Source organism: Zalophus californianus, chromosome 15 (genome assembly GCF_009762305.2).
Source record: "Zalophus californianus isolate mZalCal1 chromosome 15, mZalCal1.pri.v2, whole genome shotgun sequence".
Classification (NCBI taxonomy): Eukaryota; Metazoa; Chordata; class Mammalia; order Carnivora; family Otariidae; genus Zalophus; species Zalophus californianus.
Window position 1 is genome coordinate 54,355,787 of NC_045609.1, and position 288,358 is coordinate 54,644,144.

Genomic DNA, 288,358 nt, shown 5'->3' on the forward strand with positions numbered 1-288,358 from the left:
ACCTTTCTAGAACAAGATTAAGGTTTGTTCCTTTAAAACACTCCCGAGGTCAAGCTTTTAAATGAGGGGAATTGAGAGGCGAAGGTTTTAGAAAAAGAAGGCCAGGCAACTTGGATGATCATAGGACTTTTAAGAGAAGGAAAGATTAATATGCCATTTTATGTTGCATTGATGCTAAACCCTTCTGTCTCCCCCAAATGCTAATTAAAGTTGCTATATAAATAACCAGACACGTCCAAGGTCTAATAGTTTCACTTTATGTAGCTATCATGAAAAAAAATGGGTCAAAGTGTGATTTTAATGTCCTATCATTAATGGATACATCGATGATTCTCCTTGCTGTGGACGGCAGCCCATGTCCAATGATTTTTCTGGAATAGTCACCTCGACTTGCCACTTGCCTGGCTGATCTAAGATGTTCTGAGGATTCTCTGAGGACTTATGGGCTAAGAATGCTTAGGGATTGCATGTCCTGAAGAACTCTTTAATCCTGTGCTCCCTGAATCCTACTCTAAGCCAGACCTTCTGTCACAGCCCAAGAGTGACCGGCAGTTTGGTTTGTTTTTTTTTTGAAAGCTCTGCTAAGCAACCATTCTGCTCCATCTTTGGGGGATCCTCTGAGGTGCCACGTAGGGTTTTCTCAGTGACTTTGACCAGGATGTAGTTCCTTCTGGGGCCTCCATCCCAGGTGGTGCTCTGAGGGTCTCGTTTTCTGAACCAGAACAGCAAAGCAAGCCACACCATGGGTGAGATCAACCAAGAGGCGGTAGAGAAGTACCTGGAGGACCACCCTCAGTTTGCCAAGGAGTACTTCGCCAAGAGGCTGGGGGAAGCCCCAGGGCCCAGCGGGCCACTGTCACTGGCCGCAGAGTGGGCCGTATGCGAAGAGCTGCTGCTGGCCGTGCGGGAGGAGGAGGCCAGCGCCGAGCCCACGGTGCACCGGGCCCTGCAGAAGGTGGCCCAGCTGCTGCAGGCTGACCGCTGCAGCCTTTTTGCCTGCCGGGCCCGCAACGGCACGCCCGAGGTGGCCTCCAGGCTGCTCGACATCACCCCCACCTCCAGGTTTGAGGACAGCCTGGTGGTCCCCGACAGAGAAGTTGTGTTTCCGTTGGACATTGGGATAGTGGGTTGGGTTGCTCGCACGAAGAAAGCCGTTAATGTCCCAGATGTGCAGAAGGTAGGTGGCTTGATGACAGTGGGGCCGACCAATGTCTTGGCAGGGTCGTGGAAGAGCCGGTGGGCAGAGCTGGGAGCCAGGGGCCAGCCTGCGGCATCGGCGTGGCTATAACCTGAGGGGTAGGAACAGCAGGGAGGGGATCCCCGAGGCCGAGGGTTGCTCGATTTAGCAAATAAAAATATAAGATGCTCAGTTCAAGTTGGATTTGAGATAAACAATGAGTAGGTTTTTAGTGGGTGTCCCTTATAATGTTTGGCATCTTATCGGGCAAACTTAGCTGGGCCTGGTGCATCCGACACCTGCTCCTTACATATCCTCCCTGCTCTGGGAACTTTCCTTCTGAACAGCGTGGCAAAGCAGCCCACACTGGTGAGATCAGCAAGGTGCCTGGTGCCGAGACTCATGAGCGGCTCCCCACACCTCTCACTCACAACCCTTATTTTTGTTTGTTTGTTTTGGGGTTTTTTGGTTTTTTTTTTTCACTCACAACCCTTTGAGGTCACTCAGTTCTCTGGGACGGCAGGGCTCATAAATGGATTCTTTCACTTACAGACCAAATGTGCAGAAAGAACAGATAATACCATGTGAAAATTCAGATGTTCACATTTGGATTGTGAAAAATGTAAATTTGGCTGATAAGTGCAATCGACCATCCCAACCCCCCATAAGTCAGCTCTAGCAAGAATCAACTCCAATCATGCAGTATGCTCCTGAGATCAACAGCATACTGAGCAAACACAAGGTGTTGTTATGCGCTTTTAAAAACAACAACAACAAAATCACCCTTCTTACCACAATGCTTGTTCATTAAAAAAAAAAAAATTACAAAATACAAATAAACAAGAAGGAGGAAATGTAAATCACTCATAATTGCTCTGCTCATCAGTAACCACAGGTACCAGCCTGGGGTTTCTCCCGCTAACTTTTTTTCTACATGCATGTTCTGTGACTATGATTTTGCTGTTAACCGAAGGGGAGCGGTGGCTTATGATGGAATGGGGTTGATGGGGAGTGTCCCTGAAATGCTTCCCGCTTCTGTGCCAAGGTTTACTGGCCGCTCGTGGACGGGGACAGCTGGTGGCAGGAAGCTAATCCCCTACATGCCTCCTGAAGCTGATTACAGGATGAGGGCCGCACGGATCCAGAAGGCACAGAAGTCGTCAAACATTAGCAACCCTCAGCAAACGAGCCCAGCACAACCCTCTGGTGCAAGGGTTGCTATGTGCCACCACAGAGTCCTCAAGTCCATTTCTGATCCCTGCCTTCAGGGAGCTCAAGCTAGTTTCAGGGAGCTTCTGACGCTGACTGTCACAGCTCCCGTGACTAGACAGATTTGTCCCCTTTAGGCAAAATTCTCCAGACTTCGATTAGGAGGCTAGGCCCGCACACTCTGAGGTTTTCTCACAGGAGTATGCTTCTTGCCAGTCCCCAACTGAGGACATCTCCAAAATTACTAGGACTTCAAACTTAAGAAAGGGACATGCAAGTTTTTTTCTGAAAAAAAAAATTGTTTAAAGAGATGGGTAAAATGATTTCTGTTGTAACGTGTTATCAGTGAGCCCAGTTGGCATGTTGAGAAGAGAATGATAGCAGAGGGCGGCTGGAAAGAGCAGGTGGCCTTAGTGTGTTGCTGTCCATGGTGAGCGTCACTGCGTGGACAGGGGAGTAAATGGAGGTGGCGGGGGGGGGCCGTGTTTCCCCTTGTCTTTTTTCCTAAGGACTCCTGGCTCTTCCGGGCAGGACAGAGAAGTGTAAGTTGAAGACAGACACCCTCCTCAGCTCAGAGGAGAGACAGGGCCTCATTTGCTTTCCATTTCTACTTCTTCTAAGCATGTTTCTCTTAGGAAGAGAAGAGTGGTGCTTTTCAACTCCAAATGTACATTAAAATTGAATCTGGAGCTTCAAAAAAATTACCGTCCAAGACTCAATAGACCAATACACCAGACTTTCAGGGGTTGGGATGCAGGCAATAGTATTTTTAAAAAGCTCCCCAGGTGATTCTAAAATGCAGTCAATACTGAAAAACACTGGTGTGTTGGGTGAGCAGATGCAGGAGGAAAAATTGGATTTCAGAGCAACCAGGGGATTCTCAGTGGCGGGGGCTCTGGGACTCTTGAGCTGACTCTTCCCTTGGGCAGACAGGAAGCTGAGGTCACAGGGGCTGCGTCTCTCCTAGAGTCCATGGTAGGGTCAGTGAGTGAGAAGGGCTGGACTAGACGGGGTGTCTTCACTCTGTGTCCAGCACTCTTTCCACCCTCCACCTACCCCCACTTCCCTGCAATTTGCCAGACTTGAATAGCTATGGTAAAATCTGCAAAAAGCAAGAAAATGGAAACCAATGTTTGAATGAAATTTCTAATTCTCACCTTCTCATTGTATTTGACAATTTCTAAGGCATTTTCACATTCTTAATCTCATTTGATTCTGGCAAAGACCCTGTGAGGAAGGAGGGAGCATATTTTTATTTTCAACCTGTATGTGGAAGAATCTTGTCAAGGTCAATCAGGCAGGATGTGGCGGGTCTGGGACCATAACTTGGGTCTTCTGAGGCCTCCCTCTTTTACCACGCCACTGACCACACGTGGCTTCTCCCTGGTTGGTAATGTGTGCACAGGTGAGGGAAGGAGTTCTCATACCTAGACAAAGAGGTACAGCCAGATGTCCCCAATCTTGGGGGTCCATGAAGGTGATAGCCAGGAAGCTAAGGTGTAGGGTGAGACCTCTGGCATCAGAGAGACCTCGGCACAGATGCGGGTTTGAGACTAGCTAGGTAACTGTGTGATAGATTGCATTTCTGCACCTAAGATGTGGAGGCAAACCAATATACAGATTAAATGAATATAAAGTGCCTGACTCCTAGTAGGTGCTCAATAAATGACAACTATTATAATATTATATTTATGCCAAGGGGCATTTGGGGGCTGGGCGTAGGTGGCCAAAAAAAGGGTTGCTGATTATCGCCTGTTTTTAAAACAGGTTAAAGACAGGGAAACTTTTAATAACAGGAAACAGAGTGATAGCCTCCTCAGGTTATTTCTTTTTCTATTGGGAAAACTGCTGATTAACTCTATGGGTGGTTCTCCTTCTGACTGTGGTTTAAAAGGAAACCATGGGAGAAATCCTAAGTTTTCAATAATTAACAGAGTGCCTCTAACTCCTGTTCCTCTCTCCTCTCTCTTCCTTCCCACCTCTCTTTCTGACTCCTGGTCTCAAGGGATAATGGCACTTAATCAGAGTTTAACAAGGCTGAGACTGGATGAGGGGCCCGGTCCATCTGCCGCTGTACACAGTGTTCCCCAGATGCCTTCACTGGCATCTTTGAAGGTCTACCCAGGGGAGTTCATGAATCCGAGAACCATAGGAATTACTCAAGCAAACTTCACTAGGGATTGTTCGGCTAGTGAACCTGAAAGCCTCACCTTGCCTACCCTGTCATCTGACGGATGGTTTTATGTAGGGCTTTCAGATACAATAATAGGCAAGCATTACTTTTTGAAACGTATGTCATTTTCTCAAAACAGCCAAATGAACTTAGGAATACTTCCTTGTGTTTAGAATCTAGAATAAAAGAGCATAAAGCTTTGAAGCTGCCGAGTGAAGTGTGCTTGCAGAGAAACACACCTGCCTGACCATGCCATGGTGTGTGCATCTGATCTGGTATTTTGATTATTCATTTAGTGGCCAAGATTGCTGTGTAAATGAAGGTGATCGCAACCCATAATGGGTAATAGATTAGGAGGAAAATGGAATGCGAGCTGCCGTGGGCAAGCAGTGGATGAGGAGAAAGAAACTAACAAAGTCTGAAGACGTCCTGACCTGACAGGGAAGATGTTACCAGAGGCAGAGAGAATGGCAGATCAGGTGGTTAGGAAAGAAATGTGGTTCTTGAAGGTGGAGCCTGGATTTGGGAGACGGGGGGCCAGCCAGAGATTGGCCCTCAGGCAAACGAGTGCTTCCGGGCATAGGAGGCCTACATGGGCTAAGAGCATCTAGTTTCTTCAGTGGTTAGGATTGGTTATAAAAGCTAGAACTAGAAGCAGAATGGTCACTGCAAAAGAGAACTACTTCTCATCCAGGGAAGCCCAATAAAATCCCAGGCGTCTCTTCCCAGTAATCCTTGAGGACCTACCATGTGTCAGACACTTTTCTAAGTGCTCTTCCCATACTGTATTATTCTATGTGCCGGGACTCTAAACATTCCATAATATCAGCGTTTATTTCCACAAAGGCTAAGTAGCATGCCCAGGATCACAAAGCTAGTGAACTGGGGTCTGGTTTTAGCCGGGCAACTCTGATGCCAGAGCCTTCTTCAACATTAGGTGATGCAGCCTCGTAAGTAAATAGTTGGTTTGTGTGGGTCCACGCTGGGAAAGATAGAAAAGAGATCTGGGATAAGGGGCTGCATCTGACTCCCTTAGCATCTCACCATTCCTAAGGGATCCTCCACAGGAGTGATTCACTCACTAAGAGTACAGATTCCTGGGGAAGACAGATGCTACTCTAGAAGGTCAGGATTCGGTGGGCCTGCTGGGAGGTCTGCAAATCTGAGTTTGTCTGCAGGTGTTTGTAAGGCACAGCCCAGGTCTGCTGCTCCGAGCTGAGCTGCGAGTTCTATTGGCCAAGGAGCCCTGCTCCCTGGGTGAGATTCTGGCCCAGAAGTAGCACTGCAGACTCCCACATTTTTAATTTTAGAAACTGAACAGAGTCCAGCTTCCAGGGGTTCGTGCTTATCTCAGAAGCGCCGTCAACACAAGGAAATGAAAATAATACAACCTATGAAAGGAAAACCCCATTAACTTTGGCCAGTGAGTCTCAGAATCAGGCTGAAAGTTTAGTTCCAGTTGAAGGAGACTCAAGTTCAAAGATGAGATAGTATGAACCATGGAAGGCTGTGTCTACACCCATCTAGAGCGGGCGATCCTCTAGTTCACAGCTAATAAGAACCGCTGTCCTTGACCTTCTGAAGCTCTTCCATTTAGGGACCTTGCCACACTCATCACTCCGACCTTTCCATGGTTAGGATATTAGAATCATCTCTCACATCTACTGCATGAGGCTTGTATCTGGGAAGATCCACTTCCTCTCTCCCACAGAGAGAGAGAGGGAGAGAGAGAGGGAGAGAGAGAGAGAAACATGTATGAAAGATGTTAGCTTGGTAGAACATTAAAAACTGATAAGCATTTTGTGCTGGCAAGAGAGGGTCCTCTCACACATGACCAGTGGAAGTAAGATTTCCAACCTTTTATAAAAGTAATCTGTGTAAATAAAAACCGCATACACCTGTGGATCCAGCAAAAGAGATTTCCAATTCGGGGAATCCATCACATAAAAATGAAAGCAAGAATGATTAGTACAGCATTGTTTTCAGTGGGGAAAACTATAAGCAGACTAAGTCAGTGGAGAATGGTTGAGCAGACCATGGGCCTCCCACACTGTGCAGTATTGTGCAAGAATCTAGAGGCTGAATTCACACCCATATACACGAGTCTGGATGGAAGTCCATAAAATATTGTTATATGATGCAAGCATTGTGTGAATTAGAAAAGAAAATTTTATAAAAAAGAAAAACTTTTGTCCAAGAGTTAGAGAAAGGCATACAAGGAGACATACCGGGGCACCCGGGTAGCTCAGTCCATGAAGCATCTGACTCTTGGTTTCGGCTCAGGTCGTGATCTCAGGGTCCTGGGATGGAGCCCAGTGTTGGGCTCCCCGCTCAGCAAGGAGTCTGCTTGCCTCCCTCTCTCTCTGCCCCTCTCCCCTCTCTCCCTCTCTCCAATCAATCAATCTCTAAAAAATAAGAAGGGAAAAAAGGAGACATACCAAGCTGTTAACACTGGTTCCCTCAAGTAAGCGAGATTAGAAGGAGTTTGAGGAGTCATTAATTTTTTCTTTATGTTATGATGTACCGGTTGTTTGGTTTCACGTACATTTTACTCTCATAATTAGAAAGAAGAGCTCCATGCGCCTACACCTGTAATCCCAGCTGTGTGCTATTCCCCTGCACACGTTCTGTCCATTGTAACCCCATTTCCTCTTAGCATCTCACCTTCCTCTTGGCCGTGACATCACCTCTTTTTTCCCAGCTCTACCGCAGCCTCACCTAGATAGGCCATAGCTCAGGTGGGAGCTGCTCGTCCTAAAACCAGTGAGTTCACTCTGTGCAATCATAGGATGGGGTTGTGGGTGGGACCGCTGTGCTGGGGCCCTGGTTATCTGTCCAGAGGGTTTGGACTAGAGAGAACGGTCTGTTGCCATTCCTAGACCTACACTCCATGGTTCTGTGCTGCTTTGGCAAACGTGTGAATGTGTCTTTCAGAACAGCCATTTCTCTGACTTCATGGACAAACAAACTGGGTATGTCACCAAGAACCTGCTGGCAACTCCAATTGTGATGGGCAAAGAGGTTCTTGCCGTGGTTATGGCAGTTAACAAAGTAAACGCATCTGAATTTTCCAAACAGGATGAAGAGGTAATGCTAACCTTGGGCATCCAGCTGGAAGCTTAGGAAATTTATTTGTTGTTTAATGGAGAGAAAGACATCATACCTAATTTGTTTTTCTCTGCTTCCTGTAGGTCTTTTGCAGATACCTCAACTTTGTGTCTGTCATCCTAAAGCTTCATCACACCAACTACCTGTACAGTGTTGAATCCCGAAGAAGCCAGGTACTAGGAAGGTGACCTTCATCACTCCATGCTTTCTTGTGCTGACAAAGGGACCCAGAGGCAACAAGCCCAGACCCCTTCTATCGCTCTTGGGGGTTTAAGGCACATGGAGCTGATTCTCAGACTTTAGTCCTGGCTGTCTTCTCATGGTCATAATCATGGTCTTCACCATGGTCATGGTCTGCCCCTGCCTCCCACCCCCACTTCTCTGCTCCTCCATCTGTGTGTACAACTGGCTTGCCTCGTCTTTATCCTGGCTAGCCATGGTTTCTTCTGTGAGATAATTATAGTACCTACCCTACGTGGTTGTTGTGACTATCACATGATCATGATATGAATTCGTCCACACAAAGCTCTTAACAGTTCCTGGTACATATCGAAGCTATTAATTTGAGGAACCAATCACTCTTCTGAAGTCTGTTGCCTCCTTGAGCCAGAGGGATAAGGAACAACATTGGTAACCAGAGTACTTCAGTCTGGGCCACTCTCTAGACATCAGTTTCTTCATCTGTACAATGGTGGGAGAGGGGTGGGGATGAAGGGCTTCCAACATCCCCTCCTATCCAACTGTCCAGATAAGGTTACCTCTGAGTAGCTCAGGATGTGTGGAAGGAGGCATATGGCTTTCTCCCCAATGGGGGAACGGCAGGAGCCAGGGCACCACCAATATTGGACCCTCTGCCCAGGGACGGTCTCTGCTTCCAAGGTGAGGTCACTTGCCCTTTGACATGGGGACCAATCATGGCATACCTCTTTCAGAGACCCTCACCCTTGCACAGGTCTAATCATCCCACTCAGAGAATCTGAGTAGTGTGTCAGACATGCACAAGTTCAAAAATGAAAGTGCATTGTTCAGTGATACATGTTCTTTTTATTGGAGACCTCTCCTACTTTCTTTTGGCTAATGCTCTACCTCTTCACTGTGTGTTTTGTTCTGAGTGTTTTCTTTTTAATTCCTCCTTCCAGATCCTCATGTGGTCGGCCAACAAAGTGTTTGAAGAGCTCACAGATGTGGAGCGCCAGTTTCACAAAGCACTCTACACAGTTAGAGCATACCTGAATTGTGAGCGGTACTCCATCGGACTGCTGGACATGACCAAGGAGAAGGTCCTCGTCACTTCACACATTTTGTCTCCCCTCAAATTGTCTATACAACACCTACCACATGAAATGTGATCCATTAAAAAATGGATACTATTCACACAATATATATATAATGTTCATTTCTCATCTTGTTTCATTAATTCGGTTGGAGGTCTCCTAGCTCAACATAAGTAATGAATACTATATCATTTATACTGCTTATTCTGCATGTGAATGGAAGTTATTTTTTCAGAGTAACTGTTCTAAGTGGATAAACACGGGACCAGGTGTCAGGAGAGCTGGGCTTCGATCCTGGCTCTGGGACTTGGTGGTTGAGTGTATTGGTTAGGGTGCTTTTGACTGCAAGGAACATAAGACCCAGTAAGTAACAGCAAGACCATTATTATCTCATTTAACAAGAAGTCCCAAGATCGGGCAGTTCTACGACTGGTTCATTCAGAGCTCAGTATAGTCATCAAGGTCCCAGCGGCTTGCTGTTTTCCCCTAGCAAGGTCTCTGCCACCTGCAGCAAGTTGGAGAGGTCTCCTCTTAGGGGTGGCAAGAAAGCTGTTGCAGCTCAAGGTGTGACACACAGACAGGACAAAACTGGGAGGCGCCTCCTGCAAATGTCATTTCCATTGCCTTTCATCCGAGGGATGCTCTTCCCCAGAAGCGCCTCTACAGACTTCTCCCCCTTCTCCGCTGTCCAGGACTGGCCGTGTGCCTGCCCTCCAACTAATCCCAGGCACCATATATACGCCACTCAGGGGCTGTGCAGGCCCATCTTCCCTGAGAAAATGACTACCTGATGCCTAAATAAATTGGGATCTGTTAAAGAGGAAGAGGGGGAGAATAGACGTTGGGTAAGGCAGCCCACACTGTTGGCCACTCTGCGTGACCTTGGCCACATCTCTTAACCTGCTTAGATTTAGTTTAATTATCTATAAAAAGCTGCTAGCTACCGAGTCCCTTTACCTATGTGTCAAGGTAGGTGCTCTGTCTGTATTGTTCATTTAATCCTCACAACCACCCTATAGTATAAATTCTATTACTATCCCTGTTTTACAGATGAAAACAGCTAAGTGACTTGTTCACAGTCTCAAGTTTGTAAGCAGTATTGCTGGGAATTATAGGTCTTTTTCAGCTCTAAAATTCCAGAATTCTAAATTAACATAAAATACGCAAAGCCATGAAACTCACAGAAGATACAGTAGGTCATGAAACAGTTTGTTTAATAATATTTAAATATAATTGCTTTCAGGAATTCTACGATGAATGGCCAATCAAGCTTGGAGAAGTTGAACCTTATAAAGGTCCGAAGACCCCCGATGGCAGAGTAAGTGCCAACATCTTCCTCAGTGATACGTGTGCATGGTACAGAGTGCCAAAACCAGCAGAGAGGAAAGAGCACCGGCCCGAGAAGCCCTGGGTTCTAGTCCTGTGAGTTTCTGGGAAACCTCAGAGTAGTAGAAAGAGCACTGGACAAGGAGTTTGAGGTTCAAGTCTCAGCTCTGCCCAAGCCGGCTGGGTGGCCCTTGCCTAAACTCATTGTTCCACTTCTCAGTTTCCTTTTCTATATAGCCGGGCTTGGTGAATCAGTAATTCTCAAGAGGGAGGGACACATCAGAGTCCCCTGCTTAGCTTTCTGAGCACCCTGTGCCCAGGCCCTCCTTCAAACCTGCTAGATTGGAAACTCCAGGCAAGGGTTAGATTGGATTTACTTTCCCCTTGCCAGCAAGCTTCAGAGGGCAGGAATGATGTCTCACCACCGTATTCCCAGCGCACAGGAAAGCGAGGGTATTGGGATGGAATGTGTCCAGGCCTCAGGTTCGTCATCTGCCCAAAGAAGTAGAGAGACTAGTTCTCAAGTCCCTCCCAGCTTTGACGAAGCAACTGCTGAATCCTGTTCCTGAGACACCTGTTCCAATCAGCCAGTGCTGGAAGGTGGGAAGTGTTCAATGCACAGTGGGGAAGGGAACACATTGACCGAGGTTGAGAAATTACATGCTTTGTTCCACTACAGTTATCAGCCAGATATTTCTGGACAATAGAAAGGGATCAGTTAAAAGTAAAACAAGATTCCTTTGAAAGCTGTCTGGATAAATTCAACTTTTAAAAAATTTAGCTCCACAGGCTTGTTCATGTAGATAAACAGCCACTAGTATTTCTAGATGTACTGCAAGCTTGTAATCAGGACGTGAGTAATTAGGTGGTACTTATGCAGAGCAATGTGGTTAGAAAATAAGGTACAATTAAATGAGCTTTAAAGTACAAGTTCGCTGATGAAAAGTGTTTTCTTTGGGAAATAAGATTGTTCTCATAATCTCTTTCCTCCTAGGAAGTCATCTTTTACAAAATCATCGATTACATTTTACACGGAAAAGAAGAGATCAAAGTGATTCCGTGAGTACTGTCCTGAGGTGGCAGGAGTTGTCATTTTGTTTTTGCCCATGTTGCATTTCTCTGTGTGGCAATGATTCTCTTTCTTCTAATCTTCCTCAAGGACACCCCCTGCAGACCACTGGACTCTTGTTAGTGGGTTGCCAACATACGTTGCCGAAAATGGATTTGTAAGTTCCTATTCAAATCTTGAATAGTATTGGATGAAACTCTTATTTGTTATGGGATGGGAACAGTTGTGAAAGTAAAATGCAGGAGGGAAGAGTGACATGCCTGCACAGGACGTGGGAGAGAGGAATCTTGGCAGTTGAAAGGAGGTTAACTAGAGACTTCCAAACTCTACACGAAAATATTTAGTCAACATGAGAAAGATTCATCCAACCCCCCAACTTCTTATTCAGCAGTCATGCAAATTTCAGATGTCCTTTGAAAGTCTGTGGCTATGATTCGTATTGGGTTTAATTAGATCTCAAGTATAGTTATCTCGGCCAAAACTTTCGAAGCATGAGAAATTACTGACAAAAGACAAAAATGTGTAAATGGAGAACTTTGCCACTGATGGCCATGCAAAATGAGTGAGTTGATAAAGGAAGTAAAGAGTTTTGCCCTGGTCTGTCAGGTCGGGGTGGGGTGGGGTGGAAAGATAGCAGGTCAGGTCTGGCGAATAGAGGTCAGGTGTGGATAGACAACAAACAAGAGGTCTCTGGTAGGTCCCATAGGTCTCCAGGCCAGAGAACTAGAGTCAGCATAACTTCCCCACTCTTCTAGCATACTCTCCTTCCTTCTCTTGGTGGATTTCTCTCCCCTGTTGGGCTTCTCCACCATCTGTGTCATCTTTTGGCATCAAGATTCCTCCCTGCAAGAGAGCTCAGTGCTTCCCACACTTCTTTATGTTGGCATTTTCCTGTCTTCCGCTTTACAAGTCCAAGTTTCTGTAATGTATTTATAGCACTTATTTGCATATTTGGTTTTTCTTTAGTGTTGTCCTTGTGTTGTCGACCATGTTCATTCATCCTCATTATTTAGTAAATGGGCATGTAAATTATAGTGACCAATAGAGTCACTCAAGGGTCGGGGAGAAGGGGAAACAAAACCTAGGTTAGCTCCCGTTTTCCTTTACTGGCACAAATTGGTCTCTGCTTAGTGTGAAAATTGCTGGGTTTGGAATGGTAGCAGAGTGAGGAAAATTCTGGATGTGGCTGAAGGATCTTCCTATGTCAAGGGGCTTTACTTGGGGGTTCCCAGGAGGCCTAAACCCTGGGCTCACTGGTTACAGGACCAGGTGGCCTCGAACAGGTGACATGATCCCTTTTTCTAGTGTAGAGACTTGCCAAAGGAGAAGAAAAGAGAAAGAAGGGAAAAAACAAGCTTATTTCTTTTAGGAATAAACAGGACTATGTACAAATAAATACCATATTTTCATGTTTGCTCCAAAATAGTCAAAATGTTTTTTAAATGTCCTTCTTGACTTAGTAGTAATGACTAAAACATTCCAATTCATTCCTGAGTCCACAGATACCACAACTTTTCAGCTTCAGTACATCACCAAATTCCTTGACCATCGGCACCCGTCCTTGGCTTCCTGGAGAGGGTCACCTACTAGACCCCTGTTTGGAGCTTTTATCAAATTCGATATGGCCAAAGCTGCCATGCCAGTGTGGAGGGATTTATGCCCCGACTTTTAAGTACCTATTCTCTCCTAGGCTCTTTCCTAGGGAAACAGGTTTTCCCCCCAAAATCAATTTGGACAAAGCAAAGGTGTCAAAAGCCAATTCACTGAATGGCTAATCTGCCAAGTCATCAACTTGCCATATAACCAGCTTGCCAAGGGATGGATTCCCAAAGCAGGGGAGGATTTTCCCCCAGGTTTCGGTTCTATCACAGATCGCCCGCATATGCTGCACCCCTGCCTTTCATATCTCAGCTCCCGCCCCAGGCCCCAACCCTGCTCTGCTGGTAGCCCAGGACTGGGGGCAAACTCTTGTAAATCTAGTTTAAGGTATTTCTCACCAAAGTGCTCATTAGGCAATTTGTCATTCCCAAAGTGGGAATTGATTTTCAGAGAGTTGAGCTTGAGCCATTTCCTGGGATTCCATAATTAGGGTGAACATACATCCCAGTTTGCCTGGCCAGCTTCCATGTACACCTGTTGTGCTGGAGTTAATAGTCCTCCTCTCCCCTCCTAAAGGTGTCAGACTATACGATGTACTTACAAGAGGCAGGGATTACTAAGAACATATTTTGTGTTTAGCACAGGATTTTCTCAAACTTAATTATTGATATTTGGGGCCAGACGATTCTTTATGGGGGGCAGGGGGAGCTAGCTGCACATTGTAAGGTGCTCAGCAGCATCCCTGCCTTCTACCCACCAGACGCTATACACACCACCCTGGCTGGGAACCCCTAATCTAAAGAATGGTCTCAAACATTTCAGCAGCCTCAGCCAGAGCAATGCATCCCCGGGGGCCTGCATTCTGTAATATGGTCATGCATTCTGGCCAAGAGAGCAAAAGGCTATGGCTGAAGAACCCTGGGTGCCTTGACTCAGTCCTGCCTTGGCCAAATCCCTTGGCAAATCCTTGACCTCGGGCAAATGCCCTGACCTCTCTGGGTTTTAACACTCACATTTGTAAAATAAGGTTACTGACCTAATCATTTAAGAGATGGGGACTTCGAGAGTTTCTAAATGCTATTTTCTAGATAAAAATGATCTGCAATTTTAATCAAAATTATTTGTGTTCCTATAGTGTTGAAACTTTTCCTTTTAGCTTTTTAAAGCTAAAAGGGTTAGAGAGAGAGAAAGAGTAAAGGCATACTTTAGGGTGAGCTGTCGCAGAAGTCCCGAGGCTGGACCTCTCTGGACTTAGGGGACACATGCACAGAGTTCTCATTAGACAAGTACATCCCAGCTCTGAATGGGACGTGACAGGCACTGGTTTAATGATTTCTCAGATATTAAAAATGAGAATTAGGCACATTTGTAGAATTGAAGGCACTAAATACAGGATCGAGCCAAGCTAGAATCAAGAAGACATGTGAACTGAGAAAGAGAAAGAGACAGAGAGAGAAGCGAGGATTTCTGAATGAGATAAAAACCTGGCCTCTAGGACCTTGACCCATCTGTAGATGTTCTCTAGAGTCCTTAAAAGGATGGGTGAAAACCGACACTGTTGGTAGAAAGGTCGGAAAAGAGGACTAAGCTACATTTTGCCTCTTTAAAACACACCTGAAGGATGCTCAGCCACGAATTCATGTAATTCATTCAGATTAGATCATAAAATTAATGGACGGCACACATAATTCCTTCGATTCTTCGGCTGTATATGCTAACAAAAACTTCGAAAGACTTGCACAGTTGCTTCCTGAGAGTAACGCAAACACAGCTGATGTGGCTCAGCCACCGTGGGCTGCGAGCGCTGACGCTGGGCCGGAGGCACTGTGAGCCGGGCTGGCGAGTGTACAGGGCCACTGCTCCCTGCTCACCAGCGTTAGAGTTTCAGGGATTTTATGAGCAAGTTGTTAAACTGTCAGCTGCTGGCAATCCCCCATGGTGGGAGAATTGGAGCCATGGAAATTGGCAGATCTGACGAATGAGGGCCTTCCCCACCCCTCACCAGGAGAGCTGGTAACACCAGCCCCCACACTCAGACTCCACTTCGAGCTTCCGCCCATGGTTTTGAACAAAGTCTCTTAACATCTTTGGGCTTCTATTTCCTCATCTTTAGACAAAAAAGCTAAGCTTAATGATTAAAGTTCCTTCCAACTTTAAAATGTTATGATTTTAAATATCTACTAGAATTTTGGTAGAAACAAAGCTATAGCATTTTATTAAGACTCATTTGTGGATATGATGTGACATACAGATAATTAAAAATTACCAAGAATGGAATGATTTCTTGTCCTTATGGGTGAAAGCAATAGTTTCTGAATTCAGTACTTCAAATATATCTCAGAGTGACTTCTTACCTTATACCTAAATCTGCCTGGCTGCTTCCTTCTGCCCCGTAGGCACCTGCTTGCAATTCAGATCCCACAGCAGAAAAAAAGAAAGGAAGGAAGGAAGGAAGGCAGGGAGGGAGGGAGGGAGGGAAACAGAGCCTTCCTCGCATCACTGCCCCACCTGCTCTAGCAGAACCATCTTCTGCTCAGCTTCCTCCTCTCCTTGGTTTGAACAGTTAGTTGTTTTGAATCTGGAAGAAGAATCCTTAGAGGCTGGGAGTAGGAAAGAGCAAAGATTGTGCTAAATGTCATGCAATGACTTAATTAGCAGAAGAGAACCTCAATGTGTTTTTAGCAAATTTGGCCCAGCCAGGGTTCAGTGTGAATAATTTGCCTGCAAGCCATGGAGAGGCGCGGAGGAAACCCTCACTTCTGATGCATTCTTTCTTACGTCTGCTTTGTGGGTTCGTGGTTCTGCCACATGATGTTTTAGGACTTTCATGTTCTCTTGCTTTACAGATATGTAACATGCTGAATGCCCCTACAGATGAGTACTTCACATTTCAGGTAACTTTCCCTCAGGCAGGCCTCGCCCATCAGCACTGCCCCTGCCCCCCGCCCCATCCCCAGAGTCCGCCTCGTGCTCAGGTGGCCCGGAGAAACACACTCGAGTTTCTGTCCCATTCACCAAGTAGCAGATTCTTCGGGGAAGGGAGAAGAGGTGAGCGAAGGAGGGGGACGAGAGGAGACAGGGTGTTTGTCACCCTAGCATTTGGGGGGGTGGTCCCTGCCACTCCTCTAGTCTACCCACTCCTGGTCATCCAGGGCTTAAAACAGTGCCTGGCACATCACAGGTGCTCACTAAGTGTTCTTTGCCTAAGGGTTTAGCTGTATATGTACTTCCACCAGGATGCAGTCCTTTGGTTTTCCCAGGTCCTTCCCTGCAGCTTATTGGAAAAGAAAAAACTATTTTTGGGTGTTTGAGGGCCTCTCCTGCTGTCAGACTCTTGGTTTTATCTTTCCTCCTGCAACATCCAGGGATGCCCCTCCCCACCTGTCTCCTCCACACACCCCCCACCTGACTGCTGGGGAGAAACTGGCATGTGAGCCAGTTTTCTGCCTTCTGGCCTGTGTTTTGTGTCCTGTTTTAACAAACATCCAGTTATCCAGTTAGAGCCCGGGTGACAGTCAGTCAGGAATAGAGACAGTCCTCCCCATGGGGGGCCATCGGTGCCTGGCTTACACACACACACACACACACACACACACACTCTCATCTCCACCTGCAGGAGAAGCCAGCCCCCTGGGGCCTGAGGGCTGGATGAGCAGCACCCGTTGCAAGCGGGCCCTGGCAAAGCTAGGCGCACCTGGCTAGTTTCCTGGAAGGTTTCCCTCCGATCTCCCTGCTCATCCCTCCTCTGCTCACCCACGTGGAAATCACACAAACACCATATGGCACATTTGCTCCAGCTGCCCCCTCCTTGCAGCCAGAGCCTCATCGTGACCATGCTGTGCCAGCCCTGACCCTGACCTTTACAGCAGCTGGGTGCCAGGAAGGAGTGCGCAGGAAGGAACAAACGGGACACGCACTTTCTAAAGCATCTGAGCCTCGGCAGCTGTTGTCTGGCCGCAGAGGGAGGGGAGCTGAGCCAGGAGACCCGGGGCTGGGCTCTGAGGTTTGAGGGCAGCCCCGACGGCCCTGGCTGCCAGGAGGCTGCCGACCCGGGGAAACCTCGGGCCCATCACAATTTCCCAGCTCTCCAAGAAGCCCCAGTGCGGTGCCCGTGAACGTGCGCTTCTCGGGTCTCTGACGGCGGGAGGGATGACCGTGCAATGGCTGCTGGGCTGGGAAATCCACGGTCACCAGAGCCCTGGGCCGCTCCCCGTGGGCCGCTCCAGCCACTGGCCGAGCGTGGCCGGGATACTGAGGCAGGCGCATTGCTGGGAGACACCAGCTCCTTCCTCCCGCCGCAACATTGGCCCCAGGAATCCCAACAGCCCCACGAACTCTGACAACAGCACTGTGGTCTCCCCAAACCCTCCATGCCCCACTCTGTCCTTACCCCTGTCGGGACTGAATCTGATGGTGGTCTCGGCGTCCTCAGACCCCCTTCCCGCTTCCTCGGGGACACCGCCCCTGGGGGTCATTCCACAGAGCAGACTCAGAATAGGGTGGCCGCCCTCCTTCCTCCATCTCTCTCCCCCTCCCGCTGTCTCTCCACCAGCTCATGCCCCACCTCTATTCTCACTAGTCCCTCTTGTCCCTGGGAAGTTTAGTGGAAAAACCACTGATCCAAAGTGAACTATGGTCAGAGCAAACCTGCAAAGGCAATGGTTCTCAAACTATATTCCTCAGGGGGCCTGGGGTGTTAGCTTCCTTTTGCTGTTGTAACAAATCGCCACTCAGGCAGAACTGTATTATCTTACAGTTCTGGAGTCAGAAGTCCAAAATGGGTCACACTGGGCTAAAATCAAGGTGTTGGCCAGACTGTGTTCCTTTCTAGAGGCCGTAGGGGAGAACCCATCTCCTCATCTTTTCTAGCTTCTTGAAGCTACCTGCATTTCTTGACTCATGTCCCCCTGCCATCTCCAAAGTCAGCAATGACACCACCCTAGCCTTGCTTCCGTTACCTTCACTGAGTCTCTGACTCTCTTTTATACTTTTAAGGATCCTTATAATTACATTGGATCCACCTGGAAAATCCAGGATAATTTCCCTATCTTAGGGGTAGCTGGTGAGCAACATTAATTTCAGCTGCAGCTTTAATGCTCCTTTGCCACGTAAAGTAACATATCCACAGGCTCTACGATTTGGATGCAGACAACTTCAGGGTAGTTCCTTGAAGTGGATGAAGGCGTTTTTCCTTTATATCAATTAAAGTGATCTTAAATTCACAGGAAAAAGAAAACACATAGAATTTCTTCAATTTTAAGTTTTTGTCCTATTAATTTTTTTTAATTCTTAAGTTCCTTCTACCACTTTTCTGTCAATAAGCTCTAACTAACTTAGTAATAGCAAAACACATGAACATGAACAGGCAACAAATGAATATTTACCAAAAACTGAGAAATAGTCACTAAAGCTTGTTCTAGAAGCTTTAAAAAATATACAGGGTGCTTATGGTTGTGAAACTATTTTGCACACAGGTAATATATTTTCTGCAATTGATTTTGTCCCTAGTCCACATGGCAATATACATATAGAAACATTTCACCGTATTTTCCAAGGATAAACACTTTGAAAACCACTGTGCACTGATTTTTTCCCAAAGCTTTGACCATTAGGACACATAAGTTGAAGTTTGGTTTCTCCGCTTTTCATTCCAAGTATAAAGATGAACCCTTTGACTAATAAGCAGCTGTTTACTGAGCACCTGTCACATGACCCACACTGTCCCATCACTTGTGCAGAGCTTGACAGTGTGTGAGACGCTCTTCGGCAAGATTAGACTATAGCCTCACAGACAAAAATCAGCAACTCCGAAGCATTTGGAAATTATCTAGCTTCTAACTGTGCTCCAGGCTCTAAGCGCTGATAGAATTCCGAAAAAGAGAAGTTCCATATGGGTGAGAGAAGGCGTCACGGGAGAGGCAAGACAGCCTGGGCCTCTAAGGCTTGGCTAACAATGCTGCAGGAGGTGGAAGAAGGAATAGCGTGGCATGCTGAGTGCTTGGCTACCTTTGCCTTGCTCAGACCATGAGGGTGCCACACCACAGATCTCAGACGTCAGAGAACATCAGAATTACCTGGGGAGCTTATTTAAGATGCACATCCCAAAATTATGAAACAAGCTTAAAAAAAAAAAGTCTGTTGCACATTGTCCTTGGGCCACACTTTAAGAAACTGTCCTAAGCTTCTGTGTCTGCATCCCACACTAGAATGTTACCATCTGGAGGTTAGGGCCTGTGATTTTTTTCCTCTTTGTAGCCCCAGCAACTAGCCCAGGCACATCACAGGGACTCGACAGACATTCATTAAGTGGGGCAGCACCCCAGAACAGAAGTCTGTTTTGAGGGATCAGTCAGGAAAAGAGAAACCACACTGGGTATTTCAACAGAGAGAATTTAATATGAGGAATTTGCTAAACAGGTGTTGAGGGACAGAAAAAGTGACTAGGGAACACTGAGGTAATATAGAGGTAAGTGCTAGGGGGGACAAAGAGAAGAGCTTTGGGTTGTCACAATGCAGACACTTGGTTCTAGTACATGTAATCACATGTGCTCGAATACTTCTATGGCTATTAGTTCTAGCCACGTTCTGACACAGGGTGGAATTATGCATCGGACAGAGAGATTAGATTATTCTTTCTTTAAAGGTAGCCTAGGTTGGTGGGAAGGTGGTGAGAGGGTAGCTCAGAGAAGACTTGGGGTGCTGCGTTAGTTCTGTATCTCAATTCTGAGGGGTGCACATAGCTACACGTGTGATGAATTTGCACACACACACACATGCGCATGCATGCACAAATAAGTACACGTGCATCTAGTGAAGTCTGAGTGAGCTCCATGGATTGTTATCAATCTCTATTTCTTGGATTTGGTAGTGCGCTACAGTTATATAAGCTGTTCCCACTTGGGGAGCCGGGTGAAGGGCGCATACCACTTTTTTGTAGGTCTCTTTTGCAACATCCTGTGAATCTATAGTTATTTCAAAATTAAAAGTCAAAACATAATCTGAATGTCCTTATTGTTTGTAGAAAGGACCTGTAGATGAAACTGGTTGGGTCATTAAAAATGTCTTATCCCTGCCTATTGTCAACAAGAAAGAAGATATTGTGGGAGTAGCTACATTTTATAACAGGAAAGATGGAAAACCTTTTGATGAGTACGATGAACACATTACTGAGGTAAGTGCAATTATAAAATAATGGAGGTAAATGAAATTCATGAAACAATGGAGGCGGCGTAATTATTTGTTACTCTGGAGGGATGTTGTTGAAGGGCAATTAAGGCATGAGTCACACACGGTTGTGGTCAATATGTGCCCATTGTGTCATTTCCGTTTCCTGACGTCTGTAGACTGCAACATTTTCTTCCCAAGATTGAACTTTGGCTTAATCAAAATTCTTTACAATATGAGGAAATCAGAAAGAAGGTTTCTATCTCCTTTCCCCACCCCTTCTATTCTTTGTCATTCTTGCTGTCACCCCCAATCCTCTGAGTCTCGGGCTGTGCTTTATTCTACTGGATATTTGTAATTCCTTTCCTCTAATAAAGTATTCACAGTGTGTGGTGCATTTTGAAAAGCAAGGGCTTAGCCAGTTTTATTGTCTGGGGCTGATTATTAGTATGTTTTTTCTTAGATGGAAATAAGAAGCTGAGTTGTTGATGGTGGGAAGGAGACTGATTGATGGAAAAGAATGTGGATCGTTGCCTCCAAATCAATTTTTCAATTGTAGAGAATTGAGTCACATTTTATCCATTTCAGACTCTCACACAATTTCTTGGATGGTCTCTTTTAAATACTGACACCTATGATAAAATGAATAAGCTGGAAAACAGAAAAGATATAGCTCAGGAAATGCTCATGAGCCAGACAAAAGCCACTCCTGATGAAATCAAGTCTATTTTGGTAAGTGGGAGAATTCAGTTCTGTGGACATTTGGTGGCATCTAAGCACAGCTTCTGGAATTTGCCTAATTACCTAGAGGTCTGACAAATGAGAATAGGTTTAGTCCTGGGCTAAGGAAGAGGAGACAAAGAAGGAAGTTTTGGGGATAACCTGGGTCGCCCAGCGGACACAGAACCTTATTAGACTTCTCGGCTGCTTGGTTGGAATAGCACTCTGCTTAAAAAATTTTAAAAAAATAATATTTAAAAAACAGCTCCTGGGTCAGTAGGAGCTGGAGGAATGACTTCTAGATTCAAGTATGTTAGCAAGGAAAAAATATTTCCAGGAAGGGAAATGTACCAGTCAGCTATTGCCACATAATGCTGCATAACAACTATAACATCTCAGTGGTATCCAACAATAAACATCGATTTCTTACTCAGGCATTGGTAGGATGACAGGCTTCAACTGATTCTTAGTTGGGCTTGGCTCTAAGCTGTGAGTTTGGTTTGCTCTATGCATATATCATCCTTCTTGACCAGCAGCTATCTGAGAAGTGTTCTTCTTATGGTGATGTCAGAAGTGCAGGAGATTAAGCCCAAGTGTGCAAGCTCATTTCAAGTCTTCATTCATGTCACATTCTCTAAAAGTCTCATTGGCCAAATGTGGCCAAGACCAATATCATGGTTGATGGAGAAGCAAGTAGATATTTACTAACAATGTGCTAATCACCACCACATGAAGGGAAAATGTCACCCACCCACTATCTTTATTCCTTTTATTTCCCTAGTTTTCTGAATGTGTGTGTAGGTGCAGTTTTCTTGGGGTGTTTTTTCTTCTTTTTTCTGGTTTTGGTTTTGCTGAGTGGCTTGAAGTTTAAGAGAAATTTTATTTGACAGTTTGAGATGTTAAAAATGAGAAAAGCTGGGGAGGGTGAAGGGAAATTGCTATAAATGCATAGAAAAACAAATGAAAAAATAGAAAAACTCATAGAAAAACAAATTTTTCTCTCTTTCTTGCCTGCATACAAACAGCTCACATTTCTCTCTCTGCCTCTCTCTAAGACAGTCACTGTTAAATTTTACATTTGGGGGAATAAAGAAATCAATTATATTTTTGTGTTGTGTTTTTTTGGAGAAAATTCTTCATAATAACGCTATAGGTCTTCTTTATATCCAGAATACATCTTTGCATGGAACCCATTACAGCATAATTTAAAATCATTTAAACCAATTTTAAGAGTAGAGGAATCAGATAGGAATTTTCTTTATAGGAATTTCACACCCCGATTGCTTTTACATTTTAGAAAATTAAAGAGAAGTTAAATATAGATGTAATTGAAGACTGTGAAGAAAAACAGCTTGTCACAATTTTGGTAAGTGTTTTACTTCTATCCTTAACACCTTTTAAATAAAATATATTAGGATACATGTTCTCATTTCTCAAGTAAGTGTTGACTTTCCTTTCTCTGGCACCTTTAAAGGCTAAAAAGAAAAGAGATTTCTTATAAAGAGTGATCTTCTGGTTCTCTGTGTTTCTTCCTCCTTGTCTCCTACAGTCTAATCCACAAAGATAATTTAGAATCAGAAACCAGACTTCCACATAAGGAAACACAGACACAAACTCTAAGGATATCATGGCCTTATTTATTTTAATAGCTTTGGATTGCACCATGGTCACCCCAGAAGACATGACAAATATACAGTAGAACATAGACCCTCCAAGGCACAACTGTCCTCTGCCATCTCTGGCTTCTTCCTTCTGGAACTTGGAGGAATGTAGTTCTTTCCTATTGTTGCCATTAGGCCACCCCTATCATTTCGAGTTGAAAGAACTTCTCTTCGGGTTATTAATATAGTTAACATTATATATAATTAATATATAATTAATAATAACCTATACTAATATAGGTTATTCATCCTATGTTTGGTTCTAGGTAGTTTTGCCCTAAACTTCTTTGCCATAGACATCTTTGCTGCAAGCATTTCAGGGCAAACATTTTCGCTGCATAACTGGTCGGTTTGTAAGGCAATTTTGCCGTAAAAGATAAAATAACTGGTTGACAGTCTCCTTTCTTCATGAATCAACATGAACCAACTGCCTTCAGCAGAGTTGTCAGTTTGGTTTCATGTCTCCATTTTTACTTTCATTTTGATAGCATGTAGACCTCAGCTAGCCCTCCTAGTGGTCTATGCAGTGACAAGTAGATGAGGTAGGGTCTTAAAGTAATGGATGATGACAACTCCATATATGGACCTGCTAGAAAGTTCGGTGACTAGAACGCAGAGCCAGGCTGCACACCAGACGACCCAGGAAATGGGAGCACACCAGTTACAGTGACCGAAGCTCAGTTAAAAACGCGTTAACGTTATAACATTAGCGTTTCTTCCATGTTTTCCATAGAACTTGGAACGTCTATCAGCAGACGTGGGACAATCTGCCAAGAACAAACAACGGTGGGGAAGGCTTTCACAACACAATACAAAGCTCTGTTATAAATAGGCATTAGGCCTAGCATTTGGAAACTGATGCCCCTCTTAATGAAGGAAGAAATTTTAGTGAAAAAAGAAAGTGTGATGCCAAAGAGGAGATAAATGAACAAGTTAAAAAATATATATATGTATATATACATATATATATATATATACACACACTACTCTGAACGAATGTCTTTAAAGACAATTGATTAGGTTCAATCCACAGAATAAAATCAGTTATTTGCACCACGTTGCCATGAATCTACCCTATACATTTTAAATATATTCAAATATTTTTTTATTTTATAATAAAGTCTTTTTCATTTTGTTATTCATTTTTTGTGTTTTATTACATCCTTTTTTATGTTATTTTTTATTTTTTATTTTTTTTAAGTAGGCTCCATGCCCAGCATGGAGCCCAATATGGGGCTTGAACTCATGACCCTGAGATCAAGACCTGAGCTGAGATCAGTAGTAGAATGCTTAACTGACTAATCCACCCAGATGCCCCCCATTACATCCTTTTTAGTGAATGTCCCTCTCTTATTTTTTGTGATTTTATTTTTTATGGCAAAAATTGCCTTGTAACCAATTAGTTATGTGGCAAAAATGTTTGCAATGAAAATGCTTGCAGTGAAAATGCAATCATGGTAAGTGGAGATCATAATTTTTGGAGAACCTCTCTGAAATACGTGATTGTTTGCTTTTTGAGTTCCTAAGTTTTATGCAGTAATGATTTGGGACGAGCCTGGAGCAGATTTTATACTCAAACAGATGTTTCTTTGTAAAGCTACTGGTTCTCTGCCCATTTTATTGCTTCTCCGACCTAAGGTCCCTCAGGTGCCCAGGGGACCCTTCTGGGAGCAGATGGAGCAAGCCAGCCTCAGCAGGTGCCAGCAGAGCTGCTTCAGAGCCAAGCGGACGGCAGGTGCTCCCAACTGCCCTCATCCCGGCTTAGCTGTGTGGTTCCTGCGGAAAGGAGAAAGCTGGCCGTGGGTGCCGAGTTCCTACTTAGCAGATCAACCACAAGCCTTTATTTTTTATCGACCCTCTGTACCACAGATTTTAAAATGGCTGTTCTTCAAAACCTGTAATTTTTGTACTAAACTACTCTTTTATTGGCTTGGCTGTTACTGCAAATGGGGCCTCGGAGTCATACTTCTGAGAACGTCTTCCTTGGTTTCCTGCTAAAATGCACATTTACAATTTAGTGTGACTGAGTCTTTAATGCGTTAAAATCATTTTCACATCTTATCTTCACTCTGCAAACTGTAGGGCTGAGACAAACCTCCAGCAGGGAGTCTGTGTGGCATGGGGTACTCCCTACCACACCCCGTTAACCTTCTCCCACTCCGATTTTTAAAAGATGTGCTTATTGTCTGTCTCTCCCCATGAGAATGCATGTTTCAGGGTCGGTGACATTGTCTGCTTTATTCATCCATAATGCCTACAACACAGATAGGCACCGATAAATGTCTGTTGAATGAATAAATGATAAATGAATGAGAGAAACAGAAGAACCTACATGGGCATAGAACCTGGGAGGGTTTGGAGAGAGAAAGAAGGTGACAAAAAGGAGTAGCAAAGGACATAGGGGGGTCCTATGAGAAAGGGGTTTTGTGAACTGAATCTCCATTAATTCTCTGTGATGCAGGCAGATGAAATTAGCATTGCTTTTCAATTAAGACAGCAAAGACAAAAATGTTACTATTGTTATTCCCATTTCACGGATGAGAACACTGAGGCTTGTTCAGTCTGGGAGATGCAGCTAATCGGAACCCAGAACTGAAGGCTGGTCTCTTGGCTCCAAACCATTGCTTTACAGGGCGAAAAAAATCATCTCTGCCTAAAGTGACCAGTCCGAGACTAGCATGGGTGAGAAAGAATCACAGGGTTCTGAGAGCCCCGGGGAAGGGAGAGAAGGACAAGGGTGAGAGACCAACCCAGACTCAGGGCTTAAGGGATGAGAAACCATAATTTTACCTAAAACAGCCATCTACCATTTGCTATTGAAATTTGTATAAAATAGAGCATGAACTATTTCCCCTGGGACACCTTAAACTTGCTGAGGGACGTGGCCTTAGCACTGTATAAAGGACTTAGGACAGGCTCAATAAATACCCATTGGACCGAATTGCTCCTGCATGTGCATCTAGTGGACCCGGAAAGCTCTTGCTAGCTTCTCCCTCTTGGAGCTTTCTCTCCTCCCCTGCGATGGTCTCCTCCCTGCCTTCCACCAAATCAGCTGAGTCCACATCCTTCCAGAATCTCTCTTCCTGTAATTCCCCCTCCAGCCTGCCTTCAATTTCTCCCCCCAGCTCTGGGCCCTGGATGTTATGCTCTGTGAGTATTCTAAGCTCTCACCTTTCAATGATCCATATTTTAGAACCATTTCAATAAGCTAAGTTCCCCAAGGGCGAGATCCACATTTTTATTTCCCTGGCCATGTCAATCGTCATATGCCGAGTTCACTGTTTTATCCATAGTCCTCGATCCTAATAAGGTGGGGGGTGAATGAGGCGTCATTCATTCCACAGACATTTCCCAAGCACCTCCCTGGCACAGACCCCCTGGACGCTGGGAGCCATGGCAAATAAGACACCTCTATCCCATGTGGCGGAGCCCACAGTCCACCGAGCAGGTAAAGAACAGGATATGAATGAATTAAGCGATCATTTACTGTTTACCGAGTATTTCTGGAAGAGGAGAAAAGAGAAGTTGGGTACTGAAAATGGGCCGGGCTGCTGCAACGAAACATTTTCTTTAGCATCAGAGACAGAAAACAGCCACTGGGGATGGATTCGGAATTGAATTCCATCGCCCAGAAAGTTTCTTAATATAGCCGAGTCTCAGTGTCACCCTCTGGAAACTGGGGATGGTGGTGCAGGCTTGTTGTGAGGATCACACACGTCCCTCGCATGGCCCCGGGGCCCAGCACACAGAGGCTCGGGGGATTGCACATGGTCCCTTTCATGCTCATTCTGCTTTACGCCCCATGTGGAATAGGGGAGAGCAGAGGGGGAAAAGAGGCATGTAATCCGAAGCAGCCCGTCCTTGTCTCCACAGAAAGAGGACCTGCCGGACCCGCAGGTGGTGGACCTGTACGAATTCCGCTTCAGCGACTTCCCCATCACAGAGCACGAATTGATTAAGTGTGGGCTGCGGCTGTTTTTTGAAATCAATGTGGTGGAGAAATTCAAAGTACCCGTCGAGGTCAGATAGTGTTTAATTGAAAGTATTGTGAGATACCGTTGCTGCCCCCGCCCGTGTTTCCCGTGGTTCAAAAGATTAACTTCCGTTTGGGTTTTCAATGATTATTAACTTTGTAAATATATCAGCTTAAACCCTGTAAACAGGACCAACCTATCTTCTTAGATAAGATGGTCACAGACCTTCTAACCTTTAGAATTCGATTCCAAAGTCTGAACGGAGCTGTCTTGTTTGGGCGGCAGGTTCTGACCAGGTGGATGTACACGGTGAGGAAAGGGTACCGCTCCATCACCTACCACAACTGGAGGCACGGCTTCAATGTGGGGCAGACCATGTTCACTCTGCTCATGGTAGGTACAGACAGCTGCAGACCATGGGAAACCTGCACGCTTCCCTCACGAGTGTGATGACAAGTGGACATGGTCCATCGTTTTAGATCAGTAATTTTGGATCCTATCAACCCCAAACTCCCCTGTAGATGATGCCAGGGAACATGGGTATCCCTGGGCACGTGGCTGGATTAGCACCTTAGAATTCACACACTTACCTCCTTAAAGGAAACATCAGGTACCTGCCGGGTTTTGTAATTGCCAGGAATGAGCTGCAATACCCAAGATGTAAAGCCAATTTGCTCTAAAAACACAGCAGGTCATCTTCTCCTTTGCAGGCAGGCCTCAGTGCACCTGCTCAGAGGTGTATTCGTCTAAGTAAATATATATATATATATTTTTTTTTTAGACAGGAAGACTAAAGAAATACTATACGGATCTTGAAGCCTTCGCCATGCTCGCTGCTGCCTTCTGCCATGACATTGACCACAGAGGCACCAATAATTTGTATCAGATGAAGTAAGTGAAATGTACTGGTGACGCTTGAAGGCGCCTTGGGGGAGAAGAGAACTTGTCTATGTCTCTTAGCCCTGTCAGCTCTTCTTTATCACATTTAGGAACCTCAGGGCCACTTTCTGTTCCCTCAGAGCCTCAGCCCTCATGATAATGTCTGCTCTTTCTCCCTGGATGCTTGCCGCCCGCAGCCCCCTTCCCCCGTGGTTTTCATTTCCAGATGTGCCCTGCCTTATTCGTAAATACCTTCACTCCTCCTTTTGTCACCGTGGTTAGTCAGAGTATGGAGTTCCTATATGAAAGTGCACCAGCCTTGGGCTTACATGCATACCCCACCGTGGAACCCCAGCCCCCAGCTCACGCCAGAGGGCGTTCCTTCCTGGGCTCACTCCCCTTCCCTTCCCTGGTTCCTCTGTGGCTCCCGAGCTCTCTGGCAGCTGGCTTGGAGTCTTATCTTCACTGCCGCCTTCCCCTCCTGCCCCAACCAAGGGCAACAATGAGGGCGTGCGTTCTCAGCTCAGACAGATGTGGGCTCCCTGGGTTCACAAGTTGTAAGCCTCGACTTCCTCATCTGGAAAGTAAGAATTGTAACAATGGTACCTAACAAGTAAGACAGTTGTAAAGATTAAATGAGATCAGGCATATAAAGCATTAGGCTCATGGTAGCCTCTGGGCAGTAAATAAATACTAAGTATTATTATGATGTCACTGACACTCTTCAAAATTCATCAGCAATGCGGTGGCCAGCTGAGCTCCTTGATCATGGCTTTTAAGCTGCTCTGACTTAGACACACTGTATCCTCATCTCTGACACACCACCTACCCCTCTGCAGAGGCACCAGGCATTTTAGAGAGCACAAGCTTGGAAGTCTGGGTTTGTGGGGTCCAACCACTTCCTGGTTGGGGGAGCTTGGGCAAGTCACTTGGTCATTTTGAGATTCCGTTTGTGAACCACAGAAGGGGCAGGATATCCCACCCCTCAAAGACTGTTGTGGGAATCAAATGAAATTTGATCTGAAACCACATAGTAGGTGCTCAAGAGCGATCTCTTCAGTGAATGAAAAGCGCCTTGCGAGCGGTGACTGCTCACCTTCAGCAACTCTAGCTATGGGGCTTTGTCTTGAAGAGAGGATTGGCACCGTGACCTCGGGCAACGGATGGCTTCCCCTCCAGAGATTCGGGCGCCCCCCCCCCCGCCCCGCACTCCTGCACACCAGGCTCCTGACAGTGCGGGGTTCCCTCCCTCTCCTCTGCTCACCAGTGCAGGACCCACCTCGGCTCCAAAGCAGCTCCCAGTCCTGTGCTGCCCCACGCTAACAACTTGGCACTCATCGCCTCCTTGAGGCCTCTCAGCACTCCCGCCTGGGAACGACTGTCGCCTCCCTCTTTTACTGAGGAAGAAACAAGCTCAGAAAGGCCAAGTCCAACTTGCCAGATTGGATGTGGCATCTGGCCTCCAGGAAGGACGCAGCCACCTCTGAGGTCTCTGCTTTGGCCGGGCACCTGGGGTCCAGGCGGGTCCCCCCCGTCCATCAGCTGAATGTCTCCCGCCATTTCTCTCTGTAGACCGGACAGCGGGAATACGTGGCCATGGAAGGACTGGGACCCGTGTGCGGGTTTCCCGGCTGCGGGCTCCTCAGCACGGGTGTCCTTGGTTCTGGCGGCTTGGCTACACCACCGTGATCACACAGCCTTGCTGCACGCTGTCCTGAGGCTCTTCACATCCCTGTTGTTCTGGAAGAATTGCTCAGGAGTCCACAGAGATATGGAGACATGACATTGGCAAAAGCAGTTCATGAAAAGGTTGAACGAAACACAATTATTATTCCCGTATCGATGGTGACAAATCAGGTGGCCGTGGAGGGTGACATGAAGCACTAGAGGACACAGAGGACTCTGCTGCCTGACTGGACCTTGTGCCCGTGGTCCGATTTCTTGTCTCCAAAATGTCTAGCCCCCTTGGTTCTGGTTTCCACCCTCGTCAGCCAGCCTTAGCCCACCCTCTGACAATGCCTTAAAAACCTTGCGGTTTTCAGCTGTCTCTTTTTCCCTCCAGCTTTCCGGTTCCTTTGGTCCCTTGACTTTGCCAGCCAGTTTGTTTTCTGCTTCACTCGTGTCTCAGCTTATACTGACTCCATCGTTCCTTTCACCCCCTCTCTCAGTTTAGGTTTTCGGTCCTCTTGTCTTTCTGCTTCTTTACTCTCCTCCATCTTGTCCCCAAAGAAACGCTGTTGCAGGGACAAAAATATGAGGAATGTTAGAATTTATCCCATCCCCCACCCAGCGCAGACCTCTCCTCAACTGCCTTCCTCCCGACGTCCTCGAGTCCACATCCGGTTTTTCCCAAAACGGTCCACAGGCCACACAGCTCTTCTCTTAGGTGATTCTGATGGTTGGATGTTCTTCATGATGCTGGACTGAAATTGGTCTCCCAATCACATCTGTTTGTCCCATTCAGGTATCTCTCTGGAGCTGCTAGAATATGTATAATTTCTCAACCACAGGCCATTCCTTCATATTAAAGAGAATTATCACTTCTCCTTCCTCCTTTCCCGGTTGCACACATCCAGTTGTTTAAACCATTTTATATATAACAGTTGCCACACATGTCATTTTATCTGCTATTCTTCTGTGAATCCAGTCTAGTGTTTTTATGTCATTCTTTAAATGTGGGTCTTAGGGTTTAACACAATAATCCAGACAGGATCTGAAGTGGTTTATGTTTCATCTTAATTAAATTTCATCTTCTTGATTCTTCATTTCACTCTTAATTGAAATCGCCATTTGTCACACTCTATCAGCCAATGGATTTGTTATTTTTTCCAGTTTTTTATCATTGGAAAATTAGTCATGATTTCCATTAATATTCATTCAAGTCACTGATAAAAATTATGCATCAGAACAAGAGCAAGGGCAAAGTTTTGGGGCCCAGGGCTGGAAACCTACTCCCAGGGTTGAAGACAGTCAATGAAGCACACTCATTGGGCTCTGCTGCCCAGCTGTGTGTGTGTGGATACACTCACTATTCCAGCACCTACTGCAGATATCCTGAGGTGTCCTGTCAACTGCTTTGCTGAAATCCAGACACAGGGGGTCCATGGCCTTCCGCTCCCACCAACCCTGTCACAGAAGTGTCCATAACATCAACCTGGCCTCATGTTCTCCTTCTAAACCTTCTCTGGGATTTCCTAATGATTATTCTGTAAGTGCTCACAAACTCCGAAATAGTTTAAACTGTTTCAGAGATAAAGGTCAATCTTTCTGTTCTGTCATCTACAGATTGTGTCATTTTCTGCTTCTTAAATTTTAGGATAAAATTTACTTGTATCTGGTCTTCAGTCATCTCCTCCACCACCCCAAAATTCTCCAGGGAATACTGACAGTGCCCCTCCCCCCGCACTATAATCCTCAGATTTCTTCAGGAAGTTGGGATGTTACTCATCTACCTTAAAAGAACCCCTTAGCACTTTCTTACCAACACTTCCCCTTGTTGTAGTCTTAATTTCCAAAAATCATTCTTGAAAAGACCAGGAAAACTGATAGGTTGGCTAGTCAAGTCACACCATGATCTCTGTTGCTTGAGTTTCTCTCCTTTGGTTATTTTTCTCCCCAGACAGTTGCAGAGTCTAAACTAGCTATTTTCCATACTTCAAGCTTTCTGTTTCCAGACTTTATTGATGGGTGGTGTGATTTAAAAAAATATTTTTTCTCAGTATCCCATGGAAACTTTTAATAACATCTCTGAAATTTACTTTAAAAATATCTTGCCAAATTCATTTTCTCTCCAAATATATCTATACATATGTGTGTGTGTCTGTGTATGTATATAAATTAATTCTTTTTCTTTTTACTGAACCATCTGTGAGTCATGCAGACATCATGACATTTTACCCCGAAATATTTCAGCATGTATCTCCTAAGAATAAGGGAGACATTTGCCCATAGAAACACAACATGATGATCACCCTGAGGAAATTTAACATTGGTACAATACTATTATCCAATATAGAATGTTTACTCAAATGATTCCAATTTTCCTAATAACGTCCTTTATAGCTTTTTTCCCCTCTCTGATTCAGGATCTAATCAAGGATCACCCCTTGTGTTTGGTTGTCCAGTATTTTTAATCTCTTTAATCTGGAATAGCTCCTCAACCTTCTTGTGTCTTTCTGAATATGGCCATTTTTGAGTCTAGGCCAGTTCTGGTGCAGGAAAGCCCTCAATTTGGGTTTTCCCAGTGGTTTCCTGATTACCAGACTCAGGGTAAACATTTTTGGTGGGAATTCAACATGGATGATGCCCTTCTCAGTGCATCAGGAGGCCCATGATAGCAATTTGTCCCATTATTTATGAGGTTTAGTTAAATTATTTATGGGCAATATCCGGGAGATCTCTTTATGTAAAGGTACATTTTCTCCTTTGTATTAATAAGTAATTGGGGAGGTGTTATTCTGAGACTGGGTGTATCGTTAACTCCCCAGAAATCTTTCTTGATTTTAAACCCAAAGGAATTAAAGACACCATTCTTTTCTGACTGAAATCGAGCTTTAATTAATTTTTTAAATCTCTAGCACTGACACAGAGGAGGTATTTAAATATGGGCTAAAATTATGATCAGTTATATTGCTCAGACACAGTCTGATTGTTCCCTAACTAGAGCATGTGGGTTACCAGACTTGTTAGTGACCTGTTACTATCTCCTCTACTCCCTAAAGTTCTGTTCTTTCTGAAATAAGATGAAACTTCTCTACTAAGGCTGCCACCCCATCTCTGATTTCTTCCTTTCTTAAAATTATTTATTCGTTCCATATTTCTATAACAAAGTCTTCACATTACCTGTGTAAGCCTTTGGCCTCAGCCTCTCTCTGTCACTTCCTCTCTCTCCCTGCTTTTTTCGAGGGTTTGCCCTTCCTCAAACAGAAAGACTTGAAGGAAGACAGGGCACCCAAGACTGCAGTCCCCACTTATAGAAAGCTGTGACCTAACCATTAACAAATGGGAATTTTAACTTTAAAATTGATATCCCTGTCCTGAAGGAGAAAAGAAATGATTACTTTATAATCATTTTTATTTTGGTTCCTGGAAATTCTTTTTTTTTAAAGATTTTATTTATTCATTTCAGAGAGAGAGTGAGAGAGAGCTTGAGAGGGGGCAGAGGGGGAGAGGGAGAAGCAGGCTCCCCGCCAAGCAGGGAGCCCCATGCGGGGCTCGATCCCAGGACCCTGGGACCATGACCTGAGCTGAAGGCAGACGCTTAGCCGACTGAGCCACCCAGGCACCCCAGTTCCTGGAAATTCTTAATAAACGTTTTCCATGCAAATGATCTGTGGGCCTTCAACAGGTTTGTTCCATGTTCTGGGAGTCACAGGCCAGTGCTATAAGCTCCAGGGAACCTAAAGATTTTAAAGAGGCAGAGGATGAACCAAACTTCCTGATTTAAATAATTCAGTCATTTTATGCATTCAACAAATTAGTTTTTTTAGAGTTTTTTTAAAGAGCGTATTCTCATGTTCTAAATCTAAAACATCACTTCCGACGTGTTACTCTCGATCATTTCACAGTTATTAGAAGAGAGGGAGAAGGAAGAAATGGAAAACGTCCTTAGAGAGTAAGGACTCTATTGTGATCTCTAAGCAGCTAAACTTCTGGCATATCCTCTTCCTCCTAGATCCACGTCCGCATTAGCAAAGCTTCATGGATCTTCCATTCTGGAGAGGCACCACCTGGAGTACAGCAAGACTCTCCTGCAGGATGAGGTACATGAGCCTTTCTCCAGGGCAGCTCAGAAGCTCTGGGTCAAAGCCCTAACCCAAGAAAATGCTTAGAAAGAGGATGGCCTTGAGTTATGGCAGTTGGCAGCCTATACCCTTATTGAAGTCGGTTGCTAGAAATGGCTCTCTTGCAAGTGTTTTGAACAACCAGTTTAGAAGGAGTGGAGATAGAAAAGAGCCAGGGAAAGACAAAATCTCTGTGGGTCTGTGAAGAAAGAAGAAAAAGCTTATGGTGGATGTGAGAGGGCCCTGTGCATCCTAAGGTATATATATATATATGGAAAGGGGAAAGGAGGCTAGATAGCCAATGATTTTCTTGTTCATGGGGCATGCCCTGTGAGGCTTTGTATCTTTGAGGAAGTCAAGCTTTGGTAGCAGGGGTAAGCATGAAATCAGGATATAAGACAGAAACAGACAACTGCCATCAGAGAGGCACTGGTAATGCTCTGAGATTCTAGAAGGAGATGCCACATTTAGGAGTAGGCAGGGCATAGGGGAGCAGAGGGGTGGAATCAGGGACAGCTTTGTGCAGGAAGCTTGGTCTTGAATTCACTTTGATTTGCACATGTCATGTACTACTAACATTCCATAGGAGGCCGTCATTCTTCCTTTTATTAATTTTATTGAAGGGGTATATAGGCTTGTGGATATGTAATCTAGTTATACTTTAAAAAAATCTCTTGAGAAGGTTCCACACCAAAACTGATTAAAATGAGTCTTTATTAGATGGAGGGAAACACCTGTCATTGCAGAGAACTTGTTGAGAATCACATGTGCTCAGTTGGGAGAAATAAGCCCTCTGGGGGGTGGAGCTTTTCTCAGTTTCTGTAACGATCTTTTATTAAAGGCTCAGGGAAGGAACATACAGAAATATGCTCAAGTCTAGAGGTAACACTAAATTCTCCCAAATAATGTAAAGAAAGCCAAGCGGGGAAACCTGTAAGGCAGAGTGACCAGGCAGAAAGGTGGAAAAAGAAAAAAAAAAAAAACTTGAGTGTTTTTAATAGCCTGTGATTGATGCCGCGCCCAGACAGGGGGACCCAGACCAAGGAGTGCATCAGAATTCACGGGGTGGGTGTGCACAGAATGTTAAAAACAGTTCCTGGGCTTCATTTTGCACTTACTGATGGGGCTTTCTGGGATTCTGGCCGAGGAATTTGCATTTTTAGGGTTTTTTTTAAGATTTTATTTATTTATTTATTTGAGAGAGAGAGAGACATACAGCCAGCAAGAGCATGAGTGGGGGGTGGTGGGGAGGCAGAAGGAGAGGGAGAAGCAGAATCCCCGCTGAGCAGGGAGCCTGATGCAGGGCTCGATCCCAGGACCCTGAGATCATGACCTGAGCCAAAGGCAGACGCTTAACCCACTGAGCCACCCAGGCGACTCATGCATTTTTAATGAGAATGATAATTCTGGTGTACAGCCAGAACCTCTCCCTGCAGTAGCGTTTATAACATAAAAATGATGCTATTATTTGTTCTATGAAAATTAAAAGGAATAGAATTGAAAGAATTCAGGAAGACAAGAATAAATTGCTGTTACTAATTTGTTATGAGTCTTTGTTGGGACAATCTTATATTTTTGAGTAAGAATTTTCTCTACTTTTTATAATCAGTGGTGTCACTGATTATGTGACACAACAAGGAGGTAGTGTCGAATATTATTATTTAATTTTACATGTTCCTACTAAAGCAAAATATATTTTAAGAACTTCAGCCAAGGGGACCCTGGGTGGCTCAGTCAGTTAAGCGTCTGCCTTTGGCTCGGGTCATGATCTCAGGGTCCTGGGCTCGAGCCCACATTGGGCTCCCTGCCCAGTGGGGAGCCTGCTTTTCCCTCTGACTACCGCTCCCCCTGCTTCTGAGCTCTCTCTCTCTGTCAAATAAATAAATAAAATCTAAAAAAAAAAAAAAAAAAAGAACTGCAACCAAGTGTTTAAATGCTTAACATTGGGGGGGCTAGGAGGGTGGGGGTGGGGTGGGGGTCCTCGTATCTCATATTGTTTTCTGGAATTTAAAGGTTTATAATAGACTTGTTTTCCATCTTTTTTAATGTTATTTATTCTGGAGTCTGAAACTGGTTTTGATGGCTATATAAAGGCTTACTATTCTTTCTAAAAAGTCATACTACATCTCAGTAATCCTACCACCTTGGCAAGGACCTGTCTACAATGCTATCCAACCTGCTAATTGCAAACTTACAAGGCCTGTAAATAGAGTTGCTAGGCAATGCAATCACAGAGCTTTTTATGAGCGGGCAAATGGAACGCTAAGAAAAATGAAATTTTTAGCCATCAGATGTTCTTTTTACACTTTTGGGAGACAGTGTTGTTCTTTCATTTACTTTTTTGTATACAGAAAATATTTGCATTAAAAGCATTAAAATAAGGGCATCCTCATGATTTATATAACAATTTTGACATTTAGTGGTCATTACTCAGCCATTTTGTTTTGCATATTATGAGGCTTTGAATTAAAATGCCCTTATGTGCTAGTAGAGTGGGATTCACAGTTCTGAGGATTAAGAACCACCTGTATTCTAAACCAGACAGAAGTCCACTCTTTCACCTGAGTGAACAGGTGGAAAACTTGTTTGTAAGAGTATAAACTTTAATGCCATCATGTATTGTAGAAACAACAAAATGAATTGCTCAGCTTAACTAACAGAACCGTGTTATTATTCAAAACACTTCCTTACAGAGTTTATGATAATTCTATTTATGCTTTTCCATACCAACTCCACCCTATACAAAGGAGTGAAGAAGCAATGAAATATCCTGTGTATGGTCCCATCGAGCCATGAACACGTTAGCAATCTCTCCTGATGGGTATTGCAGGTACCATACTGAAGGCTGGAACAGCCTGTACTTTCTCCAGGCTCACCTCACCTGAAAGCCCTACTCAGGATGTATTGGAGTCATTCCTACCTATTTTGGTGTACTGTTCAGAATTGATATGTTTACTGCCATTTTAATAGTAAAGGAGAACAAACATAGACACTTTCTGTGGGCTAGCGAGAGCAGCTAAGCACGCCTGGGCCCCGCTGGAGTCAGCTGGGAAACAGGCCTCCTCTCATGCTCTGGGGCACCTGTCTGCACCTTAGGTTTTCAGCACAGTCCTCGGGAAAACAAATGGAATATTACATACATACATGTTTTTAAAATCAATGACTTCATAGTGGTTGTAAAAATTACACTTGCAAATATAAAAACTCAATGACAGGGAAAAATTAAAAAACAAATATAATGATTTCAAATACTATCACTCAAAAAATTGCTCTTTCAGTACCACCTGATGAACTCATTGTGGCCACCTGTGAGTATACAGGCAGGATGGAAACCATTTTAGAAAAATGGGATCATACTATCCAAGCTTTTTTTTTAAAGTCAGAGTTATGTTTTTAAAATCACCTTATTAAAGTATAATATGTGTACAATACTGCACCCCTTCAGTGTGTATAATTTTATGAGTTTACATAATTTTATACACCTAAGAAACCACCACCACAATCAAGATACAGAACATTTCTATCACCCCAAACCATTCCTCATGCCCCTTTGCAGTGCGTACCTCTCTGCTCCCAGCGCTAGACAACCGTTGAAATGCTTTCAGTCACTATAAATTAGTTTAGATTTTTGTAGATTTTATGTAAATGCAATTATACAAGTACTTTTTATGCTGGCTTCTTTCATACAAAGCAATCATTTTGAGATGTGTCTGCATTGTATATATCAGTGATTCATTCCTTTTCATTGCTGACTAGTTTTCCATTTATCTTTATGTAATTCTATTTGAATTTAATAGAAAAAACATTTTGGAAATGGAAGGAATTGCAGAGCTTTAGACACTGTGTCTTTAAACAAGAGATACTAGCTCTTAAAGAGCCCTCTACAATGAACAAATGACTGAGAAATTGTGAAAAACTATAGCTCAGCATTTAGAATTTTGATATTTTTAGACTATATGTATTAACTTTATACTATCTATTAACTCACTATAAAACATGAAGCAATGAAAATACCTCTGCTTCTTCCCACATCTTCATCTCTGTTTTGTAAGGTGTTTATTATCATTAGCATTTTTTTACCATTATCAGTATTTATAAAATTCACATGTTGCTCGATAATTTCCACAATTGTTTATCCTTTTTTTAAAGTTTTTATTTAAATTCCAGTTCGCATACAGTGAAATATTTGTTTCAGGTGTACAACTTAGTGATCCCACACTTACATACAACATGCGTGCTCATCAGGACAAGGGCACTGCTTAATCCCCATCCCCTATTTCCCCCGTGCCCCGACCCTTTCCCCTCCAGTAACCATCAGTTTGCTCTCTGTAGTTAAGTCTGTTTCTTGGTTTGCCTCTCCCTCTCTCTTCTTTTCCCCCATGATCATTTGTTTTGTTTTGTAAATTCCACATATGAGTGAAATCATATGGTATTTGTCTTTCTCTGACTTATTTCACTTAGCATAATGCTCTCTAGCTCCAACACAATTGTTTATTCTTAATTCTACTTTTAAATGGGCCCAATACTTACAATCAATCCTTTTACTCTGGCTTCTCCATTCCTCTGTATTTTATTTTGATTCACGTGTTGATTGGCTAGGTTTTTGTTAAATGGTAGTTTTTCCAAGAGAGGCTAAGCTAAGTACATGCTTAAGAATACCTGTTTCTTACATTTGTTTTTGAAGATCAGTTTGGCGGGACATAAAGGTCTTGCGTCATGCTTTTTCTCAGAAATTGGAGGACATTGCTTCACTGTCTTTTGGCATTGAAGTATTGCCCCGAAAAGCTGTATATGGCTAATCTTTTTGTCTTATATGACTTGCTTTTTCTGCATAGATGTTCATCTGATACTTAATTCTTCGTATTTTATTTTTTAAAGATTTTATTTATTTATTTGACAGAGAGAGACACAGCAAGAGCAGGAGCACAAGCAGGAGTGGGAGAGGGAGAAGCAGGCTTCCCGCGGAGCAGGGAGCCCAATGCGGGGCTTGATCCCAGGAGTCTGGGATCATGACCTGAGCTGAAGGCAAACACTTAACAACTGAGCCACCCGGGCGCCCCAATTCTTCATATTTTAGTAACGTCATCTGGATGTCGTGGTGTTGATCATCTTGTATTAATTTTTTCCTGCTCTAATCACTAGGCTCTGCCTTAGCTTACTAAAAAAAAACATGTGTGTATATCTGCTTATTACTCAATTTGTTCCCAAAAATTTTATTGGAGCTTCCAAAAATACAAAAACAAGGGTGGGAGGGGGCTAAAGAAAAAGAAATAGGACTACTGGAAAAATAAAACGAAGATGAAGCATAGTAAAGGCCCAAAATGTATACAGCGAAAGGTATAAGACATGGGCCCCAAATTTGGTCAAGGGCTTTCTAGCCACTAATATAAAACAGAAGCAGGATCTTTTATATGAATCTATATCCATAGGTTATAAAGAAACTACTTAGAAGCTCTTCTTTTAAGATCCTTAGATATGAAAGAAAAGAAAATAAAAAGCATATAGAATTAAGACAGGGTTTTTCAATTAGAAGATTTGTCCATGTTTTTAGATGAAAGTGAAAATGAGTGAGAAGGGGCACCTGGATGCCTCAGTCGGTTAAGCATCTGCCTTTGGCTCAGGTCATGATCCCAGAGTCCTGGGATCAAGGGCCAGGTCTTCGGGCTCCCTGCTCAGCGGGGAGCCTGCATCTCTTTCTCCCTCTGCCTGCTGCCCCTCCTGCTTGTGCTCTCTCTCTCTCTCTGTCAAATAAATAAATAAAATCTTTAAAAAGAAAATGAGAGAAAAAGATAAGAATGTGATTCAGGTCTATATATGTATTTCATAACCGTCAACTTCATTTGGCAAAACCACTATATATCTGTCCTTTGGCCTGTATACCTAAAATGATTTATTTGGAATATGAGACCTTTTGCAAAATGATACATATTGTTACGGTACTATTAACTAGATGTAGTTTGTTGTTTAAAATGATGTAATCATCAAGGGACCCCTGAGTGGCTCAGTTAGTTAAGTGTCTGCCTTCGGCTCAGGTCATGATCCCAGGGTCCTGGGATCGAGCCCCGCATTGGGCTCCCTGCTCAGCAGGTGAGCCTGCTTCTCCCTCTGCCTGCTGCTCCCCCTGCTTGTGTGTGCTCTCTCTCTCCCTGTCTCTCTCTCTGACAAATAAAATCTTAAAAATAAATAAAATAATGTACTCATCAAAATGATACATATTGGAATATGAGAGCTTTTAAAAACCACTCCCAAATTTACTCTCATTTTCTAGGACACTATGAAGCTGATCCATGTATGAGGAGATTATTTGTGGGAAACTCTTTGAAGAAAGGTCTAGTTAAGTTTTTGTAAAATATAATTGCAAGAAAACATTTTAAGAACTACTTGAGAGGATTTCATTATTTTTTTCCGATATATACATGAGTACTAGTGTAACTTGTAGTTTCTGAACGTTTTCCAACAACTTCTATGATTACTCTAAAATTATCCGGTGGATAATTCAGCATACCTAATAATTGGATGTACCAGATATTCTTTATTAAAGCTCCTCCATTAATACAAGCAAAATTAAAATTTATTGTTATATTTATAAATGATCCTGGAGAAAACACTTTTATTTACTCCCCAAACTTATACACTGATTACAAGAAGATTTGCTAAGAATATCTATTTTTATAGTTTAAATTACCTTACTCAAAGTAGAGGGGTAACTTAACCCAAGAGAGAAAGCTGAAAGCTTTCTTCCATGCTAATTATCTTTATTTTGTCAGGCATAGTTTGGTTTATTTGTTGAATCAAAGGCAAATTAATGTTTGCACTTTATTGTGATTTTTTTTAAAATAGTCCCATTTATGTGAATTTTTATCTTACAGAGTTTAAATATCTTCCAGAACCTAAATAAACGCCAGTTTGAAACAGTTATTCATTTGTTTGAAGTTGCAATAATAGCAACTGACCTGGCTTTATATTTCAAGTAAGTACAGAACTCCCTTTATGCTCTACGTGTTTCTGCCTTACATAAATGACCCACTGCGTTCAAGTTAAAAGGCATTTCTTCACACACACATTTATCCACTTTCCTTTTGGATCATCAGTAGAATACCCTCAAGGTACCTGATAATTTACTAGACATCTGAAAACATTTTAAAAAACTAACCTCCTAATGTCAATTAGTTTGTTGTCTGAAGAAGTTTGAACTGAAGGATGTATGGCAAGGTTGGTGCATTGCCCAAAGAGTGATGCCACACAGCCTTCGGAGGCGATCTTGGTCCTGGTGGATTCATCATGGTCCAGGGTCTGATATTTAGAGTTGCGGGATCAGACATTTGATCCTTCTGGAACCTGGGAGCTAAAAAATCTTGGTGATACTGATGTGCATTAACCAAACACATAATTCTGAGTTACATACAGCAGAGCACTAGCCTATTTACAATAATAATAACCAAGGAGACTAGAGACTCCAAGCTTCTGCCCATTTTCTTATCAGTGAACTATAAAGTTGTTGGTGAAAACAGATTAGAACAAGGTGAACTAGTTTAATGTCCAACTCTTTAATGACTTAGATGGGTAGTATCAAATGTGCCCCTTTAATGACTTAGATGGGTAGTATCAAATGTGCCCCTCTGATCCTTCTTAATTAAAAATTTAGTTATTCTATAGTCCGAAGATGAAGACAGATACTTAGAATAACATAACTGATATCCAAACATCCATAACCCAGATTCGACAAATGCTAAGATTTTGCCACACCCATCTGAGATCTTTTTTTTTTTATGGAAAAAAAGGTAATGCAATCGAGGCATCCCTCCCATTCCACAAAAAGCCCCTCCTTCTCCCTCACAGATACCATCATTCTGATATTGATGTGTACTCATCCTTTCCATCCATGTTTTTATATTGTTAAGAATGTTTGAAAATTGTCCATAAATGGTATCCTACTGTACATACTTTTCTACAACTTGCTTTTTCATGTAACATTATGTTTTAAAGATTTACTTTGGTGGTAAACGAAGATCCAGTTCATTAGTTTTAACTGTATATTCAACTTTATGAAGATGCCATAATGAATTCAGCTGTTCTTCTACACATGGATATTCAGATTTCTAACTTTTCATTATTGTTGACAATGCTGTATTGTATATCCTTGTATGCATGTGAGTTTCTCTAATGTACATGCCTAGAAATGGGATTGCTATAGGGTTTGCAAATCTTCAGTCTTAATACTACATTGCAAAACTGCACTCCTGAGTAGTTTTCCCAATTTAAATTCCCACCAGCGGTGTGCAAGAGTTTCTGTTATCCCATATCTGGACTACCTTGGATCTGGGCACACTTACATCTATGTATTTATTTATCTTGTCAATTTGAGTAGAGATGGTATCTTATTGCTGTTCAAATTTGTATTTTTTTTACCAGTGACACTAAGCATCTTTTCATGTATTTTAGGTTCTAATTCTTTGTTGGTTTTATGCATTTTTTATCATCATTTATCTCATTACAGACTGTGGCCTTTATGTTTATGTTGTTTTGTCATGTTAATTTGTCACATGTTACTTTTAGTTTTAATGTATTCAAACTTACCAATTCTTTTTTTCCTTTTGTGGCTTGTGATTTTTCTATCTTAAACTTTTTCTGTGCCAAGGTTAACAGCCATTCCCTGTTCTCTTCGCCCCTGTGACCCTTTAGATCCACTATGTGGACATCTGATGCAAAGTGGGGACATGAAATCTGAAAAGCAAATATTAAAGATACTTTTTATCTCTGGTCTTACATGCTAAAATTGTTGCATAGCTATATCTTTTTTAGGAAGAGAACCATGTTTCAAAAAATTGTTGATGCCTGTGAAAAAATGGAAACTGAAGAAGAGGCCATCAAATATGTAACCATTGATCCAACCAAAAAGGAGATTATCATGTAAGTAATCAGAATTTTATTCCTCTTTTGGCAAAAAAACAAAACAAAAACCCTTATCGTGCATATCTTTCTGTTTTAACAATTGTTGTTTTCTCCCAAGGGCAATGATGATGACTGCATGTGACTTGTCAGCTATAACCAAACCCTGGGAGGTACAAAGTCAGGCGAGTACAGTTATGTTTCCTTTTCTGTCACTTGCACAGCTGCTACCTAGATCCATGTAAAAGTGAACGCGAAGATTCTGGCAATCTTGGAATTTTGTTATAGCTAGCAATTATGTGACTATATATTTTGTAAGCAATTATCTTTCATTACCCTGGAACAAACAATCGGTTTATAATTTAAAAAGAAAAATGAAACTTGAGAAGTTAAGACAAAAAATGTTCCCTGTTGGATTTCTGCTAATGAAGAAAGACAACTAGCTTTCAAGAGCTCCCAAGTGTCAATAAGACAGTAAGTCATTTGGTTAGGCCCCAGAACAAGGCAAAGAGAAAGGACCTTAGAACAGAATATGCTTTCTGCAAAGAATTCCTTATCATTAAACAGACTGCAAAAAGTTTATATACAATTATTCAGGGAATGTCTGAGTTTTTAATAGAGGAGATAAATTGGCACAAGACAAAGATGAATCATTAGTGCTTTCCTCTATCAAGGGTGGTTTTGCTCCTACAGCCTCTTCTTCACTGTGTTATCAATAATTAAAAGGCACTGTCTATAGTAAGTTCATGTTTAAGGGTGCCTTCCCCAGTTCTTTGCCAACCTCGGGGAGTGAGAGTCAGGAGTCAACTAGTTTACTATTTGATTTCTTACTAACGGGATAAAAGAAGCTTCTCTTTTCCCCTCAGTGACTTCTAGGAGAAACCCTACATGGAAGAAAGGCCAGAATTCACTGGGTTCAACTATAATTGTGGGTTGTATGAGTAAAGATAGAATAATTAGAACCATTAAATTCCAAACCAAACACTTGTGCTTCTTCCACCCTGACATGCCTGTTCTTCCCCCTTGATTCTTTATCTGAACAGTCACCCAGGCCAGAAACCTGGGGCCTTGCATGAAGTTCAGCTCCCCATTCCTGTCTGTCATGCTGGCTACAGCCTCAGGTTGGACTTCCTCTTTCATCAGCACAGTGGTGGCGGGACTCTCCTAAGGGATCCTTCTTCATCCTTAGCTACCCAGCCCTCTTCTGAGCTGCTGCGGGGATTATTTATAGATAGAGCTCTGCTCAGCCACTCCTCTGCTTAAAAGCCTTCTAAACTCCCCACAGCTAGAGGTTTCCAAGCTTTCTTTTAAAAAAGAAGTAAAGCCTGTCCTCCCCACCCCCCCCAATAAAGCTGTACAAAGACCACTTATATATATAAAAAAAAAAAGCAACGTTACTCTAGCTGGAATCTCTCTTGGCTGGGGCTGCTAGTGCTCTTTGGTGCACTAGGGCTCCAGGAATAAGAATCACCATTCTAGAGAATCAAACTTCCCAGCAAAGCTTACAGGGCCTGTCACTACCTGTCCTTGTCCTCAACTCACACTCACCAGATTACTTCCTGGCACTCTCCCATTCACCGTCTCTCACGCTAAGCTCTGGATATTCGGTTTTATCTCTGCAGATAGTCCTCCCCTCCTCTTTATCTGAGAAACTACTATTCATCCTTGATGCAACATAAATGCAAGCTCCTTTATGAAACTCGTCTTTACTTCCTTCTCCTCAGTCCCCAGCACTTCAAACTACTCCTGTTATAGCCCTTATCTACACAGTTTACATGACTGTCTCTACGAGACTGGAAGCATCTTAAAGAAAAAGGTCCCATCTGATTCCTCCTGGCAAGCCTGATTCATGCCAATATAAGGCAGCTAGTGGGTGTTCATTAAACTTGATACTGGGTTTTTAAAAGCTATATAAATTTACCCTCAACTATCCTCACCCTGTAATCAAGCTGTGTTCTAGTCTGTGTGCATGTGTGTACATGCAGATACGCCGGAAGCTGACAGATAAGGACAAGAGGAGGATGTGTGGGAAGTTTCAGAGCTCGAAGCAAAATGTAACAGAACTAAACATCCTCCCATCTCCCCTTTTTATTGTTGAGAGGTGGTGGCAATAGCAAATAGGAGATAGGTACTCCCAGAATGGGCCTAAAATGCTGAAGGGGCAAGAGAAATTTCACCTTCCCGTTTCAGTATGATCTATATTTTTCATTTTTATTTTTTTAAGATTTATTTATTTGAGAGAGAGAGCACACGTGAACAGGGGGAGGGGCAGAGGGAGAGGGAGAAAGAGAATCTCACGCAGACTCCCCACTGAGCGTGGAGCCCAACACGGGGCTCAAACCCATGACCCTGAGATCATGACCGGAGCCAAAATTGAGAACCGGACGCTTAACCGACTGAGCCACCCAGGCACCATCTTTCTAAAACCAAAGAGCATGCGATGTGACAGTGCCTCAAGCATTAATATAAATGTTATCCTTAAATGTCACTCATACTAACAAAATGCAAATTCTCTATGAATGAGTCAGTTTCACGAACCAAGTCTTATTCTTATTTGCAGGTGGCACTTCTGGTTGCAAATGAATTTTGGGAACAAGGAGATCTGGAGAGGACTGTGCTGCAGCAACAGCCTATTGTAAAGACCTTGACATAAAAATGCACTATTTATTACAAATTATTGATATAAATCAGTTTCTTTTGTTCCCTGAGTCTCAGAAAACTATCCTTAAAGAATTTATTTCTCTTTCTAGCCTATGATGGACAGAAACAAAAAAGATGAACTACCCAAACTTCAAGTTGGATTTATTGATTTTGTCTGTACTTTTGTGTATAAGGTAAGTAAACAAAGTGAATGAAATATATAATCATCTGGGGATAAGACTTTTTCTTTCAAAGTGTTACCAAAATCAGAAGTCACCCACATGGAAAGCCATTAGGGGTATACTTGTTTCTCCAAAGTAGCTTGAGGAATTACCCTAAAATCATTTAGGGGTGGAAGAAAAACTAGAATTCAGACATGAGCACATTGAACAGATGAGACGTACTCAGAAAACAGCAACTGTCTTTCCTGTTTCCATGGCACTAAGCTCATCCAAGCAGCTCTGAGCACTGAGCACTGTGACAACTCCTTATAGCTCCTTCTCTGCATATGAAAAGTACTGAAAATCAACTATATGATTTAAATAGCTTCTGACCTAAAATTCTCTCTAGGAGTTCTCACGATTTCATAAAGAAATCACACCAATGCTGAATGGTCTTCAGAACAACAGAGTAGAATGGAAATCCCTAGCTGATGAGTATGATGCAAAGATGAAGGTGCTTGAAGAGGTGAAAAAGCAGGAAGAAGGAAACATGACCACAAAAGGTTAGATGAAATGTGTTTTTGCTCGTTGTAAAGTAGCCAGGAGTCAGGCTGAGCTTAATTTCACATGACAAAACCATAAGAAGTAAATGCAAACAGGAAACTCGCTTTTCAAGTAATTATAATAAATCGATTAGTGCTTTTCAGATATCCACCCCCACCCCCAACAAGTTCTTAGGAATAATTCCAGGAGGAAATGACTGGTCCAGTTGAAGTGGGGTTGGGGTTAGGCTTCTTCATCCACTCTAGTACGTGGCTCCTGAGTACCTCCACAGAATACTGAGGTTTTAGAAATATAAAAGCCATAGAATCAGTGGCATCAGAGTTAGGCGAAAAACAATTTTAGTCCTAACATTACACGTTAGCTGTTTCTTTGGGCAACTTGCTTAACCTCTCTGAGCTCAATATTCTTCTCTATATAATGAGAAGATTTTACAGACCTCCAGCCTCCCTTTCAGACTTAAGGAAGCCCCACATGAAAGCCAAGCTGGCCAACTGAATGGGATGACTTGACAGGTATTCCAAGACTGACTGTTTCTCAAATGTCCCCATAGAGTGGTTTTTCTCGATGAAACTTCTACTCCTGAAGTCACTGTTTGGTTTAACATTATCTTCAGAAAGCCACTCTTAAGATGCTTAGGGTCAACTATGAGTTTATCAGATGATTCAAATGTTACCTTGAATTGAGAATGCTAATGTCATGACTTCCTATTTTGTCTTGAGGGTTCAGCACTTATAAGGTTTTATAAGAAATTTTTATTAACCAAGAAATCATCTCTTTCTGGAAGAGCTTTGTAAAACAAAAAACAAAAAAATACAACATTCTTTTTAGATGATTCTATTGTGTTTACTGATATTTTTTTAAAAATTCATGGAGGGAGAAAGTATTTTGCTTAAAAGGTTAAGGATGTCCTTCAACAGAATAAAAGTAGGAGATTGACTTCTTGATAATCCATTCACCAATGTATTTATTGGGTGTCTATTCTGTACAAGGCCCTGGATTAGGCAGGGCCTGGGGAAAGTTGGGGTCCTTACCTCACAGAGCTTACCCCCTGGTCGGGGAGCTAGACATTAAACCAATAAATGAACAATTAATTATCTATCATGAACAATTGATTGTAACTATCAGAGGAAGCATGGGGAAGGCTTTCCTGAAGAAGGATGCTTATGCTAAACTCTGAACACAGGAAGCTTTGGCTAAGCCAAGAAAGGGGGAGGGGTTGGGGAAGAAGGAAGGAAAAGAATATGCACAAATGTAAATGGGATCAACTCTTTTAATTTCTCTTTCTTCTGTCTTCTTGTTGGTGTATAGGGATGCCACTGATTTCTGTGCATTGATTTTTATATCCTGCCACTTTACTGAATTCCTGTATGAGTTCTAGCAGTTTTGGGGTGGAGTCTTTTGGGTTTTCCACTTAAAGTATTGGGGTGGGGGGATGGGTTAGCCTGGTGATGGGTATTAAAGAGAGCACGTACTGAATGGAGCACTGGGTGTTATACACAAACAATGAATCATGGAACACTACATCAAAAACCAATGATGTATGGTGATTAACATAATAAAAAAAAGAATATGCACAAAGGCCTTGAAGTGGAAATAAGCTTGGTGCAACTGAAGAATGTAGAAACTGATGTAGCTGGAGTCTAGAGAACAAGCAGGGCAAAGTACCAGATAAAGCTGGTTAAGGCAGTTAGGCAGGACAGTGCTGCCTTAAAGCACAATACCTTGCTTGAGGATTTGTCCTCTAAATGAGCAAGGGGAAGTCATTAAAGGGATTTAGATGGGAAAGCAATAACCTGATTTGCACTTCAAAAAGATAACAAGTCTCACTCTGCTCTCCCCCTCATGCTCAAGCTCTGTCTCTCAAATAAATAACCTTAAAAAAAAAAAAAGAGATAACAAAAGTGGTAAATTTTACAATGCAAGTAGAAAGCAAAGGTATTTCTTAGTACAATTAAATTTAATCTTTATCTCAATTTTATGATGAACAGGATATCAGGTTCTTTAAGGGGCTCCTGACACTTTCTTTTAGTATTCAGTATATCGGATATAGATCTTCTATGTTTATTTGCATAGAAAATTACTTGTGAACTTTCTTCCTGCTACCCTGAGAAGTCTCTGTGAACTAAAAACATTATTTTCTATCTTCAGGCAACAAGCTTTGTGCTTGTTGGCACAAAGCAATAACTCAGATCCCCAGACTGTGCAGTTCAGCGGTTTGAGAAACAGATGTTGTTAAATGGTTAATCATTTATAAGATTGTTTTTTAAATGGATTAACTCTGAACATGAATTCGTTTGTTTTTTTTTTTAAGATTTTATTTATTTATTTGAGAGAGAATGAGAGACAGAGAGCACGAGAGGGAAGAGGGTCAGAGGGAGAAGCAGACCCCCTGCTGAGCAGGGAGCCCGATGTGGGACTCGATCCCGGGAATCCAGGATCATGACCTGAGCCAAAGGCAGTCGCCCAACCAACTGAGCCACCCAGGCGCCCCATGAATTCAAGTTTTAAAATGATCAAACCCCTAGTACTTGTTATAAGTTAAAACTATTAACTAGCTATAAAGTTGATACTAACATTATGAGAGTGTTAGAATAAAAACACTGTGTGTCCACGGATTCCCAATGCTACTGCTTTTCTCCTTTCTACTAGCCACAGAAGATTCAGGAGGTGGCAGTGATGACAAAAAGTCCAAAACATGTCTCATGTTATAATCTGACTGGTTGAAATTTCAAATATTGTTTCTACTTTTGAAGAAAAACAGAAAAAACAAAAGAGCTTCAGCAAACTTCATTCAGCACACCATCAACTAACAGAGTAAGAGGATCTTCAGATACGCTACCCTTATGACCACCAAAAGAAAATATATTGCTAGCTTGAAAACCCTGAGCGTAAAATAAAGTTCAACAAAAATATAAAATATAAGATGAAAATAAGTGCATTTTTGGTGCCGATTTGTTTTAAACTAAAAATATGTAATCCTGAAACCAGTCACCAATTCTTTTTTTAAAGATTCTTATTAAATAGTATTCATTTGCTAGGGCTACCATAACAAAATACCAGACTGACTGGCTTAAACCACAGAAATTTATTTTCTTACAGTTCTGGAGGCTGGAAGTCCCAAGATCACGGTGTTGTCAGGGTTGGTTTCTTATGAGGCTTCTCCCCTTAGCTTGTAGATGCCCATCTTTTCTCCTACCCTCACATAGTCTTCCCTCTTGTGTATCTGTGACCTAATTTCCTCTTTTTTTAAAAAAAATATTTTATTTATTTATTTGACAGAGAGAGAGAGAGAGCACAAGCAGGGGAAATGGCAGGCAGAGGGAGAAGCAGGCCTCCCGCTGAGCAGGGAGCCAGATGCGATGCGGGGCTCCATCCCAGGACTCTGGGATCATGACCTGAGCCTAAGGCAGCCACTCAACCGACTGAGCCACCCAGGAGCCCCCCTAATTTCCTCTTATAAGGACACAATCATATTGGATTAGGGCCCATTCATATGATCTCATTTTACCCTAATTAACTCTTTAAATACCCTATCTCCAAATATAGTCACATTCTGAGGTACTGGGGTGTTGAATTTCAACATGAATTTGGGGGGGTTACATAATTCAGCCCATAACATTAATAATCGTAATTCATACCTCAAATTCCTTCCTAAACTAAAAATCTCTCATCTACACATCTTAAAGAGTAAATACAGTATAGAATTTATATCTGTAAGTACTATACACAAAACAAGTAATAGGATGTCAAATGTTATTCCATCTGAAATGCTCATCATCTCTTTTCTCTACTTTTTATCCTTGATAATGGAAGGATGAAGACCACACTGCTTTTGGGAGTTTATGTCTTTGTCCTATGCCCATCCCTCTCCACAGTCTGAAAGCAATTATTATATGTATAACAAAGAATATTTTTTAATATTCTATTCTTTTCATTGAAAGAATAATCAGTTTATAAGACATTCCCTGGATAGTCCTAACGTAAATTAAATCAGCTAATAAATGTTATCCATTAAGCATGTGATTTGATTATGCAAGAATTTTACTATCAAAAGCAGTTTAGAACTTCAACAGAGGTTATTTAAAAAAAAAAGATCACTAGAACCATCTACCATGCATTCTAAATATTGTTGTGTCAAGAGAAACTAAGGATAGTCAACTATTACTACATGGTGGACGTTTGGACATCAGAGAAATTTAGGATTTCTTCCTTATCTATAATCACAGACCAAATAAATAATAATAATTATGCCCTAGATTCTGCCACAGATTTTATCAAAAGTTATCTAAATTTTAATGAATCAAACTGACAAACTATGAATCTCAAATGTTTTGTTATACAGAAGATATCGTCCAATTTTAAGCAGCCAGGGGAAAAAAATCACGATTTGTTGTATGTTTACAAGTAAAAATTATAAGATTTAGAATCAGGATTGCTACTTTCACATTAGAATGTAAGGTGTGTGAGAGGAAAGATGCGCCTGGTACAAGGTAGGTTCTCAGTGAATATGAACAAATATTTTGAATAAATGTCATAACAAACAGGTATAAATGAGGAGTGCCTGTAAGTTTACAAAATATCTTTAGGGGGGAAAAACTCATTCAATATATACATGCACATGAGTGTTGTCTATTAAGTCATTACCTTAAGTGATACACGTACACCTTATTTTCCATTACTTAAAATAATTTTGAAACTCCATTTTTAGGATTAATTTAGAAACTGCCTAAGAAACTTTCCTTTAGGGGCTCCTGGGTGGCTCTTCGGCTCAGGTCATGATCCCAGAAAGCCCCCACCCAGCCCTGCTCAGGGGGTAGTCTGCTGCTCCCTCTGTCCCTCCCCCTGCTCATGTTCACATAAATAAAATCTTAAAAAAAAAAAACCCTCTTCCTTTATTTGGACCCCAAATTATCAGCTCAAACAACTTACCCTCCTCATTCACTAGAAAGCAAATTGAGGAGCAGAGATGTGCTGTTATTGAAGGTCTGCACAAATAGGAACTTTGCTTAACAGCAAGCAGAAGAAAGCATTAACTTTATATCCCAAACGCTGGTCCACTGAACACTACTGACTGCACTATAGCCGAATATGAGATAGGTCTGTTGGGAGAATTATCCTTTAAACTCGCCATCTTGAGGCCTTTTCAAAGACTCCTTAAAAATATGACTTCAATTATGTATGAATGGATTAAGCGTTGTGATTATATATAATGACCTAAATTTACTAATGAACCTAACGTCCATAAACCATACTTTTAATACCAAATACATGGATCTATTTTAAAGGAGTCTAGCTTTTTAGTTATCATTTAATTTTACAGGAATTTTATTTTCTGATGATCACTAAACTGTGAATATATTTTTATCATAAACATGTTTTAGCTACATATATACTAATATCAATTTGCTCCTGGATATTTCAACACTTTTTCCTTAGAAACCAAGATTCCTTTTTATTCACTGTAAGTTGTGAGATTAAAAAAAATACAATTTTTTAAGAAAATAAGGGGATTTAAAAACAATGTTCAACGTTAACAAACCAATACTGATTTACTGTTTTTTGATAGTTTAGAAATGACTGCATAATTATTTCCTAGATAGTTCCTTTGTAGCAACATCTAGCATAGTGCCTCACATATAATAGAAGCCTGATAAATATTTGAATTAATGAATAACAACTATTAAAAGGAATATCTCTGATACTAACCATTTAAAAATAAGACACTAAACTACTTATTCTGCAATTTAATGCCAATCATTCCATGTTTAAATGTCCTTTAAAACAGTATAACAAAATAATTGAAATGCTATGATTGCTTTCTCCAGGCCTCTCTTCACTAAATCATGTATCTTCTTAGCCATCTCTTCGCTCTTTACAAACATGGGTTAAAACCTTTTTTTAAAAAATCAGTAAATCCATTTGAAAATTTGATGAAAACTATGGACCCTTTTCCCCCATAAATACACATAATCACACAAGTTCACACACAGATTCTAGGAGTGCTTAGATCTCCTAAAGCACATCCATTGACTCTGAGGGGTATGATCAGCAAAGTAAGAAGTTACATTTTATAATATATCCTGGCATATAAGTATATCCATACTTGTGTGACTGTATCTGAGAAACGATCTAGCACATATTATTATTCAGTTAAATTGTCTTATTAAAGAATCCCTCTGTTGGAGAGTCAACTTTCGTGAACCTAATCTACTGTTTTAGACTTCTGGGACCTCATTTGCCGTGCCCTGCCACTCCATGGTATTAATTTACTTTATAATGAACTTCTCACACAGTGGGAAGTCAAATTTGATTATAACAAAGTCCCTTAAGTAGGATAGGTGAGAAGGAAGAGAAAGGTAAGCAAAGGAAAAAAAAAAAAAAGGCAGCTAAAAACAGGTGGTAATGGGAAAGTAGGTGCTTAAAAACAGGGGTGCCAGTGTATCAAAGGAAAGGAAAGGTGAAGACATAATGAGTCTATTTTATAATTTTTGTGAGACACCAATAATTCTAATAACTTAAACTAACTGAAGCAAGGGAAGATAAATATGAATGAGTAAAAACAACAGCAAAAACCCCTACAAAATACCGGCCCAGTGGCCTCTCTGTACAGCGTACTAACTTCATCCTCCAGCAGCTACAGATGGAGCAGTCGTCGACAAGCAACTGAAAAGATATAAAGGGATGGGGAAGCATGTCTCCAAAAGAACTGAAAAACTTCCAAAGCCGCTGACATCTTGAGAGTAGTTGGATTTTTATTTCTGAAGATAAACCACTCAAGCTGCAACTTGTAGATAAAATTTTTGTGAAGAGTTTCAAAGTGTACTTTCACATTAAGGAATGTGGGCTTCTCTCTTCCATCTCACAGAAATAAATCTTGAAAATAGTCATCAAATTCTTCTTCTCTATTTAAAAGAAAAGGTATACATATTGATTAAAATCAATTACAGAAAAAAAATTAGGTGACACATTATATAGTGATTAATGAAAATAAAATATTTTAACTCAATATAATTTGCTAATTTTTCCACATATTGATATTTTTCATGATTCAGCCATCAAATAATTCTTAGCTTTTGGAATAATCATAACTATACCCAAATTGATTAAATTTAAAATGTTTTATATGTTGCCACCTCTTCCTAAATGTATTTATTACCCAAGATTTTACTTTAAAGTACATACTTTGTGAAATGTTACTGCTTCTCTACTTTTCTGGTTGACTTTATAATTTCTCTGTTCATTCTCATTTCAAATCAGTCTGATCAAGAATGAATGAAAAAGAAAACTATTTTCAGGAAAAATACAAGTCTTACTCCTAGAAATGGGGAAAATCTGTTTAAGCTATAGGTCTTTATTGCTCTGGGAATAGTAAATATATATTTGTAGCAGTAAATATCATGTCTAAAACAATGAATCAAAGTCTGAAAGAAGATATTAAATTGTATTGTAATGTGTTAAAACACTATGAAAACTGTCAAGTACTAAATAAATATTAGCACTAGGAACCAGACTGATACAGAAAAATACCACAGGGTTTCAAGTCAGACAGTGTTTAAGTTCTAGCTCTGTCACTTATTAGCTTATATGAGCAGGTTACTTAACTTCTCTGGGCTCAGTCTCCTTGTTTGTACAAAGGAGAACATTGTATTTCCTTACACAGGTGCTGTGAGGATTAAATACACACACACACACACACACACACACACACACACACACACACACACAGAGTTGCTTTTTTTCCTTCTGGGACAGGGAATCCAGCGGGAAAGTCAAATCCAGTCTACCAGTCTCTTCAGAAATTCACAATGGGACTCCATTATTTGGTTTTAAATAACTGTGAATGCACAAAGCCATTATACCCATGTTCAAATTAAAAAAAAAAAAACTACAGAATCAGATAAAGTTCATTTAAGAATTATCTGCAATTTGGTATTCCCCATGCTATTGTCCCTTTTCCCCCAACATGACAGCAAAATGCAGTGAAATTTTTAAAACTGTAGTAAGAACTTAAATATAGGAAATTAACTGAATCTCTATGTAGGCTCAGATGTTCCATACTTGATCAATGTCAAGTATTTATAAGGTCACAAAAAGTTCTGGATGATAAGAGTCTTTTTTTTTTTTTTTAAGATTTTATTTATTTATTCGACAGAGAGAGAGACAGCGAGAGCAGGAACACAAGCAGGGGGAGTGGGAGAGGGAGAAGCAGGCCTCCCACAGAGCAGGGAGCCCGATGCGGGGCTCGATCCCAGGACCCTGGGATCATGACCTGAGCCGAAGGCAGTCGCTTAACGACCAGGTGCCCCTGATAAGAGTCTTCTTAGAAGGATTTACTCAAGTATCTTCACTGCCTAAAATGGTGAGCTGATCCTAAGACCTATTCTGTCAATTTCAGCTATAAAGCTCTTCAATGGGAAGTTATACCATTAAAAGTTTAGTCCATAGTTTAACTAGGATAGCAATATTTTATTTACAATAATAACTTTTTTATAATCTGATCTATGACCACACTTTTAGGAATTCTTTACTTGGCTGGAAAAAAAAAGTGATCTTGTTTAAAAAACCTCTTTCCAACACACCTGAATTCTACTACACAGAGAACATACCATAATTAGCAAGATGTTTCATAATCAGCTTAATGAATTGTGATTGATTCAATATTATGAACCAATATGCCTAAAGACTAACAAAATGGGACTAAAATTTATTGAGCACTTATATTTGTAGGTACTGTACCAAGTGCTTTACATTCTTTATTTCATTAACTCTTCACAATAAACTCTATGCAGTAGGTATTTGTTTTATCCTCTTTTAACATATAAAGCTCAGATGCTGAACATCCCAGTATATGACAAGAGCTGATAAAATTCCAGCCCACATCCAGACAACTCTTCCAACCCAAGGCAGATAACAATATGCACACTGAGTTATCTGTCTTTGGGGGGTTAAGGTAGTTGTTGGCAAGTAAACTTTTACCCATATATAGACAGCTTCAAGGGGCTCCCTGTACACATTTATGATAATCAGAATATCAAGAATAGGCTGCTCTGGAACCAGTAAACAGCCTTTCTCTGAAGGATTCTAAGCAAAGACCAGAAGGTCACTTGTCAAGGCGAACTGAAGAAAGATTTACTCACTGAGTGGAAGGTGGATGAGTTAACTGTTTATGGCCACAAAAATGACTGGGAATAAACTCTGATCTTACCAGGCTAGGCAGTCCTTGGCATTAAACAAACATTCATGATGATAAGCTTTTCATTAATTGTTATCAAGAATGGCTGTGGCTGTGGCTTCTCTACTGATGCAAAGGGTATGCATTATCTAGTAATATCAGGACTCACTGTGATTTTTCATCTGTTTCTGGTAGGGGGCCCTTCCAAAGTTCAGATTCTGAAGTACCTTCTTCTTCATCAGAATTTCCTGTTCATTTAAAAGAGAGTTTTTAAAATGTATTATATTTAAAACATATTTTGAACTACCCACCAATGCAATTAAATTAACTTCAGATTTAACTGCAGTTTAGTTTCAACTTTTATGCCTCTAAAAATGTAATTCACTCTTTCAGACCAATAAATTCTTCTTAAAAATAAATAAATAAGTTGAGATATACCACAGAGTCTCAGCAAAAAGACCAAGGAAAGTCTCATGGGAAACTCCCCTAAGTTACACTGAGTTAAAGTGGCAATTTCAGTATTAATTCTTATAAAGGAAAGATCTCTTGCAATATAATTGCCTTTGATTTAGTTTCTTCTTTCTGTTGGCATACAAAAGACATGCAGGTTAAGATTTTTTGTAGAGTATATTTACATTAAGATCAAGAACTCAAGAACTGAACTAATAGGTAGGACCAGTTAGTTAAATCATGAAAAAATATTGTCAGACGCTTTTAAAAATTGATGCTGATTAAATTAATCAGAAGAAGCTGATTTCAGTAAAGAAATAGGCATACTCATACATTGTTAGAGAAGTAAAAATTCTGTAAACTTTTTTCTTGAGGAAAATCTAGCAACAAAGATCAGTTTAAAATATACATATCCTTTAACCAGCAATGCTGCTTTTAAGAATTTATTTACTTAGAATAAATAAGCACCTGAGATACATGTACAAAGATGTTCATTATATAACAACAACAACAACAAAAGAAAACAACCTATACCCCACAATTAGGAATCAAGGATTGGTTAAATTAATACTATATAGCTGTTAAAAAAAAACCTTAGCATGTCTATAGTATTACCATGGAAAAATGTCTGTGCTATTCCAAATTTTTTAAAAGTTAAAGCATGCATGGTATAATCTGATTTATGATTACATATGTGTGTATATATATACTGTAAGTTTGTAAGGACCAACCATACTTAACAGTAATTATATTACCTGTGGCCTGCGATACTTTCACTTTCTACTTTAAGCATTTCCAAATTTCTTGTATTTTAAACAATGATCATGTATTGCCTTTAAAAATCAGTCAAAACAATAAAGATATTTCTATTTTTAAAATATAACAAAACAGACATGTTTTAAAAATCACCCTATATTAGTGAACTAAAAATTATCAAATACTGAAAAAGATATTATAGGGCAATAAAAGTATATGCCATAAAGTAATTATACTAGCAAACAGTTCCTCTCCAGTAAGTTAGTCTCAGAAAGAACTGACACAAATTCAGCCTGTCAATACAGAATGTCTCTTAACACACACAAAAAATAAAACAGCATTGATTTGCCCAGTGTTTTTAGCCTTTTACCTGTTAGACTTTGACCATGAATCAATATGCATGTCTGAACTTTGGTCCTAACTGCATCTATTCTGGCACGAAAACTAACAAAAATGGCAGGAAAAAAAAAGGAGAGGGGTTGTATTTTGGGGGGGAGCGGAACAGGGGGAGAGAGAGAGAATCTTAAGCAGGTTCCGTGCCCAGTGCAGAGCCCAACATGGGGCTTGATCTCACAACCCTGAGATCATGACCTGAGCTGAAAGCGAGAGTTGACACTTAACCAACTGAGTCACCCAGGCGCCCCAGGGGTTGTATTTATAATGATCTACATACAAAGACAATAAAAGATGATAAAATTATAAAGCCTTGGGAACTAGATTCCCACTCAATGACAATCAGCACTGAAACTGCCAGTGTCCCAAACTGAATGTGTGAGAAGAGAGAATAAAAGTGTTCTACTCTTATTTTTATGAAAACTCACTAACATGAGCTAAAGAAAGCACGGAAAAACTAATGAGGCCTAATAGTTAACATGACAGTGTTACCCTGTTAATGATGTCAAAGAACAAAACCTGTAAGATCCTTGAAAGCGGGCAGCTAATTTTAAAAGGCCTTACAACCATCTGTATTCTTGTTCCCTTTCAAGAGTACCTCCCACATGCCACCTTTCCTACACGTTTTCGGATACTAGACAACCCACTTTTACCAAAAGATCGAATCTGTTCAGAATATTATAAAATAACTCTCTTTGAAAGATCATATGCTTAAAAAGTAGCCAAATCCTGTCAGAGATTCAAAGCTAGAAGACTGGACTACGTTGTGAAGCTATAGCATCCTAGTCCCCTGAGAACGGCAATGAAGAGAAACCATTGCTGTGGTAACTGCCACAGCCGGCCGGAGGGGGAGGAAATCACAATGAGCAGAACAGGCAATACCAACGGGTGCCCTGGCATCAGTGTCAAAGCTACGCAGTAGTTATTAGAGAGCGGGGATCGGAATGGGCATCACTGACTCTGTGCGGGATCTTGCAGGTCTATAATCTAGCCCTTATCAAATGATTAAATCTCTTACTGCAACATCTCCCAGGACAAGTGGATGTCCAATCTATGCTTAAACACCTCACTACTTCCTGAAGCAGCCCATTCCTCCATCCCTGTCTTCAGATAGTTCTAATTGACAAGTTTTTCCTTAAATTAAGGCAAAAATCTGTCTCTGGGCAATTTTTATCCAGAGACTCTAGTTCTGCCAAATAGTCATCAAAAATAAGTCTCCTACACAAAAGCAGTCTTTTTTTTTTTTTTAAGATTTTATTTATTTATTCATGAGAGACAGAGGGAGAGAGAGAGAGAGAGAAGCAGAGGGAGAAGCAGGCTCCCAAGGAGCAGGGAGCCCGATGCGGGACTCGATCCCAGGACCCTGGGATCATGACCTGAGCCAAAGGCAGACGCTTAACCATCTGAGCGCCCCTACACAAAAGCAGTCTTACAAACATCTACAGTTTCCCTGTCTACCTCCTTATCCCTCCCCTCCCATCCCTACAATTTCTCCAAACTAAACATCTATATTTCCTTCAACCTTCTTCCTATGACACAAATTTTCAAGTTCTGTCAATGCCTTGGTTATTCCATTCTTGACCTGCTTTAAGTTTTCAATGTTCCTTTCTAAAATGCAAATTGCATATAATTTTCCCTATATGTTTGAATAATGAAAACAGATCTGTCACCTTGGTTTTTCTAGATATTATATGATACCTAAATAATCTGGGCTTACTGAAGAAGTGGCAAGTCTCCAGTTATGATAACAAATGGACCGGCCAAACTTTTACAGACTTAACTTTTGATTTGACCAATTCTAGAGAACAAAACACAGAATCTATTTAATGTGTGTTTTTTTTTCTTTCTGTAACAATGATAACAGTTACAAGTTATCAAGAAGTACTTTGCGTTGGGACATGTGCTGTACATACATACTGTCTCATCTGGCTCTAATAATAATAAAACAAAGTGAAGTCTCCTTATACCTACCTTACATATAGACCTGAGACAGATCAAATCATTTAATGTAGATTTATAGAATGTATCTGCCCAAATTGGGGTATAAAGAGTAGACTTACATTTGATTCACTGAACAGTTATTGATGATATAGGTAAAGGGGCACAGACTTTGTGGAATTATAAATCTGTGTTTCATCCACACTCTGCTATTAACCAACTACTAGATCTCTGGCATTTTATGTAAATTCTCTGGGTCTCGGTTCTCCTGTCTGCAAAATGGGATATTGCATGCCCATTATTAAGATTAAATAAGGTAATACAAGTAAACCACTTGCCATTTTGGCTGATAGAGTAAATAATCAACAAATCCAAGTTAAAATTCTTTTCCCCACAGAAATTGGGTTTTTCTTCATAGATTTAGTTTTAATAATTAATATGCTGTATCCCTAAACTAGAGGAATGCCTCCACTGACACCTCCTTCTCCATTAAATCTTTGAACAGTAAATATCTTAAAACGTCTCTTTTTCTATTTCTCACAGTGCAAAATTTCTGATTACTGACTACTCAGAAATTCTCCTTAAGAATTATATTAAAATGCTAATAATGTTTCTCTTTGAATGGTGGGATTTGGAGGAATTACTAATTTTTTCCCCTGAGTTTGCCACAGAAAATATATATTACTTTAAATCAGAACAAAAATTAATGCTTAAATTTACAAATTACCAAGCCTAGAAGTCTCATAAAATAAGTCCAGATATTATAAAATGAATTAGAAAGGCTCTTGAACTACACTTTATCATTAGCCCTAACCCTACTGCAAGTCTTTAAGAAATCTGACACTGTATTACTATTGAGATGCAAGGCTACTGTTTGTTATCTCACAGGTGGATGCCCCTTTTATGAGCCCACGGGAGAGTCTGCTCTCAGAACTCTGACCGGAAAAAGATGAATACCCTGCATATGATTATATGGGTACAATTAATCATTCTACTGGTGGTTTCCCTCTTTGGTTTGGTTGTTTAGAAGAACAGTGACAAATGTGTGCTCTACCTTTGTAATTATGCAGGACTTTTTAGTAAACATTTATGTGTTAATTTTACCTTTGTTAATTTTAAAAATTAACAAAGTAAATAGCTTTACTTTGCTATTCTATTTTTCCATTATCCTGATTTTACTTTTTAAAATCTTATTTTATTGTATTTATAAGTTATTTGAATGTTTTTTGGAATGTTGCAGGGGGAAAAAAATCTGTGGCAAATATCGAATAAAATCCAATCTGGTTTGATACAATCTGGTGAAAACCACAGTACTTATTAAAAAACTAACCAGTAATAACCAGTTGCCAACATTTTATTTTCCATATACAAACCACACATTTCATTTGATCAATCAAGATCAGCAAATAACAGAGATTACTCAGTATACAATATAAGCAACATTTCCTAAATCTTAACCCACTTCCCCAATTCTTTTTCCATTCCAACCTCATCCTTCTACTTTTCTTCCTCCTATTCTATAAAGTGAAATTAAATTGTATATCCATTGTATTTACTGAAGAAATTTTACACTCTTCTATTTTAAAATAAGAAAGTTTAAAATGTTCAAAATTGGGGAAGAAATCATACACTTTTGGTATTTTTTTCTATGATTTTTTTCCATAGTACCAAACCAAAAAATAATATATCAGAGCAAGTCACAACTGATGGGAAACCCAAACTGTGAATAACTTGAATCTACATATTTTTATTAAAGAAATACTAGATACTTACTGTTTACAGACTTTTCTGACTTCTTTGAGGATGAATGCCCTGAAAAGAAAGCAGCATTGTTTTGTTAAAAATCATTTTGCAATGGTACAACAGTTATAGCTGTAACTAGAATTCTTCCTAAGAGTCTAGTTTACTTTATAGTCTTACAGAAAAGCACCTCACTCTTCCAATCTTTCATGTTCCTCAGACTTATCTCTCTAATTAAAATGTTAGGTTCTCTTAGGCAGAGGTATTTTATGCCTGGAATACATAGCACAATGTGCAGCTTAAAAAATATGAACACCTGTAAAAAAAAAAAAAATCTCATGTTGCTAAAAAAAAAAACCTCATAGATTAGTTGCAATTTAACCATATTTTATCTATAGATGTTCAACATCTGAAAGTAGTTTGTAAATACTCATTTTTCATAATACTTTTTCATATACAGATGAGAATTCTTAGTAACTAAAATTCACACAAATATTACTTGACAAAACAAAGTTTCAGTTCTACAAGTTATCCAGTCAGAGAAACAGAAAGAAAAAAGTACTAAAAATCTACTAACGTAATTTTAAAAAATCATCACTCTACAGAGTCTCCTGTAATAAGACCACAAGGGAAATGATTTTGAAGGCTGGTAAATCAAAAAAATGATAGATAGGGCGCCTGGGTGGCTCAGTTGGTTAAGCGACTGCCTTCGGCTCAGGTCATGATCCTGGAGTCCCAGGATCGAGTCCCGCATCGGGCTCCCTGCTCAGCAGGGAGTCTGCTTCTCCCTCTGACCCTCCCCCTTCTCATGTGCTCTCTCTCTCTCATTCTCTTTCTCAAATAAATAAAATCTTTAAAAAAAATGATAGATAACAGATGGAGAGTACCAATTCCTCCAACTTCCTTGGATTGGAGATCTCATAAACCAAAGCTGGTGCATACATGGCCCCTTTCAAGCCCAATGAATAGGGTGTCAGAACCACAGGGTAAAGACTCCACAGGAAGCCAAGGCCTGGACTGCAGCTTTAGGTCATTGTTTCTTTTTTGTTTTGTTTTTAGCTTATTGTTTCTTCACTCCAATTTCCTACTCATCAGAAAACAAATAAAAATATAGCTAAGCCGGTGACAAAATTCTTCTCTGTCATATAAGGAACATAATACCCGTTTCCAAATGTCTATAGGTAAAAAAGAGGTTAGGTTTACTTTGGAGGCCTAAGGACATAACTGGAACCAAAGGGAAGAAATTGTAGATTTGGGCTAAATTAAAGAGATACCTGCTAGCAATTACAACTAACTGAAATGTAAAAGACTATTCAGGATGGTAGTTAAGTTCCTCTTCCCTGGAGGTGCTGAAGCAAAAGCAGAACAAGTACCTGATATAGAGCAGTACATCTCAAACTTTATGGTGCATATGAATCATCCCAGAACTTAAAATGCAATTGTAATTCAGGAGATTGGGGAAGGGTCTGAGAAAGTGCATTTCTAACAAGTTCCCAAGTGATGACAATGGCAGACAACCATACTTTGAAAAGCAAAACCATAGAATATCTTTTTGATCATGATCCCAGAGCTGATCTCTGATGTTCCTTTCAACATTGAGAAACTGTTGTTTCACTGATTCACTCACTCACCTAACATTTACTGAACACCTACTATGTGGAGAAAGCACTGTGCTTAGAAACTGGAGATAAAGAATTAAATAAGTCACACAGTCCCTTCCTTAACAGAAAATAAGCAAATTATTCCAAGGGTGATTGATTATGTATCTCTAAATAAGTGCAGGGTGCTACTGGAATGTGTAACAGGGACCTAACCTTGCCTGGAGGAGTGGGCTGAAGGGTGTCAGCAAAGGCCTTCCCAAGGAAGTGAGCTTGGGGATGCAGTGGTAGTGGTGGGAGTGATAAGATCCTCAACTTTTGGCCAAGACACTCTACCTAAGTACCTTGATCTGCTCAGACCTCCCAAAGCAGACTGGTCCTCAAAGTCAAGCTATTGGTCTTTCTTACATGTTCTCTCTATCCATTCATTCAGCCATCTAGCTATCCAATTATCCATCCATCCACCCACTTAGTTTTTGTATGTTTGTAAACTGACACTACAGGAGTAGGTGGGATCATACAGGGAGAACAGAGAGAAAGAAGAGAAGTTCAGTAAGAGCCTTGGGCAACTCCAACATCTAAGGGTAAGACTGAGAAGGACCTATATCAAGAGGCAGAGGAGAGGCCACAAAGATAGGAAGGAAATCAAGAAAGTAGATTGTTTTTAGTTTTGTTAACAGTTCAAATGCAGCTGAGATATGAAGCATTTATTAATTACTATTCAAGTTTGGGACAAACTGAGGTAGTCTGGCTATAAAGTATCACATCAAAATCAAGCTAGTTCCAGATGATCCCAGATACAAAGATATTACAGAGTTCCACATGGTTTTCTTAAGTTTGCTAAAATGTCATTTGCTTTACACCATAGAAGTTGAAAAGAAGAACTTTATCCTGTACTCTCTGCTATCAAAGGTGCTCTAAATAAAGAATAAATGAGAAACAGTTATCTCAATTCCACTCTGCTTTAGTTCTCTATCCCTGAAGTTGTCATGAAACAATCTTCAAAGTCTTTCATTTCCTCATTCTTTATTACTTATACCTTACATGTGCTAGTGGGGTGCTGGGGATACTAATTAGAAGTACTAATTTAAATTCATGGTGAGGGATGGAATCAAGAAAGGATCAGTGAAATTTAAACTTAGACCCAGAGGATGAGTTAGGATGGGACCTGGCAGTGGGGGGCAGGGGGTTGTAAAGAGAGGAAGCAGCATCTACATAGTCCCTAAATGGAAAGAAGTTTGGCATTTTCTAGAAACTGAAAGGCTGTGAGCGTGGAGTGAGAAAGTGAGGTGGAGTGTGGCGAGAAACAAGTGTTGTATGATGGATCACATAGAGCACCTGGGCTTTGTGCAGATTTTGGTAATATCCTAAGAACAACAGACAATCACCGCTTTATTGAGAATGCCGTAAGGGGAGAGTAGGTGGGATGACAAGACAGTGGCAGAAACAGAAGACAATATAGCAGTAGTCTAGATGAGAAAACATGGTGGTGTGAATTAGGGTGGAGAGAATTCGAGAAATATATACCCCAGGGGTAAAACTGACAGGATTCGATGACAAATTAAACATAAATAATGAGAAATAAGACATCAAGCATAATTTCCAAATATCTGATTAGGTTTTAGGTTGACAGAGGTGTCATCTACTGAAATATGGAACACTACAGGGAAAACATCTATAAGGAAGATCACATGCATATGTATGTATAATCTGAGGGTTCCAACCCCATACCCAATCCTGAGTATCCAGCTAATTGTCTGCTTTGAAGGTACTAACCAAGATTTTACAAGGTAGGAATTATTCTTTAATTTGGAATATGTAGTGATCCACACGGTATCATACTATAAGAATAAAATATTATATAATACAATAACGAATACAAAACTCTCAAGTATGATACATTAAACATTTTTAAAACAAAAATTTTTCGGGCACCTGGGTGGCTCAGTCGGTTAAGCTTCTGCCTTTGGTTCAGGTCATGATCCCAGGGTCCTGGGATCAAGTCCTGCATCAGGCTCCCTGCTCAGTAGGGAGTCTGCTTCTCCCTCTACCCCTCCCTCCTGCTTGTGATCTCTCTATCTCTCACTCTTTCTCAAATAAATAAAATCTTTAAAAAAATAAAAAATAAAACAATAAAACAAAAATTTTTCAAACTCAAATGGAATTTTCACATTTATTAATTAACATATATTTTAGAGTTGGGAAATGATTTAGACACAAAAAGGCATTCGGCTTCAAATACCATTTCTCAATAAACAAGAACAGTATTTTCCTCTCACCATCTATCAGTTTCACCAAGTCGAAAACTTGGTGATACTATATGCTTGAATAGGTTTGATTCACTAGAAAAAAGTATATGTAAGAATGAAACCTAGCTAACAATCTTCATAGCTGGAGCAAGGGAGCCCTCTCCTGTCCAAATACTGTGTTAACATTTGCCTGAATCTAATGTAATCTACCATTAACTACATAATTTAAGTTTGATTCACTCTAAGTTATAGCCAATTTGACTCTATTATGGACTGAAAAAGAAACTAGCAGTAACCTTCAAAATAGCTAACTATGCGCCAAGCACCATGCAAACTGCTTAAATCCTTTATCTCCTTTCAACTTCTGAACAATCCTATGAGCTAGGAAATGTGAGCATAAACATTTCACACATGAAGAAATTACGGCTTAAGAGAGCTTAAGCACTACTGAAGAAGAAGTAAGTGACTGACTGATGGATTTGAATTTAACAATTATTTACTAAGTGTATGTGCACAGCACCATGCTAGGTTCTGAGGACACATGCATATCAAGCTCCATGATTTCAAACTCATAAGCTAGTGTGAAAATCACATAGGCCATGGTAATGAAATCCCAGTGTTATAATTTTATACTGACTTATAGATTATGTACTGTTTTACAGTGTTCAAAATGCCTTTCACATTCTTATTTGGTTCTCCACAATAAGCTCAAACAGTACAGAAGCCAGATAGTCACATCACCCCTACTTATATGAGGAATATAAAACTGAAGAAGTTCAGGGACTTGCTCAAGGTAATGAGTCTATAAGAGACAAAGTGAGGAAGGAGAATGTTGTTTGCAATATTATTACTATCTACCTAAAATGAATTAAAACCAACCTTATTCTTGAAACTCTTATAAGCTGCTGTAAATTTATATCTAAATTCCCCAACCAGGGGGTGCCTGGGTGGCTCAGTTGGTTAAGTGTCCAACTCTTGATTTTGGCTCAGGTCATGATCTCAGGATCCTGAGATCAAGCCCTGCATCATGCTCTGTGCTGTGCTCCGGCTCCACGCTGGGCATGGAGCCTGCTTAAGATTCTCTCCCTCTCCCTCTGTTCCTCCCCGCTTCTCTTAAAAAAAAAAAATCTTATAAATTCCCCAACCAGTTTCAGCTACTATAAGATTTATTTTTTATTTGAGAGAGAGAATGAGCGAGTGAGGGGGCGCAGACGGAGATGGAGAGAGAGAATCTTAAGGAGGCTCCATGCCCTGCACAAGGCTGACCTGGGGTTCAATCTCACGACCCCAAGATCATGACCTGAGCCAAAATCAAAAGTTGGACGCTTAACTGACTGAGCCACCCAGGCGCCCCCCTCTTTCATCTAGTAAAAAACAGAAATCTAAATGCATTCACCAATTAAATCCTACATTTGACACATATAGCAGATTACATTTCATGTTAAAAAATGTGAGTAGGGGGGGCGCCTGGGTGACTCAGTCATTAAGCATCTGCCTTTGGCTCAAGTCATGATCTCAGGGTCCTGGGACTGAGCCCCATGTCGGGCTCCCTGCTCGGCGGGAAGCCTGCTTCTCCCCCTCCCACTCCCCCTACTTGTGTTCCCTCTCTCGCTGTGTCTCTCTATGTCAAATAAGTAAATAAGATCTTAAAAAAAAAAAAAAGTGAGTAGGTTATTATATTTTAATTCCCTTGTACCTTTTTCCTTTTTCTTAGAGGTCTCTTCTGCAGAAGATAATCTGGATTTTTTATGTGATGACTCTTCATAATCTTTTTTGGTTTTATCCTTTCTTTTTTTTGACTTGACTTCTTTTCTCCTTTATGTTGAACAACATAAAATTAAAGTTAACTTTTTCAAATGACCTTTATGAGAAATAAGGAACCAATAAGCAAAGACGTCAAATCAGTTAGAGTACCTTATTTTTACAATGTAATTTACATAAGAAAGCCTTAAATGAGTCTGTAAATATTTTAGGTTAGTATATTAATTAAAGACAATTCTGTAAGATAATCAAGCCTAAAATTCTGAAACAAATTATTTTTTGTAAGTTCTATATAAAACCTTAGTAAATATAAATCATAGTTTTACTCATTTCCTTCTTTTTATTTTCTATCATTTAGCCATTTTTTTAAATTACAAAAACAAATGTCATTTCCCTCCATGTAATTTATAGCTACCTATACTTTGAAAAAATACATAAAATAAGAAGAAACACTGTAACAGCTCTAAACCACCACTAAGTAGAAAATTCTTCTGTTAAGAATAAAAGAATACAGTAAAAAGGCATAAAGGAATGAGGATGGACGGCCTCATTGTTAACTCAAATGTCTACTTTAGACCATTTGTCCTTTTACTGCTGTAGCTTTATCTCTTCTAGGCCAGGTTTACAATGCTGCCAGTACCATGGTTGGCAAGTAATTGATTTTAACTGGCTAAGAAAGGAAATACTAGATAGGAAAAGGTGATAACGCTGAAGTTAGGACCAGGAAAGAGAATGAAAGGACAACAAAGAGGTTCAGTTTCCAGAAACTTGCTCATCAGACTTCCCAAATTAAGGTACTTATACCAAATGCTGTAAGATTATTTAAGGTAGTAACCACTTTCGGCCTCTCTTAAGAATCATTTCAATTTTGAAATGAAGCTTGAAAGTCAAGGTCAAAAAAACTCTCTGGTACCTTTCAGTATCACTGATGGAGAGGGGAAATAAAGGTTAGGCTATCTAAGTAATCTAAAAAACCCTGCTAGTTTCAAGAATTTAAAAATTAATTACTTAATATTTATTTTTAATAACTAAAATACTAAAGCATATTTATAACATAGCTGATTTTAAAATTAATATACTGACATATATATTTATAGTTGCAGAATCTCACTGTTATCACAATAATGGCAGGTCACAGATTTTGTCTGAACATCTTCAATGCCAGGGACCCCATTATGCTTAACTTCCCGTATGCCAGGCACTATGTCAAGCACTTTACATGTACTTTCATTAATCCCCACAATAACCTTGGCATCTTCATTTTTAGAGGTGATAAAATTGAGTTCTACAGAGTTTAAGTACCTTGCCCAAAGAAGACAACTAGCAAGTGGTGAAGCTGAGAGGAACACACAGGTGTCTTGTTTCAAAGCCCATGATCTTATTTATATATACTGCACATTGTAGAACACTGATATTCCTCCCCCACTCAACATGACAGACACATTCTAGCTCACTTAACAGGAGCCTAATTTTAACATCTGAAATGAGAATAAAGGTATATAATTCTGTGTAAGAATGACAAACTCCAAATAAAACACTGTTAAAATGAGACATAAGTGATACTCTTAGTGGAAAACCCAAAAGACTCCACCCCCAAATTGCTAGAACTCATACAGGAATTCAGCAACATGGCAGGATATAAAATCAATGCACAGAAATCAGTTGCATTTCTATACACCAACGAGATAGAAGAAAGAAATTAAGGAGTCGATCCCTTTTACAATTGCACCCAAAACTGTAAGATACCTAGGAATAAACCTAACCAAAGAGGCAAAGGATCTGTACTCAGAAAACTATAAAATACTCATGAAAGAAATTGAGGAAGGCACAAAGAAATGGAAAAACATTCCATGCTCATGGATTAGAAGAACAAATATTGTGAAAATGTCTATGCTACCTAGAGGAATCTACACATTCAATGCAATCCCATTAAAGTACCATCAACTTTTTTCACAGAACTGGAACAAATAATCCTAAAATTTGTATGGAACCAGAAAAGACTCTGAATAGCCAAAGGAATGTTGAAAAAGAAAACCAAAGCTGGTGGCATCAAATTCTGGACTTCAAGCTCTATTACAAACCTGTAATCATCAAGACAGTATAGTACTGGCAACAGACACATGGATCAATGGAACAGAATAGAGAACCCAGAAATGGACCCTCAACTCTATCTATGGTCAATTAATCTTCAACAAAGCAGGAAAGAATATCCAATGGAAAAAGGGCAGTCTCTTCAACAAATGGTGTTGGGAAAATTGGACAGCCACATGTAGAAGCATGAAACTGGACCATTTCCTTACACCATACACAAAACTGGACACAAAATGGATGAAAGACCTCAGTGTGAGACAGGAATCCATCAAAATCCTTGAGGAGAACACAGGCAGCAATCTCTTCGATCTCAGCCACAGCAACTTCTTGCTACACACATTTCCAAAGGCAAGAGAAACAAAGGCAAAATGAACTCTTGGGACTTCATCAAGATAAAAAGCTTTTGCACAGCAAAGGAAATAGTCAACAAAACCAAAAGACAACTGACAGAATGGGAGAAGATATTTGCAAATGACATATCAGATAAAAGGCTAGTATCCAAAATCTATAAAGAACTTAACAAACTCAAAACCCAAAGAACAAAATAATCCAATCAAGAAATGGGCAGAAGATATTAACAGACATTTCTGCAAAGAAGACATCCAAAAGGCCAATAGACACATGAAAAAGTCCTCAACATCACCTGGCATCAGGGAAATACAAATCAAAACCTCAATGAGATAGCACCTCACACCAGCCAGAATGGCTAAAATTAACAAGTCAGTAAACAACAGATGTTGGCGAGGATGCAGAGAGGGGAACCCTCCTACACTGTTGGTGGGAATGCAAGTTGGTGCAGCCACTCTGGAAAACAGTATGGAGGTTCCTCAAAAAGTTGAAAGTAGAGCTACCCTTATGATCCAGCAATTGAACTACTGGTATTTACCCCAAAGATACAAATATAGGGATCCGAAAGGGCACCTGCACCCCAATGTTTATAGCAGCCATGTCCACAATAGCCAAACTATGGAAAGAGCCCAGATGTCCATCGACAGATGAATGGATAAAGAAGTGGTATATATACACAAGGAATATTATGCAGCCATCAAAAAAATGAAATCTTGCCATTTGCAACAATGTGGATGGAACTAGAGGGTATTATGCTAAGTGAGATAAGTCAATCAAAGAAAGACAATTATCTTATGATCTTACTCATATGTGCAATTTAAGAAACAAGGCAGAGGATCATAGGGGAAGAAAGAAAAAAATGAAACAAGATGAAACCAGCGAGGGAGACAAATCATAAGAGACTAAATCTTAGGAAACAAACTGAGGGTTGCTGGAGAGGAGGGGCCTAGGGAGATGGGGTAACTGGGTGATGGACATTGGGGAGGGTATGTGTTGTAATGAGCACTGGGTATGATATAAGACTGATGACTCACAGACCTGTACCCCTGAAACAAATAATATATGTTAATTAATTGAATTTAAATTTAAAAAAAAGAAATGAGACATAAGAATCACTTTATGAAGATCTGCTTTACAATACAGTTTCTAAGAATATTATGGCTTCTGAACATTGACTCCAAACTAAAAATTCTAGCATCTATCTACCACCCTGCACAGGCCGTCATGTTTAAAACTGCTTCGCTAGGGCACCTGGGTGGCTCAGTTGGTTAAGCGACTGCCTTCGGCTCAGGTCATGACCCTGGAGTTCGGGGATCGAGTAACACATCGGGCTCCCTGCTCAGCAGGGAGTCTGCTTCTCCCTCTGACCCTCTTCCCTCTCATGCTCTCTATCTCTCATTCTCTCTCTCTCAAATAAATAAAAATCTTTAAAAAATAAATAAATAAATAAAACTGCTTGGCTAGGGGCGCCTGGGTGGCTCAGTCGTTAAGCATCTGCCTTCGGCTCAGGTCATGATCCTAGAGTCCTGGAATCGAGCCCCGCATCAGGCTCCCTGCTCAGCAGGAAGCCTGCTTCTCCCTCTCCCACTCCCCCTGCTTGTGTTCCCTCTCTCGCTTTGTCTCTCTCTGTCAAATAAATAAATAAAATCTTTAAAAACAAACAAACAAACAAAAACTGCTTGGCTAGAGTAAGGCACGGCAAACTTCCAGTTCCCCAGTATATGTGTATGATGTATCACACAGTAATGCCAGATATTCTGTATAATCAACTAATTAAACCATCAACCAGTCAAGTCCACATTTAGACATTCAGTGCAGGTAAGTGACTATGTCCAAGACTACTAAACGTTAACAACAGCATTTTAAAAGATAATATTACCTGTGATGAAAATTTAATTTAAAGGAACATTCTTGGCATAACCCTAAAAAAAAAAAAGTGATACCACTTAAAGGCTGAATTTGAATTAACTGTACTGCTACTCTACCTTTAATATCATACATTCTTATTATTCCTCATATCCCTTTTATAGAGTATCTGAAAAAAAAAATCTGATTCTCTCCACCTCAAAAAATGCATATGCATAATAAAAAGGGTAACAGAATGCTTGAGGAATAGAAAATATTCTAACATTACTTTAGAAAAAAGTGCTGTCAATTTATTCTAAAAGCAAACTCTGTTCCATTTACAGCATTAATGTGTGTCTCACATCAAAGATATCTAATAACAACAGTGTGGGTATAGTCACTTCCTCTGAAGTGCTTTCAGAGTTTTCAAATAGAAGAGAGCTTTTCAGGAAGTTCCACAGTTGTGGCCTCTTCTTTTGCCTTAATCTCAGTTCACACCAATTGACTTTTCCTCATGAGCACTTCTAGGAGGAACTTCTGCATTGGTGTGCATTAAGTAGCACATGAGGAAATTCTTGACTCCTATAGGGAGTAGGCAGAAAACTCTGAAGCACATTTATTTAGGACCCAGAGAAGGTTGCTAACATGATGGACCGAGGAAGCTGACACAGATAAGACTAGCTTAATTTATGGGAAAAAAAGAAAAAAAGAAAGAACAACAGATTCTAAAACATGCATATTAACAGAAGCTGCTGCACTCTGGGGTATAACCTTAATAAGCTTTTAAGACTGATATCAAGAACAATTATGCCATCCTAAAAGTTTTTTCTTTATTGACACAAAGAGAGGGTATTTATTGTCCACACCACAACAATATGGTTACCAGGTAACATGAGATTTTACGTTGCCTTTTCTGATACTCCGCATCTCATTCTGCATTGGTGACATTCCCACGTTAGCGGGAAGAGGTCTTCACTTTACATATTGTAGGTTTACATTTGGCATTAGAACTGTTTCACCTAAATATCACCATAATACTGAGAATATAAAAATTATAGGCTAAAAAATTATTTGTCACTTTGGGAAACTCAGAAAAAAGAGCACTTCCAGAAAGATAAATTTTTTTAATTAAATTTTACTCTCTATATTTTTAAATCTAAATTACTAGATAAAATTGAAGAAATCTATTATATCCCACCTAAAGCCAACTTACTTAATTTAACAAGTGCATTTCTCTTCTCACCATGCTCAACATAACCAAAGTTAACTTCCCAACTCTTCAAGTCTTCTCTTTTATCACAACATTTATTTCCACAGAAAAACTGGCCTGCAATAAAGAAAGGAATATTAGCTATGATAGTTAGTGACAATGTTTACCTGTACAATCTGGAATTACTCCTAAAATTTACTCTTAACACACATAAATTCTTAGTTTTAGGTAGTCAGTATTAAAAAATAACTGAGAATAACTATAGTATGCTCAACAAATGCATATACAAGTATTAAATCAAAAAACTGAAGAAAAGTTTATTAAAAAAAAATCAGTCACAGAATTCTTGCTCGATAGATACACCATACAGATCAGGGTTTCAGTGACTCCCTGGTTAGGAAATCTTATACTTTGAAAAATGGAAGTACTAAAAATACATACTCAATAATACCCAAAAAGAATAAATATATTTCCATAGTACATGTACTTACACCTGGGTGAATCCTTTTAATATTTAATAATAATTTTTAAATTGATTAAAATTCTTATTTTAAGTATTAACATTATGGTTTCTATTTTAAGTACCAGCATAAAATGGCACTTAAAGCACATTTTAAAATAGTAGCACTTTGAAATGAAGTAGAGTAAGTAATTAAACCCAATGCTCTAAACTTTAGAGTTACCGGACACTAAAATCAACACATTATCATGTCCACTGTATATTAAAACATTCTGCAAAAAAGGACTAACACTGATGATCTGTGAGAAAAAATAAAAGAAACTACTCAACAACTATTTACTTTCACAGCAGAAGATGAACCTTGTATTTGTACAAACAAAAAAATTTTTATCTCAATAATTTGCATCAACAGAAACAAATCTAAACTTTTCATAAAAAGAAATAATCAAAATGAATTTTGAAAATTATCAGTCCAAACAACCTATAACTTTTCTAAACTGGCATTTTTTTTACTCATTCCAAATGAATAGTTCATGAAATCTGTGCACATTCAGTAATGGCTCTATTTTTAAAACAGCAACAAAATTATGATTCTAAATCAGAGCAATAGCTTTCTCTTACCAACTAATCCTTTTTTTCAGTTATAGTAACTTAAAGAATGCTCATCAATTTTTTTAAAGGCAGCATTACTTACCATCACCTGAAAATTCCATTTAATAAAAGTATGAAATTTTAAAACTGTGAGACATTTCAAAATTTCTCATTGTTTAGATAAAAACACAAACTAAAATGTAATACTAAGAAAAGTTAAAACTAGCTTTAAATTTATTCTTTTTCCTTCTCCTTTAGAGTATCTTCAGGGCTGATCCTTCATCTACAAAAAAAAAAAATCCTATTCCTTAATTTTATTTTATTGCAAATCCAGTTTTATACTTCACACAGACATCCAATTTATGGAAGATGTAAATGATCCACAATGATGGCATCAATGTTTAATCATTTTAAAGTGCAACCTTTATTTTCAGTTTAAAGGTTCTTTAAGTTATTAGTTTAAAATTATTTCCTAAATGCTCTTTTGTAGTTTTCAGAAGCATTAACACTTTAAAATGCACTTATCAATAAAGAGCTTTTATATCATAAGACAGTACAAAGATATTAATTTTTCAGAGATTTATGAGACTACAACAATGCATATAAAAAGCATTTATTGATTGCCTACCAAATGTTTGATCTTTTGCCATAAGACTAAATATTCAGGCTCAATCTCAATTACATCCCAAAGTAAGAACTAGCCTGTCCAAAAATTCTATTAGTTTCAAAGTGATATTTAATCTCTACATTCAAAATCTGATTAGACTGGAATACAGTAATACCAACTCATTATTCTAAAAGTTGATAAAAAGAAAAACTCAAGTATTCATCCTTTATTAGTCTGATTTAACTCTTTAAACATTTTCTACTTAATCTCCATTGAATGCTCTAAAAGCAAAAATATAAAGGTAAAAATCACTAAAGCATTATATTTTGACCTTTGCTAGTAAAATATCATGAATACATTGTCTCTAATTTTACTTTTATAGATAACCATTTATTGTATAATGAAGAATAATCTTACCCAATGACTTCAATAATACAACAAAATAACCTTATCCTATTAAAAAGTAAAATTTCAAAAAAGAATTACCTTTTCCTGAAATTACTTCTTTTTCTATTCGCCACCTAAATCCAAACTAATGAGAAAAAAATTACATTTATGCCAGTGTAAATTTAAACACTATTTAAACTGTATATACATCTAAACATACAGCCAACAACTGACATGACATTTACCAATCTATAAAGCAAACCTAATTCACCAGGAAGGGAAGATGGCAGCAGAGTAGGACCCTAGGCTTGACTTGAAGCCTAGTACTTGAATACAACTAGGTAACTATCAAGTTATCCTAAATACCCCAGAAATCCATCTGTAGACTGGCAGAACAAACTTCACAACTAAAGGTTAGTTAGAGAAGAGGCCACATCAAAGTAAGTAGAAAGTGTGGAGATGTGGCTTTGGAGAGAAACAGATTGTGGCTGGTGGGGAGGGAGCTATGGTCAGGGAGAGGGGCGAGAGACAGACTAGCACATGGGGGAGTGCACGGGGCAAATGAATCCACATAGCAATTGGCTTGGAAAACAAGGGAGGCAAAATTTGGTGAGTTCTTGCAACTCCAAAAGTCTGGAGTTTTAAAGGTCAGCATGCTTGGCTCTGGCACAACTTGGAGGACATTGGGACTGCTCTTGGACAAAAGGCAGGTCAAACACCCCATGGGTATACAGCATAGAAACAGTGATCTGAAGAGTGCCTGGGGCACACAGTGCAGAGGTCAGTTGCTCATCTCTGAGCATGTCCCAGAAAGGCAGTGTTCACAGAAAGACCCCTCTGGGGATAAAGAAACTGGCCAGCACCATTTCCCTTCCCTGCCCCTCAGAATAAACACAGGGCCACCTGTGGAAACCAGTGCAGTGCTGACCCTCACTATCTAACCTGCTTACACCAAGCCCTACCCGTCCCCATGCTCCAGAGAATCTCTGCTTCACAGGCACACTTGCCTCTGTCCCAGCACAGTGGGCCCCCTTCCCCAGACAACTAGCCCAAACCCCTTCCACACCATGTCTCCCTACCAGGGAGTCTTGCAAGGCCTTGGTTCTGGTAATGTCAGTGACAGGTCTCATTTCACAAGCAGACCAGAGCATACCTAGTTAAAACGTACCACATTCAGGTCAGAGACCAAACACTGCCTATGACAGGCAAAGAGAACCTTTGCAGACAACTGGCCTGAAAGATAAAGCGGCCAGGACACAAAAGCAGAGTGCATGTAGTACACCCAGGAGACACTCCCAGAAGCACCAAGCCCTGGAGAAGAGGGGACACTACACTGCAGGGCACTACAGGACCTCTTCTTCATAAAGCCAGTACCCTCAAGAACAGGAGACAGAGCTGACTTTCCTAACACACAAACAAGCACAGAGACTTAGACAAAATGAGAAGACAGAGGAATTTGTCCTAAATGAAAGAACAGGACAAGGTCATAGATGGAGATCTAAGCAAAACAGATATAAGTAACATGCCTGATGAAGAATTTAAAGCAATGATCATAAGGAAACTCACTGGACTTGAGAAGAGTGGAAGGCATCATTGAAACACAGAGATAAGGAATAACATAGCAGAAATAAAGGGCTCAATAAATGAAATGAGAAACATTCTCGATGGCATAAACAACAGGCAAGAAGAAGCAGAGGAATGAATTAATGACCTAAGGGACAGAGTAGTGGAAGGTAATCAAGATGAACAAAAGAGAGAAAAAAATTATGCAAAGTGTGAACAGACTTAGGGAACTCAGTGACTCCATCAAAGGTAGTAACATTTGTATTATAGTAGAGTCCTAGAAGAAGAGAAAAGGGGGCAGAGAATTTATTAGAAGAAATAATAGCTGAAAACTTCCCTACTGTGGGAAAAGAAACAGTTACCCACATCCAGAAGGCAAAGAGAACCCCCAACAAAATCAACAAAAGCAAACCCACGCCGAGACATATTATAATTAAAATGACAAAATTGATAAAGAAAAAATATTAAAAGCAGCAAGACAAGACAGTTACACACAGAGGAAACCCCATAAGGTTATCAGCAGATTTTTCAGCAGAAACTTTCCAAACCAGAAAGGAATGGCATGATCTATTCAAAGTACTGAATAGAAAAAACCTACAGCCAAAAATACTCTATCCAGCAAGGCTACCATTCAGAATAGGAGAGATAAAGTTTCCCAGGCAAACAAAAACTAAAGGAGGTCATGACCACTCAACCAGCCTTGCAAGGAATATTAAAGGGGACTCTTTGAGAGACGCCTGGATGGCTCAGTCAGTTGAGCGTCTGCCTTTGGCTCAGGTCATGATCCCGGGGTTCTGGGATCGAGTCCCAAATCCAACTCCTTGCTCAGCAGGGAGCCTGCTTCTCTCTCTGCCTGCCATTCCCCTGCTTGTGCACTCTCTCTCTCTCTCTCTCTGATAAATAAATAAATAAAATAAAATAAAAAAGTTTAAAAAAATAAAATAAAATAAAATAAAGGGGGACTTGGGGCGCTTGGGTGGCTCAGTCATTAAGTATCTGCCTTCGGCTTGGGTCATGATCCCAGGGTCCTGGGATCGAGCCCTGCACTGGGCTCCCTGCTCGGTGGGAAGCCTGCTTCTCCCTCTCCCACTCCCCCTGCTTGTGTTCCCTCTATTCGCTGTCTCTGTCTCTCTCTGTCAAATAAATAAAATCTTTTAAAAAATAAATAAATAAATAAAGGTGGACTTCTTGAGAGGAAATGAAAAACCAAAAATGAGAGTATGAAGGTAGGAAACACAAAAGCAGTAAAAATGAATATTTCTGAAAAACACCAGTCAAGCAACTCACAAAATAGCCACAGCAGATAACAAAAAGAAATAAAAGGCATCCAAATCGGTAAGGAAGAAGTAAAATTTTCACTATTTGCAATGACATGATACTAGATATAGAAAATCTGGAAGACTTTACCAAAAAATGACTAACTGATCAACAAATTCAATCAAGTCCCAGGATATAAAATCAAAGTACAGAATCTGTTCCATTTCTATACACCAATAATGAAGCAAGAGAAAGAGATATTAAGAAGACAATCCCATTTACAATTGCACCAAAAATAATATGATATCTAAGAATAAACCTAACCAAAGAGGTGAAAGACCAGTACTCTGAAAACTAAAACACTGATGAAATAAAGTGAAGAAACACAAAGAAATGGAAAGACATTCCATGCTCATGGACTGGAAGAACAAATATTGTTAAAATGTCTATACTACCCAAAGAAATCTACACATTTCATGCAATCCCTATCAAAATACCAACAGCATTTATCACAGAACTAGAACGAACAATCCTAAAATTTGTGTGGAACCGCAAAAGACCCTGAATAGCCAAAGCAATCTTGAAGAAGAAAAGCTGGAGGCATCACAATTCCAGACTTCCAAGTTACATTACAAACAGCACAGTACTGGCACAAAAACAGACACATAGATCAACGGAACAGAAGAGAAAACCCAGAAATGAACCCACAATTATATGGTCAATTAATCTTTCAAAAAGCAGATAAGAATATCTAATGGGAAAAAGACAGTCTTTTCAACAAATGGTGTTGGGAAAACTGGCCAGCAACAAGCCAAAGAATGAAACTGGGCCACTTTCCTATACCATACACAGAAATACATTCAAAATGGATTAAAGACCTGAAACCATAAAAATCCTAGAAAAGAGCATAGGCAATAATTTCTCCGACATTGACCACAGCAACTTTTTTCTAGATAGGTCCGTTGAGGCAAGGGAAACAAAAGCAAAAATAAACTACTGGGACTAAATCAAAATAAAAAGCTTTTGCACAGTGAAGGAAACAATCAACAAAACTAAAAGGCAATCTATAGAATGAGAGAAGATATCTGAAAATGACATGTCTGATAAAGGGTTAGTATCCCCCAAAATATATAAAGAACTTAAACAACTCAACACCCAAAAAACAATCCAATTAAAACATGGGCAGAAGGCACAAACAAACATTTCTCTAAAGAAGACATACAGATGGGCAACAGACACATGAAAAGATGCTCATCATCATTTATCATGAAGGAAATGCAAATCAAAACTACAGGGAGATATCATATCCCACCTGTCAGAATGGCTAAAAACAACACAGGTTTTAGTGAGGATGTGGAGAAAGGGGAACCCTCATGCACCATTGGTGGGAATGAAACTGGTATGGCCACTCTGGAAAACAGTATGGAGGTTCCTCAAAAAGTTAAAAATAGAACTACTCTACAATCTAGCAATGGCACTATTTGGGTATTTACCAAAAGAAACAAAAACACTAATTCAAAGGGATACATGCACCCCTTGGTTTACAGCAGCATTATTTACAATAGTCAAGATATGAGAGCAATCCAAGTATCCATCAACTGATGAATGGATAAAGATGTAATACACACACACACACACACACACACACACACACACACACACACACACACACACACTGGAGTATTATTTAGCCATAAAAAATGAAGTCTTGCCATTTGCAACAACATGGATGGAGCTAGAGTATAATGCTAAGTGAAATAAGTCAGTCAAAGAAAGACAAATACTGTATGATTTCACTCACATGTGGAATTTAAGAAACAAATGAGCAAAGGGAAAAAAAGAGAAAGACAAACTAAAAAACAGACTCTTATGTATAGAGAACTGATGGTTACCAGCAGGGAGGTGGAGGTGGGGTATGGTTAAATAGGTGATGCTGATTAAGAGTGTACTTGTAATGAGCACCGGGTGACTAAAATAAAAAGTTAAAAAAAAAGAAGAAGCAAACCTAATTTTCATTGTGATAGCTTTTTTCTCCTTATAGGATTCCAGGTATTTAAAAATACATTTGAACAATTACCAACTTTTCTGTTAAGGAATAATCTTCTTTACTTTTATTTATTTTTTTATTGAAGATTTTTATTTATTTATTTGAGAGACTGAGACAGAGAGAGCGACAGAGAGAACAAGCCAGGAGGAGAGGAAGAAGCAGGCTCCCTGCTGAGCAGGAAGCCCAATGCTGGGCTCGATCCCAGAACCCTGGGATCATGACGTGAGCCGAAGGCAGACGCTTAACCGACCGAGCCACCCAGGCGCCCCTCTTCTTTACTTTTAAACTACCTAATAAAAGATACAAGTACTAGGGCACAATAACTAAATTAATAAAAAATATGTATCTTGTTTTATGACACTGACAGAAAAAAAAAGAGGTTATGGTCCAGTAAAGAGGCAATATACTATAGTGCAAAAGAGCTGGATTGTCTGGGTTTACATCTTAGCTCCACCACTTAACAGCTTTGTAATACTGGACAAGGTATTTAATGTTCTTATGCCTCAGTTTCCTCATATGTAATGTAAAGATAATATAATACCTACTTCTTTGGACTAAGAGGTTCAAATGGGATAATACACATAATAGAATAGTACCTGAGAATAGAATAGTACTTAGAATAGTACCTGGTACATAGTATCCCAGGGGTTAGCAAACTACGGCCTGCTGCCTATTTTATAAAGTTTTATTGGAACACAACCACAATCATTCATTCATGTATGGCTCTTTCCCCACTGGCAAAGTGATGAACATGAAAGAGAAAGGGGACCCTCTGGAGTCCTAATGTGGAAAGTTGTTAAACTTCCCTCCAGATTCCTAAACGTAACTTTGTTTTTTGGCTAAAAATAATTTTTCTCCACTGCCTTTTTAAGATCTTTCATACCCATATGCTAATTTTCTGTAGGTTTAGTAAATGATTTCGTTTTCTATTCAGTTTATTATAATACTTAAAAGCTCAGCTCTAGAATCATGCAGAACCAATGTAAGTTCTACCATTCATTAACTACCTCTGTGGCCTTGGAAAGTCTCTTAACTTCTCAGTCTACTTCCTTTTTATGTATAAAAACCCCAATCTTAAAGGTTATTGTATTAAAAGAGATAATTCAGATGAAATGTTCAATGCCTAGTTAACGGTCTATTTTTATTTTATCGCCTACTATATGAATTAGGCAATTTTGTAGTTTAAATGCAACTGGGGGCTCAAATATTTGAAAATATTCTGATTAAAATCCAATAAAAATAAACCCCCCTCCAGTCTAGGAAAAAAAATAAAACATCCAAAATAACTCTGTTTATAACAATAAAATATTAAAAAAAATAATAACTCTGTTTAGTTCTATTTTTAAGCCTATACTTGTATGTAAGGATTGCTTGCCATCCAACATATATGTTGGGATGTCCACTGAAGCACAGACAAATGTGTACAGCAATAGTTTCCCAACTTTTTCTTCCATTCATTAATCTATTCAACAAATAAGTATTAAGCAACTACTTACGGGGCTTGGCACTCTGCTAAAGATATAAGATGATTGTGAAAATAGTGTCTATTGTTAAGAAGGTTATAATCTTATAGGGGATAAGAAATATAACAAACAAATATGGTATGTCCTACTAGTTAAAGGTTGTATAGAGGTTTTGCCTCAGTGAGTTTTTATATTCTTTCCTGACATACATTTTCCTGCTGATAGGCTGGATTAAATACTGGAGTTACTCAGGATTTGGTGCTAAGCCTCCTTCTCTTACTTTACCTTCTAGCACAGAGATCACACATTCAAGCAATAAGACAAACAGATCCTAACTTCCTGAAAACACAAAATTCCATCACCATCTACTTGGACTTCTATGTAGAAGAAAAATAAACTTCTAGCTCATTTAAGTCAGTATTATTTAGGAGTGCATCAGTCCTTGCAGCTGATTCTAATCCTAACTGATCCAACAATTCAACCAAATTCTCAATGATGAAAGGGAAGAAGTAATAAGGAAGGGGATAGGTGTGTGGGACAAAGGCTGGAATTCACTAAAAATGCCCCAAGTAATAAGCAGTGAGCAAGGAGCTGATTAGTAAAAAGTGAATAAAACACTCTTTGTATAAATAAAACTATGAGAAAACGCATCCTAGCAAGGAAATCAAAGGCACCATTCTTAACTCAAACATGGTATGCCAAAAAACAGTCATCTTTTCCTTTAGAAACGATACCCTTCATACGTATGGGGTAAAGGGTATATGGGAAATCTCTGTACCCTCCCCTCAATTTTGCTGTGAACTTAAAACTACCCCTAAAAAACAGTTAAAAAAAAAAAAGCATCTGCCTCATTCCACATTTCCTATTTCTGATTTCTTACTTGGATTTACCCTCATATGTAATTATTCATCATGTCTAATAAGAAAATATAATTTGTTTCAAGAGTATCCTCTTTAAAGTATGTTTTCCAGTAATATATTATGTTTTTTGAATGGAGAATACAAATATTTAATTGTTTTATGTAAACTTTCTCCCCTCAACTAGATTATAGTTTTGGGTTTTTTTTGAACGGCAGTCATGTTTTAATTCACAGCACCCTGCCCAGTCCTTAATACTGAAAAGCAACCAACAAATGAGCCAGCAGTGAAAAAGCTGCTTTATTATGTGCTCCTAGAAAGACTGTATTTCATACTCAACTTGCAGTGTAGTAACTTCAAGTAACTCCTCGTGGTGCCTTTTGGATTTGATGTGATCAATAACTAGTACAGAGAGGAGAGCTAGCTCCTAAGAAACCGAGGAAGCCTTTGGGATACATGATGTGCATGGGTTTGTAAATAGGATTGTAAAACTGGACACTCTTTATCTATAAGAATATTGTGAAGCAACCCACATATTAAAGGCACTATGGAAAAAAATATTAAACCAATCATGGTTCTGAGATTTAACTAATTAAATGAAAAAGAAATTCTTATAATAAATAAATCTAAGACAACTTTTTAAATAGATTGTCTGTCTTAATACAAATATACACTATCCAAAACATACAGATTTATGCAACATTCCCTCTCCCATTTCAAACTGAGATCATCTGTTCCAGGTCACCTTCTCTAGCTGCAAATGTGAAATTTGAGATAGAAATAAAAATCACTTTAGTATCAACTAAAGTAAGATGTAAAGCAGGAACGGAAATCTGCCATTACTAAATAGCACTAATAAGAGTTAATTCTACTAGAATAGACATTGGTATAAAAGAAGATGTGCATCTGCCTCTTTACAGATGGTAATTTATTTGAAAAAAAAGCCTATCATTTTCAAACATCATCTATGAAACAAGACATCATTCTGCAGTGTCAAATCATTCATTATAATCAGTAGAGGCTCTAGGCCAGAGTCAGGAGGAAACAGGATCCAGTAGCCACTTGTGTTTAATTTTAGACTATTCATGCCTCAGTTCACAAAGCACCCCTGACTAAGGGGCCCTTTGTAAATTTCATAGCTGCAGAGGTTAAATGGTCCAAATGATATTTCATAGATGCAGGATAACCTAGCTCATTCAGTACCTTTAAAAGAATAATGTGGGGTGTCACAGTATAACAAAAAGTAATACTGTACTTAAATAAGAACCTTCTATAAATATTTGAAAGGCATACCTTATTTTCTTTGTATCTACTGAGATCTGCTATGCAGTATTCCTTGAATAATTTATCATAGTATTTCTTTGCAAGTTTCTTCTCCCTAGATCCATAAAAAAACATAAATTTTTTACATTTAGAAATTCAACCACAGTTTGCTACTTGGAAGCAATGTCAAATAAATAACATATATGATATAAATATTAATGTTTTAAAAGAGGTCTATTACTTAAATGTGCATAGAATACCTGAATATTAACTACTAATAGTGGCTCTCTCAGGGAGGGAAACTGGAAGACTGACAGAGGAGAGGAGTCTTACTCCTCGCTTTTCACCTTTTGCAATGTTTGCATTCTTAAAACCACTTTCAGGTATTACTTTTCCCCAAAATATTTTAAAAGTTTTTTAAAAAGCCTATTACAGGACAACAAACAATACAGTAAAAATGTAATACATTTTCTTTCCAAGACAAAGTCAAGCAATGAGAAGTCAGTTAAAATTGCTAAAAATTACCAAAAGAACCAAACCAGACACAAATACTCTGAGGCATGTTTTTATGTCCTCCATTCAGAGCTCCTCCATGCCGGGGCTGAATGCCCTGGACAGCTGACAGGGTAAGAAAACACGGAGAGAGCAGGAGAGACAGGACTAAAGCAATTTATGCATTACATCTCAGATGGCAAAAATTACCAATTCATGTCCATTTCATCCTCCTCATTCCATAGGAATCTATGATTTTCTCGTATAACATCCATGTCTGTCTTGTCATTTTCCCTGGAAAATAAAACTATTTCAATTACATATAAACACAAAATTAGTCAAATTTAGGAGGTTAGTTCTGTGAGATTTTTTTAATACTTGAGAAAAAATACATCAAGATTAAGATAGTTTTATGTGTGAATATATACATATGTACATATACTTATAAAAACAATTTCCATATTGGGGCACCTGGGTGGCTCAGTTGGTTAAGCATTTGCCTTCTGCTCAGGTCATGATCCCAGGGTCCTGGGATCCAGCCTGCTTCTCCCTCTCCTCTCCACTCCTGCTCTCTCTCGCTCTCTTTCTATCCCTCAAATAAATAAATCTTTAAAAAAAAAAATTTCCATATTTTCAAAAGACACTTATAAAGAGTGCTGCTACAGAAGCAAGTTAAGTGGATAAGGCATCCATCCACCTTTCATATTGGCTTCAATCATACAGATGGTGCTAAATCACCAAAGCCAGGATGAGAAACCTGAATAAACACTAAGTGGATAAGGAAAAATAATGAAAGTAAGTTTTAGAATCTAAAAAGTGACAGTAACCCCATCCCACTGAGATCACATTTAAAAAACTGTATGAAGGGGCGCCTGGGTGGCTCAGTCATTAAGCATCTGCCTTTGGCTCAGGTCATGATCCCAGGGTCCTGGGACCCAGCCCCATATGGGGTTCCCTGCTCGGCAGGAAGCCTGCTTCTCCCTCCCACTCCCCTGTTTGTGTTCCCTCTCTCATGGTGTCTCTCTGTCAAATAAGAAAATAAAATCTTTAAAAAAAAAAACCTGTATGAAGAGTTTTCCATACCTCATTTTACTACGGCTTCCTAGAAAGACTAAGTAAGGGCAGAAGAGAATGGGGGGAAGGGATGATATTTTAAGATGCTAACAGTTTGGGGGTAGAACAAGGAATTGTTGGAGAATACAGGCTAAATTGAGAAGGGAGATAAATTTGGGGTAGATGAGATCATATAAAGTTTTTTAAGGCTCTACCAAACTCAGAAAATTATTAAGTCAGAGAAAAAAACCCACACATAACCAAGAGGCTCTGATAGAAGAGCCTCAAATATTAGGAAGGAGTTGGCTTTTTTCCTGTTTGCCCTACCTTTTAAAAAGCAATCCCAAACACTAAGGTCTAAAAAGTTAATTATTTCAAAGATCCTTGCCCAAAACTTAAAAAAAAAAAAATTTACTGCATAATCAGGCACATGAATATTCCTCACATAACCTCACCAAACACAGATCTGGCTCAGCAGGCTACCTGAGGCCTGTTGCCAGAGAAATGGGGTTCATGATGAAGTACTTAGCAAGAAGTTATAGATAGCCTCTTCACTCCAGGATATTATAAGGAAATTGGAATGGAAAGCAGGAGAGAATGACAGAATCAGAAGACACAGTAGCTGTGGGTCTTTAAACACATCCATAATTTCCTCCCATTCTATGTAAATTTCATGACACTTACCCCAATCGCCTAAAGTCTTCTTTTTTGCCACCATAGTATAAAATATAGTCATTTACAAATTTTGTGTGCCTTTGATACTGAAATGCAAAAAATTAAGGATTTGATTTGCTCAGGAGTTGTTCTGTGTCTATGATATGAGTAAGTAAACAGTATAAGTCTACTTAGTTTTTTAAATATGCAAAACCTACTATACATGCTTACAAAGTTAAAAAAATATCTTAAAGGGGGCGCTTCGGTCGCTCAATTGGTTGAACATCCATCTGACTTTTTTTTATAATTTTTTATTGTTATGTTAATCACCATACATTACATCATTAGTTTTTGATGTAGTGTTCCATGATTCATTGTTTGTGCATAACACCCAGTGCTCCACACAGAATGTGCCCTCTTTAATACTATTCACCAGGCTAACGCATCCCCCCCACCCCCTCCCCTCTAGAACCCTCAGTTTGTTTTTCAGAGTCCATCGTCTCTCATGGTTCGTCTCCCCCTCTGACTTACTCCCCTTCATTCTTCCTCTCCTGCTATCTTCTTCTTTTTTCCCTTAACATATTGCATTATTTGTTTCAGAAGTACAGATCTGTGATTCAACAGTCTTGCACAATTCACAGCGCTCACCATAGCACATACCCTCCCCAATGTCTATCACCCAGCCACCCCATCCCTCCCACACCCCACCACTCCAGCAACCCTCAGTTTGTTTCCTGAGATTAAGAATTCCTCATATCAGTGAGGTCATGATACATGTCTTTCTCTGATTGACTTATTTCACTCAGCATAACACCCTCCAGTTCCATCCACGTCGTTGCAAATGGGAAGATCTCATTCCTTTTGATGGCTGCATAATATTCCATTGTGTATATATACCACTTCTTCTTTATCCATTCATCTGTCAATAGACATCTTGGCTCTTTCCACAGTTTGGCTATTGTGGACATCGCTGCTATGAACATTGGGGTGCACCTACCCCTTCGGATCCCTACATTTGTGTCTTTGGGGTAAATACCCAGTAGTACAATTGCTGGATTGTATGGTAGCTCTATTTACAACTGTTTGAGGAACCTCCATACTGTTTTCCAGAGTGGTTGCACCAGCTTGCATTCCCCCCAACAGTGTAGGAGGGTTCCCCTTTCTCCGCAACCCCGCCAACATCTGTCGCTTCCTGACTTGTTAATTTTAGTCATTCTGACTGGTGTGAGGTGGTATCTCACTGAGGTTTTGATTTGGATTTCCCTGATGCCGAGCGATGTTGACCACTTTTTCACGTGTCTGCTGGCCATTTGGATGTCTTCTTTGGAAAAATGTCTATTCATGTCTTCTGCCCATTTCTTGATTGGATTATTTGTTCTTTGGGTGTTGAGTTTGATAAGTTCTTTATAGATTTTGGATACTAGCCCTTTATCTGATATGTCATTTGCAAATATTTTCTCCCATTCTGTCGGTTGTCTTTTGGTTTTGTTTACTGTTTCTTTTGCTGTGCAAAAGCTTTTTATCTTCATGAAATCCCAATAGTTCATTTTTGCCCTGGCTTCCCTTGCCTTTGGCGATGTTTCTAGGAAGAAGTTGCTGCGGCTGAGGTTGAAGAGGTTGCTACCTGTGTTCTCCTTTAGGATTTTGATGGATTCCTGTCTCACATTTAGGTCTTTCAACCATTTGGAGTCTATTTTTGTGTGTGGTGTAAGGAAATGGTCCAGTTTCATTCTTCTGCATGTGGCTGTCCAATTTTCCCAACACCATTTGTTGAAGAGACTGTCTTTTTTCCATTGGACATTCTTTCCTGCTTTGTCAAAGATAAGTTGACCATAGAGTTGAGGGTCCATTTCTGGGCTCTCTATTCTGTTCCATTGATCTATGTGTCTGTTTTTGTGCCAGTACCATACTGTCTTGATGAGGACAGCTTTGTAATAGAGCTGGAAGTCCGGAATTGTGATGCCGCCAGCTTTGCTTTTCTTTTTCAATATTCCTCTGGCTATTTGGGGTCTTTTCTGGTTCCATACAAATTTTAGGATTATTTGTTCCATTTCTTTGAAAAAAGTGGATGGTATTTTGATGGGGATTGCATTGAATGTGTAGATTGCTCTAGGTAGCATTGACAACTTCACAATGTTTGTCCTTCCAATCCATGAGCATGGAACGTTTTTCCATTTCTTTGTGTCTTCTTCAATTTCTTTCATGAGTATTTTATAGTTTTCTGAGTACAGATCCTTTGCCTCTTTGGTTAAATTTATTCCTAGGTATCTTATGGTTTTGGGTGCAATTGTAAATGGGATTGACTCCTTGATTTGTCTCTCTTCTGTCTTGTTGTTGGTGTATAGGAACGCCACTGATTTCTGTGCATTGATTTTATAACCTGCTACTTTACTGAATTCCTGTATGAGTTCGAGCAGTTTTGGGGTGGAGTCTTTTGGGTTTTCCACATAAAGTATCATATCATCCGCGAAGAGTGAGAGTTTGACTTCCTCTTTGCCGATTTGGATGCCTTTGATTTCTTTTTGTTGTCTGATTGCTGTGGCTAGGACTTCTAATACTAGAACATCCATCTGACTCTTGATTTCAGCTCAGGTCACCATCTTAGGGTCCTGGGATCGAGCTCCACGTGGGGCTCCATGCCCAGTGGTGAGTCTGCTTGTCTCCCTCTCTCTCTGCCCCTCCCCACCACTCACGTGCTCTTTCTCTGAAATAAATCTTTTAAAAAAATACATCTAAAAGGGTAAATATTAATTGTTAGGAGTCAATACTATAGAGCAGAGAGGCTTTCACTTTCTACTGAATACTGTTTCTGTTGTTTTGAACATTTTTCAAGCATATACTACTCTTGTGATAAAATATAGCTCTACCTGGGGAAAAAGAGACCTTCCTATTCTATTGCTGAAATACACACAGCCTCACACCAATATTCATTTTATTAATAATATGAAAAATAAATTATAGTTTCTAAGACTAAAGATAAGGAGTATAATTTAACTTTTATTACTATAACATATAATTTAGTTATTCCAGTAATGATAAAGCCTCTAAAATAGAAGATACAACTTTTATAATATTCAATCCTAACGGTAGGCTTTCAAAAACCTGTAAATATGACCTTCCAGCTTGGAACCATGGCCCAATTTGTCCGTAACCTTGCGGAAGAAGGCCCCAGCGCTGGTGAACACTGCTGTGACTTACTCAAAGCCTCAACTGGCCACACTTTGGCACTATGCCAAGGTTGAGCTGGTTCCTCCAACCCCTGCTGAGATCCCTACAGCTATTCAGAGCTTGAAAAAAATAGTCAAGAGTGCTCAAAATGGTAGCTTCAAACAGCTCACAGTTAAGGAAGCTCTGCTCAATGGTTTGGTGGCCACCGAGGTGTAGATGTGGTTTTATGTCGGCAAGATCATAGGCAAGCGTGGAATCATTGGCTATAATGTTTGAAGACCAATCTTTAAGATCTGTTTATATGTGGCTTATTATTTAAGTGTTCTTGGACCATGTGTGATCAGACTGGTATTTGAATAAAAGAAGATAATGTATCAAAATCAATATTTTCTCTATCAGATGCTCCATGGATCACAGTTTCTCTTGATAATAAGATGGGCTGTCTTCCTTTAATACATTAATAAAGCTCTAAGGGCATGTCTTTTGCTTAGCCTAAAATTGGAAAGGATATATGTGAATATACCAACCTGGCAAATACATTTATGAGGATAACATTCTAATTTGAAGGTTTGAAATACATGATAAATTTATTTGATTTCCAGAATAGTCAGGGGAAAGGTCTTAGGAAAACTAGGACTTGCTACAGTAGGAAAAACAGTAATACCACATGCCAGAGTGATATAGTTAAATCATGTCCGTAATATAAAGAATAAAATTTGGATGGTTTCTCTTTGCTAGAATCAGAGATAGACTTTGATAACACCTGCATTTACAAATGTTTGAGTACTTGGTGGCATTCTAAGAAAGTATCTTTATACCATCTTTTTTTTTTTTTTTTTTTTTTAAAGATTTTATTTATTTATTTGAGAGAGAGAGAATGAGAGAGAGCACGAGAGGGAAGAGGGTCAGAGGGAGAAGCAGACTCCCCGCTGAGCAGGGAGCCTGATGCGGGACTCGATCCCGGGACTCCAGGATCATGACCTGAGCCGAAGGCAGTCGCTTAACCAACTGAGCCACCCAGGCGCCCCTCTTTATACCATCTTTAACAACAGGACAGAGCTACTAGAGTCACCGCCTCCTTTTTAAATATAATTTTGATGTGTGTTATATTACTAATCTATTCAGTTTATGATTTTTAGAGCCTATCTTTACAAAAATAAAATACCCTATGGATATTTAAATAGTTATAAATTTAGTATCCTCCATGGTTTGAAATAGTACATTATGTCCTGAAATAAATAGAAATGCTTGCTATCAAAAAAAAAACCTGTAAATATAATTAGATGTTCTTTTTTTATACTTTCTTTTAATATATCAGAATTTAGTCATGTTTATTTTTAATGCAATATAACAAGATATATGAGCATTTTACTTTTTGTTTTAAAAAGCTCAACAGTATTCTCTCCAGAGCTGAACATGCAAATAACAGAACTGACCTCATCCATAATACTGTCTGACTACACCCTATTATATCAAAGGTAAATAATGACTTAATTCATCACAGTATGTTCTAACAGATTACTGAATCAGAATATGATACTTCTAAGGCTGGCAACAAAGCAGCTAAACTTTCAGAAAAGAAAAAAGAGAAAAGCCAGATATCCAGAGATTTGGGTTCTTTCTAGTTCTTGGTCTATCTCTAACTGGTCATATGACCATGGCAAGTCACTTCAATCTTTTAGGTTAACAAACTTTTTCTGTCAATGGTCAATATGCAGACAATATGGTACCAGTCACAACAGCTCAGCTCTGTCATTTCAGCATGAAAGTAGGCACAGTTAACACCTCAATGAGTAAGCACAGATATGTGCCAATTAAGCTTTGTTTACAAAAGCAGGTGCTGAGTGGGACCTTGCTTCCAGGAAGATGGAGTAGACAAAGATGTACCTCTCCCTATCCTTCCCACTAAGAACAACTAAAAACCTTGAAACTTCTATCTAAAACAAATATAAGAAGATTCTGAAAGGTGAGGAGAAGAAGGCATAACAGCTACGGAGCTCAAGACCCATGGTATGACACGGTGGTAAGCTCCTCAGGTTTTCTTTTTGACTCATAAACTCAGACTTGAAAATGAAGCTGGCAAGCTGAAAATGCCAAGAACAGTCCCAACAAAGCCTGCTCTCTCTAACTGAATAACCAAGATAGAGGGCAGCCTAACAAGACAGGTAACTTTTAGACAGTACCCACTCTACTCCAGCCAAAAATTCTAGAAATAATTGTGGCCCCACCTCCACCCATGCCAGAAAAGGGAACCTACACTTTCACCCTCACCAGGCTGTAACTAGATACCCCAACACCCCCAAATAAGTGGTGTCATAGGAGGCACAATAGATGTTGAAATGCCAAAGGAACAAGGCAGATGAGATGCATGGGAAAGTTCAGCTATTGGGTTAGAAGATAAGAGGAATAAATTGGTGGTAAGAGAATTTCTATAACTTAAAGAAAAGGATTAGGAAATGATAACAAAGTGAAACAGATGTCAATAGGTAGGGGATGTATCTACTTGCCATTGTCTCCTTCTCTTAATCCTGACTGTAGTAATAAATACCCAGAAACACTTCAGGTCTTGCTTGGCTTCTCTTCCATTCTCCAATATTCCCAACAGTAATATGGATGGCCAGTAGTAGCAGTTAGTGTAACGAGCCACAGTCTTACCAAAAAGTTGAGATGAGACGTAGCCATAATAGGGAAGTATGATATAGCCTGACGACAACCCCAAGCCATGCCTGAGAGATGAAGCCACAACAGGCCTGAGGACAGCCCAAAGACACATCTACTGCTAGATACAGGTTTTACAAAGACCTTAAACAGCCCAGAACCAGGTAGTAAGAGAGTAAGAGTTAAAATGAGACTAAAGATAAGAGCAGTATTAAAATGAGAAATGTTGAGAGTTTGGCAAAAACAGGTTGGAAAAACATCTGCATGTTCATGGACTTTGTAAACCTACTTATAGACCATTAGTAATATGTTTTATTATTTCTGTCTCTGAGTCTTTCTTATGTGTTAATAAAAGAATTGTATTTAAAAGTATAAATGACAAGACTGCACATCAATAAACAGTTACCTTTAAAAATATAATATGGGTCTACCTGACTTTACATGATTTTATGAAATAAAAAAGTAAATTTTAAAATATTCTATTAGTTAGAAAAATCTAGAAATATAAAAAGGATACAGCATCCATGGCTATGAGGTGAAACCTTCTATTTCTTGCTTCTTCCCTGTAAAGACAAATTTTAAGCAAATTCAAATGTCTTTATTCTAATTAATAGAATTAAATTCCCAAGTCCCTGAGTTTATAAAAACATCTTAAACCAAAAAAAAAAAATTTACAGAGGTACATACCTATCCAGCAATTCTGCTGCAACTTGTTTATGGGCCACTTTTCCATGTTTTTCTTTCTGAAATGGCTTTTTGAGCAATATATCATCTTCAATTGTCCTGGTTTGGGAAGAAGAAAAATTACTAAAGAGTTCATTTTTCTCAAAGGATGTTTCTTATTTCTTCATATTTTCGTAACTGGAACATGTTTTTTTAAAAATTCAAGTCTTAAAAAAGACTCACTGATCTTTAATGAGACATTTTATGTCTCCTTAAATAGTTTAATTAATATCTTAACTTTATTTAATACTTATAAAATGGAGAAAATGAAACTAACAAATGAATGCGTTCTAGTGTCAGACCACTCAGGTTCTGAGATCCAAACTTGGGCTCTGTCATTCACTATCTTAACCTTAAGTGAGATTAACTTACCTAATCTCTCCGTTCCACACTTTTCCTGTTTGTAAAGCTATTGAAGGTTTTGGTAATCAATAATATAAAAAATAAGGGCTGACTATAAGTGATACAGACTATAGATGATCAGCCCTAGTTAGGAAGATAGATATAACCCTAGAGTAGAAACTATTCATCTAGATTTGCTCAAATTCTATTCTTATAAAGTAGTATTTTTGAATGAAAATTCTTGAAAATGTGAAGAACCAAACAATATAATTTATTATAATTATTTCTATTCTTTTGGTTATCCATGAAGACTAAGTACCCAACAAAAATGTTCAGTCCCATTTAGTATGCCTAATATATTGCTCTCTGTGTGAAATAATAAAGCAATTTTTATAAGTTTGGTTAATATGAATCAGTCAACCACTCCTAAGTTAACAGATAAAATCAGTTTCTAAGCACTAAAAGCTGAAAACAATGCCCCCTCACACAGCAACATCACCAAGATGAGACCTTCTTATAAGGCCCAGGCTTTATTTGCTGACAGTTCTTGTCGCTTCCAATTCAATAAAAACTTCCATGAGCTCCTTCCTTTGAGCACTTAGTCTGCTCATTCACAAAACCATAAAACTGCACTGTATCACAATCTTACCCTCCATGTTAACCTCATTTTGAAGCCACGTACTTGTAAAAGGACCACCAACCAAGCCCCTTCTCTTAGCTATGATGTTCGCAAGTCCTTAACAGCTGAATGAAAAATAGATGCATCAGAGAAATCCAAGAGTTTTAATTGATTTCTTTTTCCCCCCGCTTCCCTTTCCATAAATCCCTTCACAGCAAAAACATTATTTTTCACGTAACTGTTCTCAAATTCTCGAGTCAATTCATTCTAGTTTAATAAACGAAAATTCATTCAATAGAGCATCATTGTCTTCATATGCAAACACAATCCGAAAACTTTCAATATTATTTTATACCTCATCGCAATCTAGAAAGGATCTGAAACACAAATCAATAAAAAATTACTTACCTTTTTTTCCTTTTGTTAGATTCTCCACCATGTTCATCATCACTAAAATCAGAGTCATAGCCTCCATGACCATGCATCTGTAAAAGAATAGAAAGTTGGTTACTTAGAACTTAAGTTGCTCATAGTTCAGGAAACAGAATAGTTCAAAAATAAATTATCTTTAAAAGCCATAATAACTGTAAAGGATCATGGTGGGTATATCACTGTTCATGGCTATCCAGCCACCTAAAACTTTCATTCACTTTGAAATAACAGACTTACCCTTCAGAAAATGAATCAACACTTTCCACCTTAATTACTAGGGGGATACCCTTTGACCTTCTCACTAAAAACAAGATCTAGAAGCTGCCGTGTGACTGCACACAAGGTTCAGTGATGCTTCACTTTTGACTCAGATTACTAGCAGTTGCTGTGTATTTATCATCAACTTTGTTCCAGACGTTATGGTAGGTCCTTAACAAACACCGCTTCTAATTCTGCAAGTTAGGAACTATTATTTCCATTTTACAGATGAAGAAATCAAGGACAAACAAAGTTAAGTAAATCAATTATAGAGCAAATAGGCAGCTAAACTAACTACTTGATTCTTAAGCTCATGATTTCAACTACTCCAAATTGCCTCTGGAATATGCTAACATTATTATATTCCATTAGACTTACTGTATTTCTGAACAGTACACTATCAGTTCAATAAAACTTTCCTATCTTTAACATATGTTGAGATTTCCTTTTTCTTTCTTTCTTTTTTTAAGATTTTATTTATTTATTTGAGAGAGAGAGAGACAGCAAAAGAGGGAACATAAGCAGGGGGAGTGGGAGAGGGAGAAGCAGGCTTCCCGCTGAGCAGAGAACCTGATGTGGGGCTTAATCCCAGGACCCTGGGATCATGATCTGAGCCAAAGGCAGACACTTAAAACGACTGAGCCACCCAGGTGCCCTGAGATTTCCTTTTTCTTTTAAACCTTCTTTCTTCAAGGTAAACAATCTTGCCCTTTGACCTAGTTAACTTTATCTTGTTCCAATTCATTTTTTTAACTGAAATTCTTAGAAATACTGAAAGATCTCAGTTGTCACTCAGTTGTGTTGGAAGCCTCTGGTTACAGCATTATACTGAATTTGGGACACACATTAATGGGGAATCAGTGGATGATCTGACTTTTGAGGTCATACTCAATTCATATGGCTACAAGGAACTAGTCCTGGTCAAATGACATATCAAAATTTTTAAACTAGATTTACTATTACAAGTGCAGCAGGAAAAAGAAGAAATAACTCCCTAAACTTTGTTGCATTGGACCTAAGACAAGGTACATTTCTAGTTCTGGCTACCCTGAATAAATAAAGTCTGTGATCTTTTTCAAACTTAAGTGTGTGGGTGTACACCTCTCTTCCCTGTCCCACAGAATTCTAGACAGGAAGGTCCCAGCCTAGGTTGGAGGTAAAGGTTAGAAGGCCACAGTTCCAACTCTATCCTCCCTTACGTCTGTCATCACCTGCAGATCTCACACCCTTTATCATGTCAACTCCTTGCTCCAGCTGTCTTATGACATCTGTTCAAACCATACCAGCTTCTCACCCTTTATGTCTTCATTTTCTTTACATTCTGATGGGGGTCAACCACTGTGTGGAGCTTAGAGATATATTCTGGCATCAGCCTACCAGAGTGCCAGTCCTGGCTCTGAAATTTTCATGTCTGTCGTTGTGCACTTTCCTTAACTTCTCTGAGCCTGTTTCCCCTTCTATAAAATGAGGCTGTAAGAGTACCAGTCTCATAGGACTGGATGTTAAATGAGTTACAGCATATAAAGAGTTTTAGAATGGAATCCAGTATGGTAAAATCCTGTAAATGTTGACTATTATTAACGTCATCTTGTTCCCACAAACCGCGACACCACCTCCTATCCTTGCTCCCCCTCGCCCTTTCTCTGGCGTCTTCATCCATTCCATACCCATCTCCAATCGGTGGAACTAAAAAGCTCTCACTCACTTCGAGCTACGAATCAACAGACAAGGGCCGACAGAAATTCGAGAAGAGAGACGCCGGGTGTCTCTAGAACCTACCAAACAACAACAACAACAAAAAGGTAATCAACTAGTAGCATATGAAGAACAAGTTTGGAAGTCGTTCTCCCCAACCCCAAATACACTCAAGGCCCTTATGACACACCCCTTTCCTCCTCCCTGCTCTGCCAAGTACGCCCGCAGAGTCCTTTCCCTTTTTCCCGTTGGCTGCAGCGACGACCCACGGCCTGAGCAAGCCGCTGCAGGGCCCGTCCCGTTCCCGCCGGCAGCTCAGCCTCGTCACGGCGACAACTGCCGCCGCCCGCTCCCCGCCTCTTCCTACGGGTCCCGACTGGGCCTCGCTTCCGGTCCGGCGCAGCCGCGTGTCACATTTAAATGACACCGTCCTCAGGCGCAGCGACCTTGTGCTACAGCCAGAACAGCCCCGGAAAACAAAGGCAGCGGAAAACAGGGCCGGGAGGGGAGGCAGAGGCTTCCTGCTTTCTCAAGTCGCAGCCCTCAGTTTTTTCCTTCCGCTCGGAGCCCGTCATCTAATGTCGTGTGGCACTGCTCACACTACGCCCACGCCCATCGTTTGAAAATGTTTTGTTTTAGAAAAAGCCCTGCCTAAATATCACCTGCCGTCCTCTTTCTAGTAACCTTAGTAACGCCTCCTCGGAGCATCCTCGTTGAGCGTCTGTCTGTGATCTGCCTCTCCTCCCCCCTCCATAAAACAGTTCTCATAATTAGAACAAAAATAACTTTCCATCGTTTCACCACCCACACAATAGATGCCATTCCAAATGCAGTGCTGGTGGCAGAGGAGCTCATGGAATATGGGAGGAAAGGAAGAACAGGGAATAGGGGAGATTTAACAGGGTCGCATCTTCCCTGCAGACAACAACCTGGCACATGTGAAAAGGAATCCAAAAGATTTCCTTTTTAAAAAAAGAAGAAAAAGGAAAAAAAAACGTAGGCAGGAAATTTTAAATTATTTGAGCTCCACCAGGTTCTCCCTGTGTTTTACCTCTTCTATGTTATGATGCCCCAAACTGCTTTGCGGACTAGTTACTGGGTTCAGGTGTTGTCTGCCTTCATCTGATGCTATCCATCCTTGCTGCCTCCTTAGTACCCAGCACAGTTCCTTGGAAATCAAAAGCGCTAATTAAGTATTTGGTGAATTGAACTGGCACGCCAATGACTTTTACAGTAGGCCCATTTTAGAGAAAACCTTGGCACTTAACATGCATATCATTTTACATCTTTTGCACTAAACAGAAGATAACGATATTCAAGACCCCCTTCTATCCCTGACAGTAAATTATAGATAAATCCTGTTTTACTCAATGCAGTGAATGTGATCTTAAAAATATGTAAGTTAAAGTAATGTAAATTCGATCATTTCAAAATACAATCAGATTATACTTTTTTTTGAGGGGGAGGGGTGGAGGAGGAAGGAAAGAGTCTTAGGGAGTTTCCATACAGGGCACAGAGCCATATGCAGGGTTTGATCTCAGGACCCTGAGATCATGACCTGAGTTGAAATCGAAACCAATGCTAGACTGACCGAGCCACCCAGGCGCCCCAGATTATACTTCAATAAAAACATTAACTCAAAAGATGTAAAGTAATAATACACCACAGTTTAATATTATACTATACTGAATTACTTTGTCAAGCAGTTCCTTTTTTAGTAAATATCTAAAATCAATATTTAGTTCTTTTATTATTACTAAAACCAAGCATATCTGTACATTGTATTCAATTTACTTTCTACCAGTATTTGACATTTAATAGCATTTTTCTACCATTCTTGGTATGTTTTTGTCCACTGCTTCATTTTACTCTTAAAACAAATCCTGTTATCAGCCCCAATTGCACATGAGAAATTAAAGCACAGAACTTAAAGCCACAGACCTGGTAAAGGTCTAGAACTAGGAGTGCTTGTCTCTCTATGAGACTCCATTTTCTCTCTGTCTCTGTGTCTCTGTCAATTTCTCCCTCTCTTTTTAACCCATTGATTGTGTGGAAAGTAGTTCCTGGTTCTAACGTTTTAAGAATTTCAGATCTGTTGCTGCCAGACCATGCAGCCAAAGATCTGCATTTTTTCCCTTTGAGGCAGCAGTTATTGAAAGAGAAAAAATATTTAAAAAAAGAAAAGAAAAAGAAAGAGGAAAAAATAGGAAATATATGTTAGGGATAGATCACATGATCTGAACTAAAAACAATTTGTACAGGATAGAAAACCTACCTAAACAGAAAACCTCAAGTTAGCAATCAGAGCTCAACAACTATAAAAACACAAGTATTTATTAAGTCCTTGCTCTGGGCAGAGCACCCTTCTGTTCATCAGGGTTACAAATATGTAAAAGGTTGACAAGTAATAAAGAAAAAATGAATAGTATAATAACAGCAATATATTCTATGGGGGCGCCTGGCTGGCTCAGTCAGTAGAGCGTGTGACTCTTGATTTTGGGATTGTGAGTTTGAGCCCCACATTGGGTATAGAGATTACTTTAAAAATAAAATCTTTAAAAAAAGGAACAATATATTCTATCATATGCCAAGTACCTAGTAAATAGCATAAACCTATGGTTCCTAATTTATAAAATGTGTTATTTCAATGAATATGAAAATTTAAATGTATACCACTGCCACATGCCATATAACTCAAATAAAGCAACAAAATACTATGATAGGTGGAGGTGAGGGAAGTTGGTCTCACTCCTCTGCATTACCTTTTACTGTCAACATACACACTCTTATTGCCCACTCAAAAAGCTGCTCTGGGAGACAGTATAGTAAAGAACCACATTTTAAAGTCGGCCAGACTTTCTTCCACTTACTAGCTGGGAGATCTTGAGCAAATTATTTAATTCTCTGAGTCTTAATTTCTTCATCTACAAAATGGAGATTACACTAGTAGCTATCTTACAGAGGGTTAATGAGGTTTAAAATGAAATGATGCAGAAAAATTCTTAGCATGATGCCTAGTTCATAATGAGTATGTAATGAATGCTACTTGAGGAAAGAAGCAGATTACAGGCATTCTTTCTTGAGAATAAGTTTAACAATTAACTGCTTCTTGAATATAGCCCAGAAACAGATCCACACATATATAATCCCATAATTAAAGGCATAGTTTTAAGTGTGGACTTTTCAATAAGTAGTTCTGGGTCAATTGAATAATATGGCAAAAAAAAATACTGATTCCTACTTTACCCTTTACATAAAAGTCAGTTTCAAAGAAAACAGGAAAACATCTTCATGATATTTCATGATATCTTCCTTAGGGCATAAAAAATTTTCCTAGACAGGATACACAAAGGGCTAACCATAAAGGAAAAAAAATAAAGACTTCTGTTTATTTTGAAGACTATTAAACAATGAAAAGTTAATTCACAAAGTGGGAAAAAATATTGCAGTATGCATATTTAACAAATTATTGGATTATACAAAAAACTTTAAAAACCATTAAGTAAAAGGTGGAAACCTAGTAGAAAATTTAGTCAAAGTCTCAAACAAACAACTCACAAAAAAAGATATCCAAGTGGCCAATGCACAGAAAACAGTGCTCATCTTTACTAGTTATCAGAGAAATGGGAATGAAGAACACAATGTATACCATTACACACCCTCCAGAATGGCTAAATGGAAAGAATGGATCTAGTACTGATGAATATATCCTGTGTTGCATATATTCCATTCCTCAGTGTATTTTCAACAGAAAAGTGTGCATATGTTCATTGAAAGACCTGAACTAGGAAACACTATTTACAAATAATAGCACTATTTATAAGTAAAAAACTGGAAGCAACCCAAATGCCCATCAGTTAAGTAAATTGTAGCTTATTCACACAATGGGAGACCATACACCAATAAAAGCAAATAAACCACAACTATATGCAACAACATAGATGAATCTCATAAATATAATACTGAGCAAAAGAAACATTGTATATGCAAAAGAATACATGTAATACAATTCCATCTATATAAAGAACAAAAGCAAAAGTAATCTCTTATGAGTCAGGATAATGGTTTCCCTGGTGGGTGAAGAGGAGGTGACTGGAAAGGAACACAAGGCAGTGGTGGGGAGGGCTTCTGGGGGAGATGGCAATATTCTGTTTCTTGATCCTTGCATTCATTACATTAGTGGTTCATTATGGTTTGTGTACTTTGTTTTTTTAAGGCTTTATTTATTTTAGAGAAAGAGAGCACGGGGGGAGGGGCAGAAGGAGAGGGAGACAGAGAATCTCAAGCAGACTCCCCATGGAGCCTGATGCAGGACTCGATCTCACGATCCTGAGATCATGACCTGAGCCGAAATCAAAAGTTGGACACTTAACCGACTGAGCCACCCAGGTGCCCCTGGTTTGTGTACTTTTATGTATGAATGTTATACTTCAATAAAAAGTTTACATTTAAAAAAATTGACCTATTCCTAGAGGTTTTTAAAAACTTTGGCTCTAAAGGGCAAATGCAAGTGTTGGTGATTAAAGCAGTGTCAGGCATGACAGAATAGTTTGGGGAATAGAGAGGTGGGATTTCCTGGGAAATCATGCCATATAAATCTTACATAGTCAAAGACAAATTTCCTAAGCACTGAGATGGGGGCAGCCAGGGGTTTGGGGGCAGGGAGCTCTGTAAGTGCTTAGTCAGCACCCAGAGGACAGAAAGCACCCAGGCCTTGGCAAGGTCAGCCTGTGCTTCCTGAACATTTACAACTCAGGATCTGGCAGAAGGTAGCTCTACAACCTCCATGATAGAGTTCAGTCCATGAATACAGACACAGTCCAATAGGTATCTTGTGCAAGCTGGTCAAAGGTCAGGCACTTGCTTGTGTAAATGCCCAAAGGAAACTACCAGAGCATGAACACTGTGGTTGGATGGATGTTAGGAAGTTAAGTGGAGAGACAGCAATATACCAATTACCAAATGAATTGATTGTCATCTTTAGGCCTGTTCCCAGGAGGCAAGAACAGAGACAGGATGTCTATAAAGCCCCTCTCTGAGGCAGTCATGGGTAGGGAGCCTTGTGATTAAGAGATAGGGAGATACCAGATCAGACGAGATGAGAAACAGACACCAGGAACACTAAATGTCACCGGAAAACTGATGCACTTATTTTTTGTCATATAATATCTGTGTGTCTAAAGATTTCATGCCTCACTCAGGCACATGCAAAGTAGAGAGATTCACTAGACTAATGAAGGTTGATGGGTGTCATATCTCTGGATCCTGCCTCAAGGGCTGGCTAGGCCTGGGCCTATCATCATGGAAAATACATAATTTCCCCATCAAGGCCAAGGCTCTCTGTGGGACACAGACACAGGTCATTAGAGTACAGTATTGTGGGAAGTGATAGGAAGAGACCCAAAAGGCTGTGGAAGCACCAGGGAGGGGCCTCTAGTCCTGAGAATAGAAAGACTGAAAATACTTAGGAGACAGAGGACTTAATGTTTATGTTCCAAATGCTTAAACCACAGATTTAACTCTATGCTACAAACTGCACTGACTTTGCAACCAAAGGAAAGGGCAGTATGTCTTTCCAGGCCTCCCATGTTCACCAGTGACCACCAACAGCCTCTTTCTTTATAAAGCATAAGCAAGAACCAAGTAGGAGTTGACCAAATCCCATGATTTCACAGTGTATGAACACAAGTTGACCATGTAGAGAGCATGCTGGTGTAGCCGAGTGAAATGTCCAGTGAAATAGGTCTGCTGCATGGTTAAGGACACATCTCAGTATTATTATGTGGTCAGGCAATTATATGTAAATAGTAAGCAGTTTTCCTAAATGATGCCTTAATTACATAATCTCTTGAAAGTAAAACCTCTTTGACTAGTTGTTCTGGTACTGAAAGTGATCATTGGTGGAAGGAAATAGAAATACTTCAACACACACAATAACCTAAATGACTGAGCAGGCTTAGAGGAGCAGCAGTAAACAGGAGATGGAGAGCTCATGCCTCTCCTTCCTCAGGCTGTAAAAAAGCAACAGCACCCAAAGTCATATTTGGATCCATAAATAGAACTTTTTCAATGACACACTTTATTGTCAGGAATTCTGTTAAATGCTGTAGGATGGCATACAATAGAAATGCAAGCCAGAATTGCCAGAGCAATCCATTTTTCCAGAGAAGGTGAAAATCTGGATTTTTAGATTCAATATTCTGATTGTTAATATTGGCATCTAATTCAAGTTTAAAAATCAAAGCAAAACACCACTTGGAATAAAACACTTCTGTGACCTGCATTCAGCCCATAGGATGCCAATTTCCAAGGGGTGGTCCATTATCCTCTTTGGAGGTGGTGGTTTGGAAACAAAGATTATGAAGCTATCTTGGGTTTGTCTCTTGGGGATAAGACAGGCTCCTGGCAAGTCAAGGAGAAGGAATCAAAGCCTTAAATAAACACTCAGGAAAGGGGGCTTAGAGAGGTCACAGCATGGGCCACAGCCAGGGGCGGTCCCTAAGTTCCTGGGCAGGAATATCTATGCTGACTGAGAACATCAGAGTGACCCACAGACTGGGGGGATGGAACTCACAACCCAGAGCATGCTGACAATGTTGAATTTTACCTGAGCTCTTCACTCCTAGAAAACAGGGATGATTAAAGGAATCCCCTCATTTTTGTGTTCTGGAAAACAGCTTACTGCAAAGAACCATTCTTTCCCATAAGACTTAGATAAGACTCAGAAGACCCTGTTTAACCAATGACAAAGCTACATACAGACCTTCCAAATTCCCATTCTTTGCCTCATAAATGATGAGCTGAACTGCTTACTCCACTGATCAATTGGAACACAATGCTTGTTACCCAAACTTTGGGTAAGCTTCTTTCTGTCTTCCAAGCCCCTGAACTTTGGCCCACCCACAGCCTGAGCCAGCACCGAGCCCCTCCTGAGAACAGTCTGGCCTTAGCATAAAATCTTCTCTGATCTACCATCTGATCATGCTACACTTTCATTCCATTTCCCCACACTTGGTTCTTTCCAGCCCTGCTCATGCCTCTGTGCAAAAGACCACCTTTATGTGCCCTGACCCCTGAGACACCTGCAGGTTCCCCCGTTGCAATAGTTCCTTTCCTCCCTTGTAAACATCTTTGAATAAAAGCCTCTCCTAACTACATCCTGGTTTGTTTTCTATTACACTTTTTTAAAAGCCAAAATCATGACTCTTCTACAAATATAAAAACACGTATCAGAGATTTTATTTACCTAATTCATGAGACAACCAGCAAGAGTTTACCATCAGTTCAAAGAAAAATTCAAAGAACCCACGCATAAAGGCAATCAGGAAAGCTAACAGGAATTTACAAATAGATGCAAAACTGGTCAGTATCCAAGGGCAATACTCAATTGCACTTCCACCAAACAAAACGAGTTTGCGTCTCTTTGACAAGAATCATTTGTATGCTATCGGTTTTATACAACCTAAAAAGTTGTAAAATAGCTCAAAGATGATGAAAGTCCCAATAACTCAAAAGGGTGCCAGCCTGGTAACTCTTTTTTGCCTATTTCAATGTCTTTCGTAATTTTTCCTGATGCCGCTCTCAGAGCACCCCCAGCACCATTCTCCCACCAGTGAAGTGCACCAGCTGCTCTCAGGTTGCCTGAAGTCCGTCAGCACTGTGATGGCTCCTGGGGATGGTTATTTCAGCTCAAGCACTGCTCACTAGGTGCCGTGTGGTGGAGGTACAGCTATCCAGCCATTCCTGCTACAAATACTATCTACCCTGAGCCGGCACTACGCTATGAGCACTATGGGGATCAGGCGGACTGATTCCTGTCCTCTGGAGCCTTGCTGTCCAAATGGGTACAGGAAGAATAGTAAATAGACAAATAAAATAATTACAAACTGATAAATGCAATGAAGGAAAGTAGCTGCCAACACAGAGAATCACCAAGAGGGGCTTAGGTAAGTAGGGTGGTCAGGATGGTCGCTCTGAAGAGAACATTTCAGCTGAGACTTAAAAAATGAACAGGAGCCAGCTACTCCAAGCATGGAGGGTGGCAGGAAGCCAGAAGAGCAGCCAACTCTACAGTCTGTGTTCACCCTCTGTGCTTCTAGGGACAGGTCTGCAGCAGCTATAGTTACTGCTTATCCCTGCCCCAGTGCTCAGGAGGCAACAAAGGCCAGGTCTTGCCTTCCCAGTGGTGGTAAAATGGCTGTCTTTGAGTCTAAGCTTCAAAAAATGTCAAGGAGAAGAGAAGGGTTCCTCCCAAATCAGCTTGCCCTCCTTCCTCCTCTGACCCAGTTTCCCTCTGAACTATCCCCATCTGCTAAATGAAGCCTGAAATGTCTTCAACTTGTGAACAACGGTTGAACCCACAAAAAAAGATAAAAGGCTTTAAAAATGCAAATGAGTGGCAAATGAGAATTAACACATTAGTGTGACTGTGTACAATGATCAGCCTTTTGCTGAACTGATTTGATTACAAAGCTGCAAGCACAGGGCTCTTATAGGCAAGGGGAAAGACCCAAGGGTTGTGTGGGGTGGTGGGGCACCCAAATCAATGTTATCATCTGCCTCACGATTTTGTCCAGAGCCTGGGCAATAGTTCATTGCTGTTCCGAAATCCTATCATGCTGCTCCATGACTCTCACCAGGATGCTGGCACCAGAATGGCTGGATTGGAGACCATCTGCCTGAGTTGGGAGTGCCGCAAGTGGATGGGCGCATGGGGACAGACAGCAGAGGGAGGAGAAGGCAGGGGGGCAGAATCTGGGGCCACTGATACGGCCAGGAGAGGAAGAAGGAGATGGAGAACAACAGACTCAGAGAGCCCACAGAACCAGAAAAAAATGTTGTATCATAGCAACCAAAGGAAATGTTTAAAGAAAGGAAGTGACCAATTATGTCAATATCGGGACTGTTTCTCAAAATGTGTGTGGTTCTGGGAATGCCCACATCAGAATCACTTGGGCCATTATTAAGAATTCAGATTCCCAGGCCTCTGCCACACCTGGTTTGGAATCTCTGGCCCTGCAATCAGGAATTGGCATTTTAATAGGTGCTCAGGGACATAGATGCATATTCTGGAGTAATGTGTAATACATGGGATGTGGAATCAGAACTGGGTCTGATTCTGGTTCCTTCACTTAAGCTGTTGGGCAAATATTTAACTTCTCAGAGCCTAGTTTTTCAAGTCTATAAAATAATACCTACCCCACAGGGTTGATATGAGGATAATCTTCACAATGAGATTATATTTATATATGCAAGCTGTATATTCAGTGCTTAGCACAATGCCTGGAACACAGTCGGAAGTCAACGACTATCAATTGCTATTGTTACATAATAAAGAAAGGTCATCGGATTTGGGAAGAAGGGTGATTTTCAATTTTCCAGATAGTCTCCGTAGAGCAGCTTGGGACATTTCTGGTAATTTGGAAGCAAATACATGGATAAGAAGTAGAAGTAGCAAGTGAAGATCAGGTTCAAGTTCAGAAAAACGTGAAGCAGAAGGAAAGCCACTGGGGTTGGTAGTTAGAACCGGGTAGTGTTGGTAAGAAAAAGGTGACTATTGAAAGAGCAGGGATGGGAGGGAGCTTGAAAGACAAAGTAAGGATAGTTTCAATGGCGCAGATATAGGAGGCACTAAAAGAAAACAGGAGGGTGCCTGGGTGGCTCAGTCGTTAAGCGTCTGCCTTCGGCTCAGGTCATGATTCCAGGGTCCTGGGATGGAGTCCCACATCGGGCTCCTTGCTCGGCGGGAAGCCTGCTTTTCCCTCTCCCACTCCCCCTGCTTGTGTTCCTGCTCTCGCTGTGTCTCTCTCTCTGTCAAATAAATAAATAAAATCTTTAAAAAAAATAAAAATAAAAATAAAAGAAAACAGGAATAGGAGTCCAGTCTCAGAGAAGATGACAAGGAGTTTCAGAGGATGGATAGTTGGGTGGGTATGAGTTAGAGAAGCTGAACCATTTCCCCTGACATCAGAGGAAAGAATTACAGCCGAGTTCGCCAAGTGTGGACCCTGTCCCAGCAGCATCAGTACCACTAGGAACGGGTTAGAAACACAATTTTCCTGCTCCACTGCAGGCCTACTCCATCAGAAACTCTGGAGTATGGGGCAATCTTTGCTTTAATGAGCCCTCCAGGCGATTCCAATGTACCTGAAGCTGGAGAACCACTGGATTAGGCAAGAGTTGAAGAGGCAGGGATCTTTGAGATCAAGCTATGTGGTGGCCTAGGCAGGCCATCCGCTGAGTGTGGCCTGAAGGAGGGGAGGCTGAAGGAGCAGAGAGGGAGGCTGGGACAACTGTCCTGGGTGCATGCTAGAGAGTCGGTAAGACCTGTGCAGGGGTTTCCAAACTACAAGATGCCATAAACAGGTAAGAATGTTTCTGTCCTACAATAACACATCTGAGTTGACTAAAAAAATAATTCAAAAACAACATGGGCTGAGGTATGTATAATATCGAAAAATTAAACACTTAATTGTCCAACATGAGGGGAAGCATTAACAGAGTCCCAAGGCATTCATTAACGCCTGGTGCAGACTTTGAGACAATGAGAGAAAACATCTATGATGCAATGGGGAAAAAGCCTCCAATAGTGTACATATGTATAATAATGATCATGGTTTTTTGTTTTTTTTTTTTAAAGCACTTTTGAAGGGATGATTGGAATTTTAAAACAGACTGCCAAAGGCCACTGGAGCCAAGAACATGGCTATTACACTTGCCGCGGCAGAAGCAGTGGCCGTTGGTAGGGAGAGTTAGCCAGCGAGGGCTTCTGGGTAAGATGAGCTTTAATCTGGGAGTTGACAGCCATGACAGCCCTGGGGGTGGGGGTGCAGGGACCAGGAGCTGGTTTCTGACAGCTGCAGTGGCTCAGCGCCAGAGCAGCTAGGACGGAATCAGTTGAGTTTGTTCAGAGTCCTTGAGGCTACCCACGTGTCTGGAGTAGAAGAATGCCATGGAGAATAACAGGAGATGGTCTTGACAAGCTAGGGTGATGACATTTTTAAAACTCAAACTTGGGATCCAAGGCTGGCTTGGGAGCATAGAGGCTATTGGGAGTGTGGGCCAGCATATCTGGATCTGGGCATCCCTGGGAAATGTAAGACCAGGGCGGTCATGGTGGATGAGCATTTCTAAGAGACCATTTACATCTGGAGTCCCCAGTCATTTTATAGATCAGGTAAATGAAGGTGAGGGAAGTTGAAGAACATGCCCAGGATCACACAACTTGAAAGCTGTGAAGACCAAGGCAAAAGCTAGATCTCCTATTTTATTACCATGCTTCCTGAGCTAAAATAACAAACCCTGAGCCAAAAAGTCAAGATGAATGTGACAGGTCACAGAGATTCATGAGAAATCACGGCCTAGGAAGCACCATGATGAGTGGAGTGTCTGAGGAAGGACAGTGACGTGTGAAGGGAGGGATCGCTGGGGGACCAGCAGCAACCTCTAGACATGTGGTTAACTAGGGCCCGGACAAATTGCTGGCTATGCCATTAATAAAGAACCACGAAGAGACACAGCATTCCTCTCTCACTCCGCATTGTCCCCAGTTTCCTTCCGTCTGTTCCTTAGAACTCACTTCTTTTGCCTTCAAGGCTTTGTGGACACAACTCAGCACAGACTTTAGCCACCCTGTAGATCTTTCCGATATTTTTCGATAGACCATGCTCCCCATCTTTCAGAGCCAGTGCTATACCAACTGATAATTAAAAGGAATCAGACCCACCACAAATTGCAAGTGGCCCTGACCTCATGGCCTTCTACAAATACTGTGGTATTTAAAGAGAAGGCTGACAGAGCAGAAAGGCACTGGAATATCTCCCCCCGCCCCCAAGTCCGGTACTTCCTGTCCTGCTTCCAGCATCTCTGCTCCTCCCTCACGCCTCCAGCTTCCTTTACTGCTATGGGACAGTGGGAGGCATCACGCTAACATCAGGACTGAAAGGACAGCTTCCAGGCTAAGCTCTCACAGGCCCAGAACACAAGTGGTGAAGGAGAAAACAAGACCAGCCCAGGTCTCTTAAAGCCCTCTCTGCACTACAACCTGTCTTTCCCCCTCCATGAAATGCAACCTGAAATAAAGTTCCAAAATAAAAAAAATTTTTTCAGTATTAGTTATATATGTAGAATATATAAAATATAAATATATTTATATGAAATATAATTATATATTTATATTTAAATACGTAAATATACAAATATATATCATATATATACAGATTAGCGTCAATAGAAGGCAATAAAGTTATGGTAAACGGGGAGGGGGCGCGCCTGGGTGGCTCAGTCGGTTAAGCATCTGCCTTCAGCCCAGGTCGCAGTCCCAGGGTCCCAGGATCAAGCCCCGAATCGGGCTCCCTGCTCAATGGGGAGTCTGCTTCTCTTTCTCCCTCTGCCACTTCCCCACCCCCCTGCCCCTTGTGCTCCCTGGCTCTATCTATCTCTCTGTCAAATAAATAAAATCTTTTTAAAAAGTTATGGTAAATGTGGAGAAATTCAAATATCACCTTAAATGCAGTAATTGAACAGCATTCTTTAAATTGAATTACTTTAAGAAAGGAAAAAGAAGAATTTTTTCCTTTAAATTAGACCTGCCATCAGAAGTAACTGGTCTACATGTGCTTTTCTTTGGCATGTTACTGTTACTTCCCTTGGAACTACATTATGTTATTCCTGGTACTTGTTTCCCTTTCCTTCCATGACCCAGTCTGCTGAAAGGAAAAGACCTTATCTTTGCATGCCTCATGATTCTTTGTATTGTTTTTGGCACGGTGTTTATTCTTCAAAAGGTTTTGGCATGGTGTTTCTGTTTTATAAACATTTGTGGAATGACAGCGCATAAAGTAACTTGCAGACAATATTTCTGCAACTTGTCCCTTCACCATGTAAAGGAGAAAAGTCAAACAGCAAAATGAATGTGCCACATCAACTGGAGAATTTAACAACTTGCCTTTCCAAAGAAAACACCTTAGGAAGCTTTGGGCTCACACATACAATTCTGAAATCCACACCACACAGATGAGTCTGAACAAGTTGAATCAAGTCTTTGGTGACAAATTAAAAATTTGACCCATGGCAATTAGGGCAGAATCAAATAAGATGTCAAATGGCATTTAAGCCAATTTCCCTTTCTATAATCAATGAGTTGTTTTGAAACAAACAAACAAAAAATCCTCGGGATTATGTTTACTTACAATATTTTAAGACAACTGCTTTGCAGGATGCCTGAGTGGCTCAGTCAGTTGAGCTGCTGCCTTCGGCTCAGGTCATGGTCCCGGGGTCCTGGGATCGAGCCCCACATCGGGCTCCCTGCTCAGCGGGAAGCCTGCTTCTCCCTCTTCCTCTGTTGCTCCCCCTGCTTGTGTTCTCTCTCTCTCTGTGACAAATAAATAAATAAAATCTAAAAAGAAAAAGAAAAAAGAAAACTGCCTTGCTTGCTTTTCTGTAAAACCAGGAACAGAGTGAGTTCCTAGGCTCCTCTCAGATGCTTCAGCTAAAAAGTTAAATGAACACTAGTGCCAATAAAATGAGGAGAAAAATTATGCCAAATGCTTGACACCAGCTGCAGCAATTAAGTAAGCACCTGCTTTATGTTTCATCTCCCGTCACCACCCTCCCTGCTTCATTTAGGCTGGTTTCTGGGGGCTTTTTTGAGAATAAATGCACCTCGGTGCACAAGCACACAAATGCTTTTCCGTTCTTTTTCTTTCTTTCTTTCTTTTTGGCTGTCATTAACTGGGGCAAACTGAGTGGCAGGAAGATCTGGACAAAGGCAGGGTAGTAAAGGCACTTAAATTTCTAAAATCTGGAGTTTTTGAGAATGTTGGGGGCAGATGTAATCATAGCAATCAGCCCTGCTATGAGTGCTGATGTCTTCTGCTTGTACTAAGCAGCCGACTACACCATCCCAGGGAGACCCTGCAGATGAAGATGTAGATTCGATTTCTGGAAGCAAGGTTTCTATTGGCTTAAAAAGCAAGTTTCTCTGCAGAGATTCAGGCTTGAAAAGAGATGCCATCAAGTAGTTCTAGACTGTTATAACAGCACAGAACTAGCATGAGCATCAAACCAGATATGAAAGAGGTAACGGTGCTTTGAAAAGTTGAAAAGATTATGCAAATGTGTGGCAGGTATTAATATTAAACATGCTTATTGAAATCCATCGAATAGAAACTAGACAGTAAGCATATTCATCCCCTAGAAGTGAATTAGCACTTTTCAGGCCCTGAGCTACCATTTCCTCCTTCCCCTTTTATCTTCTTTGTGAAAGCTGGCTAATGATGCCTCACTCATGGGGCGATTGGGAGGCTTACAGGAGACTAAGTGAGATAATGTATGGGAAGTACCTTGCTCCGTGCCTCCTGTATAAAAAAGACACTTAATAAATGTGACTTGATTTCAAAGGGGAAATCAGATATATTATCCTGAGAATGCCTCATACCTGCAGCCCACCAGTAGACTCTTCCCATTAAATTGTTTCCAAGAGAGAAGAATGGAAAAGTCACCCTCAACAGTATGGAATCAGGGAAGCTAACTGCCTCTCACATGGAGAAAAGAGACATGAAACCAAGATGTTTATGCTCCAGTTCGTGTGTACCAGAGTAGCAACAATTCCTTTCTTCCCATACTGATTATTACCGCTCTGTTCTCCAGGGGGAAATGTTAACGCTGGTTAAGAAGTCCCCCTAACACAGCCAGACACCCACAAAAGAGAGATTCTGAGAATGAAACAAGACCTTCAGCTGCAGACCAGCAGCTCCTTGAGATCAGGGACCTCCTTTCTCCGTTTCCTGCCATGGACCCAGCACGACCCAGCGTGATGGGTGCTCAGCATGTCATGAGGCCTCGGGGCACATTCACTGAAGGAGTTCAGCACATCAGAGATATGAGGAAGAAAATGAGATACCTGGGCGCCTGGGTGGCTCAGTTGGTTAAGCAACTGCCTTCGGCTCAGGTCATGATCCTGGAGTCCCGGGATCGAGTCCCACATCGGGCTCCCTGTTCAGCAGGGAGTCTGCTTCTCCCTCTGACCCTCTTCCCTCTCGTGCTCTCTGGCTCTCATTCTCTCTCTCAAATAAATAAATAAAATCTTTAAAAAAAAAAAAAAAGAAAATGAGATACCAGATTAGAAGTCTCTGTTTCCACAATTTAATTGGTAGCCTTGCTTCCTTAGCCTTTGGTTCAGAATGAGGCCACATTTGTGTTAGGGCTCAGACCGTAACAATTCATAACTCTGCATGGTAACGGATGGAGCTAGACTTACTGTGGTGTTCATTTCCCAGTGTGTACAAATATTGAATCATTATGTTGTGCCCTTGAAAGGAATACAATGTCATTAGTCCATTATGCTTCAATAAAAGAGAAACATAATGATTCTGAAGTTTCATTCTTGATCAAGTGTCCACCGTACTCTTCTTACTAGTGTGCTCAGCCCATCATTAAGAGCAAGAGCAACCTGTTCATTGTTAATTAGTTATTATGGCCTCCAAGAAGAAGAAGCCAGAAAGTCTGGTCAGTCTACCTAAGGGCTCTGTCATCTGCTGTTAGTACAGATTTACATTGGTACACAAGAAATGAAGTTGTGTAGAACAAGCCTCTATTTTTTTTTTTTTAGATATTGCTACAGCACCAAGAGAGACAGACATTGACAATCCTAAGAGATTCTGCACCAAACAGATCTGTGCTTCCAGCCTTATATCACTGGCCAATTTATACGCACTCACACACACAGAGCCTATCCTTAGGCATGTCTGTGGTGCCTGGGTGGCTGGACCAGCAAGTCCAGCATCAGCTTCACACCATGCTGAGAACCCTTGTCTTGACTGTTTTCTCCCCTGGAGAGCCTAGAAACCCTGAGCTTGAGTTTAAGGAGGTAACATTTAAGCAGAACCTTCAAGGATGGGAAGGAGAGTAGCAGATAGGCATCCTAGGAAAGCAAACAGTATCACCAACAGAGCAGTTTTTTTGTTGTTGTTTTTTGTTTTCCTCAGGTTTCTAGCAAATTTAATGCATAACACTCAAAATTCAATGGCAAGGGAAAGGTGAACAAAATAAAAATGGGGTCAGGGAAGAGGGCAATGGGCACATATAGGGAGGGGGCAAGAAGTGGACAAGTTAGGATCTGGAGCAGGGGGATGCCCTTCTTTGGGCATCACATCTCACCCAAACCATAGTCTTCCTTGGGGGAAGTCCCCCACTATCACAACTGATGGCTTGATGAAGACGCCGTACCTGGCCCAGCACTCACAGTAGTGTTTTGATCACACTATCATTGTTTTCCCCTAGTGACTCATCATGGTGGCGCCAATCTGGTAGCGAGGCTTGAAATCTGCAAGCCCTATGTATATGATGGTGCTGCAGCAGGGGGCTGCCCACGGCCATCTGGGCCTTCTCCTTGGTGAGGAGCTGAATGGTCTCAGCCTCAAGCAACCTTCATGTGTCTGGACACAGAATTCGTGCAAGGGTAGGGAGGTAGGAAATGTCATAGGAAGGCAAGGCCATTTTGGGGATCTACAATTGCAGGGTGGTGGAGTACAGAGGCAGTAAGATTTAAAGAAGCATTCATTCTTTCTTTGGAATACAGAGATATCTTGAAAGGTGCTCTTTGTACCACATTTAGACTTGGGGCAAAACCCAGAACCCACTGCCAACACTTCAGTGTCCTGTAGAGCAGTGGTGGCCCCAGGGAGGCCTAACAAGCTATGACAGCACATTGGGAATAGCCAGTCTTCCAAATCGTTAAGGTGACATGGCCCAGGCTGGTCTATCACCTAACATGGACTAATTAGCTCTATGAGAGGAATAGATTAAACATGTTAAAGGTCCTTGAAAATATACCCAAGTCAGCCTAGAGTAATCAGAGAAATAATTCTTGTCATGAGAGCGGACACCTCAAAATCTTACCAATCTTGATTGGTAAGGAGTTCATTCATTCAACAAATCCTTTCATTGGTCCTCTTCCCTGGCCATAAAATAGATCCACCTAGGGAGCTTTAAAAAAATTCCCTGGGCACCTGGTGGTTTAGTTGGTTCAGCGTCTGATTTTGACTCAAATCATGATCTCAGGTCCTGGGACTGAGCCTGGTGTCAGGCTCTGTGCTCAGCGAGGAGTCTGCTTCTCCCTCTCCCTCTGCCGCTCCCCTGAATCATACTCTCTCTCTCTCTCTCTCTCTCTCAAATGAATAAATAAAAATCTTTTTAAAAAAATTCCCAATGTCTAGGCCCATACCAGTGATTCTAGACCCATCTGAGCTGAAGGAACAATGAGTGGGAAGTCCTGGAGAACAAGATAAATTTATGGGGATATTTACAGGTCTGCATGCCTGGAACACAGAATAGGGAAATGAAGCATTAGGTGACACACTGGGGCCACCACTGTTCAGTGGTACATGGAAATAGTCGTGTAGGTTTTAATTCCCTGTCCCCAAGTCTAAAATGTGGTAGATGTTGCTACGGCCACATCACAGCAGAGGCTATTTAAAAAGGGAATCTTAAAGAATCTTTGAGAAAGGGTGCCATGGTTATTATGGCACACACTATGTAGTCCCCAAATCTTGTCTCCTTTTTCTCCTGGTTAAAGATGATGAAATTGAGTTCTGACCAATGGAATGCGGGCAGAAGTGAAGAAAACCTCGCTTGAGAACCTCCGCATGTGCACTCTCTCCCTTTCCCCTCATCTGCTGCTGGGAGGCAGAGTCCAGTGGAGGACTCCAAGATCCTGAGGAGGGTGGGCTAGGAGTAAGCAATCAGCCTCTACTATACTAAGTCACTGAGATTTGGGAAATGTTTGTGATGGACATTAGCCTACCGTCACTTATACAGCAATCATAGATCAAACAAGTTAATTTCCTTAGAAGCACAATGTCAAGAACAGCAAAGGTTTAGTAAGTAATAGCTATCTATTATTATGTGATATTTGCACTGCTTTGGGTACCTAGACTTTCCCTTCCCATTTTTTTTCTAATGTATTTCTTCCCTTTGATCCAGTGACCAAATCATATCTGGATGTCTCTCTGCTTTGTCTTTAAGCCTGATCACAATGTCAATGCAATACTTCTGCCTGGACCTTGCTTCACTAATAGCATTTCCTTGCAAAAAATATGGGGAGAGAGGAGATGCTTCTGTTGACATGCTAATGAGTCAGAAGCATGAGGCAGTCCAATTGGCACCCTTCTCCACAGCTCGGCTCTGCTTTCCCTGCCTTTCCACGTGAAGGCTACAGGGCCGAGAGTTGAACGATCTCCTCCACTGGAGAAAACATTCCATAAAAAGTGTTCCTGCTGAGTTTTCGCAAAACTTCCAAATTTTAATTAGACATTGGAGACCCAGATGGGCAGCAAAAGGAATTTTGACAAATACAAGGAATTTAAGTTATTGAGGAAGCAAGTGCTCCTACACTAAGGTTAAAATCAATAGTCATGTGACTAGGTGGCCACTTAATCAGCATGATTTGAGGAGTTCCACGGGCTCCCCCGTGGCCCCCAAACATCTCCTCCGTAGCATGTCGGCAATGCCTAAAAAGTGGTTCATAGTAACTTTTCACAATTATGTTTCACTTTACAGGATCTCTCTTACTGCTCCCAATTCTCCAGCAAGGTCGGGGTATAAATATAGACCCCACGCCTCCACGAAAGCAAGCGATTTGCACAAGACTGCACAGCTGGGAAGAGCCGAATGGGGACTCTTCACGTGTTTGGTGGCTTCAGAGTTCTTACCACGACACCACAATTGCCTCTCCCATTGTTAAAGCTTCACTTCTTTAGGCTCGGTGCATCTCCTAAGTAACTGATCATTCAAATGAAATCTCACCTGAATCTTAGTGCACACGTGGAGTTGTTCTGGTCAAAGTGTATTTATGGGGAGGAGAGGCAGGGAGGAGGAAAGTTGAGGGAATTCAATGCGAAGTCCAAGAAATACAGTCTAAAAGCCACTAGCTTAAAGAGTCTGTGCCCTATTTTGATACAAATGGCCTTGGAGGAACCACTTAGTGTCATTCATACATTGTATCCTATCAGATAATTTCCTAGTAGCTGAGACAGGGAGATAGAATAGCAAACCCAGGTTGAAGGGCCCTGTTGGTGTGTGGCCAGGCAGGAAGGAGAGAAGGAATACAATAAAGGATGAAAACCAACTTTACATTTTGCTTCAGGTTTACTCTGCCTGTGGAGGAAATCAAATTCTGCTGCTGTTGCTGCTGCTAATAGATTGTTGTTCTTTTAGAACATTGATGTTTAAAGCTAATACTTTAAAGTATTCCTTGTATTTTGTCAAGTGCCATGAGAATCAGGATCTTAGGGACCAGAGTGATAGAAACCAGACACCACGCTCTCCAAATTCCTGGGAGCAGGCAGATACAAGAGAAGAGGGTGCAGGCAACTGGACTCTTACTGGGACTGGTGGGAGAAGAGCCTGGATGGGTCCTGATAAGTTGGGAGAGACTGAGGGGCTTCCCTCCTCCCCTTACTCCCTTCTTCAAGCCTCCCCTCTCTGCAGTACTCAGTTCATGCTGATGGGGCTCCTTGTGGCCCGCACTCCCAGTTGCTGGAGGATTTACAGTTCCTACCAAGAATCCCTTCCTTAATTCTTTTTAAATGCCCCCTTTTCAGAACAATGGTGTTTCCCACCCTCACTCCTGCAAAAACTTGCCTTTACTGAAAAAGGATCAATTAATTTTCTCATTTTCCTGGGCTCAAATCCTAGCTCTGCGGTTAGCTGGCTCTATGACCTATTTATTGCACCTGTTGGGCTTCAGTTCCCTGACCTGAAAAATGGGCATAAGAACACCTGCTTCATAGAGTTGTAATGAGAAATAAATGATAGAATGAAATATACATAAAAGGTTCTTAGCCCAGTGCTCAATACCCACACAGGGCCCGGTGAAAGAGATTAGAGTATGTCACCGCAAAATATGCCACTTTGGAATAAAGTGGTTTTGAGCTGAAAGGGATTGGTTCTTTGCCCTTTCCCTTCCTGTCTAAACGCAGGGCACCCCTTTCCCTTTGTAAATGTAATATAAATTTTCATTTGTGAATGTGCCTACCTCTTCAGTACCAGGAAAAGAACTGCTCTGAGACAATTCTTATCACCTGAGAGGACTCTTATCTACATAACAAACTTTAAGAAACCTTTTTTTTTTAAGATTTTATTTATTTATTTGAGTAGAGAGAGAGCAAGCACAAGGAGAGGGAGGGGCAGCAGAAGAGGGAGAAGCAGGCTCCCTGCTGAACAATGTGGGGGGCTTTGGGATCATGACCTGAGCTGAAGGCAGACACTTAACCAGCTGAACCCCCCAGGCGCCCCTAAACAACTCTTATTTACCATATGTTTCCCAGTCACCTTCTCATAACTTACCCACATTCCAAAAGCCCCAAACCCCTTTCCCTTTGTCTAGCCTCCTCTCCACACAGTGTCATCCCTTATTAAGGTGATATATGAGCCCCAAATTGTAACACCTCCTTAAGTCATGTTTCTTTGTGAACTCCTGTGCGTAAGTATATAATTAAATCCTGTTTTTAAAAAACTCTTGTTAATCTGCCCTTTGTCAGTTTAATTTGCGGGGCTCAGGTAGAGAACCTAAGAGAGTGGAAGAGAAAAATATTCCTTCCCTACAGAGGCACGAAAGCTTTTTCTTCTTGTACTTTTTTCCTGTTTCACATTATACTCTGGGTTCCCTGGTTTACCCTAGAAACCATTTCTCAGAAGCCTTGCCCATTGTGGGGAGGAGTCAGAGGCAGAGGCGTGAGGAGGTTTCCCAGATCTTGGGGAGCAGAGACTACAGTGGGACACTCTCTACTAGTGCAGCCACCTGACAACCACAGGCAATCTGGGGACCTTGATGAGGCTGCCAGGCTGGACTGAAACAGAAATGGAGCCCTCTGGGTTTAGTTTAAACTTTCCTGACCCCCCAGTTGAGACTCTGTGCTATTATCCTTGCTCCACTGACCTGATCGTCCCCGAACACAGGCTTCTCCCACCTTGTGCTTCCTCTTACTTAATTCTTGACTCCTCCTCTAGACTATGATGCTCAAAGGCAGGAGCTCTGCAGGTCTTGCCCTGTACTGAATGTCCAGCGCTGGGCTGTGCCTCACATGGAAAACACACTTAGCACACATTTGTTGAATGAATGAACTTAGATAACTATGCTGAGTAAGAACTAAGATAAAATTGTTCAAAGTAAAATGAATAAATAAATAAATAAATAAATAAATAAATAAATAAATAAAAATCCAGCATTTACTTAGTTCTAATCTGAGCGGCATGATTACAGTCAAATGCCAGATGACGAACATTCCATTTAAGGAGGGCCCATGTCTGTCACAACTCACTTCAATGTTGGTCCAGAAGAGTGACAAAAGGGGAAAGTGGTGTTTTCCTGGAAAAACCTGAACACTTGTCTTGGAGTGTTGATGCCGTCCTTTGAAAGCCCGTCTGAGATCTGGCTGCTGTCTGGGGTGGGGAGAGTAGGAAATGCTACATCAGGACTATGTTTCTTCAGGGTCCTGGGATCTATCCTCAGCCTAGATGGAGGGTACGCATCACAGATGTCTGGGGTTGAGGGTATAGTCTGGGTTGGGAAGGCGGCCGTTCCAGGCTGTTCTCCCCCCTGGCCAGGCCTGGCTTCTTCCCTCACTCATTCTGATGGCTTCAGGATGGGCGCTCTTGATCCAAATAATAATAGCTTGCTATGTTCTAAGCACTTTCTTACGTTATCTCATTTCCTCTTCATAAGGATCCTGTGAGGTGATCTTCATTTTACAGGTGAGAAACCTGAGGATAAGAAAGTTTAAAAGTTTTCCCAAGGTCGCGCAGCTAGTAAACGCCAACGCCAGGAGCTGAGCCACAACCACCATGCTACACTGCATCCTACTGGATTGGGATGACCCAAGGGTTCCTCCAGGCTTCCCCTGAGAGCCTCCAGAGCCAGGGCTGGATCAGCCTCAGTTATTTCCATGCCCCAAACGCCATACAGTATACAGACAAGGCCTCAAGAACTGCCCATAATTTCATACACATCAAAAATAAGGAATCACATGATAAACATTTTGGAAACAGACCGAAGTCAGTTTGAAGCCAAACTAAATGGCCTTGGGCAAGTCACTGAACTTCTGGGAGCTTGTGTTTCCTCACCTGCAGGGTGAGGATGATAATGCCTGGGCTGCAGGGCAGGTGAGATGATCAATTAGTCCAGCAAGTATTGGTTCTTCCAGCTCCCTGGCTCTGCTGCTGGGAGCAGTCGAGGCAGTGCCAAGCGTGTGGCCAAGAGAGGGGCTGGTGCAGGGGCCTGACACTCACCTGCTGTCCATGTTTCTCCCTGCTCCAGACCAGCAGGGCACTAATTCTATGGTCATAACCAGTTCTATCATTCCCTTACCATGTTCTGGGGTTAAATTCCAAGCTTCTGGGATCATCATTCCTACAAAAACTTAATGGGTGTAGTACAGGCCACAAGTCATGGGCAGCAATGGAAAGCTCTTAGTTCTTCCAGAATGAGAGTACAAAGCCAAACAAAACAAAACAGGGCCTTTCTAAAGGGATAAGGCAAAAGCAACAAGCTTGAAATCCAACATCATGAAGTTCATGTTTCCAAAGCACGAACAGTCTAGTTGCAGGTTTCGTCTTCAATTTCAGAATCTTAAACCAAAATAACCAAAAAAAGCACTTAATGGTCTCCTTGAAATGGTGAAGAAGTGTCTCTTGTAAGAAAAAAATGACTACTAATAACTACTGTGGGAGTGATTCAGGCATAAAGTAGAAGAAGAAGAAGAAGAAAGGAGAATAATCATATTTTCAGCTTTGTATTCCAATAAACAAGTCCTCCCTAGAGCAACGCCTCTCAGAGGCACTGTTTTCCCTTAGTACCACCCCAAATCATATTTCTGGCTCAGTTACATTCACCTTGCCCATGACTGAGAATTTTGCTTGTTTTATTCACTAAAAACCTTTTTTTTGCTATTCAAGTCTAGCCACTTGAAGGGCAGCCTACCAAGGTCTTCCCTGCATTTTTGGTGTTTGGCTCTGAAAAATTCAAATATATTTCTAGAGAAAAAGTTAAATAACTAAAATCATACATTAACAAAAATATTCTTGGATCATTTGCTTCTGTACACTATTTTAAAAATTGACCTATAATATTACAATGATTTCCAGCATACAACATAATGGTATTCATATATAGTTTTGCAAAACGATCACCACGATTAATCTAGTTAACATCTGTCACCATATATAGCCACAAAAGAGGTTTTTTTTCTTGTGATGAGAGCTTTTAAGATCCACTTTCCCAGCAACTTTCAAATATGCAATATGGTATTGTTAACTACAGTCAATATACTCAGTAGAGTATGCTTTTGTATTTTGATTTAAACTTCACCATGTGTGGGGTGTCTGGGTGGCTGAGTCAGTTAAGTGTCTGCCTTCGGCTCAGGTCACGATCTCGGGATCCTAGGATTGAGCCCTGCATCAGGCTCCATGCTCAACGGGGAGTCTGCTTCTCCCCCTCCCTCTCTTCCCCTCCGCTCTGTGTCTCACTTTCTCTTTCTTTCTCAAATAAATAAATAAAATATTTTTAAAAAATAAAATAAAATAAACTTTGCCATGTGCATTTTGGTTAACTGTAGCACATGCATCTACTATACACAAAATGAGGAAAACAAAGTCTTTTCAAGCCTCTGTTTTGACAAGGTATTTCTCCTGCCTGAGGAGAGAAGTTTGGAAGTTCTAGAATGTTAGTGTTATGAAGATGGAGAAACTGAGACCTGAGGAAATGAAATGCCTGTCCACGGCCACACAACACCTTCACAGTTCTTGCCAGAGGATATCTGTCAGTTTGTTTTGGATTCTGTATGTAGAGCATTCAGCTTCACTGGGCTAATGGATTATTGATTAATGTTCAGAAAAACGCACAAAGAAGTTTTTTATGTTCCCACTATGAGAACTTCTTTTATTCCTTTTCAGTGGGAATGCTAAAAGCTTTGGGGCAGGACAATTCTTCGTTGTGTGTGGAGGTTCCAAGAGTTTCAGGATGTTGGCATCTCCAGTCCAGTGGTTGCAGCCAGGGGGAAGCAGGAGGCTACTAGGCCAATATTTTCACAACTCCTCCGGGCACCCAAATAGCTATTAGTAACTTGCTGTTGTACATTCAAGAACCTGCTCAACACTCTCCCTGCCTTTCCAATAATCCTCTCTCCGGTAGGATTTCTGGCAGAGGCAGTTCACATGTACAGGATCCTTAGATCTCATCCAGCCCCGGCACTTCCTTTGAAAAGCAGAACCTCGATGTCAAGAGCTACACACAAGGTCATACAGTTCATCCCAGACAGAACCAGATCTTGACCCCTTCTCTTTCTACCACGTCCCAGAGACAAACTTCCCATATGCCACAACTTTTCCAAGGGATCAGCCCTGGGTACACGGCTGGACCAGCACAAGGGCCCAACAGCCATCACTCCCAGGAGTTCCGCACCCCGCAGTTCCTGCCCACCCTTGTGTGAGTAAGGTGGGGTCACCTTTGTTCCAGGAAACCACTTTGCAGCAAGGAGACAGTACTGTGGAGTGAGGAAGAGTGTGGAATGTCTCTGTTTTAAGCCAGGTGGACCTCTTACCTTGGGCAAGCTGCCTGGCCTCTGCGCCTCAGTTTCCTCATTTATAAATCGGGAGTGAATAGTAGCCAAACTGTGTTCCAGTTAAATGGGGTAACGTCTCCAAGGCACCTACACCAGTCCTCGGCACACTGTAAGCACATGCTAAGTGTTGTCAGCAGCGGCGGCACCATCATCATATTCATCATCAATTACATCAGTTTTCCTCCCCTGAAACTTGAATTGAGGAAGGACAGCAGGGCCCGTTCAAGTTCTCCCACTAGCATGAGCCAGAGGGTCTCCTTCTTTGGGGCTGCAAGCAAGAGTCCCCAGTCCATGCCAAATTCACTTTCTACTCAACATGGTAGACGGTTATGAACATGTATAAATTCAGCATACTTAACTGCATTAATAAAAATTAAACAAAACAAAGTTTATTTTTTAAAAGTAAAAGAAAATACCAGGCCACACATCTGAACTATATTTTCTCCTTTACAAGGGCCATTTTAGCTGTTTCTCCTAGGTAATGATCATTCAACCAAAGGAATAGAAAGATTCATAAATTGCAGGTCTTGCCTTCAAGGAGGCTTTTTAAAGCTGTACAACTTGCTGCCTTTCAACCCCTTCACCTGGGCTTCACTCTGCGATGGGCTTGGAATCTCAGTAAACTAAAGAACGGCAGAGCCTAAATCCCACCGGATTCACTGACCCTCCTGTTCCCTTCCTCACAGACCAGCACTCCTAATTGGGTGGTTCCCCAGGCTCCCACACTGTTCTTAATTCTCTTAGAGCCCCGTCGGTTGCTTCCTACAGAAGAGCGGTTGGAAGCGTGTATTAAACATGTCTTCTTATTTTCTATATTCTGATGGTTTGACATCTGGGGCCTTCCTAACCCTGGAGGGACTGCCCCTGCCAGAGTTAACTGGGATTCCTAGAGATAGTAAACGACGCATCTGTGAGAATATCTGTCAGACGCAAACCAACCAAGGCAGAGTCCATCTCCCCAACCATCTCCTCTACTGGGCTCTCCTCCTCTGAGCCACTGCCCACCTGCCCTAGTCATTCCAGAAGCAGGTACCCCATAATTAGGGACAGCTCTTATGTCCCAAAGCCCACTGCGATTATTCAAACAAGCACAATAAAGGCTCTTGTCTACATTTTCCCTTCACTCCTTCTGCCTCCTGACTGTCCCCAGTGCTTCTTCACGTGGCCTCCCTGCATGGCCTGCCCGGCCTCCTGTTTCACACTCCAGGGCTGAATACAGCAACTTCTTCCTTCATGACAGTCATTTCCATGTCTGCCTGTCATACCGTATACCTGACTGAAACGAATCTTGGCTACCTTTACAATAAAGGGAAATAAAAGGGGAAAGAATCAGAGATAAAAGTTAGTTGGGGGAGGGGCGCCTGGGCGGCTCAGTCGGTTCAGCGTTTAAGAGTCTGACTTCAGCTCAGGTCAGGATCTCATGGTCCTGAGAGCAAGCTGCCTGCTCAGCAGGAAGCCTGCTTCTCCCTCTCCCACTGCCCCTCCCCCAGCTTGTGCTCTCTCTTTCTCTCTCTCAAATAAATAAAGTAAATCTTAAAAAAAAAAAAAGAGCCAGTTGGGAAGGGAGGGTTGAGTTCAATCTAGTAAACATGACTAGAACAGCATAAGAAGAACCCCTCATACTTGTAAAAGACTAGAGTTGATAAAATGCTTTCATAGACATGATTTCATCCAGCCTTTGGCAAAAGCCTGTAAGGTCAACATTAACCTCATTTTGCACAAAGATATTGAGACAGAGGCTAAGGGATTGACTATGATCCCACAGCCAGTAGGTGGCAATGTCAGAATTTGAACTCAGATCTGTCCATTTCTACAATTCTACTGCTGCCTCCCAAAGAAGCAGAGAGAGAATTAAGAAAGGAGAGTGAACTGTCTACCATCTTATAATCTCGGTATTCATTCCATTTGCTGAAGACAGAGACTTATGTGCCTTTGCATTCCCCAATGCCTCATGCATAACAGAGTGTTCAGAAGTACATGTTGAACCAATGAATGAAGAGCAATCAAAAGGGGCAGGTGAACAGTTCTGAGCGCCTTAGGAACCCACCGACCCTCTCTCTCTTGTCACACCAATATTGCATTGTTGCCTTATCTGTAAGATGGGGTAATAGTAGTACTTATGCAAATCTGTTGAGAAGAATTAATATATAATTCAAATATATATAATACAATTATATAGAATATTATATGAGTTATGTGTATATTATATATTTTAAATATGAAGTATTTGTTGTTGAGAATTAATATCAGAAAAATGTTTTATCCATATGCCTGGCATATAATCTGTAGTCAGTGTGCAAGAGTTAGTACCTCTGATTCTTCTGCTCCTGGCTGGGCACTCTGGGCCTTGGCTGCTGGGCCATGGGTGCAGTATTAACAGCTTCTGGTCAAAGTTTCCTCCTTAGCCATCCTTTTTGTCAACTGGCTAGTATGTCCCTGCTTTCTATCTAACTCCTGTTTTGCCTCCTTTGACAAAGAAGAGAGGCTGTGTTCTAGCTCCATGTCCCTACAGCACTTTCACCATTAAGTCAACAGGTATGTACTGAGCATTGTTTCATGTTTCCTGTTGCTGCATTAACCAGCCACCCAAAACTTACTGGCTTAAAATCATAGAGCTCATAGCTCTTTGATCTGGTCTGGGCTCAGCTGGGAGTTCCTGCTGTTGGTCTTGCCCGTGGTCACTCTTGTGGCTGCATTCATCTGGTAGGTCCGGCTGGAGCTGAACTCAGCCTGGTTGCTGGGGTGGCTGGGTCTCTCTCTCTACGGAGACTCAGGATTTCTAACTCTATGTGGCCTCTTCACAAGGAGCCTGACTACTGACATGGCACCTCAGGGCTCCTAAGAGTATAGAAGCAGAAGCTGCTGGTTCTTAAAACTCTGGCCAGGAACTGGCCTCGTATCACTTGTGCACATTTTGTTGGTTAAAGAGGGTCAGTCCAGCTCCCAGGGGAGAGGGCTCAAGGGCATGAGTACTAGGAGGCCTGGTTCATTGAGGGCCCTTAATGGAACAGACTACGGAAAGCACATTCTCTGTGCCTACCACTTCGGTAGGATCATTGGTGAAAACATCAGATCAAGTTCCCGTCTCCATGGAGCCTCCATCCCAGGGTGGTGGTTATCGAAACTTGACAGTGCACCAGAATCACTGGGAAACCTGGTGAAAACACAAATTGCTGGGCGCTCCTCCTGAGTTTCTGTTCCCAATGGTCAGGGGTGGGGTGGGGCAAGTTCCCAGGTAACAGCTGGTCTGGGAACACTTCAAGAACCACCATTCTGGGATTCAGTTCTTTCACCAGAATACATCCCTGGTGATGTTACTTCAGTTGGTCTGGGGTAAGGTAATTTTTAAAAACATTTCCCTGGTGATCCTAATGTGCAGCCAGGATTGAAAACTGCTGCTCGAGAGACTATTCTGTCTCCCTCTCTTTTTTCGGATAAGTTTCCTTGAGCTAGTTACAATTTGGTTTATCTATAGGACCCCACCTGAATATTTCTCTTCATCAAAACAAGGGTTCTCAAATTTTGCTGCACTTTAGAGTTTCATGCGACATTTAAAAGGCTCAATGTCCAGGTCATACTCCAGATCAATTAAATCAGAACCTCTAGAGATGTGACCCCAGCATTAAGTATTTTTAGAAATTCTCCCAAGTGATTGCAAAGTGCAAGAAAGTTTGAGAATGGGTGCTTAACAACGCTTTTAGTGATATTATCACGGTACACATTTCTCAGTTAAAAAATGGTCTTCCCCATAGTAACTTTCAGTGCCTTCCTCTGAACACTAAAAAATGCAGAGGATATTTTAAACTAGAATTTTACCTTCTTCTCTATCTACTCCCACTTACATATGCATTCATGCCTCAATTACATAATCATCCTTAAGGGAGACCAGATTTTGCCACATTTGCCCTTAAAAATTTTTTTACCCAAGACCGCGAGGAACTTTTGGTGAGGAAAGGGTTAAGATGATAGCCCAGTTGCATGCTGGGAATTGTAGTTCTAGAGCAGCGCCTCGCCAGTGAGGCGCTATGGGCCTCCAAAGCAGCATGCAGGATCCTGCATCCCACTGACCCTTCAGGGAGGCAGTGTCCAGTAGTGGCTAACACCGTGGGCATCAGACTCAGATGCCTGGGTCAGATCCCAGTGCCGCTCCTCACCAGCTGCCGAACCCTGGGCACACTACTTCATCTCCTGGCCCTAAGTTTTCTTTTCCGTAAGTGGAGAGGAAATAACAACAGCAACAACAATAATAATAAATATCTAGCCCATTGGATTGTTATGAGGATTAAATGAATTAATTACATAAAGGGCTTAGAATAGCTGATGGCACAAAATACGCATTCTGTAAGTGTCAGCTTTATTCCTATTGCCTTGCAACTCCTCTCGGCCAAAGTTGGACCATAGGAGTCAAAAATGCCCCAATTCCATAGTCAGGACATAAGGGTTTATCTGTCTTTTGAGAAATTACCCATATCTGTTTGTCTAAGTTGCCCTCTGGGTCATTCTCTTAAAAATCATGAGGTTGGTTGGTTGGGGTGATAGGTTGGGGACAAGGGATATGATATTAGCTAAAAAATGCTGGCACACATACCATCCCCTAGTTAGTGTCCCTTGATTTTGCCTGCCCAGCCATCCTCTTTGCTCCTGGTAGTAACACCAAAGTTTCCTTTGGGGTGCCACACCCCTCCCACTGCCTCCACTCTTGGTGGGATTGCTGCCAAGGTGTCCTGCTTTCCCGTGGCAAATGGGTGGGTACCTGACCCCAGCTCAGCCCACCAGGCTCTCTCCTCTGGGGAGGAACATGGGGACAAGAACTGGTTGGAGCAGGTTCACCTGAGGTCCTTGTCCCTTACCTCCTGCTGCCTAGATCCCCAAGCTCCCCCAAGTTTCTCCTTTCTGAAACCTGCTTGGACAGACCATCCTTGGATTCTGTGAGTCACTCTATCACCATGGCAATGAGGGCCTTTTATGCAAGATTGGCGGAATCAATGTCTGACACTTTCTACCAAAGAGTCCTAAGTGACACCCTCTTTCTAAGTAATCTTTAAAATTTGGTCCTCGGTGTACCTGGGTGGCTCAGTCGGTTAAGCGTCTGCCTTTAGCTCAAGTCATGATCCCAGGGTCCTGGGATTGAATCCATATCTGGCTCCTTGCTCAGTGGGAAGCCTGCTTCTCCCTCTCCCCCCTGCTCATGCTCTCTCTCTTGCTATCTCTTTCTCTCAAATAAATAAATGAAATCTTAAAAAAAAAAAAAAAGTAAAATCTGGTCCTCTGCTCACCGGCCTTGCCCACTTCCCATCCAATTTCTGGCAGAACTATCAGTAGCTGAATGCTTTCTTTGTGACATGCCTTCCACATGCATTATCACTAATCCTAATATCAACAATGTAAAGATGGTATTACTGCTACTTTATCAATGTAGAAAATGAGGCACAGAGTAGCTAAGCAACTTGCCCAAGTTCACACAGCTAGTAAATAACAGAAATGATATTCCAACCCATCTACTTACTGCCCTTAATCAGTAAGTGAATTTTTTGGTATTGAGATCAACATTTCTCTGTCATTTCACAGACTCCTGGGGTGGGTGAAGATCTTTTGCATCCTCTAATGAAGCATTTTCTTTTTCTTTCCTTTTTTTTGGTCATAGACTGATTGTAAGAAACATTTTACATCACAACCATACACACACACACACACACACACACACACACACACACACACACACACACACAGAACAGACACCCATTTGCATGTGTGAGTGTTTGTAAAAGGGAGGCAGGGCCAAGCTGGAGCTTTTGAGGCTCATAATAATGATTTGTTTACTTGCATAATGCGTGTTTCCTAGGCCACGCCAGCCTGAGGGGAGAGCTGGGATCAGAACCAGCACAGGCTGTTCCTCTCTCCCTCTGCTTTCATCAGCTCTCCCAGAATCTCCAGCCCCTCCACAAAGCCCCTGTCCCAGTTCCGAGGATGCCCAGAGAACATCGCACATGTGCTCCCGAACACACGCCAGGGCCTCATTTCCCTTCTCTTGTGCTCTGGCTCCCTGCTGGGATCATTTGCCTACTTCTCGGTGTGGCCATCACTGCTGCTGGGCCACTAACATTGAGCTGCTCCTGGTGGAAAACCCAGTGGCTTTGGTGACATGTGAGTCACGGGCTCAGATGGGGACGCTGTTGTATCTCCATGGCAGTTCCGGTGCCGCAGCGCTGGGCACAGTTCCTCACAGCACCCACATGCAAGGCCATGATGCTCACTAACCTAGAAAGAACCCCCTTTGTTCCAAGGACCCAAATGTAGATTCTTCTTACCCCTTCTAACTTACGCGTGTTCAAGGGCAGCAGGCTGACAACAATCTCTGTCCTGTGTTCATCACCAAAACTACCTTCTTTTTCTCCAGCTCTCGACCTTGTCCTTGGACTGGGCTTGGATGTTCTTACTCTCACCCAGACTGGTGAGTTCTTTTTTTCCCAGGAGGATCCTTGGTTGCTTTATGCAAATAGACTCTTGGCAAGGGCGCAGTCTGTCATCCTGCCCAGAAGTGCCTGCTTCCTAGAGTGAATGCAGACTTAAGAGAAACCCATTTTTATTTGAGAGCTTGGCTTCCCAGGTCTTGGGAGTCACATGTTCAGAGTTCAAGTTTTGTTGCAGCAATGATGAGGAGGACGATAACAAATCTTCCCCATGTATCAGACCCCATGCTAAACACTTTAGATACATTTAATTCTGTCAACAATTCCATGTGATATGTATTACTATTATCCTCATGATACAGAAGAGAAAACTATGGCTTAGAAAGGTTACATTGTAGCCTGTGGTTATGACCAAAGTGCAGAGCCAGCCTGGGACCCACTGGGCTTCTACAGCTGGGCCTGCGCATCCAGCCTTCCTCAGTCAAGCCTCCCAGTCCCCCCTGCGCCTCCTTCCAGCTCTGTTTTCATTCTTTCTAGGCCACCCTCCCAAGGGCCCCCACCGTAATCCACAGGTGGGTTATCAAACCTTATCTAAAGGTGTCCAACCTGGTGGAAACCCCTAAGCTTTTACCCTCCCGACTCCCACATGCTCTGTGTGCCCTACCAGGGCTTCCTGGAGAGGAGGCAAGAGGAGTTGTGGGGAAGGGAATTCTCATCAGCACTAAGAGCCCCCTCTCCAGGCCTTTCAAGGCTTCAATATGGCAAATTGCTCTTCCTAGCCCCCTCCTCAGATCCAATTCTGGAGTCAGGCAGTTTCTCTTCCCTTAAAAGGCCATCAGCATTCCACATTACACGGTTACAATTTTGCCTGATCTTAGTGGGTTAGTGGGTGTTTTACTTGAATAGGGAATTCAAGTCTGGGCTTTAAATGCCATAGAAAAAGAAAAAGTTACTGTCTTTTCAGAATGCCCATTGTAATTTGTCCTTAGAGTAACCCCCCCTCCTTGGTCCTTTTTCCACTGGAACTGACACACTGAACCACCAGATAAATACAGCTGCAAAGTGAAGTTATGGGTATGATTTCTTTCCCTCATTCATTTGCCCTTCTGGCTTCGTCCAGTAAAAAATGAAAGACTGCCCACCCTTTCTCTGATGGTGTCTACAGAGTACAAAACCGAGGGCTGATCAAACAATCTTGATAGTTTGATACATTTGAAAGTGAAACATAGGGAGTGAATTATCCTGTTTAACCACACTGATCATTTCACCAAGTCTGAGAATGTCACCCCACACAGAGTGGTAGCTCTGTTCCCTGCCATCTGTATGACCTCTCAGGAACTCAGTTACCCCACCTATAACATTTTGGGGGTTGGATCTGACAACTCTGAGGTCCCTGAAGGTTCTTGGGGTCTTTATTTTATAATTACAAAACGCATCATTTACAAGTCAGATAAGTTAGGGGATGGGTAGTTAGAATAAAAAAAGTCCTTTATAAAATTTTTACCACATAATTATTTTATGGAGCAAGGTGCCACTGTGCACTTGAAACAATTTACAGAAATCTGGCTTGCAGCCAACTTTTAAGTGACACTTTTACCATTTCAAGTGGGGCTTGCCCATGGGTCACAGTTTCTAAAAACACTATCATATACTCCTTCCCTCCATAGAGACTTTGACAGTGAAACATTAGTAGAATCTCTTCTAAAATCATTACTTCTCTTGGATTGAGGTTTTTTTCCTTTTCTGTAAAAATACAACATATTTATATGCCCTCAAGAATTGGTTTAATGATCATAAACTACTGGTCCTTTTGAAGCACAAACCAGATGATATCATTCCTTGCCTAAAACACTGCAGAGGTGTCCGTTGTTCTCAGGGTCGAGGCCAGGCCCTTGTGTCTATTTGCCCCACCTGGAATGCTCCTGCTCTCTCTTTCACTCCCCCTTACCTGGGAGTTCAGCTCAAACATTACTTCTTCAAGGAATTGTCCTCTGACCCCCTTGATGAGATCAAATTCCTCTATTATAACTCTGAGATGTGATGTGAAGTTTCTTTGGATGAGCGTGATCTGGTCATGAATAGCCTCTACGCTTCATTGTTGCTCTAGGTGTACTGTTTGCCCAGCATGTGCACAACGCTGTCCAGGCACTGGATTCACTGCAGGATCTCTGCCCTCATGAAGCTTAGAGTCTTCTGAGTGAACAGACAGTAATCAAATATAAGAATGAACATATCTGACACTTCCTCCCTCCCCCCACCTCCAGAGCTTACAGAGATTAAACAAATGATTGCAGTGAGCGTGGGGCATGTGATGGGAGGGAAGGGGTAGACCGCCAATGCATCAGTCTCCAGTGGAGGATGAGTTTGGTCATATCACACATTTGTTCAAATAGTCCTTTTACTGCTTTCAGTCTAAGAAGCTGAGTGCGAGAAAGGACTGTAGACTGACATCCCCTGGCTAGCTGGGCCAGCTCCAGGGTAGCCGACTTCAGTGTGGTAAGGGGACTCAGGGTCTATTCTCCTCCTTGTCCTTCAAGGCAAGGGTCTTCCCACGCTCTTGGACTACACCACTCTGCCCAAATGTCAAGGCCTGTTTTTTTTTTCTTTAAATAAATTTCCTATTCCAAGGGCATGCTCTCTTTCCCATCAACTATGACAGTGATGTAGCCTACCATTTTGATGTAACGTTCGTGATATTTATGGAACACCTCTGCTACCATCCCCATTTCACAGACAGGGAAACAGATGCAGGGATAAGGCCAGCTAGTTGGTGGCAGATCTGGGACCTCAAAGCCAGGGCTCTGGCTCTTAATCCAGTGCTTTCCCCACCCTGTCTGAGCCTCCTGGGCTAAACCAGGCCCTTTACAGGGCCCCGAGAAGCCAAAGTTGGCAGCCTCCTGCTTGCAGGGCACTCCCACAGGCTTCTGGTCCTACAGCTAAGGAAGGGAGTGTGAGAAATGAGGAGGGTGGATTATGTACGGAGGCAGTCTACACTCTTGTTTCCTCCCTCATCGTGGAAGGAGGGGATGGCTTACACATGGGGGAGGGGGGCCAGTTATGAGAGGCAAGAGTTCATAAGAGTTGATAAGTGTCAGAAAAGTATTTACTCACATTCATTCCCTGAAAGCCACATTCTCCATGTGTTCCTATTTGTCTTTCAACGATGGCATCAGTCAGGTGGATTCAGCCAGCAATACCAAGGTTTTAGCCAAATGCTGCAGAGGGAGAGAGTTTCATTTAACTTCATTTTTCCAGCCAGGGCTGGCTCCGAAGCGAGTTTTTCTGACTTGGTCGTTTGCTACATGCACAGCAAATTCCCAGAGGTTTCTGAGACTGCCGAGATCTGACACAAGATGACTGCTCCCACCCACCCACCCACTAATAAGACATAAAGCCATCCTATTTTTGGTAACAATTAAAGGGCCTCCCGGTGCAAGCAGAACACTGTTTATTTTCTGTTACATCACTTCGCTTTGCCTTCGAAGGCTGGTCTGCGACCAGTGTTCTCTTGGTGATGCAAGTCGGCTCTCTCCTCCAGCAGTTGGGTCCCTCCCATCGTACAGCACCTCACAGGTCTCTTCCCCGAGCAGTGCGTTGCTGGAGCGAAGAGCAGCTCACGAATCAGCTGCAGGTCCCCGTTTTGAAAAGCAGAGACAGAGGCAGAGGAAAAGGGTGGACTCTTGTGTGACCTGGTCTCAGAGCAAGACAATCACCAGCTGAATTCCAGAAGCCCTGTTCATGTTTGGGGATATTTTTTCGACCGCATGGAATCAGAGAAAAGCCAGAGGATGGGAAATGCCTGCATCCCCCTGAAAAGAATTGCTTATTTCCTATGTCTCTTATCTGCGCTTTTGCTGACTGAGGGGAAGAAACCGGCGAAGCCAAAATGCCCTGCCGTGTGTACTTGTACCAAAGATAATGCTTTATGTGAGAATGCCAGATCCATTCCACGCACCGTTCCTCCTGATGTTATCTCATTGTAAGGCCCGTAAGCATTTTGATATCTAATTTACGATTTAAAAATTCCAGCCGATGTATTTGGGGCTTTGTATGTATCAGTAGGAGGGCATGGAGAGAGAAATTCCTCTTGCGTGCTTGGCCATTTGACAGTGCTAACATTTTGCTGCATTTAGAAATTTTGATTTTGATTAAGCTGCTATGGAACATGCTTAGATACCCCCCACCCCTGAACATTATTATGAGAAACCTGTAGCCGATTCATCTCTCCTACTCCATCTGGGAAGGAACAGTATGGTACTTCATAAAATAGTGTCAAAATAGTGCCTGTTTTGCTAAACCGGATTAACATAAGGTTTGTTCTGTGTGTGTGTGTCTCTTTGTGTATGTCTGTTTGTTTTTTGTTTGTTTTCTTTCAGATCCTTTGTGAGATCTGGTTTTACTGAAATCTCAGAAGGGAGTTTTTTATTCACACCATCGCTGCAGCTCTTGTGAGAAATATTTATATCATGACTATTTTTAATATAGCATATATTTTGATAAGCCCTCTAGTAAAACGATCTCAATATTAATTTTGTCAAATGTGATTGCATTTCTGGAAAGAAAAAGACTATCAGTAAAGTCAGAGGTAGCTGGGTTTGTTTGCGACTTGACACGGGCAGTGCAGGTTGATTCTTGCAATGGTAAATTTGCTAACCTGTAATGCTGTCTACTTTAATGGCTATTTATGAAGTTGTTGGAATGTTTGCAACAATGCTGCCAATTCCATGCCACTATTTTACTTTCATTTTTGACTTGGGAACTTTGCTTATTTTGCCCTGGAGTTTTTGAATTAGTCGATACTGAACCCTGCATAACATATGCGCTCAAGATGTTGTCTCCCGGTGATCTGGGGCAGGCTGCTACTCTGTGTGATTTACCATGTGGGGAAAAACAAATCCGGGTTCTTTCTAGGTAACTCCTTAATATATTAACTCTCATGAGATTGTTTTCTAATCTCCCGTCATTTATAACTAGTCGCCTTACAAGGAGGCAAAGAAAATATTAATATAGGATGGTGCAAAGGATTAGTCTTTGCTGTGTGTTTTGAGTTAGCCAAGAGGGAACCACATATTCCAGCTATGTCTCAAAATAGTCAAAAAACAATATTTGACTAAGAAATCAGATTTCTCCACAGGCACAATATCACATGTATAATTTGTTCTGACGTGTAATGTTTGGCCATTGGAGTGCTAGTTCTTAGAGCAAGACCACATGAGGGTCAAGAGGTCTCCCCAGACTCAGGTGTCAGGTGACAGATTGGAGTTGTAGTGACATGGTTCCAGGAGGAAATTAGCCAATTGTCGATCAACTGAGTTTTTGTTATCTGAACTGCATGATTCAGGACCCAAGTTTTTTGCTTGCTTGATTTTTGGTTTTTGGGTGGGTGTTTTTGGTTTTTTTTTTGCCTTAATTGGCCATTTTGGCTGTTTGAGGTTATATATACAGAGACAAACAGCATGATTTGAAATTGGAGATACCTGTGTAAATCTAACCCCACTACTCACTAGAAACTAGACATGGAATCTTGTGCAGATGACTAAATCTCTCTGAGCCTCAGTCTCCTCATCTGTAAAATGGAGGTGATGATACATTGAAGGATTGTTACCAGAGATAAATAAGATTTAAGTAGATAAAATGCTTGGCATCAGGTATGACAAATGGTTACAAGTTTTATGAACGGTAGGGTTTTTAATTTTTTACATAAAGCTAAAAAGCTAAAAAAAATCTATAAATTAAATCTGTTAATCTGTTGTTTTATCTATATGAAATTCCAAAACTGGTTTGAGTATTTCATTGAATTCACAAACCTGATCAGGTGTTCGGACATTATATAACAATGTTGGCTAATGTCTTTCTACTAGTTAATGTCTTGGATTGATATGCAATTGAGTAGAATATTCTTAAGGGATTTATCTGACTGATGGCTAGTGGTATGATTAGGGGAAGGGTTAGCACATCAAACAAATCCAAAAAAGAGTCTTTAGCACATAGAGAGGCAAAGTCTCCAATGCTGGGATCCTTCCGCAGCATAAGAATTGGTTGTATCTGAAAAAGTGATAATTGTGCTTATGTTGTCCACTTGTTAAATAAATAAATGGCTCATTTAAAAAGCATCCTTTTCAGGAGCTAAGGCACCTCTTTCCCCCCCAGGACAGTTGAATAGATGAGTCCTTAAAATTCAAGGAGAAGCGTCAGTCAACACATACTAATATTCCAACACTAAATAGTCATTAGCTGTAACATAGAAAACCTGGATTGGGCAACCCGATCAGTTAGAACATGTCTACTTTGGTTTTTTGTGTGTTTTTTGTTTTTTTTTTTTTTAACCAGTGGACCAACCTCACAAGCACAGATGCTGGACAGTGGTGTAGGAATAGTTACCGGCTGCTGCGGGGTAATGTGATTACACGTATTTAGAATCGCAGAGGGAAGCCAAGGAACTGGTTTTTAAATAGCCCACACCGAGTGTGTGCCATGCCCCTGTGTCCCATGCTCTGAGTTCCTAAGGAACATTCCAGCCCTTATTTCTAAAAGCAGTTCAGGTTTCAGAAATAACAAAAGGGCGAGTAATTCTTGCCCTGTATGTCCTTACTTAACTCACATTGGCTAACTTCAACATGCAAATTTGTGCCAGAACAGACCTTATGCAAAAGTGTCAGGTGTCAAAGTTGGTCTCTGATCTCAGCACCCTGTTTCCTAAAGATTTTGCTCCCGATTCTTCCTGCCCAATTTCTTTGCTTCCTCCTTCTCCTCAGGAAAGGGTCTAATAAGCTCGTTTTCACTGAGGAGGAAATAAATCATAAGGCTCCAAATAGGAATTGTGCCATAATCATAACATTAATGGGAATAGATGGTTCACAGATCAAAAGAGTTCTTCTGTGGGGCATGGCCACCCAGTGCCCTGAAAACCCCACGTGGGCTGCCAGTCCCCTCCGGAACACGAAGACGAAGGGGCCTGAATTTGCCTTTGCATGACTTTGGCCATCAGACGAGGCCTGGATCACACCAGCCATGGCTTATGCTTTGCAATGAATTCTAACAGCATTTGTGACCGTGGATTACCAAACTGACCTGTCCTAGCCTGTGAAGAGAGAAACTTCAAACTCGATTCTGCTTGATTGATGTGCAAAGGCAGTTGGTTTCTTGCTCTGTTGTTGAAAAAAGGAAAAGAAATGACCCATTCCCATGATCCGTGCTAACAATCTGATAATTTTGTTATGGCCCCAGATGCTTTTTCAGACCTTCTGCAGAAGCATCATGAAAAGTACTTTCTGAAATGTCAGCCTGGGGTACTGAGGAGAATAGACGCAGTGCCCTCCTTAAGTTACATACAGTGTTTTGGGAGAAAAGACAATGTGTGTTGGAGAGCAAGAACAACAAGAGTGCACACTGGTAGAGAGGAGAGAAAGAATAGAATTATCTAATAAAAATTCATCAAAAACGTTGTACAAAACATTTTAAAAATGTCTTATTTCTGGTTTTAAACAGCCACAATAACAAAACTTTGGCCAAGCAAATGCAATTTCATTCATGTTTTCCATAGAGCCAGTTGTAAAACATAACCAATGAGAATGATTATTCATTTGGGTTTGCTCTTAGGGGTGGGGAACAGCGCTTGTAGCGAATGCAATTTACAGAAATGTGTTTTCACACATTAAAGCCCTGTTCTTCTCAACTACAGACTGAAATCCCCAATGATAAAGGCTCATTGCAGAAGTAAAATTCTAACTGAAGAATATAAAATGTGGCAACATTGCCATTTGTTTATAAAATTTTTAATAAACTAAATCCCTCCAACTCTTGCGAGAGTTCTCTTTGCAGGGAGCAAATTACAAGGTTGATTTTAGTATCATGCTAAAAAAAAAAAAAATCCATGTATATAAGAATTCAATGTGGTCCGAAAAAAATTCTATTTATTCCAATGTGATTTGGTCTTGTTTGAAGCAATAGAATTGATCCCTCGGCGGGGGGGGGGGGGGGGGGGGGGGGGGGGATATCACTATTTCTTTTATTAATCCACAATAAGCACACAAGTACATAGCCCATAAGAAGTAAAAAAATTAAAAAAGGAAAAAGCAATACCATGAACAAGATAAATAATACATCCATCCTTACTGAGGTTTTATCATTTAGTCCTTCAAAATACTATTTGCCCACGAAAAAATATCCATGGCCTATCTCACCTTCGCAGTTATTGGCCCCTTCTTCTATTCCTCCTTAATGTTACAAGCATAAGAAAAATGTAGCACTCCTTAATGACTACTCAAGCCAGACCTATAAGCTAAGGGGGCTTCTCAAAGAATTATTAGCTGGTTATGGATAAGCATATTTTGGTTTGTGGCCAGCTGATGCCCCTCACAATAGACCAAGAAGTAAAAATTTCAGTCAGCAACTAGGTTGTGTTGTCTACAATTTGCCTCATGACCCAATAGCTCTGATTTTCAACTTTTTAATTACTTAATTGTTGTGACTGCAAAGTAATCTTGTACAACCAATGTTTTCTCTGAAACTGTATGTCATCCTCTCAGTTATTCAAGCAAGAAACTTATGAGTTACCGGCCCCTTCTCCTTCACTGTTTTCCAACCAGACAAGTCCTCTCTCAAACAGGATGAGAACCTGCCACCTCCTCTTTATCCCAAGGCCATGGCCCTAACTGAAGCTGCCATCAGGGGTTCACGAGCTGCTGTGGGAGCCTCTGCATTGGGTGCCCCTGCTGCCCACCTCCATTAGTGTTACTTTCCAGAAACACAGATCTCATCATGTCACCCTTGTGCTTGGACGTTTTTAATGGTTTCCCGGAAACAGAGGAAGTCTGAACACCTGAGTTGGTCTTAATAGAATGTAGCTATTTGTCCAGGGTCATCTCTCATAATATTGACACCACACGTGCACACAAACACTCTCCAAGCTTCGTCCATTAACAAACTGAAGTACCTTATTCCCTGACCTCTGTTGTCTCAAACTCTATAGACTTTTTGGATATCTCTAGTTCTTCCTGTCATTTACTAGAGATATCTGTGCTTCTATCTGCCTCATGTCTCTGGACATCGTAGAGGGTCATCAATAGCCAAGGTCCTAGAAAAGAGCCTAGATGTTGCAAGCCTAGACCAGCATATATTTGTTGAATTCAATCCATATTTTCACAGATTTTATACTAAAGAGTCTTGCTTTCCTATCAGTAGATAGTCCCATTCTTTTTTATGTTTGGTGTACCCTATCAGATTTCACGTGAACTAAGTGTGTGGAGGTCTAGAAAGTGAACTGAACCCAAAAATTGTGAAGAGATTCTGTTCACCCCCAAACAAAGGTGTTGTTCACTGACTCAGTTACCTCCCCCATACTGGCATTTCATGTTGGGAATTGGCCTCCTTCCCTAGGAACCAAGGACTACCCCTACAAAGAGAGTAATGGTTGGGTGATACTCCCTCAAGCCAAAGAGAAGCTCCCCAATCTGTCCTAGGGACCCAGGTCACCTAGAAAGTATGAAACAGAACACAAAAGGCCATCATGGGGGAAGCCCCCAGGTCTGAGGCTCCGGTTCCTGGAGGACTTCTACCCTCCCTCCTGAAGGCCTGAATACAGACTAAATTTGAATGGGTCAGGCAGAGTCTAAGTCAGGAAACTACCTTGGCTTCGGGACCAGAACAAAATAGTGGAGGGCAGTCTGGGAGGCACAGGCACATCCTCTTCCCGAGGAGAGGCCAGGGAAAGTAGCAGTTTGCATGGTGAACACCTCCTTCCTCTTCACGGTCTCTTCCCTTTCTTGCTGCCTTTTTCCCAGTCTCTTCACACCCATTCCTGGGCTGTCCCAATCCCCTCTTCTGTATCATGTGTATTGGTTGTACAAATAAATTATACTTTTTAAAAAAGGATAAAACCCTAGCATTATGATATTAAACTTCTTCAACAGAGATCTCTAGTGTACCACAATTTAAAAGGCAAAGCATCCAAAGCCTTTCTTAGACCCACTGCCTGAGCCTCTTCTGTCCCACGTGGACTTCCTCTAGGCCTTTGACATGAAAAAAATCATATTTGCCTCCCAGGTTCTCTGTTGACTCTGGAGGTTGACTAACATCAATGGTGTGAAGGGTAACATTCCCCCTTTATCCAGTCTGACAAGACATCCAAAGGGAAATGTTGGTTAAGCAGTATTAAGATGGAAAAAAAATTCACTGACAGAAAGGTTATTTCCTTTTTGACTTATTTATATTTGCTCAGCTAAAAGTAGGTATTCATTGTAGTGTTGCAAGCAGTAAAAAAATGAAAGTAAAAGCCTCCCATTTCAGTAAACGCATTTTGGGATTCTACTGTGCAACAAGCACAGTATTGGGCTTCGTGAGGGACACAAAGATGAGTGTCATCTCTCTCTCCCTCCCTGCTCTGATATGGAAGTTCCAAGTTGGCAGTGATCCCTAAAAAGGTAAATTATAATTGCCTGTGTTTGAATGCATCATAAGGTAGACTCTTTTTTAATTTTTTTATCATAAGGTAGTCTTGATAGGCTTTCTTATTTTGTTCAAAATGATATTCAGTTGATTGGTTAGGATGGTGACTTTTGCCAACTGTTGAGATATAGGCTACAAAATGATTACAGGGGCTTTACGGTGACAGCTGTGATATCAAAGTGGTGAACCCTGGAGAGCTGACAATGTGGCAAGTAGCAAAGAATGCAGGTTTTGTGGTCAAATAAACATGGGTTCAATCCCCACTCTGTTGCTTAGTAGTTCTATGCTTTGGGACAAGTTTAGTCAAGCCTCATGATATGCATCTGCAAAATGGAGAATAACCATCATACCTACTGTACAGGATTACAGTAAGGATTAACTGAAGCAATAAATATAAAGTGCTTGGCACAGTTCCTGTAACTCAATAATAAACGTTAGTTTTTATTACGGTTTTTAAAAATCACTTTAATTTGACCAACCACAATATTGGATTAGCATCTGATTGTATGGGTTGGATTTGCTTATGATCCTAGATTCGAAATGTTATTGTTCTACCCAGAGGTCTCCATCAGAACCTGCTAAGAAATCTTTCCTTCAAATACTTCTCACAGAAAACATGAACTATTTACCTTTTTGGGGGGTAGCAGACCGAGAGGAGCAGAATCCTCTCACTTCTTCCTCGTGAAAAAAAAACTGGCACCACATTTTGTAAAATATGATTTTGTTCAAAATAATTAACACTGACCAGTCTTCAGATGAGTGGTTCTATGGTAGGATGGAAAGAGGTCTGAAATAGAAGACATGAGTTTCAAATCCAGTTCAGCCACTAATAGGCTTTCTGAACTTGGGTTGGTCACAAAATATCCCTGGGCCTAAAATTTAAATGTATAAAATACCAGAGATAGATAAAATTATGGTTCTTGAACTCAAATGCCAATGGGGGTTGGGTGATAGGGTAAATAAAAGAAGCAGTTGAGTAGAAGACAATAGGGGGTGGTAGTGACTGGGGTAAACCAGAGAAGACAAGCTTTGCCTAAAAATGACATCCTCGGCTCCAGCTAATCATTGCTGATGAGACTATGGTACATGAACATGGAGCCATATTTTCCTAATTTTCAGGGGAAGGCAAAAATCTGGAAGCAGATTTTTAAAAAGGATAAAAAACAAAACATAAGTTGACATTTTGGGACCTATATATTCGATGAACTAAGGTGTTTCCTGGCTTAAAAAATTCTATTGTATTGTATTCCATTCTACAAATAGAGTTACTTTAAATTAATACAATATAGAAGGTGATCTTGTTAAAGAAATGGACAAAATTTATTGGATCAATTCTAACAAACCAGTAAATTAGATTATTAAATGAAAGAGCCTCATAATATGGAATTAGCTATTATAAAGTCATTATTAAAATAATAATGTGGTTCTCAATTTTCCAAGTAGATCCCTTGGGATTTTACCAAGACCTCCCCATGGTGGCTGATGATAAAACAATATTTCATTTTCCCTCCCATGGGCAGGGACTAGAGAGAAATTGTTGTGCCCATTTACATGGCAAAATGGCAGGTGTTTGCCTGTGTACAATGTGATTAAAAAGCAATGAGCCTTAAAAAAAAAACCAGACTAGAATTTATATGTACAAATAACTCTGGAGTCATTAGAGAATTCCTGTGGGAGGTCATAGATTCCTCCCAACTATGCTTCCATGGCTAAACATTTCTATATCCTTCTTTGAGAACTGTCTTCACTGCCAGTTTACAAGCCATGCAATAAAACCAGGCAAAATTCTGTCAGGGGGGTGTTTGTCATTTTTGTATTGCCTGATGCTAAGCACTTTATTGATCTCATTTTTTTTACTTCATCATCACAATAACCCTATGAGGGTATATGATTACCTCCATTCCACAGATGAAGCACTGAATCATAAAAGGGTTTTAAGTAACCCTCCTCAATGTCACACCCCTCCTAAGTGGCACATCTGGGGCTTAACCCCACATCCTTACTTTTAACTACTTGCATCTATTTCCTCTTGAACATGAATCACTGGGCTTGACTTTACATAGTTCCATTCCCAAAATCCAACCCCCTCTCAAAGGGTCAACCTTTGCCATTAACAAGGGTATTCAGGGGAATGTGTCCTGATTCCGGAGAACAATTAATGAGAAGGAGTTTCAAAAGCCCTTTGAAAGAGTGGTAGCATTACTGGCAAGAGCAACTTGTTTCCCTAGGATTTAATTCTCATTTGTATGTGTAAGCCCTGGTCTCCTTGCTTGGAAAAAAGAGAAAGAGAAGAAAATAGCAAAAGAAAAGGACTTATATACTTTAAAGTTATGCCTTAGATCAATGTTTTCTAAACTTGTGTCCTGTGGAACCATTGTCCTGCAAGAAACGGGTCTGTGCTCAAATAAATTTGGGAAACTGTACATTTTATCTCCCCACCTGGGCTACTCACAATGCGTTTTGCCTTAGAAAAGCCTCTGGAATTATTTTATGTCATTTCGCTTTTCTTCACATCTCATAGGATATTGGGAATCTACGCCTTTGGTATTCATATTATTTATTAGCTTAATTATTTATACTTACCTTGTTCTAGAAAGGCTTGCTAGCAGTGGTTAGGCAGGTACAAAGAATTCCATCTTAAAGGATACACTAAACCATCTATCTCCATACAAGGAGTTAACTCAGACAATTTTGTTTGTGTGGATTCATTGACTGTGATATCTGGGAGCATGCCTCCCTCCCACACTGTCCACCTGGTCAAGCAGCTCGGCACACACAGCTGCTTTGGGGACCTCCCAGTGGATGCTCCATCTTTCTGAGGAAGTAGATTACCCCTTACAGCATATTCAACAGGAAAAACGCCCCTGAGCTTATATTTACACTCTCGTTATTTTTGTTTGGAGCAGGTTCCCTCACAGCCATTTCCCAAATGGCTAATCCAGCATTTCCCTGGGTATGTTTCATGGAATATTCATTTTACATAAGGATCAATGATAAAAGGGTCCCATGATCAATAAAATTGGGAAACTGCGTATTTCATTCCCTTTTGAAGAGTCTCAATTTATTTAAGGATAGAAAGAGTAGTGTAATTAAGAACTCTAATGATCTTTACTTACCCACTTTTCTATTCATGTAAAACCTCTCGACCCTAAGAAGGCCTTGTATTCCAGGGAATAGACTCTGGGAATTACCAGGCAAGGCTGTTCTAGACTTGCAGCAGACACTGGGCAGATCTGATGGGACTAAAAAGAGAAATCATGGCCTCACCTATGACCATCACCAGTCTGAGCACAGAATCCCAGCTTTGCCAGTTACAAGCTTCAAATTACTTTACCTCTCTCACCTCGGTTTCCTTCATATTTTAAGAGGAGAATATAAAACTTAAATTATAGTGTTCATTTTAAGATTAAAATGAGTTCATAGATGGCAAGCTGCTGAAGATGAGGCTTGGCACAGAATAGGCTTTCCATAAACTGTTAAGTCCCTTCTCCTTGGTGCTTCAGGACCAGGGCGATATAGGCTGAATTTATAAACAACATCGAGAGGGTAGGCTGATGACTAGTTGTGCCAATTCCTAGACTAGTTATGCCAATTCCTGGAAAGGAAAATTTGACTGTCCTGGGATAAGAGGTAATAGACTATAAAAGCAAAGAGGTAGATCCGTGCTTTGTTACTTGCTAGTAGGCATGCCAAGAATATTCCCAAGGGGAGTGCCTGGGTGACTCAGTCGTTTAAGCATCTGCCTTTGGCTCAGGTCATGAATCCCAGGGTCCTAAGATCGAACCCCGCATCGGGCTCCCTGCTCAGCAGGAAGCCTGCTTCTCCCTCTCCCACTCCCCCTGCTTGTGTTCCCTCTCTCCCTGTGTCTCTCTCTGTCAAATAAATAAATAAAGTCTTAAAAAAAAAAAAGAAGAATATTCCCAAGGGGATCCCTAAAACCTACATTCTAATCCTGGCCCTGCCGCTGATAAAAGATGTATCTGACCTTGAGTAAATCCCTTAACTTCTGCAGACCTCAGTTTCCTCACCTGTAAAAAGAAGAATTGAACTATGTATCTCTCTGGAGTGCCCCTCACACCCCACCAGATTTATGTGAAGCTAAAGTAGGGTTATTTCCCATCAACCCGGATTAAGAGGTGGTGGTCTACTTAAGGATCAGCTGAATTTCATTGAAAATGGTTTTCAAGGATGGAAGACCCAAAAAATCCTAAAAACCAAAATACTGTGACATAAGGTGCTCATGTATGATGCTTCCCATTTTAATGCTTTCCTGTCTTAAAAGCATATTTTTAAATATTCAAATGTAAATTATTCACATGGCACATGCCCTTAGAATGTGCACATTTAACTAAAGTGAATCATCAGCCTATTATTAATTATCATTCAGCCAGCCCTATTCTTTTGGATAAAGGAGAATATTAGTATCTGAAGGGGCTGAATCATTTCAGCACAGCAAGCTCTAAGCAACTTGTCAAGTCCCTCCAGCTATGCCCCTAGCTCTTCCAGCAGCTTGTGGCCTGTGTGGCTTCATCTCTCTCTTTCCTATATATGCAAATATACATCCCAGATGTGCCTGGATTTGTGGGTTTTTGTGTTTACTTACACTACCCATGGCTGCCTCATTCCCTGGACAATGCCCATAACAGTTGTCTGGGACAGGTGATAATCTCACTAGCTCTCAGTTCCCTAGCAGTAAAACTAAGGTTCTTCACTACATCTAAAGGCTCTTCCAGCTCTGATGTTTTATGTCTACGCTCTTTGCTTAGATATTCTTTGGCAGAAGCAGAGGAGACATGCGCACATATGTTATCTCATGTAATTCTTAGAATCTTCTAGGAAGTCTTTTTGTTATTATAATTCCTATCTCGACAGATGATGAAACAGATTCACCTACTTTATGTATCATGTACATAATGAGTGGCAATCACAAACTTAGAAACCAGATTCTCCATTCTATATCTGATCAGTGCCATCTCCAAGTGACAGCCAAGTGCTGGCTGCTCACTCTTTCCTTCTTCATCCAGAGTAGTCCTCACTGAGGGGAGATTATATTGGAGACACCTCTCCCCCCCCGCCCCCTGCCCAAATCATCTCCCCTCCACAGCCAGGAGAACCTGTTCTGGGCTAGAAGACACCATGCAGGCCACTCATGGGTCAATGACAATTCTGATGATAATAGAGATGTCACAAGTGCCTAGAGGGAGTTTGAAGAAGTATCAGTAGAGCCAGGGGGTCCTGGCACATGACCAGATGAGCAGTCCAGTTTGAGACAAGGGGAGATTTTCTCAGCAGGGTTACACCTGCCATTCAGCTCTCTGCAGACCTGCCTCCACACCACTCCCTGCTTCCCATGTAAAGCCCATGCATACTCTTCCAAGAATGAAGCCCACAATGCTGTAAGCATAGACTTCTACATATTTCAAGCTAGAAACGACCTAGCCCCCTCATTTGACAACATAGAGAGAAGTCTTAAGGCCACACAGGGGATTTACGACCAATTCACAGAAATTAAGACCCAGGCTTTCTGATTCCCTCTTCATGTGCTCCTTCCCTGGAACCTGGAAAAGTGAGGAACCAGGACAGGAAACCACTTCAGCGGCCCATCAGCCTCAGCATCGACACCTGGGCTTGCCCAGTGCGTTTGCTCTTGTGGACCCCCATCTTCAGCTTCTTGGCTGGACATCGGGCAGCCTAAAACTTCACCTTCTTCCCCTGTAGCTAGATCTGCCTTCTCTGATCTGCTCATTTCTTTGCTTCTCTGTTGCCACCTCGCCAGTTTCCCTCAGGACTCCGAGCTCCACACTAACCTTAATGCTCACTTTTTTGCTGCTTTTGAATTAAATGCTCTGGTGCTAGCTTTTCAGTTCAATCAGGAACCCCATAACAACTTCACGGCCTTGGTGTTAATTTACTGTTTGTGAAGAGATGTGACCCACCCATCTAGGTAGTTGGATGTAGACACCAGGAGGAGCTAGAGCTCGAGGGGAGCAGATATCTTTCAGGGATGTCATCCTCTGTTCCCAGTGCTATATTAACAATAAAATCATGAAGCCTTTTTAAAAAATCCTATCATTGACGGGGAGTTTTAAGAGTATTATCCTAAATACTTGTGGAAATCAAATATGCAATTTTAAAAGATTATTACCTTCAAAATTTACTGGATGCCTTACTCAGAAGTAAAGTCATATTTCTAAATACTTTCCTTTTAAATCAAAAAGAATAAAAATATATGAATTGAGCACTAAACTCAATATCCTAAGGAAATCAAGAGAAAATAAATAGCAATCATATAAAATAATAAATTAGGAAGCACTAGGAATAATAAATAAATCCAAGATTTGATTCTTGGAAAAACCCAATAAAATAGCAGACATTTGAAGGAAGCAACACTTGTAAATGGGGAAAGCATCAATTATTCAACAAAAGGTTTTGAGTAAATTTGAGTATTTAGGAAAGAATCAAGGCAGTGTCTCACCTCACATTATACATAAAAGTAAGTCCCAGGTGGATGAAGGAGTCAAATGTTAAAAAAAAAAGAATTTTTAAGGCAGTAGATGTAGGTAATATTTCATTGATCTTTATGTAGGAAAGAATGTTTTAAGAATAAAAGCAAAGAAAGAATACACAATGGAAGCTGATATATTTTGTTAAAAATGTGAAACTTCTATATGTTAAAAATCACGAATGAAAAGACAAATCATAATCAATAGGGAAAAACCTCAAATAAAGAAAAGAATAAGTAATGTTCTTAATATATAAAAGGTCTCAGAAAGGGGCACCTGGGTGGCTCAGTCGTTAAGCATCTGCCTTCGGCTCAGGTCATGATCCCAGTGTCCTGGGATCGAGCCCCGCATCGGGCTCCCTGCTCAGCTGGAAGCCTGCTTCTCCCTCTCCCACTCCCCCTGCTTGTGTTCCCTCTCTCGCTGTGTCTCTCTCTGTCAAATAAATAAAATCTTTAAAAATAAATAAATAAATAAATAAAAATAAAAGGGCTCAGAAAGCAATAAAATTGTCAAAGGACATGATTTCATAGAAAAAGAAACAAAAATTATAATTATAAATGTTGATGTGGTAAAATAGGCAAAAATATTTGCATATGAGGATGGTATGGTAATGTTTATAATAATAAAAATTGGAATCAACAATAAAAAATTAAATTACATCTATAACACAAAACGTACTCATCTGTTAAAATTATATTATTGAAAATTTATTGTCATGAGAAATTGTTCATGATAAAATAAGCACATGAAAAGGGCATAAAAACATAACATCATTATCCCAATTTTATAAATATATATGTGTATATCTCATACATGTATCATGTATATGCATATCAATATCTTTGGATAGTAGGATTATGCAATCTTTATTTTTTCCTTTAAACTTTTCTGTGTTTTGCAGAATTGCAACAATGAGCATATTGTATTCATAAGCAGAATACACTGAAGTGCATTCCAAAATTTTAGTCTTTACTTGAAAAAAAATACAGGTTTAAATGATCTTAACATCACTTTGAGACTACTTAAATTGATTAATTCCTTTTAAAAAGGGATTATTATTTAATTAGATTTCTTAAATCCTTATGAGCCAAGCAGTGTTGTCATGATTGTCTGCCAGAATGGAGATATTAAGTCATTACGTGACCCTATACTAAACTGCTACCAGGTGTGCCAATAGGGCACTGGATGAGGAGTCTTGGGCCTCAGGACCTTGAGCAAAGAGCCAAAGGCAGATGTTTAACCAACTGAGCCACCCAGGCGCCCCTTGAGCAAAGCTTTTAACAGCCCTCTGAGCCTCAGTTTCCTCCTATCAAACAGATATTAACACCTCCCTTACCACTTTCACAGAGTTTTTCCAAAGACCAAAGAATATATTCCAGCAGGAGTCTATGAAATATAGGCTATTATGAAGGCAACAACCATCCTTTAAAGAATGAGCTGTTGGAATATATCCATACTGCCTGGAATTAGCAGTTGGTTTGTACAATCTTCCTAAGTCTCCTTCTTGTAAGGAAACATATACTCCCTTGGTTGCAGAGGGGAAAAAAAGTCCTCCCCATTCCTCCTATAGTCCCTTTTCTACTGAATTCGTGAGGGTGCTAAGAGATATAAATGGGTCTCCTTTGGGGGCGAGGTACAGATAGCTCATTACACATCCCTCCACCAAAGCTCGATGAGGAAATGCCTGGTGTTTTCCTTCCCTGAGAATAGAGGAAATGGCAGAGACCTCACAGGTTCCCACAGGACCGGGGTGAAGGGCAAATTCTATACTATCTCCACACAAAGCCACAGGATGGCTGCTTGGCAAGGCTATGGGATCCAGATCTCTGATTTGTGGCTCTGAGGAACAAGTCCATTCACGTGGTGCATTGGTCCCCACCAACCCTTCCAGGATGCTGCAATTGTGAGGACGGTTGTCAAATCTGAGTCATATTATTGCAGACTCTTACCACATGTAGTTATGGGGACAGGACAGTCCACAGCACCTCCATGTCCAGAGCCACTGCTCCAATCAGACTTGCTGCAAGGAGAGCAGACTGCTCTCTAGAGAAGCAGCCACAGGTAAGAGGCGGAGGGGAGTAGTGTAACTGACCTGGAAGGAAAGCCCAGGCTGCATATAAGAGTCACCTGGGGAGATTTTGAACATCCCCATGCCCAGGCCACACCCCAAATGTAGAATTTAACTTGAACCCCTCAGGGTAAAACCAGGTATCAGTATTTTTAAACTTCTCAGGTCATTCCCAAGTGCAACCAAGATTGAGAAGCAGTGGCTTAGGATTGAACACAGATCTAGGCATCTCCGCTGCTCCAACATTCACACACCCTTCCTTTGCAAGGCCTCTTCCACATTCTGCTCTCTCCTGAGTGTGCCTTGCACACACTTTGCCTGTCATGGAGCTAACTCAACCCTGATGCATCTTCTCTCCTTCGGCTCCTCTGCTGGCTGGCTCCATCTCTGCGGATTCCAAATCCCCAGGAAGGGACTCATCATTAGCCCAATGTGCCTTTTTGAACCAGGGCATCTGGGCCTTAGGAGGCTGACCCACCTCAGAATCAGCTACTCTGGATGAAGACCTGAGCTCTTCTTGCCCTAATAATCTGTGCGAAAGGACAGAGGTCGTGTGCTATAGAACATGGCCACCTTGGTCCTCTCCAGGTCTTTTGCATGTGAAGTAGATGGTGTGGGGTGGCACAGTTTCCTTTTAACAGGGACTATGGGATTCTTTACTATCTAGCTCAATAACAAATCATAATATTGAAATCAAACATATTTCCAAGAAATTCATAAAAATTGAGGATCAGAGTTTTACCCTCTTTATAGAACATGATTTTTAATCTTTTAAGTATATATAGGATAATAAAATGGATATAGCCTGCTCAACTATATTTATAGTATATGTGTAATTTTATACATCTTAGTCCACAGAATCCTTGTCCATAGAAAACTACAATTGAGGACACCTGGGTGGCTCAGTCAGTTAAGTATCTGCCTTCAGCTCAGGTCATGATCCCAGGGTCCTGGGATAGAGTCCTGCACAGGGCTCCCTGCTCAGCAGCGAGTCTGTTTCTCCCTTTCCCTCTGCTCATGCTCTCTCACTCTCAAATAAATGAATAAAATCTTAAAAAAAAAAATCTACAGTTGAATTTAGAATCAAAAGACTAAGATATTCATTATTACCTTAACCAGAGGGATTTTTCTAGTTTTATTAAGAAACTTTTTTATTGAGGGTGCCTGTGTGGCTCAGTTGGTTAAGCGACTGCCTTCAGCTCAGGTCATGATCCCGGAGTCCTGGGATCGAGTCCCGCATCGGGCTCCCTGCTCAGCAGGGAGTCTGCTTCTCCCTCTGACCCTACCCCCTCTTGGGCTCACTCTCTCTCTCTCTCAAATAAATAAATAAAATCTTTAAAAAAAAAACTTTTTTATTGAAATATAATATACACGGGGCGCCTGGGTGGCTCAGTCATTAAGTGTCCGCCTTCAGCTCAGGTCATGATCCCAGAGTCCTCGGATCAAGCCCTGCATCGGGCTCCCTGCTCTAAGGGAAGCCTGTTCTCCCTTTTCCACTCCCCCTGTGTGTTCCCTCTCTCGCTGTGTCTCTGTCAAAAAAATAAATAAAATCTTTGAAAAAATATATAACACACATAATGAAAAGTGCATATATCTTAAGTGTTTATCTTGATTTTTAAGACTATTTTTTTGAGCAGCTTTAGGTTCACAGCAAAATTGAGGAGAAGGGACAGAGATTCCCCATATACCCCTGCCCTCACATGTGCATAGCCTCCCCCATTACCAACACCCCCCACCAGAGAGGGACATTTGTTACAATTGATGAACCTACATCATCACCCAGGGTCCCTAGTTTACATTAAGGTTCACTCTTGGTGTTGTACATTCTATAGGTTTGGACAAATGTATAATGACATGTACCCATCATTACGGTATCATACAGAGTATTTTCACGGCCCTAAAATTCCTCTGTGCTCTGCCTATTCATTCCTCCCTCCCCAACACTATGATAACCAGCATCCAGGTCGAGAAACACCTTTGTAACCAGCATCCAGGTCAAGAAACTCAGCACTATCCTCACCCCAAAGGCTCCCCTTGTGCTCCCTTCCAGTGACTACCCACCTCCGAGGGTAAACACTATGTTGATTTCTGCCAGTATAGATGAGTTTTACTGTATTTTTTTTTTTTACTTTATATAAGTGAAATCACATAGGATATACTCTATTGTGTTCTGGTTCATTCATATTTTTGATTGTAGTTTCAGCTTTAGCCAGAGATTTTGATCCTTGAAATCAATAAGCATTATTTAACCAGGAACTGTGCTCAGGGCTGGGGACACAAAAGCAAATAGGGTAAGTCCCTGCTATAAGGAACATTCAATCTAGTAAAGTAGTATTGACAAGAATTTAATGTAAAGTGAATTCCTTTTGTTTAACAAATATTTATTCAGTGTCCACTATGGGACAGGCAGTGTTACAGGTGCTAGGGATAAGCAATGAACAAGCAGATACAAATTCTAGTAGAAATTCTCTGTTTTATTTCCCTGACATGTGTGGGCAAGTTCTGCCCACTAATATCCATTTCCCGCTCTGTTTTGCATCTGCTTTCAACATAAGGGGAACTAGTGCTGAAAGCTATTTCTTCTGGCGACTTGGAATGTACAGCTTTGAAGTGGCTGGTCCAACCATGAGGCAGTTTATAAACCAGTGAGCATGGGAGGTATTTCTCTGTATCTATTTTGCCTTATTCTATTCTCTCCATCCTTGATACTGCCTATATGGAATGAAACAAAATGAAACAAAAATCTGGAACCTAAAGAAGGCTTTGGATGTTAGCTTACTTTGGGAGTAAAGCTGAGCAATCTTGTTGCTTTCTAGAACCATGAAGTAAGAAGAAACAATTGCCAGAGTTAGACTGAAATCATAAACCTCTGAATTCGTTTTAATAATTACAAGCATCTAATATGTATCATTATTCATTAGTGTTGACTTTTCAGAGCCTAGTGAATGATTTGAGTATGATGGAGGAGGGACAGAGAATCTAACATCACTCCAGGATTGATAGCTTAAGAAGAAATGGAACAGATCATCTAGTTTTATTTGTCTAATTCATGTTTTCCCCCATTTTTATGGAAAATGTCAAGATATAAAAGTAGAGATAATAGTAAAATTCACTTCTATGTACCCATCTTTTACCTTCAAAGACTATCGATCATGTTCAATTCATCTCTAACCCACTGCTTTTCCTTCCTCTGACTATTCTAAAGCAATCCTGGTTGTCAAATAAGTTATTCATAAACATTCAAAAAGTGAGGTCTCTTAGTTTTAATCTCCTTAGTTAACAGGCACAGAGAGGTGAAGTCACCAAGCTAGTTAGTGGCAATTATTTTATTTTTATTTTTTTTAAAGATTTATTTATTTATTTTGAGAGAGTGAGAATGAGAGAGAGAGAGAGAGTACATGAGAGGGAGGAGGATTAGAGGGAGAAGCAGGCTCCTCGCTGAGCAGGGAGCCCGATGCGGGACTCGATCCCGGGACTCCAGGATCATGACCTGAGCCGAAGGCAGTCGCTTAACCAACTGAGCCACCCAGGCACCCAGTGGCAATTATTTTTAATCCCTAGACTTCAAAAGTAAGTCAAAAGGCTACTAACAGAATATTGGACTTTACATAGTGCAGTTAAATGGTATGTGTGAAATATGAGTTGTCAAATTATGTCAAGCATCTGGTCTGGTCTGTGACCATGGTCACATTTTGGATAATAGTTATAAGTGGAATAAGAGGTTCCCCACACAAGAACCTTAATATGTAGACTGAACAACACTTGAACCCAATATAAGTTTGTCATCAGTACATTTAAAAACTTATTTTTAGCTTGCATCAACACTTTAATGAATTTCATAAATTAATACTCACTCTAAAAATAAATCAATAATTTGTATTTGTATTATTTGGCCTACAACCACCTCTTTTAAATCTCCTGTTCAGAAACTGGCAACTCTTCCAAATTGTTCAATAGGATGTTGGGACTGCTGGCTGATGTTCTTTTTCATCAGTAATTTCAAAACCAAATTGTTGGATTTTGAAATTGCAAATAAATGTGTCCAAGTGAAACTGTTCTTTTCAACTAGTTAGTAATGAAATGGGTCTAATACCTTTCCTAAGTTTCATTGTTTCCCATCTTCAGCCTGTTCTATTTTCTAAGAAGGTTAGTTGATGTTCATTGAGCCAGTGTCAATAGCTTATCTACTATGAGATATCAAAGCATGACTAGGCTTTAATGGAGCTGCTTTTCCAGGGTTTCCGGGCTTCCCACCCTGAGGCACCATTGTTTGAGCTGATGAGACTGTTCCAGAAGTTTCTAGAGCAAGAGGGAAAGATTGTTAGTGTCTTTGTTGTGATAATGTGCAAAATGTTGCTTTGACTGCTTTGACTGTTATACTTGTCCAGTTTTATCTAAAAATGTTACCCAAGGTATGTGACATCCACCACTGTGAGAAGTGGGGCATAAAGCCTCTCTCAATGAGTATTTGATGAGGAGATAAGGGGGGGGGGAGCTGCAAAGATTACCTAAATAAATAACACTGTAAAAGGCAGACGTCCAGACACTTTCTCATACACAGCTCTCACTCGTTTCTCTAAGAGATAACAGCAGCAAAGATTGACAGTCTGTCAGGTTAACCATTTTCATTGTGTACTTTTTCTGGGCAGATTATTCACATCGAACTCCTTTGATGTGATCAGTGATGATGCTTTTATTGGTCTTCCACATCTAGAGTATTTGTAAGTAAAGAAACTTTTTTTTTTTTGACATGATAATTCAGGACAAGTGCTCTCAGGTTCCTACAGCTGTCTGACAACAAATATTATAACCTATTGCAGATTCATAGAAAACAACAACATCAAGTCCATTTCAAGACATACTTTCCGGGGACTAAAGTCTTTAATTCACCTGTAAGTATGAATGTTGCTATTACTTTTTAAGCTTACTAATGGACAATGCAGTTTGACAACCTGTGGCTCAAACACCCACTTCATGTGTAGTCCATGGAAACTTAAGAAACCGAAATGATTTCTCTCCATGTATACATGCCATATCTCCCTCTCATCAGCCAATGTGGGTTCAGAAAACTGATTGCTATTAATATGATTAGCCTAACCCAACAATAATTAGGAAAACAATCTAATGCAGGGAAACTGTGTGACTGAAATAACTTTTTTATTATCTACATCATTACTCACTTCATGGATAATTATGGTTTGACTATATAGCTTAATTTGATATGTGCTGTTTTTCTTTTTCTGTGTAAGGCTTGACTTTATATACATTTAAACATATACTATAACCACCAGCAATGTCTACACAGTACCTGAACAGTTTGTTTGTAAATGAAATACTTATTCAATGGATGACTATAACTATAGTCATAGTTCTTCACGGGAGACAATTTTGTCTCCTAGGGAACATACATCAATATCTAGAGACAATTTGATTGTCAGAACTCAGGGCTGTAACTGATATCTTGTGGGTACAGGGCAGCAGTGATCCTAAACACCCTACAATACACAGGACAGCCCCACAAAAAAGAAATATCCAGCCTAAAATGGCATAGTGCTGAGGTTGGGAAGCTTTGAAAAACATGAACTAAATAACTTATTTCTCCTAGCCTCTCTCGCCCCCTAAACACACACACATACACACACACAAACACACACACACGTATTTTGAAGGAGGCTAGAAGGCATGGGAAGAAAAGGTACTAACATTTATTAAGTGCCTACTATTATGTCAGTCAATTTGCTTTACATGGATTTTCATTTAATCCTCTCAACAATCCTGCCAGATAGGCACAATAATCCCTATTTTAGAAATGAGGAAACAGAGACCTGGAGGGGATATGTGACTAGTGAGCTGAAGAGTTACGGGATTATAACATCAATTCAGTAGTTGAACTGCAATGGCTATTCATGCATTTAAGACTATTTTCCAAGTGCCTAATATGTGTCTCATTAGTGTTAAAACAAAGATGTAAGAGATCCCAGTGTCATTCTGTCAACTTTAATGTGTTCCCTCACAATACCTCACTGTCAGCTCTGCTCTAAGCCCCAGGATGCAGCAGGGAACAAGGCAGACAAAAATACTTGCCTTTGGAGTCTACATTCTAATGTGTCCACAGGGTCATAATGTTTCCTCTCACCAAACCTTGTCTCAGCTGCTGTTTGGATTTGCAGTAAGGGGCACTGATGGCCAGATGTATTACACACAAATCATTAGACCCTTCAAGTCTTCTGTAAAAAGTTGTTATAATAAAAAACATTTGCTTTGCTGTGCTACATATCAATGCTGTAATGTGATACAGAAATAGCTGTGTATGGTATACATGTTATGCCATTTTATCATAGAACCGAACACTACCAAACATTATTGTTTAGAAAATAATAAAAAACAGAAACAAATATATGGAAGGAGAAATAGAAGTCATAACCTCAACTTGAGAGGTGCTTAATTCACATAAATCCCATTCAACAGAGCTTTTGTCTGATGTTCAGCATAATCAAGGACTGAAGGATGTAAAATCCATGTGTCCTCTCTGGGAACTCATGACATAAGCCTTGCTGTTCCCATTGGTTCACTCAAGTGTATCTTCTCTCCAGTCTGAAGGACTACCTGACCCAGAAGGAAGGAAGGATAGATGGATGGAAGGGAGGGGAAAAGGGTGGGTGAAGGGTTAATGAAGGGGGAGACGGAGAAAGGGAGAAAAGAAGGGGAAGAGAAAACAGAAGGAAAGAGGGGAGAGATGGGGAGCAAAGGGAGAAAGAAAAAAATCTATACAACACCTTAATGAAGAACAACTATTTTATTTGACTAGAGCCTGTCAGGTCCATTAAATGAAATGGGAATTGAAATGTGGGTCTTAAGGAGGCCTCTTATAAGAAGGGGACACTGGTATAACATGTGCTTAGCATCCAGACATTTTCAAGCTCAAGGGAACACCAAAGTCAGTCTTCAAAGAGAGTAGCATAAATCTTAATGGTCAGACAGTGAAAGGAAAGTCCAACCTCTCTGAACAGGTGCTAGAGGTGGGAAGGAGGTGTTATGAGGGAACAGGTTAAAGCTGACTGAGTGAATATGACCCTTAGGTCTTTTGCATCTTTATCTAACACTTAGGTTGACTCATATGGCATTGCCAATATTAGACTGTTTTTGATCTACAAAAATGCAATGCCATATGATTCATCCTAAATAGTCTCTAAGAAGCGCCACATAAAGATGAATAAGATCCAGTTCCAACCTGGAAGAGCTCAGTCTGGCAAGAGGAATTAGACAAACAGATATTTTCTCACTGAATACCTTTGTCCCCAAGTTATTATGCTGTTCTTCGAGATGTACTTCCTTCCTTCCTTCCTTCCTTCCTTCCTTCCTTTTTTCCTTCCTTTCTTCCTTCCTTCCTTCTTTCTTTTCTCCTTTCCTTTCTTTCTTTCAAGGAGAGATGGGTAGGGAGGATTTGAAACCCAAATGTCCCTCTGACTGCTCAGTACATCAAGTTAATTTTCCATTGTTTACCACCTATAAATAAATCTGACATTTGTTTGAGCCATTAGTTTCCTTTTTAAGATTTTAGGCTTTAAAGTGTACTTTCCTCCACCTCACACCAACCCTTCCCAACCAAAGGCAAACACTGAATCAGTGAGGAGTTATCATCTGACCCTCTAAATTGTGTATACTGGTGGAAGAGTTTACAAAGCTCTTTCAGATTCTTGACCTTGTTATAGTCTCCTGGTGATCTTACAAAAGAGGGTATAGCACTGCCCCTGTTGACAGATGAGAACATGGAGGTGCACTCTGCATTTAAGCTGCTCCCCAGCTAGTAGTGGTAAAGGCAGAAGTTTCCTGGGGTTTTAATGAGATGTCTCATGCCCTGCCCACCACATCAGTTACAGCAGGGACAGAAAGCTTTGCCTGAGCTACTTGGATCCTTCCACAGGACATGGTCTGAGGGGCAAATATGACTAGGGAAGAAGGAGAAGATCCTGAAGACAGGGCCCTAGCCTCACTCTTAGTCTCCAAATGCAAATAGTTGGAATGAGACATATACCTTCAGATCCAACTGGTTTCCACTCTGGCCTAACATCAAAGCTGCCTCAATGTGCCTACCTGAGCATTTATACAGATTCAGTTAGTTCCCAAGGAAGCAACAAACTTATCTCACTTTCTTATACATCTATCTCAGGAGACTTAACTTCTAAAGAGAGATTTATAGACAACTTAAAAGTTACTATGTATACCCCCGCCCCTTCAAGCTAGCTTTCAGAAAAAGGAGAATTCCTTACATTTCTATCCTTACAATGCCAGTTAAATCCTGAGACCCTCTATTTATTACTTTATTCTGAATTACTGTCCCAATGTTATATGTATTTAACTTTAATGTTTGAATAGTTCATATATTTCAACAAGGTTTGAATTTTTCTGCTGACTGTGTATTACTTTTGAAATCAGGGTGAAAATGCATTAAAAATAGTTTATGGCCAATGATGACAGAAATCTCTAAACATTAGGTATTAGTTTCTGTTAACATCCATGAGCCTTTTTGGTAATGATTTCCTTTGGTATCACATATGTGTCACTGTGACTGAGGCCCGGTAGAGACAGGACTGTTGGCATGCATGTATAAAAATATTTGGGGAAAACTGTCATCAATCTATATGTGTTGCAGAGCACCTGCTGGTTGCTCAGCATTGGGGGGTGCAAAAGATGCATATAGCAGTCCCCAAACTCAGGGTGCCTGTGTGTCCCCAGTCAGGCAGGCAAATGTCTTCATTTCAGCCTTCACGATGACATACATGTAAAGAGGCAGTGCAGGGTGGTGGCTGAGGGTGACCTCTGCCACCAGACTGCCGAGGTCCAAAGCCTGAACAGCTGTGGGATATCAGGAGGTCACTTAGCTTCACTGTGCCTCAAATTTCGATTGTGTAAAATGGGAGTGATAACAATAATCTGTAAAAGCAGGGACAGGAGATAAGAAAGTGCTTAGGAGTACCTAGCTCCTAAGGTTGTCATAAGATCAAATGAGTTCATCTATGCAAAGTGCTTAGAACCTGGTATGCAGGAAACACCGTTATCGAGGAATAAACTAAAACTCCCTGCCTAACCTCTCTTGGTCCTGGATCAGGATTTCAAGTGCTATGGTGTTTTTATCCCCTTTAAAGATTCTGTATGAAATTAAAATAACTGCACTTGAAGCACCGCAAATTCCATGAGACACCAACTCAAGCAGCGAAGTTGCACTGCAGGGAGGCTAGGAGGACCCCAGATGGCTGTGGGCGCTGCTTTCTTAGCAGCAGAGCCCAGTGGCACTGAAACAAACGTGCTGTCGAAGCCAGTGTGGTCTGCCTCAGAGAGGAGACTTTCCAGTAGGTTCCATAGTCATCATCAGAGGTTTTCCCAGGTAAACCAGGAAGACACCAAAGTGGAGGGAATGGTCATCCCTCTTTTGGGAAGGACAAACTGTCTGCCCTTGGGAATGCTTGACCCTACTCAGCTGGTTTCAAGGCAACTAGATGTTCAGTTGGGCAGTGTCCTGGTGTCTTAAAGAATGTTTCTTAGGCAGGCTCTGAATCAGGACTAGGGAATGGTGCTTAGTGGAAGGCACACTTTAAAGAGCCTCCACATTGTTTTGGAATGATTGCCACGGGGAGGTGATGAGGAGGGAGGGCACGTTATGAGCAGCAGGTCCCTGTGATGTGGGGGTGGGTGGCATAGGGCAGTTCACAGGCTTTGCACTTTCTTCCTAACTCAGTGTCTTGGTACAAGGGGCCTAAGAGAAGCAACCTCTACTCTTTTCTTCATCTAGATTGCTGCCCTTCCTCTCCTCCACTCCAGCCTGCCCTGTTCATTCATTCCTTTCAAAGTATCTACTGAGGGCTTACTTTATGCCAGGCACTAGGAATATGGTGGTAAGAAGAGCCTCCTTCCAGAACTCACTACAGAATCAACCTAGAAAAAATTAACATGGATGAAATATGTCCTAAACCTTTCCTCGCCTCGAGGTGCCTGGGTGGCTCAGTCGGCTAAGCGTCTGCTTTCAGCTCAGGTCATGATCCCAGGGTCCTGGGATCGAGCCCCACATTGGGCTCCCTGCTCAGCGGGGAGCCTGCTTCTCCCTCTCCCTCTGCTGCTTCCCCGCTTGTGCTCTCTTTCTCTCTGTGTGTCAAATAAATGAATAAAATCTTTAAAACAAAACAAAACAAAACCTTTCCTTGCTTCATCTTCACTCCTCCTGATCAGTTCTATCTGCTCCCCCCGCTCAGACATTCCAGTGCACCCCTACTCCTTATAAAAACCTGGGGTCAAACTCACTGACTCTAAACTACGTGGCTTAAAGTGTTACCTCTCCTAATATTATTAAAGATGAAGCCATAGCCTTTCATGGTGAAAAATATAAAGGTGTGATTTAAGATCTAGAATAGAACTTGCAGATAATTCTGACCAAGTGATCATTCACTTTGTAGAAAAGAAAACAACCAGAGCTCAAACCCAGATATGCCATTCCTGGACCATGTCATTTCCACCCCGCTCTGCTGCCCAATCCAAGGAGCCCTGGTGAGGATGGACAGGCAAGGGGTCGGCTTGGACAGTCACCAGAATTTTCTTCAGTCATACCACGCAGAACGTCTTTTCCTGACCACTCATGGCCACGTCCGACTCCTTGCCTCTCTCTCCATCAGCCTCCTAATGTGTCTTCCTCTTCTTCCTAATAATACTTGTATTTAGTTTAAAAATCCAGCACTAGGGCACCTGGGTGGCTCAGTAGTCAAGCGTCTGCCTTCGGCTCAGGTCATGATCCCAGGGTCCTGGGAGCGAGCCCCGCATTGGGCTCCCTGCTCTGCGGGAAACCTGCTTCTCCCTCTCCCACTCCCCCTGCTTGTGTTCCCTCTCTCGCTGTGTCTCTGTCAAATAAAAAAAATAAAATCTTTAAAAGAATTAAAATCCAGCATTGATTCGACCCTTGCCCACCTAGCAGATTTTCGAAGAGGAAAGAGGTCCCCCACACCAATTCAGGCTCACACTCTTTCAAGCCATCTCACTCTGGACCAGAAAGAAGGGGAGAGAAGAAGGTCTCTAGACCTTCAAGACCAGTGGCACGTCTCTCTGGAATCTCTTGCTTTCCACACAAATATCCCTCATGAGATGAACTCCGTAGTAATGACTGAAAGAAAATATGACAAAATCTTAATAGTGATTACTTCTGCCAGGATGATTATTTCATCCTTTAAAAAAAATAATTTTTACACTTTCCAAATTTTCTTGATGAAATAATAAGTATTATTACATATATATGTATATATGTATGCATGTGTATATATATGTGTATATATCAGAAAATATATATTCCAGTGACATATATATCACTATTTATTTATTTATATATATATAAATAAAGTTTATATATATATCAGTAAAAGATGGGACACTTAAAAATACCAAGGCATAGAGTTCTGTCTACTCAGAGAGGCAAAAAGAATAGATGACCTCAGCCTCCAGAATTGAGCATTTAAAAGTGCTTAGGTATTAAATATCACTGGTTTTGACAACAAAGAAACAGATTAGTTTTGTAGTCTTGATTATCTGACATAAGGCTTAAATATTCACCTGCAAATGCCAAATTTTTTCCTGGAATCCATTTCAAAAGTGTGTATATAAAAAATATTAGTAGTTGTGTGTGTTAATTTTCACAAAAAAATGAAATTGGTATTCTTTGTTCAGTTTTGCAGATGGAGAGACAGAAACCAATACCCCCCAAATGACCACACTGTATTCAGTGATGCTGGAGATGAGAGTGACAGCCAGTTTACAAAAGATACAGAACATATTTCAACCAGAGCATCTATTAGGGGAAAGGGAATAATAATATGAAGCTGTTAGTCTGTGAAGCTGGGAGGACGATGGAGGAAAAGGAGAAACTGAGAAAATTGAATGAATTCGATTTTCCATTTTGCTCTCCAATAGCAAGACTCAGTGCAGAGATGGAATCTGAAGAATCAAATGATCGTAACATCAAGCCTAAAAACCTTAACCCTAACCCATGAAATGCTATCTCAATATCTGTAGCTGTTTAACCTAATAGGTACCAGATCCTCACCCTTTTCATCTAAGGACCAAATGCTGAGCAAGTTTCAGGCAGCATCAGGGACTTGTTACTTTTTCTTCCTGGCAGCCCTAGCGCAGAGCCCTCAGGAGCCCTCTCACCCCTACTCCACCCCCACAGAGAATTTCCCGCAGAGATGCCCATGATGGTTTTTGAAGCTCCAGGCCCTCCCCGAAGCTGGGTTTCAGCTGGTGTAAGGAACCCAGAGGGATGGCTCCAAATCTGGACTGACTGCAGTCCTAAATTTCCCCAGATGATGAGGGCCTGAAGCCATGTGGTAATCTTGTGAGAAAAATGGGAGCTCCATCCTGAAACCCATCTCATGCAAGAGCTAACATCATCTGACCACTCAGACCCCCTTGTGCTGACCCTGACAGTTACACTCTGGTGAGCCTGGTAACTTCGGGACTTTATGAATGAAGTAAAATAATTGATTTAGAATCACTAAATCTTCACTGGACAGAACCATTCTATACACAGATACTAAGCAATGGGGTCTTTTTAAAACCTCAACTTTATTCTTTGTTTCTTCTGAATTTAAAATAACAATACATGCTTGATGATAAAAACTCACAATCCAGACGTTTATATAGCAAAAGTAAAAGATTCCAAATGTAAAAAAATTATTATCTCCTTCCAGACCTTTCTTCATGCATTGTTAGACATGTATCCTCCTTCCTCAAGTGGGATTACCCTCTACATCCTATTCTCCAATTTCTTTTTTTTTTTCTTTTGGGCATCATTTCTTGTCAAATCATAGAGATCTACCTCCTGTTTTAAAATCTTCTGTAAAGTATTCCATGTTAAGTGTAAACCATCATTTATTTACACAATCCCTTATTAATGAACATGTAGGTTGTTTCCAATTCTTTTCTACTATAGATAATGCTAGATTAAATATCTTTCCCCCTTTGTGCAGTGGGTCTCAAAATAATTCCAACTCTCTTCACTTAGTAAATTGGAAAATACTCTTAACTGGCCAGCTAATTAATGTGTGGAGGCATTTCATTGTTCTCTTCTTAACTTTGCAGATTCTGCTGATCTCCTATGTGCCCTAAGGCATCCTTTACCGTTGACCCATCAGCCCGCACTGGATGGCTGCTTTATATCAGGACCCTGTTACATTTGTTTTGCAGAATAATTCCCAGGCTTTATCAGCATTGTTTTCCTAAGACATTCTCTGGTCCAGTCCGTGCTGCCTGCTTTCTTACACAAGTGTAAACCCTGTCACTGAGGCCTCCCAAAGGCTTTAGGGAAACTGTCTGAACTCCACTTCCTGGGACTCGGAAGCCTTCCTCTCCTTTCTGGGTCTTACTTCCTCTTGGTTCTGCCTCTTTTATGAGTCCATGCAGACTTCTCCTGCCTACTCTTCACCAAACCTAGGCGTGAAGCTCCATCCTGTCTTTTTCAGAAACAGTCCACTGTGAGTCAGTATTTCACTGAATTTTGGCAGTGAAACAGGAAAACGAGTAATACTGAGTGCAGTAAATCCAGCCACCATTTCTGCCTCTGCCACCCCTCACGATGCTCTGCCTCCCCCGCCCACTGGTCCCCAGAGTGAGAGCCTCCCTGTTACAGTAAGTCCTCAAAAGGCATAAAGCCTCATTTTACAGCCCAAGAAGGTCAGCCTGCCTTCATCGGCTTTAGCCCCCAACTCTGTTGATTTAAAAGTCCTCCATCTTCTCATGGAAAAATGATGTCTCTCTACCCCAAAAACCTTGTAGCTCCAAGTCTGTGTCTTAACAGCTGCTTCTGTGGTTGGCCTTCACCTTGAGTATGTGAGGTCTAGAGCTCTATCCTTTGGCCAGGAAGTGGAACTCCCAGATTTGCTCATTGTTTAAAAGAACAGCCTTGGAAAAAAGAATAATAATAAAACAACTGCTTTGGGCAGCATTGCAAACATGGTGCCTCTTCCTGGGCAACCCTGGTGGCAGTAGTAATTCACGACTTGACTGTTTCTTCATTTCATGCCCGCTGTCCTATGACCCAGCCTCCTCCAACCTCGTGCCCTGCAACCAGCTGCAGTTTGTTTCATCCACTTAGAAGTTCACATGAGAACTTTAAGACACATGGTGCCAGAAAATAAATTGAGACACATAACTTGGGAGTGACTCAGGACTAGACCAAGACACCAGGAAGTCTCTTCATTCAACCACTAGCCAGAAAGGTAAATTGTAGAGACATTCTCTTGAAAAGTCTTCTTTAGCAACATTTTATTAATCCTAATACCACTACAGTCATAGTGGTTCTTTCATATGGCCAGTTTTCTAAATGTTATTTCTTTATTTTTAAGATTTTATTTATTTATTTGACATAGAGAGAGAGAAAAAACAAGTAGGCAGAGAGGCAGGCAGAGGGAGAGGGAGAAGCGGGCTGTGGGACTCGATCCCAGGACCCTGGGATCATAACCTGAGCCAAAGGCAGCTGCTTAATCTGCTGAGCCACCCAGGTGCCCCTAAATGTTATTTCTTAGGCAAACCCTTCTCCTTCTTTTCCTCTTCCCCTCCTCCCTGCTGCCCTTTATTGAAAATAGACCAGAAGCCAGGTATCTCATTTACTTTTTCTGTCTTGTGACATGAGGTATTATTACCCAACCCCACCCCCGCCTAAAAAAAAAAAAAAAAAAAAAAAACCTGAGTCCTGAAGAAAATTCAGAATTAAAGTCACACAGCGAGGAAATAGTGGAGTCAGGATTCAAACAAAGCTCAGAATGGCTCCAAAGCTGTGCCCTTCTTTACATAATGGACCGTCATTGAGATGGGAACATTCTGATTCAGTTCGCATTCTTATGTTCCAAGGTTCATTGAAGTTTTCCAACCTAGTCATAATTTCTAAAACTCAGGAAAACAACATAATTAACTTAAAAATAGGTTTTAAAAGTCTTGAATGTTTGCACTTGAGAAATCTCATATTAATTAGAGCAGGTAGAAGACAGAAGAGTTTTGAGAGTCTTTTAAATGGAATTTGAGAGAATTTTCAAGGACTTTGGAAGCCAACAACATAAGCTCTTTTTGTTTTGGTTTAGTTTTTAAATTTTTTGTGGAAAAAATTCATAAGAAAAGTATATAATAGATAGGTGTGTACACACACACAATGCTGGTTAAAAATAGAAAATTATCAGTACCTACATCCCTTGCTATTCCTTGTTACGTTCACATTTCTACAGTATGGACACATTTCCCTTTTCTTGATATCATCAGGACTACTCCTTACTCATTAGCTTTGATTAGAATTACTCCAGTGATTCATGAAAGAAAAAATAGAAAGAGAAAGAGAAAACAGTTCCTGTGACAATAAGAACTGGAAGAAAAGGAAAGGAGATGATTAAAGAGGATGGATGGATGGATGGGTATTTGTGAGAAAGTTGTTTTCTGAGGTCAAATGAATGGAACTAAAAGAAAAGAAAAATATAAAAAGGGAGTATATGCTTCGAAAAGAAGAAAGAATGTGCTGGCAGGGGGATAGGCTAGAAGGTCCCCAAACTCTAGAGCTATTGGCACTATCAGTTGGGGGTTTGGCCACTTCTGGAGCAAGTGAGAAGGAGAGAGGGAGGAGCAGGGGCAGGCTGAGTGTGAGGGGAAATGGGCACTGTCACCCATTTAGTTAGTCATTATTTGGGACACATTCCCTAAACTGAATGTCTAAGAGTATGAATCTCATATTCCATTCTACATAGAAAGATCAATGCCCAATATCATTTTTTGCTTGTTTGATAGTTTCTTTTTTGCCATGGTACGTAAGTGCCATAAATACTGAGTGAGCACTGAAGCAAAGAGACCAAGAATTGAAAGTGCGATAGTGGGAATCTGAGTAGTATCTTAGAAGAAGAAATAAAGGTACTGCAAGTAATTTAGTGTAGTCAGGAAAGAATAAAAGCAATTCATAATTAAGTTTTATCATAAAATGCATCCATTTAGTTTATGATTACAGTTTACATTGCTCTTTTTTTTTTTCCAGGAGCCTCGCAAACAACAATCTCCAGACACTCCCAAAAGATATTTTCAAAGGCCTGGATTCTTTAACAAATGTGTAAGAGGACCCAAGAAATCACTGATTAATTAATTTGCAATAGTTAACAAAGAAACTTGGTATTGATGTTTAGAATTTGTAATTGGCTTTAAAATTAAATAAGAATTTTACAATTTAAATTTTAAATTGGCTTAAATTTTAAATTTACTGGAACTAATGTTTGAGTCTTCTGTAGTGAAGACTCAATATATATATTCTATATTCTGAATATATAATGCCCAGGCATTCCTTGGGGCAAAGTGTGTATCCTACGGGAGGGAGTGCTGATAAGGGACTTTGAGGGGGTGGGAAGAGGAGGCCCAGAGTGAAATTTCAAGATGCCTTTTTTCTCACGAGGTCCAGGAAATGGGGCTACAGAGGAAAAACATAAAGGAGTCTGGGAAACTGACCGAGTACAGATGAAAGGTTACACCCATGGGTTGGTCAGTCAACAGAGAAATGGAGCAGGAAGTGGGGGAAGGGAGGCAAGTTTGCCTTTTCTCTCCTTAGACTGAACAACAACTCTAGGCTTAATCCCCAGGAATTTGGCTTAAGCCCCAGGAAGGGAATGAACTTAATTATTTTTGACCCTTTTTCAAACAAAAGAGCTTTCAAACTTTGACTTTTAAGCCCCAGAGTGAAAGATCTTTGTAAGGAATTTGTATATTTTGCTGTAAGCAAAGCAAGTAATATATGCTTAACTCTCTCAAAAGCAATTTAGCTTCATTGAGTGCCTTCCAGACATTAGAAGGGTATTTAAATGGTCAGAAGGTAGATACAGGAACAAATGAAAGGATATGGGAAACCAAAATATTTCTTATCAATTCAGGTACTTTGCTATAGAATATGTATTCAAAACAACTTTTCTCCAATAACAAAAGATCTGAGTCAAGTATTTTCTCCTAAACCTAGTATTTAACTTCAAATCAGTAAGCTAATGAAAAACTTTCTTTGTTCCTTGTGGTATTTCCCCAGCCCCTCCTCAATGCCTATTACCCCAAGTCCTGAATGATGGTTCATTTCCAAGAGAGTGCCAGAAGCAGGGCACTTTCAAGAGAGTCTCAGACAGACCACAGTTAGCTGTTCTGGTTTACAATCACCCAGAAAAGTTGACACTCATTATTTGGGGTCAGAATATTCTTGGGAGATGAAGTCAGCCCTGGGATGTCTTGGAGGTTAGATGATATACCATAGCCGACTTGGGGATACAGCTTATTCGGGCATCATCTTCTGGCCCATCCTTGTGTCAGCCAGTACCACACGTGAGCAAAAACCAAAACAACAACACAAAACCCACTTGAAATTGGCTCAGTCTCTAAGGAAATCCCATAATGGGTTTGGCCTCTTGGGCCTACCCTAATATGCCCAAATCAAGAATTATCTAAGTACAAGGATCCTTGACAGCTTGTCTTTTAGTGGATTTCTTGGTTTTCTTGAATGTATCCCCAAAAAAGCATTTCTAAATGCTTCAACATTTAAAAGTTATTCATGTGCTGTGTGAAGACTAGGCAATACCTATCTTGGGAATTCTGTGTGACCAAAAAGGGTTTTAGGAAGGAGCCGGAATTTCTGAACAGAAGCAATGCAAATAAACAGAAAACCTGGTGAGTTGGGATCATGTGTGGAAATTTAAATGATCCATGCTGTATAGTTTATTACAGACATGAGCTGCTGGATGTCTGAATTAACTCTGCTGTGTCAAAGTCATTTCCTATTAAAATTGAATTTGTAGACCATGGAATAGGATCAGGATGAATTACATCTCTGAGGAAGAACAAAAGCAAATAGCTGATTTAATTAAATATGATATAATAAGCACTATATTCTATTCTCTAGACCTGCACTCCAATATAGTAGCCACACATGTGGTCACCAAGCAGTGTTCCAAGTGTAACTAAGGAACAAAGCTTTAAATTTTTACTTAATTTTTAGAAAATTAAGTAGAAAACTAAGTTAAATTGAAAAACTGATTCTCAGTTCGGTTATTGCAAGACTTAATTATGTTCAGAACAACTTGGATGTGTGAAACTATTTTTTTCCAACTATAAATTTTATGAAATCTAAATACAGATCGCATACTTCTGATGAAAATTTAGCATCCAAATTGAGTTATGCTCTAAGTGTAAAATACACACTAGACTCCAAAGACTTAACATTTTTTAAAAATGTAAAATACCTCATTAATAATGTTTGTTGGCTACACAGCTAAATGATAATATTTGTGTGAGATATTAAATAAAATATATTATTTTAAAATAAATTATTTTAAATCAAATATATTATTAAAATTAATGTCACCTATTTCTTGTTACTTTTTTTAGAAATATAGAAAATTTAGAAAAAAAATTGGAGATTTTATTTATTTGAGAGAGAGAGAGAGAGAGAGAATGAGTGGGAGCAGAGGGAAAGGAAGAAGCAGACTCCCTGCTGAGCAGGCATCAGGACATGGGCTTGATCCCAGAACCCTGGGATCATGACCTGAGCAGAAGGCAGACGCTTAATGGACTGAGCCATCCAGGTGCCCCTAGAAAATTTTAAATTACATATGTAGTTCACACTATATTTCTATGGACAGCACAGCTCTAGACAGAGCTGCCTTTGATCCAAGAGGGAATAACTTATGAGGTTCTATTGACTGGGTGGCACTCAAGGGTGCACTGTGGGAACTCTCTGAACTCAAACTGAATGGTCAGTCAGGTTCAAGGTAGATTATGCGGCATGACGTAAAGCTGGGTAAAGGCATTCTGCATATGTTAATTGCTGAGGTAGAGATCATACATGCATAGGTAGGACCCTCATGCAGCAAAATCAACTGAAGTTTGTCTTTCAGGGACCTGAGAGGGAATTCATTTAATTGTGACTGTAAACTGAAGTGGCTGGTGGAATGGCTGGGCCACACCAATGCAACTGTTGAAGACATCTACTGTGAAGGCCCCCCAGAATACAAGAAGCGCAAAATCAATAGTCTCTCGCCCAAGGATTTTGATTGCATCATCACAGGTAATGTATTCCAAGTCATTCCACCTCATAAAGCTAAAATAAGGGCTACATGTTGTGTGTGTGCAGGAATTGGTATTTTTTATATCTTTAAAAACCAAATGACCAATTTTAATTTTTAAAATATGATAAAGCATCAAAACTTTGTGGGTTTAAAAGCAAAGTAAAATTATCATTTTACTGTTTCTCTTAAATAAATGTATCTCTTAAGGACATTTGAGATCTAGCCAAGGAATGAGGCATTAGCACACGGTTATTCATCATCATTTCCTGTTTTTGCAGAATTTGCAAAGTCTCAAGACCTGCCTTATCAATCACTGTCCATAGATACTTTTTCTTATATGAATGATGAGTATGTAGTCATTGCTCAGCCTTTTACTGGAAAGTGCATTTTCCTTGAATGGGACCATGTAGAAAAGACCTTCCGAAATTATGACAACATTACAGGTATGAAAAGCCTGATCGTATTTTGAATAGAAAGTCAAGCAGGTTGGACCAAGGGCAACAGAAAAAGACAACTGGTATAGGGGGATTGTTGGGCACACTAGAGTCCTTTAATCCCCAGCTGTACCATTTACTAAATGACTGGGGATTGTTTCCTAAACCTTAATTTCCTGACTTGTAAGTGGGAATAATAATACCTAACTCATGGGGTGGTTGTAAGATAATGTATTCATAAGATATTATGATCACACATTGAAGAAACTTAGCATAGAACCAAGCATAGTAACTGCCAAATAAAAGGTAGATTATTTTTCTTTAAAAGAAAAATATTGGACTAGGAATCATGAGTTTTAATCTAGATTCTGCCACAAACTAGATGGGTGAGCCACTCACCCTCACTGGGCCTTCCCTTTTTCTTAACTATAAAATAAAGATGTTATTTTAGATCAATGAGTCTCAAGCTCTGTTGTACAAACATGACCCCCTCAAAATGTTAATGTACTCCTGTGACAAAAAGGGATTTTGGTCCAATAAATCTGTGAACCGTATCTCCCTCTTAGAGATTCATAATAATTATGCATTAGAGGCCCTGAGAAGTCTAGCAGTGAGGAAGCCTCTTTCCAGTGATTTGTGCATTTAATTTGACCTTGGAAACCACTTTTCTTCCATGAAAACTTTTACTTAGGTGACCTATTAAATTTTGTTCTCATTTCAACAACTTTATAGTTTTTAAGTAAGTTAGAATATGGGGCTCCCTCTAAAATGTTTCCATCAGCTTTAGCTTCTAATACCTTTAAATCTGCTTCTGAGAACATTCAAACCTCCCTGTAAAAGATTTCCCTTCTTGGATGGGAAGGGTCATAATTAGATTGTGTTGGTGGCCACCAGCCCCATTGTTCACAGGATTGAGACAAGTCTGGGGCTTGCTTGAGACTGAGGTGCCCAGATGAAGGGATCCTCTCCAAACTGAGGTCCTCCCAGAAACCTCCTTCTTTCTCAAGGAAGAAGGTCATGCTTCCCTTTTTCCCAAAGCCCCCTCAATTTTCCAATGAACTGCAGCAGCTTTGTGCAGTTTAAACCAGGTTCTTACCTGTGTATGTCCATCTATTATTCTAGATGAATCTTAAGATGAATACTTGAAAGAGAAATGAATCACATATATGCATACTTTCAGAGGACATCATCTCATGTAAGATGACAAATATATGCCCAATATGCTGTCACTATGACCTCCTTTATGCCAGAAAGACATCACTAATCAATGACAATGCTCTTGCTTACAGAGTGCAGACCCGACTACAGAATCCTTCTCAAAACAGTTTTCCAGGCAGTTTCCCAATCAGTCAGTTGATGAGTATTGATACATAGTTGAGGTCTAGTGGCCATTCCTGATCTAGGTCAAATCCTCATTGTACAGAAGAAAAAACTGAATTCCAGAGAAGTTAAGTGATTTTTCCCAGAGTTACACAGTTGAGTCCTGAAAAGGGTCACAAATAGAATAATCTCACCTATTAGTAGAAAGAGTTGATGCAGAACTTACTGCCTTGGAGCTTCTAAAGTTAGAAAAGGCTTGGGGCCCAGATTTGCCCTGCTCTTTTTGGATTTCCTAGAGCCAAACTGCCTCTAGTTGATATTTACTGATAAATATTTACATTTATTGATACCAAAAAGATACTGAGCAAGGACACTGATCCATATTGTTCTCTAAGATTTCTCAAAATAACTTTTAGGAGTATCACCTGTGACTTGTACCCCTCTTTCATTTTTCTCAAGGATTTCTCTTCCTTGTTTTCTCTCTTGCTACCAGTGACCTAAAGCTTCAGAAAAATGACAAGTGGCATCTCTCTCCTTCCCTAGGGGAAAATCACCTATTTTTAGAGCAAGAAGCCATTCACACTAGGAACAAACCAATTTCAGGTAGAACCATGGGCTACCATGGGCTATCCAGATGACTGCTCAAGACTTTGTAGGGTGGTTCTAGAAACCTGTGGGATCCTAGCCCAAGTCGGAAGCCCTGGAATAGTTCACCTCCCCACAGGTTGGGTTAAAAGCATAGAGACGCTGGTAGACCTGGGTTTGAATCCCAACTCTGCCTTCTCCTAGCAGCACTGAACCTCTCTGAGTTCAGTCTGCTCATCTGCAAAAGGGAGGATAATAATATTTATCTCGTAAGATTTTTGGGAATTTTTAATGAGATGATTTGACAAAGCACATAGCTGGTGATCAATAAATGGAAGTTTTCACTAGAATTACTATAATTAACTCATGATATGTCAGGGAAAGCAATACTTTCTTTCTGCAAGAAGTGAGAGGAGAAAACTCAGGCCACAGCTGTGTGTCCTGAATGTCTAGTGCAGGTTGGATGTGACTTGACAACTCAGTTGTTGGTAACAAGGCCTTGTGAGGCACAAAGGCACAGAACTTCAGGATCCTGCTGCCATTGGGCCTTGGAGATTGGCCTTACCTATTCAACCAAGGAAATCTCTTAATTCCAGGCTGATTTTGGTGGAAGTTGTATGGCCTCAGGCTGCATGTTTACATGCTGCAAAAGAGGATGGCCATCCAACTAATCTCTCATTTGTCTTTTCCCAGGCACGTCCACTGTAGTGTGCAAGCCTATAGTCATTGAAACTCAGCTCTATGTTATTGTGGCCCAGCTGTTTGGCGGCTCTCACATCTATAAGCGAGACAGTTTTGCAAATAAATTTATAAAAATCCAGGATATTGAAATTCTCAAAATCCGAAAACCCAATGACATTGAAACATTCAAGATTGAAAACAACTGGTACTTTGTTGTTGCTGACAGTTCAAAAGCTGGTTTTACTACCATTTATAAATGGAATGGAAATGGATTCTACTCCCATCAATCCTTACATGCGTGGTACAGGGACACTGATGTGGAATATCTAGAAATAGCCAGAACACCTCAGACACTCAGAACGCCTCATTTAATCCTGTCTAGTAGTTCCCAGCGTCCTGTAATTTATCAGTGGAACAAAGCAACACAATTATTCACTAACCAAACTGACATCCCTAACATGGAGGATGTATATGCCGTTAAGCACTTCTCAGTGAAAGGTGACGTGTACATTTGCTTGACAAGATTCATTGGTGATTCCAAAGTAATGAAATGGGGAGGTTCCTCATTTCAGGATATTCAGAGGATGCCATCACGAGGATCCATGGTGTTCCAGCCTCTTCAGATAAATAACTACCAATATGCAATTCTTGGAAGTGATTATTCCTTTACGCAAGTGTATAACTGGGATGCAGAGAAAGCCAAATTTGTGAAATTTCAGGAATTAAATGTTCAGGCACCAAGATCATTCACGCATGTGTCCATTAATAAGCGTAATTTTCTTTTTGCTTCCAGTTTTAAGGGAAATACACAGATTTACAAACATGTGATAGTTGACTTAAGCGCATGACACACCAAATTCTTTGGCTGCCATCAGAAACTTTCTACAGTACATGATCCGGATGAACTCAATGCATGATGACTCTTCTTATCACACTTGCAAATGAATGCCTTTCAAACATTGAGACTGCTAGAACCAAGCACTACCAGTATCTCCATCCTTAACTGTCCAGTCCAGTGATGTGGGAAGTGACCTTTTATAAGACAAAATTGAATTGTGTGACTGTTCTTTGCAGTGAAGATGTGTAAATAAGTGTTTAATGGTATCTGTTACTCCAAAAAGAATTATTAATATGTACTTTTCCATTTATTTATTCATGTGTTCAGAAACAACTGCCAAATAAAATGTTTACATTTTCTTTCATATCCCAAAGGTAATTATTTACAGTTGTTTTATTCTTGGTGATGGTACATTGAGGAAATAGTTTTATACAATAGGATTATGTTTAGATGAAGAGCTTATGGTGTGAAGATCAAACACTGATATTCATTACCCAAGATTTAGGAACAAGTTTATCAGCTGATTTGGAAAACTCAAGGGTGTTTCCAAAGGTCATGCTTTTAAGAACATTTTGTGGTGAAATGGTGACAAACTTAAAGCACGGTAGAGAAATTTGCATATTTCAAGAAGACTGATTTGAAATAAATAGTAAGACCCATTCTTTTCCTATCTGACAGCTCTAGCTAAAAAAATTCTTCAAAAAACTTATAAAAGAAGCAAAAGTCAAGATTTTCAATTTTAAAAACACTATTTAGGGACTTTCTAAGTGTCTGACCCTAGAATCATCTGAGAGCTAATTGAGATTGTAACCTTATAGTACTTGCCTCAGATTCACCCAATATGTAGGCCTCTTAATCTGATCAAGGATATTTCACTTCTAGACATCAGTTTGGATATTACTGACATGCTACAGAGTGCCCAGGAGGCTCATATTTGATTTTCTAAATTCCTACTCCTGGATCACATGGTTTGTTAGCACCTAGCACAGTGCCTATGGTAGGCTAGGCTTTAGAAGAGGCATGTGTGTCCTCCTGTTATAATAAACTTCCTAAGTCCCTTTGATCTAATCAGCCCTATTTATTGAGTACCTATTAAGAACAGGGTATTGTTCCTGTGGTGTTGGGGAGGAGAATTGAGGAGGAATAGGGCATGGCCCTTGCCCTCTGGAGCCTTAGACTAATTGGAAGTTTAAGACATAGAAACCTACAGAGTAGGGCGCCTGGGTGGCTCAGATGATTAAGCGTCTGCCTTCAGCTCAGGTCATGATCCCAGGGTCCTGGGATCAAGTCCTGCATCGGGCTCCCTGCTCCTTGGGAGCCTGCTTCTCCCTCTGCTTCTCTCTCTCTCCCTGTCTCTCATGAATAAATAAATAAAATCTTTAAAAAAAAAAAAAAAAGAAAGAAAGAAACATACAGAGTAAGCCGTAAGTGCCAATCATCATCTGAACATTCTGATTTATAAAGATCCCAGGAGTATCAAAGATGAGTTCCTGGAGGAAGTGGTCCCTGTTTTATCTCCCCTTAAAGGGGAGATACGGTTTCAAAAGGGGATCATGGCATAGAAGATTTTCCTGGCATGAACTGGTTCTGTGTGAATCAGAGCTTCCTCCAGCTTATTGCTCCCCATGCTCCTTTGCCAAATGAATGGGTAGGGGGAAGAGGGCAGACATCAACCTCTCTGCTGGCACATATCTGGCAAACTTGAGGCACCAAAGGTACACACAGTAGTTACACAGTCTCCAAGAAGCAGTACCTCGGGAAGTTATGCATAGGAACCAGATTCCTTTACCACGTGGGACGATGTTAACTGACATTAAAGTTATAGGGGACAAGAAGTCTTACCCATTCCCAATCTTGCACACAGGGAGAACTGGCCTTTGAGTTTCTTATTTTCTTCAGTTCCTTTTTTCTATAAATAGGATATATGCTGTTGAAGAACACCCGCTCCATACAGACTGGGTTTAAATCCAGCCTTGCCATGTACTGGCTTTGTCCACAGGCAAGTTATTTAAGTTCTCTGAGCCTCAGTTTCTTTATCTGCAAAGGGAAAATAATGCCTACTCCAAGGACAGTGGAAGGATTAAATGAGATAATGTGCACTTGGTGGATTGAATTTTCCAAATATGGCCACAATATTTCCCATCCTACATGTTCTATGAGAACCTTGCCCCCACCCCATCAAGAGGTGGTGCCTAACTTAATCTGGGCAGGCTTATAATCAATAGAATGTAGTGGAAATGACGCAGTTTGACTTTTGAGACTAGATCATAAGAACAATGAAGCTTCTACCTTGTGAACTGGGACAATCACTTTTGGAACCCTGAACGGCTACTCACAAGGTCCCACGAGGCTGAGGCCACCATTGTGAAGAAGCCCAGGCTTCGGTCGACAGCCCCAGCTGAGGTCTCATCTGACAACCACAACAAGCACCAGTGCTGTGAATGAAGATGCCTCCGGGTAATTCCAGCCCCAAGCTGTCAAATCTTCCCCACTGGGGCCCTGGATGTTACGGAGCAGAGACAAGACATCCCCACGGTACCTGGTCCAAATTCCTGACCCACAGAATCTATGAGCATCATAAAACAGTCAATTCAAGCATCTAAGTTTTGGGGTGATTTGTTACACTGCAGCAGTGATCAGGACAGCATACAAGGTACTTAACACCGACCTGACACAAATTAGCACTCACCGAGTGTGCCGACTCCACACCCAGAATATTGCATGCTTCAGGGTCATGTTCTACATTTATTACCTTAATGTAATTCACGGCCATTTCATTTGTAAAGGATATCTCCTGTTTTCAATACATTGCCAGTGTTCGAACTCCGTGCCAGGCCTTCTGCTGAGTTCAGGGATGCAGAAATGAAAGGCTTAGATTCTTCTCTGTTTGTTTTCACAGAAGCATTGACTATTTAAATTAGCAAACCGACTCTCTAATTCACCTGAACCTGGAGAGCCAGAGATGTGAAGTGAGCAGAGGGAGACAGCACCAAACCAGGCCTCTGGACATTCAATCCAGATCCATCTTCATCACATGGAACTACCTTTCAACACTTCATCTTCCAATCCGAACCTGGGACTGTAGAAGGGGAAGAGGTGAGAAGTGAGAAGGCTGACAGAAATTCAAGAAGAACTGAGGAGGAGGCCACATGGTAGGATCCACTTTCACAGGAATTGGCCGGTCCTTCCTGAGACTTGACCTCTCTCCCTGTACCCTTCTTCTGCCCTTTGCTATATAACTCTGCCTCCTCTCCAGCCTCAGATGACTGGACTGAACTCCTGATCCAGGGTTCAACCCAGAAGCTGGGCTGGGAAAGAACTGATCCGGTTCTTTTTCCTCGATATTTGGAACTAGGACAGAGAGGCTCAGTCACTTAGTCACAGGCACCAGATTTGTAAAGTGACTATCTTAAATCAGGTTCCCTCAAAGCAGAGGGATTGACTGAGGGAGTGCTTTCCTGTTACACCTGTAAGGGAGTGAGACTAAGGCAGGGGAAGGTGCTACACAGAGATGTTCTTTCAGGAGAAGTTAGCTTCAGACTGTCTCCACGGGGAACTCCAGAATGTGAATTGTACCACACAGTGTGTCCTGCCTTGAGGCAAGGAGGATGGATGTTTATACCCCCCATCTAATGGTCATTGAGCCAAGAGGATGGGGCATAACCTTTCAGACATGTCCAGTGATGAAGGTTCCTGTCGGCTAAGGACAATCCTCCAGAGAAGTATGCAAATGTAGACTGTTATAAACTAACGCCCATGGCAGCTGCAGGATGGGTACTTCAACCCAGTAAGGAGCCTCTGGGTGGAAACCAATGGCATATGCTACAGGGACAGTGACTGAGCATCTGTAAAAGCAGAGGAAGCTGGTCTGAAAGGTGAGAAGAGAATGAGGTAGAAGGTCAGAGAGAAGCAGAGGTGAGAAGCTACATAGTCTGAGGGGGAGGGGGAGGAAGAGCAGAGAGAGAAAAGGGGAGAAAAGGAAGGGGAAGGGAGGTCTGGTGGCCCCTGTAAGGTCGCCTGAGAAAACCAGACTCTGTGAGGCTAATGTACACACATTTATTAAGTAGTACCCTTGAGATGCCACCTAGAAGGGAAGAGAAGAAAGGAGAATTTGGCAGAGAGCCGCTGAGCCGTGGTTCAGTTCCAATAAAAAAAAGCCCTGTAGGGAGCTGAGATGCTCCTTCTCAGGTGTCCCAAGCTGAAGCAACGGGACCCACTAGACCTTTCCCCCTCCATGGTGATTAGTCACTGGATGTGGGCTGGAAGAAAGTATGGCCCGAGGTGAGGCTGTGTTTTAGCCACAGCAATCCCCAGAGACTAGCAGACTGTAGCAGAGATTGTTTCTGGGAGTCCTCCCAGCAGCTGGGAAAGTAAGTTTTTAATTCCTGAAAGAGGATCTGGGCAGTGCAATACAGCATCCACCACAGGGGGAAAGAGAGAAAAGAGTGGGAGAAATTCCTAGTGACTGTCCATTTCCTGTTCATCCCTCATTACATCCAATGGCACTCCCTGCCCCTGAATTCCTTGATGTACTTCTGGAGCCTTCTAATAACAACCCTGCCCCACCATCACCACACATACACATTTGGCTTTGTTCCACATTAGTTTGAGTGGCTTTCTGTACTTGCCACACAATTATCTTCACCTAAGCAGAATGTTTAGGCGTAGTTACCTCAGTGTGGGTACGATGCTGAGTACTAGATATTTCCATCACCTTTTCCTCTGCTATTCAAACTGTGTGATTTTTTATTGATCTATCTTCAAGTTCACGGGCTGTCTTCTCTGTCATCTCTCACCTCGAATTTCTTTAAAAAGTAATATTACTCCAACTAGATCAGAGCTGCTCAACTTTTAAAAAATTTTCCAATGTTAAAAAAAACTTCCAAGTATGGAAATTAAAAAAAAAAATCTCCAATGTATTTTTGGCCAATGTCTTTCCATTGTCTTGTGGACCAATATTTTTGGAAATCAGAATAAAAATGAATAATTACCAGAAAAATGATCACATGCTTCATTATTGCGACAATGCCAAATTGCTGTAAAAGTTTCTCAACGTTTCCTCTCAACTCCTGTACTCATTCCATCCCAAACTGATTCCAAGCTCCTCCCGGCCTGGCACTGGTCCTAGGACCACATCTGTAGGTATACTGCTAATCGCTGAGGGCTCAACTTACTCAACGCAGTTCTTACATGTTGATCTTCGTGTGGGATGTAGATGCATTTTAACATGATTGCTATCAGGGGCACTGGGCATCCAGGACCACCACAGGCCTAGGAAGACCTACAAGTGGCCCTATAAAGTCCTAAAGGTGGAGTTCAAAATCTGACCAGCTTCTCCTTCCACTCCAGCATCCTCCATTTCACCCACACTCCCTTCATGTTCACAACTTGCCAATCCCTGTTCATCTGAGCACGTTCGTACTTGCTTCTGTGCCTAGGCAACCCCAACAACCAACAATGCCCTTTCCCTACTCTCCTACCTTTGGACATCTTAGTCCTCATCCAACCAGCTACCTGTGGTTTCTCCTTTCTCCAGCTTTCTCAGCCCATGGCTTTTACCATAAACAAGGCTCATAATTCATTCTGCCTTGTATTATGGTTGGTTGTTGATCTATCCATCTCTCCTACCAAGTTACATATCCCTGCTGGTCAGGACTTTGTCTTAGGGGTCTGTGATTCTTCTAGCCCATCCCACCCTCTATCCCCTGGAATAGTCCTACTTTGTAGAAAATCCATAAAGCTGGTGGAAATGAAATAGCTTTAAGCCCACCAGCTTCAGCCTTCCTGTTTGCATATCTGAGAAGTGGCCTCCTCCCCTACAGCAAATTTTCAGCCTCATAAAGAATCCTGGCCATGGGTTATACCTAAAGGATAGACCTGCCAAGACCACCTGTTTCCCAGGTCTAACTGGGGAGGTCTGGAAGATAAAAGAGACACAATTTATTTCCTGAGTAAATCCTTATTCAAATACATGCGGCAAATCTACCTAAAACTTGATCCACAAAAACGAAGGATGGGAACTAATTTAATTAATCCACGGAGACCCAAAGAACAAGAAGCTTGATACTAACACTTTCAGAAAGTCTATGCCTTCGAAATTTCTATCCCCAAGAGGGATCCACAATCATGGCCAGCACTACTCAGAGATGCCCCAGGGGGAGCATCTTCCCTAGCTGAAGCTTTTAACAATAATTGTCAGCAAAACTGTGTCCCAGAAATCAGTCCTCCCAACAATGCCAGATCCCAGGACAACTGTCCTTTGTCCTTCATTCCCTTTACCCTGTCTACCCACACATATTTAATAATTCTAAAAAAAAAACTTTAGGAATTTTAATACTTTAATTTAATATTACAATTTATATTTTAACATTTTAATTTTATTATAATAATAGGTGGTACTTACTAAGCACTTACTATGAGCCAGGCACTATACTAAGTGCTTTATCCATATTGTCATTCCATCCTCTATGATTCTGTAATAAGAGCATTGTTTTACAAATGAGAAAGCTTAGTCTTAGAAAAGCTAAGTAACTTGCCCAATCATATAGCCAGTTAAGAAGCAAAGACAAGACTCATTTTGGATAGTATTCATCAGTGGCACCATGCTATGAAGTGCTTAAAGACAAAATATATATACTAAAAATTCAGGACTCTGAATTCTTCTGCAGCTGGGTGGCACAGTCAGTTGAGTGTCCAACCCTTGGTTTTGGCTCAAGTCATGGTCCTAGGGTTGTGAAATTGAGTTCTGCATCAGGCTGTGCACTCAGCACCAAGTCGCTTGAGATTTTCCCTCCCTCTCCCTCTGCCCCTCCTGCTTGTGCTCACTCTCTCTCTCAAATAAATAAATAAATCTTAAAAAAAAAAAATTCATGACTCCTGTGAACTGCCAGATAGACACCCCAACCAAGAACCTGGAGTGTTTTAAGTATCCCAGGACTATTGATTGGTATTACACCAAAGGACACAACAAGCTCAATTGTATCAAGAACATTTCTTGAACATCTATTATAAGCAAAGTGCTATGGAAGATGGTATGAAGAAAACAAAATGAGCAAGAAGTTGTCCCTACTCTTAAAGGATTTACATACCTCTGGGGTTTATTTCTAAAAGGCAGCATGCAGAAACGACAAAAGGGGCAAAAGTAAGTCCTATAGGGATCTAAAGGAGAAGTGAAACATGACCAATGTTTTTCTTCCTTTTTGCCTGTAGATCTATCCTGTTGGTGGCCACAATATTTCTCTCTTTAGAGCAGTGGACATAATGATTAACAACATGTGTTTTAGACTCAGGCAGACCTGGGTTTGCATTTCACTGTGGCTACTCACTAACTTTATAAACTTAGACAAGTTAATTAATCATTAATCATTTCTCCACCCAGGTTCTGATCCCTGAGGAGACATAGTGGTTAGGATGTTTTGGGTTATAAATTGTTGAAATCCAACTAAACTAGTTTAAATACAAAAATACATATAGCTTCAGAAATATCTGGACCAGATACTCAGATGATAGTTCATAAATCTGTTTTTCTCTGACTCAATTGTTGACTTCTTTCTAAGTCAGTCTCTCCTTTCATGGTGGAGAGATACCCATCAGCAGCTCCAACAAGACATCTTGCCAGTTTAGCTGTGCCTAATAGAAAGATGGTGCTCCTTTTCCAGTAGTTCTAGCAAAATTTTGGGGCTGATGCTCATTGGCCCAGTGCCCATCCGTGAAGCAATTGTTCTAAGGATAGAAGGCTCTGATTGGCCAAGCATGGGTCATATGCCCACCCCTGGAACCCACGGGTGAGAACCATGTGCAATGAAAGTGAGGTAAGGGTATTTCCCTAAAGTGAAATTGTAGTGCTATTAAAAAGAAAGAAAGGATGCTGAACAGGCAAAACAACAGAAGTCATCAGCCGGAGGTGTGGTCTCTGTGGAGAATCTCCATTTAGAGAGCTGGAGTTACCAGGGAAGAGACCACACCCTTAGATGTGTCTAGAATCACTTCACTAAAAGGTTTCAAAGAGTCCTTCCAGCTCTTATTTTGCAAAACTTGACAAAATACAATCTCCCATCTTTGTCTATTATTCATGATGATTCACTGCTACAATTTCTATATACATTTTTAAATGGTGTTCTCTCAAACATTCTGTTTTAAAATATTTAAATTGATATCCTCTGTTTCAAAATGATATTTTCCCAAGTGAAGTCAAGCTGCCACTTCTGATTCCGTGGCCACCCATCCCTGGGAAATAAGAACAAGCATTCCTAGATCACGTTTTGTTCTCCTGGATGTGCTTTGGCTTCAGATCAATCTTCACCGGGCAAGGGTAGCTCTCTTCTTGCTCTAATCACCTTGAGCTTGGCTTGAAGATTAAAATCTTAGAGGCTCTTTATTGGCCCACTACTTTTCCTGACTTAGCTTTCCCATAGGTATCTAGGCATTAGCTGGAAATTGCCATAGATCAATCTAACCAGAGAAGAGAAGAACATAAAACACTGACTTCTGTTAATAATGGTTCCCGGAGGGGCGCCTGGGTGGCTCAGTCATTAAGCGTCTGCCTTCAGCTCAGGTCATGATCCCAGGGTCCTGGGATCGAGCCCTGCATTGGGCTCCCTGCTGAGCGGGGAGCCTGCTTCTCCCTCTCCCACTCCCCCTGCTTGTGTTCCCTCTCTCGCTGTGTCTCTCTCTCCCTCTGTCAAATAAATAAATAAAATCTTTAAAAAAATAAATAAATAATGGTTCCTGGACCTGGTTTCCCCCCCCAGAACCTCCTAGAAAGCAAACTAACTATACAGGTTCCTGGGACCCCCACCTCAGGGCCACTGAAACTGAATCTTCAAAGAATAGGACCCAGGAATTTTTATTTTTAAACATTCCCTAGGTGATTGTGATGTTGCTAGCCCATCACCAGTTCACTAGCTGGGCCTCTGCTCTAAATAACCACATTGAACTGATCAGTGGCATGTCAGGAGCAGCAAGCCTGTGGTTACAAAAGTTGGCCAAAAGCTTTGGAACATGCTAGCTTTAAGGATTACCTAGAGCAAGACATTGAGTTTCTTTCAGCCTTAGTTTTCTCTATAAGATATTGGAACTGGGGCGCCTGGGTGGCTCAGTTGGTTAAGCGACTGCCTTCGGCTTGGGTCATGATCCTGGAGTCCCGGGATCGAGTCCCGCATCGGGCTCCCTGCTCAGCAGGGAGTCTGCTTCTCCCTCTGACCCTCTTCCCTTTCGTGCTCTCTATCTCTCATTCTCTCTCTCTCAAATAAATAAATAAAATCTTTAAAAAAAAAAAAGATATTGGAACTGGATCAGGTCAACCTACAGATCCTTAGAGCTCTGAAAAGTCTGTAACTCTCTGTTATAATGGAGAAAAAAGTGGCTTGGAAGTTTAGAGATCTTGGCCCAATACAACGGCCTTAATAGTTTTGTGACCTTGAGAAGTCACTTTCACTCTCTGGCTCACAATTTCTTTTCTTTAAAAATTAGTTAGTTGAATCAAAAACTAATGATGTAATGTATGGTGATTAACAACAATAAAAAATTAAAAAATAAAAATTAGTTGAAATAAATGAGTTATAATACTATGAGAGCTATAACAATTAAGCCTTAGATAATTGTCCAAAATAATCTGTCAAAATGTACAGTATGAACAAGCCAAGGTTGATCATAACTTCCTGTTGACTTGGGTTTGCTGGGTTGAGAATCTGCAAGCAGCCTTTGGTATGTTGGTGTTTAATGGATATGACATTTCACTACACCAAATGCGAATGGAATATTTTTAGCACAGAATTCTCTAAGTTTTAGTAAAGAGGGCTTGTTCTGTGAATGGAGTGTGAACAAGCAGAGATACTATTTTAAAAGACCAAATATAACCCCCCTCCCCATCACAAAATAGTCATATGTGTACATATTTTCACCACAAAGCTTGAAGAACTTACCACTTTTTATATCTTCTAAAAGGCAGTATTACATCTACTTTAATAACTCTACTGGCTCACACACACTCCTCCTTTCTTTGCATGGCCTGCCTATTTATGATTAATAGGCTAAAATATTGTTAATGATTGAAAGCAATAATAATAGCTACCATTGGGATGCCTGGGTGGCTCACTTGGTTAAGCGTCTGCCTTCGGCTCAGGTCATGATCCCAGGATGTTGGGATCAAACCCCACATCAGGCTCCCTGCTCAGCTCCTGCTCCCCCTGCTTGTGCTCTCTCTCTCTCTCTCTCTGACAAATAAATGAATAAAATCTTTAAAAAAAAAAACATCTACCACTTATTGAGCACTTACTATGTGTAGAACATGTGCTGAATATTTTATATGTATTTAGTCATTCAACCTCTGCAACAATGTTATTGTTATCCATTTTTTCAAAAGAAAAAATGGAAGTTCAGAGATGTAGAGAAGTCTACCTAGGGCATGCAGCTAACAGCAGAACCAGGATTCAAACCAGGTCTCTCTGCAATCGGAGCCCTAGTGATTGACTTACACTGATATACTCACACTGATTGTTATCTGTCAGGATAACCTGGGTTATTTTGTAATACTTCAGTAGCACTCAAATATTACTGGCTTAAAATAATAAAGACTTATTTCTTGTTCATGTTACTGAGAGCACTGTTCCAAGTCATCATAATCTGCATGCACTGATTCATGCATTGATAGAATAGCTACTATCTGGGACATTACTAAGTAACAATATCAGAGGAGAAAAGAGCCATGGCAAAGTATGCATGACAGCTACTATTGCTTTTATTGGATTTCTTTATCTGATTTTTTAAAAAATGATTTTCTTTTATTTTTTTATAACCACGCCCAACTAGCTTGTTTTATTGGAGAAGGGCATGTGGAGTTAACAACGTGAAGACAGTTGGGACCTGAGGTCAGGAAGAACACCCTCCCCTCCCCATATGTGGCCACTGCCTCAAATAAAAAATAACCAGCTATGGGGACGCCTGGGTGGCTCAGTTGTTAAGCGTCTGCTTTCAGCTCAGGTCATGATCCCAGGGTCCTGGGATCGAGCCCCCCCCCATTGGGCTCCCTGCTCGGTGGGAAGCCTGCTTCTCCCTCTCCCACTCCCCCTGCTTGTGTTCCTGCTCTCGCTATCTCTCTCTCTGTCAAATAAATAAATAAAATCTTAAAAAAAAAAAAACTACTCCTCCAACTACGGGACAGCCGATGCGACAGTGACCGAGGGTGGGGAAGGGAACACGGAACCCCAGGGCAGCAGAAGAGACCATGAGTGTGCTGGGGGGGCTCCAAGGCAGTGGCAGTACAAGTAACATGAGTAGGACTCTCTGTATCTTCCACATAGGTCTATGTAAATATATAGAGAGAAGTAGTTTGCTTTCCCTTGCTCTCTGCTTTGCTCCAGCTACTTGCTACAGCCCCAGCTCTTCTTTCCACATGAGGGCAAAGGGAAGAAGATGATGAGCAAGTCATCACCAAACTGTGATCAGACCCACACATCCATCAGCTTCTGGATCTTCTGTGCTATTACAGGATTTTTTAAGTGTTCAGTGAGTGTCTGGGGGTCCTTCTGCATTGGTGGGTCACTCATTATTTGCTGCACCTCCATGCTGTCATGTCAGTTCTACTGAGCCATCGTACAGCGTTGGTAACCGTCTGCCACCTCCTTACTGTTGGAGTCCAGATCTAACGCCTTCCAGTAAACATCCATGGCTTTTGTGTAGTTCTTCGTCTCCTCTAGTGCAGCTCTTTGCCGTGTGTAACCCTTGATGAGGGTTGGCTCCAGCTGGATACATTCCTCACAGTCCTTGAGCACCAGCCGAAACTCCAGGAGTTTGGTGTAGCAGGCAGATTGATTGCTGTACAATTTGGCATCTCTTGGGTTCCATTTGATGGCTTCTGTATAATGCTTCATGGCCTGGGGAAAGTCCCCTTTCTGAAAACATTCATTGCCTTTGTTCTTCTCCTCCAAGGCCAGGTCAGGGCTTATATAGGCCAGCCACTCTTGGTCCTTGAGAATTTTCTCCACTTGTTGGCATTTCTTGAGCACACCTGGTGTTCAGGGCTCTGCCAAAGACTTGTTATAGAAATGGATGGCATCCTTGCACTTTTCTTCTTTGGAGTAGGAGTTGCCATCTAAGGCTATACCACCCTGAATGCACCCATTCTCATCTAAAGTAGGAGTTGCCAATTCAAGAATAAGCTTTGGCAATCTGTCAATAGTCTTGGTCTTCTCACCCCACCTCAACGGCCTTCTCAAAAAGCTCCCGGCATTTACTGTAGTCGCCCTTCTCGAAGTACACAGCTGCTTGATCGGTCATGTAGGGCATGTTGGTGGGATCTAGGTCCTTGGCTCTGTCATAGCACTTCAAGGCTGTGTCAAAGTCTTTCTGTCTTGTAGGCCTCACTCCCCAATTCTTTTTCTTTCAGTGCCTGTTTCTTCTTCTGGGGAAGATCTTCTTTCACTGGCTCTGGCTTGGTGTCCTTTTTGGGAGGAGGTGGTAGTGGAGCTGTTGCAACTCCCTCCTCCTCATCCGTACTGCCCAGATCGACTCCCAGCAAGACACTGAGAGCAGCCATGATCCGGGGATCTTACAGTTTCGTACCTAGGTCACACGGCTTGTTTCACAGTTGCTCTATCAGTTGCTGGTAGGTAGGATCAATGAGCAGCATCCTTGTCCTGGGATCACTCTCCAACTTCTGGTACAGATGCGGCATGTTGAAAGGACTCATGAATTTCCTCTCTGCACCACGGGGCCTCCATATTCTGTAAGCCCTCTTTGAGCTGAGGATTATTTGCTTCATGTTTTAAAGCTTCTTTGTAGGTTCCCTTGGCTTCTTCAGATCAGTGTAAGAACTCAAGAGCTACTGCTTTCTGTGAATAGCCCTTGCCCCAGTCCGGCTTTAATCAATAGTTTTGCAGCCATCCTCATAAGCCTTCTGGTAGTCACCTTTCTTGGCGTAGGCTACTGAGCAATTGCTGTAGAGCACGTGGTTCTGGGGATTTAACTTAATTGCTTCAGAGTAGCACTGTTGCCCGCACTCAGGGCCTTATTGCCCTTCACTTTTAGCTCATTTACTTGCTCCATAGCCTGGCCTGGAACCCAGTTGAATCAATTTCATCCACTCCATATTCTCAACCCTTAAAAATTATTTTCATTTAATATTTGGATAACTTTTTTCAAGGGAAGTTTCCCCCCAAATAGAGAGCTTAAAAGGGCCTGACCCCTTGGAGATATCACTGTTAGTTTGATGAAGATTTTACTATCTTGTCTTCCTAATCTGATGCCAATATGCCAGGTAGTTATTAATGACATGAGCCAGATGTCTCATATTTATAATATTTACACTGGTGTAGGGCCAAAGTGCAGACCGCTTATATCTACACACATCAGCTAAAAGGCTCCTCTATGACAAAGAAGAAAGGTTACATGGTAGGTGAATTCTCCCAGAAGCACAGCGCAAGCGTGGCACTGCTGGCCTGCATTGATGTGCTAGGAAGGGCCAGAGGGGCCAGCCCAAGATTCTGAGGAGGTCTACAATGTACAATAAAATTTGGCATGTGTTACTAGTCCCTGATAACCCAGCACATTGGGCTATCTCAACCTAGTCTCCCTTATCTTCAGGACACCCAATTTCACCTCCATCAGCTTCTTTCCAAACCTTCTCCCCTTCACTTTTTGTTTAAAGGGTCAACTTGATGCTGAGATTTGAGATTTCTGCAATGCTCAGCTACTGCTTCAAGGGTGCTATAGTAGATGAACCATAACAATAACAATTATTATTATGCTATAGAAAGAGGTTTTCTCTTTAGAGGCTCCCAAATAGAAACTATCATAATATGTGGGAGCAAGGTCAAGAGATACCACCATCTGATAACAAACTGAATGAGTCGGGACATAGTTGATGAGCTCAGACATTTCCTGGACATATTTCAGGGCCCTTCCCAGAAATAACCCATTATCCATTGTGATGGGTGCCAGAATCATTCTCCCGGGCATGTTAGATAAACTCTACGTGGAAGCTGCTGGCTCCATGCCAGCCTCCTTAATAATAAGAGGGATTGTGGAGGAAGAAGAGTTGGAGGGTAAGAATTGCAGTCTCTTGGGGGCGAGCGACAAGACCCAATGGTTAACAGGCTGAATATGCCCACTGTGGCCAGCAGAGGGCAGCAGAACCAGACTACTACTACAGGTGGCCCCTGTGACCCCGGGGCAACTGCTGTGGACATGCGTGCTCCAGGAGACCAGGACCACAAAGGGTAGTCCTTAGAAAAGGTACAGCTAAAGTGGGAAAGGAGGTTTGGGGGAAGAGATTTCCTTCCCAGTGATGATATTCTTCCCTGAAATCAATCCACGGTCCAGCCTCCTGGAAGATGAGATTAATCTTCCAAAGCCTGGTCATCCCAAGAGAAACAGAATAGCAATTTGGATCATGCAAAGCTGAAGACTAGAACATAAACTCCTAATGACTCAATCAAGATAGAAACAATTCATTAAACTCAGCCTGAAACAGTCACCCATGCTTCCTTGTATGCCCCAACAGATTTAACATCACATTGCCCATGCCCCCAATGTCCACCACCTCTACAACAAAGAGGGATAATATAAACACAATGCTCTCATCTTCCCAACAGATCTCCTGCCCTCCATCTTCTTTTCCAGAAGGTCAGTGTTCTCACTCAGAGGGTGGCGAGTACGGGCAATACACACAGCGAGGACCTGCTTCATTGCCTCCCGTTCTTTGGTTAAGCCAGAGATGACTGAGTATAGTTGAATTTTACTGCCCTTGAAAAATAGCAAGGCTCCTTACATCTCACCTGTAGAGGTAGGGTCAAGGGCAGCATACCACTACGAATTATTCCTAATAAGATGACTGTCCCAAAGGGTCGGGGCAGATGCTCAGATGCTTAAAGGAAATGATGACTAGCTTTGTTATCAGAAATATAAGTCTAACCGGGCAAAAGCGTTGCTGGCAATGGATTTCCAGCCCTTCCCCTGGCCCTGTAAGCTAAAGAAGGTTCTTTCTTTTTCTCTTCAGTTCCTTCCTTTCCCACGGTCCTCCCAGCAGGCTCCTGTTTTAGGGGCTCTCATGAGGCAGAGTTGGGAGGAGAATAACACAAAGAAACTCACAGATCAGGCTGAAGGAGCATGTCCAAATCTGTGTTCTAGAAGAGAGAGGCCCAGCAGCAGCTGTGGAAGGGGAGTGGGTGGGCGAGGACATGGGGATTCTAAGTGTTTCTGTGAGTTACAGCCTTTCATGACATTAAAAAAAAAAAAAATGTTGCTCGACTGTGTTCATTTGGTGCAGATCTTCTTTGAGAATGGACCCTATGAATCATAGTTTCAATAGAATTATAGAAGACGCTAACATAATTCTGCCTCTTCCTTTGAACGATCATTTGCATAATTTGAGTAGGTTATCCTGTAGCTCATGAGGAGCATGGAAAATTACCTAACTCACAGAATCTCAGCATACCAAAAGCCGAGCAAATCAAAAGCCAAAAATACTTATCAAAACTGCTGTTTCTGATCTTTGTTTCCATGTTGTTACACCTAAAGCTTTTTAGAATCATCTTTGCTGCTTGAAAACTGTTGGAGATATTTCCACTCCATCTCTCTTGGAAAGTTTCTTTTTCTAGGGACCGTTAGCTTTACCATCTCATTACACAGCTCGAGGCTGTCCTCCAAAACCTCTCACTATGACCCAGACTGACCAGGCTGATGCCTTCTACAGTGATGCCTCCCCCACGTGACAGAGCCAGTGATCTTGGTTACAGTGCCTTTTTCTGTCCTGGAGGGACCCTTTTAACTTCCAGAATTGAAGGCATTTAAAGAAGAAAACAGTTGCTGGGTGTTATTATAGCCCCAAGGCCAAAAGACGCTTAATTAATTAAATGTTACATGTGGATTTAGGGTGACACCAGAGTAAGAGGCATGGGGACAAGAGTGGCTTTTCCTCCTTAAAAAAGGAAAACAAACAGAAGAGGTAACATTACCTAGGGAAAATCTCCTGGTTACAGATAGAATTTTGATATGTGAGCAGCTGGGATTTCCTTCTCTCCCAGACTTTCTTCCTCATTGGAGGAAGATGAGGGCAGAGATAACTGAGAAGAGCTAGAATTCACTGGGGAAATTACCTCAGAAACCAGCTATAGATAAGGGCACCAAAGAAACAGGTCCGCCTGTAACCATGGTGACAAGCAGAGGAAGTAAGGGGTGGGGAGAGGAGGGAGCAAAGAGCCAGTGCAGTTAGAGGGCAGGAGGAACGCAGGGAGGGGAGGAGACACCCAGGTCAACAGGGTGAGTGACAGGAGCTTTTAAGCTAACTTCAGGTTTTTAAAGGAAGAAAGAATTTGTGACTGCAATTAACTAGGAAGGCAGGATGCATGTTACATTATGGATTCCTTTTACATTTAGAGAGTGTTTTAAATGTTTTTAGAGTTTAGCTATTTTAACAAAGCGAGATTACGAGTGAGCAGTGGAAAGTTGTGGTTGAGTTGGGGGTGGGGATGGCGAGGGTGGAGGAGAAAGGAAGGCACATTCAGAGCTACCCAGAAGCCCAGAGACTGCAGGCATCTAGAGTCAACACAGCACCCGGCTGCCTCCTGGGGGCAGCTGTCTTCCCAGAGATTCCCTTACAGGCTTACGTGGAAAAACCAACGCCAGAAGTACAGGATGCCACATTTAGCAAATAAAAATACAGGATGCCAGTTAATTTTCCATGTCAGATAAACAGCAAATAATATTTTAGTAGGTTTGTGTTCCACGGCAACCCTCATAAGGTGGCACCCACTACTTAAGTATCTTCTTGTTCTCTCACCCCCTATATATTTAAAAAAGAAAGGAGAGAGGCAAGGAAGGAGAAAAAGAAGGAAGGGAGGTAGGGAAGGAGGGTAAAACGGAGGGAGGGAGGGCAGATCTGGACCCTCTGAACACCCAATGGTTAGTTTCTATTACTGACCCACATTCCATTCCTGCTTGCTCCTCTCTCTCCTCACCATCATAGAACTTTCCTTTAACTATTCAACTTTCTTTAACTAACTCAATGTCTTCAAACAATCCAGTCAGAACAAAGCCACACACGATCAGACCAAACCTCTCTGATTCCTACAAGCTCAGACTGCCTTTTCCTGGATGCTCCCAGTGTGTGATGACACCTCCTCCAGCCTCACCTGGCGCCTTCACACTGACCTCACTAAGCTTTCTTGCAGCTGCCCGTTGTTCTGCCGGGTCTATACCTGTACCAGTTGACGCCACCTCTGAGCTCCCTGCTGGCATTTTTCTCGGGCCTTTGTCCATGATTAATACACACCTCTTACAGCATCTACCAATTAAGTGGCAGGTATCAATAAATTCCATCACAGCAATATTTCAAAGAAGTGTTTTACAAAACAAATCAATGTCTATGGTTCAGCAGTGGTACTGATGTTCTCAGATGGATTTTTCTCACTCATGCCACCTCAGCTCCAGCTCTACCCAAACACCACTATAGAAAAGACCAAACACAAGACAAGAAATGGGTTCACACATCAGCTTAAAACTTCAATCAGATCATGTCATTTGGGTTAAGAACATCCTAATGTTATCTTGGGATTTGTGTGTTTTACTGTATGGATGTCACAACTCAGTGAAAGATAAAATATTAAGTGGGCCAACCACAGTAATTCATTACCACATCATCCCTTTTTATTCCTTCCTGACAAGGATCACAATCTAGTATTTATGTTGATTCGTTTACTGTCTTTCCCCTCGATCGGAGTTGGTAAAATGATGGCCCATTGTCCAAATCCAGCCACCATCTGTTTTTGTAAATTAAGTTTTATTGGAACTCAGCCATGCCTGTTCATCGACTATTTTCTGTGGTTGCTTTTGGGCTACAGTGGCAGAGCTGTATGTTATGTTATGACAGATTTCGTGGCACCACAAAACCTAAAATGTTTACTATCCAAAGAAAATTTGCAACCCTTGCCCTAGACTGTAAGACTCATGAAGGTAAGAACTGTGTCATTCTTGCTTATCTCTATCGTCAGGGTCCAAATAGTGCCTGGCCCAAACGCAGCAATCCTTCAACAAATGTTGGCTCCCCATTATGCCTTCTGCCAACTGGCCCCTACTGCAGTCTCCTAGTTGCTCATCAGAGCCTGGATCCTGGCTAGTTGCCTGCAAACCGAAGGTTCTTGCCATCTGCCATCCCTCCTAGTCCTGCCTTCTTGCTCTGCATCTCCAACTGGTGCTCCTGAAAAGTGATCTGATCAAAACCAATAATCCCACACCACAAAGCTTCCTCTGGGTTGTGGCCATCAGAACCATGTTTTATAATCAGTCTTCATGTGGCCAACCCATTCTTTATAATCATGAAAGCATTCCTATCTAAAATTTCATTCTTCTATCATTCAGCTTCTTGACAACATATTTATTTGGTTTTTTTTCTATTATAAAAATGATTTATAGGGGGTGCCTGGGTGGCTCAGCCGTTAAGCGTCTGCCTTTGGCTCAGGTCATGATCCTAGGGTCCTGGGATTGCCCCCCCCACACACACACCACAGCATCGGGCTTCATTCTCAGCGGGAAGCCTGCTTCTCCCTCTCATACTCTCCCTGCTTGTGTTCCTTCTCCCGCTCTCTCTGTCAAATAAATAAATAAAATCTTAAAAAAAGAAAAAAGATTTAGAGGTATAACATAAAATTTTGGACAAATCGAAAATAAAAGGAAAAAGTCACCAAAACACAATCACTTTCATCATTTTGATGTAGTTTCTTTCCATTGTTCTATATTTTTATGCTTCTTTTTTTTTAAGCACACTTGTATAAAACAACAAAAAATGTCTGAAGGTAATTTTTTCTCTTGCATTATAAAAGCATTTTTATATGCACATTCTTTATAAATTATTATTTTTAGTACCTGCACAATATTACATTGAGTGAATATACTTATGAAATATTTCCCTATTGTCAAAAAATATTTACAATATATCCAGATTTTTATAACCAAAAAAAATTATGAAGATCTTTGTCCATGTAGCTTTTTTTCCCCTACCTTTTGGATTACCTCCTCAAGTCAGATTTCCAGAAGCAGAATTATTGGATCAAAGGATTTTGTTTGTTCGTTTCGATACATATTGTCATTCTCCCTTTTTAAAAGGTTTTTATGGATAGAGTTCTAAAAGTAAATATACTCATAATCCTCTTTCCTGTATCCCAAATCCATAAGAATGAGAGATAATATATTAAGATATATATTTATACACTACTCTCAAAACACAAGAGAAAAATCTCAGTGGCTCAAAACAGAGAGTAAAGCTTAAACAATAAGGGAACTGTTAAGTCACAGGAACCGAAAATGGGACTGGAGCCAGGCAGGCAGAAATGGAGTTAAATACCTCCTAGAAAAAGCTGGAATACACCTTCTGTAACAAGAACCTGAGCTGGACTTCCCACTCAAGAACAGTGGGTGATATCGCTCCATCCATGCATCTAGAATTGTGGCAGAAACACACTACTTGCTCAGGGCCAGTGTCCATAGCGCAGTCCCCTTCTGGTCCACACCATGTGAATTGTAGAGAATTGTCACTCCAGAAATGGGGAGCTCTGAGCTGAACTACAAATACATGACATCAGTTGAGTCTGGTCAATCCATGAGACCAAGGCTAAGGCAGCCAAGAAATTACCTCACAGACAAGGGAGATATAGGAGAAAATTCCCACACAATATGAGATTTCCAGGAAAAGTTTAAAAACACATTTAGCACAATGAAAAGTAGTCACAAAAGAAAGATTTATATCCTAAGGTGACAGAGATACAAGAACCTGACAAGAAGTTTGAAATGAATCTGTCTGAAATCTTCAAAGAAATAAAACAAGGTAACATTAATAAAATCAATAAGATATTCTAAAACTGGAATAGGTATATAATGAAAAGAGCATAAAAAATTATCCACCCTCAAATTAAAAACAAAACCAGCCCTTAAAGGAACTGTACTTCACTACATTGACAGAAGAGGGTGATCTTGAACTAGGAATGGCAATTACTCTCTATCCATGACATGAAATGAAGCTCCATAAATCCACACAAGAGCTACTCCAAGGGGAAGAAAACAATTAGGATAAAAACACCTCAGTTGAAGAAAATTTTTACCAAAAACAACCATAGAGCAACCAGAAAACACAAAATTCCAAATGGAATTAATATCCTCAAACAAGCATCTGAAAATATGAAAAATCACCTTAAGTCAGAAATTTAAAATCCAAGAACAGAAATGGACAAAGTGGTAGATAGATAGATAGATAGATGATAGATAGATAGATAGATAGATAGATAGATAGATAGATAGATAGATCGAAGTCAGGAAAGAAAAGACAAAATCATCTTAGGAATGAAAGCTCCATGTACCCAATGGAGAATAGACTCAAATGAAGTTTTAACAGAGTATCAAAGAGTGGCAGGAAGATAAACAAGAGAAACAAAATAAAGAAAGAAGTAAAAAGATTCAGAGAGAAAGTGGTTGAAACGGAAGACAAAGAAAATTAAGGATATAAATCATCCCAACCCCTGAAGAAGACATATGAAACACTAGAATAAAACTTGTATTTAAACCTACAATCCAAAATGGAGAGATATACCATGTTCATGTACTGGAAGATTCAATATTATTAAGATGTCAGTGTTCCCCAGATTGAACTATAGACTTGTCTATGAAAAACTCCTTGTTTCTCCTTTCTTCTCACACTTAACAACTCTTCCGACAGTGTTGGATAGTAGAAATGTGGATTTGTTCCTACACCCACCAACTCTCCAATACCAGCTGAGTGTCCTATAGTTCAACTCAGTTCTGCACTGTCTACCTGGAGTTAGCATCAGATCCCACAATTTAAGGGTTCAGTACCACAAGACTGTCCCCACTTCCAATGCCTATTTTAAGTCCCAGGTTATCTCTTATACTTCTGACCAACAACCTGCTATAATTCAGGGTTCCTGTGATTCCCTCCTCAGGTCTGAGAACTTGCTGGAACAGGTCATGGAAGTCAGGGAAACACTTACTATGTTTCGTATATAATAAAAGATAAGATAAAAGACACAGATGAACATCCAGGTGAAGAGATACGTGGGGCAAAGTCTGGAAATGTCCCATATGTAGGAACTTCTGTCTCTGTGGAGTTGGAGTGTACCACCCTCCCAGTACATGGATGTGTTCACCAACCCAGAAACTCTCCAAACCCTATACTTTGGGGATTTTATGGAGGTTGTATTGTGTAGGTATGACTGATCATTAACTTAATCTCTAGCTCCTCCCCCTTTCTCAAAGAATAGGAGGTGGGGCTGAAAGTTCAAAACTTCTAATTGTGGCTACATATTTCTGGTGACCAGCATACATCCTGAAGCCATCCAGGAACCCACGAAGAGTCATCTCACAAAAAACATTCCTATCGGGGCACCTGGGTGGCTCAGTCAGTTAAGTAGTTAAGCATCTGCCTTTGGCTCAGGTCATGATCCTGGAGTTCGGGGATGGAGCAGCATTGGGCTCCCTGCTCAGGGGGAGTCTGCTTCTCCCTCTCCCTCTGCTTTTCCCCCCTCCCTTGCTCTTGCTCACTCTCTATCAAATAAATAAAATATTTTAAAAACAAAACAAAACAAAAAAACATTCCTACCACCCAAGGGATTTAGGGGCTCTTTGCTAGGAACCAAGATCAAAGACTAAATGTTAGAACAGAAGATGCTACTTGTGCTCTCAGCACTTAAGAAATTACAAGGGTATTAGGACCTCTGTGCCAGGAACCAGGGACAGAAACATATATATTTTTTTCTATTATTTCACAAGACTCAGTATTGTTAAAATATCAGTTCTCCCCAAATTAAACTATAGACTCAATCCCACTCAAAATCTCAATAAACTTTACTGTAGGAATTGATAAGCTGTTTCCAAAACCCATACAGAAATGCAAAAACCTAGAAGAGCCAAAACAATTTTGAAAGAAAAAAACAAAGTTGGAGGACTTAAAATACTTGATTTTGAGACTTACTATAAAATGAGCCATAATCAAAAAGAGTGGCATTCAATGGGAATCACCTCATACCTGTCAGAATGGCCATCAACAAAAAGATAGGAGATAACACATGCTGGCATGGATGTGAAGAAAAGGAAACCCTTGTGCACTGTTGGTGGGAATATAAATTGGTGCAGCCAGTATGGGAAAATAGTATGGAGGTCCTCAAAAAAAAAAAAAAAAGAAAAGAAAAGAAAGCGAGAGAGAAAACTACCATATGATCTAGCAATTTTACTCCTGGGAATATATCCAAAGGAAACAAAAACACTAATTTGAAAAGATATCTGCATCCCCCATGTTCATAGCAGCATTATTCACAATAGCCAAGACATGAAAACAGCCTAAGTGTCCACTGATAGATGAATGGATAGTTGTGGTATATATACCCATATAATGGAATATTATGTAACCATTAAAAAAGAGAACATTCTATCATTTATAACATGGATGGACTTGGCATTACCCTAAGTGAAATAAGTCAGACAGAGACAAACAAATACTGTAAGATCTCACTTATAGAGAGATCAGATTCATGGGGGTGGGGAAAGGGGGATTTGGAGGAAGATTGTCAAAAGGTACAAACTTCCAGTCATAAGATAAATACTAGAGATGTCACGTACAACAAGATGGCCATAGTCAACACTGCTAGATGATATACAGGAAAGTAGTTAAGAGAGTAGATCCTAAGAGTTCTCATCACAGGGAGAAATTTTTTCCCTTTCTTTTTATTCTATCTATATGAGATGATGGATGTTAACTAACCTACTGTGATAATCATTTCATGATATATGTAAATCAACCATCATACTGTATACCTGAACTTTATGCAATGATGTATGTCAATTATTTATTAATAAAACTGGGGGGGAAACTGCTTTTAAAAAAAGAAAGAAACAATGTACTGGGGGGCGCCTGGGTGGCTCAGTCATTAAGTGTCTGCCCTTGGCTCAGGTCATGATCCCAGGGTCCTGGGATCGAGCTCCACATCGAGCCCCACATCGGACTCCCTGCTCAGTGGGAAGCCTGCTTCTCCCTCTCCCACTGCCCCTGCTTTGTTCCTGCTCTTGCTACCTCTCTCTCTCTGTCAAATAAATAAATAAAATCTTAAAAAAAAAAAAAGAAACAGTGTACTGGCATAAGACTTGACATATAGATTAGTGGAAAAGAATAGAAGGTCTTAAAGTAGACCCACACATATATGGTCAATTGATTTTTTATAAAGGCATCAAAGTAATTCAATGGGGAAAGAATTGTCTTTTCAATAAATGGTGCTAGAACAACTGAAAATCCATATAAAAAATGAACCTCAACTATTACTTTATATTATGCATAAAAATTTATTTAAGATGAATCATAAATCTAAACATAATATTTAAAAATATAAACCTTGTAGAAGAAAATACAGTAGAAAATATCTGTGACCCTGGGATAAGCAAAGATTTCTTAGATTGGGCATAAAAAGCACAAAATATAAAAGGGAATTGATAAATTAGGCTTCATTAAAATTATAAACTTTTGCTCTGTCAGATACACCATTGAAAAAGAAATAGACAAGTCATGTAATGGGATAAAATATTCATATATATATATATATATATATATATATATATATATATGACCAAAGAATTATATCCAGAATATATAAAGAACTCTTATAACTCAATAATGAGAAAATAGATTACTTCATTTTAAAAACTGGAAAGGAAGGAAGACTGGGAAGGAAGAATCTCTGGCAAGCTGATGTGGAGTCCTCAAACCAAAGTCAGGGTCCTCTTGATAGAATGGGCTCACCTTAGTCCCTCTGCCATGCTCAGTCATTGGAAGGAGCAGCCCTGGGAAGCAGGTCTCAACACAATGGTGGCAGTGGATCTAGAGAGGCAGAGGTTGTGGCCAGCTAGGGAATTTTGCTCTTCACAGTAGAAAATAAAGGTAGTCTATTTTCATGGCCACCCCATCCTCTTTTTCTCCTTTCAATTCTTCTTGGTCTTTGATCTCCCAAGTATTATTTTTCTCTGAGCCTCTATTCCTCCTCTATAAAATCAGAGAGATGGTACCAAACTTTATGCATTTTCCTAACATCTGACAAGGATGAGGAACTCCAGCTCTCCAAGAGGCCCCCTTGAAATTTTGCAACAGAAAAATACTATTCTCACTATAGCTAGGGCCCACCCCTTTTCTCTAGCCCCAGAGCCCCTAGCATAGTGTGTACCCATCCATCTCAGGGAATTCTGTCCCATTCCTACACTGTAATAAGATGCTAGAATGAAGAAAATCCCACATTACACCACTAGCCAATTCCATGTGTGTGTTTCTCTCACAGTTTTAAGCAGCTTTTAAATGTTTAAAGCATCTTTTTTTTTTTTTTTTTGAAAACCTGGTGATTCTATCATAAACAAGTTTCTGAAGATTCCTCTGGCCCACATGTGCTGTTAAACTTTGAAGTTGCTCTGGGAACCAGTGTTTTTTAAATAAATTATTTATGTAAAGGAAAAGGAGACTTTGATGCCTATCTCAAAGAAAAACAAATGAGGCATTGGGAGATATTTTTAAAAAATTAAAAACCTGAACACAATAACAAGAAGAGCTTTTCATTCTTCACTTAAATTGTACTAATGGAAAGCTTGCAGAAATTCTGCTATGTGGGGAATTAGTCAATTATGTACTTCTATGAACAAAGTCAATCAGTATTTGTTGGATGAATGAATGAATGAATGAATGAAGAATGGGAGACAAGGTAACCCTGAGACAGTGTTGGATAAACTAGTCACACTTTACTACTCACTTGGGTTATGGGAATTAGAGGGGTTCGTCACCCCATGATTAACCACTAATCCCAGCTTTTCATCAGTTCTGTTCTTTAAACCTTGAGAGATTTCACTATGAATCACATATTCATTTTTCAGAAACCTATTTTCTGGGCTGTAGGCATTTAAAAGTTGGTGTCTACAAAAATGTCATACTATGAACCAGCTCAAGAAAGCCAACGGTAATATATGACTGTAGGCCAGAGGCTTCCTGCCACACAGATTTACCCACTATAACCAGGTATTACAATCTGTCAAGTATAAAACGAGATCACATTAATTTTTTTTTTTTTTTTTTTTTTTGGTTGTCAAATGATCCTTTATTGAAACATTTTCCTTTGTAGTTAACTAGCCGGGCATTCCAGCGCACCACTGTTGATGTCATCTATGATGTCATGAGGGTGGCGGCCATCTACATTGCAGCCCACAGACTGGGCAGTCCCCAGGATCTCTTTAATGGTTCCAGAGAGTTCTCTCGCTAAAGATCGGTGTCACATCTGTCGGGCAATATTGACAGTCTCATCAAAAGTGATATTTCCACTGTGCTTAATGTTTTTCTGCTTCTTTCTGTCTCTTGGTGGTTCCTTGAGGGCTTTGATAATCAGGGCAGAGGCAGAAGGTACCACTTCGATCTGGGCCTGTCTGTTCTGAATGGTCAGTTTCACCGTAATCCTTAGACCCTTCCAATCACCGGTGGCCTTGGCGATGTCATCACCAACCTTTTTTGGAGACAGACCCAGCGGGCCTATCTTCGGGGCCAGGGCAGATGTGGCACCGACTTCGCCACCGGTGCACCTCAGGTACACGACTTTGATCTCGTTGGGGTCGAACTTAGGCGGCATGGCGGAGGTGGCTGGTGTCGGATGAACCCGGATTCGGGACGACCGAAGAAAGTTGCACCTTTGCCTCCCCGAGCCGAAAGCCAAAAGCCACATTAATTTTTAATGTCCACATTTGAATGACTGGAATCACTGGGATCACTGCTAAACCGCAGAGGCTGTAGTGGACACAGGGATGGCGAATCCCAGGTCACCCTACAGGGGAGGATTTTTCCAGCTACTGGGACTATTGTCCGCAGAGAAACTTCAGTTGTCAGCTCCTTCAGGGTCGGCCTCAGCTACAGAGAGATGCCTTGCCTAAGGCCATAGCTTTCCTGGGACAGCTTATACCCCAGAATGGATAGAAGCCGGGGTAGAAAGTCCCAGCCATTTCAACCCAATGTGGAACAACTTGGGTGCTTTTGGTTGCCTGTAGGGTTGTTTGAGGCTGTTGGGCCTACATCTCAGTTCATCTTCTTTCTCAACCCAGTACAGCTTTCTTTGCCCCCCTTCTGAGTGTGTTGATCTCAAAGGCACTTCCTAGTAAAAACCCTGCACACTAAACTCCATCTCACAGTCTGCTTGCCAGAGGACCCAACCTGCAAAAATTCCTCCTATCCCCTGCCAATTGCATTGCCAAATAAAATATTGCCCAACGAAATGTAAATTTCAGATAAACAATGGATAATTTTTTAAAAGATTTTATTTATTTATTTATTTGTCAAAAAGAGAGAGCACAAGCAGGGAGAGCAGCAGGCAGAGGGAGAAGCAGACTCCCTGTTGAGCAGGGAGCCTGATGCAGGACTCGATCCCACAACCCTGGGACCATGACCTGAGCCGAAGGCAGACGCTTAACCAATTGAGCCACCCAGGCATCCCTGGATAATTTTTTAGTATAAATATGTCCCAAATATTTTTATGGCTTATGGCTCTACTCCCTGGTATGCCTAGTATGGTACTCTGCTTAAGTAAATGCTTGCTGGATGAATGAGAATGTTAGGACCCTGTCTTTTTTTTTTTTTAAGATTTTACTTATTTATTTGATAGAGAGAGAGACAGCAAGAGAGGGAACACAAGGGAGGGAGCGGGAGAGGGAGAAGCAGGCTTTCCGCCGAGCAGGGAGCCCGATGCGGGGCTCGATCCCAGGACTCTGGGATCTTGACCTGAGCCGAAGGCAGACGCTTAACGACTGAGCCACCCAGGTGCCCCTAGGACCCTGTCTTAAAACAGAGTGCCCTGTCACACAAGGAAGAAGGCAGAGGTAGACAATAGTACCCTACTTTCCATTAGGCAAGGGTTTCTCAAAATGTCCACAGGTAAACAACATCCCAATGACCTGGAGGTGTGGCTACAAATACAGATTCCCAGGCCTTACCCAATTAACTGAACAAGGATCTCTGTGGCTGATCCCTAGAAATGTGCATTTGTAGCAAGCTACCTGGGTGATTCTTCTGCCTCCTAAAGTTTGAGAACCTTTGACACTGAGAATGGTGACCTTGAACTAGAAAGACCAGTTTCATCTAAATTGAGAAGGTCTTTCTGTGGTCACCAAAGAACTGGGGAGAGGGGGGCCCAGCCCTGTCTCTTTCCCACTTGTCTACTTGCTTTCCCTTTCCTCTTGAGTCTCCTTTAGATGGAAAGTAAGTTCTTGGACCAGGCTGATCACAAACTCTGGGAGAAGTGGTTTATACGGATACCGATTTATTTATTCAACATAGTACTGAAGCCCTAGCCACGGCGATCAGACAAAAAGAAAGAAATAAAAAGCATTCCATTGTTAAGGAAGAAGTAAAACTTTCACTATTTGCAGATGACATGATACTATTTTTTTGAAAACCCTAAAGATTCCACCAAAAAACTACTAGAGCTGATAAATGAATTCAGTAAAACCACAGGATATGAAATTAATACACAGAAGCCTGTTGTATAGTTATACACTAATAATGAAGTAGCAGAAGGAGAAATTTAAAAAACAATCCCATTTTCAATTGTACCAAAAATAATAAAATACCTAGGAATAAACTTAACCAATGAGGTAGAAAACCTGTACTCCAAAAACTATTTTTTAAAAATACTGATATACAAAATCAGAGACTCTGAGAGTAATATACTGAGCACAGCAGGGCCTCACAGAAGCCAGAGTGACTGGGATAGGCTTTAAGGGAAGAGATGGCTTTGAATGGTAGGCAGTGTTTACATGGGCAGATTGGAGAGGTTTGAACATTCTAGAATTCTAGAATCTTAGAAGCAGGAGAAGCATGACAGGGGAGACACTTATTGTTAGAATGCTCCTGGAAATCAGAATCTGGGTGTCAGGTTCAGGAACGTTCCTTCCTAGATAAAACACAGAGTGTCAAGTTTCTGCTGCTGGATGCCCCCCTGGAAATAAGCAGAGAAATCTTCCTTTGGGGTTTGATCAGATCTCAAATGGGTCAACACAATGCACCAAATGCTTGTCCACCGGAAGTTCACAGATTGGTGCCCCAGTTGGCTGGACACCGAGTTCTAAAAGCTCCCATTCATGTTTATATCTTTGGCAGAGTCCTCCTTACACAAAACTCTACTCTCTTCCCCACAGGATGAAGGTGGTGGGTGAGGGAGTGGTTTTCCCCAGATACCAAATGATGCCACAAAATTTTCCTCTCCCCATCTCTATTTTATCATGTAAGGAACAATAAGATTCACAGGTAAGAGGGGCGCCTGGGTGGCTCAGTTGGTTAAGTGGCTGCCTTTGGCTCAGGTCATGATCCCAGGGTCCTGGGATCGAGCTCCGCGTCAGGCTCCCTGCTCAGTGGAGCGTCTGCTTCTCCCTCTCCCTCTGCCTGCCTCTCTGCCTACTTGTGCTCTCTCTATCTCTCTGTCAAATAAATAAATAAATAAAATCTTTAAAAAAAAAAAAGATTCACAGGTAAGAGCCATCTATACGTTTGGGGTTTGTGAAAGGTGATTTGGGGCTGATGAAAAAGATGTCACCTCCGTGGAGGGGTGAGGTGAGGGTTGTCACTCTCTGCACACACTTGGCTAGAGCAGCAGGTGCGTGTTAGGGAAGAATAAAAATCAGATTGGATAATTGACAGCGGTTTGCCAGCCATGGTATGCTAAGAGTTACCGTTTATCTTCTCAGCACATCTTTATAAACTCATTGTATTCTTGTCATTCCGGTCTTAGCTCACATGTCACCTCCCTCAGAGAGGCCATCCTTAAGCACCCATTCTAAAATCCCTCCCTCCCTACTCTGTCACTCCATCACATCACACCACTGTATTCCGTTTAGAGTACTACTCTTATATTTAAAATTAAGTTGCTTATTTACTTATTTTCCTGTTTGTTATCTTTGCCCTCACTAGAATGTAAATTCCATAGGGACCGGGTCTATCTCTGTTTTGTTCACAGCTGCAGTCCCCTGCTTCACATTATTCCTAGCATTTAGTAGGTACTCAATAAAATAGGTGTTGAATGAATGAGTGAACTTACATTTTCTTTTCATTAAACATCATGAATATTTGTTAATCCATACCAGAAACATGAGCATAAATGCTATAATGCTAGAAGCTTCGGTACCACAGGGGCCCATAGCTTGCACTGTTCCTCAGAATCCATGTGGACTCTTTTGCAAATCCTGCACTACATATGAAAAGTCACTGACAAGGTCAATGAAGGAAAAAACAAAAGTTGAGAATTCGCAGGTCTTTCTCAAGTGGTAGCGCAGGGTTTTCTGATTTGACATTTAAGGGAAAATCAGCAAGTCAGTCTATATCCAACATAAATCCAAGAGTTGAGAGGTAATAATTACTCATGAACATTACATTTTAAAACCTTTAGCATGAAAAACCTTTAGACAGATGGATGTATTTCACTTAAATTTTATCTCAGAAAAAAATAGACTTAACTGAGCCTTTCTAATGAATAAAAACTTATTTTAACACTAAATAAAACTTGCCACAAGCTGCATATCCAATGGAGTATTTGCCAAAATTCAGGTGAAGAAGAATCAAATTCAATTAATCACCAAGAATTCAGAGTTGAATCAAGGATAGAACAGGAAGAAGAATGTTAAAAGCTGTCATATGTTAATGAAGTCTGCAAACCACTTCCCAATATGTAAGATTATAATATTCAAAATTTTAGTTATCTGAGTCTCTGGGTTTAATTCTCCTATGTTTTGAATGCCACAAAAGTTCATTTCTTCAGATCTGCAAAGAGCACAGTTTTTCTAAAAATAGGCAAATAGAATCTGTAAATCTTTTACCCTTCTGAAGTCTAAGTATTTATAATTATGCCCTGCTTTTAAAAAGGAGGCAAGTACATTATCTGTGCCTTTTAAAGAAATGTTAGGGAATTTGGTTAAGTTTGTCAAATTGATAAGATGATTGACTAGCTTAAAGTGGGCTATTTGGGCTTCTGTTAGTGATTTTGAACCTTCTGCCTTCATCTATTCATTTTTCATTCATTTCCTTCTAATGTTATTTGAGTTATGGGTCTATGTCCATCATAAATAATGTGCCTCTAGTTCAGAGTGTCTGTGTTCCTAGTGGAACCTTGCATAATTCATTTATTCAACAAGTATTTGTAAGTGCCTGCCTATCGCAGAAACAACAGTAAACAAACACATCTGCCTTCTTGGAACTTGCGTTTTAGTGATGAAGACAAACAATAAATAAGATAAATAAGTAAAATAAGGCTGATCCTTAGACTTCAGAACTCTCTTCCAACATGGCCCAAGACAACTCTCCAAACAAGACCATAACAATGAATCAGAGATGCACCCGCACCAAATTCACAGAAGATCAATTGAAAATCCTCATCAAGGCATTTGACCAAAATCCTTACCCAGGTTGTGCTACCAAACAAAGACTTGCTTTAGAAATCAACACTGATGAGTCCAGAATCCAGATTTGGTTTCAGAATCGAAGAGCTAGGCACCAGTGCCAGAAAAAATCAGAACCCGATGAGGACTTAGAATCAAGTCAAGACCAAGATCACTCTGAAGAGGAGATTCAAAGTAGAGAAGACAGACGGTGTCGTACCAGCTATACTTCTTCACAATTACACACCCTCATCGGGGCATTTATGAACAACCCTTATCCTGGCATTGATACCAGAGAGCAACTTGCTAAAGAAATTGGCATTCCAGAGTCAAGAGTCCAAATTTGGTTTCAAAATTGGAGATCCAGATTCCATGTCCAGAGAAAAAGAGAACCTGATGATCAAGACTCAGAACAGAGACAAGACCAGGAACAGGATCTCTGGGATGAGAGAGTTCAAGAGAGAGAGAGGGAGAGTGCACAAAGAGAGGGAGCGGCAGACAGAGGGAGAAGCAGACTCTCTGCTGACCAAGGAGCCCGATGTGGGACTCGATCCCAGGACCCTGGGATCATGACCTGAGCCAAAGGTCATGACGCTTAATGACTGAGCCACCTAGGTGCCCCTGTATTTGTCATTTCTAAGTGACCTATTCCTTGACTTGCTTGTTTTATAAATAATCTTAAGTGACTTTCTGGAGACCCCCTCAGGGGCTGCATTCTTTAGGCAGTATTTTCTTTTTTAATAATTAAGTGTAATTGTAGTAAAATAAATAGAACATAAAATGTACTATCACAACCAAAAAAAAAAAAAAGTAAAATAGGTACTCTGGTAGATTGTGATGGGTGCTAAGAAGAAAGCTAAGTAGAGGAATGTCCATAGGAAATCTGTGTATGGGCGCCTGGGTGGCTCAGATGGTTAAGCATCTGCCTTCGGCTCAGGTCATGACCCCAAGGTCCTGGGATCGAGTCCCGCATCGGGCTCCCTGCTCCTTGGGAGCCTGCTTCTCCCTCTGCTTCTCTCTCTCTCTCTCTCTCCCCACCTCTGTCTTTCATGAATAAATAAATAAAATCTTTAAAAAAAAAAACATTTAGGGCGCCTGGGTGGCTCAGTTGGTTAAGCAACTGCCTTCGGCTCAGGTCATGATCCTGGAGTCCCGGGATCGAGTCCCGCATCGGGCTCCCAGCTCGGCGAGGGGCCTGCTTCTCCCTCTAACCCTCCCCGCTCTCATGTGCTCTCTCTCTCTCTCATTCTCACTCTCTCAAAATAAATAAATAAATCTTTAAAAAAAAAAAAAAGAAATCTGTGTATGGGTGGGGGCGGGGGTGGAGTGGGCTTTTAAATAAGGCCTCAAGGTGAAAAGATGTCATTTGAGTCAAGATGGGAAGGAAGGGGGGCATGCCAGGTAGATAGAGAACACTCATGTATTGAGTAACTGAACCACAGTCAATTGATTCTTTAACTCTCACTCTGTTTGGGATGTCTCCTCCATGTGGGAGCTGATGTGTTTACACTGTAGATGGTTTGTCCCTTCTCACAACTCTTGAATGGTGTCCTTATCCACAGCCTATAAATAGCAATCCCAAATGCAGCTGATGTACATATCCACATCCTCAAGAATAAACAGCTCTACACTGTCAGAAATTGGCTGGATATGTAAGGGTTAACACAGCAGCCTGGACTGGTGACAGGTAAGCAGCAAACCTGAGGCTGTTTGGATATGGAATAGTACTATGCGTAAGCTAAGATGAAATGGAAGTAATCAAAGAACTCTAAAGAGAAAGCAAAAGACAGAGAGGTGTTGCTCTCGGGAGTTAAAGTTTTATACATAAACTGCAACCAAACTCTACATCATAAACTAGTTTCCTATCTCTGACGTGTAAATGTGTGGACTTTCCTCCACCCTTATCTACTGGTCATACCCAAAAGGCATGTTGTTCTTGGCAAACTACTGCCTGGAAGGAACTTGATGCTCTTTTAGTTCTCCGTGCCTTTGCAGGTAGGTATTCCTGATCTTTAACCTGCTGTTCATTCTTCCAGGACTCAACTCAAAATTTCACTTTATCTGTCAAAACCCATTGAGCTGTAACCATTAAGATGTGTGCATATCACTGTAGGTAAATTATACCTCACACACAAACAAAAAGTAAAAGAAAAAACCCTCATCTCCTCTGAGTATTCCTAGCACAACCTCCCATCCTTGCCCCCCAACTCAGCAGGGATGGCTATCAAGACCAGCAGTTCCAGAGTCTGGGGGTGAGCTTCCTAGAGAGCCAAGGGGCCAAAGCGAGGAATGTTAGTGTATCTGGTAGCAATCCAGGTGGATTATTACCTTTTTTGCCCTTTCTACATTCCACATTCCTCCTCTTTTTTCCTTTCAACAGTAGACAGATAATTATAGCTTCCTGGGCTTCTGTGCACTATTGAATTATTAATTTTAATATGTCCTCCAGCCTTGCTAAGTTCTGGGATTCAAACTTTGCATCATAGTTCTGATGTGTCCTATCCATCCATCCACCCCTCTGTCCACCCATCCATCTTGTAAATGTTTATAGCACAGCTCTGAACTCCCATTGCCTAGGTTGAAATTGTGGCTTCTTCACTTACTAACTTTGGATAAGTTACTTAACTTCTCTGAACCTCAGTTGACTTATCAGTAGAAGGGGTTAGGGATAGTCTTTATTTCTGAGAGTTACTGGGAGAATGAAATGGGTTAATGTATATAAAATGTAGAGATGGTACCCAGCACAGAGTGAGCACTCAAAAATTGACAGTGAGCATTCACTCATGAATCATTCACTGAGTATCTACCATATGCCAGAAGTGAATTTGATACTATGGAAAGAAACAATAAATAAGACAGGAACCGGGCGCCTGGGTGGCTCAGTTGGTTAAGCGACTGCCTTCGGCTCAGGTCATGATCCTGGAGTCCCGGGATCGAGTCCCACATCGGGCTCCCTGCTCAGCAGGGAGTCTGCTGCTCCCTCTGACCCTCCCCCCTCTCATGCTCTCTCTCTCTCTCATTCTCTCTCAAATAAATAAATAAAATCTTTAAAAAAAAAAAGAAACCATATTAAAAAAAAATAAGACAGGAACCCTAACCTTTTTTTTTTAAAGATTTTATTTATTTATTTGAGAGGGAGAGAATGAGAGACAGAAAGCATGAGAGGGAGGAGGGTCAGAGGGAGAAGCAAACTCCCTGCTGAGCAGGGAGCCTGATGTGGGACTCGATCCTGGAATTCCAGGATCATGACCTGAGCCGAAGGCAGTCACTTAACCAACTGAGCCACCCAGGCGCCCAGGAACCCTAACCTTAAAAACTGAATTTATAAGGGAAGATTCACAGGCAGACAGACAGACAAATGCAACTGAATGGATTGATCCTATGATGGGGCAAGCCCTAGGGGCCATGGGAACCCAAAGAAAGTGTCCCCAGCTGTTGTCACTGGGAGACAAGTCAGTGAAGGCTTCCCAGAGGTGGAGTTAGTTGAACCAAGTCCTACAATGCTGGCCTTTTCTGTTTTTTCCCCTCAGGTTCAGCATCACCCTGACGTCTTTGTTTCTGACCCCAAATTCTCTGACTGATGTGCTGGACTAACATCCAGATTTTGGCATTCTTGTTTCTGGTTGGTGTCCTGCACCCCTGTGACTCTAAAAGGACCCAAGCCTCTTCCCCCCAAGGGTAGGCAAATAAGAACAACAGTGCTAATAATATGATGATAACTAATGTTCAAGTTCCCATTTTATTCAGAATAAAAGCAAAAGCCCTTCTAGAGGCTTCTAAGGCCCTATATCATCTGCCCCCATCAAGTCTCTGACCTCTCTATCATGTTCTTCCTTCTTTCTTCAGCTCCAGGCAGATCTTTTTGCTGCTCCTTGAACATACCAGGCACACTACCATACCACCTCAGGGCCTTTGAACTGGCTCTAACCTCTGTCCAAAGTATCTTCCCTCTACATCTACAAGGCTCATTCTCTCTCTCACCTTCAAGTCTTTACCCACATATGAACTTCTCAACTGACCACCCTATCTAAAATGCAAACCCTACCTCCCAGCACTTCCAAGTTCCCTTTACTTTGAGCTCTATTGTTTTTCTAAAGCACCTATCATGTTTTCTCATTCTCCCATAATGTACTTATTTACTGTGTTCATTATCTCTTTACTCCACTACCTTGTAAGCCTCAGAAGAGGAAGCATATTTATCTGTTTTATTCACTAAATAGCCTGTGTCAGTGGTTAGCACATTGTGGGTGCTCCATATATTAAATGAGAGAATATTCAGGCACCTGGGTGGCTCAGTAGGTTAAGCGTCTGCCTTCAGCTCAGATCATGATCCCAAGGTCCTGGGATCAAGTCCCACATCGGGCTCTCTGCTCTGCAGGGAGTCTGTTTCTCCCTCTGCCCCTCCTCCTCATTCTCTCAACCTCTCTCTCAAATAAAGAAATAAAATCTTTAAATAAATAAATAAGAGGATATTTGCATTAGCAGCCTAAGGGAAAGTTTATGAAGCCCCACAAGTTAGAAAGCACAGAACTACCTCTCTGCCTTTTAATTATTAAGCTACACAAGTGTAAAAAAATTCATTCTGATTTTACCCTTCAGTCAACAAAGCAATAAAGGTCCTTGAACTTGCTTAATGAGTCCATGAGAATGACTACTAATTAATGTGAAGCAGCTACTTGCTCTGCCAAGTTAGCTGCTAGGATCACTTAAACAGCCCGTTAGAAGTGGAACAGGTCTCTCTCTGGCTCCCTGTGTATGTGCCCAGCTGTCTGTCCAAGCCCAGAGGGGTACTGAAAATGGAAGGAGAGCTGAGACAGCTTCTACCTCGGTGTCTTTGACAGTTCCTGGTTGTTCTAGCCTATAGGGAACCTGGGACTTTCCCAGACTGGGATCCTTAGCCTGGACCTTGGTTTGTTAGATTCCTCAAAGGCTGACCCTAGACCTATTTACTTAGAACCCAACTCTGTGATTTCATGCATGCTCATGGGTTAACTGGGTCTGAACCATGGTGGAGTCTTCTCTAGCCTGGCTTTTCCTAGCGGAATAGCACTCGATCTCTCTTTTTACAGAAACTGATGTTCTGGACACAAATCCAGAATGGATAGCACCAGTCAGACTGGGTCTGAATCCAGCTGGTCCACTTACTGTCTAATTGACTTCGAACATGTGTTTCAACCTTTTGACAATACTGAATTTTACTTGAGCCCCAAGAACACACTGAGGGTTAAGAAGTCCCCCCACCCTTTTGTACTTCAAAATCCTTCCACCCTTTTTTGTATTCCAGGAACAGCTAATTTCACAAAGGACAAGGCTGACCTCCCAGATTCCAAGACAAGACCTGTCTCCACCCTTCCCAGAACTCCCCTAGATTCATTCCCTTGTTTACCTGCTTCTATAAAACCCCAGGCCCCCTTCCCTTTCACTGAGATAGTCCTAGTAATGAACTTTCTCCCTCGTGCAATAGCCTGAATAAAACTATCTCCTTAATTGTCCAGTGCATTTTGTCTTTCACACTTTTGAGTCTCAATTCCCCATCTGTTATTTTAAAAAATTTTTTCCTTCATTTTATGTCATTTTAAAATTCTCTGTATTTTCATAATTTGCAAAAATTAAGTAACATTAATTTAACATTTTTATAGAACTCTATGGTGATACATATTTTTTTAAAGTGGGCTCTACACCCATTGTGGGGCTTGAACTCATGGTCCTGAGATCAAGAGTCCCATGCTCCACTGACTGAGCTAGCCAGGCGCCCCTAGTGATTTTTGGTCATATGAGATGACCGTGGTAAATGTAGTGGTACTCAGCCACTGTCAACCACCTAAGAGTATGTCCCAAATGCTGTCTCAAAACAGCATTTCAGTGCCCCTTCTGCATCCAGAAATGGAGTTCTGAACCGCTTCCCCAACCTGCCCCAGACTGTTCTCCAAGATCTGGCCTTGCTTCTCCCTTCACATTTGATTCTTGGTGGGTTTTCCTGTGATGAGTGTTGCTTCTTGCCTATTCAGCTACATGTCTCTGCGTCCTAATGGGAATAGGTGGGGGCTACTTTAGCTCTGGGGAGAGCTAAGGCTAATCACTCCCTCATTGTGCTTCTGCAGAACTTTGCCAGTAGATGGAATTGGAATCCCCCGCAGGGACCAGGGAACAGGGACCTCTTTAATACTCCTTTTTTAAAGATTTACTTATTTATTTATTTTTGAGAGAGAGAAAGAGAGAGAGAGAGAGAGCACAAGAGCGCATGAGCGGTGGGGAGGAGCAGAGGGAGAAGCAGACTCCCTGCTGAGCAAGGAGCCCATGTGGAGGGATTCCCAGGATCCTGGGATCATGACCTGAGCTGAAGGCAGACACTTAACCGACTGAGACACCCAGGTGCCCCCCCTTTTAAAGATTTTTTTCATTTATTTACCTTTTTAATACTCCTGATACCCAGGTGGCAACTCAGACCAACTAAATCATGGCCTCTGGGTATGGGACCACGGCACTGGTGTTTTTAAAAAGGTCCCTAGATGTTTCTATGTGCAGCCAAGATTGAGAACCATTGTTATACATACGTCTATGGTATCGAACACCCTCTAGTATAATTTACCTTTCTGCCTTCCCTGATAAACCAAAGTCTTAATCTGCAGTCCATGGACTTTTACAGGGATGATCAGGGATCTGTGACCCAGAAAACATTTAGAATCATTCATCCCTAGTCCAGGAGCTCCCTGGAAACAAGGCTTGTAGCTTATCCATTATTGAAACCTCTGTGCTAACCCCTGCTCATTCAATAATGTGGTATTTATGCAATGATAAGTCGGATACGGGGGATATCATCTCAGTAGGCATTGCCCAGAAATTCTTTGAGGAAAGAAGATGAGAATTAGGTTAAAGAATAATCTCATAGCTTCACATGCATAGAATAAGGGTGGAGTTATATATAGATATATATATTTCAGTATTTGGTCATATATATGTAGGAGAAGAAAAATCTTTTTCCCTCTGCCTTCCTAGATTTAATATCTGGGGCCCATTAGTCAAACTGATAAGAGTCATAAGAGAAAAAAACAGTTTTAATTACATACCCATGCATGGGAGTTCACAAAGAAAAACATGGCTCAAGGAAGCTGCCAGATGATTGACACTTACATACCATCATAGGCCAGACAAAGGAAACAGTTTGGGGGCTTCTGGTCAGGAGAGCCAGGTTATGGGAAGGGGAGGGGAAGAAATTTATGACAAATAAGGGTTGTTGTGTTACACTGATAAAAGCCCCTTGGAAGATAAAGGTTATCTCTGAGAGGAGCTCTCTTCCTGATATGGAGACAACTTTATGTGGAAATTTCCTTTATAAGTGTAAATTTCCTTTATAAAAGGAGAAATGTATACTCTATTTTTAGGTAGTTAGGGGGAGGTAAAGAGCGCTTCTTGTGCCTGCTGGTTCTCAATGGTCTCTTAGCACAAAGTAATACATACACCGAAGAGACATATTTGGGGATAACATATTGTGGTACCCTTCATACATTTACTGAGGGGTTTGATCCCCATCAAACTGTAATTGTCTGGAAGTTTGAAGCACTTGAAGAATTATCCTAAGTTCCATATGTCTGCCCAGGTTAATTCATTTTTAATTGATTTAAATATCCATCCACTTCCCTTTTTCTTTCATCTTCATAGGATAATAAGAGTTGCAGAGAAGTTTTGAAATGAAATGCTTTAAAATCCTTTCTGTATATTTGAACTGAAGGGGAACAGAATATGTAACCTCAAAATATATCCCTTGAACAAGTGGATTATTTTGAGCTAAAGACAATAAAGACCCAGCTGACTCAAGAAAAACTTTGATTTTTTTAAAGGTTTATTGATTTATTTGAGAGAAAGAGAAAGCACAAGCACACGTGTGAGTGGGGAGAGGGGCAAAGGGAGGGAGACAAGCAGATTCCCTGCTGAGTGGGCAGCCCCATGACAATGACAAGGACAAAGACACAGGGCAATCCCAGGACCCCGAGATCATGACCTGAGCTGAAATCAAGAGCCAGACGCTCAACTTACTGAGCCACCCAGGTGCCCCACAAGACTTTTACCTTTCCCTTAACTGCCCAGAAGTATTTAGATAGGGGGTCTGGCTCGGATTATCCTCCCCTGTGAAGCCCCAGGCCCCTATCCCATTCCTTAGTTCAAAATGGTATATAAACCCCAATTGCTGGGCTTGTCCTTGGGTCTCATAGTCTTACAAGCACCACAGATGTATGTAATTAAACTTGTTTTTCTTCTATTAATCTGTAAGTTGTTTATTAGACCAGCCAAAGTATCACAAAGGATAGAGGGAAAAAAAGCTGTTCTCCCCAGCAGATCTTAATCAACTGAAGCCTCATTATTATAACTGTGGAATACTGCACAAATTCAGAGATTAAACGTGATCACATCTCTGCCAGTTTTCTAATTATTTGCTTGAGGCCCCATCTGCCTTACTAGCAGGAAGCACAGTTATCTCCTACCCTGAACTGTCCAAGAACCATGGGGGGAGAGTAGTGAGTAGGGATGGGGGTGTCTCACTTCAGCCAAAGAAGAAATCAGTCCAGTTTCCACACTCCTGCTATAGCAGGGAGTACCATATTAATTATGCCGTACATAGACTGTCTCTCCCAGAGTTTGTCTGGAGATAGTAGACTTGCTCAGATTTCTCCTTTCACAAAACAACCCATCCAGAGCCTATACCCCGCCCCCCCCCCCCATCAGCCTCTCTCACTGAGGGCCACTGTTCTCCTGCCCTAATCACCCCAGGGCCAGGTACCAGACAACTAGAAACAGCCCCCACACCCCAGAGCCCACTGAAATTATTCAAACTAGCTAAGCCTCAGCCTGCTTACAATGACTCACCTGTTTCTTCCCACAGAAACCACAATAAACACATTTGCCCACATTTTTCCTGAGTTCCTTTTGCCTCTGAACCACCTTGGTGCTTCCCTTGTGCCCCCATCCCCCACTATGGCGTGGCACGCTCCCTTCTCTTAGGAACTATGAGTAACTCTCTTTTCATGGCCAATTCTTTCCTGATCTGTTGATCTCACTATTTTTGAACGATAATAAAATGTACATTTTAAAACCCACCAAACTCTGGTGATTCCAGCAGGCTATGGCTTCCAAGGGCATCAGTATTGAAAATGGGCCTTACGAAGTCCAAGATACCTTGACAGGCCCCTACTGTCATGATGTCAATGCATTCCAGATTGCAACCAAAACTGTGGGAAATCCTGGGGGTGGAGCCCAGCTTAGCCAAGGATGCACCACATTTGGGATCCCAAGAGGGCAGAGGCTTAGCACTCTCAGTTCACATATCCAGGAACCTCCTGAGGGCAAGTCGGCTTAGTGGAGGCCTGAGATCTGGCATGGGCCACGCTGGGGATCCATAACTATCTGGTGAGGAGGCTGTCTTTGGGTGATACACTACGCCAGTGATTTACCCCTCTAAGGGAGTATTTTATGGGAATTTCTGGCATTTCTTTTGCTATACCAAGAGAACTACCCCCCAAATGTACCCTAATTTCATATAGACATTTTATAACTTATTAGAATATCTAATTTATGAAAGGACATCTTGTAAAATAACCTTCATTTCTCCCCCATCCCTGGCCTTCCATGGCCTCATTATTGGACTGTTCTCATCCCTGAAAACTCCTCTCATCTCCTGACCACAGTGGGCAAAGCTTCCAAACTGACCCCTTCTTTACTAGTCTTCCCTCAAGCCTCCAAGACATGCCCTAATCTTGGAACCTCCATCAGCCTTGTTCTCCTTCCCTACCCCCTGGCCCATCTGGGGTTCCCCACAAACTCAAGGCTTAGCTTTCAGAAAGGCTTAGGGACAAATATCAGGCCCAACACTTGAGTTTTAGGGGGCTTGGGCTGCTTCAAAGATTGAAACAGTGATATGCGTTAAAATGGGTTTTGAACTGGCCAGAGAACCTCGCCAACATTTAAACAAGTATGTTTCTAGGAGAAAACGTGTCCCAAGTTCCAAACAAGTGACATACAAATGGAGTTTCAGAACATAATGCTATTTGCAAGCTAGATATGGCCTGTCTTTACAGCCTCTAGCTAGTGGTAAAGGGGTGCCGTGGAATGGAGGCTGCCCTAGGAGGCTGGGGTTCTATTCCCAGTGCAGCCAGACAACTCATCAGTAAAACTGGCATCCCACCTTTAATATCTTCCTTGCCAGAAATTAGGAGCATGGATCAGATTGTCTCCTGCAGTTCTAACAATAATGTAAAATTAAAGCTGAGCTCCAAGAGGTTCATTTCCTGCTGTGAAGAATTCCTGCATTGAATGATTTATGGAAAGTTTTGGGAGAGGGGGTGGTTTGACACCAACTGAAAGGATCCTCCTTCCCAGTAGAGTTTATTTATTCAAGGATCAGAGCAGAGAGGAGAATGGGGGGTGGGTTGAGGCCTGTGAGGGTGGTTGGGCCTGAGATACCAAGGTTCACAAAGGGACCAGGGGTGACCAATTTATTTCTTGCAGCAGTTTCCTTTTTCTCAAATCAAGTGTCCTATCGCATCTCAATAGTCTCCAAAGTAGCCATTTGCCTTCATTCCAAAGAGCAGCCATTTGCCACCTGTGGGTTTGCATTAACATAAACTATGCAGACAGCTTTTTGTTCTAGAACAAAAAGCCTCTCGGTAGGGTTGCTTAAGGCAATCAGACATTCTGCTTAAGAAAGGCTGAATTAATTGACTGCAGCAAATAAACACATTCTGCTCCAAGTACTGTTGAAGGCAAATAATTTTGAATGGGTTTGTAACTGGTGCATTTACACGATTTTTTTTTTTTTTAAAGAATTCAGTGAGCTTTTACTGTTCGGGGCCCTCCGTTTAGTAAAAATTGCCCCGGGTGAGATGTTAAACATTGACACTAATGCACATCACCTTTCCACAGTGTTTATTACAAACATTCAAGCTGCCGCTGCTGATTCCTTAAGGGACTTTAGGCTATTAAATCTCAAGCCCTATTTTCACATTTCTATTTTCATTTGGCTAATTATCACTTAACAGAAACCTGTTGTGACTGACCCTCATCAACCAGTTAACAAAGAAACAGATTTCAAGGAGAAATTTCATTTAAACAAGTCACCAGACTGGAGTGCACTGAGCCGGCAGGCCTTGGCAAAGGCCTGGAGGTGGGAGAGATAGTGACTGGGGAGGCTGGTGTTAATCACACCCGCTAAACAGAGCAGTGGTCTTGGAACTCAGAAGTCATATATTCGAGTCCCAGCTGGGTAGGATAAAATGACCAGATGACTTATTGTTCAAACCAGGGCATGTTTGATAGAAATGTTGCAGGATTCTCTGCCTTTAGTGCCCGCATTCTTGGTCCCACAGCTTCAGAGAATAAAGAGGCAGACCGGATGAAGAGTGGCGGGCAGCAAAGCAAAGTTTACTGAGCAAGAGTACAAAGCTCCCAGAGAGGGAGGGGGGGCGCCCGAGAGGGCTGCCCTAGAGTTTCAACGTTTAGGGGGTTTTAGGAGTTCTTTTTTGCACTATCTTGAGCAATCAGGGTGTGCTGAGCCATGCCAATCGGCTTTGGTCACGTCTCTGTCTACCTATTAGGTTAATGTCAGTGTGCTGATGGTCTTTTTTGCTGACATCTGGGGGCTTATGTCTTAACTGCCCCTTGCCTGTGATATTGACAAATGCTCCGTGGTTAATTGCCTTATTTTAGGACACTTTGCAGAAGTCATTTCTGCAAAGGCTGCAAAGCAGAACGCCAGTGCGGTCCTGTCTAAGATGCAAAACAGGACGTTAGTGCTGTTTTATTTCAGCTGTCCTGACTCCGTATTTTCTTCTTGGAGACCATTGCCCTGACTACCTAACTGTCCAACTAACTCCTAACAGTAACAGGGGGTTTTAACTGGATGGCAGCCCAGGACAAAAGAACAGAAATTGATGTGGGAAACAAAGGCAGAAGAAAAATTATTAAATTTCCTTACTACCTACAGCCCATTGACAAGTCCTTGAAACAGGCAGAGTGACATTCCTCTAGGGACTCAACTGCCTGGATATTGACACTTTGCTAAGGGAAAAGGCAATCTTAGCCTGACCCCCAGGATCCTGTAAGCCTACTTCAACAAATAAAAAATTCCGTTGAAAACTTCCTTTATCTCCACACCCTCCCCTTCAGATACGTGTTGGCAATCATCCTCCAAGTATATGACCCACTCATATACATCTGAAGGGTCTCATTGAGTAAGGGAAAGGTGGGGCTGGGGAGGGAAAGATAGGGAGCTACGGGATCAGGCTCACAGAAATCCCAGAAATGCTGAGGCACAATCAAACCAGAAATAAGGGGCCAAACCAGACCTCTCTGCCCTGAGTGTCAGAGGTGGGGTCTTTTAATGGCAGTCACATTGTGGCCAGAACCCAACAAGAAGTAAGCCATTAAAGATGTGATCACCTCTGCTATGCCCCTCGAGGCAAGCCCTGGAGTAGGACTAACTTCCTTACCCCTACTCCTCCCATTCCTTATACTGGAGTTGATGATGAGGACATGAATAAATGGTACAAGATTAAGGGAAAAAGGGTGCGGGCATCATCTGACAGCCTCTGGGAGAGGATTAAGAGAAGTAATCCTCAGTGGTATCTATGGAGCAAGGACAAGAGACGAAAACATATAGAAATGGAATAAGTACTTTGATAAGATAGGGTGCACACATTGTAAGCTGCCTTTGGAGAAAGAATAAACTTTAGATAACCTTTATAGGTCACGCTTTGTCTCGCACGGTCACGCTCTGTTTTTAAATATGAAAGAATGGAAAAACAAGGAACATTCTAATGAATAAATAAAGTCCCTCCGAGGGTATGGGGGGGGGGGGATGCTTACAACCTGATCCTGTGTCTGTATCTCCTCACTCGCTGACGCCATCCTTTCTTTCAAGAAACCCCTTCAAGAAACTCTTTCCTGCTGGAGCTGGACTCCGGCAAGTGGCGCCTGAACAGGGACTTGAAGGTAAGCCTTTCTATAGGGACAGATAGGACTCTGCTCGTGGGTACTGCAGGCCCCTCTGTGAAGGAACTTACTCTGTAGTAAGAGTGAGCAGAAAGAACTTTAGAGAATCTATGGGCCATAATGAGTCGAAGGAACGACGACTCTTTATTGATATCATTAAGCATATGATAGAGAAAAGGGGTGTCAAAATTACTCATGCTCAGTTGGCTAGATTTTTAGCCTTTGTTGAGGTATGTTGCCCCTGGTTTCCGAGAGATGGTAGTCTCGATATTAGAACATGGAACAAAATAGGAGAGGAAATGAGGCTGTATTCTAACCATGGGCCTGAGAATGTGCCCGTAGAGGCATTCTCATTGCGGGCACTGCTGAGAGATATGTTAGACCCTTTACCCAGTTCACAAGTTTTAAATAAAAAATTAATGGAAAACGCATGGTGCCACTCCAACTGAGGAAACTCCCGTACTGTGTAAATCAGCCTCCCCGGTGCTTGCCGTGGAGGAAATAAAATCAGATGATGAGGACAAAGATAATAAAAAGGTTGAAAATAGAGATGAGCAACTTTCCACCAAGGATAAGGCAGTTCTTGAGGAGGAAGCTGCTAAATATCATGAACAAAATTGGGACCTTTTGGCAAATGCCACGGCCCCTGATTATGGCTCTTTAACAAATCTACATAAACTGCAAAAAACCCCACAGAACAAAACCTTTGCTCATAAAAAACCCTTACCGCCCGTTAAGAGTATTGGTTTTAGACAGAATGGGAGAAAATATTTGCAAATGACATATCAGATAAAGGGCTAGTATCCAAAATCTATAAAGAACTTATCAAACTCAACACCCAAAGAACAAATAATCCAATCAAGAAATGGGCAGAACACATGAACAGACATTTTTCCAAAGAAGACATCCAAATGGCCAACAGACACATGAAAAAGTGCTCAACATCGCTCGGCATCAGGGAAATCCAAATCAAAACCTCAATGAGATACCACCTCACACCAGTCAGAATGGCTAGAATTAACAAGTCAGGAAACGACAGATGTTGGCGGGGATGCGGAGAAAGGGGAACCCTCCTATAATGTTGGTGGGAAGGCAAGCTGGTGCAACCACTCTGGAAAACAGTATGGAGGTTCCTCAAACAGTTGAAAATAGAGCTACCATACGATCCAGCAATTGCACTACTGGGTATTTACCACAAAGATACAAATGTAGGGATCCGAAGGGGTAGGTGCACCCCAATGTTTATAGCAGCAATGTCCACAATAGCCAAACTGTGGAAAGAGCCAAGATGTCCATCGACAGATGAATGGATAAAGAAGTGGTATATATACACAATGGAATATTATGCAGCCATCAAAAGGAATGAGATCTTGCCATTTGCAACGACGTGGATGGAACTGGAGGGTGTTATGCTGAGTGAACTAAGTCAATCAGAGAAAGACATGTATCATATGACCTCACTGATATGAGGAATTCTTAATCTCAGGAAACAAACTGAGGGTTGCTGGAGTGGTGGGGGGTGGGAGGGATTGGGTGGCTGGGTGATAGACATTGGGGAGGGTATGTGCTATGGTGAGCACTGTGAATTGTACAAGACTGATGAATCACAGATCTGTACTTTTTTTTTAAGATTTATGTATTTATTTGAGAGAGCGAGAATGAGAGAGAGAGAGTACATGAGGAGGGGGAGGGTCAGAGGGCGAAGCAGGCTCCTCACTGAGCAGGGAGCCCGATGCGGTACTCGATCCCGGGACTCCGGGATCATGACCTGAGCCGAAGGCAGTCACCCAACCAACTGAGCCACCCAGGCGCCCACGGATCTGTACTTCTGAAATAAATAATGCAATATATGTTAAGAAAAAAAAAGAAGATAGCAGGAGGGGAAGAATGAAGGGGAGTAAGTCGGAGGGGGAGACGAACCATTAGAGACAATGGACTCTGAAAAACAAACAGGGTTCTAGAGGGTAGGGGGTGGGGGGATGGGTTAGCCTGGTGATGGGTATTAAAGAGGGCACATTCTGCGTGGAGCACTGGGTGTTATGCACAAACAATGAATCATGGAACACTACATCAAAAACTAATGATGTAATGTATGGTGATTAACATAACAATAAAAAATTATTTTAAAAAAAGTATTGGTTTTAAAGGAGCAATACAAGACGCCCTGCGAGATGGGGATCTAACCTTTAAATGCTTTCCTGTTACATTTGGTGATGAATGGGATGAACCTCAGTGAGAGCCACTTCCCTATAAGGTTTTAAAAGAACTCAAAGGCAGTATCAGATTATGGTCCTACTTCCGCATATACTATGCCATTAGTCAAGGCACTTACCAGTTGGTGGATGATGCCTTATGATTGGCATCAGACTGCCAAATCCTGTCTTCCCGCAGGGATATACTTGCTTTGGAAAGCTGAATATGAGGAGTTGGCTAAACAGATTGCTATGAATAGGAAATCAGGACGTCGCTCCATAACATTTGACATGCTGATGGGTCTAGAGGAATGGTCGCAGGCCCGCGATCAGTTAAATCTATCCAAAGAGGCCTTAAGCCAGTGTTCTAGCCTGGCCGTTAATGCATGGAGACACCTGCCTGCTGGTGAGATGAGAACTACAGGCTTGAGTAAAATTAGACAAAATCCAGAAGAACCTTATCAAGATTTTCTGGCAAAACTTAAAATTTGCTCAGAAATTACACCATCTTATTTACAGGGCATAGCAATAGCAGCAGCCCTCCAAGGGCAAACAAGTACTCAGTTCCTTGCCAATATAAACAACCTAAAGCCTCCTAAACCTAATGGGCCTAATACTGCCGCCTGTTTTTCTTGCGGACAAACGGGTCATCTCAGCAGAAACTGCCCCCAAAAGTTAGGGACTATCTCTGGTAGCACAATTCCTATCACTACTGTAGTGCCTCCTCGAACCTTATGCCCTCGCTGTAATAAGGGTTTTCACTGGAGCAAGGAGTGCCGATCCAAATATCACAAGAATGGAACCTTGCTCCCACCTAAAGGACAGAGATCCGAGAATAATCCTCCCAAACCACAGCCTATAATTCAAAATCATTCGGAAAACTGGGTGTGGGGCCCGACCCAGGCCCCACAAATAACCGGGAACTCCAACAATCCATTCAACGCCAGAGGACAGTGTCAGACCTCTCAAAAGCCACCCATGGGAGTGCAGGATTGGACCCATGTTCCACCTCAGCAATATTAACCCCTGATCAATCATATTCAACAGTAACCACAGGAATTTATGGGCCACTTCCGAATGGTACTGTGGGACTTAGGGAGAAGTTCCACTTCTTTACAAGGAATAAAAGTTATACCCGGTGTTATTGATTCTGACTATACAGGGGAAATTAAAATCATGTTGGAACCACCTATTAAGACTATTCAAATCGATCCAGGCCAAAGGATAGCACAGCTGCTCTTATTGCCTTTGATTTCTCTCAATAATCCTACAGCCACTGATGCCCCTAGAGGTGAAGCAGGATTTGGGTCCAGTGATACGGCCTTCTGGGTCCAAAAGGTAAAAACATCACGCCCCACCAAAACTCTTAAGATACAAGGGAAGCTCATTGAGGGACTATTGGATACTGGGGCAGATGTAACCTGCATTGCAGGCAAAGATTGGCCTAGTGCCTGGCCAACTAAGAGTACTCCCTCAACCTTGGTGGGCTTGAGGTCTGCTAGCAATGTAGCAAAAAGCTCCCAGATATTAATTTGGAATTATGAGGAGTCATCAGGGACTTTCCATATGTCATTCCCTCCCTACCAATGACTATGGGGGAGAGTTGTCTTATCTCAAATGGGAGTGCTACTCTTTAGCCCCAGTGATAAGGTAACTGCACAGATGCTACAAATGGGCTTTGATCCTAATCAAGGCTTGGGGAAAACCCATGAAGGTAGGACTACACCTATAATTCCTAATCAAAGGAAATCCCGGGAAGGTTTGGGCTGTCAGTCAAATTTATCTTAGGGGCCATTGCTAAGGTTACAGCCAATCCAATAGTTTGGAAGGATGATAACCGAATATGGGTAGAGCAATCGTCCTTAACTGAAGAAAAAATACAGGCTGTAACCGAATTAGTATAAGAACAGCTGACTAAGGGTCATATAGAACCCACAAATAGCCCCTGGAATACTCCTATTTTTGTCATTAAAAAGAAATCTAGAAAATGGAGATTATTACAAGATCTGAGGGCTATAAATATTACCATGGAAACTATGGGAAGTCTACAACCAGGGTTGCCATCCCCTGTTGCTGTTCCCAAAGGAGATCATGTTATAGTCATAGATTTACAAGACTGTTTCTTTACCATTCCCTTGGCTTCCCAGGATTGCAAGAGATTTGCCTTTAGTATCCCTTCTCCAAATTTTAAACGTCCTTAACAAAGATTTCAATGGATAGTATTACCACAGGGTATAAAGAATAGCCCTACTTTATGTCAAAAATTTGTGGATCTGGCTTTTATCCAGTTTCAGAGAAATTTATCCTCAGGTGTATTGCATTCATTATATGGATGATATATTGATAAGTCACTCAATATTCCCTGCTTGAAGAAGCCTTGAATACTTTAACTATGTCCTTACAAAATTTTGGACTCATTATCGCACCAGAAAAAATCCAAGTTGATCCTCCAATAAATTATTTAGGATGCATGATTAATACCTCATCCATATCTCCTCAACATCTACAATTACGAACTGATTCCCTACATACTTTAAATGATTTTCAGAAGTTGCCGGGAGACATTAATTGGGTGAGACCCTACTTTTTTTTTTTTTTAAAGATTTTATTTGACAGAGAAAGACACAGTGAGAGAGGGAACACAAGCAGGGGGAGTGGGAGAGGGAGAAGCAGGCTTCCCGTTGAGCGGGGAGCCCGATGCGGGGCTCGATCCCAGGAGGCTGGGATCATGACCTGAGCCAAAGGCAGATGCTTAATGACTGAGCCACCCAGGCGCCCTGGGTGAGACCCTCCTTAAAACTAACTACCCATGATCACCAGCCACTGTTTAATGTTCTGCGTGGAGATTCAAACCCTAACTCTATCAGGCAATTAACCCCCGAGGTTATGGAAGCTCTTTCTAAGGTAGAAATGGCTATTAACAATCAACAATTGCAACCGTTAGACTATGCTAAAGTCTGGGAATTTATAATTTTACCTACTGCTCATACTCCAGCTGGAGTGTTGTGGCAGGAAGGACCTTTGGAGTGGATTCATCTCCCGGTAACCACAAAGAAAGTTGTCTGTGCTTATACCACCTTGGTAGCTCTCTTAATCATTAAGGGAAGAACTAGGAGTATTGAGCTGTTTGGAAAAGAGTTTTATTCATTAACCCTGCCATATAAAAAGGAACAACTCGATCACCTATTCCAGTTGGATGATGACTGGCAAATTGCAATTCAGTCTTTTGCCGGGACTATTAAATAATCTACCTTCCAACCCCTTGCTGCAGTTCATAAAAGAGCACTCATTCATCTTTCCCATAATAGTAAGTCCCTCTCCCTTATCTCACCCAGCCGCTCTCGTGTTTACAGACGGTTCCTCAACCGGAAAGGCTGCTTATATAATCAATGACCATAAAACAGTTATTCAGACCACAGAAACCTCAGCACAAAGAACTGAACTCTTTGCTGTAATTGAAATCTTTAAAACTTTACATGACCAACCATTCAATCTTTTTACTGATTCCCAGTATGTGGCCAGGCTGTTTCCGGTTATTGAAACCGCCATTATAGCTCAAAATAAAACTACTATTGCTCCTCGATTACAAGAGCTACAGGAGTTAGTAAGAACAAGGATACACAAAGTTTATAGGTCATATTCATGGCCATTCCAAATTGCCAGGACCTTTGGCAGTAGGAAATAGTATGGCTGATTTATTAACTAGAGAGACAGTTTTCACGATTGAGGAAGCCACAGCTAATCATGCTCTTCATCATCAAAATGCAGCTTCCTTGAGAAGGCAGTTTCACATAACGAGAGAAGTGGCTAGGGAAATAGTTCGAAAATGTTCTTTATGTCCAACTACACAGCCCTCTCTGCCTATGGGAGTTAATCCTCGAGGCCTTAGGTCTAATGATCTTTGGCAAATGGATGTGACTCATGTTCCTAGCTTTGGTAAGCTTAGCTATGTGCATGTCTCAGCAGATACCTTTTCTCATTTAATTATGGCAACAGCCAGTACAGGGGAAGCCTTTAAAGACGTATCTCAACATTTAATGTTTTGCTTTGCTTATGCAGGAATGCCTAAAGCTATCAAAAGACAATGCACCCGCGTACACCTCCTGCATTCAAAAAATTTTGTGATTCATTCAAAATCTCACATAGCACAGGAATTCCCTACAACCCACAGGGACAAGCTATAGTGGAAAGAGCTCATCAAACCTTAAAGGACTCAAATTTCCCAGTTACAAAACTCAGTACAGGTATAGCTCTGCACATCATGTGTTGAATCATGTGCTATTTGTCATCAACTACTTGAATTGTGATTCTCATGAAATTTCTCCCGTTATGAAACATTGGGAAACTGATAATCCAAGCCTAAACCACTGGTTATGTGGAAAGATCTCTTGTCAGGATCTTGGAAAGGGCCAGATGCATTATTAACGTGTGGGCGAGGCTATGCTTGGGTCTTTCCACAGGACGCTGACTCACCTATCTGGATCCCTGACAGACTAATTCGGCATTATGTCTCACGGACACCCTCCACTCCCACGACCAACACGTAGACCTTTACCCACTTTAAATATTCCACTTAGAGAAAGTTCTGCCCAATCTCCAGAAGCCGCTGATGCCCTGGTTCCACCCTTACGCCGGCTGCGCCTTGAAGAACCACAGACCAGTCCTGTCGTGTCACCTACCCATACTACGCTGTGTAGCAACCCACTGACTTGGGGACAGCTGAAACAACTCTCCAATCAAGCACAGTGAGTCGTGGAGGGACAAGGTGTTAACGTACCTCCTGAGAACATGTTTGTGGCTATGCTTGCGATCATCTCGTGTCAGGTGATATGTGTTTCTGCTTCTCAATATTGGGCTTATATTCCAGACCCCCCAATATTACATCCTACACCTTGGGTCTTCTTCTATTCGTGTGTTCACTAACAATTCAGATCTTTTAGGAGGGGAGTCAAATTCATTTATCCTACATAAAACAGATTTAAACTTTTCCTTTCATGGAAGACTTGATAATCCTCCTATTTGTTTCAGTACTAAAACAACAAATTTACCTGACGGTTGTCTTCCACTTAATTACAGGAGTCTATTAACCGATTCTCCTAATGGAAATCCAAAAACTAGGGATCTTTGGGTACTTAACTTGCAATATATTGGGAGTTCTAATTACAAGGATACTGTGGTCCATGATAATCCACCTACGTCTATTCCTCTATGTGAGGCTTTATTAGGGGATTTAAATGGTGCTTGGAATAATGTTGATAGATTTAAAGGATTTCCTCTGTGGCATGAATGTATGTTTCAATCTAAAGGATTACAATTTTCACCTCATAACTCCCATTTATCCATTTTTGATTTTTCAATACCTAGTCCAGACTATGATTACAGAGAATACCTAAATAATCAATCAATAAGATATTACTGGAATGATAACCTAATAATTAAGCCAGAAAAGGTGAACAGATGGTTTTTGCTAGGATGGGTTAGCCCAATATTCATTACTAAATCTCATAATGGTACTCATATATCCTGAATGGTATAGGTTACTGGCTGCCACGGGAATGATATTTCTAAAAAGACCAAGGCATCCTGACCACATGGACATAGTCACAGCTTGTGTGGGCCCCCCTCATGCCCTTTTAATACAGGGCCAAGGGCAGTTACATGTAAATAGAATCAATCATACCTATTATATATCTTGTTCAAGATGCATTTTAACTAACTGCATTGACCCAACTATCGGTCCTACTGTCTTTATGATTGTCCATCAGCCTCCTTATGTGGTTCTGCCTGTGAATTTGGAAGAACAATGGTATGATGATCCTGGCATGTATGCAATTCAGCTTGTAGATAATGCTTTACATCGACCAAAAAGATTTATTGCTGCTCTTATTCTAGGCATTACTGCTCTTACAGGAATAATAAATTCTTCTGCTATATCTACTACAGCCTTAGTACAAGAAGTACATACCGCAAATAATGTAGATAAATTAACACAAAACATTTCCGCTGCATTATATTTACAAGAACAGATAAAAAATTTGAAGCACGGTTAAATGTTCTTGAGAAACTGTATTATATGTAGGTAACCAAATTCAAAATCTTAAAACCCGTCTGACTACTAGATGTCATGCACATTATAAGTGGATCTGTAACCCCCCCACCTCTATGATTCCTCATCTGTCCCTTGGGACAATGTCAAAAACCATTTATTGGGAATATGGGACAATAATAATGTGTCCCTAGACTTAGGTTCCTTACAACAAAAAATCAAAGAAATCAGTTTGGCACATGTTTCCTCTTCTACTGCTTCGGAGGTCGCCAATTCCTTTATTTCCACCTTACAACGGTATACTTCCACCACTGCCTGGTTCCCCTCCCTTATCAATCTGGGTATATCAGCACTAATTATAATTTCCCTTTTATTTCTTTCCAGTCTTCGTCAAATTGCTAAGTAAAGGAATAAAACAAATTCACTTGGAATTGAAGACTCTACAATTGAAGGCCAAAAATAAAAAAGGGGGAGATGGCATGAGCCAAGCTACTCATGCTGTTTGACAAAGTCCAAGTATGGGGGATAATCCTGAAAATCAGGAGACTCCATAGCTGGCTCCTGCTACTTCTTTTCATTTTATTTGCGGCAGTCTTTATAATCATGGGATTTTTTCTAGGGTTTCATGATAAAATGATTTGTAAGTTTAGTTATGCCTATGCAAGCAATCATAATGAAACTGATTCCAAAAAGCCTGACAATGGACCAAGAAGTAAAATTACCCAATGTCCTCCAATCTGTAATTCATCTAACATGAGCAACGCGGAGTTCTTTGATAAGCTTCGTTTAAGGGAGCTGTTGGATCCAGACCCAGTAAAAATTCCTATTGATATCCCACAGGCACCTCAGAAGCACCAGGGTTCTAAGAGAAGGGCATCTCATTGTCATTCCCACAGTACAGGGACCTCCCTATGTTGCATACAAAATAGGAGGCCACCTCTGGTATGCCCCTCGAGGCAAGCCCTGGAGTAGGATTAACTTCCTTACCCCTACTCCTCCCATTCCTTATACTGGAGTTGATTGAAGGCATGAATAAATGGTACAAAATTAAGGGGAAAAGGGTGCGGGCATCATCTGACAGCCTCTGGGGAAAGGATTAAGAGGAGTAATCCTCCGTGGTATCTATGGAGCAAGGACAAGAGACGAAAACATATAGAAATGGAATAAGTACTTTGATAAGATAGGGTGCACACATTGTAAGCTGCCTTTGGAGAAAGAATAAACTTTAGATAACCTTTATAGGTCACGCTTTGTCTCGCACGGTCACGCTCTGTTTTTAAATATGAAAGAATGGAAAACAAGGAAACATTCTAATGAATAAATTCCCTCCAAGGCTATGGGGGGGGGGAGATGCTTACAACCTGATCCCGTGCCTGATCCTGTGTCTGTATCTCCTCACTCGCCGAGGCCATCCTTTCCTTCAAGAAACCCTTTCCTGCTGGAGCTGGACTCCCGACAATCACCAGTCCTTCCTCAAAGCAAGACATCAGAAGAATAAGGCCACAGGCTCCCTGGTCAGTTCTAAATAAAAGATGGTCAGTTGGCAACCCTGTCAGGACCCCTCTCACGCCTGAGCTTTTTCTGTATCCTTGCTTCATAAAACTCTATCACTTTACTCACTCCTTTGTTCACAAGAATCATTCTTCAACTCTGTGAGACCACTCTACCGCTCTACTGCTTCAAAATTTCTTAGGAAAATCAGAATGCGTGGTTATCACGCCCCTTGGCTCCTTAGTTTTGTGACAGTGGGAAGTCATTTGGCCTTTGGCCTTTCTGAGCCTATTCCTCAGCTTTACAATAAGATAATGTCTTACAGGATTTTTATACTTACTAGTTTTGGAAATACACATTAATGTACTTTTATAACTTGTAAAACATGATATAAATGTGAGATACTATCATAGTTGATAAAGACAAGTTTATTGCTTGCTACTGAGATTGAATATATGAACAATAGCCAGACCATATATAAAAAATAGAACTTTGAGGGGCACCTGAGTGGCTCAGTAGGTTAAGCATCTCTTTTTTTTTTTTTTTTTAAGATTTTTATTTATGAGAGACAGACAGAGAGAGAGAGGCAGAGGGAGAAGCAGGCTCCCAAGGAGCAGGGAGCCCGATGCAGGACTCAATCCCAGGACCCTGGGATCATGACTTGAGCTGAAGGCAAATGCTTAACCATCTGAGCCACCCAGGCGCCCAGGTTAAGCATCTGACTCTTGATCTCAGAGTTGTGAGTTCAAGACCCCTGTTGGGCTCCATGCCCAGGCCAGCGTGGAGCCCACTTAAAAAAAAAAAAAAAAACAGAACTTTGACTCAGAACCTATAGTACCCTGCCCAGGAAACCAACCCCTTTTCTACAATAAACAGCCTAAGAAGCCTGCCTGCTCTAAGTTAGACTTGCAGGAAGCCAGACTCTCTCTAGTGACAATCCAGGAAGCTCAACAATAACTTCTGTAATAATCAGCCCCAAGGGGCCAGGACTTGATTAATAAGTAACGGTTTCCCTAATTTGTCTCCACACTTCCAGTAGGACCAATCAGAGAAAACCAAACATGAATCCCTAACCAATCACATAGGATGTTCCATTTCTTGTTTAGGTGGCCTCCAGCTTCCTCTTGCTAACAGCTTTCAAGTAGAGAAACCTGAAGCCTTTTCCACTGAAAAGCTGTCCTACTCTTCTGCCTGCCTTTGGGTCTCTGCCAAAATAAGTGACAGTGGCTGACTCCCTGACTATATAGCAAACTCTGAATAAAGAGCCTTTGCTTTCCCCATTTAGTTGGTCTTTCTTTATTGCCAGATCTGATACTTACATATAAAACCTTGGGTCACAGGATATTGAATGGAACTTTCACTATTGTCTTAGAATTGTCAACAAAGCCCTTAAGCTAAGGAAAATAGGGACTAAGAACATCCAAAGGATGAAGAGGAACTCAACAGGCGCTGCTACTATTCTATTTCCTACAACCTAAATCAAGAGCAGAGATATTCCCAGAGTAGTAGGATTACCCTAGAGGAGTGTCAAGTCTTCTCAAGCAAGGATATTTGCATTTTCTGTGATAACTGACTCCACATAAAATAGTAGAGCTTGAGACCTCTCACTGGTACCCTGGGTAGGCAGCTGGCTACTCGTGAGATGGCCCCCGCTCAAAAGCAGCTGAGGGTGGTAGTCAGAAAAGGTTATGTTGGAAGAGGTCATCTTGCCTTGGGTACATGGTCATTCAAAATAAAGATTACATTGCCCAGGTCCCTCCACCCAGATGTGCTTAGTTCTGGCTGATGAGATGCACAGCATCTGTGCAGTACGGAGATCCTGCAGGGCCTCTTTCCCTACAAAGGATTTTGTCTTCTCTTTAATCCCTCCTCTGCCTTCTACAATCGTGGTGGATACAGAAGCAGAGTGGGGAGGAGTGGGAGTAGACCATGTCTCCTTCCCCAGTGCGGGCCCCTTGGTCATCATACCCCAGCTAGGGAAGAAGGAAAGAGCATTGAGTTGGATGTGAAATTGAAGCTTCTCATTGTATTGGGCTAGGCTAGACTTTTTAAAACATGAGTGTGACCGGGAAGCTTTGGGATCATTAAGAAACAGAAAACAGGTGCTCAGTGGATTTTAGTTCAATATCACTAAGCTGTCTAGTACATCCACATGTTCCATTCTCTTAAAACGGGGGTGGGGGGCATGCTTGTATGTTGTGCAGGATATGTATAGATTAAGGTGGGGGGAAACACCAAAATTATGGCAAACATCTACCAAAAAGGAAACCGGTAAACCAATTTTGGTTTACATCATTTCAAACTTCAGTATCCTATAACATGCAGAATCCTTTCCTACAACTCTTGGCTGCTTTATTGTTGAATACACAAAGTAAGGTGGTCAGTAAATAGTCATTATGGGTCAATGACTGAAAGATTTTTATACAAAAAGTGTTTTCTTAATCTTTTCATCAAGGAGGGAGCTTCTATCCTCAAAGCCTTCCCTACATTTTAAAATGTTTAAAATGTAATCTCTGTGCATATATCCAACAAAAGAGAAGCTTGAAAATGAAATAGCAGCTTTCTAAGCATTAAAAAAGTAGGAAACTAATTTGTTTTACATAATTTGAATCTGAGTTTCAATGTAAAGATGGGGGTTAAGCAATTGTTGATTTTGTGATGGATGCTGACACCTACTGTCCAAATTTGATATTAAGTTTCTGCCATGTTTTGACCAAGAAAAAGAAATGTTCCTGGTTCTTGGAGGGGAAAATTTGGAGGGGAAAGAGGGGAAAATCCTGGTTCCGGGTAGTTAAGAGTGTGACCACTGGGAAATGGAGATGCAAGTGTGAAAAAAGACCTAAGGAAAAGAATCGTGGGGTAGCTTCTGAAATGTCATCAAATAGCTTACTCCAGAACTCCTGGCTTGCCCAATTTAAGCCCTTCCTCTCCTTGAGTTTTTCACATGGTGTTTTTTTTTTTTTTTTTTTTTTTTGAGTTTTTCACATGGTGTTCTAAGCGATTTTACTCCAGGTGCACACTTCCATTTTCAAATTAGATTTTGGAAAAGAACCACCCTCCAAGCCACCAAACAGAAGTGCCCCTTTGTCTGGGCATCCGTGTGGCACCTGATCATCCACATTATTATTGTTGACATGTTTGGATGCTTACTCTGTGCTACTGAGCTAACTGCTTTATAAGTGCACAGAGCCTGGAGTCGGGCTGCCTGGGTCCCAACACTGGCTCTGGCGTTTGCAAGTTATTGACTGGTCAGATGACTTAATCTCTCTTTCCTTATCTCTAAAATGGAATTAACAATAATGCCTATCACATAAAGTTCTTGTGAGGTTTAAAGAGTTTGCATATGGGGGCACCTGGGTGGCTCAGTCGTTGGGCGTCTGCCTTCAGCTCAGGTCATGGTCCCAGGTCCTAGGATCGAGCCCCGCATCGGGCTCCCTGCTCAGCAGGAAAGCCTGCTTCTCCCTCTCCCACTCCCCCTGCTTGTGTTCCTGATCTCGCTGTGTCTCTGTCAAATAAATAAATAAAATCTTAAAAAAAAAAGTTTGCATATGTAAAGTGCTCAAAACAATGCCTGGTACATCCCAAGTGCTATAAAAAATGTCAGTTATTCTTACTTCTTTACAATGATACTCTAAAATAAATACTGTTATTTTTTAAATGAGGGAACTGAAGGTTAGTGTATGAGTTGGAAATGCTTTCAGCTTTAAATAACTGAAAACTAACAATGACTTAATAAAGTTCCCCTCCCACCAACTTTCTGCCCGCCCCCCCCATCTCTCCCTCAACAACCCATCCAGAGGTAAGTACCAGCTGCCCTGGCTCATGATTCGGTGATGCCAGGGCCGGTATCTTGGAGATTACTTAGGTTTCTCCATCAGGGTCACGATTGCCCAGTTCCAGGCATCATGTCTGTTCAGCAAGAATGGGGAAGCTGGGGGCATTGGCTCCATCTGTCCTTTTATCAGAAAAGCAAAACATTCCCAGAAACTGTCCTATTAACTTCTACTACTTATATCCCATTGACCAGAACTGTGTCCCTTCGTCACTCCTGGCTAAAAAGGAGTGTGGGAAAGTGAGTATTTAACTTTTCCTGATCTATCATAGAAGGCAACAAGGGAGAAGGGAATTGGGAATGACTATTGAATCAACTAGCCATCTGTATCTGCCACAGCTTAGAGAAGAGAAATCGCTTGATAAGACCATATCACTACTAAGGGGTGGTGCCAGCATTCAAACCCCAAGTCTGGCTGCTTGTGTCTTAAACACCATCTTCTATTAATATTGTAGTGGAGAGTCTCCGTTTGCCCCTCCAGATCCACTCTTCCTTTCCTCTAACTGATGTGGTCTTGAAATTCTGTTCTCTAAGAACTGTAATACATGGGACTGCATGCCCTCAGATTTACCATCTGGTTCAGCCAATGGTATTGGAAAATGGGAGAAAAGGGGTGCCTGGGTGGCTCAGTCGGTTAAGTGTCTGCCTTCGGCTCAGGTCATGATCTCAGGGTCCTGGAACCGAGCCCCACTTAGCAGTGAGTCTGCTTCTCCCTTTCCCTCTGCGGCTCCCCTGCTTGTACTCTCTCTGTCAAATAAGTAAATAAAATCTTAAAAAAAAAAAAAAGAATGGGAGGAGAGAGAGAAATCAGGGTATTTGCTTTGCCAGCTCCCTTTTTGTCAGGCTCTGGCTTAGCAGAGGGTATGTTCCTCTACTGAAGGCCACGGCATGCCCAGCAGCCTGTCTACTGCTGGTATCCACTAACACCATTCCTTCCCTTGCCCCTTCAGGCCTATGGGTAGTAATGGCTTTCTACTATTGATAATCCCTTGTTGATTCTCCTAATCCTGACAGGACAGATTAGTGTACCATCTGTTTCCTGCAAGAACCCTGACAAGCACCTTACATTTACATAATGCCCTATGATATCCTTTTGTATATTCTCTTAAGGGGTTTTATTCTACTGAGATTTCAACCTATTGCCTTGCTCCCACACATCTTTCTAGTATCCGACCTTCTCATACAGGCATGTTCTATCAGCATATGCACAGTAACTTTCCCGTAGAATAAGGGAGGCTTGGCCTTATAGGTATGCGGGAGAGAATTACAGTTACATGGCTTCCTTCACAAGTCCAGCCTGACATACCTCACTTTATAAAGTCTGATTTTCCAAGGCTGTCCTGCTTAATCTGAGTCCCAGTCCTTGGTCTGGTCTTTTGTGTGTGTGTGTGTGAAAAAGACCTAAGGGTTTATTGAAAATAAACTCGATATGTTAAGCGATAAAATATAACTACCAAATTTATTTCTGTGATGAATAAATAGCAGTATGTTATATAAATGAAAGAATGATAACCCCATTCTCTTTTGTTAATGGTCATGTCACATACAGAACATTATATTCAGCTCCGAGTCTTTCTAATAAGAAATCCAGCTTCTTTGTCCTCTCCCTTTATCTTGAATCCTTTGCTCCCATGCTTGGCCCAATGTAACTCTTATAATCCTCTTTCTTCCTCTGCCCAGGCTCAATTCCCCTAGCATTGCCCATTCTTACCCATTTCACTTCTTTCTTCTTTTCTCTTTCCTCTAGTCCATGTTTCTCCTTTTCCTGTCTTCCTGGCTTGCATCTGGAACATGGCACCACTACCAGCCTAATTTCCCAGGTCTAGTATCTCAGTGCTTGTCAATCGTTTGCAGACCACCACGGCATGTGAAAGAGAGAGTTCACTTCTTTTATTTTATGAGAACTGGCATTGTAATAGGGCAGGCCTTCCTTAGATAAAAATAAATTATAAAATAAACATAAAAAACAAAAAATAAAATATAAAAAATAAATGTTACTAAACTTTAGCATCACATGGATAGGAGCCTATTCCGTTCATTCATAAAAGACATTTGTTTTTATTATGGTATAATACACATAACATAAAATTTACCATTTTAAACATTTTTGAGTATATAGCTCTGTAGCATTCAGTACATTCGCCCTGTTGTGCCACCATCACCACCATCACCACCATCCAGCTCCAGAACGTTTTCCTTTTCCCCAAACTGAAACTCTGTCCTCCTTACACACTCACACCTCACTCCTTGCTCCTCCAGGACCTGGCAACCACCATTCTGTTTTTTTGTCTTTCTGATTTGGACTCAGAGTAGACTTATTTTGTACTCTTCAGAAGAACAAGCTCAGGATCACAGCATGTGAGCTGCAAGTGTTCCACGGAGATGCGTTCAGGGTGGATAACTGTTGGGGGGCTGCTGCCGAGCTGCCTGGCTGTGGTGATGCTCAGGATAGCCTGAATGACCATCAGGATGCCAAAGGGTGATGTGTCGAAAGACAGGACCCTCCACTCCTGACCCCAACCCCCAACCCCAACTCTGCAAGCTCACTTCTGACTCTTCAGTTCCATGAAAAGGAAACTTGGACAGAGTAATATGAAACATGTTAATAGAAAACACAAGTTGGCTAGGTTATTATAGCCAGTAGGTCCATACATGAGCTATTTGCAACTAATGCCAGATAATGCCAGAGAGTGAGCACATGAGCAGTGGGGAGGGGTAGAGGGAGAGGGACAAGCAGACTCCCTGCTGAGCAGGGATCCTACACAGGGCTTGATCCCAGGACCTAAAGTTCATGACCTGAGCCCAAGGCAGGTGCTTAACCGACTGAGTCACCCAGGTGCTCCAGAAGATTTGTATATAATCAACAAATGACTGGAGGAGACAAAATGTTCAAAAACTGCAGAGGGAAGAGAGACTTTGACTTGTGGGTGGATGCTCAGGAAAACCTCATCAAGAAGGTGGGACTTAATCTCAATGTGGAAAGAAGGGTGAAATTCTTGCAGGCAGCAGGCAGAAGGTCATTCAAGGAAGAGGAAACTACATATTAGAAAAAATGAGCAAAATAGTTTTATGACATCTAAGAACACTTTCACTTTATCATTCCATAGTCTGAGCAGAATTTAACTAAAGCATATACCCCAGGAGGTTTGGGAACAAGTAATTGTCCAAAGCAGTGTTTTCAAACATTTAGTTCATGGCATGGTGAAGGATGAATTCGCAGGACACGGTGCTGACAGCACTGCAGAGGCAAGGGAAAGAAGTCTTGGAAGTCTCATAGCACGATAGCTAAGAGTATCAGTAACAGAAACAGAGAAGTCAAGGAAAAGGAGAGGCAGCTGGTCAGGCTTTTTATCACAAGTAACAGAAAAGCAATTTGAACTTCTGTGGGCAAAATAGAGACTATTGGCTCATGAAGCCAAGCTGTGGAAAGAGCAGGGATAACATGGAGTCTGAAAAACATTTGGCACAGGAACTTGAAGTTCATCTCAATTTCCATCAGCAGCTGTTTCTTTTCTCTGGGTTCCCTTCGTTCATGAAGCTGGAATACTTCTGCCAGCATATCCCAGGTTCACATGCTCCCCATACTAGAGGTGACAGAATTTGCTTCCTTAGTTCCAATTAGAAAACTCCCAGGGAACACTGATGGATCTGTTAGGGTCACATGGCTACTTTAGCTGGAGAGAAGAGGCAGAGTACTCTGATGAGCAGCGCCCACGAAAACCACCAGGTTGACAGTTGGAGCAGTCCCTCAAAACAAAGGTAGGATATATTTTCAAAAAGAAATAGGAACACATGCTGGATAAACAAAGCAACTAATGCCTACCATAGGGGACAGGCTGATAATTGTTTAACATTTTAAATTTAGGTAAATAGCATACATCTAAGATTGTGGAATCACATGATCTCAGAGTTCCATAAAAATCTTCTGATCCCACATCTTATCTAATGTACTCATTATTTCCATAATATTCCCAGCAAGCGATCTCCCAACGGGACCTCAAACAATTTACTCCCTCCTTTTTTTAAAATAATTTTTATTGTTATGTTAATCACCATACATTACATCATTCGTTTTTGATGTGTTCCATGATTCATTGTGCATAACACCCAGTGCTCCACGCAGAATGTGCCCTCTTTAATACCCATCACCAGGCTAATCCATCCCCCCACCCCCCTCCCCTAATTTACTCCCTCCTTAAGCACTCTATCCATTATAAAATGTTCCTAGTTGTTAGAAAGTTGTTCCTTATAGTCAGGTAAAATTTGCCACCTTGGAATTTCTATCAGTCATTGGCAACTTTCTCCCTTGGAGGTGTCCATAATGAATCTCTTTCATTTTGCAGGTTTGAAGAAAGCTCTCATGTTCCCCAGTGAGTCTTTTCTTCTCAGCCTAAGTCTCAATTTACTCCAACTATTTCTCATGTGGCATGGAGATTAAGTCTCCTTGGACCTTTGTCCAGTGAATTCTTTCAACATTCAACAAATGTTTATTTATGCTCTTGCTTGTGTCAAGCAGTAAATTGGATCTTGAAAATAAGATGATAAGAAAAACAGATTACATCCCTGTCCTAATGGAGCTTATAATCCAGGAGGAGAGACAAATGCTATATAGTCACACAAAAATATTGCAACCATGATAGGTACTATAGAGAAAAACTACAGAGTTATATGTTTACTTTAAATTTTGGTGCCCAGAATCATGTAAAATGCTTCATGTATGGCCTTGCCAGTGGTAATGATGGGTAGTTTAAATATGTCCAAAAATTCCCTGACACTGTCTTCAAAAGGTGCAACACTCCCCTTGAGTGTTAACTGGACTGACAGGAAAAAAGCAGAAGTGACACAATGCCACTTCAGAGACTAGCTCATAAAAGGCACTGCAGTTTCCCACTTGCTCTTTCTCTCGCTCAGGGAAAGCCAGCTTCTGTCATGAGAAAGCTCAAAAGTCCCATGAAGAGGCCCATGTGGTGAGAAACTGAGGCCTCCAGTCAACAGTCTTGTGAGCAATGTTGGAAGCAGATCCTCAATCAAGCCTTTAAATGACCACAGCCCTGGCCAAAGTTTTGTTGCAACTTCATGAGACCCTGAGCCAGAAATACCCAGCCAACCAGTCCTTAGTTCCTGACTACTTATAGTTTCTGTAGAAACTATAAGATAATAAATATTTGTTTTAAGCTAAATTTTGAGAATAATTGGTTATGCAGCTGTAGACAATTAATATGGCAACCAAAATATAACAATTGAACATTTACCTGAAAATTAATAAATGGAAACATCTTTTAGAATGGAGTCAGAAGGCTGGCAGGCAAAGACGCTCTCACACACCTCCATTCATCAGTTGTAGACCCCACAAGAAGACAGAGACTTTGCAAGTCTATGCACTATTTTACTAACCCAGCAGGAGGAAGGAGGATTTTTTTCCTCCCCTGGCAACAGCCCAGCCAATGAGAGACAGTCACAGCTCAGCCAATGGAAAACCACTATGCTTCCAGCTCCCAGTTTACTCCAATGGACACTTAGTTTATAACCACCCCTCCTAACTCAGTTCTTCCTCTATGAAAGAGCCATTCCTTTCTTTTGTTCTCTGGACTTGGCTGTGGTTTCCCCATCTTTGGTTGTTCCAGATTGTAATTCTCAGCAATTCCTGAATAGACCCATCTTTTGCTAGTAAAATAGCTGCTTTATTTTTAACATTAACACATCCTTCACATTGACTATTTTAGCTGTCACATTGCCCTGCTGATTCATGTTGATTTTACCGTCAATTAATATTCCTAAGTCTTTTTTTCTCACATTCTATTAAGACTTGGCTCATTGTTCCATCCTGTCAAAATCCTTTGGGAGTTTAATTCTCTTTCAAGGTAATAAGTTATCCCTCTTGCTTTGTACTACTTCGTGGAAGAAGTAATAACATCAAAATCCAAGGAATTGGGTGGTAGTCCCAGATTTGCCACTAACTAGTTGAGTGACAATGAGAAAAATCTCTCGATCTCCTTCAGCTTCAGTTTCTTCATGTGCAAACTGAGTATTATAATGCTGACTTCATGGGGGCTCTGAGGGCAGACTAACCTGAGACCTGTTCCTAGATCCAGGACTCACCAGCTGCAAGGGACACATTTCACCTGCAGAGTATTTACTCTCCTGCCTGCTTTTTTTTTTTTTTTTTAAAGATTTTATTTATTTATTTGAGAGGGAGAGAATGAGAGACAGAGAGCACGAGAGGGAAGAGGGTCAGAGGGTCCGAGGGAGAAGCAGACTCCCTGCTGAGCAGGGAGCCCGATGTGGGACTCGATCCCGGGACTCCAGGATCATGATCTGAGCTGAAGGCTGTCGCTTAACCAACTGAGCCACCCAGGTGCCCCCCTCCTGCCTGCTTTTGATAACAGTAGAAGTTTCTTTTGGGAGCCACCCCTCCTACAATCTCAGTCCATACAGTTCAGCAAGGGACTGCTCAATTATAAATGACTTTAAACTATAAAGATGTTTACTGTGTAGGTAGATGTAGGAGGTTTCTGGTTTGGAGCAGTGGTTGAACAATGTCGACTCTAGTTCTGCATCTCTGAGATTCTCTTGGCCTTCTCATTGTCACACTCCAGTCTTTTCATTCTCACACATCAGTGTCAGAGCAGGAAGTTACTGGGTGGGTGTGGGGTACACATATAGGAAAACTGGTTTCCCTTTTAATCAAGGGAGAAAATTGTTATGACTTTGTCAAATTAATAATTATTAAATAAACCCCGAGGATGCTGGATGGTGAGCTGGGATTTGACAAAGACAACAAAAGAATTGAAATAGAGAGGTTTATTACTTACAGGTACCAGAGGAAGTATACTGCATGCCTTGAGGGACCACACGGGGAAGTCAAGGCAGGGTTCAAGCAGAGAGACAGGCAGGACCTGGGGCACATGCATTTATGAGGGCCTGTAGGCGAAGTGCTTGGGATCCAAAGTTAAGGCCAGATTTAGTCAATTCAGACCAAAAAGAGCAGGATTTTGTTAAGTTCCACAGGGGTCTTACCTAAGAGGGAGGGTACAAGGGCAAGGCCCTGGGAGGTGGGAGAGACTGTTTATCACAAAGGCAACTGCAAAAGTCATATCAGGAATTTACATTTACTTAGTACTCTCTGTGGGCTATTATCTAGGGTATGAGCTTGCATGAGGAAGCTAATGTTAGTTTAAGGCCTCTACAGTTCATTTGACCAAACAAAATAGATGCTGAGGCAGCAATACCAGAGTTTAGTGTAAACTCTCAATAAAAATCTTCCCTAGAAGTCTGAAGATCAACTCCCTTGTTCACTTCATTGGCCAGACTCAGTCACATGGAGACACCTAGCTAAAATGGAAGCTGAGCAATTGAGTAATTGGCTTTTTCAGACTCTCAGGCAATGAAGAAGACAGCTGGGAAATACTGCTGGGTAGGTAGTTAATCAAAAGCATGTGCCATAGGTAAGCACATGACCCAGACTTGCCAATTAGCATATTCCATCCTCCTAGTCACAGGATGGGTGCATGGATGGATGGATACATGATCCTGCATGGCTCCTCCAAAGTCAGAAATACTGTGGCCACTTGCCACCATTAGTAGGGAATCTGCCTGAGAATGGTGTTGACACAGAGGAAGCAGAGGTGAGAGGCAGAGAAGCATATTCCGGTTGGCCTCATTTGAGTGCCTTGTTACTGACATGCCTAAGCCAGCTACACATTTTTCTTTTCTTTCTTTTTTTTTTTTTTGAGGTGGGGGAGGGGTGGAGAGAGAGGGAGAGAGAATCTTAAGCCGTCTCTAGCTCCAGCGTGTGAGCCTGCCATGGGGCTCCATCTTACAACCCTGAGATCATGACCTGAGCAGAAATCAAGAGCTGGATGCTTAATCACTGAGCCACCCAGGTGCCCCGTAAATGAGCTATACTTCTTTTTTTTTTTTTTAAAGATTTTATTTATTTATTTGAGAGAGAGAGAATGAGAGATAGAGAGCACAAGAGGGAAGAGGGTCAGAGGGAGAAGCAGACTCCCTGCTGAGCAGGGAGCCCGATGCGGGACTTGATCCCGGGACTCCAGGATCATGACCTGAGCCGAAGGCAGTCGCTTAACCAACTGAGCCACCCAGGCGCCCAAATGAGCTATACTTCTTAAACCTGTCAGTAATGTGAGCCAATAAAATCCCTAGCCTAATATGGTTGGCATATTACATTAACAACCTGCCATGAACCATGTTTCCCAGCATTTATACCTTCTGCAGTCTCTCTCCTTGAATCTGGGCTGGCCCTCTGACTTAATTTAGCCAGTAGACTATGATGAAAATGACATTGTGCAAGTGCTGGGCCTAAACCTTAGGATTTGGGCCACTGCACTTTTGGAAATCAGCCACTCTAGAAGTCCAACTACCCTGAGACTGTCGTGCTGTGAGGAAGCCCAAGCTAACCATGTGGAAGAAAACTGAGGAACCTAGTGTATCAGTCAGGGTTCTCCAGAGAAACAGAACTAATAGGATATATAGAGATATATAGAAAGAGATATATTATGAGGGATTGGCTCATAATCTAGGCTGAGAAATCCCATGATCTGCTATCTGTAAACTGGAGATGCAAGAAAGCTGGGGGTGTAGTTCCAGTCTAAACCCAGAGGCTTGAGAACCAAGGGAACCAATATGTAAGTCCTAGTCCAAGTCTGAAGGTCCAACCAGGAGTGCTGATATCCAAGGGCGGGAGAAGACAAGTATCCCAGCTCAAGCAGAGAGAACAAAGTTGCCCTTCCTGTGCCTTTTTGTTCTATTCAGGCCCTCAATTGGTGGGTGATGGTCCACCACATTGGTGAGGGTGAACGTCTTTACTCTGCCTACCAATTAAAATGCTAATCTCTTCCAGAAACACCCTCACAGACACACCCAGAAATAATGTTTTATAAGTTATCTGGGCATCTCTTAGCCTAGTAATGTTAACACATAAAATGAACCATCACACCAGCTAACCGCAAGAACTGAGGCTCCCAGCTGAAAGCCAACACAAACTTGTCAGCCATGTGAGTACACCCTCTTGGAAGTGGATGCTCCAGTTCTGGTTGATAAGCCTTCCCCATGGAGCCCTATCCACATTGCAAACACAGAAAATGGTTGTTGTTTTAAGCTACTAAGTCATGGAGTCATATATCCCACAGCAAGAGATAGTTAAAACACTAAGTAGGATTCAGGTATTTCATTTGCAGTTGAAAGGTCTTTGGCTAGTGCACCAGCTAGCCTTAAAAGGGAACTGTAATATCTGTCCACAATTCAGTTTCTTTAGCTATACAAAGGTTGTAACTCACATTCAGTGTATATTTAATTTTCTTCCCCTCGTTGGGCTATTTTTAGGATTAAATGAAGTAACATATAAAAGTACCTAATAATACTAAGGATTCTTGCTGACTCCCAGTGACCACTGCTTTCCCACCTGCCTTGCTGAAACCCAGTAACACTGTCTCCAGCATTGCCTTGATCTTCCAGCTTTGTAAATCATCAAAAAGTGAATAGGATTAACTTAGCTAGTGAATTCCTGCTGATGCACTATGACTGCAGCTTTCCCAAGTGGGTAAAAGATTCATCCAATGTGCCTTTCTAGAATTTTGCCATGAGTAAAAAAAGGCATAGAAAGCCATTTAAACCTGAATTTTGTTCATTTCTGCATTTATTTCTTGTTTATTCCTTTTTCCTCCCTTCTCACATCCTACCTCCTCCTCTACCTGCCATCCCCAGACGAGATGAAAATTCTTTGATCTTGGCTAGGGAGGAGATTTGGTTCCACTTGGTTCTAAGAGAGGAATATTTCATCCTGATTCTCCTCTGGGCATGGAAGAGGGGAAGAACAGAAATTTCAGATTGGTTTTGGAGTTGTAAAAGCAGGGGGGACCTAAACTGCTTCTCTCTAGTAGAGCCCGGGAGGGGCAAAACAGCAGAAACTGAATAGGTTTGGGGTTCTGAGCTCAGTGGGGCCTGGGTGGGGGGGCTCAAGACCTCAGATTAGAAATGGCTGTGGTGGCCTAGGGAAATGGGCTTGAGAAATCTTCACTGGAGACCCCTATACTCAGCTAAGTATGGGTACGGTAAATGATTCCTCTCAGTACATCCCAGGCATAGTGAAGGGTAGCAACCACACCCAATGGGGTTCCTTTGGGCCTGGTATGATGAGCAACACCAGGAACCCATGCTCTTGGAGAAGGCACCCAGTGAGCTGAGAGAACCCCCAGATGTAATTAAGAGAGGGACCCAGCCATAAGGAGGGATGACTCATGTGGGACATGTGTAGATTTATTAAAGACCAGGTAAGAATGAAGACTTCCGGGGTGCCTGGGTGGCTCAGTTGGTTAAGCGACTGCCTTCGGCTCAGGTCATGATCCTGGAGTCCCGGGATCGAGTCCCACATCAGGCTCCCTGCTCGGCAGGGAGTCTGCTTCTCCCTCTGACCCTCTTCCCTCTCGTGCCCTCTCTCTCATTCTCTCTCTCTTAAATAAATAAATAAAAAATCTTTAAAAAAAAAAAAAAGAATGAAGACTTCCCAGCAGGGGCCAGACATTCCACCTGCCCCTCTCTGTCACCCCCTCTGGTACTTTAACATAAGATACCAGAACTTTGGTGAAACAATGACTAAGATTTAAGGACCATCACTCAAATCAGAGTGGGGGCTCAGAACAGAAATCAAGCTCATTTATAGAAAACTAAGTGCTCATATTTTTCATACCCTAATTTGTGCAAATATATTATCTGCCTGGATTTTGGTAAAATAGTTTGCAGATGTATGGGGAATACTGGGACCTGACTACCTCAGGTGCCATCACCCTGTGATACCATGACCTGGGCTCCCAGTACCATGCCAAGGACCATTTGATTCAGTTCATGAAGGCAGAGGAGATTTGCCTCACCAAAGTGCCACTGAGCAGTGGTCAGGTAGTTCCATGACTCCAAGATCAAGGTCATACTGCCTCACCAGGTCCAGTGTGGACAGTCAAAGCCATGCTTCACCACCAAGAGGCCCAACATCTTTTATTATTTTATTTATTTATTTTTTTCCAACACCTTCTTTTAGATGCAGGGCCCTTCCCGTCCCCAGGTCTGCTCAGATAAATTCCTTGGGGGGAAAAAACCATACGCTCCACCTAGGGAATGTGTCAAGTGGAGATCTGAAAGATGGATAAAGATTAGGGATTAATCCAAAACAAAAGAGAAAGAGAGTTCTAGGCAACGGGAGGAGCAGTGTGTTCTCTTGTTTTCAGAGAACTATGTAGTAGTTCATTTTGAGTAAAGTCGCATCTAAAATAACTTTTGTTTGTATATTTTTTATGCCATTAAAGGGACAAATCTCAAAAGTTACCAAAACCCAGTGGTTTCTGGTTAGCTGGGATGTATTCTACACTCCATGATGTTAGTTCCCTTACCAAACTTTGCATAACATTGGGGACCATTTGAACTACATTGTTTTCGCAGAAATCTGTTGGAGTATCTACCATTTCTCAGTGAACCTGTTCACAATGAATTGCTCTTCCATGAAAGTGGACTCCTGGCAACCTTGTTTGTAACAGATGATCCTGGGTGATTATAAATCAGATCAAGGGAGACATCTGGCTCCATATGAACCAATCAGATTCTCCCCCTGGAAATGAAGTTTGGTTGGCTAAGCAATAGCTAGTTATTCTCAGGGTGCACCTGGAACCGAGGGTCACATAACCCCAAGAGCTGACTTTTCTTTCACTGAACAGAAACCTGAAGAAAGAGAAGAAAAAAGCAGATGGGCAGGGAGACCTGGCATCATGGAACCCTGCCCCATAAAGAAAGAGAGGAGTCTGAGAGAGGACAGTCCTGCAGGAAACCCTGCAGCATTCCCACCTTTGGCTTTTGAGACACACCCCGTATATCCTTACATATCTTCCCCCCTCCACCTCCACCTATCTTTTGTGAAGCTAGTTCAAGTAAATCCCATTACTTACAAGAAAGAGTTCAAAGATAAGACAGTGATTATTTATGTGCCTTTGTTTTCTGGTGGGACAGTCAGTACCTGCTACATGCCCAAACAGCAATGTTGCAAGACCTCAAAATAAAATTATTTCCTGCTGGAAATGCATGCCTATGATTCAGCAGTTTTCCTCTCAGACTCCCTGCAAAGTCCTGGTAAATCTCAGCCAACGGCTGCCTTCTCCTTGTTCCCCACTAGGTTAGGCTGGCTGCTTTTGCAACTTCACACTAACTTGCTGGAGGCGCATCCGATGAATAAGTATACATAGGGATGCAATGGTGAACATGGCAGACCAAACACCTACCCATCCAGAGCTTCTAGCTGGAATTAAACACACAATTATAATTCCATTTAGGTGTTGTTTAGCCATGAGGAAGTATATAGCATGCCAGAAAGACACATGGCAGGGGGTGCCTAACCCAGACAGGGAAGGGAGTCATGGGAGAGGAAGAGTGATTTGTCAAGAGCGAACACAATACCCAAAGAGTCAAAGCCATTGATTACATTCATCTCCTGTGTGTCAGACATTGTTCTAAGAACTTTGCATGTATGAGATCACTTAATCCTCACAAGTTTATATGGTGAACACTATGATTAACTCCATTTTATAGATGATTCAGGTCCATCATAGAAAGATTAGTAAGCATGTCTAAGAACATACAAATAGCAGTGGTGGAGCCGAGATTCAAACCTGGCTGTTTGAATAATAATTATTTATTGATGGAATAGCTACAAACTGGACAAAGCACAACAATGTTTAATCCCTCCACCAACACCCATACTGGTCATTTTTTTTTTTTTTTAAGATTTTATTTATTTATTTGAGAGAGAGAATGAGATAGAGAGACAGCATGAGAGGGGAGAGGGTCAGAGGGAGAAGCAGACTCCCTGCCGAGCAGGGAGCCCGATGCGGGACCCGATCCCGGGACTCCAGGATCATGACCTGAGCCGAAGGCAGTCGCTCAACCAACTGAGCCACCCAGGCACCCCATACTGGTCATTTTTATCTCTAAAATGTAAATATCCTTAGGCTTTGAAATGTGCATCTAGTGGGACTCAACTGTATATGCAGAGTTAATGTCAAGATAAAGAGCATTTTGAGGCAATTCTGCCAAGTTATTACACTCCAGATAGTAATGACCGGCAGCCACATTATTATCAGCAGTGACCTCTCCATATCGGGGAGCAGGAAAACAAACAGGACCATTTCAAGGTTGCACCAGCCACCAGCTGAAATTACCCCATTAAAGGGAATGCCAGAGGAGCGGTTGCTGGGTAACAGGAGAAGCTTGTTGACGTGCAGCCCTCCTTTTCAGGAAAATCTTTCCATGCAGATTTCTATTTCCACAATTTTCAGATTGGTTTGTAGCTTCATCAGAAAATGATTCTTTGGTTATTCTATTTCACAAAATGTACTGCAGCATTTACTTGTGAGAAGCCATTGAGAGGCGAACCAACTTCAGGCTGAAAGTTTAATTACCAGAATTTGAGTGGTATTTGGCTACACTGTATTTTGTACTAAAAAGAAGATACCAAATTTTTTTCAGAGTGACATGCTTTTGTATGTTTTCCAAAATTGTATTTTTTTTTTAAAGATTTTATTTATTTATTTGACAGAGAGCTAGAGAGCACAAATAGGCAGAGTGGCAGGCAGAGGGAGAGGGAGAAGCAGGCTCTCTGCTGAGCAGGGAGCCGGACATGGGGCTCGATCCCAGGACCCTGGGATCATGACCTGAGCCGAAGGCAGCCGCTTAACCGACTGAGCCACCCAGGCGCCCCCCAAAATTGTATTTATAATTCATTAACAAAATAAGGTATTCTACTTTGGAAGTTTTTTATTTCTGTTCTTTCCTTCTGGCCTTTATTCCCCTCTTCTTTTAGCTCACATCTATACAGTGAGTCTTGGATCATTTTCCTCCTGGAAACTTTATAATATTTGAGCAAGATATAATGGCCTGATTTGTGCATATGAACTCTCAGAGAGACAATGGGTTTATTTTGATCTAATCTCTCATCTCTCTTGATATTAACTGTGTGATAGTCATTAGGGCTGCTCACAAATGTCCCAGCACTCCTGTTTCTGGCACATGGTAGGACTGTGCCTCTCACCCACCTTGAAGCTAGGTATGATCATGTGACCTGCTTTGTCCAGTAAAATATGAACAGAGTGATGTGAATGTATTAAGAGCATGTAAGGCAATAATAATGGAAATTTACAAGTTTTGACAAAAATGTGAAAAAATTGGAACCCTCATATATTGCTGGAAGAAACATAAAAATGGCATAGCTGTTGTGGAAAACGGTTTGGTGCTTTCCCAATAAATTGAACATAGAATTACCATATGACCCAGCAACTCTGCTCCTAGGTATATACTCAAAAGAATTGAAAATAGGTGTTTATTTTTTTAAAAGATTTTATTTATCCATTTGAGAGAGAGACAGAGAGAGTATAAGCAAGGGGTGGGGCAGAGGGAGAGGGAGAAGGACAAGCAGACTTCCTGCTGAGCATGGAGGCAGACATGGGGCTTGATCCCACAACTCTGAGGTCATGACCTGAGCTGAAGTCAGACACTTAACTGATTGAATCATCCAGGCACCCTGAAAACAGGTGTTTAAACCAAAATTGTACATTAATGTTCACAGCAGCTGTATTCAAAACTGTCAGAGGTGGAAACAACCCAAATGTCCATCAATTGATAAACAAACAAAATGTGGCATACACACATAATGGGATATTATACAGCCAAAAATAGGAATGAAGTACTATTACAGGCTACAACATGGATGAAGCCTGAAAACATTATGCTAACTGAAAGACACCATATGCAAAAAGCTACAAATTTTATTATTCCAATTATATGAAATATCCAGAATAGAAATAAAGAAAGCAGGTTAGCAATTGCCAGCGGTTGGGGATGAGGGGTAGGGGTAAGGAATGTGCCTAATGGATGTGGGATTTCCATTTGGGGTGATAAAAATGTTATGGAGCTAGATAGTAGTGATGGTTCCAAAACATTGTGATTATACACTTAATGCCATGGAATTATACACATTGGTTAAAGTGGTACATTTTATATAATGTGTGTTATATCACAGTGTTTTAAAATGAATGTGTGGGGCGCCTGGGTGGTTCAGATGGTTGGGCGTCTGCCTTCAGCTCAGGTCATGATCCCAGGGTCTTGGGATCGAGTCCCGCATTGGGCTCCCTGCTCCTTGGGAGCCTGCTTCTCCCTCTGCTTCTCTCTCTCTCTCTCTCTCTCTCCCCGTCTCTCATGAATAAATAAATAAATAAAATCTTTAAAAAAAATAAATAAAATAAAATGAATGTGTGTGTGTGTGTGTGTGTGTGTGTGTGTATGAAGGGCATGTATAATTCTCCAGAGTGAACTCAAGTTGATAGGGAACATTCATCAATCTGAATGATTACAGCATGACTGAGAAATAAACTTTTACTATATTGTCATTTGTTACAACAACATAACATACCCCATCCTGACTGATATAAACTATTATATTGCATTTAGTTCACTTAATCTTTTCTTAAGCCTCCTTTGTGCCAGGTACTGGGGAAAGAAAGAGGAAAAGCTTTAAGCAGCTTGCAGACTAGCAAGGGAGATAAACATGTTAACCAAAAGATGCTCTTCTGTGTGATGATGCCATGATGGAGGTAGATTATGAGCTATAGTGGAAGCACAAAGGCTAGAATGGCCAATTCCATCCTGGAAACTCAGAGAAGCCTACCCAAGACGGCAAAGATTGAATTACATTTTAAAAGATGTATAAAAGCTTGCCAGCTTGTGAAAGGGAGAGATTCACTGAAGGTTGATGGAAGAGCTTGTGCTCTATGCAGTGATATAGGCATGACACAGCTTGGCATGTGGCAGGAAATGTCAATCACTAGATAATAAGGTGTAAGGTGATGAGTGCTGGAGAGAGGACTAGAGAAGTCAACAAGTATCTGGAGTTTAGACCTAAACCTGTAGCCAGCCCTTTCTAATCTTTCCATTCATGCCATACATGGAAAATGAAAACACACATGGCACACTGAGGTAAAAAGTTGAGGCTTCTTGTGACTGAAAACACACCTTGCCCAACCTTGGTTGTCACCCTTGGCATTCTTAATCCACTGTAACACACAATTGGGGCACAAGCTTTGGGAATCTCTCCTATGAGTAATGGAGTAACACTGAAGATTTTTAAGCTAGGAGATAATATGGTAAGATTTGGAAAATAATTCATAGTTTGGAAAATAAAAGAATATGAAGAATAAGATTGAAGTCCAAAAGATCTAGAAGGAGGTGAAGGCAATAACCCAGAAAGAAATAGTAAGAACTTAAATCATAATAGTGGCCATGGAAATAAAGAAAGTGGATAGATTCAAGATAGAGTTACAAGTTAATTCTACAAGATAGAACTAACAAACCTTACTGATTGACTTGAAGGGGAGGATGAAGGGGGAGAAAGAAATTAAAATGGCTCCCTGCCTGGGTGAATGTTAGTGGTTCCACTGGAATAGGAGAGAGAGAAGAGAGGACTGTGAAGACAGGAATCAGTACTCAGGGACCTGTTGAACTGATGTGCCAGTGGGGGTACCTGAAAGGCAGTTAAAAACCAGAGTAGTTGGGGAAAGGACGCAAGGTTTGAAACATGGCGGACGACGTGGACCAGCAACAAACTACCAACACTGTAGAAGAGCCCCTGGATCTCATCGGGCTCAGCCTGGATGAGTGAATTTATGTGAAAATGAGAAATGACAGAGAGGTTTGAGGCAGATTACATGCTTATGATCAGCATTTACATATGATATTGGGAGATGTGGAAGAAACTGTAACTACTATAGAAATCGATGAGGAAACATATGAAGAGATATACAAATCAACAAAACAGAATATTCCAATGCTTTTTGTCCGGTGAGATGGTGTTGTACTAGTTGCCCCTCCATTAAGAGTTGGCTGAAACAAAGAATTTATCATGTATGTAATATAGGAGCTTTTGTATGATTGCCTCTTTAAATGTAGAAGACATTCAAAAGAGAAACCTGCATAAATTTTGATATTAAGAAATGACCAAGGATTCTTTCACTCCTGAAATAAGTTGATTTGCAGATAACTAAAAAATTCTTAAGCTAAAGGGCATTTTAATTTCTTTCCAACCCTTTCAATAAATGTTATCACCAAGATGCAGAACTCTTTTTTTTCAGGGAAAAAACAAAACAAAACAAAAAACAAAGTAGTTAAATATTGAGAGAGAAACTGGAGTAGAGTTAAAGATGTGGGGGGAGGGTCATGGACAGATACAAGCAGTAGTTAAAGCCCAGGGAAAGGATGAGCTAGTTGAGAGAGGACATAAGTGAGAAAAGAAAAGGTCCAAGGTCATTTAAGGGGAACACAGAGGAAGGAAAGCCTGTGGGAATAACATTGGCATTTCTTTGATGCATAATAGGATTTCTCAGCTGACTGAACAGATACTCTTTGAAAAGAATGACTCTCTTTAATCTTTCTAAATCTGTCTGAATTATCTGTAAAGGCACCTCTGGGAATTCCAGAAGATTGGTCCCTTAATATAGGCAGATACCTTTTAGGCAAAATGAATGTTTAAAAAAGTAAATCATTTGAAGTAATTTTAATAAAGTCATAGTTATGGCTTTTGTTAACATATTACTACTATATATTGTGATTATATACTTTTATGTCTATCCCTTCTCACTAGACTATAAAATCCTCAAAGGTCCCAGTGTTGGTGTCTAGCCTGGTACCTGGAATATAGTACACAGTTGATAAATATTTGTGAATTACTATGAATTTGAGTTTTAAAGTTCAATATATACAGAGTATAATTCAGTTCCAGTAATCTTTCCAATGGAAGTGTTAAATTGGCAAGAGATACTATAGTTCTAAATGTGGCAGTGCCCTTCATAATAGTCCACATTGATAGTGATGCATGATATACTTATAAAATATCATTTAGTAAAGAGAATAAATCAACTAAAACTATATATAGTAACAAGGATGAATTTCACAAATATGATATTGAATGAAAACAAGGGCAAATGTAGAATTCCAATTATATGAAGTTTAAAAAACAAATCTAATGCATCAGTTTTAGAAGTCTGGAGAGTAGTTACCTTTGGAGGCAGTGTAGTGATGGGGAAGAGGCACAAGGAGGACTTTTGCAGAACTGGTTATGTTCTATTTCTTGATCTGGGTGTTCTTTTCATGAGCCCATTAAATTTGTCATCATTCATTGAACTGTACTGTATTTTTTGTGCATTTATCTGTATGATGGCTAGGCTTCAATAGAATATTGAAGAGAGAGGAACATAAATAATTCTGATACATGATACTACATGATAACTAATAACATTAAAGAATAATGCCTACAAGTGGAGGAGGAGTATATAGCCTTAAGCAAGTAATTGAAACTAGTAATCAACTAATACGAAAAATAGAGTAAAAGGAAGAAGTTAGTGGGTTTCAGACCTGAAGACCCACACTCATTATTAGCTGAAGACTCAAGCAGTTGCTGATAACTACATATCCGCATGGGATTAAAACCCAAAGTGGCCTTGCTGTTTGATAAGACCATCTCAGTTTCTGAGCATTCAGCACAACTCTCACCAAAGGAAACTTCACTTCCTTAGATGAAAACTCTGAGAATAAACCACTTCTACTCAGGCTGTGATGGAGTGACTGGTATTATCCTAGCCCCCCTGCCATCAGTGAAATATAGATAAACATGGACAAAAGATGAAACACATCTATTTTAGACACTGAACAACAGGCTATACAAGACTATAATCTCTAAAAGAAAGGGAACAAATGAGGTAAGTTCAAATTTCCTCAGCTTTAGGCCTAAAGGCATTTAGATTCTGGCACAGAGAGGAGGAATCTGAAGCAGAACAGCCTTGCTCAGTTGAGGAGATAGAGATTTTAGTTTGGTGAGATTAAGATTGCTGGAATTTGCCCAGAAAATGTGTGAGAAGAGGATACTATGCAGAGAAAAAAACTCCAGAAATCTGCACACAGTCTAGGAGGATAAAAATATTGGGGAAAAAAACAATGTCCAGAGAGCTATGAACTGAACAGCTGTGAAGCTCACAAAGTTTTAGGAGACCTTTCCATTCTGAACAACCACAGTGGAGAGATCTCATTAAACATCTAGAACATTCATTAGAGATGCCAGAAAGCCCATGTCTTATGAATAAAAATAATCTAGCTATAGAGTTAAGCTACCAGAAATCCATTCTAGCGGAGCATAAAGTCAAGCTTTGAAAGTATCAAGCTGATCCACAAGTAAATTAACTTCAGGCCAGAACAAAGCTCAACAGTTCTTGAAGGAAGACAACACAATCTAGACTCTATCACCCAATAAAAACAAACAAACAAACAAACACCACTAGACCTGCAAAGAAGTAGGAAAATGTAATCTATAACAAGGAGAAAAGTTAATCAATATGGAGACTCAGAAATGACAGAGATGATGGAATTAGCAGATAAGGACTTTGAAACTATTATTGTAAATATTACTTAAAGGAAAACATAAACACATTGAGGCAAGAAATGGAAACTATTAAAAAGATCCAAATAGAACTTCTAGAGTTGAAAGATATAATACCTGAAATGAAAAATTAATTAGATGGGCCTGACATAAATTTAAATACTACAGAAAAAGACAAGCAAACTTGAAGACAGAAAGCAGAAACTATCCAAACCAAATCACAGAGAAAAAAAGAGGATTGAAAAATGAATAGCTTCAGTGATCTATGAAACAAAATTAAACAGTCTAATGTTTATATAATTAGAGTCTCAAAAATTAGGGTAATAGGGTGGAGCAAAAGAGAAAATATTTGAGGAAATAATGGCTGTTAATTTTCTATATTTAGTGAAAAATATTAACCCAGAGAACCAAGAAACTCAATGATCCTCAAGCAAGATGAAGACAGAGAAAACTACAAATTACATCAATGCATATTGACGAAAAACAATGACAAAAAGTTGCCAGAGAAAACAGGGGAACAGAGATCAAGAATATTCCATTCAAGCCAGAAGAAAATGGACCAAGATCTTTAAAGGGTTGAAAGGAAAAACTGTCAACCTATAATTGTACTTCCAACAAAAACATCTCTTAAACCTAAAAGAGAACTAAAGACATGTTTCAGACAAAGACAGAATTATGTGCCAGCATATCTGCTCTACAAGAAATGTTTTTCAAAGTTCCTCAGGCTGCAAAAAAAAATTACATCATATAAAAACTTAGATTGGTATGAAGGAATGAAAAGTGCTAGAAATGGTAAATATTTGAGTACATCTAAAAGATTTTTCTAATTTTTAATCTCTTTAAAAGATAACTTACTTTCTTGAACAAAATAAAAACAAACATCTATATGTGAAGAACTTTATAACATTCCATTTCCCCTCTCCTGTTCATTAATACATCACTGTTATAATCCTCATATACTTTATTTCTACATAGTATCAATGTGAATACATATGCATGTGCACACGTGCACACACACATAGACAACTTGCAGGATGAAGGAAATACTCGCTGGTGGCAGAACTAGACTGGCCTTAGAGCATTTGTTGTTCTGGGGCAGTAATGGTTAAGACTTAAAGTGGGTGGGGGCGCCTGGGTGGCTCAGTTGGTTAAGCGACTGCCTTCGGCTCAGGTCATGATCCTGGAGTCCCGGGATCGAGTCCCACGTCGGGCTCCCTGCTCGGCGGGGAGTCTGCTTCTCCCTCTAACCCTCTTCCCTCTCGTGCTCTCTATCTCTCATTCTCTCTCTCTCAAATAAATAAATAAAATCTTTAAAAAAAAAAAAAGACTTAAAGTGGGTATTAGAGAGTACAGGTTAAGTCTAGCTCCTAGTTAGTAACTATCAGACGCTGAGCAAGTTACATAACTAGCCCAAACCTCAATTTCCTTATCTGTATAATGCAGGTAGGGCCTATTTACTAGCATGGGCATGAAGATTAATTAAATGGTCATATATAAAGCGTTAGCACATTGCCTGGCTGCCAATAATAAGGATCTGACAAAGGACGACTATTACTATGTCCCCACCTTGCCAGATACCAACTTGTTCAGACACCGGTTGATCAAGAGGATATGACAGGAACTAGGGAAAGCAGAGGGTGGCCAAGTTGACCTAAAATTCTCCATCTTCCAAAGAAGGATAAAAGAAATCATCTAAAGTCAGTAAATCAGTCATTAGAGACTAACGGCAACCCCTAGAAGAGTTAAAAACAGCAATTGTTTATAGTGATTGCCTCTGAGAAGTGGGATTGGGGGAAGAAAGAAAAGATTTTATTATTCATAGTATACCCTTTTATGCTGTTAAAAATTTTATCACACATTAAATATTGCATAGAACTTCAAAACCTAGTTCTATAATTCATAAAGTACATCTGGAACAAGTAGAAAGGTTCAACAAACATACCTGAATCTGTATAAAAATGGCATTTCTTGAGTGCTTCCCATCCTCACCACCACTGAAGGGGAAACTGTGCGTGTGTGTGTGTGTTTGTGCATGTGTGTGCGCGCGCGCACACATGCATGCAAACGTGTGCACCCGTTTGTCTGGAAAATAAATGCTTGATGGTTTAATATTGGAATTATCTACTGACACTTTGCTTACGTCTTCTCCCTCCTTGGGCCTCATATTACTAAAAATTAATATTTGCCCTTTTGGTTGATAGCATAAAAAGTTGCAAGATGATCCAGTAACGGGAAAATAGAAATAGAGCAGACACCTAGAGTGCAGGGAAAATAGTAGAGTGCCCTGGATAGGCAGAGGATGCAGGAAATACCTAAAATCAGGTCTGCATTGTTGGTGGGTATCTATTCACTTTGCAAATTGCTTGTGAACTCTCACCCCACCCCAGCCCTGTGGCCTAGCTTAGACTCCAGCTTTGGACAATAGAAGTGAGTTAGGAAGAGATCAAAGTTGTGGACACTGGAGCATGTATGTTCTCACAGCAGATGGGGAAATGGGTTGGCTTCTATTATTATTATTATTATTATTGTTATTATTATAAAAATTGCTTTTCTTCTTTGTTTCATAACATTTTACTCCAAGAAAGTTAAGATGCTAGACAGACACCATAAGCCTAACCCAAAGCATAGAGCATCAGTGTGGTAGAGAACATAGTCATAGAATGTTGCTGAAGTAATGGCCTCAAGGTCCAAACCAGGCTATAAGGTGAAAGGGACTGTACCCTAATGAGGTCCTCTCAGAAACCAGCAGTCCTGGCAATTAAGACCCCTGAGGGTGCCTGGGTGGCTCAGCTGGTTAAGCGACTTCCTTTGGCTCAGGTCATGATCCTGAGTCCCACATCGGGCTCCCAGCTCGGCGGGGAGCCTGCTTCTCCCTCTGACCCTCTCCCCTCTCATGCTGTTTCTCTCTTTCTTGCTCTCTAATAAATAAATAAATAAATAAATAAATAAATAAATAAATAAATAAAATCTTAAAAAAAAAAAAAAAGACTCCTGGATAAGTCAAGTCATTGTGACCGTGGACTTTGACTCCAGACAGTCCTGGGTCCCAATCCTACTTCTGCTCTTTCCTATCAGTGTGCCTTTGGCAAGTTGTTTAACATCTCTGAGCCTCAATTTTCTTATCTGTAAAATAGGGATAATAAAAGACACACTTTTTTTAAAGTGCTTACTATCTGGCATTCTACATGTATTACCTCATTTCATTCTCACAGCAGCTGGATGCTATTATTATCCCATTTCATTTATTTTATCTTTTAAACATTTTTGTATATTTATTATGTTTCACAAAATTACAGCTTGCAGTCTAATACAAATAAAATTTTAAAAAAATCTGTAAACATTTCATGAAGCAAACCATATACTAGGTAGTCCAACTATTAAAATAAAGCATGTTGTAATTCTTAATCAGCAAGTTTTTTTCTTCCAATTTTTATTTAAATTCTAGTTAGTTAACATACAGTGTAATATTGGTTTCAGGAGTAGAATTCAGTGATGCATCACTTCCAGACAATACCTGGTGCTCATCATAACAAGTGCCCTCCTAATATCCATCACCCATTTAGCCCATCCTCCACCCACCTCCCTCCAGCAGCCCTCAGTTTGTTCTCTGTCATTTAGTGTCTCTTATGAATTGCCTACCCCCTCCTTTTTTTGCCCTTCCCACACATTCATCTGTTTTGTTTCCTAAATGCCACATATGAGTGAAATCATATATTTGTCTTTCTCTGACTAACTTATTTTGCTTAGCATAATACACTCTAGCTCCATCTACATCACTGCAAATGGCAAGATTTCATTCTTTTTGATGGCTGAGTAATATTCCTCTGTGTGTGTGTGTGTGTGTGTGTGTGTGTATGCACGACCCTTCTTTATCCATTCATCAGTCGATGGACACCTAGGCTCTTTCCACAGTCTGGTTATTGTTGATAAACATCGGGGTGCATGTACCCCTTCAAATCTGTATTTTTGTATCCATTGGGTTATTATTCCATTTTATAGATGTGAAAATAGAGGCTCACAGAGAGGCTAAGTCACTTGTCTGAAGTCACACAGTTGGTAAGTAAGGCAGCCAGAAGGGTACCTACCCCAGCAGTGGACTCCAAGAGCCCTTCTATTAACCATTACACTAAAATGTAAGATAAAGTTCTCCTGAGGATTAAATGAAATGCATTTAATAGTGGTTGGCATACTTTGAGCATTTAATAAAGAACAAGTATTATAATGAGACATGGGTGGAATCCAAATCCCAAATTATAACAAATTTGGGGTTAAAGTGGATTGCGCTGTACTTTTATCATCTAGGGCAAAGTCTAAAGTACAGGCATCCATCCCACTCTCAGGAAATTTGTAAGCAGAAAGCAAGTTCCCACAGGAAGATATAGGTTTCCCAGGGGCAGCGCAGCAGGACAATGACCATAAATCATTTTTATAGGAGTTACCTTTCCCAGAGAGGGAATGGATGAGAGTAGGAAAGCAAGAAGTTGCTGGCGAAAGTCCCAGTGGTATCAAGGCCGGGTGCGGGGGAGTTGGGGGCGGGGGGATGTTCCCCTGCCCAGCTGTGACTGCTTGGGATCCAGCTCTGCGACTTCCAAGCTTAAGAAATAGAGATGGAGAGAGCCAAGCGGATGTATCCAGACCTGCACAACTGCACGGAACCCAGCCTCTTGATTCCCAGGCCAGTGAGTCAACCTGGCAGGGACAAGAAGCTAAGCAAGATGCACAGAGCTGAAACATAAGTGCTGCATGCTAGGCAATGCGTGCACCCTCTTTTGTTCCTCCACCATCCCTCACCTGACCCTTGAGAGGACTGTAGCCTTCTCTGTTTCATGCCCCACTCTACCCCTGCTAGGAACCGTAAGTAGTCCACTGCAGGCACTCAAGCATTAGTTGAATGAGTTACATGAAAAATGGCATTAAGATAAACATAAATATATTAGGGAATAGCATGGAAAATTGGCATACGTGTCTAAGATGGGACAGGGGACTTTAAAGAAATGTCCCATCTCTGAGGAGGGCTTTAAACTCTGTCTCCAGAAATTAAAGTTTACAGTTCCAAGTTCACACTTTTAGCTATTAGGGATACTTGGATGGAAACGTTTCAGAAGCCCAGAACACAATATACCATGCTACCTCTTTTCCCCCTCTTATGGATCTTTTTAATGTATTATCATCTCTCTGTAATTATGAAGGAGAAGTGAAGAAAGGAGAGCATGGCTAGTGCTGGGGAAAATATCTTGCACGCTGCAGCTTGTATGCAGACCCGGGTTTCCTTCAACTTTGGATCTACACTGCTGGTTTCATAGCTGTCTGTTGCACACCCTCAGAAAAGCTTTCCCCTGACATTTCTTTTTTAACTATTTTATTGTGGTAAAACATAAATAATGTAAAATTTACCAGTTTAACCATTTTTAAGTGCACAGCTCAGTGGCAGTAAGTGAGATTACATTGCTATACAACCATCACCACTATCCCCCTGCAGAACTGTCATCATCCCAGGCTGACACTCTGTACCCGTTAAACATTAACACCCCTTTCCCTCCTCCTCTCGGCTCCCAACAACCACCATTCATTCAATCCTTGTCGCTGTGCGTTTGACTATTCTAGGCTCCTCATCTAAGTGGAATCATAGAGTCTGTGTCCTTTCAGGTTGGGCTTATTTCACTTAGTGAAATGTTTTCAAGGTTTGTCCATGTTGCAGTATGTGTTAGAGTTTCATTCCTTTTTAAGGCTGAGCAATAGTCCATTATATGTATATACCACACTTTGTTTATCCATTCATCAGGTGGTAGACACTTGGGCTCTTTCCAACTTTTGGTTATTGTGAACAATGCTGCTATGAACACTGTTGTGCAAATTCTCTGTTAGATTCCCTGCTCCCAATCCCTCTGGGTATCTAACCAGAAGTGGAATTACTAGATCAGGAGGTAAATTCTCAGTTGCATTTTTTTGAGGAACTGACCCTGGCATTTTTTTTTTCTGTTATGTTTCCAGAGTCAGTTTTTATCATCTATTCAAACAGTTTATTTTGCCTCTCCAATATACTATCCTACATTTAGGCTAAACTACCTCTCTTTGGCTTGTTCCCTCTTTCATTTATCAAGGTATTTAGAATTATGATCTCATGTTCCACAGTACTGATCTTCCCCAAAACACAAACGCTAGACCTCACTCCTTGGAGCAAACTGCCATTTTCTGAATTATAAGTTGCATTAGTTAAAAGAGTAAGAAACGAACTTTTTTGGGGGGGTGGGTAGGGAGGAGCCTTTCAAATCAGTACCAAGATACCAGTCTGATATGAATCAGGTAGACATACCAGGAGAAGAGAGCTCCTGATTTACACATGTCTCACTTAGGAACATCCCTGACATACAAACAGTAGCAGAAATCAGGAGTCCAACTCCTCCGCTGCAGTAGCTGGAGGTCTCCACCTGCCACCACTGTGGTGATGAGGATCCTGCACTCTCACTTTTTCATGGAACAGCTAGAACCCACTGTTACAGGATTTTTTCTCCTTCGGTGCCCATGGTTCTTGGTCATGCCGCTTCAAAGAATGAAGAGGCAGACGAGGCAGAGTGGTGGGCAACAAAGCAAGGTCTATTGAGTGACAGTGAAGCAAAGTTTAATGAGTGGAGTACAAAGCTCCCAAAGAGGGAGGGGACCCGAGAGGGTTACCACTTTATGGGCTTGTTGGACGGCTGTTTTGTTGATAAGGAAAATCTTTGTCTAAAATGGCCAACCGAGCCAGCGAGAGTCCCAGTCCTTGCCCCAGGGCTCTTCTGTGTTCATCTCCCTGCTCAGCTTCCCGCATGCACCAATCCAGGTCCTTCTCCCTGCCCTGCTTTGCGCACGCGCCAAAAGTGCCAAGTATGCAGAAGTAGAAGTGTATAAATTGCCCCCTTTATTTGTGCTTGGGGCTCAGACCTTTAGAGACCACTCTCCTCTGAGCCCAACGCCTTAAATAAACCTCCTATCCTCCAAAATCTCCGAGTGCCGCTTGGTTCTTCTGTCGGGCGATCCAGTCCAGGTTGTGTAACATTTGGTTCCCTGGCCAGGAAACCCAACCATGCTGGCCCATTGTAGCCACCGGTTTGTGGGCAACGGCGGGGCAGTGACAGAAGGAGGGATCTTAACAGAGAAGGCATGCCCTGCCTAATTTTCGGTAGTCTCCCACCCTGGTAGCCTCAGGCCAGCCCCGCTCCACTGTTCCTGCAGGACTCGAGTAGACTTGGCAGGTGAGGACCTGGTCCCAATGTCAGATTCCGGTAAAGGCTGGGGCCCCAGGACCCAGACAGGCCCACCTCCACTGGGGTGGAAGGGAAGCCTGATCACCTCCCAGAGACCTCTTACAGGTCTCACAGGTAGGGATTCCCAGGGAAGGAATGTAATAACTTCTCAAGTGTGAATGTGTGAGTGAATGTGCAGTCCAACCTGGCTTGCTCAAGCAGACTGATTCTGTGACTCCACAGGCGGGCACCCTTACGGTCCCCAGAAGCCTACAGAGTCTGAGTGGGCCCGTCTACAATTCCATGGTGCATGGCATAGTGGCAACATTGGAATAGTTTCCGATCATAAGTCACAATGCTGAGACTGCAATGGCTAAGCCTCACCTAATCTCCTTCGGGACATGGCCAGACAGGCATCTGATTGGTCTCCTCACCTCAGGAGGCACCCCCCCTTTTGTCTGTCTCTGCACCACCGCACACAGGGACATCACCATGGGGTCAGGAGAATAAACCTACGGTTCTAGAGACCATGATCAAAAATTTCAAGAAGGGGTTTTCGGGAGACTATGGAGTCAGGATGAACCCCGGAAAGTTTAGAACCCTATGTGAATTGAAATGACCCACCTTTGATGTCAGGTGGCCTTCAGAAGGGACACTGAATGTCCCAACGATTTGTCGAGTATGGTGAGCCATAACAGGAGAACCAGGACGCCCTTACCAGTTTTAATACATTTACTCCTCCCTAGGAATTGCTCAGACCCTTCCCCCCTGGGTGTGATTCACTTGCAATAGGCAGGGACAGGCCGGGGTCTTAATCGTCTCATCCAAGCGACCTAAAGAAAATCAGCAAAAGCCCCAGTCTCCACAAATCTGAGCCGGAGATCCCAAGGATGAACCAATCTTGCCCCCACCGTACATACCCCCAAGACCGTCTACACCTGGCCCTTCAGCTCCAGACACTCCGCCGCCATCAGTTTCACCACCACCCCCAGGCCCAGAGAATCCGCCGGTGCCCCCAGGCCCAAAGGATACACTTTCTCCAGGACGATCAGCCAGGCTATACCCAGGCTGGGTGCAAGCACCCTCCAAATGCTGGTACGAGAGACGCAGGAACCCGAGAGGTGTGATGAAGACAGGATGGTCCAACCTGGCCATTCCATGATGTATTATCAGCCCTTCTCCACCACCAACCTTCTCAACTGGAAGCATAACACCACATCCTACTCTGAGAAACCACAGGCCATGGTAGACCTCATAGAATCCCTCTTCCAGACTCATCGGCCAACCTGGGAAGACTGCCAACAGTTACTCCATACCCTGTTTAACATAAAGGAAAAGAGGAGAATAATGAAGGGTGCACAGCAATACCTGGGAGAGCACGTACCAGTGGGAGTCATCAACCCTGCTGCCTGGGCTAATACGGCCGCACCTGAAGAGCACCCAGCATGGGACTTCACCACAACCAAGAGACAGGCCCACATCCGCCAGTAGTACCAGGAGGCCCTGCTCCAGGGAATCCAGGCAGGAGCTAAGAAACCCATGAACATGACTAAGATATCCTTGGTCACTCAACAACCAGGGGAGTCCCCCGGGGACTACTACAAAAGACTATGTGAAGCCTACAGGATATATACTCCATTTGACCCCGAGGCACAGGAAAGCCAACAGATGGTAAACACCTCCTTCGTGGCTCAGGCCACCCCAGACATCAGAAAAAAACTTCAGAAACTAGAAGGTTTCGCCGGGAGGAATATCACCCAACTAATAGAGATTGCCAATAGGTCTACATGAACAGGGAGGTCGCAGCCGAACGGGAGGCTGACAAAAAGATGAAAAAGAAAGTCAGCCTCCTTGCCACTGCCCTGAAAGAAAAGGACAACACAAAGACGGGTGACCCCAGCCATTGAAAGGGGGGAAGCCCAGAACCCCCTTGACAAGGGATCAATGTGCCTACCATAAAAAGAAAGAGCACTGGAAAAATGAATGTCCCAACTGGGGAAAGGCTCAAAAGCCCAGCCGCTAAAAGGAAGAACCCTGAGAGGAGGACCTCACAGGCCTTGCGGGAATGGACTCAGACTGAGGGGGACTGGGCTCTTTCCTCCTCGGCCCCCATGAGCCCACGATCAGAATGAAGGTGGGGGGCCAACCAGTGACTTTAATGGTTGATACTGGGGCTGAGCACTCTGTTGTCACCTCCTCAGTGGTCCCTTTCAGCAAAAGGACTGCGACCATCCTTGAGGCCACTGGGACGTAGGAGATACAACAGCCCTTTTGCCAGCCTTGGCAGTGTGAACTCAGGGGCCACAAGGTCCGACATGAATTCCTTTATCTGCCTGATTGCCCCATCCCTCTCCTGAGCCAAGACATACTCTCCAAGCTTAGGGCTTAGATAACCTTTGAGCCCACTGGACATACTAGCCTCTGACTGAACCAAAGGCAAGAGGAGACGGGGCCTCTAATACTAACAATTACCATGCCAAGGGAAGAAGAATGGAGGCTATTCTGTGCCCAGGCCCAACCGAGCAGCCTACCAGAGTTCAGAATCACCTTCCCTTCAGTATGGGCTGAAAACAACCCACCTGGACTAGCCCAGAATTGGGCTCCTATCATTGTTGAACTGATCCCAGGAGCCCAACCTCAGAGGCAAAGGCAATAGCCCCTTCCACAAGAAGCTAAGATCGGCATCCAAGAACATCTGACCAAACTCAAAGAAGCAGGTATTCTAGTCAAGTGCCAGTCGACCTGGAATACCCCACTCCTGCCAGTCAAGAAGCCAGGAGGGGGATACCAACCAGTTCAAGACCTGCAGGCCATCAACAAGGTGACCATCTCTCTGCACCCAGTGGTCCTGAATCCATACACCCTTCTCGGCCAAATCCCAGGGCTGGCCAGATGGTTCATTTGCCTGGATTTGAAGGATGCCTTCTTCTGCCTCCGCTTAGCTCCCCAGAGCCAGCCACTGTTTGCCTTTGAATGGACTGAACCTGATACAGGGCACCAGATGCAACTGACTTGGACGCGCCTCCCGCAGGGGTTTAAAAACTCACCAACCCTCTTTGGGGAAGTGCTGGCCACGGGCCTCACCAGCTTCCCAAGAGAGGTTGCACGATGCACCCTCCTCCAGAATGTGGATGACCTTCCCCTAACCAGTAACCCACCAAGGCCCTCCTACAGCTCCTGTCAGACTCAGGATACCGAGCCTCATGGAAGAAGGCACACATCTGCCAACAACAGGTCTGACACCTTGGTTTCCTCCTCACCCAAGGGAAAAGAGAACTAGGGCCGGAGAGGAAAAGGGCCATCATCTCCCTGCCACAGCCCTAGACAAAAGGGGGCCTACGAGAATTTCTGGGGGCTGCAGGATTCTGCCGCATCTGGATCCCTGGGTTCTCGGCAATAGCAAGACCCCTTTATAATCTCTTAGGGGGACCAGATCAAGAACCCTCTTCCTGGACTGAGGAAGCAGAAGCTGCTTTCACAGAGATAAAGACCGCCCTGGGGCAGGCTCCAGCCCTGGGCCTACCAGATGTAGAAAAACCCTTCAATCTCTTTGTGCATGAAAAGGAAAAAATAGCACTCGGGGTACTCACCCAGACTGTTGGAGCCTGGCAACGGCCAGTAGCTTACCTGTCAAAGAAGCTGGACCCTGTGGCAGCGGGACAGCCACCGTTCCTCAGGGTGCTGGCAGCCATAGTCCTACTCGTCAAGGAGGCGGACAAACTTACCCTGGGGCAAGAACTTAATGTCAAGGTCCCTCATGCGGTTGTGTCCCTCATGAACGCACAGGGACACTGCTTCCTTTCCAACAAACGCCTTTGTTACTGTACATATACATGGAGCCATCTACAAGGAAAGGGGCCTCCTAACCACAGCAGGAAAAGCTATCAAGAACAAGGAGGAGATACTGAGACTCCTTGAAGCCATCTGGCTTCCAAAGGAAGTAGCAATCCTGCACTGTAAGGGACACCAGAAAGGAGATGACCCCATAGCGCGGGGAAATTGTCTGGCAGATGAGACAGACAAGACTACAGTCAGTGAGGACATAGACAGAGCCCCTTCCCTCACCATGGCCCTAACACCTCTGGAAGAAGTCCCTCTGCCCAGTTACACTAAAAAGGAAAAGGAATGGGCCATGGCTGAGGGGGCCACCCTGACTGAAAAGGGATGGTGGATAATGCCAGACGGGCACATCTTTGTTCCAACAGCAACTGGAGGGCATCTAGTCAAGGAATACCACCAACTCACTCAGCTGGGAAAAACTGCATTAGAGCCCTTCTCAAGAAGCACTACTACATCAGTCAGCTGCCAGCACTATGCCGAGCAATGAGTGAACGAGTCATAACCTGTGCTAAAAATAATGCTCAGTCTGCACCACAGCCCCCGCCACATGTCCAGAGGATGGGAACAACCCCCTTCAAAGATCTAGAGGTAGACTTCACAGATGTGCAGCCGAGCAGGGGGTTCAAGTATCTCCTAGTAATAGTATGAACATACTCTGGGTGGGTCGAAGCCTTCCCGACCAGAATGGAGCAAAGCCGGGAAGTAGTTAAAGTCCTCTTGCGGGAGATCGTGCCCCGGTTCGGCCTGCCATTAACAATCCATAGTGACAATGGACCCACATTTGTGGCAGACATTGTACAGGTCTTGACCAAATCTCTCAACATCACCTGGAGACTCCACACCGCTTACTGGCCCCAAAGTTCAGGGAAAGTAGAGCAAATGAATCACACCCTCAAGGGAACCTTAGCAAAGTTTTGTCAGGAGACTAACCTATGGCCGGAACTGCTACCCCTAGCTCTCCTGCATGCTCACTGCACACCCAGACATCAGGTTTCTTCCCATTCAAATTAATATATGAACAGCCTCCCCTGTGCTTGGGAAGCCTTCCAGGAAACTTGCATCAGGTTGGAGATAAAGAGATAAAGGAGCAGCTTCAGGCCCTGGGGGCCACCCTAAATAAATTAGAAAAGTACACCATTGAGAGGGCCCCAATCTCCTTAGGGTCTCAGGTACACTCCTTCCAGACAGGGGAGTCAGTTTGGGTCAAAGATTGGAAGAAAAACCCCCTCAAACCACAGTGGACAGGGCCCCACATTGTTCTAACCACCCCTACTGCCCTCAAGGTCTCAGGTGTCACTCTGTGGGTCCACCACTCAAGAGTGAAGAAAGCTCATCATTCGGACAAGAAGCCACACCAGTGGAGAGTCCAGTCAGACTTCACGAACCCACTCTGGCTTCACTTTCGACGAGACTCCACCGACTGATGCACATCTGCTCACCGTGGTCCCTGGCTCTCATCGGCGTGATTTCCCTCATCTTGGAAGTCGGACTCTACACTGTTGCCCCTCCTGACCAGACTTTCCCCCCAGAGGCTCACCATTCTCATTGCTTATTGGGTGTCCCTAGGGTGTATTACTGCACTTACTTGTCCACAGGTTTCATCTGCTGACGGGTTAGCCATGATGGCTCCCTCTACCTAAGGTCATAGATCCCAATTTTACTGGCCTTCTGCTCTCTACTCCTGAGTGCATTTCACCATGGTTTTCCTTGCCCCAGTCAATCCTGGTCTTCTGCTACCTGGTATGCTGTTCCTCTGCACTGCCTCTAGCTTGCCCGGCCCGGCAAGCAGGGCAAACTCTTGTATCACCATTACTGGCAAATGGACTTTCCAGCTTATCCCCCTCAATCCCGCACCAGAGCCCCCACTGACTTCTTCCACCTGGGATGGGCACACACCAAAGGTTGACCTCCGTTTTGATGGATGCCAGCTTCTTGATACCTCCTGGGAACCTCATAGATGGTGTTCCTACCATGACCCTCACTCAGGTTACCAGCTGGTAGATATCTACATCTGTGGGGGCCCTATGCCTCAACAGCCAAACACCTGCCCCCTGTTCTACTCACAAGCCTGGGGATGCGAGTCCTGGGTGGCAACTTGGCTGGGAATGGAACAATGGTCCAATGGGTGGTGGAGCCTTAAACAGCACAGTGACATCCAGATTTCCTTGTCACACAGCGCCACCCCATCCTCTTGCCCTAACAATCACTGTATACCGCTCACTCTCTCAGTCCTAGAACCCAATGCCACGTCATGGGCCATAGGAATCACTCTCCTCTTGGGCCAGTATCACTCTATAGGGACCGACCCCATGGCCAAGTTTATGATTAAGTCCATGTTCGCTCCAAGCCTTGCAGTCAACCCTCAGAGTCAAACAGAAAATAACTCGCCCTGGTGCATCCCTGGGTCCCCCATCCACATGCAGCAAGCATCTATAGTGCAACTGTTTGGTATGATTAACGCCTCCCACCAAGCACTTAACCACTCAGATCCACCCCTAGCGTCCGACTGCTGGATCTGTATAAAGCCCGGTCCCATCCAATACCTAGGTGTCATCCTCAACCAGTCTACTGCGTCATCTCCCACCTCGGCACCGGGGACCGCAGATTATCCCTTTCTGGCTCCGGTACTGCTGTATGGCAACTGTTCCTCTCCCATCACGGGCTATAGTTGGGTCTATGCACCTAACACTTTTCTGGCTTGTGATCGATGTGTATACATCTGCATCACCCCACACGATCAATCATGCATGCTTGTCAGTCTCTTACCTGATTATTCAGTCCTCCCCAGGAGCAATGCCCCACTCATATGGAGATGTCCTAGCCGCCCTCGACGCTCCCCCCATGGCCATCCCTCTTATCGTGAGCCTGCTGGCTGCATCAGGTGCTGCCCTTGGCGCCACTGGCTTCGGGATGTCTCAGGTTCAGTACCAGGGGTTAACTCAACAACTCAGGGCAGATTTTTCTGCCCTCACTCAGTCAGCCCTGGCTCTGCAGCGCCAACTCGAGTCACTGGCTTAGTGGCCCTCCAAAACAGGCGTGGGCTCGACTTGCTCATGGCCGCACAAGGGGGCTCTGCCTCTTCTTACAGGAGGAATATTGTTTCTATACTAATGAGTCGGGGGTGGTCCAAGAAACTCTGACCCAGTTACAGGAAAGAGTACATTGCCGGTGGGAATCACTCCAGTGGACAACTTGGTGGGATACCCTCTCACAATGGTTCCCTTGGTTCGCCCCCCTAGTTGGCCCCCTCCTATTGCTTCTCCTCATAGTAGCATTTGGTCCTTGTATTCTTAATGCCCTTACTAGGTTTATCACTACTCAAATTGCTAAATCAGACTCCAGTTAGTCCTTACTCACTATCGCCCCTTAGAAGATGAAAATGCCCTCTAAACTAGGTGTTTAAAGGGGCATCAAGGGAGCACCTGGGTGGCTCAAATGTTTGAGCGTCTGCCTTCTGCTCAGGTCGTGGTCCCGGGGTCCTGGGATCAAGTGCCACATCAGGCTCCTGACTCAGCGGGAAACCTGCTTCTCCCTCTCCCTCTGCCTCTCCCCCTGCTCATGTACTCTCTCTCTCTGTCTCAAATGAATAAATAAAATCTTTAAAAAAAAATAAAGGGGCATCAAAGGGGGGGAATGATAAGGAAAATCTGTCTTAAGATGGCCGACCGAGCCAGCGAGAGAGTCCCAGCCCTTGCCCAGGGGCTCTTCTGGGTTCTTCTCCCTGCCCCGCTTCGCTCACGCACCAAAAGTGCCAAGTATACATAAGTAGCAGTGTATAAATTGCCCCCTTTGTTTGTGCTCCAGGGCTCAGACCTTTGGAGACCACTCTCCTCTGAGCCCACCAGCCTTACATAAACCTCCTATCCTCCAAGATCTCTGAGTGCCACTTGGTTCTTCCGTTGGGCGATCCAGTCCAGGTTCCATAACCTTATTATTTTATTTTTTAAGGATTTTATTTATTTATTTGACAGAGAGAGCACACAAAGGGGGAGTGGCAGGCAGAGGGAGAGGGAGAAGCAGGCTCCCAGCTGAGCAAGGAGCCCAAAAGGCAAGGCGGGGTTCAATCCCAGGACCCTGGGTCCATGACCTAAGGTGAAGGCAGTTTAACCAATTAACTGACTGAGCCACCCAGGTGCCCCGGGAGGGCTGTTTTAATCTGATTAACCCCCTGTACCTGTCATCAATCAGGTTTTTGTCATCTATCTATCACAAGGGAAAAGGTGGAGGGCTCCTTCCAGGGTGGTGTAAAATGCCTTTAAGGGTGGTTTCCTCTGAGGGCGGGGCCTTGTCCCTGCCTGCATGCCTGCCTTCCAACTATCCTTCATCACCACCCCTCTTCTACTTTCATCTTCCTTCTTCCTTAATGATACCAGAACTGTGGGAGTGCCACCCACTGTGGTTACCTGGCATTAGAGTGAGAGCCCCTGTTCTCACTAAAGGATTGAATTCCTTGAGAAGCAGAATTTCAGTTGCAACACTGCATGATTTTGCCTACAGAAGCAACGTTGCTTCCTATGAGTCCACAAATCCTGTCCACTCTTATCAACCAGCTACCTCAAAAGCAGTCCTTCCTCCCGGCCTCCTCTGCCTTGAGGTCAGAACCTCAGACTACTGCAGTGGGCTCTGAGCTGGTTTCCCTCCACCTCAGGATTCTGCCCCACCCTTCACCCTGTGGGGGAAGCCCACCTCTCTCCAGCTGTAAGTCATTGTCACCAGAGTCTAGAAATAACAATGCTCAAAGAAAAACTTAGCTCCTCCATGCCTCTGCTGGGTAGAACTGCAACTTGGAGCAAGTCTTCTGACTTAGTCTGGTCCATTATTTTCCTTATCAGTTGCTTTTTATATTTCTGTGGCTCTTGTTTGTTCAGCAAACAAGAAAAACTAAAGTGACTGCTATCTTTCATATATCACTGTCGGCAGCAGAGGGGAGGAAGTGAAAGGGAATAAAATGCAAGACCCAAATTATCCCATCACCCTTAAGTCACCCTAGTCAATACTGGTGCGGTACCTATTTTCTTCTCCTTTTTTGGAGGATGGTATTGAAAGTAAAGTAGTCGATATTTCTTGCTCAAATCATCCAATTCTTTCTTCCTTACACATCCTAACCACCATCTTTACTAATTGAAAAGGGAAACTAACAGGGTTCCCGGACCCAATTCCACTGGGGAGGGGGTTGGGCAGTGGGAGGTTTCCCCACACAAACAATAATTCTCCAGACACCAGCTGGGTGTCCTATAATTCAACTCAATTCTGACCCTATTTACCCAGAGATAGTGTCAGACCCCACAGTTTAGGGACTCAGTCCTACGAGGCTGCTCCCCACCCATTCAGATGCTAATTACAAGTCCAGGTTATTTTGTGTGCTTCTGACCCACCAGCTATAGATTGGGAGTTCCCAAGACCCTTGCCTCAGATTTGATGAATTTGCTACAGCAACTCACAGAACTAAGAGAAGCATTTTACTCCCTAGATCACCAGTTTACTATAAAAAGCTATAATCAGGACTAGCCAAATGGAAGAGAGCCACAGGGCAAAGTATGGGGAAGGAACTCAGGGCTTCTTTGTGCTCCCCAGGAGACCCATTCTCCCAGTACCTCCATGTGCTCACCAACAGGAAGCTCTCCAAACTCCATCCTTTGGAGGTTTTTATGGATGATTCATTATATAGGCATGATTAATTAAATCATTGGCCATTGGTGATTGAACTCAATCCCTGCCCCTTCCCCACAGGTGTCCAGCGGGACTGCCAGTGCCAACCCTCTAATCACTGGATGGTTTCCCTGGCAACAAGGCCCCATCCTTAGGTGTTTTCAGATAACCTCATTAACATAAACCCAGTTGCGGTAGAAAGAGGTTTGTTATGAATAACAAGATGCCCATAACACCTTTATGGCTCTGAAGCTATTTTAGGAACTAAGGACAAGCGACCAAATATTAAGACAAAAGTTGCTTCCATTGCTCTTATTGCTCAGGGAATTCCAAGGGTTTTGAGAGCTGTGAGCCCAGAACCTTGGCTGAAGAGCAAATAAATATGTGAATGACCGAATATATACTTCCTGTAAATCACAATATTGCAGGGACTCTTCAAACACTCTGCACATCTAAGTCTTACAAATAAATGCAGTTGTGAAACTGCACTTTATTTCTAGATGTTTGGAGAAATTTTTTGGTTCTTGCTTCATAATCATGATCTATCACCTTCACCACCTTTCCCTACAATTTCCCCACTAAAATACCACCACCACCACCACCAAAATCAGTTTCATACGTTTTATAAGCAGCCTTAAATTCTTTTTAAGACAAGGCAAAGGTATATGTTCACCAAATTAGAAATCAGGCGGCCATTTGTCCCAGCTTGCCTACACTAATCCCGGTTTATGCCTATTGCCCTGCATAATTTTTGAAAGCTCCTTCTTCTACTCTCTAAAAGGGGGGTCCAGTTTAGAGGATAAATTATATGTTCACCTTATATAAAAATACACCTTGTGGGGCGCCTGAGTGGCTTAGTCATTAAGCATCTGCCTTCGGCTCAGGTCATGATCCCAGGGTCCTGGGATCGAGCCCCATATCAGGCTCCCTGCTCCGCGGGAAGCCTGCTTCTCCCTCTCCCACTCCCCCTGCTTCTGTTCCCTCTCTTGCTGTGTCTCTCTGTCAAATAAATAAAAATCTTAAAAAAAAATAAAAAAATAAAAATACACCTTGATTTTCCAGTAAAGTGCTTTTCAGGTGACACTGTGCTTTTGCCCACATCACTGGACTTGATTTGCACAACTCTGCAAAAGAGGAAGGGAAATATTTTATCTCAAATAACCAAGGCCTCAAGTAGTAGGTGGTGACTGTCTGAGGTCACATAGTCAGGGAGAGAATCAGAGGCAGAACCTAGGATTCCTGACTTCAGTATTTTTCAGTTGTTGACCATTTTTTGCAAATACCTGAGTAAAGACAAACTACTCTCTTGGTTGGTAATCTGCTTGCACTTGGACCTAGAATAGTTTAGGCAGGTTCATCCCTGCCCAGACACTGTCCTTTCACATTTGAAGCAAGCAGAGATGAAAGAAGAACTACCTAAACATAAAGAGCCTATTACTGAATTCCAGGGATCCTGGGGCCAAATGACATATGTTTTTTTACTTTACTGGGCGCAATTATGTCAGATTATTGGAATCTTACATCTAACCAAATTAGGCTGTCTCAGTTAACCAAAAAAAGAAATTAAAAAAAAAAGACCAATAATGAATGCCTACTGTTACAAAGAACATATAAATGGGCTCTGCCCCAGTCTTACGGATATATTTTCCCTACGGTTATGTGCTAATCCTTTTTTTTTTCTTACCTAAAACCAGGAAAATTCTACCTTCCCCGGATAACTGGCAAGGAGACAAAGGCAGGCACAGTGTTTGTCAAGGACTCCAGGTTATTCCAGAGGCGCTGAATGCGGTGCCACACCATTAAATAAACGCACACTCTCCTAACCTCCCGACGGCCTACCCCAAGAGAAGGCCACAGGACCCACAGGCGTCCCCTCCCTCTCTTTGCAACGAAAGAAAGGGGTCCGCTGTGCCTGGGGAAGGATGACTCCAAGCCCCTGGCCAGTCTAGCCGGACCGCAGCAGAAGGGAGGCCGCCCTCGGACTAGTTGTGGGCACCAGCGCCAGACCAGGGAGGTGGGGCATCTCCTCCTGCGCAGGAGGCTTCAGGAGCTGAAGGTAAGAGGGCAGCGGAGGACAAGCGCGGTCCCCGGCAGGGGGCGGAGGGCCGCGCGCGCATGCGCCCCGCCCCACCGCCGGCCGGAAGAGCAGGGCTGCGGAGCCGCTGCTCCCCGCGCTAGACGCCGGGGCGCGGGGGAGAGCGCCGGCCGCGCGATGCGGCCCCTGGACAGCACCGGGGCAGCCGAGGTGCCAGAGCCTGGGCTGCGGCTGACGGACGACCCGCCTCAGGGCGCCATCGAGGAGCCCGCGGCGGCCGAGGCAGCGGGGACGCCTGGCCCCGGCAGGTGCTGGCTGTTTGGCTCCTCGCCGTGCGCCTTGTGTGCTCCGCAGGGTGAGTGGGGTGCAGACCCGAGCTCGGGTCTTGCCCCTGGGGTGGGGATGCGGACGCCAGCGGGCGAGGGTCCCCGCGGCTGCGGGCCGGAAGCGCAGTGAGGACCGCGCCCCCCATCCCTACCCTGCTCAGAGCTGGGGAAAACCCTCGAGTCCTCACCTGGGGGTCTGCAAAGCAGAAGCCCCTTTCGTCCCCGCTGGCGCGAAGACCGGAGAAAGTTTCTGATTGTGTTTGGAACCCTTTTGGGATTCTGAAACTGTTCCTATAATTAAAGTGTTATAAACTCGGCGGGCAGGACCGCCGAGTCAGATTGCAGTTCGGTGCGCCCTGCCGGAGGTTGGAGGTTTGGGGGCTCAGTAAGAGGCCATCCCGCAACCAGCTGAGAGGTTGGGAGGGAGGTAAACTATGAACACTGATGACGACGGTAAGCGGTTTTCCTTCAAAAGGAAGTTGAAAAGCAGAGTATGGGGTGCCTGGGTGGCTCAGTCCGTTAAGCGTAGGACTCTTGATCTCGGCTGAGGTCTTAATGTCAGGGTTCTGAGTTCAAGTCCCGAGTTGGGCTCCATGCTGGACATGGAGCCTACTTAATTAAAAAAAAAAAAAAGGCAAGTATAGAGTCTAGAAAATGTTTGCCTCAGAATCTTAGAATCTTAGGCAGATTTGAGTGGGACCACTGGTTTTTATTTATTTATTTTTTTTTTTTTTAAAAGATTTTATTTATTTGACAGAGAGAGACACAGCCAGAGAGGGAACAGGAGCAGGGGGAGAGGGAGAAGCAGGCTTCCCGCGGAGCAGGGAGCCCGATGCGGGACTCGATCCCGGGACCCTGGGATCATGACCTGAGCCGAAGGCAGACGCTTAAGGACTGAGCCACCCAGGCGCCCGGGACCACTGGTTTTTAAACTTTTGGGGTTAGGAGGACTTTTTTGTTGTAAATTTTTACAGTATATCCATAACAGCTCACACTGAACTAAGCCAGATTTCCATTATTAATATAATGAATATTTTGTGATTTTTTTTTCCTATTTTTTAAAACTTGAATCATTATATCATAGACCTGAAACAAATATAGGACTTTCTTAGCAACTAATCCTAAACAAGGCAGATACACAATCTTACATAACATTGTGAAGAGGTTCACAGACTTGTCTCCAGAGCCCAGTACCCTGTGTAATATCACCTTGATCTTGTTCAACCTCTTCCTTCCACAGATGAGGAAAGTGAAGCCCAGGAAGATGAGGGCTTCCGGGCGGGGGTTGCCTTGTTTTCCCTAGATCTGGCATTTGTGGGTGAGACATGGCACAGGTCCCTGCAGCACCAAGGTTAAGGATCCCAGCATGCCAGAGACCCAGGCCAAGGCCCTTTGTGTTGACCACAGTGCTACTTCAAGCACATTCCTCCTTAAACTACACCACCCACCTGGAGCATCTTCCTAGAAGAAGAGGAAAAAGGTAGATCTCCTTTCAAGACAAAGTTACACAGTCTGCATCATCTCATCCTCTGGGTGACCTCCACTAAATGTGACCCCTGATTTCTATGCCTCTTCCCCAATCCCATTTCCCCCTTTCTGTATTATGAACTTGCCGCAGTTTAGAGAGATGAACCCCAGAAGATGATTCTTGGCTCCATTTTTGTCCTAAATGCTAACAGAAATGATCAGACTTCTGATTATTTATGGATGGGCTGGCGGCTCCAGAGCAGTGCTGTGCTGACCAGATGTGCAGTCCGTGAAGAGGTGAATTTCTCACCTTATCAGTTTTTATGGCTGAATGTCATTTTGGTGGAATGCTGAGTCAGTCCTTACGAACTCTTAAATGTTTCTGCTGTTGTGAGCCAAAGAGGAATACTGTACACTCAGGCAGCACATGGCAAAATGATAAACCAATATAAGCGACTGCACTTAGGAATCTTGAGTATTTTAACTTCAAAGAAAATTGCTAATGGTAAGACTTAGTAATAGTTATTGTAAGATAAGCAGATAATATTCTGAAAACAGGATTGCCAGAGAAATGTTGTCATTGAACTTTGTGACAGTATCATTTTAACGGCTTGATCATGGGTATCTCAAGAAAGTTTTTTCAAGTTCAGGTTGAAACTGTTAAACCAGTTTTCTACATTCTTGGATAACCTTCACAGACAGCATACAGCTGTCCTAAGACATCTGTTTATTTTCTTGAATGACAGTGTGGATCTTGGACTGAAGCAAGGAGAGGTTGTCTTCGATCTGTGCCTCTTATGTCCCTGGAAGGAGTTCTCTGGTGTAGCACTGGTTCTCAAGCTGGTGGAGCTTTTTACCATTGCAGAGATCTTGTATCAGTGGGTCTGGAGTAGGGCTCAGGAATTGAAGTTTAAAAAGTTAATAACTCAAGTCAATTCTCATTCCCAGCCAGAGTTGTGAATCACAGTTTAAAGCAGAGGATAGAAAAACTGAGCAACTTTTCAGTTTTCTTCTAATTTGGGAAATTGCACTGTGGCCACTTACTTAATCTGAATTATTTAGAGTTGCCAAATTATTAGCTATGCTTGTAGTGGAATATGATCATAAGCACATTACATAAGCAAATGCCTCTTTGGATTATGCTACTCTCTTGTTCATCTCCATTGGCAGAATGGAAATTATTGTTCAGTAAGAGACAGGTCTGCCTGAGTAGAACCAGGCCTCACCTTCATAACAAACAACCAAGTTCAGCCAGGCCTTGTAACAACTGCCCTGTCCCAGTCAGCAATCATGGGCCTTAAGTGTTTATAGGCAAGAAAATATGTGAGTGGTTATGTTTTAAGAGACAAGATAATCAGGGGCGCCTGGGTGGTTCAGTTGGTTAAGCGATTGCCTTCGGCTCAGGTCATGATCCTGGAGTCCTGGGATCGAGTCCCACATCAGGCTCCCTGCTCAGCAGGGAGTCAGCTTCTCCCTGTGACCCTCTTCCCTCTCGTGCTCTCTATCTCTCATTCTCTCTCTCTCAAATAAATAAATAAAATCTTAAAAAAAAAAAGAAAGATAATCAGAACCAGGGGGGTAAAATTAAGTTTTAAAAGAGTTAAAATATCTTGTTAAGTTAAAATATTCCTGGAGAAAAATTTAAAAGTTTAGGTTGGAGAAGATCCTTGAAATATAGACCAGGGAGATATTTTCTGTCCTTGATCTTCCTGTTCTGAGGGTGTAGGTTCTATGTATGAGTTGGGCTTCTTTTAAGAAAAACTATTTTATTTGGACCTGAACTCTGAAATTTCAGAAGCTGAACTCTCAGGCTGACCACAGCCAAGGCATGTATTTTGTGGTGCTTAACTTGGAAGTCTTCTAAAGTTTCCGTCTCATGGGCTGAGTATGTACAGTTTGTTTCTGTGGTATCTGAGCACATAGGTAGTGAACAGAATGTGGAGGATTCTGGCACTTACAACCTATCACCCTTGACATGACGACCACTAGCTCCAAATGATTTTCTTCGGCTGTACACCTGGAACAGGAAAAGGGAGAGGCCTCTGACCACAATGGCAACTTTTACTACACACGTCAGGCTGTAGAATGCTCCTGGAAAGATTGTGCATCATCATACTTTGGTCCCAATTCACAAAGTGTTTGTCACTCATGGGCAAAGGTATCTCACAGCTATGAGGATGTTGAAATGTATTACCTGGTGTTTGCATTTATCAGAGGAGGGCATTTTTTTAAAAAACATTATTATGCAATACCGTTCTATAGCCGAGTAACACATTATAAATTCCTAGACTGGAATGGTGATCCTAGTTTTACTATAAATTGCAAGTGCCCAAACAATACACGCTTCTGTTTTGCTATACTCTTAACTGATGAGGGCCAGTAGTGTTTCCTTCTTATTCTCTCCTTGTTTCTGTATTCGTTTCAAAAAAGAAAAAAATATTACTATATCCCTCAGTCCACCTGTCTTTTAGGGAGTTCTCTGCTCATCCTGTCCCTTTTTGCTTCCCTCTGAATGGTGGGGTGGGGAGGGGTATGAGATTGAAAACAGGTTCTACTCCTGTCTTAGGTAACTAAGATAGAGGAGGTGGTGAAACAAGAGGTTAATGCTCATACAGACTGTCATTAATGGATTGAATATGTGATGCTTTAGAGAAAGCAGAAGTTTCCTGATTCAGAGCTAGCCAAGAAGTTGGTGCTTAACGACAGTTCTAATTTTTAAAAAATTTCGTTTTAAAGCACTTTGAGGTCAGAGGGGTAGATACCCTAGCCCCCTTGCCCTCGAAGAGTTTATGCTCTAAGCGGAAGATCAGTCGTAAACCATGAAAAGTAAAAGATTTGATTAACGGTTCAAAATAACAAAACAGAGAGCCTTCTGTCGCCAGTGGTGTTAGACTTGGCATCTTTCCATGAAGTTCTCTCATATTCTTTCATTCAGCAAATATTTAATCAGGGTCTTCCATGAGCCAGGCATAAACAAGATAGTCAGGTCCCAGCCTGGAAGAGTTCACAGGCTTGTGGGGGAAGTAATATAATCAACAAGTAGCCATATGACACAGCTATAAACTGTTGTCCAGAAAAGAACACTTCCTTCATAAAGCCTGGTTCACCAGTGAGATGCTATAAATTATCACTTGGAAGCATTTTTCTCTAGCCATCTTGACAAGCATTTCTTAAAGATTTCTCTCACTGTCTTGGCAAGCATTTTTACTTTTTTGACTTGTAAGTGAGGGGTGATTCCTCAGTGAACCAAAGGAAATCCATTTTATCGGGTAAAACTGCATTTAAAAATTACGGGTTTAAATTGTTGCTTTCCTCAATGATTCTTCATTCTTGGTGGGGAAATGGTTCAGGTCCAGAGAATGGATATGCTTAGGAAATAGCATTGGTAGCCTGTTAGCCATTAACACTGTTCCATTTTTCTCAATTCCTAAGTGAAAATAATAAAACATATACTTGGAAGCAAGGACTAACTAGAACTTAATCTTTTTCAGAAGCCAAGAAGAAAGCACCCTGTCCTGGACTTGGCTTGTTTTATACATTATTGTCCGCCTTCCTTTTCTCAGTGGCCTCTTTATTTGTTAAAAAAGTGCAAGACGTCCATGCTGTAGAAATTAGTGCATTCCGATGTGTGTTCCAAATGCTAGTCATTATCCCTTGTTTAATATACAGAAAGTAAGTATTTCTTATCTGCAAAGTAGAAGGTATTAACAAATGTTTGTAAATCTTTTGAACTGCTTGAATTATTCTATAGCGGCTGCTTTATCGCTCCCATAGATTTACCAGTTCCTACACCCTTTGGCTCTGATTACTAAAAAGTCACAAGGACCCACCCACAGAAGAAGCTCTCATAAGCACAAACCACATGCCCAGCGAAGGAGGGGAAAGAGATACAGTTATTCTCCATTCCCCATTTTGAGAACAAAGCATTCCTTATACACAATTCCCTCCATCTTGTACCACCCTCCCTTCTTTCCCTTGGCATAACTGGTATTTAGAAGAAAAAAGGAAATGAGAAAAAGTCGTGGTGCCTCCTAATATCAATGTTTCTTTAAGTAGAATGGGCTGCTCTGTTATCAGGGCAAACAGAAGGTTACCGTAATAATATCCAGGTCTTCCCCCTAGGGTGATGTGGGAAAGGGATAAGGTAATCTTGAGCAAGGCCTTTTTAAATAGTTTCATATTTAGTGTCCTCATCTGTGAACTGGAGGGAATTACACTCTTTGTTTTCTATCTGGCACCTTGGCTGCAAGGGCCAAATAAAATTGATTAATAGCTTAGAGCACTTTATGCAGAATGCAACAGTATTTGAAGACTATATTCCCCATCTTTCCTGTCCCTACCCAGCACCTCTTTCCCTTCCATATAGCCCCCTCCCCACCCTTTCCGAGGTTAAAATTAGGCCTCTCTCACACCGTTATAACCTCTACCCTCCCCTGTGTACTTGGAAGCCTTGGAGAAGAGACCAGTTGGATGCCTGGTGGCAGTCTGGTTCTTTCTCTCTTTGGGCAAAAAGGCTTAAACCCTAAACTAAATGCTTCAGTCATGTGCCACCAAAGTCTCCTTGTATGTGTAACACAGTACAGATGCATTTGGAATAGTTTTACTCCGTATCCTGAGGATTTGGTGAAAAAGGTGAAAATTTACTAATTAATATTGTCAGAAATTCCTGTATAAGTGTGGAAAAGTCTCAATATTTTAGGAAACGATGGTGAGACTTCAGAAATTTCTAAGGGTGGTAACAGACCACTGACGCTAACACAATTATCGTCCCCATAATAAAAGAATTGGCAGGGGAAGGCACTGGAAGAATTTTTTAAATCCTTAGCACCAATCTGTTTTGACCTATTTTATGTTTCATTATCATGGAAGATGATATGGTATTCCAGGTATTTTCAAGGTATGAGTCAAAGGTGACCTACGCTTTCATTTCTAACCCCAGAAACCCAGGAGTCCTCATGTCAGGCCTACAGGCTAGCCTTCAGAGAGATGCTCAGGGCTGACACCAGGTCAGCAAGCTGTGCTACCCTGACATGTACCCAGCACTCTGCTTGGTAAAGATTTAATAAAAAGAAAATTGAGTGGCAGTTATTATACTTATCCAAATGCTATATGTTCTTTTTCAGTATATTTTAACTCTTCCTGCAGAGAACAATGAAAAGTTGTCTCACAGTCAATGGCTAAAATAAATTTTAGCATTGCCTCAGCTTTTATAGAAAAACTCGTAAGATTGGCAATGCATACTAGCCAGGACCAAAATGTAGGACAGTTCAATCTTGAAATTGTATTTATTATAAAAATCATGTATTGTCATTGTAGAAAATTGGGGGGAAATAAGAAAAATTACCTATGCGTCTACTTATTAAAGTTTACCCACTATGAACATTTCAGGACATTTTCCTTTTTGTCTTGTTTGCAAGCCTGTATAGACATAGGAAAAACTAGATTTGCCTAATTATAATTATACTATTTATGGAGTATTCATGGAGTTCTCTTTTGCTATTTTTGCTTATACTGTGAACACTTTCATGTTTTTAGTTATAATTAGATACCATTTTTTAAAGGTGTATACTATTCAGTTGTGGGCATTATAATTAATTTACTAGTCCCTTATTTTTTGACAGTTAGGACTTCAAAAATAATGTTTAATCAAGAATTGCAATATTAAAAACAAATACCAAGTTGGTTTAATGTGTGTTCCTCCGTTTGAATTTACAGAACTGGGTTTATGGGCCCCAAGGGTCAACGAATTTTCCTCTTGCTCAGAGGAGTCCTGGGTTCTACCTCCATGATCCTACTGTACTACGCTTTCCAGGCAACATCCCTCGCCGACGCCACTGTCATCACGTTTAGCTCGCCCGTGTTCACATCTATCTTTGCTTGCATATTTCTCAAGGAGAAATACAGCCCTTGGGATGGCCTCTTCACCGTCTTCACCATCACTGGCGTGATCCTTATAGTGAGGCCCCCGTTTCTGTTTGGTGCCAGTGCTGCGGGCAGGGGCGAAAGCTACTCCCTTCACCTGAAGGGCACGATCGCAGCAGTCGCGCACGCCGTGTTTGCCGCCCTGACCCTGGTCATCCTCAGAAAGATGGGGAAGTCCGTGGACTACTTCCTGAGCATCTGGTATTACGTCATCCTCGGCCTCCTGGAGAGCATCATTGTCCTCTTCATCATCGGGGAATGGAGTCTGCCCTACTGCGGGTTGGACAGGCTGTTTCTCATCCTCATCGGCCTGTTTGGTTTGGGGGGTCAGGTGTTTCTCACGAAAGCCATCCAAATAGAAAAAGCAGGGCCAGTGGCAATAATGAAGACTATGGATGTGGTCTTCGCTTTCATCTTCCAGATTATTTTCTTTCATGATGTGCCCACATGGTGGACAGTGGGCGGGGCCCTGTGCGTCATAGCCAGTAGCACGGGCGCGGCCGTGCGGAAATGGTGCCAGGGTTCCAAATGAGGCTTTGCTGCTGAATGCACGGTCCCCCAGGGCGGACACGCCGCACGTGCACACACCTGGAAAATCTGCATTTCCTTCACTGATTATACTTAATAAATTTCATAATTAAAGTACCATTTTTGAATATGGTATGTCTTTAATTAGCTAAGAATTAACCAGTGTGGTCTAGCAATTTTTTTTTCTCAATTGTTTTGGTTTTGGTTTCTCTTTGGGTTTTTTGTTGTTGGGGTGGCAGTAAGAGGACAGATCATTAGTTGGAAAAAAAGAAACTGCAAAATGTTCTATGACTGGTATAAATAATATGTAATTTTTTAAAGTGTATTTTTGGTACTGATGGGATATAGGTGGGTAGGAAATTTTAGATGCTCTTTTAGCAGTGTAGAGGCTAAGAAACTTACTGATTATAATGCTGCTATAATTGGTATTATGTTGGAAATTCATTTGAAACCTAATTCCATTTAGGAGGCCAAAGCTGACACTTGGAAAAGGGGCCTACTTAATGGTGTTAATAATACAAATGAATTAGCCTTATTTTCAAGGCTTTTATAAATGATTATCATTCTTTTAACCCATATGAGTGCCTTTTCATTTTGATGCCAGAATTTTTATATGTAAACTTTAAAAAAAAAAGTTTTTGATCACCAGGTTTGGCTAGAAGTTTTCTGTTCAGTGGCATTCACAACTGTAGCTATCATTCTATAGTTTTAACTTGTCCTTTGTTTTTTTGAAACTGCACTACATTTTTCTTAACTTTCTAAGGTTTCAGGTCTTTAAACCACAAGAGAGAAATCTTGGCATAACCAATGTGCACATTTCCATGCTGAAGTATTTTCCCCTCACTAGAAATGTGATTTTCTATAAATTCTCTTTGAATTTATAGTGTGATGCCAAATAAAATTTTCTCAGGATTTTATTAGGTTGAACTATATAAAATTGCTGAAATTTTACCTTTTTAACTTAAAAAAAAAAAAACCATAGTTTCTTATGGATCACCCTAATAGATACCTCCCTTATCCTTTCTACACCAAATATTTAAAAGACTGGCATATATTTTTTTAAAACAACTTTAAAATACAGCAGTCCTATTAAACTTATTTTTATAGTCCTTTTCCCTTATGGAATTATATGTAATAATGCTTCATATTACTTGTTAAATGTAAAGACATGGATTCATGGTTGATTGACTTTTGTAGTTTCTTGAACAGAAAAATTCACTGTTAAATTCTAGTATATCACTATGGTATTAAATGTCAGTGCTGCATCATGATACTAACTTCATGAATTCAAACAGCATTTTTTATCTGGAACTTCATCAGGCCAATACTCTGCAGTTAAAGAGAGAATGTAATATTTAGGAAGGCTTGGGAGGTTAATCAGGAAGTAGAGAGTACACGCAAATGATTCTTTATCACAATGAACCCTTTATTGGTGAAGCTATGATGGTTTCCAACTCTTACTGTCCAACCTAGCATCTGTTATTATCTTAAGCCTGCAGATTTGAAAGATTATAGGCTCTTTCTCTCCCTTTCATCATAACTCTTCCAAAGAAAGAAAGAGCTTGGCTTCTGAGATTTATGCCTTGGTGAGAAAGGATCTTTTCCAGTAGTTCCAAAAGGAAATTTTTAGCTTGCTGATCTTCCCAAACGCTTCCCACCTGACAAACTCTAAATGAGGTCTACCAAGGGGAGTCACACTATCATTATAACTTTAGCCTAATACACAATTTTTGGAGTTTTTAGAGTTGCAGAAGCATCATTTTGCAAAGGTCTTAGAGAGTTACAGAATCCGAGCATTTTAGAGCTCAAAGATTAGAAATCCTCTTGTAGGAGCCACGCCGCACAGATAGAGATGCTGGGAAGGGGATCTGCCCAAGATGGGTTTCCATGGCCTTCTCCTTTCCCTTATTTCCATGACAAAAGTATGGAAAGTAAACCACTGCTTAAGCTACCTAAGGTAAATTAACTCAGGGAACCCTCTCCTGGTTCTTTACCTTGCACAATAAAAGAACCTATGGGACTTTGAGAGTTAAATCCCTTTGGGCCTGTACACTAGAGACATGTTTTATTTCAACAGTGTGTGGTTTAAGTACTTGAATGTCACAATATATACCAAGGTTGAAGAAAACGTTTCTTCTCTCAACTTTTACAGGGTGTCATTCTTAAACACTTTTATAATGTCTAAGGTATATACAAGGATGTGTATTGTAACAATTATGGGTGTGTATATTTTGCAAAGATTGTAGTTTCTACATCTTGAAAGTATTTTCATAAATTGTTTTTATTTTATAAATGCTAATAAAGTTAATATGAAAGAAGGCTATAATGTTGGTTTTTATGATTATAGCAAATGTGCTCACCAATCTATTTCCTTTTTCATCCATGTGCTTCAAAACATTTTATAAAGGCTATTGATCCCTAGTCTTTCAGCTGTGATGTAATCTCAAGTTTCAATCTTTTTTTTTTTTTAAGATTTTATATATTTGTCAGAGAGAGAGCACAAAGCAGGGGGAGCAGCAGAGGGAGAGGGAGAAGCAGACTGTAGTTAATACTGTAGAGTTGAACATTCTCTCTCCACTTCAAAATGATTCCCAGTTCAGGGTCCTTACTCCTGAGCAGTTTCCCCAGGAACTACAGGAACAGTCTAATGGATGTCAAACCTCATTTGACTCTCTCCTGCCAGCACATAATTCCACTGTTGGGCATTTCTCAATTTCCTGGCTGATCTGCCCACATAGGTGGCCAAGGGTCACCAGTTTTATGCATAGGTGTTGCCACCTTTCCAGTTCTGGCTTTAGCTCTGATCCTCTATTACATTTGGCTCTGGCTGGGGAATGAGCCTGATTTTCTATGTGTTTCCCATGTACTACATACTACATACATACTACACTCAGTATGGCTCTTCTAGCCCCTTAAATCTGTTCGCTCAGTAAACAAAATTAGTCTCGAGGGTAATCTAGTGGTAAGAGAGCCAGATGTCTTTATGTAACATGTTGGCCTCTAATGTAGGTGTATAGAGCTGTAGTCAGCACTGGACATTAGAATTTGATTCTTAGGGTGTAGGTTGGGCACATGAAGCCTGAGCACCACCCCGATCACACCATTATATGGTCCCTTTGGTCCCTTCTGTGAAATCTAATACAGCTACCATATTCACTTGGAATTCTGCAAGATGCCCTAACAGGGACTCTGTGATCCACAAAGACCCATCCAAGTTTTAGCCTATTTGAACACTAGGTTTGGAGCTGGACTTGGAAAACCAGTTCATGGAGAGCCTGTGAAACTGCACTGCCCATCATCTCCTAGAAACTGGGGTGGGGCTTTAGAGAAGGAGGGTAAGGAGAAGACATATCTTGTGTCAAGGCAGGGCAGGAAATGTTGCATCATAGAAGTCCAGTCCACAGGAAATGTTCCACTGGGTTGCACGAGGTACCATGCCAGCTATCATCTATTAAGCCAGATTTGTAATAACATAAGACAATGCTATTCTCACTAATTTTTTAAATAGTTATTTTTCATAAGAATATTATTTATGTTAACATGGAATCATTTTAATTTTTTTTCAGTTTTGCCTTCAAATATGGTAAATATATATAATGCACATAACAAAACCTCTTTGGAGTTCTCAATAATGTTTAAGAGAGTAAAGGAATATACAACCAAAAAGTTCCCAAGCTGCGGATTTAATATATAGTGTTATCAAATTTGAAACCTTAAAAAAAAAATGATTAAGCCCACCATCAAATCTACCAACTTTTTCATGAGGTTCTGACAGTTTGAAGTGCAGCTCAGTAATAGTTTGTAAATTAGAAACATCTCTAATGTGATGTTCTATTTTAGAATTGTGAAACAACTTTAAATGTATATAAGCGATCCAAATTACCCAACAGAGGGCAAAGGAACAACAAGAAATCCAATTGGTCTATGCTCACAGGGTCATATCAAATTGTCTCTTACTTCCTACATATATGTTTTAGTTCCTTTGTACATGCATTTTAGAAAAGTCAGAAGACTTTGATACTTTGCAGGTAAGTATGTGCATTGGTACAACTTCTATGAAGGGCAACTTGGCAACATCTATCAATTTACAAATGAACATGCTTTTTCACCCAGAAATTCCATTTCAGGAATTTATCTTATAGATATACTTGCTTATTGCAAAATAAAATGTACATGTTTATTCATTGCTACATCACTTGTAATAGCAAAAAAAAAAAAATAGAGCTAGTCTAATGTTAAATAAGTAATGGTACTGGTAATGGGTTAAATGACTAAGTAATGGTACTGAAATTTTCCTGTCCAAGGTTCTAGCTGAACTGATAATTAAATTCACATAAGACAGATTAACAGAAGAAAAAAAAAACCCCACAAAGTTTTATTACATGTGCACAGAGGCCCAATAATGAAATTGAGACCTAAAGAAATGACCAAGCAGACAGTTTTTATACTTTTTCAACAAAGAGATGATAAATCTATGTGGAATGACAGGACAAAGATAACCTTGGGAGCTTCAGTTAGTAAGGAATTCTAAACCGTATTTGGGCTGGGTTAGTAAATTAGTAAAAAGTAACAAAGGTTGTTTATACAGCCTTCTTGGCTCTAAATTTCCAGTTCTGGTGATAAAGATATCTACTTTGTCCAGGGAGTGTACCTTTCACATGGGAGATTTTCTTTCCTGCTTTCAGGGGGATGGAGGAGGGTCCGAGTGTCCTTCTTGCACGGGCTCTCTCTTCAGTAACTTTTATTTAAAATATTCAATTGGCCAAATTGGCACATTTGGGGGTGGCCTACTCTTGGCCCTTACAGTGCATACATAAAATGAAATACAATACAGTAAAAACAAATTAAGGAAGAGCAAGGGAGCGTTCCATGTACGAATGTGGAGTAATCGTCAAGATTATTCAGTGGAAAAGCAAGATTCAGATAGTAGTACGGCATAGTATGTATTCATTTATATAAAAAGAGGGTAAACAGAATATTCTAAGAGGATATACAAGGAAGTGGTAACACTGGTTGCCTTTAGGGAAAAGAATTTGGGGGCTGAAAGAGTGGAAAGGTGACTTTTCACTAAATTCCCTTTTATACCTTTCAAATTCTGAACAATGTATGTATGTGACCTAGTCAAAAAACAAAATAAAAAATAAACTGGTGAAACAAACAAACAAAAAAGACTTGTAGAAAGGAAGGGAGAAAAGAAAGGAAGGGGGTAAAAGAGAGATATCCATATATATATATCCATATACACATGCATAGAGAAATGTTTACTGCTTTAATCTGAGCCATCACCCTGGCTCACCATCACTGACTTCCTTTTGCCTCATTCAGCCCACAAATCAGACTTAAATTCCCACATGCTCAGGGCGCCCACATGGTCAGTGGCTCAGTCCCTTGAGTCCTTCGGCTCAGGTCATGATCCCAGGGTCCTGGGATCCAGCCCTGCATTGGGTTCCCTGCTCAGCAGGGAGCCTTGTTTCTCTTCTCCCTAGGCCTGCCGCTCCCCCTGCTTGTGCGCGTGCTCTCTCTCTCTCAAAAATAAAATTTAAAAAAATTCGCACATGCTCCATGACTGAAGAAAATAACAAAAGGAAATCCTGAACTTCAGCATTTTAATAGAAATATATCCTCCAAGGGGCGCCTGGGTGGCTCAGTCAGTTAAGCGTCTGCCTTCAGCTCAGGTCATGATCCCAGTGTCCTGGGAACGAGCCCCGCATCGAGCTCCCTGCTCAGTGGGGAGTCTTCTTCTCCCTCTGCCTCTGCCTCTGCTCCTGGGCTCCCCCCGCACCCCAGCTCTCGTGCTTTCTCTCTCACTTGCTTTCTCTCAAATAAATAAATAAAATCTCCAAGATCCCAGAAAGCATTGCCCAGTCCTCAGCTAGATATCTACCTTTCCACAGCACCAAAACCATTTTTACATGGAAAGGAAACTAATATTTACTTAATATGTCCCATCCAGGCCAGGAGCTTCTTTATCTTTGTCTCATTCAGTCCTTGCCAACTCTGGGGGATGGGTTGAATAGGAAACTGAAGTTCAAAGAGGTTGAATATGGTCACCTGCCTAATTAAGTCTAGTGCCCTCACTCATAAATAACAAAGTTGGCCACTACCCAAGGTCTGCCCGACCACAAAGACTTGACCTTTCCAATACCCCATGTTACCTCCCTAGCTGGAGTAGAATGCATGACAGGGAGTCACTGTGGTGAAAAGATTGTTTCTTGACTTTGGGATTTGAAGGTACGTATGTACTCTTCCTCTCTCCTTTCCCACACATGTACAAGAGCTGGATGTAAAAGAATAGAAGGTGAACGACAACACTTTATAGTTCAGTTTTATTTCTTTTATATGTTAATCAATACTCATTAAGCAGTAGCCATATACAATCACAATCAAGGAAGGGAAACATCAAACTTCAAATATTGTCAAATATTGCTCTTAAAGTGGCCAACACTGGATGCAAACATGACATACACACGCTATAATAATCCGTACACACACGCTACAATGAGAACCTCAAAATGAGATCACCTCCTGAGGTCACAAACCAAAGCAGAACAAAGAACAAAGCTACTCAAGGTCACCTAAATACACAGAATTGAATACTGGGCCAGCCACATTTAGCCATAATGTACCTAGATGTACTAAGAACACTTCTAAGGGTGTAATGTACCAATCAGAAGAAAGGGTGGCCAGCCGTGGAAGCAGGAAAGGAGGATGGCATGTGTCAGGCATGTTCCCATTGTAGAGATCTCTACAATGAGATGGTGAGTTCCCAGTTTTTCTCCCTAAAGTACCCCTCATAGCTAAGAAGAGTCTAGAAACATAATCACAGAGACATCACCACAATCTGGAGCTTGAACCACAACACAATAACAATAACCACTACCCTTTATTGTATCCTTCATGTAACAACTACTCTCCTAACTGCTTTTTGTGCTCTGGATCATTGAGTCCTTGCAACTCCTAAGGAAGGCTTTTTATTGCCTTCATTTCATCATTGAGGAAAGAGGTTTGAAGAAGTTACACGAATGTCCACGTTAAGTGACTTGTCCACTTGCTAATAAGTGGCAGAACCTGGGTCTTAAAACCCTGGCCTATCAAACTCCAAGCTTACATTCTCGACTCTGCTACTCTACTGCTTACCCTAAGCCTGAAGCCATGCTTTTTTAAAAAAAGAAAAAAATCCTGAGTTTTATGTGCCCCCTGGCACACTGCAGTGTACCCCAAGGGACTCTTCAACTCCATTTTAAGAAACATGGCCAATGATGATGCAGTCAAGTCCTCTTGCTACTGAAAACTATAAAATCACAACCCTTATTCTTTGTATATCCATGTTACCAGTATCTATGCAATTATAATTTGGCTTCTCACATACTTTAAATGCAGAGGACAATGGATTAAGCAAAAGATTAAGCCCTTGGTTCCCTCAACTGTTATATTTTTCATTGTATATTAGTAAATTTGGCATTGTTCCACACATTGGTCTCCATGTACTTGGTTATTGTGACTCTTTTCAAAGAGATATACCGTATTCCCAGCATCCCCTTTCTTCCAAGACAATACTCCTGTATTACTCAGGGTAATTATGCCAGCTACTGTAACAACCCCCAAATCTCAGATATGTACCAATAAAGTTTTATTTCTTAGTTATATCACAGTCTGATTAAGTTGTAACTTACCAGCTCTCTGTAATTTCTCCTTTAAGTGGTGACTCAGGCTTCTAGGCTCCTTCCATCCTAAAGTCCTAAACTCTTAAACATGTAGCTTCCAAGCTTGCTGCAGATTTTATGACCACATAGACTTGCATATGCAGAATATCACTTCCACCCACATCTTATTGACCTTAACCTAACTGAAATGGAAGGCAGGAAAGAAGGCTTTCGTTTGGTTCCAGGAAGAGGAAAAGAAAACAGAATTTGGTGAACACATAATGTTATCTCTGCTGCAACCCCATCCCTTCAGAGAACCACCCAAACTAATTCCATAGAGTTCTAGTGGAGCTGGCAATACAGAATCCCACCACCAGTGGCCTAAGGAGTGAGTGGGCGCATGCAACAAAGTTATGTTTCTCTCTCCTGATCATCTGAACATTGAGCCGAGTCACAAGAGCAGAAGACACATAATTGAGTTGTCTGACATCAGTGCCCAGTGAGTTGGGCCCTGGGGTGCTGGCTGCCAAGAGGTGTCCACTCTTTTGTCAAATCTGTGAGCTCACCACTATCATTCCAATTAATCCCCTATTCATGACTAAAGTAGAATCAGTTTCTGTTACTTGTACCCAAAATACCCTAGTCAATACCTAGTATTTGCTACCTATATGCTGACCAACCAGATTCTCACTCCCTCATGACTCGGCCCTGAACTGTGATAATTTCACTGAGGTGGTGCCTCCCCTTGGGGATCTGATGGAGTGTCTGACCAATCTTTTCCAGGTGACACCACTCTATCTCATTACATGTTGTGTTTGATCTTCTAGGAACATGAAAAAAGCAATTAACAATACAAAGCAGATGTTTAAGGCTGAGTAAGTGATAAAGACAACATAACATCCTCAAGAGGGCTATCAAGTGGGCAATGGAATCATATACAAGAGTGATTTCTAAAGAAAGATCCCAGACAACATTTTGTCAACCTTTTCTATTTCACAGACAAAAATCAAGATTCTACAATAACACAGTCCAGTGAAATATAATGCAAGCTACATATGTGTTATGGACTGGATGTGTCCCTCCAAAATTCATGTTGAAGCCCTAATCCCCAGTGTGATGGTATTAAGAAGGGGAGGGCTTTGGAAGGTGATTGGGTTTAGATGAGGTCATGAAGATAGGGTCCCTATTAAGGGATTAGGTCCTTATAAGAAGAGGAAGAGACCAGAGCCCTCTCTTTTTCTACCATGTAAGGATATAGTCAAAAGGCCCTCACCAGGAACTGAATATGCCAGCACCTAGATCATGGACTTCTTAGCTTCCAGAACTGTGAGAAATAAATACTAGTTGTTTAAGCCACCCAGTATTTTGTAATAGCAGCCTTTGCTGACTAAGATGGCCTAATTAAATAATGTAAAAAGAAATAGGTGAAAAAAAATAGGTGAAATTAATTTTAACAATATATTTGATTTAATCCAATATATCCAAAATACTACCATTTCAATATGTAATCAATATAAAAAATTATTAGTGAGATATTATGCATTCTTTTAGTCACACTAAACCTGGTGTCTATTTTACAGTTTCAGCACATCTCAGCTGAGACCAGCCACATTTCAGATGCTCAGTGGACACATAGAGATAGTGGTCACCATGTCTGACAGCCCAATTCTAGAACATGCTGGGAGTAAAGGAGGATTATAAGAATAGCCACCACTTATGTAGCCCTGCTATGTGCCAACATATATCAAATCTCTTAGATTTTCCTCTCATTTCTTCCCTGGAATAACCTTATGAGATTGATGTTCTCTTCCCTCTTTTACAGAAGAGAAAGATAAGACTCAGCATGTTTAAGATACTTGTGTAAAATCACACAGCCAGCAAAGGACAAAGGCACACATAGGTTGATTTAACCCAAAGCACGCATTGATCTCATGCTTCCCATTTACAGATACAAGGAGTTTGAATTGGTCTGGACTTTACCCGAAAGGTGGTGAAGCAGGGAAGGGCGTAAACAAGGCTCAGCAGAACAACACTCATACCACCAGGAAGATGTGCTCTGTGAAGGCAGAAGGTGCACCTACTATACCACTGAGAGCAGCAGGAACGAGGTGCTGATGAGAAGCAATGGTGAGGAGATAAATAAAGTGAAAACAAAAGAATTGTTACACTAACCAGAAAGAGATAAATGAGTTTGAACATTAACAAAGGGTAGAGTTGATGATATAAAATAGTCATAACCCTGGCAGATAAACATGCCATTTCCATTAAGTGAGTGGAAGTGGGTGCCACAGGTCCCACCTGTAAGGTTACCCTTGGGAGGAGGAGGAACCAGAGCCTGGAGCCAGGTCAGGGGTTACCCAGATTGGCTGGAAAGCAAGTTGGAGGGAGAGCCAAGGTCACAAGAGAGGAAACTGGAGTGTGCAACCATCCAAGGTGGGCTGTGAGAATACCCCATTGTAGCGGGATCCAAGCAGGGCAGACACACCTGCTGATACATGCTCAGCCAGGACTGATCCCAAAAGCTAGAGCCCACATAAATGGACCTCAGTGAAATGAGAACATCATGCTAAATTTGCCACATGCTTACATTATGCTTTTTCTGTATTTAGAGTTTAAATACCTTTTATTTATGAAAGGATGGTAATAGTGGATAACCATTGTTTGGATGGCTTTGTCTTTTTTTTTTTTTTTTAATGTCTTCACTTCGCAAATATAGAGGTTGACAACCTTATATTGGTCCTCCAGTTTTATTTATTTATTTTTAAAGATTTTACTTATTAATTTGAGAGAGAGAGAGAGAGCATGAGCAGTGGGAGAGAAGCAGAGGGAGAGGGAGAAGCAGGCTCCCCACTGAGCAGGGAGTCCGATGCAGGGCTTGATCCCAGGACCCCTGGATCATGACCCGAGCTGAAGGCAGATGCTTAACCATCTGAGCCACCCAGATGCTCCCTCCAGTTTTATTATTAAAAAAAAAAAAAAGTTGTAGGGCGCCTGGGTGGCTCAGATGGTTAAGCGTCTGCCTTCGGCTCAGGTCATGATCCCAGGGTCCTGGGATCGAGTCCCGCATCGGGCTCCCTGCTCCTTGGGAGCCTGCTTCTCCCTCTGCTTCTCTCTCTCTCTCTCTCTCCCCCTCTGTCTCTCATGAATAAATAAATAAAATCTTTCAAAAAATAAAAAATAAATAAATAAATTGTAATGGTACATAAAATTTTAAAAAATCACAGGTTAAGTTTCCATCCTCTCTCATACATACTGGATTTTGCTTCTCCTTGGTATAATTTTAACTACTCTATCCTAGCTCCATGCCCTTAGCCCATAAACATGCTCAAATTTCTTCCAATTAAATCAAATTAAATGGAACCTTCTTTAAATTCTCTTCCCCTCCCCTCTAGATACACCTGACACCTGTTTCTTCTTTAACTACCATTCTTTCCTCAATCCTTCAGCTGTTCCCCCCTCCCCCAAATTTTTCACACTGGTACTTGAATATTCAAGAATGATCAATAGTTTCTCCACCAAAATAAAGATTAATTAAAATCTATTATTCAATTCTAAAGTTTTTCCTTCTGGTTGAATCATTGTGAAAACAGTACTGCTTCTTCCTAATAAATCATCTTGGGAGGGCCCAGTGTTTCGGCTCTATTACATGTTAGATGTTTGTGTAGAAGAGAAAAGCCATGTTCCAAACTGGTTTTCAAATAAGCATTGTTTTTCTTTTATCTTTTTGTTTTGACATATTTCAGAATTATAGAAACATTGCAAGGATTGTATAAATTCCCATTACCTTTTACCCAGATTCCCCGAGTGAACATTTGAGAGAGTAAGTTGCAGACATGATGCCATATAGGCCTTGCATTATTCAAGATTCTCCAGAGAAACAAACCAATAGAAGATATATATACAAATCTTAAGAGAGAGAGAATTATTTTAAAGAATTGGCTAATGCAATTGTGGGGTCTGGCAAGTCTGAAATTTGTAGAGCAGGCTGGCAGCCTGGAAATTTAGGTAAGAGTTGATGTTGATGTTGTCTTGAATCTGAATTCCTCAGGGAAGCAGGCTGCAAATTTAGACAGACTTTCTATGTTGCAGTCTTGAGAGAATTCCTTCTTTGGGAAGCCTAAATCTTTTCTCTGGTCAACTGATTGGGTGAGGCCCATCCATAGTATGGATGATAATCTGGTTTACTCAAAGTCTACTGATTTAAATGTTAATCACATCAGGGTGCCTGGGTGGCTCAGTCAGAGCTCATCTGACTCGATTTCAGCTCAGGTCGTGACCTTAGGGTCCTGAGATCGAGCCCCACGTCAGGCTCTGTGCTCAGCAGGGTGTCTGCTTGGATTCTCTCTCTCCCTCTTCCCAATCTCTCCCCTCCTCTAAAAATAAATCAATCAATCTTTTAAAAAATTTATTAATGAGAGAGAGAGACAGAGAGAGTGTCTATGAGCAAGGGGCAGGGGGAGAGGGAGAAGCAGCCTCCCCGCTGAGCAGGAAGCCTGGTGTGGGACTTGGTTCCAGGACCCTGGGATCATGACCTGAGCCAAAGGCAGATGCCACCCAGGTGCCCAAATAAATAAATCTTTTCAAAAAAATAAATGTTAGTCACATCTTAAAAATATCTTCACACCAACATCCAGACAGATGTTTGGCCAAATAACTGGGCATCATAACCTTCATAACCCCTAAAATGGTCCTTTCAAAAAGGCTGCCCAGAAGCTCAGGCTAGGATTTTTCAGCAAAGATAGCAATAGTATTTACAACAGAAAAACTTCTAAAATTCAGAAATCATTTCCAGGAAAGTGACTTTAATGAGGTGGTTTAGAAGTTACCATTATCACAGAACGCTGATCTGGACAACACTTTAGGGGAAAAAAGAATTGTCAAAATACCTTAAAGGCTATAGGCTCAGGAGACCCTTGGTTTAGAGTTCCATTTTACCAGTAGATGTCGCTATAGTCAGACATTATTTTAGAAAAACAAAGAAGTGACCTCATTAGTGTTTAAAGGATATGGGGCTGCGGGGAGCCAACAAACCCTACCGTTTCTAAACATGTGCTCTTCTTTTTTTTTTTTAAGATTTTATTTATTTATTTGACAGAGAGATAGAGAGCACAAGTAGGCAGAGAGGCAGGCAGAGGGAGAGGGAGAAGCAGGCCTCCTGCTGAGCAGGGAGCCCGATGTGGGGCTCGATCCCAGGACCCCAGGATCATGACCTGAGCCGAAGGCAGACGCTTAACCGACTGAGCCACTCAGGTGCCCCGTGCTCTTCTTTTTAAGAAAACACAATAGGCATCTAATCATCATTTGCTGAGTGAATTAATGAGCAAAAAATGTATATTAATTATTCTACCTTGAAATTTTTGTGATTGAGTTATGCTCTGATAGGTGAAAAGGAGAATTTGTCACCCCAAGATGTGGCTTTTCAGTGTAAGGATTATTTTAGGCTGATTCTTTTTAAGAAATTGCAGATTCAGGAAGAGCTCTTTACCTTCCTTTCAACTGCCTAAATTTACATTGGAAAAGGGGCCTGTACCAGGAAGAGAGCTATTATCAGAGATACCTTTTTACCAAAGAAACTTACCTGTAACACAAAGCAACTTTTGTTCTCCAAACATCATCTCGCCCTTCCTGTCAATGGCCTTCCTTCCCTCTGTACCCCCAGACTCCTCCCCCTTTCCTTAGCTCAAGATGTTATATAAGTTTCAACTACCTGGCTGCCCTTTGAGTGTCATATTTTTATAGGGTTCCTATAGATACATTAAATTTTAAATTGAATTTGTTTTTCTCCTGTTAATCTGTTTTATGTTAATTGAATTATTTGACCAGCCAAAGAACCTATAAGGGAAGTGTTAACAAGAAATAGACCAAAAATGGAGCCACTTATGCTAAACCCCAACAAGACTTAACATGCAACCTAACTGCATTTTCAGCCTCTGGGCAGGAGTGGAATTTTAAACCAATCAGTCTGTAATTTCCTGATCCCACTAGAGGTCATCTGCATAATAAGACTTCTGCACTTGCCCTAAGGGAAAGTAACCTTGTCTGAAACAATCCACTCTTATAACTTCCTTGTCACACTTGCTAGATAAGATGCTGCTGATAGACTCAGTTGAATTCTGTCTTTTAACAGAAGAAAGGAAAACTTTTCCAACCCTACATAGGAATGTCAGAGGGAAAGCTTTAGAAATTATATAATGAAACTGATCTCTAAGATACAAGTAGACATGTTTAGAAGAAAACAATTTGTCTAGAGTCCATTCATGAGAAGAAGCAAGAAAATTTAAGCAATTCAATTTCACAGATATTAAATGCACCCACCCCATGTCCACACTGAACTCAGTTCTACTTAAGAGAGAGACATTTTACATGGGAGAGAGTGAAGCACAGGACACTGTTCTGTCTTTCACCCAAGAGATGGGGAAGGGGCAGATCTTCCTGGCACCAGGGAGAGACAAGTTCTAAAATCTGGGAGAAGGAACCAAGAAACAATTCCCACTAGTTCTCCTTCAATACCCACTATCCTTTTTTAAACTGAAGTTTGCCTGCATAAAACAAAGAGATTAGTAAACAGTTTACAATGCTGGCCAATGATTCAGAGGTTTGCTGCTGATTACATATGAGAATATGCATTATATCCATTTTGAACTCTTGCTAAGTAGCACACTCTGTGCCAAGTCCTTTATCTGATTTAACCCTCTCGGAAGCTCTATAAGGCAGGAATTTTTATTGTCCTGACTTTTAGAGATGAAATATCTGAAAAATAATAGCCGGTGGAGAGTGAGGGGTTAAACAACTTGTCCAGGACCACCCAGTTAATGAGCAGTAGAATCAGATCCAAACCCAGCCCTGGGTGAAGCACTCTGCCATGCCCCCTTAGGTCATTATTCCCAGGTAACAGCCTCTAGGCAGAGTCTGACCACAGATAACATACTCTATGTTATGTTTATTTTGCCCCATTCATTTAAAAAATCTTAATTACTGAACTGTGCCTCTGAAGAAGACACTGCTTTGTGCTAGAAGAATGGAAATTTAAAGGAAAGAAGCAGAGTGCCCATATAATTGAGTGGCGGGTGGGGGGGGGAGGGGGGTCTGGAGATGAGGAGGGACTTGAATGAGGAAGGTCACCCAGCCTCTGTTTTCTCCACATAGCCTAGAGAGTTTGGGGGAAAGTTGAGAAGATTTAGAGCAGCTGCTATGAGGAATGTGTTAGGTTAAATAATATGTCTGGAGAAGAGAAGGATATTTAAGGATCTTTCTTTCCACTCCTTAGAATTAGTTGAGCTTATTTTCTCAGATTTTCCAAGATAAAGTTCACCTCTAGCTTGAGTACAAGTTCAAAGAATTTCAGTACAGAATCTAGTCTTGTCTCTCTCTCTCTCTCTCTTTTTTTAGAGAGTTGGCATTGCTTTACACTTTTTTAAAATTTATTTTAAATTTATTTTTTTTTTAAGATTTTATTTATTTATTTGACAGAGAGAGACACAGCAAGAGAAGGAACACAAGCAGGGGGAGTGGGAGAGGGAGAAGCAGGCTTCCTGCTGAGCAGGAAGCCCGATGTGGGGCTCGATTCCAGGACCCTGGGATCATGACCTGAGCCGAAGGCAGACGCTTAATGACTGAGCCACCCAGGCGCCTCTACACTTTTTTTTTTAAATACCCCATTTATTTATTTGAGAGAAAGTGAGTGAGAGAGCAGGAGCAAAGGAAGAGGCGGAGAGAGGAAGAAGCAGACTCCCCACCCAGTGGGGCTCAATCCCAGGACCCCGATATCATGATCTAAGCCAAAGGCAGACACTTAACCCACTGAGCCACCCAGGCGCCCCTCTAGTCTTGTCTCTTGAAAACTTGTCGGTGCTTAAATTTTTTATCACAAAAATAGATCATTGATAATACATAAAGGAGGAGGCTGACTCAAAATGCTTACTCGACTTTCACTGTTGATTATCCATTCAACTTTTTTTTTCTTAATGTCACCCCACTTCTGGAATAAGGAAACAGCCAAGTAAGAAACAGTTTCAAAGTCACACGTTGAAATCACTAGACAAACTTCTGTGTTTGTTAGTATCTTCAAGGCCCATGGGTTGTATTACCTTCCTCCTGACGTTCTGAACAGTGTCATCTGCCTGCTGTGTGTTTCTGCCTCAATGTGGACACATTTTCTGGCCCCACCAAGATGTTGTCATTTCTGCCTCCATTCCACTTAAAATAGTTTGTTAAATTATCTCACTGCATTTTATGTTTAGAAATCTTCTCTTTGAGACCCTCCATCCTGCTTCTAGCAAGGGAGGGAAATCTGCTGGAGTGTTAATCACTAATGGCCTTTCCTCAGACTCAAATCTTCCCTCATACACTGCTTCAGAGCAGGTAGAAAATGTTGCTCTGGAGAAATTACAAGATAAAAACCTCTAAACTGAGGGTTTAATAACCAAGCCCATAACCAGTATATTTTTTCCAGAGTCGCCTTCAAAAAGTGTATAAATTGGTTTTTAAGGCCCCAGAGAAGGGCGGAGCTCCCAAAACAGGAAACACAAATGGCTAATAAATATGTGAAAAAATTTCAACTTTTCTACAAATAAAGTACATTAACACAGCAGTGAGTTCTTTTCACTTTAAGAGTTTTGTTTTTGTTTTAGTAATACTCAATATTGGCAAGAGGGTGCAAATTGCCCGATGGCACTATGGTTTGGCAATATAAACTGTAAAATCTTTCTGAAAATAAATTTGCAATACATGTCACACCCTGTGGCCCAGGAATTCCATTTCTAGGACTTTTTCCTAAGACAACAATTTGAACACAGGGAAAAAAAAAACCCTTTACATAAAGATAATCCTTTTTATAATTTATAATAATAAAATATAAAGAACTATTCCCCTATTCGAGTCTATTAGATTGGTTTTTTAAAGCTACATCCATAGATTAGGATTTTTTTAATTTAAATTTAATTAATTAACATATAATGTATTATTGGTTTCAGAGGTAGAAGTCAGTGATTCATCAGTCTTATATAACACCCAGTGCTCATTACATCAAGTACCCTCCTTAATGCCCATCACCCAGTTGCCCCATCACCCCACCCCTCACCCTTCCAGCAACCCTCGGTTTGTTTCCTATAGTTAAGAGTCTCTTATGGTTTGCCTCCTTCTCTGTTTTTATCTTATTTTATTTTTCCTTCCCTTCCCCTATGTTCATCTGTTTTGTTTCTTAAATTCCACATATGAGTGAAATCATGGTACTTGTCTTTCTCTGACTTATTTCGCTTAGCATAATACCCTCTAGTGCCATTCATGTCATTGCAAATGGCAAGATTTCATTCTTTCTGATGACTGAGTAATATTCCATTGTGTGTGGGTGTATATATATGTGTATATATATACACATATATATACACCCACATCTTCTTTATCCATTCATCTGTCGATGGACATCTGGGCTCTTTCCACAGTTTGGGTAGTGTGGACATTGCTGCTATAAACATTGGGGTGCACGTGCCCCTTCAGATCCCTACATTTGTATCTTGGGGTAAATACCCAGTGGTGCAATTGCTGGGTCATAGGGCAGTTCTATTTTTATCTTTTTGAGGAACCGCCATACTGTTTTCCAGAGTGGCTGCACCAGCTTGCATTCCCACCAACAGTTTAGGAGGGTTCCCCTTTCTCTGCATCCCTGCCAACATCTGTCATTTCCTGATTTTTTTTTAAGATTTTATTTATCTATTTGACAGAGAGAGACACAGTGAGACAGGGAACACAAGCAGGGGGAGTGGGAGAGGGAGAAGCAGGCTTCTGGCAGAGCAGGGAGCCCGATGCGGGGCTTGATCCCAGGACCCTGGGATCATGACCTGAGCCGCAGGCAGACGCTTAACGACTGAGCCACCCAGGTGCCCCCTGACTTACTAATTTTAGCCATTCTGACTGGTGTGACTTGGTCATAGATTAGGATCTTAAGCATCCTTTTACAATTATGTTTCTAAAGATAGAACTAAAGAGAAAAAGTTGTGATATGACATTAAGTGGAAAAATCAGAATAAAGATGTATAAGCAAATATATATATAGCACATATTAAGTACATACGTACATATATGTATATATTCATACATGTTCTCTTGTAAAATAACTAGAGGCTCTCTGAGGTTCCAAGTATGATTCTACAAGAGATTAGTTCAGAACCTTACCAATGTATTGTCCTCATACAGGTCATTATTCTCTGGAAACCACAAAATGTCAGTGACACTTAGCACTTGTATTAGCTCAGATGCCCTAGAAGCAGAGCTTGAGAATGGGATTTGGGTTTATATGATTTGCGAGGGTGTGCTCTTCAGGAAGAGCCTGTGAAAGCTGAAAAAAACAGACTAGGGAGAGAAAGATGCAAGGATGTGGTTTCAGGTAAAGTCTCATCCTACCTGATCCTGGGAGTGCTCTGGAGCATAAATACCATAGCATTATTGGTAGTTCCCACCCCAGGGCAGTTCTGGGGAAGTGGGGTGGGGAGAGAAGGGTAGAATCTGTGAGTCATGAACAGGCAAGTTCATAGCAGCAGGGCACAGGGTGCAACAGCAGAGGAGATCCACACTGGTCCTGTTGTCTCAACTAAGCCGTTGTGAGGATTAAATGAAGTCACTTTGTAGGCCTATGAGAACCATCAAGAAACTTAGCTTTGTATACTCTTAATGTTAACTAGCTACTGATTTTCTTTCTTTCCTTCCTTCTTTCTTTCTTTCTTTTCTTTTCCTTAAAGATTTTATCTATTTATTTGAGAGGGTGAGAGAGAGCGCACATGAGAGC

At 41.5% G+C, this 288,358-nt stretch overlaps 4 protein-coding genes, 1 long non-coding RNA gene and 4 pseudogenes across 14 annotated transcripts; 5 read left to right on the forward strand and 4 right to left on the reverse strand.

The window, feature by feature from the left end:
• The first annotated feature begins 742 nt into the window (after positions 1–742).
• PDE6C (phosphodiesterase 6C) lies at positions 743–48,565 on the forward strand. The gene is made up of 22 exons (XM_027587160.2): positions 743–1,177; positions 7,494–7,646; positions 7,751–7,840; positions 8,807–8,947; positions 10,185–10,259; positions 11,262–11,326; positions 11,427–11,493; positions 15,782–15,829; positions 19,957–20,106; positions 20,688–20,831; positions 22,117–22,185; positions 26,354–26,500; positions 26,740–26,847; positions 27,236–27,345; positions 33,008–33,095; positions 39,986–40,086; positions 41,919–42,026; positions 42,127–42,190; positions 44,566–44,640; positions 44,756–44,839; positions 45,216–45,369; positions 48,020–48,565. Exons 1-22 carry the CDS (start codon positions 743–745, stop codon positions 48,079–48,081), a joined length of 2,538 nt encoding a protein of 845 aa, XP_027442961.1. The 3' UTR covers positions 48,082–48,565.
• Positions 32,619–48,563, reverse strand: LOC113918594. The gene is made up of 4 exons (XR_003518620.1): positions 48,468–48,563; positions 41,694–41,840; positions 40,270–40,461; positions 32,619–32,732 (listed from the first exon to the last, which is right to left on the reverse strand). It is a non-coding gene; the product is annotated as an uncharacterized LOC113918594 (long non-coding RNA).
• A 3,537-nt stretch (positions 48,566–52,102) lies between the features above and the next one.
• On the reverse strand, positions 52,103–124,484 carry LOC113923651 (protein FRA10AC1). 6 transcript variants are annotated; one of them, XM_027596634.1, is made up of 15 exons: positions 93,701–93,881; positions 93,521–93,590; positions 91,534–91,610; positions 90,129–90,224; positions 89,959–90,004; positions 83,646–83,722; positions 82,119–82,202; positions 81,447–81,531; positions 73,066–73,111; positions 70,925–71,038; positions 69,746–69,788; positions 65,363–65,481; positions 59,853–59,891; positions 54,712–54,790; positions 52,103–52,272 (listed from the first exon to the last, which is right to left on the reverse strand). In XM_027596634.1, the coding sequence occupies exons 3-15, from the start codon at positions 91,608–91,610 to the stop codon at positions 52,230–52,232; spliced, it is 948 nt and encodes a 315-aa protein (XP_027452435.1). In that variant the 5' UTR covers positions 93,521–93,590; positions 93,701–93,881; the 3' UTR covers positions 52,103–52,229. The 6 variants fall into 6 exon arrangements, 5 of the variants coding, with proteins under 5 accessions (XP_027452435.1, XP_027452432.1, XP_027452434.1 ...); XM_027596631.1 differs by lacking the exon at positions 83,646–83,722 and adding an exon at positions 89,291–89,433; XM_027596633.1 differs by lacking the exons at positions 83,646–83,722; positions 93,521–93,590; positions 93,701–93,881 and adding exons at positions 89,291–89,433; positions 124,450–124,484.
• On the forward strand, positions 86,251–89,283 carry LOC113923653 (annotated as a pseudogene).
• A 3,468-nt stretch (positions 124,485–127,952) lies between the features above and the next one.
• LGI1 (leucine rich glioma inactivated 1) lies at positions 127,953–167,089 on the forward strand. 2 transcript variants are annotated; one of them, XM_027596704.2, is made up of 8 exons: positions 127,953–128,516; positions 128,914–128,985; positions 148,204–148,275; positions 148,375–148,446; positions 159,597–159,668; positions 162,478–162,647; positions 162,927–163,091; positions 165,681–167,089. In XM_027596704.2, exons 1-8 carry the CDS (start codon positions 128,302–128,304, stop codon positions 166,514–166,516), a joined length of 1,674 nt encoding a protein of 557 aa, XP_027452505.1. In that variant the 5' UTR covers positions 127,953–128,301; the 3' UTR covers positions 166,517–167,089. The 2 variants fall into 2 exon arrangements, with proteins under 2 accessions (XP_027452505.1, XP_027452506.1); XM_027596705.2 differs by having other exon boundaries at positions 128,062–128,516; positions 166,462–166,869.
• Positions 167,090–177,947: 10,858 nt separating this feature from the next.
• LOC113920303 lies at positions 177,948–179,550 on the reverse strand (annotated as a pseudogene).
• Positions 179,551–191,651: 12,101 nt separating this feature from the next.
• On the reverse strand, positions 191,652–192,231 carry LOC113923889 (annotated as a pseudogene).
• Positions 192,232–240,095: 47,864 nt separating this feature from the next.
• Positions 240,096–240,404, forward strand: LOC113923932 (annotated as a pseudogene).
• A 21,392-nt stretch (positions 240,405–261,796) lies between these two features.
• Positions 261,797–272,258, forward strand: SLC35G1 (solute carrier family 35 member G1). 4 transcript variants are annotated; one of them, XM_027596909.2, is made up of 3 exons: positions 261,797–262,047; positions 266,977–267,157; positions 269,201–272,258. In XM_027596909.2, the coding sequence occupies exons 1-3, from the start codon at positions 261,870–261,872 to the stop codon at positions 269,937–269,939; spliced, it is 1,098 nt and encodes a 365-aa protein (XP_027452710.1). In that variant the 5' UTR covers positions 261,797–261,869; the 3' UTR covers positions 269,940–272,258. The 4 variants fall into 4 exon arrangements, with proteins under 4 accessions (XP_027452710.1, XP_027452712.1, XP_027452713.1 ...); XM_027596911.2 differs by having other exon boundaries at positions 266,980–267,157; XM_027596912.2 differs by having other exon boundaries at positions 267,049–267,157.
• The last annotated feature ends 16,100 nt before the right edge of the window (positions 272,259–288,358 follow it).

Bases quoted from the DNA above. Each gene is read 5' to 3' on its own strand.
- LGI1 (XM_027596704.2), top strand. From the start codon at position 128,302: ATGGAATCAGAGAAAAGCCAGAGGATGGGAAATGCCTGCATCCCCCTG. The intron at 128,517-128,913 runs GTAAGGCCCGTA...GTTTTCTTTCAG, and splicing joins CCTCCTGATGTTATCTCATT to ATCCTTTGTGAGATCTGGTT. The intron at 148,276-148,374 runs GTAAGTAAAGAA...AACCTATTGCAG, and splicing joins CTTCCACATCTAGAGTATTT to ATTCATAGAAAACAACAACA.
- LOC113923651 (XM_027596633.1), bottom strand. From the start codon at position 91,610: ATGCATGGTCATGGAGGCTATGACTCTGATTTTAGTGATGATGAACAT. The intron at 81,532-82,118 runs GTAATTTTTGCC...TTATGGATCTAG, and splicing joins GATGAAATGGACATGAATTG to GGAGAAGAAACTTGCAAAGA. The intron at 71,039-73,065 runs GTAATTCTTTTT...TCTTTATTGCAG, and splicing joins AGAAGTAATTTCAGGAAAAG to GCCAGTTTTTCTGTGGAAAT.
- PDE6C (XM_027587160.2), top strand. From the start codon at position 743: ATGGGTGAGATCAACCAAGAGGCGGTAGAGAAGTACCTGGAGGACCAC. The intron at 33,096-39,985 runs GTACATGAGCCT...TTTATCTTACAG, and splicing joins AGACTCTCCTGCAGGATGAG to AGTTTAAATATCTTCCAGAA. The intron at 40,087-41,918 runs GTAAGTACAGAA...TATCTTTTTTAG, and splicing joins GACCTGGCTTTATATTTCAA to GAAGAGAACCATGTTTCAAA.
- SLC35G1 (XM_027596909.2), top strand. From the start codon at position 261,870: ATGCGGCCCCTGGACAGCACCGGGGCAGCCGAGGTGCCAGAGCCTGGG. The intron at 262,048-266,976 runs GTGAGTGGGGTG...AATCTTTTTCAG, and splicing joins CGCCTTGTGTGCTCCGCAGG to AAGCCAAGAAGAAAGCACCC. The intron at 267,158-269,200 runs GTAAGTATTTCT...TTGAATTTACAG, and splicing joins CCTTGTTTAATATACAGAAA to AACTGGGTTTATGGGCCCCA.